The following is a 288,358-nucleotide window of genomic DNA, read 5'->3' on the forward strand; positions in this document are numbered from 1 at the left end:
TGTGCTACTCTGTGGCCTCTTACTGATGCTGCTGCTGCCGCCACCTCCAGACTCTGTTGTTCTACCACTCGGTGGCCGCCTCATACTGCTGCCACCACCAGACTCTGTCATTGTGCCACTTGTTGGCTTTCTCATACTGCTGCCACCTCCAGACTTTGTCATTGCACCACTTGGTGGCTTCCTCATACTGCTGCCACCTCCACACTCTGTCATTGTGTCACTCTGTGGCCTCCTACTGATGCTGCTGCTGCCGCCACCTCCAGACTCTGTTGTTCTACCACTTGGTGGCCGCCTCATACTGCTGCCACCTCCAGACTCTGTCATTGTGCCACTTGTTGGCTTTCTCATACTGCTGCCACCTCCACACTCTGTCATTGAGTCACTTGGTGGCCTCATCCTGATGCTGCTACTGCTGCTGCCTCCACCTCCAGACTCTGTCATTGTGCTACTCTGTGGCCTCCTACTGATGCTGCTGCCGCCACCTCCAAACTCTGCCGTTCTACCACTCGGTGGCCGCCTCATACTGCTGCCACCTCCAGACTCTGTCATTGTGTCACTTGTTGGCTTTCTCATACTGCTGCCACCTCCAGACTCTGTCATTGCGCCACTTGGTGGCTTCCTCATACTGCTGCCACCTCCACACTCTGTCATTGTGTCACTCTGTGGCCTCCTCATACTGCTGCCACCTCCAGACTCTGTCATTGTGCCACTCGGTGGCCTTCTCCTGATGCTGTTGCTGCCACCACTTCCAGATTCTGTCATTGTGCTACTCTGTGGCCTTCTCCTGATGCTGCTACTGCTGCTCCCGCCACCGCCAGACTCTGTCATTGTGCTAATCGGTGGACTTCTCCTGAGGCTGCTACTTCTGCTGCCACCACCTCCACGCTCTGTCATTGTGCCACTCTTATTAAAATGAACCAAGCATGGATCCCACAGAACTTGTCCGTACCTTGGGCAGAGTAGAGAAGTATACCGGCCACACCCAGCCACTGTTATACTCCAGCACAGTTTGTTCACTCTATTTGCTATTTTCCAATGTTGTGGGGCCTCCACCCAAAAAAAAAAGTAAGAATAAAAAGTGACAAAATCAATATGGCTACCTCCTCCTCCTCCACTTCCACCTACACCACCACGTCTCTGACTCCTTGTTCAAGATTATTATTATATTTTTTTTTTCTATTCTATGTTATTTTAAGTAATTTCCCTATCCATATTTGTTTACAGGGCAATTATTCTGCTCTTAAACCCATTTTGCTTCCTTTTGCAGCCCTCTAGCGCTCACTACGACTATTTTACAGCCATTTTTCAGCACCAAAGTTCAGATCCCCATTGCCTTCTATGGGGCTTGGGGTTCAGTTCATATTAAGTTCGGGTACCCAAACCGAACTTTGAACCAAAGTTTGGCTGAACCTGTTAAACCCGAATATATACAGGTTTGCTCATCCCTACTGATAACCCAAGTTCTGTTTCTAGGACACCATACATAGAGTTACAAGGTATGTACCTTTAGGTGTCCCTAGTGTGACTGAGTGACTCCAAAGCTGTGCTGTCTAGTGTTTGTTGTCTCAGGTTTGGCTGATGACCCAAATCCTGTTTCTAGGAATCATAAAGTGTTGCAAATTGACATGTGGGCTAGCTACGTTATAGGTGACCCTACCAAGACATTTTTCTTCCTAGTCTGAATTATTTCCCAGGGAACATTGCCCTACTAGCTGGATCTAAGCAAGGGGAATCAATATGTTTCTTGAGGAGAATCAGAAAACAACAGAAAACCAACATTTACAAAGATACAAGATATTATAAAGTGGTTGTCCAGTTGAGAAACTTACTTTTGACTATTTAAGGGGGTTTATCTGTTCAGGATCCTCATCTCTTGGATTGAGTAGAGAGTAGTTACGAAGCACATCTCTTGCTCTGGAGGACCTGTCCTGTATTACACAGATGTCCCAATGAATGGTTACTTAATTTATCCTTTGGTAGTGCTGCAGGAGATTAAATACTAACTGCCATGTTTCTCTGCAGTTTACAGCTTATTTCTGGGGATTTTAGTGTGTGTGTGTGGGGGGGGGGGGGGGCACCTTGTGATCTGCTGATTGTCAAAGGACCTTTTTTAAGGAGTAAGGATTTATCTACCTGCTAAAATGATTATAGTATTACAATATACCCCAAATTCAGTTTCTATTACAAACTGTCACGACCCCTGGTCATGGTCGTGACTCCTTGGGAGCCGCATGCAGTTATCCGTGGTCTGGTGTTGTCGCAACCGCAGCTGGGGGCACTTAGTGGTTTGCCTCAGGTGCGGTTGCCGCGAATAACAGGCATGCGTGCGGTTGCCCTTGGCAACGTGTTTTGGTGTGCACGTCCTTCGTCTGTGTTTGTGTGCACTTCCTGGTCTGTTTGTTGTGCACGAGGTTGTATGCACTTGGACACCTCCCTTCACCTGTGGTTGTCCGCGGCAACGTCTGGTGTTGTGCATGTGGTGGCAGGGTCTCTGCCTGCTGGTTGTTCTGCAGGACACGGTGGCCACTCATGCCGTTGCCAGCGGTGACAGGTGAGTGAGTGTGTGTGCTATTCCCCTTTAAGTTGGTGTTTTCCCTTCTGTGGTGTAGGAAGGGTTAACTCCCTTCCCAGTGTGTGTGTTGTCACTGGGTGTGGTTGACTGGTGGGTGTGGCCTTTTGGCCTACATAGCCTGAGTCTCTTGCAGGCTTCAGTAGGTTGGTCTCAGCCATGCTGGCTGGAGCAGCCTCCTGTCTCCTCCATCTGCCTGGTGAGGACCATCCTTCTGGTCATAAAACCTTGTTAGTAAAACCTTTGTTACCTTGTCTGATGTTATGTTTATGTGTATGTGGTTGCTGGCTTGTTGCACCTTATGGTTCCCTGGTTCCCTGTGTGATGTATGGTGTGTGCTGTTGTCTTCTCTGTTGTTGTAGACAGACAGCACTTTTGCATGGGTTCCGGGCGGTGTGTTTGTGGCAGGTAGGTGAGGTTGAAGTTCCACATACCTGCCACTGCCATAAGTGGTATTGGATTCCCTTTATTTCCAGCTTGGCCTTTCTAGGCTCCTGTTCCTCCGTGTTCTGGAGGAACAGGTAGTCTATCCAGCTCCTAGCCTAGGGACCTGCGGAGGGATAGTAGGGACCCGAGGTTCCTGCGCATGGGTCCTCCTACCCTAAAGGTCGGCCCATGCAGGTTAGGAGTTAGGGTCAGATCAGGGAGACTTTAGGAGGTGACCTGCTCCCTGATCCTGTGGTCTTGCAGCGACCAAACATCTCCGGGTACCGCACGGCTGGGGGTTTCCCCCACCGACAGCCGTGACACAAACCCTGGATCAGCAGTTTCTGGATCTCAAATACGATCTTTAAATAGTATACTGAAGACAGGCCAGGGCATCTGGTGTAACTTAACCTGATTATCAGTCCTGACTCTGTAATATAGCTAAAATGTTTGTGTACATAATAAAAAATAATTTACTATAAATCATAAAACTGTTTTATGTCATGGTAAATAGGATTACTTGAAAATAATACAAACTAGATCATATTGAGTAACACTGCAATATTAATATGCCATAAAGCCAAGTTCTCTGTGGTTCAAAAGAATGACACAATAATTTAACTCTTGTAATCTGAAGAAATGTACAATCATTGTGGGTTCTCATGTTTTTTTTTTTTCAGAATGTCCAAATCTTTTCATTTATAAATCAGGTATGAGGAATGCAACTTATTTTAGAATATTTTTACTACTAGACAGTATGAAGACCCAAGATAAATTAGTTTGTTAACCCCTTCTCGCTGTTTATGTACATGTACGTTGGGGAGTGCAGTCCGTTCCTGCATTCTGACATCTGTATGGCATGGTGTTCATATGGGCACAGGATATACGTTCTTTACCATGGGATCCTGGCTGTAACTGATTGCCAGGAGAAAAGATAATGGTGAGGGGGATGACAGGGCACTTCTGACCAGGAGATTCCTTAAAGGTTATGTACACCTTTGAAGGCAATTTTTTTTTTATTGCATTGTACTCATTTTGAGCTAAATATTTCAAATTGGTCTTTATTAAAAAATCTGGAGCCTTTTTTTATGTACATAGCTGAGATGTTCTAGTAGCAGGAGTCTGATTTTCTCTCTTTTCTGTCATCTGGGGAGCAGACAGACTCCTTATCTCTGCTCTCTGACCTTAAAAACACTCATTAAATAAGTTTAAATAAGTGTTTATGACCTCTTAGTAACTTAAAGATAATGTTTATTAGATGACCGCACAAAGAAAAGTAAAAAGCACAATTCATACAGCTAGACTGTTAACCCTGACAGAATGGCTAAATATTTTTAATAAAGATCAATTTTAAGAAAATATCAATTTTTAATATAGACCAAACCGATTTTTAGCCCAAAATGAGTAAAATGTAATACTAAAACAATTGCCGCCGAAGGTGTACATGGCCTTTAAATTTGGTGGTTGTTTGTAGGAGAGGTTGATATCGGAAAACATGTTTCAGTCTGTTATCTTTGCAGAATATAGGATGGAGATCAACAGCAATGCTCCTCAAGTGTAACGGGGTGCCGAAGGCGCACTCGGTCTCCCATCAGCCGCAGACCTGCTGCTTAGCTTCTGGAGCGAGGATCTGTGTTTGACCTCGTTCCCAGGGCGGCTTTGCTAGCTGAGAGGCTCCCTGCTCCTAGGTCTGCCTTGGAGCAGGGTGCTTGGTGCTCGACTGGTCGGTCTGTCGGTCATGTGACGCTGGCCACGTCACATGACCCTCACTCCCCACTATAAGTACAGGCAGCCTGCTGGCCACAGGTTGCCTGTTAATTTCTAGGTTCCTGGCTATTTGTTGGACTACTGAATACTCACCTGATCCTTTTCCCTGACGATCCTTTGCCTGCTCCTCCTGTACTGCGCATCCGTCCTGGTATTGTGACCTCGGCTTCCACCTGACTACTCTTTGCGGACTCCTCTGGTACTTCTCTACTCTCCTGGTATTTTACCCCGGCTTCTCCTGACCATTCTTTGCTTAACCCTTTGTACTGCGTAGCTCTCTTGGTTCTGACCTGTTCCGTTCATGTTCCGTATTTTGTCTTGTCTGTCTTCCCTGCACATATCCTAGGCAAGTAGGCAGGGCCAGGGGTGAGGGTGGAGTGCAGTGGTCACTATCCTTCCCCCTGTGTGTGTGTGGACGTGACCGTTACATCAAGATGTTCATTTTGGGCTGAAGGTGATCACAAGGGGCACCCTACAGGTGTCCTCTTTTTTGTTTGCAATCTGCTTCTTGGAATAATTGTGTTCATCTATAATGAAAGGATGGTATCCTTGTTATAAAATGATATTTCTTAGTGACAGTAGATGCTGTTTTCTGTCTTCATTGTCTGAGCAAAGCTTGGCTGTAAATGGTAGACTTCTTTGTTTGTTCCTTATGGAAGCTGTCCCATCTTAAATATGCCTTACAGTTTACGGTAGACTGATGTGCTTTGTAGGATTTTGTTCTTAATATATATCATTGTGTCCGGGAGAAGTAAATCTGGGATTTTGAGTAGTTTAGAGTGAGTCTGATGCTTGGATGAAAATTGAAGTTTTTGTGGAAATCTGGCAGCTGATCTTCAGAGCTTGTCCAGATTATTAGCATGTCATCAATCTAGCAGAAGTATGCCAAAGATGTACTCATGCACATCAATAAAAACCCTTCCAGTTTAACCATGAACAGGTGAATATACTAACTACAGTGACATTTTAGTGCTCATGGTGCTTCCTACACATTGCATGCATTTGTCATTCCTAAATGTTGAGTAATTATGGTGGAGCACATACCTAATTGGTTGTAAGGCTGGCTCTGCAGATATATTGTTCATTTGAATGTAGTGTGGATGTTGTGGATGTTGGAGGATGTTGGAATACAGAGTCCTATATTAACTGGGTATGCGTGTCACAAAGTGTTTCAGAATGTTTTCTACCCATCCAGAAATATTCTCAGTTACTATTCCAGTACCAGAAATGATTGTCTTCCTGGATTACATGCTTTATGTATTTTAAGTAACACATAGTAGGTAACCATTTATCGATTTTCTGGTATCAGGTTCCATAGAGTGGATGATGCTGGGATAAACCCCTTCATAATATATATTAGTTCCTGTATATTGTTTTGCAGGGTTTAGTATTTTGTATCACAGTTTTCAGGGTTTGCACGTGAGGCGTAATACTATACCTGGCTATTGTATCTGCCAGTGTACAGCCACTACTCATTGAATAGTTCCTACAGTTTCCAGCTCCAACCACTGTATAGCTATTGGTGCTGGTAGCTGCGGCAAACAGCTGTTTGGAATGGGTGGGTGTGTACCCTGACCAATCTGATGTTGGGACGCAAAAATGGATTCCGGTCGCCACTCAGGAGGATAGCGGTGCACATGGTGGAGCATGTTACCTGTTATAACAATAAAAAGATATTCATAGTTTAAATATATCAAAGTGCCTGGATTCTTTTCATACAATCTGATATTGGTCACCTATTTGGAGGTACTTTTTAAGTTTTTATTTAATATTTTGTAGGTATTAATATATTTTAACATAGTATTTATATACAGTGTACTAATATTATTATCTATCTATCTATTATCTATCTCGCAGTCGCTTCTTCTGTGAAGAAGGGACTGCGAAACGGACGTTGGGCTGTTCCCTCCAGCTCGGTTGGTATTTTATTTTGCTATTGCTCTAAGGCCATATTTAGGTGTTTGATTTTTCCACTTTATTGGTCAGTTGGTTTTCATTATCTAACCTAGGATACCCTTTGGCACCATATAATGTCCATGTGTGGTTCATGCTATTTTGCACAGTGACTGCTGAGCTGCATTATTGTACTCTTTCTTTATCCCCAGCACTGGAGGGATCTTTTCTCCATATTCCTGCTCTCATGATATATGTGATTTTATAGATGTATGTCCTATATTTAAGTGTCAGTAAAGATGTTGTTTATGATGTTGTGTGGTGTAAGAATTTTATAGGGGTTTATGCTATGTCTCCATGCATATTGAGGTACTGATGTTTATATTGGCGTGGCTAACAAAAACAAGGCAGCATTCCAGATTTGGGTGGTGGACCCTCTTTATTTACCCCAACGCAACGTTTCAGCCCAACATCACGGAGCGTTTGTCAAGCCTTTGTCATGGGGACTTTGTTTTTCTATCTATCTATCTATCTATCTATCTATCTATCTATCTATCTATCTATCTATCTTCTAACTCATACCTAAATATACCTTGTTGGAAATGGGGTGTGTTAAATCTGTTCACTCATAGCATATAGAGTTAAATATATAATACTTCTAATGGAAGATGTTTTTGCTATTTTACCAAGACTAAAAATATTTTAAAACAAAATATTTTTGCAATCTTTGGGATGTTTATTTACTGTATTATGGTGCCCATACACATTGCGGATAAACACAAGTTTTCGGTTTCAGGGAACTCCAGCTTGTATACACACAGTTTCTTAAGCACTGTTAGAATGAAAACAAAATATTTTTCGGCTTTATATCCAATCTTTTTGTTCATTTGAAAATGACATGATTCCTGTACCTTCGGGAGTATCTATGTATTGCTGACGGATAATATTGTTATGGTCTATTTCTACCATCCACTGCAAGTATAGTCTAATGCACAAGATAATATATCAAAAGGTAATAAATTATACTGTTTAGTTATCAGTCTCAGAGTGTTTATACTTCACTGCATGCAAGCTTATAAAGAATATAATATGCTCAATATGTGCCCACATCAGCCCTGTTTAGTCCTGAAGACCACCAAGGTTGTAGGGTGATATGCAATATCTAGCCAGGATTTGTCACTGCTCTTCATGACTTTATCAAGAGGATAATTGTGTATTGTTCTCACTGTGCAGAAAAGAAAGAGGAGCAGAAGGATTAGTGGCTCGTTTTTTTTTTCAGTTTTTACAGTCAAAGCTCGTCATCATGGTTGATTTATAAAATCTTAGATCTACCAAGTAATACAGTAATTCTTACTAGCGGCAAGGAACTCAGTTCCGGTGTAGTTTTATTCCGGCCGCCCCTCGGCAGTAATCCGGAGGGCACACGTGAACTAGCGGCAGCACAGATCCGCCAGGCTGTTCACCCGCCGAAACAGCCTGCCGGAGTTCCTTGCCACTAGTGTGAAACTAGCCTAAGATTTGTACTGTATATTCTCTAGTCAAGTCCACTTACTGTATGTCAAAATTGTAATTTGCAGATCAATATAGAAATCTTTATCTATCTATCTTTTCATCCATCCCTCTACTTCCATATTCAAATTAATACTTGTCAGAGGTTCTTCACAAAGGTGAAAAAAATAAAATTAAATAATGAACCTAATGTTCACAGGGATGCAAAGAAAATTCTGGGCATCTCAAATAATGACTCTTTATCTAAGATAGATTTTTCATGGGTTAGCCTTGTCAGACCATCAGGGCAGTGGCCAACAATTCTTTTTTTTTTTTTTCTCAAAGAGAGCTCTTTGCCATGAGGTGCCATGTTGAACTTCCAGTGACCAGTATGAGAGAGTGTGAAAGCGATAAGACCAAATTTAAAACAGCTGCTCCCCATTCACACCTGAGACCTTGTAACACTAATGAGTCACATGACACCGGGGAGGGAAAACAGCTAATTGGGCACAATTTGGCCATTTTCACTTAGGAGTGTACTCACTTTTGTTGCCAGCGGTTCAGACATTAATGGCTGTGTGTTGAGTTATTTTGAGGGCACAGCGAACTTACACTGTTATACAAGCCATACACTGACTACTTTACATTGTATCAAAGTGTCAGATCTTCAGTGTTGTCCCATGAAAAGATAGAATAAAATATTTTAAAAAATGTCAGGTGTGTACTCACTTTTGTGAGATAGTGTATAGGGTTGAGCGAACCCGAACTGTAAAGTTCGAGTTCGTACTGAACTTTAGGATTTTTTGACCCGGAACCTGAACATTTTAGAAAAAGTTCGGGTTCGGTGTTCGGCACTTTCTCTGCGCTTTTTGAAAGGCTGCAGAGTAGCCAATCAACAAGCGTTTAACTCTGTGCCCTTAGAAGCCATCACAGCCATGCCTACTAATGGCATGGCTGTGATTGGCCAGAGCAGCATGTGACCCAGCCTCTATATAAGCTTGAGTCACGTAGTGCCGCACGACACTCTGCTGTTACAAGTGTAAGTAGAGGATGCTGCTGGACTGGTGATTTCAGGGAGAGAATAGGAGAGAATCTAACTCGGCGATCTACATACAATTAGTTGTGTGGGTGCAGGGCACAATCTTTTTACCTGGCCCTGAGCCCATTGACCGGAAAAAAAATAACTTTTATCCGTCTGTTAGGTGGGCGGCGGCAGCACCAGCACTGCATCTGAGCTTTTGTGATATTCTAATCCAAGCATGAAAAAATGCACTAATATTCTTGTTGTAAAAAATCACCCTTTTTTGGCAATATACAACATCTGGTGCATTTGCAGGATTAGTCAGTGTGCAATTTAAGCTAGAAATACAGCCATAATTTTCTTCTTTTTTTTTTTAAACACCCTTTTTGTGCAAAATACACTATTTTACATCCCTAGCTGCATCTGGACGTGTGAAATTCAAACATTACATACAGCTTTCATATTCTGTTAGTAAAGAAACCCACTTTTTTGGGCAATATACAACATCTGGATTAGTCAGTGTGCAATTTTAAGCTAGAAATACAATCATAATTTTCTGGGTTTTCAAAAACACACTTTTTTTTGCCAAAATCCACTATTTTACAGCAAGTGTGAAATTCAAGTTTAATATATACAGCTTTCATATCCTGTTAGTAAAAAAACACACACTTTTTTGGCAAGATACCACATCTGGATTAGTCAGTGTGCAATTTAAAGAGGACCTTTCACTAGTTTAAAAACTAAAAACTAACTATATCAGTGGGCAGAGTGGCGCCCAGAGGCCCCCTGCACTTACTAGTATGTCTGGGTGCCGCTCCGTTCACCCGGTATAGGCTCCGGTGTCTGCAGCTTCCTCTGCTGTACTGGGCAGAGTTTTTGTATTAGGGTTGTCCCTTGCTGCAGCGCTGGCCAGCGCCCCAAAAAGTTTATTTAGCAGCCTTTGCTGCATATGTAATTGTGAAATACACCCTTTATATATTTGAGCTATATTCAGATATTTGAAATACCGCCATTTTGTACACAAATCTTTAATTGCGGCCTAGCGTGGGTCAGGGCGTGTTAGATACACCCTGTATATACAGGGCTTATATTCTTCTATTAATAAAAAAACCCTTTTTTGGCCAAAATACACAATTGTTGCGCCCTTGAAGCATCAAGACGTTGGAAATTCCAGGGTTATACACTGCTGTCATATTCAGTTATTAAACAAACACCGTTTGGGCAAACAAAAGTTTATTTGGCAGCCTTTTCTGCAGATGTCATTGTGAGATACACCCATTATATATTTGGGTTATATTCAGATATTTGAAATACCGCCATTTTGTGCACAAATCTTTAATTGAGGCATATTTTGGATCAGGGCGTGTGAGATACATTCTTTATATACAGGGGTTTTATTCAGGTATTTGAAATACAGTCATTTAGTGCACAAATCTTTAATTGTGGGCTAGTTTGGTTCAGGGCGTGTGAGATACACCCTGTATATACAGGGTTTATATTATTCTATTAATAAAACACCCTTTTTTGGGCAAAATACACCATTTTACAGCCCTTGCAGCATCAAGACATTTGAAATTCCAGAGTTATATACTGCTGTCATATTCAGTTATTAAACAAACACCCGTTTGCACAAAAAAAGTTTATTTGGCAGCCTTTGCTGCAGATGTCATTGTAAGATACACCCTTTATATATTTGGGTTATATTCAGATATTTGAAATACCGCCATTTAGTGCACAAATCTTTAATTGCGGCCTAGTTTGGTTCAGGGCATGTGAGATACACCCTGTATATACAGGGCTTATATTCTTCTATTAATAAAACACCCTCTTTTGGGCAAAATACACCATTTTACAGCCCTTGCAGCATCAAGACGTTTGAAATTCCAGAGTTATATACTGCTGTCATATTCAGTTATTAAACAAACACCCGTTTGGGCAAAAAAAGTTTATTTGGAAGCCTTTGCTGCAGATGTCTGTCACTGCCTATGGTGTGCATTGTTACACTTTTCTTCACTTGCGCTTGCCCGTGGCAACGTGTGGTGTTGTGTACATGTGGTGGCAGTGTCTCGGCCTTCTGGCTGGCTCCCAGGACATGGTTGCCACGCATGTTGTTGCCGGCGATAACAGGTGCAGTGTGATGTTGTTTGTACACTTCCCCTTTTAAGTGGCTTTCTTCCCTTGCCTGGTGTTGGAAGGGTTAACTTCCTTCCTAGTGTGTGAACACTGGGTGTGTCTGTGTGTGGGTGTGGCTACTTGGGCTATTTAGCTTCCGCTGGATGCCTGTATCTGAGGGGTACTCCAGCCATGTGTTATGCTGGAGTCATCCTCCTGGTCATATACCATCTATCCAGTGAGGGCCACCCTTGTGGTCATAAGTTTATGTATGATGCTATGAAGATGTTTCTATGGTCTCTTTGTGTTTATTGCAGCTATGGTTTCCTGGGTTCCTGTGTGATGTATGGTGTGTGCTGTGTCCGTTTTTGTTTTGTTGTGGACAGCACTTGTACATGGGTTCCAGGCTGTGTGTCTGTGGCAGGTAGGTGTGGTACTTGTTTCACTTACCTGCCATTGCCATATGCTGTATATTTTCCCCTTTCCTTGCAGCTTGGCCAGTGAGACTACTGTTCATCCGTGTCTAGGAGGAACAGGTCGTCTTACCCTACCCCTAGTCCAGGGCTACCCTGAGGGCTAGTAGGGACCCTAGGTTACGGAGTATGAGCCCTACTACCATCAGGGTTGGCTCATACAGCTAGGAGTCAGGGTCAGAATTAGGGACTTATTAGGAGGTGACCTGCTCCCTGATTTCTGTCCTGGCCCAACAGCGACCATTATCTTCTGTCATCGCACGGCTGAGGGTTTCCCCCATCCTGTGACAATGTCATTGTGAGATACACCCTTTATATATTTGGGTTATATATTAAGATATTTGAAATACCGCCATTTTGTGCACAAGTCTTTAATAGAGGCCTAGTCTGGGTCAGGGCGTGTGAGATACACCCTGTACATACTGTCATTCTATTCTATTATTAATTAAACACCCATTTAGGGCAAGATCCTAAATTCGAGAAATAGGAGGAGAGCATCAAATAAGGGACGTGGCCCAGGTCGTGGTGCAGCTGGTGGAGCTCCTATTGCAGAGAGATGACGTGGTCGATCTGAAACCCCTTCCTCAAGTGCGAGTAGACGACAGAACCTGCAGCAGTATTTGGTCGGGCCTAATGTGGCTCTACGAATGGTGAGGCCTGAACAAGTACAGGCGAGAGTAGATTGGGTTGCTGACAGTGGCTTCAGTTCCTTCACATTCTCCCACTGCTGAAAGACCACAATTGGCACCTGCAGCAGATGTCCATCAGTCTTTCACCTCACCCCCTTGCGAATCAGCCAAGCAGTCTGAGCCCCAAGTCATGCAGCAGTCTATTCTGCTTTTTGAAGACTCTGTTAGCAGGGTTTCCCAGGGCCATCCACCTAGCCCTAGACCCATAAATGGAAGAGATTGAGTGCACCAATGCCCAACCACTTATGTTTCAAGATGAGTACATGGGAGGACCATCGCAGCACGTCTCGGATGATGACGAAACACAGGTGCCAACTGCTGGGGCTTTTAAAGGGAACCTGTCTCCGGGATTTTGTGCATAGAGCTGAGGACATGGGTTGCTAGATGGCCGCTAGCACATCCGCAATACCCAGTCCCCATAGCTCTGTGTGATTTTATTGTGTAAAAAAATAGATTTGATACATATGCAAATTAACCTGAGATGAGTCCTGTGTGTGAGATGAGTCAGGGACAGGACTCATCTCAGGTTAACTTGCATATGTATCAAATCTATTTTTTTACACAATAAAAGCACACACAGCTATGGGGACTGGGTATTGCAGATGTGCTAGCGGCCATCTAGCAGCCCATGTCCTCAGCTCTATACACAAAATCCCGGTGACAGGTTCCCTTTAAAAGTGTGCAGACCGACAAGGAGTGCAGGGGTGAAGACTGGGTGGAAGATGATGTGGAGGACGATGAGGTCCTCGACCCCACATGGAATCAGGGTCATGCGACTGACCTATGTAGTTCGGAGGGAGAGGCGGTGGTCGCACAGAGCCACCAGCACAGCAGAAGAGGGAGCAGGGTGCAAAAGCGGAGCGGCCGTCCTCTAGACAGTACGCCTGCTACTGTCTACCGCAGCAAGGGACCGAGCACACCAAAGCCAGCTCCAAGGTGTGGCAGTTCTTCAGACAATGTGCTGACGACAAGAAACGAGTGGTTTGCACACTGTGCAATCATAGCCTGAAGCGAGGCATAAACGTTCTCAACCTGAGCACAACCTGCATGGCCAGGCATTTAAGTGCAAAGCACGAGCTGCAGTGGAGTAGACACCTCAAAAACCGCAAAAGGTCTCTGGCTCCTCCTGCTTCCTCTTCTGCTACAGTCTCAACCTCTTCATCCACCTCTGGAGTGACAGTGCCACCTGCCACCCCGCAAACAGAGGATCTTCCGGCAACACCACCACCTGGGTCGCCAAGCATCTCCACAATGTCCCACGGAAGCGTTCAGCTCTCCATCTCCCAAACACTGGAGAGGAAAAGGAAGTACCCCCCTACCCACCCGTGATCCCGAACCCTGAATGCCAGCATTTCTAAATTACTGGCCTTTGAAATGCTGTCATTCCGTCTGGTGGAGACGGATAGTTTTAAAGGCCTTATGGCGGTGGCTGTCCCACAGTACATTGTGCCCAGCCGCCACTACTTTTCCAGGCGAGCCATCCCTTCCCTGCACAACCAAGTAGGGGACAAAATCAGTTGTGCACTGTGCAACGCCATCTGTGTCAAAGTGCTTCTCACAACAGATACGTGGACCAGTAAGCATGGTCAGGGATGTTACAGCACACTGGGTAAATGCAGTGGCAGCTGGGCCTGAGGCGGATAGAAGTTTGGTGCATGTCCTTCCACCACCAAGGATTGCAGGGCGCTTCAGTTTGCCTCCTGTTGCTTCCTCCTCTGCTTCCTCATCCTCTACCGGCTCCTCATTCGGTCAGCGTAACACCTTCACCACCAACTTCAGCACAGCCAGGGGTAAACGACAGCAGGCAGTTTTAAAACTTATCTGTTTGGGGGACAAACCCCACACCGCCCAGGAGCTGTGGACGGGCATGGATCAACAGACCGATGAGTGGTTGGTGCCAGTGAGCCTCAAGCCCAGTGTGCGATAATGGGTGAAATCTTGTAGCAGCTCTGGGACTAGCCGGTTTCACGCACATCCCTTGCCTGGCGCATGTGCTGAATTTGGTGGCGCAGAGATTCCTTAAAAATTACCCCGATATGTCAGAGCTGGTGCATAAAGTGCAGGCCGTCTGTGCGTGCTTTCGGCGTTCAGCGTAACTCTGGCCTTCCCACTCACTGCTTCATATGCGATGTGCCCACAAGGTGGAACTCCACCTTGCACATGCTGGCCAGACTGTGCGAGCAGCAGCAGGCGATAGTGGAGTTTCAGCTGCAGCACGCACGGGTGAGTCGCTCGGCGTAACAGCACCACTTCACCACCAATGACTGGGCCTCCATGCGAGACCTGTGTTCCTTGTTGCGCTGTTTCGAGTACTCCACCAACATGGCCAATGCCGATAACGCTGTTCTCAGCGTAACTATCCCACTTCTATGCCTTCTTGAAAAATTGCTGCTGGCGATGATGGAAGAGGATGTGGCACAGGAGGAGGAGGAGGAAGAGAGATCATTTTGTAGAGTTTCCAGCCAGTCATTCCCAAGTGGCTCAGAGGGTGGGTTCCTGCACCCACAAACGCCAGGTACACAATTGTCCAGCCAGGGCACAGTTCTGGAGGATGACGAGGTGGAGGATGAGGAGGAGGAGATGGAGGAGGAGGAACCATGTTCACAGCAGGGTGGCACCCAGACCACCTCATGGCCATCACTGGTGCGTGGCTGGGGGGATACAGAGGAAACAGACGATAAACCTCCCACAGAGGACAGCTTTTCGTTGCCTCTGGGCAGCCTGGCCCACATGAGCGATTACATGCTGCAGTGTCTCCGTAACGACCGCCGAGTTGCCCACATTCTAACTTGTGCTGATTACTGGGTGGCCACGCTGCTGAATCCCTGTTACAAGGACAACAGACCGTCCTTAATTCCGCCACTGGAGCGTGATCGTAAGATGCGCGAGTACAAGCGCACGCTGGTAGACGTGCTGCTGGCATTCCCACCTGACAGCGGGGGCACAGTGGAAGCACAAGGCGAAGGCAGAGGACGAGGAAGAGGTCGCCAACGCAGCTGGGGCACCGCCAGCACTTCAGAAGGTAGGCTTAGCATGGCCGAAATGTGGAAAAGCTTTGTTAGCACGCCACAACAACCAGCATCACCAGCTGATATGGAACGTCTTAGCAGGAGGCAACATTTCACCAACATGGTGGAGCAGTATGTGTGCACACGCCTACACGAACTGAATGACTGGTCTGCCCCCTTCAACTTCTGGCTCTCCAAATTTGGCACATGGCCTGAGCTTGCCCTTTACGCCTTGGAGGTGCTGGCCTGCCCTGCAGCCAGTGTATTATCTGAACGTGTGTTTAGCACGGCAGGGGATGTCATCACAGACAAGCACAGCCACCTGTCCACAGCCTATATGGACAAGCTCACGTTCATTAACCCCTTAAGGACACAGGGCGTACAGGTACGCCCTTGTGCCCTGGTACTTAAGGACACAGGGCGTACATGTACGCCCTGTGCATTTTCGATCACTGCCGTGCGGCTGGCAGTGATCGGAACCCGGTGCCTGCTCAAATCATTGAGCAGGCACCTAGGCTAAATGCGCGGGGGGGTCCCGTGACCCCCCCATGTCGGCGATCGCGGCAAACCGCAGGTCAATTCAGACCTGCGGTTTGCTGCGATTTCTGCAGTTTCTGATCCCCGCGGTCCCTGACCGCGGGGATCAGAAACTTTAGGATTAATTTTTTTTTCCAGTATCCCTCCCCCCTGCACCCCTGAGTTATTTTTCACACGGTGGGAGGTGCAGGGGGAGGGTTGCGGGCGGTGCGGGAGGCGGGCGGTGCGGTAGGCGGGATCGCGATCCCCCGCCCGCCTCCCATTGCATAATCGTTGGCGTCTAGTGGGTATACCAGGGTACCAGCACATTGCTGGCACCCTGGTATAAACGGCTGACATCGGTGATGTGATGTCAGCCGTTTAACCCTTTCCATACAGCGGTCCGTACGGACTATGGAGACACTAAAACATAAAAAAAAAAAAAAAATGAAATTATTGTGTAAAACTTACATAAATAAAAAAAATTGTATACATATTGGGTATCACCGCGTCCGTGACAACCTGCTCTATAAAATTAGCACATGATCTAACCTGTTAGATGAATGGTGTAAATAACAAAAAAAAAAACGGTGCCAAAAAAGCAATTTCTTGTTACCTTGCCGCACAAAAAGTGTAATATAGAGCAACCAAAAATCATATGTACCCTAAACTTGTACCAACAAAACTGCCACCCTATCCCGTAGTTTCTAAAATGGGGTCACTTTTTTGGAGTTTCTACTCTAGGGGTGCATCAGGGGGGCTTCAAATGGGACATGGTGGCAAAAAAACCATTCCAGCAAAATCTGCCTTCCAAAAACCGTATGGCATTCCTTTCCTTCTGCGCCCTGCCGTGTGCCCATACAGCAGTTTATGACCACATATGGGGTGTTTCTGTAAACTACAGAATCAGGGCCATAAATAATGAGTTTTGTTTGGCTGTTAACCCTTGCTTTGTAACTGGAAAAAAAATATTAAAATGGAAAATCTGCCAAAAAAGTGAAATTTTGAAACTGTATCTCTATTTTCCATTAAATCTTGTGCAACACCTAAAGGGTTAACAAAGTTTGTAAAATCAGTTTTGAATACCTTGAGGGGTGTAGTTTCTTAGATGGGGTAACTTTTATGGAGTTTCTACTCTAGGGGTGCATCAGGGGGGCTTCAAATGGGACATGGTGTCAAAAAACCAGTCCAGCAAAACATGCCTTCCAAAAACCAAACGGCGCACCTTTCACTCTACGCCCCGCTGTGTGGCCGTACAGTAGTTTATGGCCACATATGAGGTGTTTCTGTAAACGGCAGAGTCAGGGCAATAAAGATACAGTCTTGTTTGGCTGTTAACCCTTGCTTTGTTAGTGGAAAAAATGGGTTAAAATGGAAAATTAGGCAAAAAAATGAAATTCTCAAATTTCATCCCCATTTGCCAATAACTCTTGTGCAACACCTAAAGGGTTAACAAAGTTTGTAAAATCAGTTTTGAATACCTCGAGGGGTGTAGTTTCTTAGATGGGGTCACTTTTATGGAGTTTCTACTCTAGGGGTGCATCAGGGGGCTTCAAATGGGACATGGTGTCAAAAAACCAGTCCAGCAAAACCTGCCTTCCAAAAACCAAACGGCGCACCTTTCACTCTACGCCCCGCTGTGTGGCCGTACAGTAGTTTACGGCCACATATGGGGTGTTTCTGTAAACGGCAGAGTCAGGGCAATAAAGATACAGTCTTGTTTGGCTGTTAACCCTTGCTTTGTTAGTGGAAAAAATTGGTTAAAATGGAAAATTAGGCAATAAAATTAAATTCTCAAATTTCATCCCCATTTGCCAATAACTCTTGTGCAACACCTAAAGGGTTAACAAAGTTTGTAAAATCAGTTTTGAATACCTTGAGGGGTGTAGTTTATAGAATGGGGTCATTTTTGGGTGGTTTCTATTATGTAAGCCTCGCAAAGTGACTTCAGAGCTGTAGTGGTCCCTAAAAATTGGGTTTTTGTAAATTTCTGAAAAATTTCAAGAATTGCTTCTAAACTTCTAAGCCTTGTAACATCCCCAAAAAATAAAATATCATTCCCAAAATAATTCAAACATGAAGTAGACATATGGGGAATGTAAAGTCATCACAATTTTTAGGGGTATTACTATGTATTACAGAAGTAGAGAAACTGAAACTTTGAAATTTGCTAATTTTTCCAAATTTTTGGTAAATTTGACATTTTTTTATGCAAAAAAAAATATTTTTTTTAACTTTATTTTACCAGTGTCATGAAGTACAATATGTGACGAAAAAACAATCTCAGAATGGCCTGGATAAGTCAAAGCGTTTTAAAGTTATCACCACTTAAAGTGACAGTGGTCAGATTTGCAAAAAATGGCCTGGTCCTAAGGTGTAATAAGGCTGTGTCCCTAAGGGGTTAAAATGAACCAGGCATGGATCCAACAGGACTTGTCCGTACCTTGTGCAGAATAGACATGTATATCGGCACTAACCAGCCATTGTTATACTGCAGTGCAATTGCTCATTCTTGTATTTTAGATATTTCACACTCTTTTGGAGTGTACCTTAATAAAAAAAATATATATTAAAACCAAAAACCTGTGTTGGCTACCTCGTCCTCCTCCACCACCGCTTCCACCTACACCACTACGTCCACCGCCTCCTCAAACTCCTACTCCATATGGAACTCCACCTCATTTCACTACTTTGTCAGTTACATTTTCTGGTGAAATTCACAAATTTTTGGGTGTGATGTACCACTGCTATACCTAGTAGACAGGTAAAAAAAAAAAAAAAATTGTCACTTACATTTTCAGTTGAAATTCAACAATTATACCTAGTAGAACCGTTAAAAAAAAATTGTCAGTTACATTTTTGGGTGAAATTTACTAATTTTGGGGTGTAATATACCCCTCCTGTACCTAGTTGACAGCTTAATACATTTCTATAATTTTTATTTTACATTTTAGGGTGACAATAAACAATTTTATTCTGTCATAGACCTGTGTTCTACCAAGTAGACAGGTTAATACATTTCTGTAATTTTTCTGTTACATTCTTGGGTTGACATTATACAATTTTAGACGTGAATAAACCCCTGCTCTGCATAGGTGACAGGGAATAAAATTTCTGAAAATGCTTCTTTAATTGATGCGCGCCACCTCCTTTGATTCAATGCTTAAACTTTAACAAGTTGTACCACATTTGCACTTCAATAATTTGTCCCACATTTCTGCTTTACTCTTTTAGCCAACATTTGGGCTTCTTGGTTGAAAGAACATATGCACAACCAGAGACATGGGTCATGGCATGGGGAAACAAAAAATCCTAAAAGGTGTAAACTGTAATTTGCTCTTAAAGATGTTTTCCTGGCTCCAGATATTGATGACCTATGCTTAGTATAAGTCATCAATATCAGACCAGTTGGGGTCTGACACCCCCATTGATCAGCTGATTGCTTCAGCTGCCAGTGCTGGAATTGTCACTTTGAACTGAGCTAGAAGCACAGCTCCATTAAATGTATGACTGCTATGTGGGGTTACTGCAGCTAATTTCCTATTCACTTGTTTTCTGCCAATCTCATCGCTAGCTCTATATGAATATGAGAATAAAACTACTGTGGCCACACCTATAAAACTAACAACACCCAATTCTCTTTTAAACCCTTGAAGACAAGGACATTTTAACTGACATTAAAGAGTCTGTGAACAAGTATATATGTGGATCCAGCTCTCCCTGAATTTGAGGCCTGATGACACAGACAGAAGTATCATAGAGAGTAGGTTCCTATCTGGAAAGGTCACCCTGCCATGGTGGATGGGCACAATTGATTTTGATCAGGACTTCATATTCATTTTATATAGAATTAGTTCATATATTCTGTATTTGCAGAGTGCTTTTTCTAGAAAAAGTTGCTTTACACCCACATTTTTAACTTTCCCAAAGGGTAACAGGACAAAATGCACCCCGATTTCCCATACTGCAGCACCCCATATGTGCTCAAAAAATTATGTATGGGCGCACAGCAGGGCTCTAGAGTCAAAATGCAAAATATGGATTTTGGTAAATGTGGAACTTGTGGGTGTACCTGGAGCTACTCTCAAAAGGTTTTTAAAACTTTATGCCATATCTTGCCTTTTACTAGGCAGGTATTGGCGAAATCTAATCCTCCCTTTGAAAAGTAATAGGGACTCATCTACACTGACATTGTTATCAGAATTATACACCACAGCATACTTGATGTTAAAGTGGTCAATGACAGGCCTAACCTTGAACAGACAATCAAATGTTGGGTCATTTTGGGGTGGTCACTGTGCATTGTCATTGTAGTGTAGGAATTTCCGAAATGACTCAAATCGCTTCCGGGTCATGGTGTTACTGTAAATTGAAGTCTGCTAGAAAATGTCTGAACTCCAATATTGTCTAACTTTTGGCTTCTTTACAACGCCCATATGCAGCACGAGTCCCCAAAACTTCATAATTCTGCTGCACTTACTGGGGTCCAACCTAGGGGTCTAGCGCATGTCGATGTAGGGTTCTGATCAATAAATTGTTGGGCATATAAATTGGTTTGGGGCACCATTAAATTTACAAAATTTTCAAAAGATTTTGAAAAAATCTTGCTTGGTGAAGCCCGCACAGTATTCTGGAGCTGCCCTCAAAATCTGGAATTTGGGGCTGATAATCATCAGGGGATGGGGTCCATATGGGCTCACTCTGGGGGGCTGCCTCAGCTATTGTTCTGGGGCGCCTTCTAGAGGGTCCCTTATCAGTGGATGGTGATGATTAGAGATGAGTGAATGGAAGCTGACGAAGTAGAATTCGATCCGAATTTCAGGAAGAATTCGATTTGCATCGAATCCAAATTTCCTCATGCTTCATCTTAACCACTTCAGCCCCGCTAGCTGAAACCCCCTTCATGACCAGAGCACTTTTTACACTTCTGCACTACACTACTTTCACCGTTTATCGCTCGGTCATGCAACTTACCACCCAAATGAATTTTACCTCCTTTTCTTCTCACTAATAGAGCTTTCATTGGGTGGTATTTTATTGCTGCTGACATTTTTACTTTTTTTGTTATTAATCGAAATGTAACGATTTTTTTGCAAAAAAATGTCATTTTTCACTTTCAGCTGTAAAATTTTGCAAAAAAAACGACATCCATATATAAATTTTTCGCTAACTTTATAGTTCTACATGTCTTTGATTAAAAAAAAAGTTTGGGCAAAAAAAAAAATGGTTTGGGTAAAAGTTATAGCGTTTACAAACTATGGTACAAAAATGTGAATTTCCGCTTTTTGAAGCAGCTCTGACTTTCTGAGCACCTGTCATGATTCCTGAGGTTCTACAATGCCCAGACAGTAGAAAAACCCCACAAATGACCCCATTTCGGAAAGTAGACACCCTAAGGTATTCCGTGAGGGGCATAGTGAGTTCATAGAACTTTTTATTTTTTGTCACAAGTTAACGGAAAATGATGATGATTTTTTATTTTTATTTTTTTCTTACAAAGTCTCATATTCCACTAACTTGCGACAAAAAATAAAAAATTCTAGGAACTCGCCATGCCCCTCACGGAATACCTTGGGGTGTCTTCTTTCCAAAATGGGGTCACTTGTGGCGTAGTTATACTGCCCTGGCAATTTAGGGGCCCAAATGTGTGAGAAGAACTTTGCAATCAAAATGTGTAAAAAATGACCGGTGAAATCCGAAAGGTGCACTTTGGAATATGTGCCCCTTTGCCCACCTTGGCTGCAAAAAAGGTGTCACACATCTGGTATCGCCGTACTCAGGATAAGTTGGGGAATGTGTTTTGGGGTGTCATTTTACATATACCCATGCTGGGTGAGAAAAATATCTTGGTCAAATGCCAACTTTGTATAAAAAAATTGGAAAAGTTGTCTTTTGCCAAGATATTTCTCTCACCCAGCATGGGTATATGTAAAATGACACCCCAAAACACATTCCCCAACTTCTCCTGAGTACGGCGATACCACATGTGTGACACTTTTTTGCAGCCAAGGTGGGCAAAGGGGCACATATTCCAAAGTGCACCTTTCGGATTTCACCGGTCATTTTTTACAGATTCTGATTGCAAGGTACTTCTTACACATTTGGGCCCCTAAATTGCCAGGGCAGTATAACTACACCACAAGTGACCCCATTTTGGAAAGAAGACACCCCAAGGTATTCCGTGAGGGGCACGGCGAGTTCCTAGAATTTTTTATTTTTTGTCGCAAGTTAGTGGAATATGAGACTTTGTAAGGAAAAAAGAAAAAAAAAGAAAAATCATCATTTTCCGCTAACTTGTGACAAAAAATACAAAATTCTAGGAACTCGCCGTGCCCCTCACGGAATACCTTGGGGTGTCTTCTTTCCAAAATGGGGTCACTTGTGGCGTAGTTATACTGCCCTGGCAATTTAGGGGCCCAAATGTGTAAGAAGTACCTTGCAATCAAAATCTGTAAAAAATGGCCTGTGAAATCCGAAAGGTGCACTTTGGAATATGTGCCCCTTTGCCCACCTTGGCTGCAAAAAAGTGTCACACATCTGGTATCGCCGTACTCAGGAGAAGTTGGGGAATGTGTTTTGGGGTGCCATTTTACATATAACCATGCTGGGTGAGAGAAATATCTTGGCAAAAGATAACTTTTCCCATTTTTTTATACAAAGTTGGCATTTGACCAAGTTATTTTTCTCACCCAGCATGGGTATATGTAACATGACACCCCAAAACACATTCCCCAACTTCTCCTGAGTACGGCGATACCACATGTGTGACACTTTTTTGCAGCCTAGATGCGCAAAGGGGCCCAAATTCCTTTTAGGAGGGCATTTTTAGACATTTGGATCCCAGACTTCTTCTCACACTTTCGGGCCCCTAAAAAGCCAGGGCAGTATAAATACCCCACATGTGACCCCACTTTGGAAAGAAGACACCCCAAGGTATTCAATGAGGGGCCTGGCGAGTTCCTAGAAATTTTTTTTTTTTTGCATAAGTTAGCGGATATTGATTTTTTTTGTTTTTTTCTCACAAAGTCTCACTTTCCGCTAACTTAGGACAAAAATTTCAATCTTTCATGGACTCAATATGCCCCTCACGGAATACCTTGGGGTGTCTTCTTTCCGAAATGGGGTCACATGTGGGGTATTTATACTGCCCTGGCTTTTTAGGGGCCCTAAAGCGTGAGAAGAAGTCTGGAATATAAATGTCTAAAAATGTTTACGCATTTGGATTCCGTGAGGGGTATGGTGAGTTCATGTGGGATTTTATTTTTTGACACAAGTTAGTGGAATATGAGACTTAGTAAGAAAAAACAAAAACAAAAACAAACAAAAAATTTCCGCTAACTTGGGCCAAAAAAATGTCTGAATGGAGCCTTACAGGGGGGGTGATCAATGACAGGGGGGTGATCACCCATATAGACTCCCTGATCACCCCCCTGTCATTGATCACCCCCCTGGTAAGGCTCCATTCAGACGTCCGTATAATTTTTACGGATCCATGGATCGGATCCGCAAAACACATGCGGACGTCTGAATGGAGCCTTACAGGGGGGTGATCAATGACAGGGGGGTGATCACCCATATAGACTCCCTGATCACCCCCCTGTCACTGATCACCCCCCCTGTAAGGCTCCATTCAGACGTCTGCATGATTTTTACGGATCCATGGATACATGGATCGGATCCACAAAACACATGTGGACGTCTGAATGGAGCCTTACAGGGGGGTGATCAATGACAGGGGGTGATCAGGGTGATCACCCCCCTATCACTGATCACCCCCCCTGTAAGGCTCCATTCAGATGTCCGCATGATTTTTACGGATCCATGGATACATGGATCGGATCCACAAAACACATGCGGACGTCTGAATGGAGCCTTACAGGGGGGTGATCAATGACAGGGGGTGATCAGGGTGATCACCCCCCTGTCACTGATCACCCCCCCTGTAAGGCTCCATTCAGACGTCCGCATGATTTTTACGGATCCATGGATACATGGATCGGATCCACAAAACACATGCGGACGTCTGAATGGAGCCTTACAGGGGGGTGATCAATGACAGGGGGTGATCAGGGTGATCACCCCCCTATCACTGATCACCCCCCCTGTAAGGCTCCATTCAGATGTCCGCATGATTTTTACGGATCCATGGATACATGGATCGGATCCACAAAACACATGCGGACGTCTGAATGGAGCCTTACAGGGGGGTTATCAATGACAGGGGGTGATCAGGGAGTGTATATGGGTGATCACCCGCCTGTCATTGATCACCCCCCTGTAAGGCTCCATTCAGACGTCCGCATGTGTTTTGCGGATCCGATCCATGTATCCATGGATCCGTAAAAATCATGCGGACGTCTGAATGGAGCCTTACAGGGGGGTGATCAATGACAGGGGGGTGATCAATGACAGGGGGGGTGATCAATGACAGGGGGTGATCAGGGAGTGTATATGGGTGATCACCCGCCTGTCATTGATCACCCCCCTGTAAGGCTCCATTCAGACGTCCGTATGCGTTTTGCGGATCCGATCCATGTATCCGTGGATCCGTAAAAATCATACGGACGTCTGAACGGAGCCTGACAGGGGGGTGATCAATGACAGGGGGGTGATCAATGACAGGGGGGTGATCAATGACAGGGGGGTGATCAGGGAGTTTATATGGGGTGATCATGGGTGATCAGGGGTTCATAAAGGGTTAATAAGTGACGGGGGGGGGGGGTGTAGTGTAGTGTAGTGTTTGGTGCGACTTTACTGACCTACCTGTGTCCTCTGGTGGTCGATCCTAACAAAAGGGACCACCAGAGGACAAGGTAGGAGGTATATTAGACGCTGTTATGAAAACAGCGTCTAATATACCTGTTAGGGGTTAAAAAATTCGGATCTCCAGCCTGCCAGCGAGCGATCGCCGCTGGCAGGCTGGAGATCCACTCGCTTACCTTCCGTTCCTGTGAGCGCGCGCGCCTGTGTGCGCGCGTTCACAGGAAATCTCGCGTCTCGCGAGATGACGCGTATATGCGTCCAGGAGGAGTAAAGCAACCACCTCCCGGACGCATATCTGCGTTAGGCGGTCGGGAGGTGGTTAATGAATCAAATTTTTTTCCTTTTAAATGGTTGCTGCATGTGTTAGGACATGGGGCAAGGAACTTAGGGAACGAGAGATCATCCACAATGCCATGCATGCAGCCAGCCAGCCCTGTGATGTCACAGCCCTATAAATATTCAGCATTTTAGACAGCACTCCGAATTTTGCTTAGATGATTTTTATTTGCTTAGCCGGACATGGTGGTCTCTTTGATAACAACGTTTCGGGCAGAGAGAATGCCCTTCATCAGGCTGATGTAAAAAATAAATAAAACATCTGCAAATACATCATTCTTATGATACATGATTCTTGTGATACATGATAACAGAAAGAAAACAATTGGTAGCCCCATTTCATCCATGGGACAAATAAATTCATAACAAAAAAATAATGTGCAATATCACTTAGGTATGGCTGTTAAATTCATAATGCAGACAAATGTATGTCCAAAGAAACATACTATAAACTTAAATACATTAAACATCAGGACAGGGGGACCACCAGGTGGCAATAATATATATGGTGTGTACAACAAATGGAGCAAAGGAAAAAAGTAGTACAGAGGCAAGGGCACTAATGGTATACCCTGAGTTGCGTCATGTATACAGGAAAATGAAGGATGTCTGAACATTCACATGATTTTAAAGTCAAGTAAGACACCGTCTGAGGAAGTCCTATAAATAGCCTCAGCCATCTTAGATTCAGCTATTTTCCAGTGTACTTAGTGCAGGGAGAGACGTCAGCAGGCGCTAGGGACAGTGGTAGGAAAGAAAAACAGGGTTCAGTAGGGTTGTTTACAGCCTGGGTAATAGGATCAATCCTTTTACACCTTGCTGCACTGACTGTGGATCCAAATTGCCATTATACAGCTCTGTAATTCCAGCAAACCGTTCTTGTTATTGGGGTGCAAGTGCTGTTTGATGCAACCATTAACAGTGTTTATCACAAGGAAATATTTCTAAGTCTTATCTGCCCTTGTGCGGTGCAGTTATATGCTCTAAAGCATTTTTTGGCCTGTATTAGTGGGAAAAATAGGGCTTATTAGCCGTTGTGTGGTGAAGTGAGAAAATTACACCCCTTTTTGGCGTGTATTAGTAGCATGAAAATATATATTATTTGCCTTTCAGCGGTGCAGTTATATGTTCTAAAGCCCTTTTTGGCGTGTATTTGTGGCACACAAAAAAGTATTTGCAGTTGAGTGGTTAAGTGAGAAAATTACAGCCCTTTTTGGCATGTAATTCAGAGGTGTAGTTATATGTTCTAAAGACTTTTGTGGCGTTTATAAGTGGAAAAAAATAAGGGCCTATTTACCGTTCAGCAGTGCAGTTATATGTTCTAAAGCCCTTTCTAGCTGGGTAACAGTTAGAAAGCGGGGTAGAGGGAAGTGTGCCAGGGAGGCTAGCCCTGATCTGACACACCCCAACAAGTTTGCACGTTTGGCAGATGAGGGGATGTCAGTCCAGGGATGGCACTGCTGCAGCCGGACACTTCCTCTGCCAGTCAGGGGAATGTCAGCTCCAGTAAGCAGGGGACCAGGAGAGCAGGGCAGGCCAGACAGGTGCTGGTAGTGGGAGATTCCATTATTAGGGGAACAGATAGGGAAATCTGTCACAAAGACCATGATCGCTGAACAGTGTGCTGTCTTCCTGGCGCTAGAGTTCAACACATCGCGGATCGGGTTGACAGATTACTGGGAGGGGCTGGAGAAGATCCAGTGGTCATGGTCCATATCGGAACCAATGACAAAGTTAGGGGTAGGTGGAGAGTGCTCAAAAATGATTTCAGGGATTTAGGTCAAAAGCTTAGGGCAAGGACCTCATAGGTAGTATTTTCCAAAATAATACCTGTACCACGGGCCAAACAAGAAAGGTAGCGGGAGATTAGGGAGATTAACAAGTGGCTCAAGAACTGGTGTAGGAAGGAGGGGTTTGGGTTCCTGGAGAACTGGGCCGACTTCACTATCGGCTACAGGCTCTATCGTAGGGACGGGCTGCACCTCAATGAGGAAGGGGCAGCTGTGTTGGGGAAGAAGATGGCTAGAAGGTTGGAGGAGTGTTTAAACTAGGGACTGGGGGGAGGGTAATTACATTATAGGAGGGGAAAATAGTGCAGATAGAGACTGGGGGCAAGGTAGTGGGACTGGGGGAGGAATGGAAGGAGGGACTAGAACCGTTCAGAAGGAAAGGTGTAGGGTAAAACATTTACATAAACCTCTCAAATGTATGTATACTAATGCCAGAAGCCTGACTAATAAAACTGGTGAACTGGAATTAGTGATGTGTGAGAGGGACTATGATATAGTGGGAATAACTGAGACATGGCTGGATGATAGCTAGGACAGTGGGAATAAGTGAGACATGGCTGGATGATAGCTATGACTGGGCAGTTAATGTACAAGGTTACAGTCTGTTTAGAAAGGATCGTCAAAACCGGAGAGGGGGAGGGGTCTGCCTTTATGTAAAGTCCTGTCTAATGCCCACACTCCGTGAAGATATAAGTGAGGGACATGAACATGTGGAGTCACTGTGGGTAGAAATACATGGAGCTAAAAACAATAATAAATTACTAATAGGAGTTTACTATAAACAACCTAATATACCACGGGCCAACGGAAAATCTACTACTAAATGAGATAGACAAGGTGGCAAATCATAATGAGGTGGTTATTATGGGGGACTTCAACTACCCACATATAGACTGGGAAACTGAAACTTGTATATCTCATAAGGGAAACAGGTTCTTGGCAATAACCAAAGACAATTACCTCTCCCAACTGGTTCAGGACCCGACTAGAGGGACGGTCATACTGGATTTAGTATTAACCAATAGGACTGACAGAACAACAGACATGCAGGTTGGGGGACACCTGGGAAATAGTGACCATAAAGTAATAACCTTCCAATTATCATTCAAAAGAGCGTTTCTATAGGGAGAAACAAAAATACCAAATTTCAAAAAAGCTAAATTTAGCCAACTAAGTGAGGCCATAGGCCTAACTAACTGGGACAAGTCCTCAAAAATAAAAATACAGCCACAAAATGGGATATCTTTAAAAGCATCCTAAAATCTCATTGTGAGAGGTACATACCATATGGGAATAAAGGGTTAAGGAACAAAAAGAAAAACGTGGATAAACAGAACTGTAAAGAAAGCAATAAATGACAAAAAGAAAGCATATAAAACACTAAAACAGGAGGGTAGCACGGAAGCACTGAAAAACTATAAGGATAAAAATAGAACATGTAAAAAACAAATAAAAGCGGCCAAACTAGAGACCGAGAGATTAATTGCCAAAGAGTAAAACTTACCCTAAAATGTTCTTCAATTATATAAATGTTAAAAAGTATAAATCTGAAGGTGTCGGCCCTTTAAAGAGTAATGAGGGGGGAGTCGCAGACAGTGACGAGGAGAAAGCAAAGCAGTTAAATATTTTTTTCTCCAATGTATTCACTGAGGAAAATAAACTGTCAGCTGAAATTCCCCATTAAAAGTGTCCTGTCTGACCCAGTAAGAAGTACATCAGCGACTTAAAAAGATTAAAATAGACAAATCGCCAGGACCGGATGGCATTCACTCCCTTATCCTAAGGGAATTAAGTAATGTCATAGCCAGACCCTTATTTCTGATATTTGCAGACTCTATACTGACAGGGAATGCCCCACAGGATTGGCGCATAGCAAATGTGGTGCCAATATTCAAAAAGGGTCCAAAAACAGAGCCTGGAAACTATAGGCCGGAAAGTTAATATCTGTTGTGGGTAAACAGTTTGAAGGATTTCTCAGAGATGCTATCTTTGAGCATCTCAACGGAAATAAGCAAATAACGCCATATCAGCATGGCTCCATGGGGGATCGGTCATGCCAAACTAATTTAATCAGTTTCTATGAGGATGTAAGTTCTAGACTTGACAGCGGCGAATCAATGGATGTCGTATATCTGGATTTCTCCAAAGCATTTGACACTTTACCACATAAAAGGTTAGTATATAAAATGAGAATGCTCAGACTGGGAGAAAACGTCTGTATGTGGGTAAGTAACTGGCTGAGGGCTAGAAAAGAGAGGGTGGTTATTAGTGGTACACACTCAGATTGGGTCACTGTCACTAGTGGAGTACCTCAGGGGTCAGTATTGGGCCCTATTCTCTTGCATAGTAAAATATAAATTTTCGCAGATGACACTAAACTGTGTAAAGTAATTAACACTGAAGAGGACAGTATACTACTACAGAGCGACCTGGATAGACTGGAGGCTTGGGCAGATAAGTGGCAGATGAGGTTTAACACTGACAAATGTAAAGTTATGCACATGGGAAGGAATAATGCAAGTCACCGGTACATACTAAATGGTAAAACACTCGGTAACACTGACATGGAAAAGGATCTAGGAATTTTTATAAACAGCAAACTAAGCTGCAAAAAACAGTGTCAGGCAGCTGCTGCCAAGGCCAATAAGATAATGGGTTGTATCAAAAGGGGCATAGATGCCCGTGATGAGAACATATTCCTACCACTTTACAAATTATTAGTCAGACCACACATGGAGTACTGTGTACAGTTCTGGGCTCCTGTGAACAAGGCAGACATAGCAGAGCTGGAGAGGGTCCAGAGGAGGGCAACTAAAGTAATAACTGGAATGGGGCAACTACAGTACCCTGAAAGATTATCAAAATTAGGGTTATTCACTTTAGAAAAAAGTCGACTGAGGGGAGATCTAATTACTATGTATAAATATATCAGGGGTCAGTACAGAGATCTATCCCATCATCTATTTATCCCCAGGACTGTAACTGTGACAAGGGGACATCCTCTGCATTTGGAGGAAAGAAGGTTTGTACACAAACATAGAAGAAGATTCTTTACGGTAAGAGCAGTGAGACTATGGAACTCTCTGCCTGAGGAGGTGGTGATGGTGAGTACAATAAAGGAATTCAAGAGGGGCCTGTATTTCTAGAGTGTAATAATATTACAGGGGTTGCAAAAATATATAAATTTTTTGCCTTTCAACGGTGCTGTTATATGTTCTAAAGCCCTTTCTGGCATGTACTAGATGCCAAAAAAATATACAATATTTGACGTTCAGCGGTGCAGTTATATGTTCTAAATCCCTTTTTGGCGTGTATTTGTGGCACACAAAAAAGTATTTGCAGTTGCGTGGTTAAGTGAGAAAATTACAGCCCTTTTTGGCATGTATTAGTGGCAAAAAAATATATATTTGCCGTTCAGTGGTGCAGTTATATGTTCTAATGCCATTTTTTGCATGTATTAGTGGCACAAAAAAGTCTTTGCCATTGTGTGGCGAAGTGAGACAATTGCAGCCCTTTTTGGTGTGTATTAGTAGCAAAAAAATATGTATTTGCCGATCAGCGATGCAATTATATGTTTTAAAGCCCTTTTTGGCGTGTATTAGTGGTAAAAAAAAGGACTTATTAGCCTTTGTGTGGTGAAGTGAGAAAATTGCAGACTTTTTTGGGGTGTTTTAATTTCCTATTTATTTATTTGATCTAACAGTATGTCAGACAGAAAAGTGCCAGGCCCTGCACAGGGGAGTGGCAGAGGCCTAAATGTTTCTGGCGCAGGCACAGGTCGCAGCAGAGTAAGGGGGCGTGTCATTTAGCGATCATGTCTTGACCAGCAACCCAGCGGTTCTTTAATGGTTGACTCGGTCATCCATTTAGTCCCAAGTGGCATCATGTATCACCAGTAAAGAGTTGGGGGGGTTCGTCAGACACAACCCTTAGTTGGCATAGCCCAGGATCAGGCCCTGTGCCCTCACCTGTCCTCAACCTGCCTCTGTCCTTTTCTGTTCCCTCAGCTAGAGAAGTATTATATGCTGTGGGCTCAGCTCCACTATACAGCGAGGACGAGCTTCTAGGGGATAGTCAGCAGCTACTGGCCAACCAAAATGTGGAGGAGACATCCGCTGCTTCCTCTGCTAGGCGGGCAAGTAGTGATGAGGAGAGTGGCGTGGGAGCTGGTGTTGTGAGTGGTCAGGCTCTTGACCCAGAGACTGTTTAGGAGGACAACACTGAAGTGCAGACAGTACTCGATGATTATGATGTAGCTGATAGCACTTGGGAGCTGGGTGATTTAGGGGCTTTATCATTATCGGGAGAAGAGGGTGGCAACTTGCCCGTGTGGCAGCTTGCCTGTGTGGCAGCGGCGGAGCCAGCAAGTCACTAGCGTGGCCGAGAGTCAGCAGGGTGGCAGCTGTGGGAGGTCAGGAGCCAAACGTTCCGGGGGTAGACCACCCGCTTCGCAGGAGCCAACCTGCCCGAAAAGTAGTGGTGCAGGGGCGGTAGCAGCCAGTCATTGCGGAGTGTTGGTGGTAAAATCACCTACTCGGCAGTGTGGCAGTTTTTTGTTAAGCCGCCGAAAGAGGTGAACATGGCCATTTGTGGGCAGAAGGTGAAGCGTGGCCAGGGTGCCAATGTTGGCACCACAGCCCTGCGTTGACATGTGCAGCGTCACCATAAAGTGGCCTGGGAGAACCTTTGCTCTGATGTGGTGGTCCAGCCTGCCGCAGCAACCTCTGCAACGACCAGTGGCTCACACCCAATTTCAGACAGTGAAGGTTTCACCACCTCAGCCGAATCGAGCTGTCTGTCCTTCCTATAATCTGCTGTTCCTGATGCTCCAGGCTCCTACTCTTACTCCTCGTCAGTCATTCCGTCAGTGCAGAAGCTGAACAAGCTCATGGCCAAGTTGATGGTGCTGCTGTTCCACCATTTCCAAGTGGTGGACTCTGCACCTTTCAGAGAACTGATGGCTTGTGTTGAGCCGAGGTGGAGAGTCACTAGGCAAAAAGGCAGTACCAGCCCGGCACACGCATGTAGAACAGAAGGTGGGCCAGTCCTTGAGCCTGTCGGTGTCTGCCAAAGTGCACAGCAGCGCCGACGTGTGGAGCTATAACTACGGTCAGGGACAATACATGTCCTTTACAGCCCACTGGGTGAATGTGGTTCCTGTACAACCACACCAGCAACTTGGCCAGGTGATGCCGCTTCTGCCTCTACGTTCTCACGCTGTTGGTCCTGCGACAATGTCCGCCTCTGCCTCCTCATCCTCGACAATGTCCTCAGCCTCCACTGCAGGGACAATTCACAGTGCCCCTCCAACATACCACATGTGCAGGGCGGTGTCAAGCTGTTCTGCAACTCGTTTGCCTGGGCAAACGGAGTCACACAGGGGAGGAACTTCTCCGTGTCCTTCATCAAGAAATCGAATCCTAGCTTTCTCTACGACAACTCAAAATCGGAACCATGGTGACCGACAACGGGAAGAACATGGTGTCAGCACTGCACCAAGGAGGGCTTATCCAGGCGCCCTTCATGGTACATGTGTTCAATCTGGTTGTCAAGATGTTCCTGAAGTCTTCCACCCATCTGCAAGACATTCTAAAAATGGCCAGGAAACTTTTCATGCACTTCAGCCACTCGTACACCACAAAGCACACCCTTCTTGAGCTGCAAAGGCAGAACGGCATCCCCCAACATAAACTGATATGCAATGTTTCCACCCGTTGGAATTCCACCCTCCATATGTTGGACTGAATATACAAAGAGAGAAAGGCCATAAACTATTTCTCGATGATCCAAGAGGAAAGGAGTACTCCAATTTGTAACTTTGATGTCAGCCAGTGGCAGCTCATGAGTGACACCTGCCGTTTGCTCAGGCCCTTTGTTGAGGCCATGTTATTTGTCAGTTGCCAGAACTACGGTATTACCAACGTCATTCCACTGCTTCATGTCCTGGAACAGATGCTGGTAAATCTGGCTGGTCAGGGGACTGGAGACGTGGCGTCTAGATCTCATGGCCACATGAGCCCTGTGGGGGCTGAACTGGAGGATGAAGACATTGGAGCACAAGCAATGTGTAGCAAAACGGTTGGTTTTTCTACACAGGTTACAGGAGAGGAGGATCAGGAGCAGCCAGAGGAGATAAAGGGCGATGAGAAAGACGAGGCAGAGGACCCAGACACACTGTGGCAGTAAGCAGTGGAGATGGAGGCAGGGAGTCCCTCCGAGTCACTTGCACAAATGGTCCTATGCATGCTCACTTGCTTGCGTGGTGACAGCTGAATTGTCACTATTTGGCAGAGGGATGACTTCTGGCTCTCCACCTTGTTGGAGACTCACTACTGGTCCAAAATGGGGGCTTTTTTTTACACCCGCTGAGAGGGAGGACAAACTGAACTATCGAGACATTCTTTGTAGTCAGTTAGCCGCTGCCTATCTGCGCCATCTGCCATCCTCTTGCAGGTCTAACCGGGGGGGCCCCTATGCACTCACGTTCCTCTGCCATGGCTGCTGTGGCAGGGTGGGGGGTAGGAGCAGTTCCAGCTCCATCAGCAGCAACATGAGTCGAGAGTCGCTGATAAGCAGCTTTCTTCACCCGCCTAGTGAAGATACTACTAACCAGCAGCAGCTAGACCTGGAGCAGGACCCAAACCAGAAGGTGGTGGCATACTTGGACAGCACCCTGCCACCCCGCATTGAAGAGCCGCTGAACTACTGGGCAGCCAAACTGGATTTGTGGCCGCAACTGGTAGTAGAGTTTGCCCTGGGAAAGCTGTCCTGCCCGGCCAGTAGTGTGGCATCAGAACGGGTGTTTAGTGCGGCGGGGGCAATAGTTACCTCAAGAAGAACTCACCTATCCACCCAAAAATGTGACTGACTTTGGTCAAGATGAATCAGGCGTGGATCAGTCAGGATTTCCATCAGAACCAGATGCATCAGACTAGATCATCCATGGTGCCACAACAACACTTTGACAAGAGAGACTGGTTTCTTCTGGCTACCTGCCTCAGCTACTATTCTTATACTGCCACCCGCCTGATGCCAAGTACTCCTTATTTCACCCACCATCTTCAGCTGGTACTGGTACTGCCACCCACCTCCCCACTCTGTCACCGGGTCACTCTGTAGTCTCCTGATGCTGCTACCTCAACACTATGTAACTTTGCCACTCTGTGACTTCCTTCTGCCTCCTCCAAACTGTCATTGTACCCTGTGGCCTACACCTGATGCTGCTGCTTCCGCTACCTACACACTCTGTCATTTTGCCACTCTGTGGCCTCCTGATGCTGCTACTGCCACCTCCACACTGTCATTGTGCCACTCTGTGGCCTCCTCCTGATGCTTCTGCCACAACCTCCAAACTCTGTCATTGCGCCACTCTCTGGCCTCCTGATGATTCTGCTGCCACCTCCACACTCTTTGTGCCACCCTTTGGCCTCCTACTGATTCGGCTGCTGCCACCTCCACACTCTATCATTGTCATTATGCCACTCTGTGGTCTCCTCATGGTGCTGCTGCCACCTACGCACTGTCATTGTGCCACTCTATGGCCTCCTCCTAATTTTTCTGCTGCCGCCACCTCCACACTCTGTAATTGTGCCACTCTGTGGCCCCCTGATGCTGCCACCACCTCCACACTGTCATTGTGCCACCCTGTGGCCTCCTCCTGATTATGCCGCCACCTACCCACTCTGTCATTGTGCCACTATGTGGCCTCCTGATGCTGCCACCTCCACACTGTCATTGTGCTACTCTGTGGCCTCCTCCTGATGCTGCTGCCACATTCACACTGCCATTGTGCTACCCTGTGGTCTCCTCCTGATGCTGCTGCTGCCGCCACCTCCAGACTCTGTCATTGCGCCACTCTGTGGCCTCCTTATGCTGCTTACACCTCACCACTATGTCATAGGGCCACTCTATGGACTTCTCATGCTGTTCCCTCCCTCCCCACTTCATGCCTGGGCCACTATTGTACCTTTCAGCCTGGCTGACATCATTATTTATGTCTCTGTAACAGCTGGCTTATGATTTGGTAGCCAAAAGCAGGAGTGGCTACAAAACACAGACATGCAAATATTCCATTCACGTATCATCTCTGTTTTGGATCCACTCCTGTCTTTTTTTAGCTCTAGCAATACTGATGGATAACTGACCAAATGCTCTACTTGTATAAGCGTTTAATAGAACAGATTCTGTAGACATCTATGTGGAATCAACTGCCGATGGTGTAAAAGGAGTGCGCTTCTTCTTGGCATTAACATTGACCTGTAAGGCTGAGTTCACACTTGAGTTATTTGGTCAGTTTTGTCCCCGTGACTGCCCAAATAAGTGAAGTGTGCAGTGATTCTAATAGCGACGCCTGTCATCTGCATGTCATACTGACTCACAGTATTGTTTCACTACCACAACAGACTCCCTATGCATGTTACTGCAAGTAACAGTGTTCTACACCACTATAAAGGCTCTCTGCAGCCAGGAAATAGCAATTTTTTTACGCGATTTGCCATGAATAAATTCGGATCAAACCAAATTTTTGGGAAGGGACAGGGGTGGAGGGTAGTTTAAGGATATGGAACGACTGCGAATGAAAAAAAAAAAAAATAAGTGCAGCAATTCCAGGTGTTCGCTTTTTTTCTTCTTTCTTCTTTCAGCAGGAAAAGCTCAAACCGCAGTGGTGGTGCACCACAAGTCCCAGCAAGCCAACAAGCAGCACAGAGAAGCATACAACCTCTCTGCATACAGTCACCAGCAAGAATGGCTGCCTGCAGAGAGTCTTAGCCCTTTCCTGTGCTGCTATAGCGCTGCCATTGGCTAGAGCGTTTTTCCAGCCAATAGTAGCGCTGGTGGTGGACGCCAAACACTGGAGTCCCCTGCCTGACATCGTAGGAGACTGGTGCTGACACAATCAGGACAGGCTGACACAATCAGGACAGGCTGCAGCCCTCCTGGAACCGCGGGACAAAAAGCTGAAATTCATGAATACCATACATTAGCTTGTAAACAGACTCAGTGGCGTACCTCTAATAGAGGCAGACCATGCGGCTGCTATAGGGGCCCGTGGTTGAAGGGGGCCTGGCTGTGGATGATTGCCCCCGCCCCCTTCTGGCCCCTTGCTCCTGGATCTCGGTCCCCCCTCCTTAACGAGTCCATCAGTGGCCACTGATGAATGCTCTGTTCTTCTGCTCAGCAGAGAAACTTGAGCTGCAGAAGGATGTGCAGACATGTCAGTTGTCTGCCTGCACGAAGAACCTGTGACCTGCCCTGACCTAGCGTGACCTCCAGCTCCGTCATCTGCAGTGTGTCAGGGCCCTGACTGCTGCGCTCTGCAAGGAGAAGCACAGGCGAGCGATCTCTGTGTTATGCATTAAGTCGTCTGTCAAGACTGATAACTAAAGTGCCTGGGGGCTGGTGTGTGCCATGGGGGTTGTGGTGCTAAGATCCAGGGCACACTTTATTGACAAGAGGGAGTGGGCACAGACACATTATATAAAAATCAGCAACAACAGAAGTAACAGTTAATCGGGCAGGGAAGGGTATGGCATACTTTATAATATGCAGCAGAAAGCATAGTCTTTGGCCTGTTTCATATTTGCGTTAAAACAGAGTTCCGGCAGGCTGTAAATACTGGGCACTACCGTCCGCTGCCGAGGTTCAGTCCTGCCCCATTCATTATAATGGGGACCAGTGGAGATCTGTCCACAACCTGGCAAATATGCCAAGACGCGGCCGGACAAAAACTGCTTCGCTCAGCGTTATTTGTCTGGGCGCCCCTTGGCATATCTGTTTTAACACAGATGTTAAACAAGCCTTAAGCAGGATAAGCACACTGTACAATACACAGCAGAAGGCATAGTCTCTGGGCAGGTAGGGCACACTATATAGTACGCAGCAGCAGACAGTACATGGGAGGTACGGTACACTATATAATAAGCAGAAGAATGCAGTTTATAGGTGAGGCAGGGGAGGGGTCAGGGCACAAGTAGTACCAGAGATGGGTATGGGCATGGTGGCCCAATTCTTGCTATGGGGCCCGGTGATTTCTATGTACGCCCCTGCAGACTGCTTACTGGCTATGGTTAAGGATCCATTACAGGGCATGAATCCTAAAGAGGTTTAAGGGGGTTGTCTCATAAGACACCATCTGTCCATAAGCCCTATTCAGACAAAGTCACCCACTGGCAAAATAGATTATTTAGCAACGTACCTTTTTTCTTTTATTTTATGAATTATTTTTCTTTAATAGACCTTTAAGATTATAACAGGGCCTGGTTTAATAGTTACTGTAATTTAGCATATCATTAATTACGGCCCTGCCTTTGTTTTATCCCTGATTTTATATTAAAAGTCATGACGCGGGTATTGGTTATTCCCCGTTCGCCATCTCCCTTAACCCTGCTAACCCGCTTCTACACACCCCCTTCCTCCACCATTACACTTCCCCACCAATTAGCCCCATCCCCAATAAAACACGGACCACCAGCTGGAATGTAATGGCCACAGCAGCCGTTTATTAAATAACATTACAACATAACATACATAACACTGTAAACCCCCCAATGGGGGGAGGTCCTTGAAGCCCCAAACATTGAGCTGCCGAACCAGGGTGAGCCATTCTTGCCTCCAGCCGTAACGCCCAGCTCAAAGGCACCACCGAATGACCCCCCCTCGATTCACCACAACCTCTCGGTCCACCTGGGAGTCCAGCCCCCCGTGGGGCCCCCCCAATTGTCCTCAGATTCCACCATGACCAACTCCAAGGACCCCCCCCCACCGCCACAAGCCGCCGTGACATAACCCTCCGCACGAACCGCACCCCCAACCCAAACCCCGATCCCCCCAAGTATTCCAACCAAAAAGGGGCGGGTGGGCGGGAGCTTCTCCTGTCCTCCTAAAATGGCGCCCTGTCTCTCTCCTCCTACCCTATTTAACCCCTTAACCCCACCCCCCCAGCTCAAACTGACCTATCCTACCCACTACCCTAATTCTAGCCATCCCCTTGCCCCTAAGCCGACCCTCCCTCCCCCCTGGCTCACTAACCAAACCCCCGTCATGGAGGCCTCCCCTAAAGGTGGCTCCGCCCCCCCTCAGTCCGGCCATTGCTTGACGCGGGTATTGGTTATTCCCCGTTCGCCATCTCCATTAACCCTGCTAACCCGCTTCTACACACCCCCTTCCTCCACCATTACACTTCCCCACCAATTAGCCCCATCCCCAATAAAACACGGACCACCAGCTGGAATGTAATGGCCACAGCAGCCGTTTATTAAATAACATTACAACATAACATACATAACACTGTAAACCCCCCAATGGGGGGAGGTCCTTGAAGCCCCAAACATTGAGCTGCCGAACCAGGGTGAGCCATTCTTGCCTCCAGCCGTAACGCCCAGCTCAAAGGCACCACCGAATGACCCCCCCTCGATTCACCACAACCTCTCGGTCCACCTGGGAGTCCAGCCCCCCGTGGGGCCCCCCCAATTGTCCTCAGATTCCACCATGACCAACTCCAAGGACCCCCCCCCACCGCCACCAACGCCCGGGCTTGACCCCTCAACTCCGGGCGTTCCTCCACAACCTCAGGGCCACCTCAATGCCCTCCTGCAGCGCCAAACTCCACATATCCAAGCCCACAGCATTCAAATGCACTCCATCCGACCTCCAAAAAGCCCCCACTCCCGCCTCCAAATCCCTATGCCTCACTACTACCGCCCCATTCCTAGCCATAAAACGCCCTATCGCCCTATTCACTTTCACCCTCGCCTTATTCACTGCATCCACCGACCGCGCCTCCCTCCACACCTGCCGAGGAACAATGTCCGACCATACCGTCACCATACCCGGAAACAACGACCATAACCTCAAGAAATCCCATTTTACCTCCTTAATCAGCTCCCGGATAGGCCTCGCCGCCAAATCATTACCCCCCGCATGGACCACCAACACGTCCGGCGCCCTATCCATCCGTACAAACCTGTGAACCTCCGGCAACACACCCTTCCAAACCATACCCCGCCTGCCGATCCACCTTACCACCGCACACTCTCTGTCAAAACCAAGTTGTTGACCATCCGGCCGAACCGCTGCCCGGACAGCCCCCCAGAAGACATAGGAATGCCCCAGAATCCACACCAGAGCGGGCGCCGCACCTGAAAAGAAAGAAAACAAAAGAACAACACCACAACCTTATACTGACATGCCAACAAACCCACCACCCGATTATAACCGATCCAAACGAACATAGGACTTAAACCTAGCCGACTCCCACCGCCCAATCCGCCTAATAACCTCCTCACCCAGACCCCATCTAGCAGCTTCCGTCGCCGCCCCAATCCTAAAAGAGTGGCTAGAATACCCCTCCCCATCCAACCCAACCCGGCTCAAACAGCGCGAAAAAACCGCAGAGAACTGAAAACGAGACAAAAATGAGCCATCCGCATGAACCAACAAAGGGGACCCCAGTCCCCTAACCCCCAACCCGTACTCCCGCAAACAACGGACCGGGCACATATCACAATCGTCAATCCGGAAAAGCACCACCTTCCGACCCCTCCCCAATGTATCAGTCTTTGACCGCCGGATAAGAAACTCCACTCTGTCCCCAAACAACTCCACATCCCCCCGTAACAGACCCCCCACTCGACTCACTGAAGGACAAACTAACTCCCCCACCCGCAGCGCCCCAAAGAACGCCAGCGAGAACGCCACCCTAAACAACCGCGCTTCCCCTTCCGACCGGCAGACTACCCTCAACTGACCCCCTAACTGCAGCAACAACTGAAATGAAACCGGCCGCCTCCCATCCACCCCAGTGCCCATCCTCCGCCACCCCTTCAGCGCCTGCACCACCAGAAAAGCTTTCGTCACATCCACCATCCTCCGCGCCTTAAACCCGAAAGCCAACCCAGCCATGTACCCATTAACCTTGCTGACCGACCACCCCTGCTCCCTGCCATGACCCAAAAACATCAACAAAGCCAACTCCGGCTCCCCCATCCCCTCGCCCAACACCGAGCACCACTCCTCCCAAGCCCTCCAAGCCCGCATGTACATATCCCACGTACCCGGGGCCAAGGACGCCCGAATAAGCCCCATCAACGTTCCTCCAACAGCTCCCACAGGCAAGCCGGACACTCCAGCCCCACCGCGTCCGCTTCCGGAACCAACTGCCGAAAACGAGTCCACTGCAAACGAGAAAGGGCGTCAGCAATACAATTATCCACCCCAGGCACATGCACCGCTACAACCCAGGCATTAAGCGACAAACACTCCAACACCAACCGCTGCAGCAGCCGCACCACCAACGGCGACGATGCCGACAGGCCATTGATCGCCTGAACCACCCCCAAATTGTCGCAGTGAAAACGAACCTTCCGGTCCCGGAATCGCTCCCCCCACAACAAAACCGCCAACACTATGGGGAACAATTCTAGCAGAGCCAAATTGCGCACCCAACCCCGCTCAACCCAAGCCGCCGGCCACACTCCAGCACACCACTGCCCGCCACAAAAAGCCCCAAAACCTGAACCCCCAGCAGCATCCGTGAACAACTCGAAATCAAAAGCCTCCACAACACCCCCCATAAACAGCGAGCGACCGTTGTACTGGTCCAGAAAAGAATTCCAAACCAGTAGGTCCGCCCTCAACTCCTTCCCCAACCGAATAAAATGATGCGGAACCACCACCCCCGCAGTTGCTTGCGCCAGCCGCCTGCAGAACACCCGACCCATGGGCATAATCCTACAAGCGAAATTAAGTTTCCCCAAAAGCGATTGAATCTCCCTCAACGGCAACTTCTTTACCCGAATCGCCCTCGCCACCAAGCTCTTCAGATCCGCCAGCTTATCCTCCGGCAACCGACACTCCATCCGCACCGAATCAATCACAATGCCAAGGAAACTCAGTTCCGTCACCGGCCCCACCGTCTTGCCTTCCGCCAATGGAACCCCAAACCTCCCAAAAACCGAGCCCAGCGTCTCCAACAACAAAGCGCAAACCCGCGATCCAGGGGGGCCAATACACAAAAAATCGTCCAGGTAATGAATCAGCGAATCACAACCTGACGAGTCCACAACCGCCCACTCCAGGAACGAGCTAAACGTTTCGAAGTAAGCACACGACAGCGAACACCCCATGGGCAAACAACGATCCACGAAAAACCCCCCATCCCAAAAACACCCCAACAAATGCTGACACTCCGGGTGAACCGGCAACAACCGAAACGCCGCCTCAATGTCAGTCTTCGCCATCAACGCCCCTGACCCAAAACGCCGCACCCAACCCACTGCCGCGTCAAATGACGTGTACACAACAGAACAAACTGCCGGGTCAATCCCGTCGTTAACCGAGGAGCCCCTCGGAAACGACAAATGATGAATGAGGCGAAACTTATTCGCCTCCTTCTTAGGAACAACCCCCAACGGTGACACCCTCAAATTGCTCACAGGCGGCTCCAAAAACGGACCCGCCATCCGCCCCAGCAGCACCTCTTTCCCCAACTTCTCCCCCACCACCTCCGGATGCTCCCTAGCCGACCGCAAATTCTTCCTGAGCAACACCGCCTCCCCCGGCACAAACGGAATTTTAAACCCATCCGCAAAACCAGAACCCAACAAACTCGCGGCCTCCCTATTGGGGTACCTATCTAAGAACGGCTGCATCTCTGCCAGCCGCACCGGCGTCACCCCCTTTTCCAGAACCATCTCCCCCTCTAACCCCCGTTCCGCCCTGCCGGCCCCCCTTAAAACACCGCGCTGCCCCATGATTTCCGCCGCAACCGGAACACTCGTGCTTAAACTTACATTTTGCACCGAACCTACAGTTGCCCTCATTGAAGGCAAAACACAGTCCCTTTGCCGCGGCGACCGCTGTACCCCCCGTCCCCCCACTGCCCCCGTCCCCCCGAAAGGGCTGCACCGCACGCACCGGGGCTGTAACCTTCAACCACAAGGCGATGTCCTTATGATCCCACCGCATCTCCGGGCGCACTGCCTTCCGCTGCCGGAATTGCTCATCATAGCGCAACCATGCCACCCCTCCGTACACCCTATACGCCTCCCCAATCGCATCCAGATAACAAAATAACCCCGAACATGCCTCCGGCGCCTTTTCCCCAATCACACTCGCCAATATCGCGAACGCCTGCAACCAGTTTGTAAACGTCCGCGGTATCAGCCTATAACGCCGTTTCTCCTCCTCCTCCCGCTTACCCTCCTCCCTACGCACCCTATCCAAATTGAAGCGCTCCAACGGAAGCAAAGAGAATATCTCCACATATTCCCCTTTCCAAATCCTCTCCCGCACCTCAGACTTCAAATGCGCCCCCAACGGGCCCTCAAAGCAAACGTACACCTCCCCTTTCGCCTTATCATCAACCCGCACGACATCATCCTCCCCCTCCGTTCCCGCCTGCGTCTGCACTGACACCCCCACACTCGGCAACCTCCGCTGCTGCTCCCCGGACGACCCCGCACTCGCAGCCACCCCGTGCACCCCCCAGGCCTGCAGCGGCGTCCCCCCACTCAACCCCCAACTCGCAACCAAACCCGCCAAACCCCCCAACAATTGCCCCAGCCCCTTACTCAAATCTGACTGGGAGACACCCCCCACCCCAGCACCCCCGCTCTGCACTACCTGCGCAAGTGATCCCCCTGCAATCTCACCTGGCTGCCTGGGCGCTGTGTCCCCATCAGCCGCAAGTCCTGACTCCAGAAGACCGCTCCTCTGCATCACGCCTTCGCCGTCACGCAGTCCCCTGGACCCGCTGGGACCAGGGACGTCTTCTCCCGGATATACCGCGACAGACGGATCTTCATCCACACCCTGCCTCCTGGCAGGGCAGGAACACGCGGAGCAGCAGGATCCCTCCACCGCACGGACCTCCGGACATCTTCTGGGACCAACCGCCTCCTGTCCCCTGGCCCCACACAGACCAGGGACGCCGGGGTTAATGGCCGGGACCGGACTGCTCCTGGGGGCGGAGCCTGCCGAGCTGCTTGTCGCCTGAGGCCTGCTGCCACCTCCGGATCCACCAGCAGCAGCCCCGCTCTGGACGCCAGACCTCCCACGCCGAGGGGCCGCCCCTGTGCCAGGGGTTACAGAGGCGCCCGCAGTGCCTGGTCCCGCTCCCACGCCGTCTCCGCTTGCTGGAGTGGATGGCCGGGCCCGACCACCCACCAGGCTCCGCCTACACTGAGGATTCCTCCCACGTCGGGGCCTGGAGGTAGCTGGAGTCGGCGGCACCCGACGTGGAGGGTCCCTAGAGGGGCTCCTAATCCGGCGCTGAGCCCGAGGGGGGGAAGTCGCTGGAGAAAAGCGCGCCGGCGGCCTGGCCCGCCGCGGCCGTAAACAAGAAGAGGGAGGCGAAACGGACACCTCACTCGGCCCCCTCAGCAGCCGCTGAATCTGCTCCTGAGCCCACGCTGGGCCCCTCACCTCAGCCGCCGCCCGCAACTCGCCTAACATGGCTTCCAGACCCTGCATCGTGGTAAGCTAGCTTCTCCTGTCCTCCTAAAATGGCGCCCTGTCTCTCTCCTCCTACCCTATTTAACCCCTTAACCCCACCCCCCCAGCTCAAACTGACCTATCCTACCCACTACCCTAATTCTAGCCATCCCCTTGCCCCTAAGCCGACCCTCCCTCCCCCCTGGCTCACTAACCAAACCCCCGTCATGGAGGCCTCCCCTAAAGGTGGCTCCGCCCCCCCTCAGTCCGGCCATTGCTTTTTATTTGATTTTTTTAAATATTCCGTATTTGGTGCTGTTTAGTAACACACCCTTTATCGCAATAAAGAACGAAGAGGGCTGCTATGTCTGCAAACATGAATTCCATTTTCATTCTCATATATGAAACTCTGCTTTGAAGCTGGTTTTCAGGAAACCAACACATACTTTTGTGGCTTTCCTTAACAATTTTAGTGGTTTGAGGCATCTGTGCTGCATGTAATTTAAAGGTTTCTGAGTTCTTGTGGAGAAACCGTTGATTGACCACATAATGGTGAACTTCCAAAACCTCACCTTTGGCTGGAACCATTGTGTGTGGGAAGAGGAATTCAGTTAAGATCTGCACTTCCTTTGGTGCCATGCACACTTGTATTATCCGCATACATACATATGAACGACATCTGTGTGCATCATTCTTGAGATGTCTTGGAGTTAGTCATTGATATCTAAGAGCTAAAATATTTTAAGAAAATAGATTAAACAGCCAAATATAATAAAACTGATTACTGTTTCTTCATGAGTAATCGGGTTTCCTTCCTTTACATGTTTAAAGATAGTTCACTCTGAAATAATGAAACTTATACGGTATGTGCTCATAAATGTTCTTGTTCTCTTTAAGAGTAGAATTTTATGCTCCAAAGCTGTCCTAATTAAGTAGGAGGAAAAAAGTCCAAGTATTGTCAGCCATTTTGGAAGCTATGTAGAATAGTTTTTTTTCACTTGGTCACCAAGCATGTGAACCCAGACACAAACTGTGGATATGTTATATATCACTTCTGCACTGGTCCTCTATATCCTGTCAGTCATGGCAACTTATGCATGGCAAAGACACCATCAGCCCGAGCATCCAGTTGTCATGGCAATCAGAAGCAAATTATATATAAAATAAGCAAGAATCTCTTGACTGATTATCAGTTGCTATACCTGGATTCAGCCGTAAACAGTATCCAGATATTCTTCAGCTTTGTTGGGCCCTTTGATTTGTGTCTAGGCTCTTTCTCTTGCCGCCTGCTTTGGATTTATTACCCTTTTTACATCTGGCTTCCACTTCGCTCTGTGGTTGCCCTTTGCTGATCACTTCGTTTTGGGCCTATACTGCTGCCTGACCACCTTTCTGTGTCTCATATCTTAAGTGCCACACAATAGGTGTGCAGTGACCCAGAGGATCACTGCTAAGAGTTTATCATTTGCCAAGAGTTAACTGCTGTGATTTGTTGTGAAAGCACTTATTTCATTATGCACTGTGTATCCCACATGGTTATGTATGGGCAACACATAGTCAATACTGGCAGCTTTAGCCTAGTTTTGCCAGGGTGATGGCTGGTCCTGCCTCCTGGTTAGAGTGAATCTTAGCTGAACATAGCTAGAGGAATCACGTGCATGTGTGAGCGCCTGAGAAGTAGGCCTGAAGAGAAGCTTGGTCCAGAGAAATTACATCTCTGAGACTGAAAGCTGCCAGGAAAAGCAACTGAACTGCAAGTACTGTATTTCCATAAGAAAAAGAGAGCCTGAAATCCATCCAGACTGTAGAGAACCAAGGCTGTGCCTGGTAAGTCAGTAAGGTACAGCACGCTTATGGCAAAAATACTTTACTGATTGTGGAAATGGTATATTGCTTTGGAGCCTACTACACTTTAAGATGGACTGGCCACCCAGATCTATGATCTGTGACCTGCAACTGGGAAATGCAAAAAAAGTTAATTGGAACAGAATAGCATGCCTGTGGTTATATGGGAAGATTGCAAACTGAATTTGGAGTGAGAATCAGGGAGGATTATTACCATCATTGTTGCTGCCTATACATGGCCATTCGGAAAAGACTGTACTATATTGTACTTTGGAACTGTGCCTATTGCTTCTATTTGTACTACTACTAATACTACTCCCATCATAAATTCAGTAAAGAGAGACTTTATTTGTAACAAATGGGCCTGGTCATTGACATCACCATTAGTATAGAGCGAACCCGAACTGTAAAGGGTCCGTACCGAACTTTGCGAGTTGGGGTACCTGGAAAAGTTTGGGTTCGAGTTCAGTGTTCGGGCATTTAATAAAGCTTTTGAAAGGCTGCAGGGCAGCCAATCAACAAGGTTTTAAGCTATGGGCACTTAGAAGCCATCACAGCCATGCCTAGTAAAGGCATGACTGTGATTGGCCAGTGCATCATGTGACCAAGCCTCTATACAAGCTGGATCACATGTAGCACCGCCAATCAGCTCTGAGTAGTGCAGGGACAGGAAGCAGGCAGCTGAAGTGAGGGAGAGTGTTAGGAATCTGGTTATTTCTTTTGTGGATGACCTATAATGATTTTTTTGTGGGTGCAATACACCAGCTTTGCACCCCTGACACAGAAATATAATAATAAATCTGGCTGTTAATTCTGTGGGTGACCTATAGCGATTTTTTTTTTTTTTTTGACACAAAAAATATAATAGTTAATCCGTCTGTTAGTTCGATGGGTGAAATATACCTATTTTTGGTGTGAGATACACATGCACTTTATACGTGACAGGGAAATTAATATAGTTAATCTGACTGTTAGTTCGGTGGGTGACATATACCCATTTTTGGTGTGAGATACACGTGCACTGCATATGTGACAGGGAAATTAATATAGTTAATCGATCTGTTAGTTTGTTGGGTGACATATTCCCATTTTTGGTGTGAGGTACACCTGCACTGCATACATGATAGGGAAATTAATATAGTTCATCCGTCTGTTAGTTCGGCCGGTGACATATTCCCATTTTTGGTGTGAGGTACACCTGCACTGCATACATGATAGGGAAATTAATATAGTTCATCCGTCTGTTAGTTCGGCCGGTGACATATACCCATTTTTGGTGTGAGATACACGTGCACTGCATATGTGACAGAGAAATTAATATAGTTAATCCATCTGTTAGTTCGGTGCGTGACATATGCAGTACGCAGACCTGCAGGGTGTTGCGATGTGAGGTCACGGTTAATGGGCAAACGAGGGTTACTCACAGTTTGTAGGGAAAACCCTGGGCAGGCGCACAGCAGTGATGGAGAGGCTGGCACAGGGATCCTCTGGGGCATACTCTGTATTTAGGGACCAGGCCTGATGGTGGATGAGGTGCCCTAGATGTTGCAGGTGTTTAATGTGCCTAGGGCAAGGTCCCTTTAAGATTCGTGATGCCAGTGCCTGTAACGGTGGCACACCGATTTGTAGTTGTAATAAGTGAGGAACCAGACTTTTCTTTACTGGAAACAGTTCAACTTTATACAATTTGAATTCAGTTCCAATTTGCAGCAGCAATTAATAGCAGGATGTATGTCAATGCACGGGCTGCAGTGGAGTACACACCTGAAAAACCACAAAAGATCTCAGGCTCCTCTTGCTCACTCTTTTGCTGCAGTCTCGGCCTCTTCCTCCCCCTCTGGAGTGACAGTGGCACCTGCCACCCCGCAAACAGAGGATGTGGCAGCAACACCACCACCATCACCCAGCATGTCCACACTATACCACAGACGTGTTCAGCTGTCCATCCCCCAAACACTGGAGAGAAAGAGGAAGTAGGGGGACCCACCCGAGATCCCTGGCCCTGAATGCCAGCATTTCAAAATTCCTGGCCTTTGAAATGCTGTAATTCCGTCTGGTGGAGACAGAGACTTTAAAAAACCTTATGGCGGTGGCTGTCCCACAGTATGTAGTTCCAAGCAGCCACTTATTTTTCAGGCGAGCCATCCCTGCCCTGCTCAACCAAGTGGCGGACAAAATCAGGTGTGCACTGCGCAATGTCATCTGTGGCAAGTCCACATAACTATCAATACGTTGACCAGTATGCATGGGCAGGGAAGCTATATCTCCCTAACTGCACACTGGGTAAATGCAGTGGCGGCTGGGCCTGAGGTGGATAGCAGTTTGGCACATGTCCCACCACCACGAGGATTGCAGGACAGTTCTCGTTGCCTCCTACTCCGCTTCCACGTCTACTGCCTACTCATCCGGTCAGCGTAACACCTTCACCACCAACTTCAGCACAGCCAGGGGGAAATGACAGCAGGCTGTTTTGAAACTCATCTGTTTGGGGGGGAAAACCCACACTGCGCAGGAGCTGTGGACAGGAATGGAACAACAGACTGATGAGTGGTTGGTGCCGCTGAGCCTCAAGCCTGGCCTGGTGGTGTGCGATAACGGGCAAAATCTCGTAGCAGCTCTGGGGCTAGCCAGTTTGTCGCACATCCCTTGCCTGGCGCATGTGCTAAATTTGGTGGTGCAGAGGTTCCTGAAAAATTACCCCGATATGTCATAGCTGCTGCAGAAAGTGAAGGCTATTTGTGCGAGCTTTCGGCATTCTCACCTTGCTGATGCTCGCCTGTCTGCGCTGCAGCATAACTTTGGCCTTCCCGCTGAACGCCTGATATGCAACGTACCCACAAGGTAAAACTTCACCTTGCACATGCTGCAGAGACTGTGCGAGCAACAGCAAGCGATAGTGGAGTTTCAGCTGCAGTACGCACGGGTGAGTTGCTCTGCGGAACAGCACCACTTCACCACCAACCAGTGGGCCTCCATGCGGAACGCGCTGTTTCGAGTACTCCACCAACATGGCCAGTGCAGATGTCGCAGTCCTCAGCGTTACTATCCCACTTCTGTCTCCTTGAAAAAATACTTCGGGTGATGATGGAAGAGGATGTGACACAGGAGGAAGAGGGATCATTTCCACGATTATCAGGCCAGTCATTCACAAGTGGCTTGGTTGATACGGAATGTCTTTGCAGGAGGCAGCTTTTTATCAACATGGTGGAACAGTATGTGTGCACATGCCTACACATACTGACTGATGGGTCTTCCCTATTCAACTTCTGGGTTTCCAAATTGGGCACATGGCCTAATCTTGTTATTGTTATGTATTTTCATGTACTGGCCATGCCTTCTATCTAGATGAAGGTATTGTTGGCAGGAACAGGACTAACCATCCTGTTTCTCCCCTCTTGGTAGGAGTGGGCTCATCCGACTTCCTGCCCGTAGAGGGAGTTCTTGTCTAGCTAGAGAGAGCACAAGAGAAAAGAGTTCCTGTTCAGATAGTGGGAAAGTGAGGAATTACATGCAGAGCATCTACTCCCAGGAACTGTATGTAATTCCCATGTGAGACCAACACTCCAGAGAGATCAGCAAAATTCAACAGCTCAGACACCACCACCTATCTAAACTATCACTAGGACAGACACCTATATGCACAAGTGCTTGCGAGTGCCAACCTATTGCCATCCAACCTGCCAACATACCTCCTCATCTGTTGTCTGAATCTGCACTTTGTGTTTATTGCTGCTGGATGTGATACAAGTTATATTTTGTACTAAGTAAATAAAGACTTTTATACAATTACTGGAAGTAGCTGGTCAGCACTCGCTTGTTGCACGCCGCGCGGGATCTGGATCAATCTCCACATGCAATAAAGTAAAGGATCCCAGCAGACGTGTCTTGAGCTTGTGAAGATTTATTGTCAAAATAACATTTGTCAAAGTAACAATGACGCGTTTCGGCTATGTTAGCAGCCTTTTTCAACAGAATATCCATCATGCAGCACAGGTTTATATACACCTATAATGCCAGGGATAGGGTACCGCCCCGTGACATCAGACCCCAAAAAAAGGGGTGGTACATAGGAGGTAACCAAAGAGTAACAAAAAATACATTTTGTATACAACAAAAGAAAACCATGTATAACGGCAACACTACGTGTTATTTTACATATAATATAATAGATACCATCTCAGCTGAGAGATTCTTCAATGAGTAGATGATGTCTAAAAAAATAATGATAATAATAATATATATTAGATCACCGGATTAGACAGTAATAGTGCATTGATTAGCATGGGATCCTAAATATATTTTGACAAATGTTATTTTGACAATAAATCTTCACAAGCTCAAGACACGTCTGCTGGGATCCTTTACTTTATTTTATACAATTACGTCTGGCATGATTCTTCAAACTACCTTTTGTATGCCCCAAACCCCAGGGAGCAATGGCCTGAGGGAGCACACCATGACACAACACCTCATCACGGCCACTACCACTCCCATCCACTGTACTGGCTCCTCAGAGACTCGATGCAGCTGGAGGTTTCTGACACATGGTCCTCCAAGCTGGGAAGTCTAGTATTTAGAGCTCTTGTGCACTAGCAAATAGGAGAAGTAGTGGCCTGGTAACAATGTTGGTATAGCACCAATCAAGGTCTTTGAGTGGCAAAATGGCCCACAGTGAGGTAGTGATAAAGATGCCCCTAATCAGGGCCGATCACGTTTGCTCTACTGCTCTAAATTAGTAGTAATCCAAGGGTTTTACGTGCACAGAAGAACATACCTATGACACACACCATGGAGTCAAAGCAAATTCTCATTTATTACAGCAGTTTATAAAGTCATCAGAGGGGCATTTCCTGAGGCATGTGGCATTGTTACATTTGCTAACATATCAAAATAAGAAAAGAGATAACACTTGGCATCTGCGTATTGTTTTACTAACCGTGGTACGTAAATATCTACCTATAGCGGAGTTCTCTAACAGCAGGAAAAGCATATATGACGTAGCAAGGAGGCGTGTTCTTTTGGGTAGAAATGGAACCTTTGTGCACTGGAGAAGATAAGGTGTTGTCTGAGCGTTGAAGTATGTGGGAGCTTTTTTAGCTGAATCAAAGAATGTAGTCCACATCTCAGTTCCCCCTTGGACCTCATTCTTTCCCTAACAAAAGCCTAGCACATCTGTCCCCATTTTCGAATCCTCTTCACCAGCTTCCATGACAACCTAGCCTAGTGTATAAGCTCCCATGACACTGGACTTAGCATGGGAAAGTCAGATGACTTGTGCTTCCACTGAGTCCCTGGTGTCAGTTGTGAATCCCATCAACAGTGTGTCTACCAGCGTTCGCTTCTTCCGATCATGCTCCAGTGACGGAATTAAACACGGCACGTTGTCCTTGTAACGGGGATCCAGCAGGGTGGCTACCCACTAATCAGCACTGGTTAGAATGTTGGCAACTCAGCAATCGTTGCGCAGGCACTGCAGCATGTAGTCGCTCATGTGTGCCAGGCTGCCCAGAGGCAACGAAAAGCTGTCCTCTGTGGGAGGTGTATCGTCTGTGTCCTCCATATTCCCCCAGCCACACGCCAGTGATGCCCATGAGCTGCATTGGGTGACACCCTGCTGTGAACATGGTTCCTCCTCCTCCTCATCCTCCAGAACTGTGCCCTGGCTGGACAATTGTGTACCTGGCCTATGCTGGTGCAGGAATCCACCCTCCGAGCCACTTGTATATGACTGGCCTTAGAAGTAAAGGGTAAGTCATGTATATAGTTTTGTTTGTTTATTTAGTTTATCTGCCTTAGGCCTCTTTCACACAACCGTATGGCTTTTTCAGTATTTTGCAGTCCGTTTTTCACGGATCCATTGTTCCGTTTTTTGTTTCCGTTGCGTTTCTGTTTCTGTTCCGTTTTTCCATATGGCATATACAGTATATAGTAATTACATATAAAAAATTTGGCTGGGCATAAAATTTTCAATAGATGGTTCCGCAAAAAACGGAACGGATACGGAAGACATACGGATGCATTTTCGTATGTGTTCCATATTTTTTGCGGACCCATTGACTTGAATGGAGCCACGGAACGCGATTTGCGGACAATAATAAGACATGTTGTATCTTTCAATGGAACGCAAAAACGGAAATATGGAAACGGAATGCATACGAAGTACATTCAGTTTTTTTTTTTGCGGAACCATTTAAATGAATGGTTCCGTATACGGGGGCCCTTTGCTGTCTGTGTCTGCCCCTGCATGGTGCCACACCAACACTTTGACAAAAGAGACTGGTTTCTTCTGGCTACGTGCCTGAGCTACTATTCTGATGCTGCCACCCACCTGAGGCCACACATTTGATGCCAAGTGCTCATTCTTTCAGCTGCCATCTTCAGCGGGTACTGGTATTGCCACCCACCTCCACACTATGTCACCTTGCCACTCTGTGGTCTTCTGATGCTGCTGTCACCTCCACACTCTTTCATTGTGCCACCCTGTGGCCTCATGATGCTGCTGCCACCTACGTACTCTGTGATTGGGCCACTCTGTGGTCTGTTCATGCTGCTTCCACCTCACAACTATGTCACCTTCCCACTCTGTGGCCTTCTGATGCTGCCGCCACCTCCACACTCTGTCATTTTGCCACTCTTCGGTTTCCTGATGCTCCCGCTCCTCAACACTCTGTCATTGGGCCTCTATGTGGCCTCTATGTTGCTTTCCCCTCACCACTATGTCATAGGGCTACTCTGTGGACTTCTCATGCTGTTCCCACCATCCCTACTTCATGACTGGGCCACTATTTAGCCTTTTTGGCTTGACTGACATCATCATTTATTTGACCCTTCCTCTGATCTGTCCGAAGGAAGGTAAAATGGGGCGCACAACGAATCCTGTCTGTGTAGCAGCTGTAAGGCCTGTATGGTCCCATCAGAATTGGCTTGTGATTTGGTAGCCAAAGCAGAAGTGGGTACAAAACACAGAAGACTTGCAAATATGCAGTTCATGTGTCATCTCTGTTTTGGATCCACTGTGTTTTTTTTTGGCATTAGCAATACTGATGGATTATTGAGCAAATGCTGACTGAGTGAAGCGGGTGCTCAACAGACAGGATCCGTTGTTTGGGGGTTATTCTTCTGACGGATCAGAGGAAGGGAAAAATAATCAGTGACGTCAACACAAACTTCTTACTGCTGACACCCTCTCCACTCTCTCGGGGGGCTCTACTTGTATAAGTGTTTAATAGAACAGGTTCTGTAGACATCTATGTGGAATCAGCTGACGGCGGTGTAAAAGGAGTGCGCTTCTTCTTGACGCTAACATGTAAGGCTGAGTTCATACTTAAGTTATTTGGTCAGTTTTGGCCCCGTGAATGCCCAAATTAGTGAAGTGTGTAGTGATTCTAAGAGTGACGCCTGTCATCTGCATGTCATACGGACTCACGGTATTATTTCACTGCCACAGCAGACTCCCTATGCGTGTTACTGCAAGGCACAGTGTTCTACACCACTATAAAGGCTCTCTACAGCCAGGAAATAGCAGTATTAGTAATAGCAATTTTTTTACGTAATACGCTGCAAATTTATTCATATCGAACATAATTTTGCCTCTTTTCGCTCATCTCTAATAACCACTAGCACCACTTCCGTCCTCCTCACAGCGCTTCCCCAGCAAGCAGCTGCAATGCTGATTCCTGGGAGAAAGGACATGCATGAGCCAGCGTGCAGGAACGGAGTAACAAGGAATAGGTAAGTATAAACCTTTCAATTGAAGAGGCAGGCTGAGGGCATCAGTTAAAAGTTAGCTATTCCCAGACAACCTATAAAATGTTTTATGTTATCTCATCTTGAAGTTAGAATGTACACTATAATCTGAAAGAAAGGAAAAAACATCAAACAAACTAATACATTATAAATATATTTTGTAAGTAAAGTAATAAAAAAACTCCATTATGTCCCATGATGTGGAGGTCCACGTAACCCTAGCTGATAGAGGTTATGATTTTAGTCTGTTCCTTGTAAGAAATTCCTTAGATTCTCAAACATTATTTTCTCTCTCTTTTACTTTATCATCTTCATCATGTTTCTTTTATTGTAATGCCAAAAAGCAGAGCCGCTGCCAGACTGACATTCACAAGGCGCTGTCACTTGTTCCATCCTCACTCAAGAGACGTCTTCTTTAGAGCTGTGCCAGTGGCACTGCAGTCATTGGCCGCCCATCTCCCATCTTTATTTTGTTGTCATCGTCCCTGAATGAATCTTATTCTTTTGGGTTTTTATACTTTTTGCTGCATTGCGCTCTCTCCTTGTACTTAAGTACAGTTATGGGATCATTACCATAGTTGTTTCTTGCACCCAACCGTAATGAAACACCTTTCCCAATGACACTTACTAAATCTGGTAACCAAGAAGAAAACCTATCATGGGCATGGTATACCTTTAAAGGGGACCTGTAAAATCTTGTGACATGTCTTTTCTGGTGACTACTTGCATTCTCCTTGTAATAAAAATTCTTGAGCATCTATTCCTATGACTCTATGTTGTGCCATTAATTTATTATTCCTTCTGAAAGTTATTAATACATTGCAAGCAGTTGGCAATGAAGGTCCGGCTGGGTGTTACTAGTTGGGACTGCATAGTCTGACACTATCCAATCACAATGGCCAGTTTCAGGCTGTGCGGAGACACACCCCCAACTGGTAACATGCAGCTGGACCTTCATTGCAAACTACTAGTAGTTAATTGATACATTTTAGAAGGAATGTTTAATTAATGGCACAACTAAAAATTACCGGCTACCAGCTCGGGGTGTGTCTCTGCACAGGCTGACACTGGCAGTAATGATTGGATAGTGTCAGACTATGCAGTGAAACACCCCAACTGGTAAAACCCGGCTGGACCTTCATTGCAAACTGCTAGCAATTTATTTGTAACTTCTAGCAGGAATAATAAAGGGAAGAGATCACAGAGTCAATAGAATAGATTCTCCAACATTTTTTTAATATGAGGAATGGAAGTAGTTACTAAAACAGGCAAGTCAAGAGAGGTTACAGGTCCTCTTTAGGCTACTTTCACACTAGCGTTCTGCTGTCCGCTCGTGAGCTCCGTTTGAAGGAGCTCACGAGCGGAGCAGAACGCTTCCGTCCAGCCCTGATGCAGTCTGAATGGATACGGATCCGCTCAGACTGCATCAGTCTGGCGGCGTTCAGCTCGCCTCCGCACGGCCAGGCGGACAGCTGAACGCTGCTTGCAGCGTTCGGGTGTCCGCCTGGCCGTGCGGAGGCGTGCGGATCCGTCCAGACTTACGATGTAAGTCAATGGGAACGGATCCGCTTGAAGATGACACCATATTAGAGTTGAGCGGACACCTGGATGTTCGGGTTCGAGAAGTTCGGCCGAACTTCCCGAAAATGTTCGGGTTCGGGATCCGAACCCGATCCGAACTTCGTCCCGAACCCGAACCCCATTGAAGTCAATGGGGACCCGAACTTTTCGGCACTAAAAAGGCTGTAAAACAGCCCAGGAAAGGGCTAGAGGGCTGCAAAAGGCAGCAACATGTAGGTAAATCCCCTGCAAACAAATTTGGATAGGGAAATGAATTAAAATAAAAATTAAATAAATAAAAATTAACCAAAATCAATTGGACAGAGGTGCCATAGCAGAGAATCTGGCTTCACGTCACCCACCACTGGAACAGTCCATTCTCAGATATTTAGGCCCCGGCACCCAGGCAGAGGAAAGAGGTCCCGTAACAGAGAATCTGTCTTCATGTCAGCAGAGAATCAGTCTGCATGTCATAGCAGAGAATCAGGCTTCACGTCAGCCACCACTGCAACAGTCCATTGTCATAAATTTAGGCCCAGCACCCAGGCAGAGGAGAGAGGTCCCGTAACAGACAATCTGGCTTCATGTCAGCAGAGAATTAGTCTGCATGTCATAGCAGAGAATCAGGCTTCATGTCAGCCACCACTGCAACAGTCCATTGTCATAAATTTAGGCCCAGCACCCAGGCAGAGGAGAGAGGTCCCGTAACAGACAATCTGGCTTCATGTCAGCAGAGAATCAGTCTGCATGTCATAGCAGAAAATCAGGCTTCACGTCAGCCACCACTGCAACAGTCCATTGTCAGATATTTAGGCCCAGCACCCAGGCAGAGGAGAGAGGTCCCGTAACAGAGAATCTGGCTTCATGTCAGCAGAGAATTAGTCTGCATGTCATAGCAGAGAATCAGGCTTCAAGTCAGCCACCAATGCAACAGTCCATTGTCAGATATTTAGGCCCAGCACCCAGGCAGAGGAGAGAGGTCCCGTAACAGAGGATCTGGCTTCATGTCAGCAGAGAATCAGTCTGCATGTCATAGCAGAAAATCAGGCTTCACGTCAGCCACCACTGCAACAGTCCATTGTCATAAATTTAGGCCCAGCACCCAGGCAGAGGAGAGAGGTCCCGTAACAGACAATCTGGCTTCATGTCAGCAGAGAATTAGTCTGCATGTCATAGCAGAGAATGAGGCTTCACGTCAGCCACCACTGCAACAGTCCATTGGCATATATTTAGGCCCAGCACACAGGCAGAGGAGAGAGGTCCCGTAACAGAGGATCTGGCTTCATGTCAGCAGAGAATTAGTCTGCATGTCATAGCAGAAAATCAGGCTTCACGTCAGCCACCACTGCAACAGTCCATTGTCAGATATTTAGGCCCAGCACCCAGGCAGAGGAGAGAGGTCCCGTAACAGAGGATCTGGCTTCATGTCAGCAGAGAATTAGTCTGCATGTCATAGCAGAGAATCAGGCTTCACGTCAGCCAACATTGGAACAGTCCATTGGCATATATTTAGGCCCCGGCACCCAGACAGAGGAGAGGTTCATTCAACTTTGGGTAGCCTCGCAATATAATGGTAAAATGAAAATAAAAATAGGATTGAATGAGGAAGTGCCCTGGAGTCCAATAATATATGGTTAAGGGGAGGTAGTTAATGTTTAATCTGGACAAGGGACGGACAGGTCCTGTGGGATCCATGCCTGATTCATTTTTATGAACGTCAGCTTGTCCACATTGGCTGTAGACAGGCGGCTGCGTTTGTCTGTAATGACGCCCCCTGCCGTGCTGAATACACGTTCAGACAAAACGCTGGGCGCCGGGCGGGCCAGCACCTCCAAGGCATAAAAGGCTAGCTCTGGCCACGTGGACAATTTAGAGACCCAGAAGTTGAATGGGGCCGAACCATCAGTCAGTACGTGGAGGGGTGTGCACACGTACTGTTCCACCATGTTAGTGAAATGTTGCCTCCTGCTAACACGTTGCGTATCAGGTGGTGGTGCAGTTAGCTATGGCGTGTTGACAAAAGTTTTCCACATCTCTGCCATGCTAACCCTGCCCTCAGAGGAGCTGGCCGTGACACAGCTGCCTTGGTGACCTCTTGCTCCTCCTCTGCCTTGGCCTTGGGCTTCCACTTGTTCCCCTGTGACATTTGGGAATGCTCTCAGTAGCGCGTCTACCAACGTGCGCTTGTACTCGCGCATCTTCCTATCACGCTCCAGTGCAGGAAGTAAGGTGGGCACATTGTCTTTGTAGCGTGGATCCAGCAGGGTGGCAACCCAGTAGTCCGCACAGGTTAAAATGTGTGCCAGGCTGCCCAGGGGTAAGGACAAGCTGTCCTCTGTGGGAGGCGTATCGTCATCGTCCTGCCTTTCCCCCCAGCCACTAGTGATGAGCGGGAGGTGCCATATTCGATTTCGCGATATTTCGCGAATATTCGAATGAATATTCGTGTTATATTCGTCGAAATCGAATATTCGTAATTATTCCAATTATCGCGAATAATATACGAATTTTTTTTCGCGTATTGCGATTATTTATCTTGATAGTATAAGGCAACGTTCCTATGCTAATTGACTATGGCTAGGCTAATATGTGTATTTTACGAAATTTCGTGATTTGCTCTAACTTCGTCTCTTAGAATATTACGAATATTCTAAAAGACGAAGTTAGAGCAATATTACGAAATTTCGTAAAATACACATATAGATTGTAATTTAGCTAATATACTGCTATAATCCCTTTTTTTGCCTCTAATTTTTTTTTGCCTCTTCTGAACTTTTTTTGTAAAATATGTACACTATTAAAAAATATTACTATAGCAGTATATTAGCTTAAATACAATCTATGTGTATTTTACGAAATTTCGTAATATTGCTCTAACTTCGTCTTTTAGAATATTCGTAATATTCTAAAAGACGAAGTTAGAGCAATATTAAGAACATTTGCAAAAGCCGAAATTGCGATGCGAGTAATATAATACGAAATAATCGCATGAAGATTTCAACTTAGCACTGCTATATTCCATATTCTAGCCTAATATGGAATATAGCAGTGCTAACTTAGCACAGTCTTCCACCGCTGGGGAAGGGCTAGGTGGATGCCCTTGGGAAACCCTGCCAGCAGAGTCTTCAAACAGCATAAGAGACTGCTGCATAACTTGAGGCTCAGACAGTTTCCCTGATATGCATGGGGGTGATGTGACAGACTGATGGGGTTGGTTTTCAGGCGCCATCTGTGCGCTTTCTGCAGAAGACTGGGTGGGAGATAATGTGAACGTGCTGGATCCACTGTCGGCCACCCAATTGACTAATGCCTGTACCTGCTCAGGCCTTACCATCCTTAGAACGGCATTGGGCCCCACCATATATCGCTGTAAATTCTGGCGGCTACTGGGACCTGAGGTAGTTGGTACACTAGGACGTGTGGATGTGGCAGAAGGGCCACGTCCTCTCCCAGCACCAGAGGGTCCACTAACACCACCACGACCATGTCCACGTCCGTGTCCCTTACTAGATGTTTTCCTCATTGTTATGGTTCACCACAACAACAAAAATATTATTTGGCCCAATGTATTGTATTCAAATTCAGCTGAATATAAATTTGAGGCCTAGTATTTAGGCGCTGGGTGACCGGTATGGATTTACTGACAGAATTAGACTTGGAAATGCACAGTAGCGTGTGTGTGAAGTTATTCTGAATGACCCTATGTGTACCTTGAATATTATATACCCTTTTAGGGATAGATTTCAAATAGCTCTGATATAGCAGAAACCACTAAATTATGAAATTGCTAAATTGGTAATTGTATTTCAACCCTGAACAAAAAATGTGCTTTGACGGACACTAAATAACTTGCCCAGCCACAACAGTACAGCGGTAACGACAGATTTTTGCGGGATATAAATTTGAGGCCTAGTATTTAGGCGCTGGGTGACCGGTATGGATTTACTGACAGAATTAGACTGGGATATGGCCAAAAAATAACCACACTATTGCTGGTTAAATGCACTTGGTGTGACAGCTTGACCAACCACACTACTGAGGGTTAAATGCACTTGGTGACGGGCGCAGCTTGCCCCTGATGTAGTATATGGCCAAGAAATTAACAGACTATTGCTGGTTAAATGCACTTGGTGTGACAGCTTCACCCTGATGTAGGCTTTAGCCAAAAAACAACCACACCATTGAGGGTTAAATGCACTTGGTCGCAGCTTGTGCTGGCGCACCACAAGACACAAAATGGCCGCCGATCACCCCAGAAAAAAGTGACTGACAAACGGTCTGGGCAGCCTAAAAACAGTGAGCAATTGAATTTCAGCAGCTCAATGATGCACAGCTGCAGATCGATCGATTAATCAAGTCCTTTGGAGGAGTTAATCTACCTAATCTCGCCCTACTGTCGCAGCCGCAACCTCTCCCTACGCTAATCAGAGCAGAGTGACGGGCGGCGCTATGTGACTCCAGCTTAGAGGCTGGGTCACATGGTGCTCTGGCCAATCACAGCCATGCCAATAGTAGGCATGGCTGTGACGGCCTCTTGGAGCAAGTAGTATGACGCTTGTTGATTGGCTGCTTTGCAGCCTTTCAAAAAGCGCCAAGAAAGCGTCACAAAAGCGCCAAGAAAGCGACGAACACCGAACCCGAACCCGGACTTTTACGAAAATGTCCGGGTTCGGGTCCGTGTCACGGACACCCCAAAATTCGGTACGAACCCGAACTATACAGTTCGAGTTCGCTCATCCCTACACCATATGGCTCAATCTTCAAGCGGATCCGTCCCCCATTGACTTTACATTGAAAGTCTGAACGGATCCGCTCAGGCTACTCTCGCACTTAGAAATTTTTCTAAGTTATTAATGCAGACGGATCCGTACTGAACGGAGCCTCCGTCTGCATTAATATGATCGGATCCGTTCAGAACGGATCCGATCAAGCGCAAGTGTGAAAGTAGCCTTAAGCAGCATTATGGGGGCCGACTGCCATATCTTCCCTGCCAGCTGTGACTTAAAGGGAAGGTATTTTTTATAATTTTTTATTTTTTTTTAACATGATTATCCATTTTATAAATCTTGAAATCTTTCCACTTTCACACTGGCCACCGGAGATCTAACAATAGGCTGACACTTACTACAGCTCACTTCTCAGCTTTGCTGTGTACAGTAGGGCAGGGTCAGCAGGATTATCCCATCCCTGTTGTACATATGGAGGCCTAGATACACTAAGGCAGGATATTAACATTATATGTATGGATCTCCACTTACAGTCCCTGGATTCTGGGGGAGAGGGATATTCTTCATAAAGTTCTGGAGACTATAATAGTCTATTTCATTTCTCTGTCTATTATTCTCATTCTCTTCTAATTTTTTTTATCATGATTTTTTAATCATAAAACAGATGTTATATATTTGTCAATGACCAACACAAATTGGAAAGATGAAAAAAAGAATGAACAACCACAATGGGGTGAGAGGGCGGAAAACTTCCTCAAGGGATGCAGAAGAAAGAGGACAACCTTCTGGAAGCAGGGACCTTAACAATGATGGGTTGAGGCTATATGACCCACCCTGGTCAATAAGCGTAGACCTCCTCCTCTTCTGCATCAAATATTTAACAGCAGACCCCAACAGTCAAAAACTCGTCACCTATTCACCGTCGTGTTGATAATACTCTCAGGCATACTTACTATAGGAATGTAGATGAAATAGCAGAAACGTGAAGGGGCTTTTCCATCTTAGACCTGTATGGCATATGCAGTGACCAGGAACAGGGTACGCTGATGCCACTTTAATGCAGTGGCCGGGTCAGGTGGATAATAGTCTGTATTTGTTTGTGACGCCAATTGCAGCGTGCGCAGGGTACTATCCCAGGGCCCTTCCAAGGTGTTAAAATGCACATCCCAGATTTTGAATGCCAGAGTGGTGTAATGGTTTACAGTGTCTCTGTAGAGTAGTGGGAAGTGTCACAGTGTCTCCTACCTAGGTACGGCCGGACTCCTGGCTCACTTGCAATACATTTGAGTGTAGTGATAGTAGGAGTAATAGAGGAATTTTGCAACAGAAATTATGTCCAGACCTTTAGATGAAGTTCAAACGTTTCTTTACTAAAGATAATTTGCATCCAAGCAGTATACAGCTTTGGTCTTTTGATCTCAGCAGGTTTTAGCAATCATTGCAGGAATGAATACTTCTGCTTTAAAGTTGGAGCTTGCAGGGTAAGTCGTCTGCTTGGTAGATCTGTAATTGTGGCAGGGATTAATCTTCTGCACTTTTCTGTAACTTCTGCTTTGTCGGGAGAGACTAGCTGAGGAGGAATGGCTTCTCCTAAGACTCTGGACTTCTCTCACAGATGGATTCTCAGGGGATGCTTTCTTCCTGGAATTCAGGAGGTTGTAGTTTCTGGGGATACGATCAAGTCTCAGCCAAGACAAGATCCTTGCTGTCTTCCCTATGCATGGGAACTCCTGAATGCTATCACATAGCCTTCCCCTGGCAGGGGGGAGGCTACACTGAATCTAACTTCCTTCTCCACCAATGCTCTAGGATGTGGGAACAGCCCAGTACTCTCACAGAGAGGGAGCTAAGGTGGAATAATCCATTCCAGCTTAGATTCACTAAACTGGGACTAGTACCTGGCCAACATGTTGCTGCCACCTACTGGTAACCAGAAAAATTACAGGAACAATTATATTTAACATTGCGTTAGATTCACAGTTAAGAAGACATAATAGAAATTACATCTGATGACATTATAAAGGCTCTTAGGAGATAGTAGTGAGGTAGAGGCGTGTAGTAACACAAATCTGGGGTGTTACACATATCCATATTTGCCATAATTGTCTGTAGGTTTCACCTCTAGAACCCACACCTTTTCTCCAGAACAGGTGGTCTACGACACTAGTCCTGCTGTGAATGGAAGGATGGTCATGCATGTTGGGTATTCAAGCTTGCTCAACTATTTTTGGTACTTCTATATAAGTGAATGGAGACACACATGTATGAGATGAAGAAAAAGGGACTCATGTTTTGCAGGAACAACCCCACTCTTGTATATGGGTCATTGCATGGGAACCTTCATTGTTTATATAAAGATCAAACTATAGTAAGCTTCAGGTTGTCATTATTGGGTCCAGTTACTTTTTCACATAGGGGTTATGGTGATAGCTTTGTGCTATGCATTTAGTCAAGTTCTTTTTTTTACTAATATTCAGTTTTGTGAAGGTACTATCTGAGTTAAATGGTTTTCCCCAAAATTTAAAGGCTATGTACACCTTCAGGGGCAATTTTTGTTATGATTGCATTTTACTCATTTTGGGCTAAAAATAATTCTTTTAATTGGCCTTTATTAAAAATATTGAACTGTTCTCTCACAGAGGGTTGACTGTGTTTCTAGCTGTGTGAATCACACTTTTTACTTTCACTTTGGGGGGTCATTTATTTCCTGAAATGCGCCTATATTTCAACTTTGCTCCTCTTACGCCAGGTCTAAAATTTTGGGCGTGGTGTGGGCAGGGAAGGGCTAGCAAGTCCGTCTCAATGACCATTTTATACAGCCGTTTCAGAAGAAAAAGGTCTAATTGTAAGACAGCTCGGAAGCTATCTAACATTTAGAACTGGCGCTGGATGTGCTTGCGCCTTTTCATAACTTCGACAGAACCAGCTTAGGGCTAAAACACTGGTCTTAATAAATGTGCCCCTCTATCTCTAAATTACTATAAGGTCATAAAAACTCATTTAAGTCATATTCTTATTAGTGAATGAATAAGAGGAAAAGAGCAGGCACAACAACCTTCTGGGGTATAAATCAGCAATTTAATTCAATAATAAAATCAATTGTAAAATCAATAGTAAATAGGGATGAGCGAACCCGGACTGTATAGTTCGGGTTCGTACCGAATTTTGGGGTGTCCGTGACACGGACCCGAACCCGGACAACCTACTATTGGCATGGCTGTGATTGGCCAGAGCACCATGTGACCCAGCCTCTATTTAAGCTGGAGTCACATAGCGCCGCCCATCACTCTGCTCTGATCAGCATAGGGAGAGGTTGCGGCTGCGACAGTAGGGCGAGATTAGGCAGATTAACTCCTCCAAAGGACTTGATTAATCGATCGATCTGCAGCTGTGGATCATTGAGCTGCTGAAATTCAATTGCTCACTGTTTTTAGGCTGCCCAGACCGTTTGTCAGTCACTTTTTACTGGGGTGATCGGCGGCCATTTTGTGTCTTGTGGTGTGCTAGCACAAGCTGCGACCAAGTGCATTTAACCCTCAATGGTGTGGTTGCTTTTTGGCTAATTCCTACATCAGGGTGAAGCTGTCACACCAAGTGCATTTAACCAGCAATAGTCTGGTTATTTTTTGGCCATATACTACATCAGGGGCAAGCTGCACCTGTCACCAAGTGCATTTAACCCTCAATGGTGTGGTTGTTTTTTGGCTAAATCCTTCATCAGGGTGAAGCTGTCACACCAAGTGCATTTAACCAGCAATAGTCTGTTTATTTTTTAGCCATATACTACATCAGGGGCAAGCTGTCACCAAGTGCATTTAACCCTCAATGGTGTGGTTGTTTTTTGGCTAAATCCTACATCAGGGTGAAGCTGTCACACCAAGTGCATTTAACCAGCAATAGTCTGTTTATTTTTTGGCCATATACTACATCAGGGGCAAGCTGCGCCTGTCACCAAGTGCATTTTACCCTCAGTAGTGTGGTTTGTCAAGCTGTCACACCAAGTGCATTTAACCATCAATAGTGTGGTTATTTTTTGGCCATATCCCAGTCTAATTCTGTCAGTAAACCTATACCTGTCACCCAGCACCTAAATACTAGGCCTCAAATTCATATCCAGCTAAATCTGTCGTTACTGCTGTAGCTGGGCGAGTTAGTTAGTGTCCGTTCAAGCACATTTCTTGTTCTGGGTTGAAATACAATTCCCAATTTAGCAATTTAAAAATTTAGTGGTTTCTGCTGTATCAGAGCTATTTGAAATCTATCCCTAAAAGGGTAGATCATATTGAAGGTGCACATAGGGACATTCAGAATAACTTCACACACCCGCTACTGTGCATTTCCAAGTCTAATTCTGTCAGTAAACCCATACCTGTCACCCAGAGCCTAAATACTAGGCCTCAAATTTATATCCAGCTAAATCTGTTGTTACTGCTGTAGCTGGGCGAGTTATTTAGTGTCCGTTCAAGCACATTTCTTGTTCTGGGTTGAAATACAATTCCCAATTTAGCAATTTCAAAATTTAGTGGTTTCTGCTGTATCAGAGCTATTTGAAATCTATCCCTAAAAGGGTAGATCATATTGAAGGTGCACATAGGGTCATTCAGAATAACTTCACACACCCACTACTGTGCATTTCCAAGTCTAATTCTGTCAGTAAACCCATACCTGTCACCCAGCGCCTAAAAACTAGGCCTCAAATTTATATCCTGCTGAATTTGAATACAATACATTGGGCCAAATAATATTTTTGTTGTTGTGGTGAACGATAACAATGAGGAAAACATCTAGTAAGGGACGCGGACGTGGACATGGTCGTGGTGGTGTTAGTGGACCCTCTGGTGCTGGGAGAGGACGTGGCCGTTCTGCCACATCCACACGTCCTAGTGTACCAACTACCTCAGGTCCCAGTAGCCGCCAGAATTTACAGCGATATATGGTGGGGCCCAATGCCGTTCTAAGGATGGTAAGGCCTGAGCAGGTACAGGCATTAGTCAATTGGGTGGCCGACAGTGGATCCAGCACGTTCACATTATCTCCCACCCAGTCTTCTGCAGAAAGCGCACAGATGGCGCCTGAAAACCAACCCCATCAGTCTGTCACATCACCCCCATGCATACCAGGGAAACTGTCTCAGCCTCAAGTTATGCAGCAGTCTCTTATGCTGTTTGAAGACTCTGCTGGCAGGGTTTCCCAAGGGCATCCACCTAGCCCTTCCCCAGCGGTGAAAGACATAGAATGCACTGACGCACAACCACTTATGTTTCCTGATGATGAGGACATGGGAATACCACCTCAGCATGTCTCTGATGATGACGAAACACAGGTGCCAACTGCTGCGTCTTTCTGCAGTGTGCAGACTGAACAGGAGGTCAGGGATCAAGACTGGGTGGAAGACGATGCAGGGGACGATGAGGTCCTAGACCCCACATGGAATGAAGGTCGTGCCACTGACTTTCACAGTTCGGAGGAAGAGGCAGTGGTGAGACCGAGCCAACAGCGTAGCAAAAGAGGGAGCAGTGGGCAAAAGCAGAACACCCGCCGCCAAGAGAATCCGCCTGCTACTGACCGCCGCCATCTTGGACCGAGCACCCCAAAGGCAGCTTCAAGGAGTTCTCTGGCATGGCACTTCTTCAAACAATGTGCTGACGACAAGACCCGAGTGGTTTGCACGCTGTGCCATCAGAGCCTGAAGCGAGGCATTAACGTTCTGAACCTTAGCACAACCTGCATGACCAGGCACCTGCATGCAAAGCATGAACTGCAGTGGAGTAAACACCTTAAAAACAAGGAAGTCACTCAGGCTCCCCCTGCTACCTCTTCTGCTGCTGCCGCCTCGGTCTCTTCTGCTGCTGCCGCCGCCTCGGCCTCTTCTGCTGCTGCCGCCTCGGCCTCTTCCTCCGCCTCTGGAGGAACGTTGGCACCTGCCGCCCAGCAAACAGGGGATATACCACCAACACCACCACCTCCGTCACCAAGCGTCTCAAGCATGTCACACGGCAGCGTTCAGCTCTCCATCTCACAAACATTTGAGAGAAAGCGTAAATTCCCACCTAGCCACCCTCGATCCCTGGCCCTGAATGCCAGCATTTCTAAACTACTGGCCTATGAAATGCTGTCATTTAGGCTGGTGGACACAGACAGCTTCAAACAGCTCATGTCGCTTGCTGTCCCACAGTCAGGGCCGGCCTTAGGTGTTCAGGCGCCCTGTGCGAGCTAACCTTGTGGCGCCCCCCCCCCCCAAAAAAAAACAAAAAAAACTGCTTGTTGCTGGCATCATGGCATGGGCTGGCTGACTATCCAACCAAGTAGTTACCAGCCCTCACACCCCAAAGGCCGGTGTAATGTTATACTTCCCTAGTTCGTGAGATTTCCCTACCCTCGTCACTTCCGGTCGCACCGGACATGACGTGAGGAGGTGTGCAGCATTGCGCAGGCGCACAACGACAGGTTAGGGAAATTTCACAGCAGAATGCGCATGCGCCAGGAGCCTCGCCGGCGGTTAGGGTAGGGAAAAACTATGGGCCAATGCGCAGGCGCAGTGATCGGATGGATGTTTTCAGCTGAACACCGGCCGACACTGCGCATGCACCGGGAGCCTCACCAGCGGTTAGGGAAGGGAAAAATTTACGTACGGGTCAGTGCTTTTTCCCTACCCTAACCGCTGGTGAGGCCCCCAGCGCATGTCGGCCGGTGTCCAGCTGAGAAAATTAGCTTCCAATGTAGTATTAATAACTAAACAATTAAATAATAAACATATTGCAATGTCTACTTACCACCAGGACAATAAGATGATCTGGACTCTGGCTGCAGTCTGGCTCTGGGGACTCCATTGTCACTCTCCCCCCCCCCCCTTCCCTCGTCACTCTCATTATTCCCCCCCCCCCCGCCATCACTCTCATTATTCCCCCCCCCCGCCATCACTCTCATTATTCCCCCCCCGCCATCACTCTCATTATTCCCCCCCCCCCGCCATCACTCTCATTATTCCCCCCCCGCCATCACTCTCATTATTCCCCCCCCCCCGCCATCACTCTCATTATTCCCCCCCCCCCCCGCCATCACTCTCATTATTCCCCCCCCCCGCCATCACTCTCATTATTCCCCCCCCCGCCATCACTCTCATTATTCCCCCCCCGCCATCACTCTCATTATTCCCCGCCATCACTCTCATTATTCTCCCCCCCATCACTCTCATTATTCTCCCCCCCATCACTCTCATTATTCTCCCCCCCATCACTCTCATTATTCTCCCCCCCATCACTCTCATTATTCTCCCCCCCATCACTCTCATTATTCTCCCCCCCCATCACTCTCATTATTCTCCCCCCCATCACTCTCATTATTCTCCCCCCCCATCACTCTCATTATTCTCTCCCCCCATCACTCTCATTATTCTCTCCCCCATCACTCTCATTATTCTCTCCCCCCATCACTCTCATTATTCTCTCCCCCCATCACTCTCATTATTCTCCCCCCCCATCACTCTCATTATTCTCCCCCCCATCACTCTCATTATTCTCCCCCCCCCCATCACTCTCATTATTCTCCCCCCCCCATCACTCTCATTATTCTCTCCCCCCATCACTCTCATTATTCTCTCCCCCCATCACTCTCATTATTCTCTCCCCCATCACTCTCATTATTCTCTCCCCCCATCACTCTCATTATTCTCTCCCCCCATCACTCTCATTATTCTCCCCCATCACTCTCATTATTCTCCCCCCATCACTCTCATTATTCTCCCCCCCATCACTCTCATTATTTCTCTCCCCCCCATCACTCTCATTATTTCTCTCCCCCCCATCACTCTCATTATTTCTCTCCCCCCCCATCACTCTCATTATTTCTCCCCCCCCATCACTCTCATTATTTCTCCCCCCCCATCACTCTCATTATTTCTCCCCCCCATCACTCTCATTATTTCTCCCCCCCCATCACTCTCATTATTTCTCCCCCCCCATCACTCTCATTATTTCTCCCCCCCCATCACTCTCATTATTTCTCCCCCCCCATCACTCTCATTATTTCTCCCCCCCCATCACTCTCATTATTTCTCCCCCCCCATCACTCTCATTATTTCCTCCCCCCCTCCCCCTTTTCACTCTCTTTTCCACCTCTAGTGTAGCGTGGCCGAGCTCTGTTCGATCCGCGGTACAGGAGCATTTGTTTCCTGTACCCGGCCGGACTGACAGGAAGTGCACACTAAGTGAGCACTTCCTGTCAGTCCGGCCGGGTACAGGAAACAAAAGCTCCTGTACCGCGGATCGAACAGAGCTCGGCCACGCTACATTAACAGCACACAGCAGGCGCAGGCAGGCGCTCAGCCTCAGCCACTCAGAATGAGGGGCGCCGCCAGCCGCCCGAACTTATATAAGCAAGTTTTTTTTTTTTAAACCGCAACGTGCGCCCCCTGCTGAATACAGGGGAGGGGGAGATGGAGGGGGCGGGGGGCCCGCCCCGTGGGAAAACATAAGTGCCGCCTCGCCTGCCCATATTACATTGCGAGCTGTAGGCCGCCCGGCGCCCCTGTTGCTATGGCGCCCTGTGCGGCCGCACAGCCCGCACACCCCAAAGGCCGGCCCTGCCCACAGTATGTTGTTCCCAGCCGCCACTACTTCTCCAAGAGAGCCGTGCCTTCCCTGCACAACCAAGTATCCAATAAAATCAAGTGTGCACTGCGCAACGCCATCTGTGGCAAGGTCCACCTAACCACAGATACGTGGACCAGTAAGCACGGCCAGGGATGCTATATCTCCCTAACTGCACACTGGGTAAATGTTATGGCAGCTGGGCCCCAGGCGGAGAGCTGTTTGGCGCACGTCCTTCCGCCGCCAAGGATCGCAGGGCAACATTCTTTGCCTCCTGTTGCCACCTCCTCCTACTCAGCTTCCTCCTCCTCTTCTTCCACCTGCTCATCCAGTCAGCCACACACCTTCACCACCAACTTCAGCACAGCCTGGGGTAAACGTCAGCAGGCCATTCTGAAACTCATATGTTTGGGGGACAGGCCCCACACCGCACAGGAGTTGTGGCGGGGTATAGAACAACAGACCGACGAGTGGTTGCTGCCGGTGAGCCTCAAGCCCGGCCTGGTGGTGTGCGATAATGGGCGAAATCTCGTTGCAGCTCTGGGACTAGCCGGTTTGACGCACATCCCTTGCTTGGCGCATGTGCTGAATTTGGTGGTGCAGAAGTTCATTCACAACTACCCCGACATGTCAGAGCTGCTGCATAAAGTGCGGGCCGTCTGTGTGCGCTTCCGGCGTTCACATCCTGCCGCTGCTCGCCTGTCTGCGCTACAGCGTAACTTCGGCCTTCCCGCTCACCGCCTCATATGCGACGTGCCCACCAGGTGGAACTCCACCTTGCACATGCTGGACAGACTGTGCGAGCAGCAGCAGGCCATAGTGGAGTTTCAGCTGCAGCACGCACGGGTCAGTCGCACTACGGAACAGCACCACTTCACCACCAATGACTGGGCCTCCATGCGAGACCTGTGTGCCCTGTTGCGCTGTTTCGAGTTCTCCACCAACATGGCCAGTGGCGATGACGCCGTTATCAGCGTTACAATACCACTTCTATGTCTCCTTGAGAAAACACTCAGGGCGATGATGGAAGAGGAGGTGGCCCAGGAGGAGAAGGATGAGGAAGAGGGGTCATTTTTAGCACTTTCAGGCCAGTCTCTTCGAAGTGACTCAGAGGGAGGTTTATTTCAACAGCAGAGGCCAGGTACAAATGTGGCCAGCCAGGGCCCACTACTGGAGGACGAGGAGGACGAGGATGAGGAGGAGATGGAGGAGGATGAGGATGAAGCATGGTCACAGCAGGGTGGCACCCAACGCAGCTCGGGCCCATCATTGGTGCGTGGCTGGGGGGAAAGGCAGGACGATGACGATACGCCTCCCACAGAGGACAGCTTGTCCTTACCCCTGGGCAGCCTGGCACACATGAGCGACTACATGCTGCAGTGCCTGCGCAACGACAGCAGAGTTGCCCACATTTTAACGTGTTCGGACTACTGGGTTGCCACCCTGCTGGTTCCACGGTACAAAGACAATGTGCCCACCTTACTTCCTGCACTGGAGCGTGATAGGAAGATGCGCGAGTACAAGCGCACGTTGGTAGACGCGCTACTGAGAGCATTCCCAAATGTGACAGGGGAACAAGTGGAAGCCCAAGGCCAAGGCAGGGGAGGAGCAAGAGGTCACCAAGGCAGCTGTGTCACGGCCAGCTCCTCTGAGGGCAGGGTTAGCATGGCAGAGATGTGGAAAACTTTTGTCAACACGCCACAGCTAACTGCACCACCACCTGATACGCAACGTGTTAGCAGGAGGCAACATTTCACTAACATGGTGGAACAGTACGTTTGCACACCCCTCCACGTACTGACTGATGGTTCGGCCCCCTTCAACTTCTGGGTCTCTAAATTGTCTACGTGGCCAGAGCTAGTCTTTTATGCCTTGGAGGTGCTGGCCTGCCTGGCGGCCAGCGTTTTGTCTGAACGTGTATTCAGCACGGCAGGGGGCGTCATTACAGACAAACGCAGCCGCCTGTCTACAGCCAATGTGGACAAGCTGACGTTCATAAAAATGAACCAGGCATGGATCCCAGGACCTGTCCGTCCCTTGTGCAGATTAGACATTAACTACCTCCCCTTAACCATATATTATTGGACTCCAGGGCACTTCCTCATTCAATCCTATTTTTATTTTCATTTTGCCATTATATTGCGAGGCTACCCAAAGTTGAATGAACCTCTCCTCTGTCTGGGTGCCGGGGCCTAAATATATGCCAATGGACTGTTCCAATGTTGGGTGACGTGAAGCCTGATTCTCTGCTATGACATGAAGACTGATTCTCTGATGACATGAAGCCAGATTCTGTGTTACAGAACCTCTCTCCTCTGCCTGTGTGCTGGGACTAAATTTATGAAAATGGACTGTTCCAGTGGTGGGTGACGTGAAGCCTGATTCTCTGCTATGGGACCTCTCTCCAATTGATTTTGGTTAATTTTTATTTATTTAATTTTTATTTTAATTTATTTCCCTATCCACATTTGTTTGCAGGGGATTTACCTACATGTTGCTGCCTTTTGCAGCCCTCTAGCCCTTTCCTGGGCTGTTTTACAGCCTTTTTAGTGTCGAAAAGTTCGGGTCCCCATTGACTTCAATGGGGTTCGGGTTCGGGATGAAGTTCGGATCGGGTTCGGATCCCGAACCCGAACATTTTCGGGAAGTTCGGCCGAACTTCTCGAACCCAAACATCCAGGTGTCCGCTCAACTCTAATAGTAAATTCCCAAATTAGCAATCACATTCAATCAATAAACACAACATTCGACATAACAGCAATATATATCTGGTATAAGGTAGCAACAACAGTATAGCAACAAAAGATGAATAGCAGCTAGGATGTAATAGCAGCAATATGTCCAGCGGTAATAGTAATATTCAACTATATCAGTTGTCAATAATCAGTCCATATGGATAAGGATATATAAATGAGGTCTCCTTAAATAATAAAAAGTTGATAAAAAAAAGTGGATATAAAAGTTGTAGGAAGTCCTACTGCTAATTCAGTGGAGTCATGATATAGGGGATCACCATCTAGAGTCTGATAGACAGGTGATCCACAGGTCCTATATGTTATGGAGAACTATGTGAAACTTTCTTCTTTTGTGCGCACAATTTCTTTATACTTCAGGTCCGGACCGGTAGCAAAAATATAGAAGCCGCAATTCAAAAATCAAGACACATCATGATCAAGACCCCCAGTACATTACAATATGTAGCCTTGGAAAGAGTACAACCAAATTGGAGAAGGGGAAATCACATTATGCGCATGTCTCGTATTGAATAAAGAAGGATAAAGTGGTAACCTGGGACCGAAGAAAGTTTCACATAGTTCTCCATAACAATGTAGCAAAAGTGACCCATGCCTGTATTGCGCACGCAAGATGCGCATATTACATTGCCAATTTTCGCAATCAAGAGAATAATATCAAATTCGCAAATTTATGACGAATATTTGCCCAAATTTTTGCTAAATATGGCAAATTTGAATATTGCCCCTGCCACTCATCACTAATTCTTATCAGTTAGTTAAAGGGGTTCTCCAAGAATATAAAATGTCCCCTCATATGCCGGGCCCCCCACATGGAATATACTTGCGCCGCTCCTGGTCTCTGCACTACCGCTGCTTGTTCTCCCTGCACACGGATGCACACGGGGGGAACAGCCAATGGGAGCTAGTAACGGGGACTAGCCTCCCTAGCAGAAGCTAGGGAGGCTCATCCCCGTCCCCGTCTGCCATTGGCTGCTCCCCCCCCCCAACACGGATGTTTTCATCCATGTGCAGGGAGAAGCAGCAGAGGTGGTGTGGGTACCAGGAGCGGTGCGGGGTAAGTATATTCCATGTGGGGGGCCCAGCATATGAGGGGACATTTTATACTCTTGGAGAACCCCTTTAATAACTGAGCTATGAGTGTGTATAAGGTCAGAGATCAGAGATAAGGGGCCGTCAGCTGAGCTGCCTGACAAAGCAGAGTGAAAATTCTGATCCTACTACTAGAAAAACTCAAGGCTGCACAAAGACAGTGGTACAGTATAGAGATTGCCCTATTACCACTGACAACTATTGGTGCAGTATAGAGACTGTCCTATTACCACTTACTGTCTTATTGCCAGTGATATCATGTTGGCGGAGTATAAAGTCTGTCTTAATACAAGTATAGAGACTGTCCTATTACAAGTATAGTGACTGTCTTATTACTGTTGGTAACCCTTTGTGGTTATATAGTTGTCACGGCTGAGGATGGGCCCTCCTACCTTCAAGGTCGGCCCATGCAGCTAGGAGTTAGGGTCAGGTTAGGGACGCTTTAGGAGGTGACCTTCTCCCTAATCCTGTCGTCCTGGCCGAGCAGCCTAACATCTTCTGGCATCGCACGGCTGAGGGTTTTCCCCATCCTCAGCCGTGACAGTATGACCACAAGGGTGGCCCCCACTGGCAGATGATATACATAGGAGGCTGCTCCAGCTAAGCATGGCTGAAGCAACCCACTGACACATGCCAAACACAGAGGCTTTATAGGCCTAAGAGGCCACACCCAGACAGACACACCCAGTGTCTCACACACACAGAAAGGGAGTTAACCCTTCCAACACCAGGGAAGGGAAAACACCACTTAAAGGGGAAGTGTCCAAACCAAGATCACACTGTGGCTGTTGCCGCAGGCAACGACATGGGTGGCAACCATGTCCTGGGAGTCAGCCCAAAGGCCGGGACACTGCCACCACATGTACACATCCCACCAAACGTTGACACGGGCAGCCACAGTGAAGGGAAGAGTCCTAGTGCACACACAACACAAAACGCAGTGCACACCAGACAAATAAACACAACACCCAACATGAAGGTTGTTGGGTGCAACCGCATGCAATGCAGCAAGCTGCCCAGCACCGCTCAGGCTGCTCTGCTGAAACCAACAGCCTACAACTAGTTGCCAACGGCAACCACAAGTGAGGCCACACACCAGCGGCCCTCACCTGTGATTGAACACCAAAACCAAACCGCAGGCAACCGCATGCGGTTGAGGAGTCACGACCATAACCGTGGCCGTGACAATAGTATCTAGTAAACCACACATAGAGATGCTTGCAAGATTTGTCCACAATGTTGTATGCAACCAACAAGTTTTGTGCCCTCTCTGTAACCGCATGCTTTCTGTTTCAATCTGAGTAGACCTTGTTTCAATTTTAACCTTGGCAAGTCCACGTGAGTCGTTGTGGGAAATGGTCACACCTGTAAGCTTCCGACTGACACTGTTTATGAGGAGGCTTTGATTAGAACGGTTTAATATGGCATTTTTGGACAGGCGCAATTCATGGAGGCCCTCTGACTGGTCTTGCTTTATAGGGGTCACATTTTTTGTGTGGAGGGGAGGTTGTCTGCTTGGCACTACTTCTAGACGCACTCTCTAGCTACTATTTATGAGGATGCTTTGGTTGGCACTGTTTATTAGGACATTTTGGTGAGGAACTGTTTATGGTGGAACTCCCTGGCTGGCATTGTTTTATGGGGGCACTCTAGATTTTATGGGGAATTCTCAGGTTGGCACTATTTCTAGGGACTCTGTCTAGCAGGTACTTTTTATGAGGGTATTTTGGTTGATGCTATTAGGCAGGATCTGTTTGTGGGGACACTCTCTGGAAAATGTAGAGGTCTCTGAGGGTAGAGATGAAAAAACAGATTTTCATCTTCAAAGATTTGACCCACATTTTTGAAATATTCTGATTATAATGAACCTGAATTTTATGTGCGTGTGAGAAAAAACCCTTGCAGCCCTTTCGATTTGGGTCAAATTTATTCAGACCTAAATAAAATCAGCCAGCTAATTTGACAATAGGACCGGAATTTAATTTTAAGAAATTTACTCATTTCTATCTGAGAGTCGTTATTAACAAGCAGAAGAAAAAGCATTTTACTGTACAGTACTTTTTCAGATTGAGCTATGGCGCTGAAGCATTACTTGGGAGTATTAATCATATAGTAATAGTATGGCTTTCATCTTGAATTGTACATTACGCTGCAGAGATTTATGTGCTTCTAATTAGCGATGTGTGGGAGCAGCTCAGAAGAGCAGGTGTGTGGTTCCCTCCGTCCTCTGTATCATTGCACTTATTACAGTGCGCTTTCATCATAATTTATAATGCAACGCTGAAGTAAGTTTAGAAAACTATAACAGTATAACAAATGACTGAACAGCGTAAAAGGTGAAAAAGAGCAGAAGAATGGTATGTTTCCATGTCAGTAAAGTCTAAAGCCAGGTGTCAGGAGACAGCATTGTAAACTCTGGAGCTGGCTCTGTTTCATTGACTCATAACTTACTGTTACGGGTTCAGTATTTTACAGGAAGCCATGTGTGGAAAGGAAGGTTGTCCAGAGTCAGGCGTAGGAGACCACTGGCAAAGTCTTCATTATGGTTGGAATTAGTTAGAACAGCCTCTGAAGTCATAGCCATAGTCAATGCATTTTTCATTTTTTCTGGACAAAATCATGGACAGTCGACATTTTTTACGGACAAATCGGATAACCATAATGAATGATAGAGATCATAAGTAGTACGGTTCTATAGCTCAATATACTCATTACCAGCATTTACTGTAAGCCAAAAAATGATGATGATTACTAGAGATGAGCCCTTCGCCAAATTTTACAAAAAAATCAGCTTCGTGAAGAATTTTCACTAATTTTTTTTGTAAGTTAGTGGGTGCAATGACAGGGAGCAGCGATTGCATCTGATATTAATAACAGAGTGTAAAAAAAAAAAATGAAGATCATACTTACCTAATCCATTTGCTCGCGACAGACGGGCAGCCACCATCTTGCTTGAAGACCTGTTGGGAAGTCTCGCACGGCCCGAAATGACATCATCAAGCCGGCCGGCGTGGTGACATCATACGTCACTGCGCATGGGATTTCGGCCGAGATCTTCAAGCAAGATGGCAGCGGCCGGCCTGTCGCAAGCAAATGGTAACTATTATTTTTGTAGTTTTTTACACTATTTCAGGTTGAATTAATTCACTACCACGAAGCACAAGGAAATTCGGCTTCTCGGCAACTCGAATTTATCCTGAAATTCGAATCTAAGTCCACTTTGTAGACTTCGATTCGCTCATGACTAGTAATTACCACCAAAGTAATCTAGTTAAGTGCCACCAGCCTCAAAAAAATCACAAACAAATCTATATTTTTTTCACGGACACTAGAAAAAAGTTGCCTATTTTTACACACCTGGTGGTAGCTAGGACTTCCTACACCAGGGAAAAGATTGTTCTAACCTGGTATATAGTCTGGCCAAGGCAGAGAGGTTTATTGACATCACTCTGGCACTCAACAACCATGGCACATGACCTGCAGACATACTCCCCACCCTAGGCTGCTGCTTTGCAATTGATTTCACAATTTTTTCAATGTTCATTTATTTGGAATTTGTTACCACCATAATTGGCCACCAACCACCCAAAGTACTTCACAGTTCTGGTCAACATGTCCCCAATGATGTTTGTGTTCAGTTTCTCTGATGGATAACTTTGCTGCAAAACCACTTCATTACCCCCTTGCACTGTATGCAGGACCTTGCATTGAAATCACTGAGCCCCATAGCAAGAATCTAAATTGGGCCCCTATGCCCCATTCATAGCCCCTCCCACTACCCGTTCCTGCCCAATTTATACAGTAGTGTATTGAGTGTATTGTCATGTGAGGTAGGAGATATCAATTACAGCTCGTATCTCACATATCAGTACACTGCTGTATATACTATATCTCTGTACATAGTGCATCTATCATACCACGTACCTGACATATCAGTACTCTGCTGTGTATATCACATATTCATGCATACTGCATCTATTATACCTTGTACCTTACATGTCACTTAATGCTATAAGTTAAGTTTGCCACACCTCAATACCACTTGTTCACTATTGATGGAAGTCACTGTGCTGAGAATATGTGCAGCACCCCAGAACAGGGCCACTGCAAAAGGGTAATTGTTTTAATGTTGTACTGCTAAGTAAAATGTTCTAATTTACTGTAATCGTACACCTAGCATTATATGGATAAGTCTGAGTTAACACCTTAACTCAGCCCCTTTAGGTTGCTAGTAGATGGAACTGGGTCCATCCCCTGGTTTGTCAGTTAGTTGAGGGTCTGAGCTTAGCTGAGCGAGAGAGAGGACCTTATGTACGTACTCTTCAGAACTAGCAAGCAAAATATGGCAGCACACTGTTATACATGCAAACAATTGAATGTAGCTTTTTGACTGTGCACTTGTGAGTGTGGATGTGCTACTATAAATTTTCTTGCAGTACTCTTCAGAACTAGACCTGAACTTGGAGAATCATCACATCTGAGGTTTCAACAGTTAAAGAACAACTGCTGCATTAAAGTGCTCCAGTGACTGAAAAGAAGATTAGAAGGTCTAGAATCTACAAAGTCATGCATTGGAGTCAGTCAGCAAGGTAGTGTGTATGGCAGAGAGACTTTGCTGCTGTGAGAGCAAACATTGCTAACACACTCTTCCACACTGAGATACAGTTTGGCCTGCAGTAACTTAATTCTGTACCCCTCAGTCTGGGAATTGCAGAAAGACCTACTAAGAACCTAATTGCCAGAGTTTGGAGAGACAGAGCAGGAGTACCACAACCCCCATCATTGCTACTATCCATACATTTCTATTAGGGTTGATTTGTACTGTGAGCTACTTGGAACTGTACCTTGATACTGTTGGATGTACTACTACTGCTATTTGGAATTTTATTAAGAGACTTATTTACTGGCCTGGTTGCTGACTCCACCATATACCAGCAATTGCACCTACCCCTCCTGCCTTGCACCCGGACTAATACTCAACAAGGGCAGAGTAATTACCAATAGACGGGAGCCCCAACATCATGGTGTGCCACTAAGCTCTTTGGGGGAACCCTACCAGCAATAGTGTCCGCCAAAATAACTGCACTGAGCAGTGTAATTTTGTGGTGTCTCTAATATTAATAGTGACTTAGTGACTATAATGTACCCTCTGAATAATTTAGCATTGCCATAGTGTGCCATAGCATTCCGCAAAAAGTAGCAGAGCAAAGTGTTCCCCCCCAAAAAACTTTATAACAGGCCCCTGGAAATTAAAGTGGATAAACCCACTGCACACAAAAAAATAAAATAAAATGAAATACTCACCTAACCCTGTTCTCATGTTGCACCCATAAGTGCAGGCTAAAGGCTTCTTCCAGTCTGGTAAAGGTGAACAGTGAAGCTTAAAGCCAATGGCTCCTGAGCTCAGACAAGGTTTTTAGCTCACCCAGTGCAAACAATGCACCTAGTACCAAACTTTGTTCACTATAGAACACAGTGTTCTAGCTAGGCTTTCCTTTACCATGGACTGCTCTTTATATATGGGTTAAGCCAGCATGGTTTGTTGTTATCTTTCCACCCCCTGGCACCAATCATCTAGGTTATATACCTGGTCAGTTCCTCCCTCTAGTTATACAATCATAGAGCTCAGTGGTGATTTATAATAGATTCAGTAGATTGAGAAGCAAGTGCTGGGTAGCTGATCCTTTGTCATGGATCACTGAAAGGGTATTAAGCAGGGATATAACTCTAGCTCCTTCCTGGGTGTCATCATAATAGAACCATAGTGTGGGATTGCTCGCAAATTGTTTAATGTTTGGCACATTATTTTCTGCCATTTACTGTGTGTATGCCCAGTATGGTTATGGGTGGAAGTGATGGAGAAAGCAACTCCCTGTGCTCTATTATTCACATGACTGGACAAGAGCGGCAGAGACTAACCATTCTCTGCATGATCTAGAGAAGGAGAGAAAGAGATGTTAAGGTTCAGGAATCTGCATGCTCGAGCTTTGGAGCCAGTAAGGTATTGTGCTACTTAAGCTATTGAAACTTTATTGCAGTGAGGGGAATACTGCGAAGACACCCTTCACATTTGGACACAACTTGGCCAGTTGTATCTTGAAATACCTGTATGCCTCAGTAAAGAATTACGGCCAAAATTGCAAAAGTAATATTGCCAACCATATTGGCAAGATTCTGCAGGAAGAAACTTGAGAAAGATAGGAAAGAGTGATTTATTTATTTATTTATTCTATGCACTTATATAGTGCTACAATATTCCGCTGTGCTTTACAGACATTAGCATCCAACTATCCCCAATTGGGCTTACGGGGACAACAAATGCCCCAGAACCAGGTTGCACCCTAGGGGGAAAAAAGGAATCACCCTCCTTTCACTGCACAGATCAGGTAGCATTGATGTGAGGAAAGCCACTGTGACTTATTGTAGCAGCGAGAGCCACTACCACTACCATCCTCCGCTCTGGCATCTCCTGGGCTTGCTGCACATATTTCACAGTACGTATCATGTTAAAGGATTTTTATGCTTTCCCCTCCAGTTCACATAAATGACAGTGATAATTTATTTCTCTACTTTATGGCACAGCAGAGCTCCAGCATACTGCAAATGTCTGCTGTAGATCGGTCATAAAACAGTTTACTTACAGGAAAATATACATTGGGCCAGCCAGCTTGTTGTAAAGAGCAGATACTCCATATATTAATGTCATTAAATTGTGTCACTCAAAGTACAATGATATTTGTATTGATGGATGATCACTTTTTTTTTCTTGTGTAACTGTTTTCTTTTGCCAAGTTTATGAGGTTTGTCAAAATCAATGTTAAATTAATTTCACGCAATGATATAGGGTACATTATCTAAATATTTGTTATTACAACATACACAAAACTTTATGACTACAACTGCTATTCTTACAAGACCATGGTCAGATTATTAAAAAATACATGAGAGACAAATGTGGAAAAAACTCAAGTGAACATAATAATAAAAATGTATAACAAAGTTTTGCAGCTGCTGTCCTCAGCAAACCCCAAATGCTGAAACAGAGAATGTAAGGCCAGCCGTCAGTCAATACACTGAACAAAAATATAAACGCAACACTTTCCATTTTGCTCCCATTTTGCATGAGCTGAACTCAAAGATCTGAAACATTTTCTACATACACAAAAGACCCATTACTCTCAAATATTGTTCACCAATCTGTCTAAATCTGTGTTAGTGAGCACTTCTCCTTTGCCGAGATAATCCATCCCACCTCACAGGTGTGGCATATCAAGGTGCTGATTAGACAGCATGAATTTGTGGCCTGTGGAATGTTGGTCCACTTTTCTTCAATAGCTGTGTGAAGTTGCAGAATATTGGAAGAAACTGGAACACACTGATGTATACGCCAATCGAGAGCAGGCTAAACATGCTCAATGAGTGACATGTCCGGTGAGTAGGCTGGCCATGCAAGAACTGGGATGTTTTCAGCTTCCAGGAATTGTGTACAGATCCTTGCAATATGGGGCTGTGCATTATCATGCTGCAACATGAGGTGATGGTCGTGGATGAATGGCACAACAATGGGCCTCAGGTTCTCGTCACGGTATCTCTGTGCATTCAAAATGCCATCAATACACCTGTGTTGTCCATAACATACGCCTGACCATACCATAACCCCACCGCCACCATGGGCCACTCGATCCACAACGTTGACGTCAGCAAACCGCTCACTCACACGACGTCACACACAATGTCTGCCATCTGCCCTTAACAGTGAAAACCGGGACTCATCCATGAACAGAACGCCTCTCCAATGTGCCAGATGCCATTAAATGTGAGCATTTGCCCACTCAAGTCGGTTACGACGACGAACTGCAGTCAGGTTCAGACCCCGATGAGGACGACGAGCATGCAGAGGAGCTTCCCTGAGACGGTTTCTAACAGTTTGTGCAAAAATTATTTGGTTATGCAAACTGATTGTTGCTGCAGCTGTCTGGGTAGCTGTTCTCAGGCGATCATGAAGGTCAACATGCTGGATGTGGAGGTCCTGGGCTGGTGTGGTTACAGGTGGTCTGCGGTTATGAGGCTGGATGGATCTACTGCCAAATTCTTTGAAACGCCTTTGGAGACGGCTTATGGTAGAGAAATGAACATTCATTGCACGGGCAACAGCTCTGGTAGACATTCCTGCAGTCAGCATGCCAATTGCACGCTCCCTCAAACATTGCGACATCTTGTGGGCAGTCTAAGGCACACCTGTGCAATATTCATGCTGTCTAATCAGCACCTTGATATGCCACACCTGTGAGATGGGATGGATTAACTCGGCAAAGGAGAAGTGCTCACTAATACAGATTTAGACAGATTTGTGAACAATATTTGAGAGTAATGGGTCTTTTGTGTATGTAGAACATTTTTCGGATCTTTGAGTTTAGCTCATGCAAAATGGGAGCAAAACCGAAAGTGTTGCGTTTATATTTTTGTTCAGTGTAGTTAATTTTTTTTTAATTATTTGCCATTATTTAATATACAGTATAGAATGTCTATCTATCAGTACAGTGTATATGTGGAAAGAGTAAGGTAAAGCCCATATTAGACCTGCAGATTTTGCAGGAAATTGTCGATAATGAATCGTTCCTTCCTAGCAATTGCCTGCTCATTAGTGGAGGAGACCACTGTTATTACATGCAACAATCTCCTCCACAATATAGGGTGGAGCGATCGCTGGTCCCCATACAGACTAGTTGTTTACCGGCAGCTGATCGTGCACTGATCGAGCACTATCTGCCGCCAGCAAACAATGATTTTTAAGCCAGTTTACAAAATCTGGATTCCCCAATGAATGAGCGCTAGCCATGATTTGGCATACTATCTGCCCATCTAATACAGCCTTAATGGTCTAAGGTGTGTAGGGGTAATAGTGATATGTGCCAGCATTAGTAGCGGCAGCAGTAATAGCAAAGCATAGAACAGACAAGGTAGTAGATGTATGGGGGGATGTGTAGGGGCAATAATAGTAGTAGTAGTGGTGGCTGGGTAGGGCTAATTGTAGTGGCTGTAGAGTGCATAGCAGAAATGATAGTGAAAATTGGACAAGACAGTATAGGAAGAGCAAAATGGTCCATTTCCAGCCACTGTTCCAATCTATCTGTTCAGAAGTCCATGGGGTCAGAGAACAGAGTATATGCCAGGGAAAAGCCACAGTCATTTAAAAAATTAGAGAATTTTAACCAATTAAAAAAAGACAGACAGCTGACCAGAAGTATGAATATCATACAGCAGAGTTTAATTTTGGTAAAGGTCAGGAATTTCGCAACATTTCCATGATAATGAGGCAACTTTTACAGTGTATCACAGACTACCACCATTTAAAACATAGCCTTTAATATTCGTATTAAAAAAGTATATATAACCCAAGAAGTGACGAGCGAAATATATAGATAATAAAAACAAAAAATAGTACAACTATATAAAAAATAGGTATGGGAATAGGGTGTCTAATAAGGGGAAGTCTGACCCTGAGGCTCATATTTTAAGGCCCTATATTAAATACCCTGCCTAAAAATGGAATGGCCACCCCGATAGGGGCAATCCCGTGTCAGGAACCTCTTGTACACCCTATGATGGCCTTGATCATGTACCACATGTTGAGGAATTATCCCTGTCCCAACACGTATTGCCCTTTAATTATAAGGGCTCATCAAGGGACAAAAATAAGCATAGTCTGAAACAATAGATAATATAATAAATTAATAGAGTGAGGGGAAATAAAGGAGAGATATCCCACCTCTACCCTTCCTGAGGGTGGACACCAGGACTCCTAAAGATAGATGACCAGAACGCAACTATAATATCAAAATGGTGATACCAAACATAGTATCAAAGATAAATGCCAGGCGGTATGGCATCCACTAGCAAGGACGGATCTTAAACCAGGACCTTGATCGGAGAGGGTGACTATGTACCTAGGGCTACAGTATATTGTCTGTTAAATTATAGGCACGCAAGTACATCCTACATATGTTATAACATTGCGTTTTCGCATTTAAATAGGAGTGGAGTACCATCCTCCTCCTCTCTATTTGGGCTCATATGTAATTGATACCTATAGATAACATTGCCTAATCAGGGTATCATCTTATATTCCCCGTACCACCTGGCATTTATCTTTGATATTATGATCGGTATAACTGTTTTGATAATATAGTTGCGTTCTGGTAATCTACAGTATCTCATAAAAGTGAGTACACCCCTTTCATTTTTGTAAATATTTCATTATATCTTTTCATGGGACAACACTGAAGAGCTGACAATTTGATTCAATGTAATGTCGTCACTGTACAACTTGTATAACAGTGTAAATTTGGTGTGCCCTCAAAATAACTCACCACACAGCCATTAATGTCTCAACTGCTGGCAACAAAAGTGAGTACAACCTTAAGTGAAAATGACCAAATTGTACCCAATATTTGTCAATATTGTCAATATTTTGTGTGGCTACCATTATTCTCCAGCATTGCCTTAACTTTCTTGGGCATGGAATTTACTAGAGCTTCACAGGTTGCCACCGGAATCCTCTTCCACTACTCCATGACGACATCACAAAGCAGGTGGATGTTAGAGACCTTGCTCTTCTCCACCTTTCGTTTGAGGATGTCCCACAGATGCTCAATAGGGTTTAGGTCTGGTGACATGCTTGGCCAGTCCAGCACCTTTACCCTCAGGAGGCAGTGGTCATCCTGGAGGTGTGTTTGGGAATACTGCCCTACAGCCCAGTTTCTGAAGGGAGGGGATCATGCTCTGTGTGGCATTTATGGTTCCCTCAAAGAACTGTAGCTCCCCACAGTCGGCAGCACTTATGCAGACCAAAACCATGACACTCCCACCACCATGCTTGACTGTAGGCAAGATACACTTGTTTTTGTACTCCTCACGTGGTTGCCGCCACACATGTTTGACACCTACTGAACCAAATAAGTTTATCTTGGTCTCATTAGAACACAGGACATTGTTTCAGTAATCCATGTCCTTAGTCTGCTTGTCTTCAGCAAACTGGTTGTGGGCTTTCTTGTGCACCATCTTTTAAAAAGACTTCCTTCTGGGACGACAGCCATGCAGACCAATTTGATGCAGTGTGGGCATATGGTCTGAGCACTGACAAGCTGACCCCCACCCCTTTAACCTCTGCACCAATGACAACCTCTGGATATGAGTCTGAGCACATGCACTCAATTTCTTTGGATGATCATGGCGAGGTATGTTCTGAGAGGAACCTGTCTTGTTAAACTGCTGTATTGTCTTGGTCACTATGCTGCAACTCAGTTTCAGGGTGTTGGCAATTATAGCCTAGGCCATCTTTATGTAAAGCAATAATTATTATTTTCTGATTCCCAGAGAGTTATTTGCCATGAGGTGCCATGTTGAACTTCTGGCGACCTGTATGACAGAGTGTGAGAGAGAACACCAAATTTAACACACCTGCTCCCCATTCGCACCTGCGACCTTGTAACACTTAGGAGTCACATGACACCAGGGAGGGAAAATGGCTAATTGAACACAATTTGGCCATTTTCACTTTTGTACAGGGGTGTACTCACTTTTGTTGCCAGCGGTTTAGACATTAATGGCTGTGTGTTGAGAGCACACCAAATCACCGTTTTGATATTATAGTTGCGTTCTGGTAATCTTTCTTTAGGCGTCCTGGTGTCCACCCTTAGGAACGGTAGAGGTGGGATACCTTAGAATAGGATCTTTGCATACTCCTGGTTTATTATTTAGTTTTTTGGGTTCTCCATTTTGATAATATATATTTAACACTATATTTTATCTGTTGGAAATCTCATACCTTAATCAGGGCCATCCTAGGGTGAACACGAGGTTCCTAACACAGGATCATCCCTATCGGGCGGTCATTCTGTTTTTAGGCAGGGTATTTAATATAGGGTGAGCCTCAGGGTCAGACTTCCCCTTATCAGACGCCCTATTCCCATACCTATTTTTGATATTGTTGTGCTATTTTTTGTTTTTGCTATCTATATATTTTGCTCGTCACTTCTTGAGTTAATTATACTTTTTTTAATAAGAATATTATACACTACTTACAGTATGTTATACTAAAGATGAGCGTATTTCTTAAAAATTAGATTCGGCTTGTTCGCCAAATTTTTTGTTCCAGATCCTTAATTCACCCTCCACCCCTGTCCCTTCAACAATTTGGGCCAATCCGAATTTATTCATGGCGAAAAGCGTTAAAAAAACTTATATTTTCTGGCAGCCGAGAGCCTATATAGTGGTGTAGAACACTGTGCCTTGCAGTAACACGCATAGGGATTCTGCTGTGGTAGTGAAACAATACTGTGAGTCAGTATGACATGCAGACAGGGCCGGCCTTAGGTGTTCAGGCGCCCTGTGCGAGCTAACCTTGTGGCGCCCCCCCCCCCCCAAAAAAAAACAAAAAAAACTGCTTGTTGCTGGCATCATGGCATGGGCTGGCTGACTATCCAACCAAGTAGTTACCAGCCCTCACACCCCAAAGGCCGGTGTAATGTTATACTTCCCTAGTTCGTGAGATTTCCCTACCCTCGTCACTTCCGGTCGCACCGGACATGACGTGAGGAGGTGTGCAGCATTGCGCAGGCGCACAACGACAGGTTAGGGAAATTTCACAGCAGAATGCGCATGCGCCAGGAGCCTCGCCGGCGGTTAGGGTAGGGAAAAACTATGGGCCAATGCGCAGGCGCAGTGATCGGATGGATGTTTTCAGCTGAACACCGGCCGACACTGCGCATGCACCGGGAGCCTCACCAGCGGTTAGGGAAGGGAAAAATTTACGTACGGGTCAGTGCTTTTTCCCTACCCTAACCGCTGGTGAGGCCCCCAGCGCATGTCGGCCGGTGTCCAGCTGAGAAAATTAGCTTCCAATGTAGTATTAATAACTAAACAATTAAATAATAAACATATTGCAATGTCTACTTACCACCAGGACAATAAGATGATCTGGACTCTGGCTGCAGTCTGGCTCTGGGGACTCCATTGTCACTCTCCCCCCCCCCCCTTCCCTCGTCACTCTCATTATTCCCCCCCCGCCATCCTCTCATTATTCCCCCCCCGCCATCACTCTCATTATTCCCCCCCCGCCATCACTCTCATTATTCCCCCCCCCCGCCATCACTCTCATTATTCCCCCCCATCACTCTCATTATTCCCCCCCATCACTCTCATTATTCTCCCCCCCATCACTCTCATTATTCTCCCCCCCCATCACTCTCATTATTCTCCCCCCCATCACTCTCATTATTCTCCCCCCCATCACTCTCATTATTCTCCCCCCCATCACTCTCATTATTCTCCCCCCCCATCACTCTCATTATTCTCCCCCCCCATCACTCTCATTATTCTCTCCCCCCATCACTCTCATTATTCTCTCCCCCATCACTCTCATTATTCTCTCCCCCCATCACTCTCATTATTCTCTCCCCCCATCACTCTCATTATTCTCCCCCCCCATCACTCTCATTATTCTCCCCCCCATCACTCTCATTATTCTCCCCCCCATCACTCTCATTATTCTCCCCCCCCATCACTCTCATTATTCTCTCCCCCCATCACTCTCATTATTCTCTCCCCCCATCACTCTCATTATTCTCTCCCCCCATCACTCTCATTATTCTCTCCCCCCATCACTCTCATTATTCTCCCCCCATCACTCTCATTATTCTCCCCCCATCACTCTCATTATTCTCCCCCCCATCACTCTCATTATTTCTCTCCCCCCCATCACTCTCATTATTTCTCTCCCCCCCATCACTCTCATTATTTCTCTCCCCCCATCACTCTCATTATTTCTCCCCCCCCATCACTCTCATTATTTCTCCCCCCCCATCACTCTCATTATTTCTCCCCCCCCATCACTCTCATTATTTCTCCCCCCCCATCACTCTCATTATTTCTCCCCCCCCATCACTCTCATTATTTCTCCCCCCCCATCACTCTCATTATTTCTCCCCCCCCATCACTCTCATTATTTCTCCCCCCCCATCACTCTCATTATTTCTCCCCCCCCATCACTCTCATTATTTCCTCCCCCCCCTCCCCCTTTTCACTCTCTTTTCCACCTCTAGTGTAGCGTGGCCGAGCTCTGTTCGATCCGCGGTACAGGAGCATTTGTTTCCTGTACCCGGCCGGACTGACAGGAAGTGCACACTAAGTGAGCACTTCCTGTCAGTCCGGCCGGGTACAGGAAACAAAAGCTCCTGTACCGCGGATCGAACAGAGCTCGGCCACGCTACATTAACAGCACACAGCAGGCGCAGGCAGGCGCTCAGCCTCAGCCACTCAGAATGAGGGGCGCCGCCAGCCGCCCGAACTTATATAAGCAAGTTTTTTTTTTTTAAACCGCAACGTGCGCCCCCTGCTGAATACAGGGGAGGGGGAGATGGAGGGGGCGGGGGGCCCGCCCCGTGGGAAAACATAAGTGCCGCCTCGCCTGCCCATATTACATTGCGAGCTGTAGGCCGCCCGGCGCCCCTGTTGCTATGGCGCCCTGTGCGGCCGCACAGCCCGCACACCCCAAAGGCCGGCCCTGCATGCAGATGACAGGCGTTGCTCTTAGAATCACTGCACACTTCACTTATTTAGGCAGTTACGGGACCAAAACTGACTAAATAACTCAAATATGAACTCGGCCTTACAGGTCAATGTTGGCGTCAAGAAGAAGCAAACTCATTCTACACTGTTGGCAGCTGATTCCACATAGATGTCTAAAGAACCTGTTCTATTAAACGCTTATCCAAGTAGAGCCACCACCCGACAGAGTGGAGAGGGTGTCAGCAGTAAATTTGTCTTGACGTCACAGATTATTTTGCCCTTCCTCTGATCAGTCAGAACAATAAACACCCAAAAATGGATCCTGTCTGTGGAGCATCCGCTTTCACTTGGTCAGCATATGGTCACTAATCCATCAGTATTGCTAAAGCCCAAAAAAACTTGAGTGGATCCAAAACAGAGATGACATGTGAATGGAATATTTGCATGTCTTGTGTGTTTTGTACCCACTCCTGCTTTTGGCTACCAAATCATAAGCCTATTCTGATGCAAATTAGGGACCATGTCATGCAGGCCTTAAATCTGTTATATAGACAGGATCCGTTGTGCATATCATTTTTCCTTCAAATAAATGATGATGTCAGCTAGGCCGAAAAAAGCCAAAAGTGGCTGAGTCATGAAGTGGAAAGGGTGGGAACAGCATGAGAAGTCCACAGAGCTGCCCTATGACATAGTGGTGAGGTGGAAGCAGCATGAGAGACCACAGAGTGGCCCAATGACAGTGTGGAGATGACAGCAACAGCAGCATGAGGAGGCCACAGAGTGGCACAATGACAGTGTGGAGGTGGCAGCAGCATCATCAGGAGACTACAGAGTTGCACAATGACAGTTTGGAAGTGGCGGAAGCAGCATCCGGAGGAGGCCACAGGTTGGCACAATGACAGTGTGGAGGTGGCAGGAGCAGCAGCAGCATGAGGATACCACAGAGTTGCACAATGACAGAGTGTGGAGGTGGCGGCAGCAGCATAAGGAGGAGGCCACAGGTTGGCACAAAGACAGTGTGAAGGTGGCAGCAGCAGCATTAGGAGCCCACAGAGTGGCAAGATGGCATAGTGTTGAGGTAGCAGCAGCATCAGCAGACCAGAGTGGCAAGGTGACATAGTATGGAGGTGGCAGCAGCATCAGGAGACCACAGAGTGGCTAGGTGACATAGTGTGGAGGTGACCGCAGCACAAGGAGACCACAGAATGGCAAGGTGACTGTCATCACCAGACATCTGAGAAGCTCTGACAGACGTTCTTCAGAACCTCCTCCTTGAGGTTCCTTTTGTTTTTCTTTCGTTTTCTCTTCTCGTTAGCCTCTCTCAGCTGTCATGTAGGTGCACTGATTGCATCCCTTTAAATCCCTTCCCATACTGCATCACTTTGCGGTTTATGCAACTTCCTGGAGTGTGTGCATGCTGGATGCTACTACTGAGTCTTCTACAGATAAGTTTTGTTCATTCATTTGTATTTTCCTGTTTGCTGGATCCCAGGTGACCCTGACTCCCTCCGTATCAAGTGTAGGGAGCCGGTGGTCGTGTCCCCTCCCTATTATAGGGTGTTCAGGTGTTATACAGTTGAGGAACGAGGATATGAGATCATCTACCATTGAGATTTTTGCATAGGCTGAGCAGTTAAGGAGAGAGCCAGGTCTGTTGCAGGGCTATCCCTTTGGTTCCTTAGTTTTGGATCCCGTCAGTCGGATCTCAATTTTGTGTCCTCTAGTTTTCTGTACACCTTCCGTGACAGGAGTGGGGATGGTGGGTGGCAATACCAGTACCAGCTGAAGATGGTGGGTGAAAGAAGGAGCACTTGGCATCAGATCTGTGGCATCAGGCGCGTGGCGGCATCAGAATAGTAGCTGAGGCAGGTAGTCAGAAGAAACCAGTCATTTTTGTCAAAGTGTTGGTGTGGCACCATGGATGATCTAGTCTGATGCATCAGGCATTGGTGGGTGGAAATCATGGCTGATCCACGCCTGATTTATCTTGACAAAGGTCAGTCTCTCCGCATTTTGGGTGGACAGGTGAGTTCTTCTTGGGGTAACTATGGCATCCACCGCACTAAACACAGGGCTCCTGGGATCATGAGATCTAGGTGCCACATCTCCAGTCCCCTGACCAGACAGATTTACCAGCATCTGTTCCAGGACATGAAGTAGTGGAATGACGTTGTTCATCCCATAGTCCTAGCGACTATGGCCTCCTCAAAGGGCCTGAGCAAACGGCAGGTGTCACGCATGAAATGCCACTGGCTGACATCGAAGTTACACAGGGGAGTACTCCTGTCCGCTTGGTTTAATCAAGAAATCGTTTATGGCCTTTCGCTGTTTATATAGTCGGTCCAACATATGGAGGGCGGAATTCCAAACGGGTGGAAACATTGCAAATCAGACTATGTTGGGTGATGCCATTCTACCGCTATAGCTCAAGGAGGGTGTGCTAGGCGGTGTATGAGTGGCTGAAGTGTATGCAAAGTTTCCTGGTCATTTTTAGAATGTCTTGCAGATGGGTGGAAGACTTCAGGAACCGCTTGACAACCAGATTGAACATGTGTGCCATGTAGGGTGCATGGCTCAGCCCTCCTTGTCTCAATGCTGACACCATGTTCTTCCCGTTGTCAGTCACCATGGTTATGATTTTGAGTTTTCACGGAGAAAGCCAGGATTCGATTTCTTGCTGAAGGACATGGAGCAGTTCCGACCTGTTTGCCCAGGCAAACGAGGTGCAGAATAGCATGACACCGCTGTACCCTGCACATGTGGTATGCTGGAGGGGCATGTGAGTTGTCTCTGCAGTGGAGGCTGAGGACACGGTGATGGATGAGGAGGCAGAGGCGGACATTGTCGCAGGACCAACGGCGTGAAAATGTGGAGGCAGAAGTGGCGTCACCTGGCCAAGTTGCTAGTTTGCAGTGCAGGAACTACATTCACCCAGTGGGCCGTAAAGGACATGTATTGTCCATGACCGTAGTTACAGCTCCACACGTCGGCGCTGCTGTGCACTTTGGCAGACACCAACAGGCTCAAGGACTGGCCCACCTTCTGTTCTACATATGTGTGCAGGGCTGGTACTGCCTTTTTGGCAAATAAATGATGGCTTGGGACTCTCCACCTCGGCTTGGCACAAGCTATCAGTTCTCTGAAAGGTGCAGAGTACACCAGTTGGAAAGGGAGGGACTGCAGTACCAGCAACTTGGATAGGAGCACATTCAGCTTCTGCGCCATTGTATGAGTGCACACATACTGTTGTCTCTTGGCAATCGCTTCGGTGATCGATTGCTGACGGAATAACTGACGAGGAGTAAGAGGAGGAGCAGGAACATCAGGACCAGCAAATAATGGGAAGGACAGACGGCTCCCTTCGGCTGGGGTGTTGGAGCCTTGACTGCCTGAAATCTGGTGTGCGTGCCACTGGGTGTGGCTGGACCTCCACATCAGAGCCACGGTTCTCCCAGGCCACTTTATGGTGACGCTGCATATGTTAACGCAGGGCCCTGGTGCCAACATTGGCACCCTGGCCACGCTTCACCTTCTGCCCACAAATTCTACAAATGGCCATGTTAACCTATTCCAGACGGCTTAACAAAAAGCTGCCACACTGCTAAGTAGGTGATTTTATCCCCAACACTACGCAGTGACTGACTGCTACTGCCTCTGCTTCTGTGAACCCCTGCACCACTACTTTTCCGGGTAGGCTCCTGCGAAGCGGGTGGTCTAGCCCACGCACGTTTGGCTCCCAACCTCCCACTGCTGCCACCCTGCTGACTCCCGGCCACGCTAGAGACTTGCTGGCTCCTCCGCTGCCTCATGGGCAAGCTGCCGCCCTCTTCTATTGATGATGATGAAGCCCCTAATTCACCCGGCTCCCAAGTGCGATCAGCTACATCATCATCATCTAGTACTGTCTGCACGTCACTGATGTCCTCCTCAACGGTCTCTGGGTCAGGAGCCTGACCGCTCGCAACAACAGCTCCCACACTACTCTCCTCATCACTACTTAACCACTTACCGGAGGTTTCCTCCACATCTTGGCTGGGCAGTAGCTGTTGACTATCCTATAGTAGGTCGTCTTTGCTGTATAGTGGAGCTGAGCCCACAGCATATAATACTTGTCTGGCTGAGGGAACAGAAAATGAAAGAGGCAGGTTGAGGACAGGTGAGGGCACAGGGCCTGGTCACGAACCCACTGAGTCTTGGCTGGGGGTATCTGATGTCACTTGCGACAAAGTCGAAGATCAAGTCAACCATTCAAGAATCGCTGGGTTGCCGGTCAAGACATAATAGCTGACACTAGGAGTTTAGTCCTCTAGATGTGACCCCTGCTGCCACGCCCTCTTACTCTGCTGCGACTTGTGCCTGCGCCAGAAAAATTGCCTCTGCCACTACCCTGTGCAGGGCCTGTCACTTCTCTGTCTGACCCCCTTTTTTCCCCCACTAATAGTGATGAGTGGGAGGTGCCATATTCGATTTCGGGATATTTCGCGAATATTCGATTGAATATTTGTCTTATATTTGTCTGAATATTCGTCATTATTCTATTTATCGATAATAATATGCGATTTATTTATTTGTTTATTGCGATTTTCTTTTAACTGTATAAGGCAACTTTCCTATTGGTTGGCTGTTTATATTCATTATTTAGAATATTTATTTTCCAATCTGTACAGTTGTTTGCATGCTCCTCCCCGACAAGCGTCCCAGTCACCATGGGAACGCCTGTGGGTTAGAAAATACCATCGGATCATCTGAGTTTTCCCTGAGTTTGTGAAAACTTAGATCCGATGGTATATTCTAACCCACATGCGTTCCCATGGTGACAGGGATAATTGTCGGGGAGGAGTATGCCAAAGTGGAATAACAGTACAGATTTAAAAAAAAAAAAGACAAATATTCAAAATAACGAATATATTCGCCATATTGCTATAATTTTTTTGTATTCGTCATATTCATTATATTCCAAAACACGAAGTTATAGCAATATAGCGAATATTCGCGAAATACACATATAGACTGCAATTTAGCTAATATAGTGCTATAATCTTTTTTTTATAGTCAAATTTTTTTCGTCTCTTCTGAAGTTCACATTTTTAAAAAACTGAACACTATTAAGAAAAATACTATAGCACTATATTAGCTAATTTGCAGTCTATATGTGTATTTCACGAATATTCTCTATATTGCTATAACTTCGTGTTTTTGAATATGACGAATATTCTAAAAAATTAAGTTATAGCAATATAGCGAATATATACCATCGGCTCTGAGTTTTCACGATCTCAGGGAAAAACTCAGATCCGATGGTATTTTCTAACCCACAGGCGTTCCCATGGTGATGACCCACAAGAAAGAAGTAGAAAGGAATCATGTTTTCAGATGAAAAAAAAATTACGAATATTCGATATAGTGAATATATAGCACTCTATTTGTAATATTTGTGAATTAGCGAAGTTGCGATATTCGCAATTAATATTCGCTATTCGAATATTCGCGCTCAACACTACCCAGTAATACACGGCAAAAAAATGATGCTTCAGAACATATAACTGTGTCCGTGAATGGCAAATAAAGTTTTTTTTGGCCCTAATACACGCCAAAAAGGGCTGTAATTTTCTCACTTCAACACACAACGGCTAATAAGCCCCTGTTTTCCCCCCCCTCACTAAGACACAACAAAAAAAGGCTTTAGAATATATATAATATATATATATACATATAACTACATCGCGCAAGGGCTAATAAGACTCCAATAACAAGAACGGTTTGCTGGAATTACAGAGCTGTATAATGGCAATTTGGGTCCCCAGTCAGTGCAGCAAGGTGTAATAGGATTGTTCCTATTACCCAGACTGTACACTCCCCTACTGAACTCTGTTCTGCTTCAATACTGTGGAATAATTCCTCCCTCTCCTTTCCCTGCCCTTCTAATGCTCTTTCCCTGAACTGCTATAGAGCAAAATATAAGTTTTCAAGTCTTTCCTACCACTGTCCCTTGCACTTGCTAACGTCTCTCCCTGCACTAAGTACACTGGAAAATAGCTGAATACAAGATGGTTGAGGCTATTTATAGGGCTGTGACATCACAGGGCTGGCTGCTGATTGGCTGCATGCATGGCATTGTGGGTGATCCCTCGTTCCTAGAGTTCCTTGCTCCATCTCCTAACATATGCAGCAGCCATTTTAGGAAAAAATGATATTCGCTACCATGAAGCATGCGGAAATTCAGATTTGGCGCAAATCAAATAATTCCTGAAATTCTAATTGAATTCCACTTCGTCAGCTTCGATTCGCTCATCTCTAAATGCGGCATATGAGGGGGTTCAATAACATGGGGAGTGCAATCACCATTCCCAATATTTGCATCTGCTACTTACAAAGAAATGCTGTTCGTGACGAAGTAATTCGTCATGAAGCGAATATTTTTGTGAAATTCGGCAAAGCAACCGAATCAAAGTTTTCATAACTTCACTCATGTCTAACTGTTGGGAATGGTTACATTGCATGTAGCAGAAGAACAAATTTTATGTTACAATATATCTCACTGGGAGTAGAACTTTTTGTTTGCTTGTAGACCAATTGGAAGCACATTTACAATATAGCGAAAAATAGACGCCAGTCTTTGATGAATAAGAGCTTTTGTTTGTGTAATTAGTCCGAAGTTATTATCAGAAGCTTTCATCTTAAGACACAAATTCCTATGTTTATCGCCAAAAACAGAGTTACATTTTACAACTCGCAAATTATCAGCATGGTTACCTGATGCACGGCATTGGGGGGGGGGGGGGGGGGGGGGGAGAGAGAGAATTGACGGCCCTATTTATAGTCCAGATCTATTTTACCCTTTATGTTTTAATGTCTGAGAACACAAATAATGTAAATCTTCACACAGGAAATCCCTAGAAATCAAAGAAAATGTCTAAACAGAGTCAGATCACCCGCTTCCCCTGGGCAAGCGACTTAGGAGCGAAACGCATTGAGATACTTGTGGTGTTAGATAAATGCAAGCATATGAAATGTGAGTGGAAATCTAAATTTGACTCTTTCTGGAAGATACTAAATTCCTCCCAGTCTGTACCTCTTCCAATATTATTATTAGTAAGCTATGTTCTCATCTGTGTAGGAGCTTCCATAACTTTAACGGGAAAACTAGTGTTGTGGGTGCCGATGGTGTTCGTTGTGCAACAGATCCAGCATGTTTATAACGGAAACCAGCATCCAGATGTGAACAGAACCTGACATAGAATCAGAAGTTCTATCTGTGAGCACTAGCAGTCATCTTTGTACCTCTGTTGATGTGCTGCACCTACCACCTACAGTGGTGTACACGGATATCATGGGCCCCCCACAAAACGTAGTAAAGCCCCCTCCCTTATGAGATTTCTCACAAATTCACTTTTTTATATTACATGCAGTAGTTTTTAATTTAAAAGAAAGCGTGCTCCACCTCACCCACTTTACCTGACTTCTGGTGAATTTTGAATATGCGGCTCATATTTGTCAATGTATTTACAGTAGACAACTGGTATACATATATCAATAAATCTTCCCTATACTGTTCTAAATCTTCTGCTCCCATTCACCTAGAATATTATAAAACTGGCAACCGGCAGGCATCACTAGCGAGAGTTCAGTGTGTAACATCCCAGAGTAGGGTTACTAACGCTTTTACCCCGCTACTATCTGCTAAGGGCATCAACACGGTAATCTGATGTGATTTCCCTCATGTCATTGACCACTGTGCAGATGAAACCATTTTAAATGTTATATTTTCTTTGTAATGTTTCAGGTGTACCAGCAGGTGGCAGCATCATTGGTAGGCATAGTTTTAATGTTATGGCCATTCAGAATGGAACATTCCAGTTCTGTTCTGTCCCCCCTGCTTAAGGGAAGTGGAGTTTCCCACGCCCTGTGGCAAGGGAGGGGAAAAAACAGTTAGATCCAGAGTGTGCCAGCCACCCCGGATAGGGGAAGGCTGTGTTGGTAGGAGCTCCCAGTTCTAGGGATTCCAACCCAGGATTGTGCCTCGGCTGAGGCCAAAGATCTCCATTCCCAGTCTGAGCCCTTCAGCCTCAGCTGGTTGACAAGCAAGCAGCCACCTCCAGTCCTCCAGGAAGAGCCATTTCCTGTGAGCATAACTGTGAGTGCCTATCCAGAGACCAGGAGAAGCCAAATTCCTCCTCAGCTAGTCAGTCCCATACCAAGCAGAAGATAGACAGAGCAGAAGACAGATTCCTGCCACATATTACAGAGCCATAAGCAGACAACTAATCCTGCAAGAGAGCTCCAGGCACATGCTAGATGCAGAAGAGATATTGATCCCTGCCATACAATGCCAAATACCTGCTGGGACCTAAAAGACTATTGCTGTATCTCATATGGATTAATGCTGCCTTCAGTAAAGCAGAGTTGAATTATATTTCAAGTCTGGATCTCATTCATTCCTCAATTACTCCTACTAGAAACACTCATTTATTGCAAGTGAACCAGGATCCAGAAGTCCAGCCATACCAAGGTAGGAGACACCGTTGACACGGTTACTACTGCTACACAGAGACATTACCCCACTCTGGCATTCTTCACCTGGTACGTGAGTGGCAACACCTTAATGGGCCCTGAGACTGTAACCTGCGCACACTGCAATTGGCGTCACAAACAAAAACTATTAACCATCATTTACACCTGACCCAGTAAGTGCATATTATTGTGCCAGGGTGCATTAGTTCAATCCGGCTTACTGCAAGTGCATTGGAATTTATACAGTTTGGAGATGAGCAAATTTCTTGAAATGCCTTTTGGGTTCGTTTTGTCAAATTTTTAAAAAAGTTTGATTCGGGTACAAATCAAATATGAAATTCACTGAAGGATTTAAAGATGGCAGTGCTGCAAGGATCACTTAAAGTAATTAATGAAAAAATCTAACTCTAAAACATAACTTATAATAACGTCCATTAAAAAATACCAGCTGACATGATAATTGAGTAATATATACAATGATACAAAAGTAAATACAGGGTCCTATGAAAAACTTCTCCCAAGAATGTTTTTACAATTGTGATCACTTACTGTTTTGAAGACCAAACTGTGCAGATATGATGGTCACTGATGATCTACCGTATTCATATCCATTCTAGGTACCTGGTCTCGTGGCTTGACAATTCCAGTACACTTCTAAATCCATATAGGTTCTCCAAGAAGGTTAAACCTCTTCTTTATCTCAGGAGATACTGTGCTAATAGTAAACAAATGTGTATGTATCTCTGGTGTTGTATCCGATGTAGGCTATACACATTTGTTTACTATTAGGACAGCATCTCCTGATATAAAGAATCAACTGATTCATGGAGAACCTGCATAGATTTGGAAATATGCAGTACTCTGGAATTGTCAAGCTATGAGATCAAGTACCTAGAATGGAATTGAATGCGGTAGACCATCAGTGACCACCATATCTGCACAGTTTGATCTTCAAAACAGTAAGTGATCACAATTGTAAAAACTTTCTTGGGAGAAGTCCTTCATAGGACCCTGTATTTACTTTTGTCTACACAGTTTGGTCTTCAAAACCGCAAGTGACCACGATTTGTACCAACATCCTTGGGACGAGGCCCTCATAAGACCCTGGATTTATTTCAGTATCATTGTATATGTATTATTATTCAGTTGTCATGTCAATGGGTGTTGTTTAATGGAGGTTATTAAAAGTTAAAGGGGGTTGTCTCACTTCAGTAAATGGCTTATGTATTGTTATTATCCATATTTCTACATTTGCTGGCTGGATTTATTTTTCTATCACATTATACACTGCTGGTTTCCATGGTTATAGATAACCCTGCAATCTATCAGTGGTGGTCGTGCTTGCACACTATAGGAAAAAAAACTTCAGCCTTTCTGATGGCTGGGACAATGGGAGCTCACATAGGCTAGTGCTTTTTCCTAAATTGTACAAACACGGCCACCAGTGATGGATTGCAGGGTGGTCAGTAACCATGGAAACGAGCAGTGCATAATGTGATGGAAAAATTTATCCAGCCAGCAAAGGAGGCAATATGAATAACAATAAATTAGTAAGTGTCTTGTATTAAATTTCTCTACGTGATAAATGCCACTTAGTGAGACAACCCCTTTAATTTTATGAAATATTTTTCAATGATTTTTACAAATCAAATATGCTCCAATTGCCCTGAAAGTTGGTGTTCATCACTTTCTGGTCTGTTAGGACTTCTATATTTTTTTCTGGAAAGACTTTAAAACCAAAGAGAGCAAAAGCCTGGTATGCTACCCTGGGTTTCTCAGTAATATACTGTATATGCATTGTCTAGGATGAATAGTACATATGCGAAGAATGTTGTAGGCCAGGCAATGCCCCTCCGGGTTTTGGGAAAGATTTTCAAATTACCTTTCCTAAGCCTATGTCATGACAGCAGATGTAAGATGTGCTAATTTGAATATATTTTTCTCACAAACCCAGGAATGTTGACTGGCTTACTATACTCCTCATGCATACTTGGTGCTCTCCATAGGGATAAATAGTACCCTAACTAAGGCCTCTCAGGCACCCAATCAAGTTTTCTTTGCTTAGCTCGGCTAAAGGGTACTTACCCAGAAGGATGATAACACAACCGATTATAGTGGGTCAGACTACAATTACCATCTAGGCCACTGCTACACGCGGGACGCCGGGGAGCACCCTCCACCCATCTTTGTCTGGAAACAGTTGGCATCTAAGACTGGACAGATAAGTAGATAATGCCTATATGCCTGCATACTAAAAGGATTTAGCATTATTAATCACAAGACATTGCAGAAACCTTTTAACCCTCGATGTTACCATTACCATTGGGAGGTCTGCTACAATGTATAATAATTAGACACTTTTGAATCAATGCGATTTGTTTTTGTGACCTGACTTGAGATTTGCGCACTTTGATTTGGACTGGAGTCTCACTGAGGCATTGAAGGTATAGGGTTATTCCTGGGTAATTATCCGGGCGGTGATACTTTTACCCTGATAACAATTCTAATGCAACTTAACCTATAGCATTTGAATTTCCATATGATTAGACATCAAACACCAGGAATCACCCTATGTCATGCTATTAAGAGGCTAACTTGACCACACATTTGGGTCTTTGAAAGGCCTAGCTTGTTTGACCCCACATCACAACCCATTGGCTGTGTGACTAAGAGGTCGACTTGGCCTTAGATCCATGCTATTGAAACGCTTGGTCGAGTTAATATGACAAACTGTCTGTATTGAACACATATCACAATCTTTCTGTGGGTTAATGACTTTTGTACAAGTCACCGATAGAAAAAATAGATTGTGATATCAGACCAGATTGAGTATACTATCATATCCTCTGTGACTCCATTTTTGTGGCTGGAGAATTTACCCTAAGCAAAGGGATCTCCTACAATCTTGTCACCGGAGAAGCTCTCCCATGGTAAGGGACCTCCAGGATATAATTTTGTCCCCTGATGAATCAGATATCATTGAGGAAACGCGTCGGGACACTGTGATTATCTGAAACTATATATATGCTTACGCTTTCGGGACTCCATGACCGATAGTCTAATATATATATATATATATATATATATACATTTATTTTTATTTGTATGTGTGTGAGACAGACCGGGTGTCGTGTTGTGGGCGGCCTACAGAATTACGGCGCCTACACCGGACCTCACTCATCGCACACTCCATACCAGTCTTTATGCTCTCATTGTAACCTACTTGGTCTATTATCAACGGGACCTATTTCTGTCTATCAGGCAAAGCTGGGCAGTCCATACTTAGGGAGGGTGATAATAGGGTCAATGCACTAGTTGGGGTGAAGGAGAGATAGTGACAGGGTTGCCTAGGATCTTGACCCAGCACTGTGTATTTCTGTCTAGGTACTTAGGTACCCTTCATCCTGTCTGTCAACATTTTTGCTGTCCCTGCATATGGTCCTCTCCCATCTCCGCCATCCTTTAGGAGAGTAGTGTAACCAGTGGCTACAAAACTAAGTGTTTAGTACTAAAGGGCCTACAATTTTATCTTTAAATACATTATTAAATGTTAAGTTTTAAACAAAATAAGCTACCCATCACTTGTTAACAGATACTTACCCAGAAGGAGCTGAGCTCTTGGTATGAGACACTCAGTTTTACTTTCCTTTTAGGAAGAAGACTAGATTGCCCATTTTATGTGTGGATGTGAGCACAGCAACAGGTAAAGAATCTTATTATAAAACAGCACTCATTAAAAAGTTTGAGGCTACCACTAGGGGAAAATCTTATTTTGGAAAAAGCACTCATTGAACAGTTTGAGGCTACCACCAACAGTTTTGAGGGAGGCTAGCCAAGTAATGTTAAAAAATAAGAGAAAATTGAGAAAATATGAAAAACAAAGAGATATGTATTAAATATACATACTAGGGATGAATAAACTTCTTCAAATGTTTTAAAAAGTTAAATTCAGACCCAAATCAATTCTGAATAAATAAAATATTCTTCAATTAGCTTAAAAATTGGTATATAACACCCTCTAGTCTCCTAAGGCTCATATTGTTTAACATGAGTCCAGGCCCGGTGAATCAAAACAGCCAGGGATGGTCTAGCCGCAGAAAGGAGCAGAGCTTGGGTGCAACAAGAGCAATCAGAACTCTGAGCCTTTGATAAAGAAAAAATATTTGTAAAGGGAGGTTGCTGATAAAAAAATCAGTTTGAATAAGAAAAAAATTGACGCACTGCACTGTCTATCTCCTCACTGCAGAAGATGGACTCAATAGAAAATCTATGGGCTTCTCTTGATTCCATCCCTAGCAGCAAGTAAAGAGATATGCATGCCCTGGTCTCCCTTAGTTCTAGAGATTGTGGGGGTCTTAGCACTCAGACCCCCACTAATATAAACTTTTAATGTCTCGATAACATATCAAAAGTTTTTTGAAAAGTTAATGACCCTTTAATGTTTTTTATATATGCTGCTAGCACAGGATAATATAGAAATTGTTAATAAAAGTAAAATTCTAAATACAATCCAGTGCTACGTTGACCTGTCCTCGTAAAGAACAAGGGATGTTGTTTTTATTCAGGAATTTGAAGTTTTCAGCATGTAGAAGAAAAATTGTGCTCTGAGGCATTTACCGGCATCAGCAAATAAATAATGTTTTCTGACGTGAGCGTTTATCAAGAATTTCCGGAGAAATTTGCAGACTACTAAAAAGTTTCAGCTTACAATAAAAATATGTAACAGTGGCAATGTAACAAGTCGTCTCATTACCTGGTGACAGTAGAAATGATGCAGCATGTCATTAATGAGGTTCTATGACTGACCCTAGCACCCCAAATAAAATGATCAGTGAAGTCTTGCTTCTCAGAGCCCATATATTCAACTACTACAGTGATTTAACCAAAATGTATATACTTATTAAATACCCATTGATTTCAGTGTATATTAAAGATTAGTGTCAAACATAACACGGAGACAGTGGGCATGCTTTCTAGGCTTATGGTAATGCCACACATTTAGAGAGAAATATCAGGTTTAAGAGAGTTAGTAGATGAAGAAAGTATCCATTTCATATAGAGAGGACATGTTGTTAGGGACAGTGGTCAGGCAGTCTTTGGTGCTCTGTAGTACAGCAAGGGTGATGTCTAAGGATGAAGTATATAGTTGGGTATCAGCTTAAAGTTGGTACTGGAAACCAAATCTATTGATAGTCTGTCCAATAGGGGCTGTGTAGAGAGAAACCCCAACAGGAAGAGCAAGAGGAGAAGTAGTAGAACCAGTAAATTACACATTGAAAGAGCAGCCTGAGAGATAGGAAGAAAACCAGGAGAGAGCAATGTTCTTAGAGGAACTGTGTCACCAAAAATGTTATCTACCAGTTAAAATCAGATAGTAGCTCATATTCTTTTTTTTCTGATTGCAGATTTATTTCTTCTTTTTCCTGAACATGATTATGGGGCAGCCATCTTGCTTGAGCTGTTCTTAACAGTATTTAGAAAGCATTAGGAAAATTGCTATAAGGCAGCCCCATGGGATATAGACACAAAGGTCAGGAGTGGACCTCATTGACTTCTATCAAAGAGTTTTCAAGGCATGCTCTGTGACCTGTGTAGAGGGCATTGTACAAGGGAAGAATAGATAAGCTCTGACAATCACCCATTGTGAATGGAGGATCCTGTCTTATCTATATACAGAGGTGATCCCATTACAGGAAGGATTAGAATGAGTTAACTGCAGTAAAGTGATTGGTATAAATCAAAAAGTGGCGCCAATTATTAGACATAGTGGCCAGTGTATCTGTATGCCCTGTGAATTTCTGATCACCGCCACTCGGCGGGCGGTGATCGGAAGCCGGTGCCTGCTTAAATCATTGAGCAGGCACCTTTGCTAAATGCGCAGGGGGGTCCTGTGACTCCCCCAATGTCGGCGATCGCCGCAAACCGCAGGTCAATTCAGACCTGCGGTTTGTGGCTTTTACCTATTGCGGTGGCGGCGGGCGACGGTGCCATTGGGTCCCCATGCGGCTGTAGGGGGATCCGATGGCATGGAAGGCAGTGCGATGCCTAAGGAAGGGATTGCGCTGCCTTCCGGTGACGAGTCTGTGAGATCCAGCTTCCTGGATCTCACAGGCCGGAAGCTGTATGAGTAATACACACAGTATTACTCATACAGAGGTATTGGAATGCATTGTAAAGGATCAGACCCCCAAAAGTTGAAGTCCCAAAGTGGGACAAAAAATAAAGTGAAAAAAAAAGTTGAAAAAATAAAAATTTCCCCCCCAAAAAATTAAAAGTTTCAAGTAAAAATAAACAAAAACCTAACATGACCTAACCCCTCAGATGAACACCGTAAAAAAATTATAATTAAAATTGTGCTAAATAAACAATTTTTAGTCACCTTACATCACAAAAAGTTTAATAGAAAGCGATCAAAAAGTCATATGCACCCCAAAATGGTGCCAATCAAACCGTCATCTCATCCCGCAAAAAATGAGACCCGACCTAAGATAATCACCCAAAAACTAAAAATAAAATATGGAGACACTAAAACATGATTTTTTTTTTGTTTCAAAAATGATATTATTGTGTAAAACTTTCATAAATGAAAAAAAGGATACATATTAGGTATCGCCGCGTCCGTAATAAGTTACTCTATAAAAATATCACATGACCTAACCCCTCAGATGAACACCGTAAACAAAACAAAAAAACGGTGTAAAAAAAAGCCAAAAATTTTTTGTCATCTTACATCACAAAAAGTGTAATAGCAAGTGATCAGAAAGTCATATGCACCCCAAAATAATGCCAATAAAACCATCTCAACCTGCAAAAAATGAGAGCCTACCTACAATATTCGCCCAAAAATTGAGAAAAAAATATGGCTCTCAGACTATGGAGACACTAAAAAATTATAATTTTTTGTTTAAAAAATGAAATCATTGTGTAAAACGTACATAAATAAAAAAAATTGTATACATATTAGGTATCGCCGCATCCATGACAACCTGCCCTATAAAAATACCACATGATCTGCCCTGTCAGATGAATGTTGTAAATAACAAAACAGCTATTTCTTGTTACCTTGCCTCACAAAAAGTGTAATATAGAGCAACCAAAAATGATCTGTACCCTAAACTAGTACCAACAAAACTTCCACCCTATCCCGTGGTTTCTAAAATGGGCTCACTTTTTTGGAGTTTCTACTCTAGGAGTGCATCAGGGTGGCTTCAAATGGGACATGGTGTCAAAAAAAACTGTCTAGCAAAATCTGCCTTCCAAAAACCGTATGGCATTCCTTTCCTTCTGCGCCCTGCTGTGTGCTCGTACAGCAGTTTACATCCACATATAAGGTGTTTCTGTAAACTACAGAATCAGGGCCATAAATATTGAGTTTTGTTTGGCTGTTAACCCTTGCTTTGTAACTAGAAAAAAATATTAAAATGGAAAATCTGCCCAAAAAGTGAAATTTTGAAATTGTATCTCTATTTTCCATTAATTCTTGTGGAACACATAAAGGGTTAACAAGGTTTGTAAAAATCAGTTTTGAATACCAAGAGGGGTGGTTTCTATTATGTAAGCCTCACTAAGTGACTTCAGACCTGAACTGGTCCTTAAAAAGTTGTTTTTTGAAAATCTCTGAGAAATTTCAAGATTTACTTCTAAAATGTTAAGCCTTGTAACGTTCCCCAAAAAGTAGACATATGGGGAATGTAAAGTAGTAACTATTTTTGTAGGTATTACTATGTATTATAGAAGTTGAGAAATTGAAACTTGGAAATTTGCAAATTTTTCCAAATTTTGGGCAAATTTGGTATTTTTTTTATAAATAAAAATGTTTGGTTTTTTTACTCCATTTTACCAGTGTCATGAAGTACAATATGTGACGAAAAAACAAAGAGTTTTAAAGTAATCACCACTTAAAGTGACACTGGTCAGGTTTGCAAAAAATGGCCTGGTCCTTATGGTGAAAAAAGGTGTGTGCCAGGGTTGTTTTCTTCTGTATTGAGAGTCTCTCAGTGTAGGGGGTGCTATGTCATTCACGGTGCTTCTTAGAGTACGATTGTAGTGTTTTGAAGCCAGATCAGGAGAGGGAAGAGATTGGGGACAATTATGACTGTAAGTCATCATTGTTCCATGGTCTGTAAGTCTCTTGGGGTCAATGGCAGGTACAGTACATTTCTGAAGTAGGAATTTGCTTGGATGGATAATAATTTGAGACAGTAAATAGAAGGCTGTAGTTAGAGATAGTGTTAAGCGGCAATATTTGTTTTTGCGATATTTCATGAATTATTTGCATAATACTCACAATAAATTAGTGAATTATAGAATTCATGATCTCCAGTAATTATTGAGCAAATCGGCACTAACGATGCTCATATTTTTTGCGCAATACATGCAACTTCACATTTTACCAGGTCTGAGTAGATATTACTGATTGGTGCACTAAGTTTTGTTGTCACATCACAGCACTATGTCTGTAACATGTATGTATCGACAGCAGAGAAACAGTAATTTCTATCACACTACCTAGCACCCTGCATTGGAACCTATCAGCTACACTATATCACTATCTAACCTACACTGACTATATCCCACTAACTATCTGTATTATATATATGAGCTACCTAACTATCTAATGTAATTGGATAAGGAATAGGATCCAGATAAAAGCACATAGCACATCAATGTCACTGCTCTCTCTCTCAGAACTGCAAAAAAACAGCAGAACCTGGCTGCTGGGGAGTTTCTTATATAGTAAAGTGGTAGGCAACTTTCCTATTGGTTGCAAGGGATGTTGATAAGCTGACAAAGATATTGCAGTCTTCTCATTGGCCCACAAGCAAGAAGGGAGGTTACTGATGAAAAAAGATATGAGAAAAATGTAAGCCAGCACAAGATAGATCAGCAAGGGAAGCAGTGTCAGGTTGCTGAAATCAAGTTAAGAGGTTAAGAGAACTTTAGGCCGAATGCACACGGCCGTTTTTCACGGCCGTGAGCGGTCCGTGGAACCACGGGCTGGATTCCTGCTGAGAGCAGGAGCGCACGGCATCATTGGTTGCTATGACGCCGTGCGCTCCCTGCTGCCGCCACAGTACAGTAATACACTGGTATAGATCATACCAGTGTCTTACTGTATTGCGGCGGCAGCAGGGAGCGCACGGCGTCATAGCAACCAATGACGCCATGCGCTCCTGCTCTCAGCAGGAATCCAGCCACAGACTGCTCATGGCCGTGTGCATTCGGCCTAAAGGAGAGAAGTAATGAATTTAGGGGAATTTGTTGCACACTGACTATAGATACCACAGCCGACAGTTAATGGTGAAAAGAGAAGAGACACATGGAATGTAAAGAAGATTCACAGGATTTCTATATGCTATGGGGCAGGTGTTGAAATTAGATGCAGGTGGACCAGCAGGAGGAGAGATGTCCACTGAAGTTAAATGCAAAAGAATAGAGAGAAACAGCAAGTGATTTAGTGATTTGTAAGAGAGCCTCTTGTGATGCACATTTAGATATGATAGGTTATTTGATTTAAGAAGGAGAATAAAACACAAGCTATACATGGGGGAGTAAAGGAGATGGGGCTAATGCAGAGAAAATACAATGGAGGGGTAACAGGGCAGTAAGTGTGGACAAAAACAGCACATAATAAAATTTATATAAATACAACAAACTTAATCATTGAGATTTGAGATGAGCGAAGTTTTGAAAAATTCGGCAACTTCGATGAACTTAGTCGAGAAATTAGATTTGTCACAAATCGCTATAAATCAGGTACGGAACAACCATGTTGTGGTGAAGAACTGCGTGGCCATTTAGCCCACACCTGCCTTTCATTTAATAATAAAAACTGCACTGTATAGTCCTTCTTCATTGTTAATGGCCGTGCGGCACCTTTAAACAGGAGCTGTTGCTGGTTTCGGGTTTGGCTGTTTAGGTGGGGCACAATATGCATATTATTTCCGTTGTCTGCAATCTCTTGCTGTTATTTGACTGAATAATCAGCTCTGGCATACCCACTTCTCCAACCCCAGCATTCTCCTGCCATCTGCTTTGCCTTATTTTTCCACATCATTTAATATCAATAAGAATATGTCATAAGGAACTTCCAGCTCTTCCTCTTTCTGCATCTTGCTGATGTTTCTAGGACATGGAGATTTTGAAGGATCATTTGGAAGAAGTAAAGCCAGCAACAGATGAGGACAGTCATCATTAAGACATGGCCCCCCTAAGGGGTGCAGACTGGATGGTTTAGGTTTGCACGCAGGCATCGGAATAATAAAGGCTTCCATCTTATTAGTATTGAAATACATTTACGGAATAAATCAATAAAACGGAATCACCCTGCACTCTTCCTGCACTCTTCCTGCACTCTTCCTGCACTCTTCCTGCACTCTCCCTGCACTCTCCCTGCACTCTCTCTCTCCAATATTGTCCTATTAACACTTTATAGCAACATTGTCCCTAGTGCATGAGCGCTTGCCACGTCTCTCCCTATGCTCAGCTAACTGAACAATGGCAGAGACCACGCGGGATGAGAGTTTTATAAAGCTGTGACATCACCGGGGCTTTCTGTCACAGTAGGTGCGGGAAGGGAAGCAAACCAAATACAACAAAAGCAACAAAACACCAGGCTAGGCCCCAAAGCTAGGGAACAGGGAAAGGTCACCACCTGACAATCCCTGAGTCTTTCCCTGACTGCTGACAACATTAGCAAATCCTAAAGGTGGAAGTGCTCATGTACTGGAACCTAAGCCTAGCTGAAACTAAAACAAACCGTCAGCTAGGGAGCTGGAGATAAGACAACCAGTTCCTAGCGCTTGGTGCAGGAACCAGCGTCTTCCTGAGGCCTAGCCAAAACAGACAACAAAAGGGAAAAAAAAGGACTTGAAATCTTAGTACGGACGAGGAGCAGAAGATCCATCAAACACCTGCTAAGAACTCCAGAAGCAAATATAAACCGCAAGGGTGATAGTAAGAGGCGGGTATAAATAACACCACTAAATAGCTAATGAGCAGAACCTGTGGGAGGTGGGATCTTGCCCAAAACCACAACAAAGAGAAACAGAACAATCTGTCAGATAGACTCACGTGTAGCAAGTCTGTCAGATCTTCTCAGGCCTCTCACAAGGCAGGGTGTGACACTGGCTATCTGCAGATTGGCTGGCTGAATGTTATTATGGCTGATCTCATGTTCCTGGGCTTCTTATTTTCACTTTATAACACGTGCAGCCACCATTTTAAGAAAAACTGATTAGTTAGCAAGAAGGAAATTCGGATTTGTTTTCCAAAACTTCAGAGCGAATTCTGCTTCGAATGCTTCACTTAGCTCAACACTAATTGTGATGTTAGGAATTGTGTTTGAGTGACCCTCATAGCCTGCCTGTTTCCTGCAGTAACTGCCATGTTTAACTGTAAGACACTTTGCTACAACGACACTGTCTAAAATTATTTCTGCTCCTGTGTCTTCCCCAGTTAACATAGCTATGTCCATATCACAGTTAGGGCATATGAATGTCATGGGGAAGATGTTTCCTTGAGTTAGGGACCCCTCTATGAACCAGAGTGCTCTATAGCTATTCAGATGATATGTAATACTGCATTTCAAAATCAGTTTTTTGCTGGGGATGTCAGTTACCAAACTAACAACAATTTGATTATTGCTCATCGAACTTATCAGGGTGTGCCCTGATGGGACAAGATTAGAGATGAGCGAATCGAAGCTGACGAAGTGGAATTTGATCCGAATTTCAGGAAAAATTTGATTCGCAATGAATGCAAATTTCCTCTCGCTTCATGGAAACTAATCAAATTTTTCCTAAAATGGCTGCTGCACATGTGAGGACATGGAGAAAGGAAGGGATCTGGGAAGAAGGGATCACCCAGACTGACATGCAGGCAGCCAATCAGCAGCCTGCTAGCCCTGTGATGTCACAGCTCTAATAATATGGCGGCCATCTTAGAGTCAGACATTTTCCAGCATTCTGAATGCAGGGACAGACGTGAGAAGGTGCTAGGGACAGCAATTGGAAAAGCCTCATTGTTAAAAAAATAACAAAAAAATTAATATTTATAAGTGCAGGGAAAGGATATGGAGGAATCATTTCACAGAATCTTAGTGCAGGGAGAGACTTCAGAAGGCACTAGGGACAGTGTGAAAAGCGATTTACAAGTGCAGGGAAAGATTATTTTGGGATCCAATTAGCCATTACACAGCTCTGTCATTCCAGCAATTTGCTCTTGTTATTGGGGTGCAAGTGCTATTCCTATTTCATATCCTATTTCAGCACAAAAATACAAATATATACGCACTTCACTGTTGCAGTTATTTGTGGAAAAAGCATTTAGTGGCCTATTTCAGTACAAAAAGAAAAATATATTCTCAGTTTACTTCTGCAGTTATATGTGTTGAAAGCGTTAAGTGGCCTATTTCAGTACAGAAAAAAATATATATACACACTTCACTGTTGCAGTTTTTGTGGTGAAAGCATTTAGTGGCCTATTTCAATACAGAAAGAAAAATATATACGCCCTTCACTGTTGCAGTTATTTGTGGTGAAAGCATTTAGTGGCCTGTTTCAGTACAGAAAGAAAAATATATACGCAATTCACTGTTTCAGTTAGTTGTGGTGAAAGCATTTCATGGCCTATTTCAGTGCAAAAAGAAAAATATATTTGTTGCTTTTAGGGTTGTTTTAATTTGCTTTTAATTTATTTAGTTCAGATAAAAGTATGTCAGACAGAGAAGTGCCAGGCCATGCACAGAGGAGTGGCAGAGGCCTAAATGTTTCTGGCGCAGGCAGAGGTCGCAGCAGATTAAGGGGGCGTGGCAGCAGGAGTCACAGCGAGAGGCCTGTGCTCCCGGTGTCATCTAGCAGTCGTGTCTTGACCAGCAACCCAGCGGTTCTTGATTTGTTAACTCGGTCATCCACTTCATCCCAAGTGACATCAGACACCCCCAGTAGTGTTGATCGAGTACCAAAGTGCTCGGGTGCTTGAGTAGAACACCTCGGGATGCTCGGGTGCTCTACTGAGGGTGCTCTAATGAAAGTCAATGGGAGAACCCGAGCATTAAACCAAGCACCCCCTGCTCTGAAGAGAGGAGGGTGTCTGGTTCACATGAAAAGCTCAGAAATTGATGGAAACACCACTAGGTTGTCTGGATGCATCTTGGACTTCCAGGTCGCTGCTGGGAAAGATGTTGTCCGAGTAGTACGCCAATTTTACAGACTGACAATAATACAGTCTTTCCTGTATATTTACTTGTATATAAAGTGCAAATGCTGCCAAAAATTAAAAGAAAGAGGCGCTCTGATACAACCTGTATATCACATAAAGAAGGGTCTCATTCACATTGTGGTACAATTGTTCAGGTAGTGGGAGTCCTACACTCATAAAGCCGATGCACTAAGTGAAAGGGCTGAAAAAAATTACAAGGAATCGGCACTCCAATATTATTACACATAAAGGAGAGCATCATAGACACCCTCGAAAAATTATGATTGATGGCCTGCTGGTGACCCTCAAAAACATTAGGAGCAAGGGCCTGCTGGTGACACTCTAAAACATTAGGGGCGAAGGCCTGCTGCTGATCTGACCATCTAAAAAATTAGGGGTGAGGGTCTACTGCTGAGCTGATCATCTAAAACATTAGTGGTGAGGGTACTGCTGCTGAGCTGTACATCGAAAAAATTATGGTTGAGGGTCTGCTGATAAGCTGACTCTCTAAAACACCAGGGGTGAGGGCCTGCTGCTGATCTGACCATGGAAAAAATTATGGGCAAGGGCCTGCTGCTGAGCTGACCATCTAAAACATTATGAGCGAGGACCTGCTGCTGAGCTGACTATCACAAACATTAGAGGCTAGGGCCTGCTGCCGAGCCGACCATCTAAAACATTATGGGGGAGGGCATGCTGCTGAGCTGACCATCTGTTGCGGTGCTGCAGATCCCTCCCCCTCTGTACTGCTGTCCTCGCTCGGCTTGCCACCTTCCCAGGTTGGGTCAGTGATTTAATCGTCCATAACCTCCTCTTCCACTTCCTCACTCTGGTCATCCTGCTGACTTGTTGACCTAACAACAACCTCACTTATTGACAACGGTGTCTCATCCTTATCATCAACCTCTTGAGACACTAATTGCCATTGACTTATTGGCAACTGTGTCCCATCATCATCATTGTTCACCTCGTGAAACACTAATTGCCGTTCCCCACCGTCATCTTCTTGTGACTGTGGATGCTCAAGAGTTTGGGCATCAGTGCACACAATCTCCTCATGTCCCTCTTCAAGCAGGCTTGTCGAGAGGCCCAATTCAAGGAATGGCGAGGAAAAGAGCTCCTCGGAATATACGAGTGTGGGATCACTTGTTTGCCAAAACTCTCCATGGTGGGAGGAAGTAGGATCAGGGTGAGGATTCTATTGACCAGACTCTTGGCTACTGAGACTGGACTTTGTGTAAAGCAGGGTGGTGCTTAACCGACTGGAAGCATTATCTGCTGTAATCCAACCGACTATCTGGTCGCACTGGTATGACTTTGAGAGTGGTGTCCTGTGCCACCCTGCAAAATAGAACATGAAGCTAGGTATCGTGGATTAGTGTGTTTCTTGTGCACCATCCATCCGCAGCACGGCAACTTCCCCGTCCCTTACTGCTCAACTTCTGCATATTAAATTATATATATGCTTGCAAGTATGTAATACGTACAATAGCGCAGGTTTTGTAAGTTTATGCGCAAATAAATTAAACTGAATGTCACTGATATTTAGGATGTGCAAACGTTATACAGGAGATGAAGCGCAGGTGATGTCGCTGTCACCAGCGGCTTATAAAAAATTACAGGGAGTATCACGGATATTTATGATGCGTAAACGTTATACAGGAGATGAAGCGCAGGTAATGTCGCTGTCACCAGCGGCTAATAAAAAAATTACAGGGAATATAACTGATATTTATGATGTGCAAACGTTATACAGGAGATGTAGCGCAGGTAATGTCGCTGCCACCAGCACCGAAAAAATTAGACTGAATGTCACTGATATTTAGGATGTGCAAACGTTATACAGGAGATTTAGTGCAGATAATGTAACTGAGCATTTTTCCCCCTTTATATAATAATGTAATATTATAAAATCCGGTGTCTCCATGACAAATCTGCAGCGTGGGGGCCCCGTGTGGCTTCTACACACTTTCAAAATGAAGTCCTTCAGCGGGGCGAATAGATGACCGGGACGCTCCATGACTGTCGGGAGCAGCGGTTCATTTCTGAGACGTTCGTATAGTGCGGGGGGAACCTGTAGACCCAGATGGAGAAATATTTTTTCCCGTCTGGGGCAGATTCCCCCAGATGGAGAAATATTTTTTTTGGAATGCTTTCTCCATTGCAACCACGTTGTTGAATAACCAAAAGACTGACAGATTATTTCCTGTCTTAGGCAACACTTAATTTTTTTTTAATTAAATGTATTAAATATTTAATATTAAATGGAACCAAAACTTGATTAAAATGATAAGAAACTAAACTTAAATTTGCCAATATATTATTCCAATCTTCAATGGAAATTCCCGGACAATCAATTTGACAAGCCTTTTGTGCCGGAGAACGTGTATTATTAAATCGAGCAGAGCTGAAGTGTCCTCCTTATGCTGCTGACACCTCCACACTTTGTCATCATTCCACTCTGTAGCCTCCTCATGCTGCTGCCACCTCCACAATCTCTCATCATCGTGCTACTCTGTGGCCTCCTCATGCTGCTGCCACCTTCACAATCTCTTTTTGTCATGCTACTCTGTGGCCTCTTCATGCTGCTGACACCTCCACACTTTGTCCTTGTGCCACTCTGTGGCCTCCTCATGCTGCTGCCACCCCCACAATCTCTTGTCGTCATGCTACTCTGTGGTCTCCTCATGCTGCTGACACCTCCACAATCTCTCATCCTTGTGCTACTCTGTGGCCTCCTCATGCTGCTACCACCTCCACAATCTTTTGTCGTTTTGATACTCTGTGGTCTCCTCATTCTGCTGCCACCTCCACAATCTCACATCGTCGGGTTACTCTGTGGCCTCCTCATGCTGCTGCCACCTCCACAATCTCTCGTCATCGTGCTACTCTGGCCTCCTCATGCTGCTGACTCCTCCACAATCTCTCGTCGCCATGCTACTCTTTGGCCTCCTCATGCTGCTGACACCTCCAGACTTTGTCATGGGGCCACTCTGTGGTCTCCTCATGCTGCTTACACCTCAGACCTATGTCATAGGGCCACTCTGTGGACTTCTCATGCTGTTCCCACCCTCCCCACTTCATGACTGGTCCACTATTTTAGCTTTCAGCCTAACTCACATCATTTATTTGACCTTTCTTCTGAATGGGACGCACAACAGATCCTGTCTGTGTAACAGCTGTAAGGCCTGCATGGTCCCATCAGAATTGGCTTATGATTTGGTAGCCAAAAGCAGGAGTGGGTACAAAACACAGAAGAAATGCTAATATTCTATTCACATGTCATTTCATGTTTTTTTGGGCATTATTGTAGTAATACTGGTGGATTATTGAGCAAATGCTGACCGAGTGAAGGCGTATGCTCCACAGACAGGATCCGTTTATTGTTGGTTATTGTTCTGACGGATCAGAGGAAGGGCAAAATAATCTGTGACGTCAACACAAACTTACTGCTGACATCCTCTCCACTCTGTCAGGGGGGCTCTACTTGTATAAGTGTTTACTAGAACAAGTTCTGTAGACATCTATGCAAAATCACCTGACGACAGTGTAAAAGGAGTGCGCTTCTTCTTGGCGCTAACATCGACCTGTAAGGCTGAGTTAATACTTGAGTTATTTGGTCAGTTTTGGCCCCGTGACTGCCTAAATTAGTGAAGTGTGCAGTCATTCTAAGAGCGACGCCTGTCATCTGCATGTCATACGGACTCACAGTATAATTTCACTATCACAGCAGACTCCCTATGCCTGTTACTGCCAGGCACAATGTTCTACACCACTATAAAGGCTCTCTGCAGCCAGGAAATACCATTTTGTTAATGTAATTCGCGTGAACCAAATTTTTAAAAAAATTCTGCGAACCGGCAAATCGATTTTTTTAAAAATTTGCTTATCTCTAGACAACATAGTCAGTGCCAGTATGGGAAGACTTAATTAATCTAAATCTACATATTCTGAACATTTTACCATGTTCAACCATGTACACTAGATCAACTGGACTTAACAATCCATTACTACTTCAAACATCACTACAAGGCACAGACATTGCCTTCTTTGTCATTGATTCCCACAAGCGCTGCAACTCAGGTGTTGTGTTATACGGATTACATAACCTATCATGAGTTCAGTTTGCCAGAGACTCTGCTGCACTAATGCCATATTTACTGTTCTTATGCCACATCAAAAGACAAAATACATAATAAACCAAAAGGAAGGAAAAGTGATCACATATGTCATTATATTTGTGTCAATAAGACATACATAATAGTCTTATCATAAATTCTGCAGCAAAAAGCTGCCACTAGGGGGAACCCATTGAATACAGTTTACAGAATTATTAAACGAAAAAAATATTAATTCTGTTTTTCTCATTAAGAACTCCAAATCCCCTATATCCAGTGTGCTGTAAAATGGTGTAAAGTGAAATAATAAAAAAGTAATATCTCATTTCGCTGCCCTCCTGGTCCACACTGATCCCTGTACTAGGTGCCTTTCAACACATAATATTAATTTATTATTCATAAATAAGGGAGTATTTCTGAGGCTCAATTAATTTTAAACTGAATTTTATTACTTAACTATGGTTTATAGTCCATCGTCAGCTAGTGAGGAGACACAGAGGTTCGCTGAGCACTTCTGCCTCCTTGTTTTAGTGACCAGTGGGTGGAATCCCATTTAGCAAAATTTTTATAGATTACCTTTTTATCTCCACTAGACAAGGGGGCAGGATCTCTCTCTTCCTTTACATTCATTCACTTCTGTTACTCTTTTTTTTACAGAAGTAAATATTTTTATTGATTTTTAGTCTTTGTTAAAAGTTGCACTATTAAATCAAAGTCTGTTCAATGTCTGAGCCAAAAAGCCATTGTGGACTGTGCAGAATTTCCCTTCCATTGTTTTCAGTGGGAGGCTGCACTGCTGTATTATAATTTTTTTTTTTTTTTTTACATGGTTTGTGATTTATAGCTGCGACCACACAATGAAAGGACATGTCCTTTCTTGACACAGTCACAGCCATAAACCACAGCCTACCATTGAAAACAATGGGAAGAGAATTTCATATGGCCACTGGAATCCGAGGCCAAATTCCATTGTCAAAATAGGCCATGTGAACAAGGCTTTACTCACTAAGATTCCTTCCTTCTTCTATAGTATTTATGCTTTTTTATACTGCAGCCAAAGGCCAATGAAATAAAAAGTAAAAAAAAATATACTTTTTTAAAATATTAAAAACGTACAAAAAATGTTTATCCCATAACATTCTGAACAAAATGAACCTGAACTATCAACTAATTACAATATTTATTGTAACTTGCACAGAGACTTGCTGTTTTTTTGTTCATCCCATCCGCTAAACAAACAGCAAATGGTGATAGTGAAAAAGTCAATTCATCCAGCAAAAATAAAAATGTTATGTCTTTTTGAATGTGCTGAAAATTCTAAAACAAGAAATACTTGGAAATTCTGGAGGTCACAGTTCTTATAGAGTGTCACCGCCAGTTCTGTGAGAAGGTCTGACAGACGTCCTTCTCTACCTCTTGCATGATGTTTTGTTTTGGTTTCACTTTCTCTTCTCATTTCCTTCTCCCAGGGAAGAGAAAGTGACCTATTTAGACTAATCCTCTTTCCTTTATATTCCCTCCCATACTGCCTCACTTTGCGGTTTATACTACTTCCTGAATTGAAGTGTTCACTGCTGGAGGCTTCTGCTGCTGCTTGTTCAGATAAGTCCTTTAATGTATTGTGTTTCCTTGCTGGCTTGATTCTACGTGACCCTGACTCCCTCCGTATGAAGTGCAGGGAGCCGGTGGTCGTGTCCCCTCACTATTATAGAGTTTTCAGGTGTCACACAGTCTTAGGTACGTGGGCATACAATCGTCTACCTTTTGAGACCCTTGTATGTGCTTAGCAGTCAGGGTGAGCTCTTAGGGTTTTATAGGGGTCACCTATATGCTCCTTAGTTTGGGATCAAGCCAGTCGGACGTTTATTCATATTTTTCAGCAATCTACAACATCATCCTTGACATAGAGCTACTCTGTTATGGCTAAGAACTATGCTATGGATAACTTTCATAATCAGTATAGAAGTTTGTTTGCTAAGGCTGGATTCACCTCACCATTTCATTTTCCGATTTTTCTGATTCATCAGAAGAACAGAACGAATCCTGTAAGAAAACATATCCTGAGCATCAGTTTTGCACATTTTGCATCCGTTTTACTCATTTCCGTCTGAGACTCATTTTTTGGGGAAAAAAAAAAATGTTTTCAGACAGAAATGGATAAAATGGATGTAAAATGTCCATAATGAATGCTTAAAGTACAGGATACATTTTTTTTTCCTGTTCTGATGGATTAGAACTGAAAATGAAATGGTGATGTGAGCCCAGCCTTACTTTTAACAAAAGCTCAGTTTAGACAGCAAACTGTTTAGCCTCAGAACCACCATGTACCAGCTTCTAGCTAGGGCCTGTTGTAGGAACTTGAATCCCCTAGTAACTGATAGCATGCTTCACTTTTTAAAATTCTGATTCTCTCATTTAAAGGGGTTTTATTAGCCTTTTTTTTTTAATCACCAAAGGCCCGTTTGTCATATTATAACTGGCACATAATAGGTGGGGGAGCCCTGATACAGAATTTGCATGAAATAAATGTTATATAATATACATTGGGTGGAGAGCTTGTTGTCCAACTTATCCTGAAACCTCCCTAATGGTTCCTATACAGACAAATCCTTTCTGACATTCTTTTCTTTTTCATTTATTTTCTTTTCTTTTTACTGTAAAACCTGGTCACCTATGATTTTTGTGTAGGATTTTTGCAAACAGTGTATTTGACCACTAGAGGGTTTTCTTTTAGCATTTTTCCCCTATAGGGAAGGAGATATCAAAATGTCTGAAAAGACTAAAAGAACTCCAGCAAGCTGAATTTCTGAAAAGATAAAGAAAACAACACCTGATGAACAAAAACCCCAGGAGCAAAAAAAAAACTTTTGTGTGCACTGCCTTTTGTATTTCCCATAGACCTTAAACTGGACGTGGAATTGTTGCCGCAAAAAAACAAAACAAAAACAAAACATACCAAAAATACGCATGTACAAAAATGGCACTAACAAGAAGCACAGAAGAAAAACATTAGCAAAAACCTTTGTGTGAACCCACCCTATATAAAAATAATAAAATATCATAGACTCACTACTTCATCTCCCACTGGTCCTCTCCTTTTGTTCTGTGTTTACAGGCTGCAGCGGTAACGCAGCTGTAGATAGGACATGGCTGCTGCTGTCAATGACTGGCCTCAGCCGTCTCGTGACCTACGGTATACCGCTGAGGACAGTGATTGGCTGCAGCAGTCATGTGCCATATACAGGTACATAACTGCTGCAGCCTGAAATTACAGACCGAAGGTGAGGACCAGAGAATCAATATGAAAAACGACAGGGAAAAAATTGGTGATTATCCAGTCTTTTATTATTTTAACACATTTAGGGGCTTTGTGGGAGTTTTTAAAGTCAGACAACTCCTTTAAGAAGCATTCTAGCACTCCTCTCCTCCTTCCAGATGTATCTGGCTTATTCCAAAAATACTGCAGTAAAAACATCCATTCTGTTGTTTACTTGCTCGACACAACTGACATATGCAAATATGGTTTCTAGAAGAATGCAAGGCTACAGCAGAAGAGGTAACAGGTTAATGCGCAACTTAAGAGCACAAAGGCGAGCCGTTGTGTTATGCTGGACGATGCTCGGGATGTAATGGAATATTTGGACTGAAGCATTGCCTAAAGAGAACATTTGTTCCATTTTTCTATTTTCTTGCATCTATGGCAAAATAAGACATTTGACTGTTTTCGTATTTCACTGAGGTCAATGGAAAAGGGCATCTGACAGAGAAAGATACAATCTTGTCCACTTCCAGTATCCAGGAAACAAATTGTTTGCAGAGGCCTCTGCTAGTTTAGCCCTGTGGCGATGAGAGAGCATGTAAAGTAAAATGACAGCAAGCCAAACATGGAAGTCTCACCCAAAAAAATATTTAAAGGTGTGTTACATGTAAAAATAAAGGAGAAAATCTTTATTATATAGTATGGCAGATGTATTTTCATTTTTAAAGATTTCATTATGGTGTGGTAAACTAGGATGGCCAACAAAGACTTTGTGAGCTGTAGTTATCCCTTGACACCAGTTATATCACTAAGTGATGAGGGTGCAGTATATGACATAAGGATTCTCCCTCATGTTTTCTTTCAATTCCTTTATTATTCACGGACCCACCAAGCTTTAATGTATGGCCAAAATAGTTTGGTACCGTGTTAGCCACCAAGCCTTGTAATGGCCATCAGACTCAGATTTACTATTATAAAGTGTAAACATAGGTAGTCATAAAATCTGGGTGCGCTCCCTGGTGTGATACCCTCGATAGGCAGGATAGAGCATATTTGTAAATGTACATTATCATACAGTGTTGTGCATCCTAGGCACAACATTAGAGAAGAGCAAGAATACTCCCAGTGCTGGCCTGCTGCGCTCGTGTAACGGTCAGACCTCTCAGGACACCGGAAAAACCATGTAAAGACCAGTTGCTCAGAATCAGGAGAAAAGGGGGTGCGCTGTATCGGGATATTCCAAAGTATTCTTTTATTTAAAACAATAAAATAACATAAAAACAGGAAATAACATAAAAACAGCAGATACTCGTTTCGGTGATGGTCCTTCACCTTCCTCAGGCTATGGAGGGTGACGGACCATAATGCATAGCTCCTGTTTTTAGCACAGTGGCTCAGGTTGCACTATAAATCTCTTGCTTGTTTAAGCTGCCATTCTAAGATTACAACATCTTTTGGTTGGTCTAGTGTTTACCAGTGGACAGAATTTTGACACAATTTAGCACATTTAGGCCCCTTTCCTACTAAGCCCCACTCTCAATTGAGCAAGTCTGAAAAAGTTGGAGAAAACCTACGTGCTGCAAATTTGCCCCACAGTATTAGATAGATTTGAGGCACATATTAGTAAATTGGGTAAAATTGATCATCTAAAGTCATGGGGGTTTTCTACTGTAGATCATGAAAATGACTTTGTAACAGTGGAAACACCTTGACGGATGATGGCAAAGACGTATGCCCTGGAATGTTTTTAATATGTGTTCTCGATAAAGCTGGAAATTCCTTTTAACTAGAGTTGAGCGAACTCGAACTGCAAAGTTCAGGTTCGTACCGAACTTTGCAGTTCGGGTACCCGGACTTGAACCCGGACTTTTTCACTGAAGTTCGGGGTCGGGTTTGGTGTTCGGATGATTTAATTATTTTCCGTTTTATAAAATGGTTATAATGGAAAATAATTGCATTCTTAAAACAGGATGCTAAATAAAATGTCTATTGAGGGGTTAAAAATAAAAAAACCTCACCTCATCCACTTGATTGGGCAGCCGATATCATCTTTTTTTCAGGACCTGCAAAAGGACCTTTTGCAGGTTCTGATGAAAAGAAGATACCGGCTGCGCAATCAAGTAGATGAGGTGAGGTTTTTTTTTAACCCCTCAATAGACATTTTATTTAGGATTCTGTATTAAGAATGCTATTATTTTCCGTTATAACCATGTTATAACTCAAAATAATAAAGTTAAGTTTGAGTCCCCATTAACTTAAATGGGGTCCGGGTTTGGGGTCAAGTTCGGGTCCCGAAACCGAACTTTGACCTGAAATTTGGCCGAACCTGGCGAACCCAAACTTCCACGGGTTCGCTCAACCCTACTTTTAACCCTTCAGTGCTGGATGAACTGTTTACTAGATTTCACAGGTGACTGGAGTGGAGTCATTGCACGGAGGTCTCATATTGCTGGAGAAGCTGGCTTTTTTTGTCTATGGTTTTCTACACTACAGGAAAAATGGTTACATGTTACTGGGCTGTACAGGACACGTTGCCAAAAGTGTCCCCCTTATATTACTTCCTACTCTTCAGCTATTGGCTGAAACTGAATCTCACTGACTTCCTGCGCTGCCTGGCCACCCTGTACATAATACCGGTAATACTAAGACCTCTCAGGTCCTTTTTAAATGCTCCCTTCTGCATTTGGACCTTTCTTAACAGGGTGCAGAAAGATCTCAGTATCACCAGAATTATGTGGATAGTGGATGTAGGGGGGGGGGGGCAGGACAGGAAGTCAGTATGATGCAGCTTCAGACAATAGGTACAGAACAGGAAGTGATGTGAGAGAAACCGTACATCATTTTGGCAACTTTCCCTATGGAGTGCAGAAACATGCAGCCATTTTGTTATTTCTTGTGCTATGTACACCTTTGGAGGCAATTTTTGTTCATGATTGCATTTTACTCATTTTTGGCAAAAAAAATAAACCATTCTGTCACAAAGGGTTAACTGTTTTTCAAGCTGCGTGACTGGTACTTTCACTTTGTGACAGTCATCTAATAAATGTTATATCTAAACTACTGAGAGGTCGTAAACACTTATGTAAGCCACATTCTTATCAGTAAGATAAGAACTGAGCTATAGTGAGTGTTTTTTTAAGTTCAGAGAGCAGAGATAAGGAGTCCGTCTGCTCCTGGTCTGACGAAAAAAACTGAAAATCCACAGGTAGCTGCTAGAGGATGTGACCTATGTACAGAAAAAAAGGACTCCATTATTTTTTTTTTATAAAGAACAATTGAAAAAAGATTTTTAGCTCAAAATGAGTACAATGCAATAATAAATAAAAAAAATTGTACCCAAAGGTGTACATAGACTTTAAGGACCTATAAAGTACAAAGTGCCTCAGCAACTTCCATTTGAGGAACCAGAGTAAAGGAATTAATGGATCTGGTATGCTTTATGACCCTAATAGCTCAATTTAATCAATTATGGAAATCTTCCTGAAATTTTACTGTATAACCTAACATGCCTTTGCAGTTTCCATCATCTATCTTATCTATCTATATAGAGAATTAGGCTTATGGTGCAGTGCTGTCAGCAGGCAAGTGAACTGTTGGCAGGCGCAAAAGGAAAATTGAAAGATAAGCATTTTTTGCTATTTTAACACACATGCAGCGTTTGTGTTGTGCCGCCATTAAATGTTATTTTAATATAATGCAGCATGAAGGACTAGCTATTTTAGTAATTTACTTTCTGGTACAAAAGTGCTTCACTTGTGAGATATTCTCTTTACATTATATTGGCGGCCCCTGGTGTTTAATCTGTAAAGTAACATGAATATTCACCTACTGAGGAGGTCACACATAGTTCCATCCTTTAAAGGGAGTCTGTCATGACAATTTGCCCTTATAGACCACTTACATATAACTGTAGCATAACTATAGATCAGTAAAATGGTACCTTTGTCTTTTTGTTTGGATGTTCACCAGGGGCAAAAACTGAGTTTTATTCATATGTAAATGAGGGCTCGCAAGTGCCCAGGGGCGGCGTTCGGGCTGTAAGTGCCCAGGCCGCTCTTCCTTCTTCTCACATAACCCCTCCCCAGCCTGTTGCTTGGCCCGCCCTGTATGCCTCTTACATCTTCCAGTGTACTGGCCGATATCCTGCCGGTGCATGCGCACTGTGATTACCATTGTGGGCAGCAGCATCATTTCATGCAGTGCACATGCGTGGGCGGGATATCGGCCAGTACAGAGGCATACAGGGCGGGCCAAGCAACAGGCTGGGGAGGGGTTATGTGAGAAGAAGGAAGAGCGGCCTGGGCACTTACAGCCCGAACGCCGCCCCTGGGCACTTGCGAGCCCTCATTTTCATATGAATAAAACTCAGTTTTTGCCCTTGGTGAACATCCAAACAAAAAGACAAAGGTACCATTTTACTGATCTATAGTTATGCTACAGTGCTATGTAAGTGATCTATAAGGGCAAATTGTGGTGACAGACTCCCTTTAACTGCCCCAAGCCATATCTAATGTTACAGTTAGGGTTTATTCAGACAGCCGTATGCTGTTCGCAAAAATGTGGATCTGTTTTTTTGCGGACAGTTCAGCATGTCCACAAAAAAACGGATTGCATTCAGTTTTTTTGCTGATCCATAGACTTCAATAGGGCCATGTCCTGATTTTCACAGACAAGTATATAACGTGTTTCATTTTTTTGCTGAGCCATGCAATGGAAGAAAAGGGCCCTATAGAAGTGAATAGGACAGCATCTAATCCGCAAAAAAACGGATCCGCATTTTTGAAGACGGCATAAGGCTGTCTGAATGACCTCTTACAAGGAGAGAGCTGCAGCTAAACTGACTTATGATAGGGAGAACGCCTTAGCAGAAAGGACACACGCCCTATGGAAGGACACACCTCCTGAGTCGCCAGCCTGAAGAGAATCTCGCAGAGCAATTGGAGCAATGAATGTGGATAGCTCTGAATCAATGTGAGGCACAGGACTGGTTCTAGCTTTTTTACAAAGACATTGGAGGAGATTTATCAACCTGGTGTAAAGTAGAACTGGCTTAGTTGCCCATAGCAACCAATAAGATTCCACCTTTCATTTTCCAAAGGAACTGTGAAAAATGAAAGGCAGAATATGATTGGTTGCTATGGGCAACTAAGCCAGTTCTACTTTACACCAGGTTGATAAATCTCCCCCATTATGTACAGTACTATATTATATTTTGTATATCAATTATGGCATAAGCCATTTTAAGGCAAAAAATGAAGTATTGGTAAATTCCAGTAAGTTGATTCTCATAGTGACAAAAAAAAAAAAAATTATGCTAAGGATCATCACCATATTGTGGAAAGAAACCTCCCTTGTGTGGTGCAGTAAGGATGACCTTTATTAGTAATGCCCTATTCCTTGGTGGTCTTGATTAGAAAATGAGGTTAATATCCAGTGTTCTGGTTGTTTACTTACCCCCTCAGGCTCTTGTGATTTGCTGTTTCCAGTTTACCTAATCATGAAGAAAATGATCAGGGTAGTCTGGCAGCCCCTAGACTCCGGACTTTAACCTTTTCTGGGATTTTAAAGATGGCACCTGCTCATGAGTAGAGTGGGCGCCATAGCAGCACGGTGCCTGCTGTTTAGAACGACTAATGTCTGCGACTGGCAGTAACGCTGATCATGGACTTTCAACTATTCAGATGCCGTGGTTAAACGCGACTATGGCATCTGTAAAAGCAAAAAAAAATGGCGAGGATCAGGAGAGCTAGATGCAGTGTGTGGCAACCTCTGTTCTACTGAATGACAATGTGGCAGGGCTCATTAGGAATACAGTATATTTCTCATACACTCCAAGGTTAATGCAATGGAATGCAGGAGAGAAGCAATATGATTATTGTTTGCTATAGATCCCTATGGGAGCTATAAAAAAAAGTTTAATAAAAAAAAAAAATTTACAAAAATATAAAAAATCAAATAACCCCTCCTTTCCTCAAATGTAAAGAAATATACATAAACAAAACCAAAATTTTCTGTACAATATGGACATCTCCATGTGCGAAAATGGCTGTACTGAAATCTAAATTTTTTATCTCCCATGGCAAAAGGCTTCACCTCCCACAAAAAAAAAAATTGAAAGTGATCAAAAAGTCAAACACATCTCAAAATGGTATCAATGAAAAGTAAGGTTCACCCCAGCAAACAACTAGCACTTACACAGCTTTGTACACATAACTACAAAAAAGTTATAGGGGCCAGAATATGATGATGAAAAGAAAATAATATTGTTCAACTGTTTTCGGAATTGCATTTTTTTTTCTCCAATTTCACCCCATTTGGAATTTTTTCCCAGCTCCCCACTACATCATATGCAATATAAATGATGAAATTTGAAAGTGCAACTCGTTGTGCATAAAATAAATAAGCCCACATATGGCTATGTGAATGGAAAAAATGTTATGGCCTCCATAAAGGCAGGGAGTGAAAAATTAAAACGAAAAATGAAAAAACCTCCAGGGCCGAAAGGGTTAAGAAAGATGCACAATCTTATTTATTTTTTTCTTGCTTAAAAGTGTGAGAAAAAAATACAGTATCTGAATGACCATGAATCCTAATTTACAAGAGAATACTTGTCTGGAAACTTTAAGGACCATTTAGAAGTTGTAATTGCGCCCCAATATAAGAGGTTTAAGGTCCGGATCACATTCTTAGCACCAATGCTTTATCTAATTAATTTCTTCTTACACATTTTACTCCCACTAAAAACAGTACAATTAAAATGCTTGTTCCACAAGTTGATAAAACCGTACTTTCCCATATAATGTGAGTTTGGATGTTGCCCATTAAAGTTTTGAGACAAATCCAACTCTAAACCACATCTGAGGTGAAGTGAAAATAAACTCCTTTTTCTGGCGCAGGACTTAACTTTGCAAGTTTCGCCCACCACTTTATCATACAGGGAAAGTCCCAGAGTTACACCTTTCTTTATCCTTTGATGAACCTTCATTAATATATTAGGAAATTGTGTAGATAGTCTTAGGCTACTTTCACACTCGCGTTTGGTGCGGATCCGTCATGGATCTGCACAGACGGATCCGTTCAGATAATATAAACGTCTGCATCCATTTTATATGTATTATCTGTAACAGCCAAGACGCATCTGTCTTGAACACCATTGAAAGTCAATGGAGGACTGATCCTCTATTTTTCTTTTGTGTCATAGAAAAAGGATCCGTCCACATTGACTTACATTGTGTGCCAGAACGGATCCGTTTGGCTCAGTTTCGTCAGACGGACACCAAAACGCTGCAAGCAGCATTTTGGTGTCCGCCTCCAAAGCGGAATGGAGATGGAATGGAGGCAAACTGGGGCATGGATCCTTTTCCATTCAGAATGCATTAGGGCAAAACTGATCCTTTTTGGACCGCTTGTGAGAGCCCTGAATAGCCAAAAAGCCAAAACGCCAGTGTAAAAGTAGCCTTATAAGACACATCCCCCTTCACTGGAGCTTGGCTGTCCTGGATTAGCTCTGTATGCCCTAAAACTGAATATGGAGAGGGGTTGTCCAGGTGGGATAAGGTCTTTTACTGGACCATTCATAATGTATACCTCAGACATGCGCACATACACACCTATACAGTTGTATAGGTCAGCTATTAATAATACATGGTACAGCAGTGATAGTAGTCCTTCCTGACTCTCACTCAAAGTTCACTTTGCAGTCTTCCCAAATATCCACAAGTACCGTTCTTATTAACTCTTTCCGCAATTTCCAGACTGCGGATTCTAGATTCAGATGCCAGTCTGTCTCTAAACTGTGGTGGGTGCCGAAGCAAAATACCCTTTCCATAAACAGTAAAGTATTTTCCCATAAACAAGCAAATACCACACTGTCTTTCCAGCACAGCCTTGAAATGGTTCTCAACCTTCTGTGAATGACTGTTCTCTTAGTCTCGGGGTTGTCTCTCAGTTCAGTCTCTCAGATATCTGTCAGCTTTCAGTCTCAGGGAAAGAGGTTCTCTAGACTTGGTTTCTCTTTACTTTTTCAGAGCTCACACAAGCACATGTTGCCTCTTGAAACTAGACACTCCTTACCCTACAAGTCATAGGGAGGGAAGTTACTTTAGCCTGTCTCCTGGTAACCTAACTAGATCTGAATGTTTTCTCTTTTCCGTCAGCCAGCTCACCCGACAGGCTCCTTACCTCCGATCTCTGACCTTATAAACAATCATTATAGCTCAGGTCTTATATTACTGATAAGAATGTGAGTTAGATAAGTGTTTATGACCTCTTAGTAAATTAGAGATAAGGGTTATTAGATGGCCTGCACAAAGTGAAAGTAAAAAGTACCATTCACACAGTTAGACAAACAGTTAACCGTTTGTGATAGAAGGGCTCAATATTCAAAATGAATCAGTAAATAATTGCCTCTGGAGGTGTACATATTCTTTAACTCTTTAGCAGTGATCCTTTCGGTACCGGATCTGGCATGTTTTTCCTAATGCATTTAAAATAACTTGGACGATATAAAGCAGAATGTTCTGTCAAATGGCTGGCAGATAAATTTATAGAAAAATCTGTTTCATCCATTTTCAGAACTGCGGCTTGAAAATAAAATCCTCCTTAACTTCTTGGCCGAGCGATTGCTTGCTTGTATTCATGAAGCAGATTTATAACAATATACTTGAGTTTCTATTCTCTATTCTCAACTGCTCTTTCTTTGGTTTCTGACTTTCCTTTGAAATATTTATACCTGGAGTCATTAGCTTTAACTCCATCGCAAAGGCCACAAAGAGCCAGTCGGACAAAAGAAGCAGATATTGGTGAACGGGCCTCTCTGTGTGAGTTACAGTGAGGAAATGTAATCTGTACAAACCAGGTGTTTCACTGGAAGGTATTTTATGCATTCAGCCATCGTGCTGCAAAGTTTCTGTTTGCTTTGTATTCATCCTGCCTAGAGGATAACAGATAAAGGAGGTTACCACTCCAGACTGAGGTAATACACCCCATTAAAACATTAAACAAGCATAAATAGTCATTAGAGACATAATGAATACACTTTAAGACGTAGCTCAACCTGCCATTCATTTGCCTATTATATTAAAAGGGATTAATCAAAATTCTTCTGCTTTGACCCGTGCAAAGTATTTGTGACGATCCCGATACATGCACCATCTGTAGCTTATTACTAATACCTCTTGATGGAAGGAACATGGAATTTGTTCCGCTGACCTACAGTATAATAGACCTCACAAAATGTTATAGGGATTTGTTTCCGATTTCCTGCACCGCCGAAATGTACAGTTAAATGGAGCTTAGTTGAACACATGGAAAAGTTGGGTTAGTGGAAATATAAGCTGCATTTTTCAACGTTTTCTTTTAAAGCGTGCAAATTGGGAGAGAACATTGCTTCTAGCTTAAACAGCCCAAAAGCCAAAAGTGTGGAGTGTGGCTGAAAATGAATCTATCCATTCTTTGAGTAATTTTCCAAAACTTTCAGAAACTTACCGTATATTATATATGGACAAATCATAGGTTAACAGTATTATTTCTTGATATTAGATTCGGATTCAATTATGCCGAATCGGTCAGGTGATTTGATTTGGACCTGAATAAATTAGGTAAAATGGAAAGTGCTCCAATTGCTGTAAAAAGTTGTGGATGATATTCTTTATTCTCATTTCAAGCTCTTTAACACCAAGACAGCATTAGTAGTCTGAAAGTGAAAGTTACATAAATGGCTATGGGTAAATGCATGGGTCCTGGTGGTAGGTATAAGCAAGAAACTTAACAAAGTGGTCATGGTGCCTTATAGTAAGTCATTATGTTAAAGTAAATCATGGAATGGTGTCCTACCTACATATTTAATTTGGTTGAAAAAAGACAGAAGTCCATCAAGTTCAACCATGGGATAGGTGGGAATGTGACATTTAGAATAGTTGAGTGATACCCAGAATTCTGCACATTTCATAAGCATCAAAGGCATTGTGTCATTTCAGCAAGTGGCATTTATCATGTAGAAAAAGTTAATACAAGGTACTTACTTGTGTATTTTGATTGTCCATATTGCCTCCTTTGCTGGCTTGATTCATTTTTCCATCACATTATATGCTGCTGGTTTCCATGGTTATGACCACCCTGCAGTCCAGTAGTGGTGGCCATGCTTGCATAAAATAGGAAAAAGTGCCGGCCTCTCTGTTGGCATAGACCGTGGGAGCGCACATAGGCTGGTGCTTTTTCCTATAGTGTGCAAGCACGGCCACTGCTGCTCGATTACAGGGTGGTCATAACCATGGAAACAAGCAGTGTATAATGTGATGGAAAAATGAATCCAGGCAGCAAAGGAGGCAATATGGACAATCACAATACATTAGTAAGGGCCTTGTATTACCATCTCTACATAATAAATGCCACTTGCTGCAGTGACACAACCCCTTTAATGTCATTTACTTTTAAGAATTTGTGTAAGCCTTTTTTTTTTTTAAACTGTCCAATGTTCCTGCTGTGACCATGTCCTGAGGTGACTATTCCACAGATTTACCATTTTTACAGTAAATATGCCTTGATGCTACTGAAGACTGAACTTTTTCTTCTCCAGTTGGAGGCAGCGTCCCCTTTTCTTTTGAGGAGATTTTACATGGAACAGCTTTTCACAATGTTTTTGTAGGGCCCATTTATATATTTGTATAGGTTAATCATGTCCCCCATAGACATCTCTTCTCAAGACTAAATACATTTAATTATTTTAATCTTTCCTTATAACTAAGACTCTCCATGCCACTAATCAGTTTAGTTGATCTCCTTTGTACTTTTACCAGCTCCAGGGCATCCTTTCTATGGACTGGTGCCCAGAACTGGACTGCATATTCCTGATGATGCTGCACCACAGCGTTGTAAAGTGGTAGTATTACATGCTTGTGACTTCAGGATACTCTTCATTCTATAAACATTATTGCCATAGTCATTACTCACAACATCTCATCTTTGTAGGTTCAGAGTCTGGTACAATATTAGGTACCAAAGGTGTAACAGAAAACAAACTCATTTACAGCTAACTTTTGAGATATCACTTGCCACAAGGGTATATTAATAGGTAATAAGCAAGAAAGTAGTCATGTTGCCATATAGTTTAGTATAGCTGGAGCCATTCTTGGCCATGGCCACAGGTGTGAGACTCCCTTTTATAAATAGTGTTGCTATAGTCATTATTCACAGCAGCGTTGGATTGGCCTACAAGAAAACCTGAGGATCATCTGGTGGGCCCAGAATCTAATACAATAATGGGTTCCAAGGTCTAGGAGAAGACAACCTCATTTGGAGGTGACTTTAGAGCCAATCTCTTGCCACTAGGATCTATTTCTTATGGGGTAATTTTTCGATATCCTATTAGATCTTCATGATAAGTCATGTGTGTGCAGTGATCAGAAATATTATAATTTAATTAAAGTGGACATGAACATGTTCTGCATAGTTTGAGGTTGGACTCTATAATCGGCCCAAGGAACCCTAATTCAACATTGCCTTTATCACTGAAGGTCGGATACTCTTCATTGTTGTCTCTGGTGGGCTCAAGTTTCTCCAGCTTGACATTCACTACCTGCAATTATTTTCTGTACCCAGACTGTACACAACTGAAAAGAATCGTTGAGTAACTAATGATGTTCATATTCAGTCTGAGCAGCTCTCCAGCTTTTCAAACAATTTAATTACAAAACAAAATTGGGAACACCTGATATCAAGCTTTCCGTGAGAGGCCACACAATTTTTTGCAAGGATTTTGCCTGCTTGCCACACATGATGTAGACAACAGAAACAAAGCCATAGAGGAAATCAACAAAACTAAACTAATATGATAAAAAGAAGTTGGAGACAAGAGATTTCATGTGTTAGTAGTTTAGCAGGAATCAACACATATGGAAGCCAGGGCTGTTCTTTGGCACTTTGCAGGGTTTTTATTGTGCTCAATGGAACCTATAAGTGACACTGAAGAAATGCCCACTATACCTTATTATAGTTTTAGTTACATAGGTCCTGAGTTCTTGCAATGGCTCCGCACTTGAACATGTGTTTGCAATGTACATACTGTATAACAATGAATATCTTTACAAACATGTTGCTATTTGAATATTTCGGTCCATAAAGTGCATATTAAGCAACATGGTGCAAGAGCAAATCAAACCTAGATACCTTGAGAGACTGCTACGGAGGGGACACAATGCAGGATTGCACAAAGGCTACTTTTTGAGAGCAAGACCCCTTTTTCAAGTTCGATGGGACAGCCCCTCTAATTGCGTGAGTTACAATCTTTTCTTTTATACCAGAAACCCATACAGATCTTTACAGGACTCCGCTGGCTACTTTGGATCGGTGGTTTAAAGCAGTGGTTCTTATCCTGCATTACTTGCAACCCACAAGATATGCCTTGCAACATCATGTTGTACATGCCACACTTCGGAAAAAAAAAATCCAACACAGCACTCCCTAATGTCATTTGTTCTCTTCACCTGCATAACAGGGTGAACGTTATTTATGGGCCTGTAGTGTGGAGACTGCTTTGCTGATAATTTAAGGTGTAGGCGTCAGCAGAGTAGGTTGATTTAGTAGGGTAGGCAGAAAATTTTAAGATGGCTTCAGTGTTAGGGGCTTCAGCTAGGCTTGTCATCTGGCTTGTAAACCACTGACCTAGATGGTATCACCAGCAGGAGGCCTGTGCCAGTGTTTAATTGTACTGGTTGTATTATGTGCTGGTAATTTTCAGCAGCCAAGGAGGTATGAGATACCGCCTTACTACTTACAGCTATATCTCAGGCTGTATAGCAGCTAGAGATATGACCCATGTCTTGTTATAAAGCCAAGAATCTAAGCATTAAAACTAAATAAACCCAAGCTAAAAACTGGGCAGTGAGTAAGATCTACAGGTATTACCTATTGATTGACAGGTCCAGGAGAGATGACTATGGAGGAACTTGGCCCTGTAAATTTAGAAGGAGAATAATGGGCTGACAGTGGAATCAGGAGGAGAAAGTGTGCACAAAGTGCACTTAACTGCTCATTATCATATAGATTAAAAGCACTTTTCTTCAAAATGAAATAATTGATAGCTAAGTGAAAGGTGTCATCATATTCGGCTGAACTAACCCTATAGGGCATTGTGCATGGTTTTACAGTGCATTTTCCCGGTGCCTTTCCCTTTAATATTCAAGATAAGGCTGGAATGCTTGAAGGTTATGACTTTATGATGAATGTAGAGAGATTATACTTTTTCGGTATATCTTATATGAAGTGGAATTTTCCGATTTGGTTAACTATGGTACCTTACTCTTGTTATTTTATTTACACAGTACTTTGTGATGATCTATGTGTATACATATCGGCCGTTATAGATATATTTATATATTTTCTTCTTTTCTTTGCTATATTCCCAGTCCTAACACATGGATTCAATTTCTGAATGTGTACAGAGCTTTCACTGGGGGCATTTTCTAAAATCTCTTGGCTGTAGAAAGTTGCAGGAATGAGGACAAATTTGCCATGTTTAATCAAGGAGAATGATCACATACAAACAAATGGTATTTTCGTTTAATAAACAAGGTATCACTTTTATCAATCTCCATTTTTGTATCACCTTCATGAGAAATATCTTATAGCCAGTCAGGGTGGAAATTTATCAGCAGACATAGCAATAACACAAACAAGAGTAGACACAGAAGACTAAAACAAAACAAATAGAGATTTCCTACAAGTAAAAGCAACCATGTAAGTATTTGTTTTTCTTGGACTTTTGGGGGTTTCGCCTTGAATTAAATCATGCTTGCCATTGGATCTGCTTTAACGCTTTCCCACTTTAAGATCAACTTCAACTCTTTTTAACATTTACCATCTGTGACTTGGTCTCAGTTGCCATTTTAAGTAAAGCACACGTTCCATCATGTAGAAATATAGTAAAGATGTTCTTGCTTGAATAGTCATCTTTATTAAGCTGGGTTCAATGGACAACTTTAAGGTGATAGATTTTCATTCCAATAGTGACCAAATATTTCATGAGAATTTATCAAAAGTCTTTCAAAAGCCCAATACAAAATGAAAATAGTTATTCTATGAAAAGTATTTATCAACTCCAGCTTCGTACAGGTGCTAAATCTTAGACTGATCTGGGAATGATGGAGCGCTATGTCAGTCCTATTGAAGCCAAAGGAGTGGTGGTCCATAATGGATACTACTACTCAATTCAGAGAGGGGAGTCATAGACCCTTCATTTTTGGGAGAGACAATAAATCCTTTTTTTGGGATACCCCTTTAAAGTGATGGTGTAATAAGTTTGACCCCCTACCTTTTTTAAAGGGGTTGTCTCATCTTGAAATTTATGCCATATCGCCCTTAGTGTTGAATGGAGGAGTGGCTGTGCATGTGTGGCTTGCTCTCCATCCACTTCAGATCCCTGTTTTTGAAATAGGAGCGGGTCACTCACAGAGTAGAGACACACACCTACTGGAGGTTTATGGCATATCCTGTGGATGTCCTAGATGAGAAAATCCCTTTAACACCACTACATAGGTGCTAGGGAAACAAGTTCAAACATACCCTTGTTTGCTATCACATACCAATCACTTCTGAGAAATTAACTTTTATTCACTTGCATGCCACATACAAATGAATCACCAAATCTCCCTTGGGCATTCCTTCATATGTGGTGTCCTGAAGTATTGGTGGCAACCCCCTCCAAAATTCGTCCTCAGCCCTCCTGGAAATGACAATATGAACATCGATCAAGAGTGGACAGGAGGGGTTGGGGAGGGGATGCTGAGAAGATATGATTTACATAAGTAGCAGACACCAAGCGAACATCGATAACATCCATGGCAGACTACAGTATTCCATTAACATACAGAACCCATGCTATTATACTGTACATATCACACGAGTTATTAATTTAAAAGTACATTTTCTTAAATGTAGGCATGCATGAGCTAGAACAGCCCACTGGCTCAGTGTTTCCTTTTAGAGCTGGGGTCTTGGGTTCATCTGCCCAAGGACTACATCTGCAATGAATTTGTATGCTCTCCCCATGTTTGTGTGGGTTCCCTTTGGGTATGTTGGTTACCTCGCACACTCTAAAAATATACGTAACAATAATCTGTATGAAAGTCACTGTAATGAGTGTTGGGGATGAGTACTTATATGGCAGCCCCTGACAACATAGGGGGTAATTTATTATTCTGAAATATGCCTACATTAGGTTAGTCAGTTGTTAGTTGCATCGCTATCTGCGACTTTTTCCCGCTCATACCAGGTCTAAAATTGTGGGCATGGCGAGGGCGGAGCGTACACCGGTTTCAAGCGTAGAAAATGGTCTAAATGTAAGACAGCTAGGTAGCATTAAGAACTGGCGCTAAATGTGCCGGCTCCTCTTCATAACTTTGGCAGATCCATGGCCAGCTATGGGCCTTTATTAAGACCGGCGTCTAAAATGCTGGAATGCAGATAGCTGGAACTTATGAATAAACGAGCGACTGGCTTGATCCCAAACTAAGGAGCTTATAGGTGAGCCCTATAAAACCCTAAGAGCTCTCCCTGACTGCTATGCAAATGCAAGGGTCTCGATGGTAGACGATTGCATGCCCACGTAGCTAAGTCTGTGTGACACCTGAAAAATAGTGAGGGGACACGACCACCGGCTCCCTGCACTTAATACGGACGGAGTCAGGGTCACCTAGAATCAAGCCAGCAAGGAAACACAATAAAGTAAAGGACTTATCTGAGCAAACAGCAGAAGCAGCCTCCAGCAATGAACACTTCGTCCAGGAAGTAGTATAAACCGCAAAGTGAGGCAGTATGGGAGGGAATATAAAGGAAGAAAATTAGTTAAATAAGTGACACCTGGCAGAAGGAAAGAAGATGAGAAAGTGAAACCAAAACAAAGAACATCATAGAAGAGGTAGAGAAGAACTTCTGCCAGACCTTCTCACAGAACTGGCGGTGACAGTACCCCTCCCTCTACGGGTGGACTCCGGACACTCAGAGCCCACCTTCTAAGGATGAGACCTATGGAAAGCCCTGATGAGACAAGTGGCCTTAATGTCCGCCACTGGGACCCACATCCTCTCCTCAAGACCATAACCGTCCCAATGAACGAGGTACTAAAGAGAACCGCTGATAATGCGAGAATCCACAATCTTACATACCTGAAATTCAAGATAACCATCAACAATAATCGGAGGAGGAGGCAAAGAGGAGGGTACAGTGGGTTGGACATAAGGTTTTAATAGGGACTTGAGAAAAACATTATGGATCTTCCAAGTCTGAGGAAGATCAAGACAGAAGGCAACGGGATTGATGACGGACAAGATATTGTAAGGTTTTAAAAAACGTAGGACCCAACTTCCAGGAGGAAACCTTCAGTTTGAAATTCTTTGTAGACAACCACACCAGATCACCCACATTCAGATCCGGACCAGGCACACGTCTCATATCCACCACACACTTATATCTCTCACTCATCCTCTTCAGATTACCCTGAATCTTTTGCCAAATAAATGACAAAGACGAGGAAAATCTCTCCTCATCAGGTAAACCAAAGACCCCTCTCCAGAGAATGTCCCAAACTGCGGATGAAACCCATATGCACCAAAAAATGGTGACTTATCAGAGGACTCCTGGCGACGGTTATTTAAACTAAACTCAGCAAGGGACAAAAAAGAATACCAATACTCCTGATTCTCCGACACAAAACAGCGCAGATATGTCTCCAGATTCTGATTGACGTGTTCGATCTGACCATTCGTCTGCGGGTGAAAAACAGAAGAGAACGACAACCGAACCCCCAAGCGAGAACAGAAGGCCTTCCAGAATCTGGAAACAAATTGCGTGCACCTATCAGAAACGATGTCTGAAGGAATGCCATGCAATTTAACAATATGATCAACAAACGCTTGCGTCAGCGTCTTAGCATTATGTAACCCAGAAAAGGGAATGAAATGTGCCATTTTGCTAAAACGGTCCACTACCACAAGAATCAGTCTCCCCCGAGGAACGAGGCAGGTCCGTAATGAAATCCATGGACAGATGGGTCCAAGGACAGGAAGAAATGGGTAACGGGAGGAGAGAACCCGATGGCCATGAATGAGGGACCTTGGCACGAGCGCAGGTCTCGCAGGCTGCCACAAAACCATCAACCATCTTATAAAGAGCCGGCCACCAGAATCTCCGAGCAATGAGATCCACTGTGGCTCTACTCCCCAGGTGCCCAGCAAGGACAGTATTGTGGTGCTCCTTAAAAACCTTGTGTCGTAAAGCGAGAGGCACAAACAACCTCCCAGGAGGACAAAGATCAGGAGCCTCTGCCTGGGCTGCCTGAACCTCTGCCTCCAAATCAGGATAAAGAGCAGAGACGACCACCCCTTCAGCCAAAATGGAACCTGGGTCTTCAAAGTTCCCCCTCCCGGAAAACGACGTGACAGGGCATCCACCTTCACATTTTTAACCCCAGAGCGGAACGTAACAACAAAATTAAACCTAGGCCAGATGGTCTTTGTTCTTTTCTATCTCGGGTTCAGACGCTTGGCCGATTCCAAGTATGCCAGATTCTTATGGTCGGTAAACACAGTAATAGGGTGTCTGGCTCCCTCTAACCAATGGCGCCATTCCTCAAAAGCTAGATTGATGGCCAACAACTCTCACATCGTAATTTCTCTCTGCAGAGTATAGTTTCCTTGAGAAAAAGGCACACGGTCGCCATTTGGCAGGAGAGGGACCCTGAGATAAGATCGCACCCACACCCACCTCAGAAGCATCCACCTCAACAATAAAAGGTAGAGAGACATCAGGTTGTACCAAAATGGGAGCGGAAGCAAAACTCTCTTTAATACTAGAAAAGGCTTTAAGAGCATTTACCGACCACAAGGAAAAATCCACCCCCTTTTTAGTCATATCAGTGAGTGGCTTAACAACAGAGGAATAATTCAAAATAAACTTTCTGTAATAATTGGCAAAACCCAAAAACCGCATCGGCGCCTTCTGATTCTCAGGAAGATCCCAATCAAGCACAGCACGGACCTTCTCAGGGTCCATCTGAAAACCAGAGGCAGAGAGAAGAAAACCAAGAAATTGAATCTTCGATACCGCAAACACACATTTTTCCAGTTTAGCGTACAGTTTATTCTCCTGCAGAATCAGCAAGACCTGACATAGTTGGTCCCGATGAGTCTTGAAATCAGGAGAAAAAAATCTAAATGTCATCTAGATACACCAGTACAAATTTCCCCATTAAATGATAAAAAATGATGTTCACAAAATGTTGGAAGACAGCCGGAGCATTCATCAAACCAAAGGGCATAACCAAATTCTCGAAATGACCCTCAGGGGTATTGAAGGCTGTCTTCCATTCATCCCCTTCCCTGACCCTGACTAGGTTGTATGCCCCTCTTAAATCCAACTTAGAAAAAACTTTAGCCCCAACAATCTGGTTAAACAGGTCCAGGATCAGAGGAAGCGGGTATAGGTCACGAATAGAGTGGAGTGAACCCGAACTGTAAAGTTCGGGTTTGTACCGAAATTTAGGGTTTTCGGCACCCGAACCCGAACATTTACGTAAAAGTTTGGGTTCGGTGCTCAGCGATTTTTATGGCGCTTTTTGAAAGGCTGCCAGTCAACAAGCGTCATACTACTTGCCCCAAAAGGCCATCACAGCCATGCCTACTATTGGCATGGCTGTGATTGGCCAACTCTAGCATGTGACCCAGCCTCTATTTAAGCTGGAGTCACGTAGCGCCACCCGTCACTCTGCTCGGATTAGTGTAGGGAGAGGCTGCAGCTGCTGTGAGGGAGAGATCAGGGAGAAAACGTATCAAAAACTGGTTTATGTACTCAGCGATCTACAGAAAATGTGTTTTGTGGGTGCAGCGCACAATTTTTTAAAACCTGCCCTGAGAAAACTTCTGATGAAAACGAACTTTTTTTTCTTCAGTTAGTCAATATCAATACATGATCGGCAGCCATTTTATGCAATGATAGTGCACCAGCATAGGCTATCTGCAAGTCCAAAAATACAGCTTTGGCATACTGGGGTGAAAAAAAACCTCTAATATACTGCACATCTGGGATTAGACAAGCATAAGTGACTGTCACATTTAGGACAGAAATACAGCTTTGGCATACTGGAGTGAAAAAAGCCTCTGATATACTGCACATTTGGGATTACACATGCATAAGTGACTGTCACATTTAGGACAGAAATACAGCTTTTTGGTTAGGGTGAAAAAACCCTCTAATATACTGCACATCTGGGATTACACGTGCATAAGTCACTGTCACATTTAGGACAGAAATACAGCTTTTTGGTTAGAGTGAAAATATCCTCTAATATATTGCACATCTGGGATTTCACGTGCATAAGTGACTGTCACATTTAGGCCATAAATACGGCTTTGGCATACTGGGGTGAAAAAAGCCTCTCATATACTGCACATCTGGGATTACTCGTGCATAAGTGAGTGTCACATTTAGGCCACAAATACCGCTGTCATATAGAGTAAAAAGAAAAATATAGAGTGAAATACCCTACATCAGGGTTTATATTGGCGGTTAATATTTTTTAACATACTTAACCATTTTTTACTTTGCTTTGTGAACGCTAACTATGAGGCAAACATCTAATAAGGGACGCGGTCATGGTGGTGGTGTTGGCTGAGCCTCTGGTGCAGGGAGAGGACGTTCAGCCACAGCTACACATCCTACTGAACCTACTACTTTAGGTCCTTGTAGCTGCCAGAATCTACAGCGAGGAAGAGGCAGTGGTGAGACCGAGCCAACAGCGTAGCAAAAGCGGGAGTAGGGTGCAAAAGCAGAGCAGTCGTCGCCAAAACAGTTCACCTGCTACTGGCCACCATCAACAGGGACCGAGCACACCAAAGGCAGCATCAAGGAGTTCCCTGGCATGGCACTTCTTCACACAATGTGCTGACAACAAGACCCAAGTGGTTTGCATGCTGTGCCATCAGAGCCTGAAGCGAGGCATTAACGTTCTGAACCTTAGCACAACCTGCATGACCGGGCATCTACATGCGAGACACAGGCTCCAGTGAAGTAAGCACCTTCAAAACCAAGAAAGGGATCAGGCCCATCCTGCTCCCTCTTCTGCTGCTGCCCCGGCCTCTTCCTCCGCCTCTGGAGGAACGTTGGCACCTGCCGCCCAGCAAACAGAGGATGTGCCACCAACAACACCACCTCCGTCACCAAGCATCTCCACCATGTCACACAGAAGAGTTCAGCTCTCTATCTTACAAACCTTTGAGAGAAAGTGTAAATTCCCACCTAGCCACCCTCGATCCCTGACCCTGAATGCCAGCATTTCTAAACTGCTGGCCTTTGAAATGCTGTCATTCATGCTGGTGGAAACGGACAGCTTCAAACAGCTCACGTCGCTTGCTGTCCCACAGTACGTCGTTCCCAGCCGCCACTACTTCTCCAGGAGTGCCCTCCCTGCACAACCAAGTTTCGGATAAAATCAAGTGTGCACTGTGCAACGCTATCTGTGGCAAGGTCCACCTAACCACAGATACGTGGACAAGTAAGCACGGCCAGCGATGCTATATCTCCCTAACTGCACACTAGGTAAATGTAGTGGCGGCTGGGCCCCAGGCGGAGAGCTGTTTGGCGCACGTCCTTCCGCCGTCAAGGATCGGAGGGCATCATTCTTTGCCTCCTGTTGCCTCCTCTTCCTACTCGGCTTTCTCCTCCTCTTCTACCACCTCCTCATCCGGTCAGCGACAGAACTTCGCCACCAACTTCAGCACAGCCAGGAGTAAACGTCAGCAGGCCGTTCTGAAACTGATGTGTTTGGGGGACAGGCCCCACACCGCGCAGGAGTTGTGGCGGGGTATAGAACAACAGACCGATGAGTGGTTGCTGCCAGTGAGCCTCAAGCCCGGCCTGGTGGTGTGCGATAATGGGCGAAATCTCGTTGCAGCTCTGGGACTAGCCGGCTTGACGCACATCCCTTGCCTGGCACATGTGCTGAATTTGGTGGTGCAGAAATTCATTCACAACTACCCCGACATTTCAGAGCTGCTGCATAAAGTGCGGGCCGTCTGTGCGCACTTCCGGTGTTCTCATCCTGCCGCCGCTCGGCTATCTGCTCTACAGCATAACTTCGGCCTTCCCACTCACCGCCTCATATGCGACATGCCCACCAGGTGGAACTCTACCTTGCACATGCTGGAGAGACTGTGCGAGCAGCAGCAGGCCATAGTGGAGTTTCAGCTGCAGCACGCACGGGTGGGTTGCACTGCGGAACAGCACCCCTTCACCACCAATGACTGGGCCTGCCAGACCTGTGTGCCCTGTTGCGCTGTTTCGAGTACTCCACCAACATGGTTAGTGGCGATGAAGCCGTTATCAGCGTTACAATACCACTTCTATCTCTCCTTGAGAAAACACTTAGGGCAATTATGGAAGAGGATGTGGCCCAGGACGAGGAGGAGGAAGAGGGGTCATCTTTAACACTTTCAGGCCAGTCTTTTAGAAGTGGCTTAGAAAGAGGATTTTTGCAACAATAGTGGCCAGGTACAAATTTGGACAGCCAGGGCCCACTATTGGAGGACGAGGACGAGGATGGGGATGAAGCATGTTCACAGCGGGGTGGCATCCAACGCAGCTCGGGTCCATCACTGGTGCGTGGCTGGGAGGATACTGAGGACTCAGACGATACGCCTCCCACAGAGGACAGCTTGTCCTTACCTCTGGGCAGCCTGGCACACATTTTCAATTGTCGGGTGACATTTTACAATTTTTGGCATATACAAACCCATGCTGTGCCTGGGTGACAGGGGCCTAAATCTCTCAAAATGCTCTGTTGTATTGCTGGCTGACATGACCCCCTTTGCTGTGAATGAACCCCTGCTGTGCCTGGGTGACAGGGGCCTAAATCTCTCAAAATCCTCTGTTCTATTGCTGGGTGACATGAACCACCTTTTGCCGTGAATGAACCCCTGCTGTGCCTGGGTGACATGGGCCTCGTTCTCTCAAAATCCTCTGTTCTATTGCTGGGTGACATGAACCCCCTTTTGCTGTGAATGAACCCCTGCTGTGCATGGGTGACAGGGGCCTAAATCTCTCAAAATCCTCTGTTCTATTGCTGGGTGACATGAACCCCCTTTTGCCGTGAATTAACCCCTGCTCTGCATTGCTGACAGGGAACTAAATTTAGTGAAAACATCTGTTACTGATCGGAAGATGCGCGACTACAAGCGCACGCTGCTGATGGCATTCCCACCTGACAGCGGGGGCACAGTGGAAGCACAAGGCGAAGGCAGAGGAGGAGGAAGAGGTCGCCAACGCAGCTGAGGCACCACTAGCACCAGAGAAGGCAGTGTTAGCATGGCCAAAATGTGGAAAAGCTTTGTCAGCCTTGGAGGTGCTGACCTGCCCTGCATCCAGTGTATAGTGTGAATGTGTGTTTAGAACGGCAGAGAGCATTATCACAGGCCACAGCCAATATGGACAAGCTTGCGTTTATTAAAATGAACCAGGCATGGGTCCCACAGGACTTGTCCGTACCTTGTGCAGAATAGACATTTATACCAACCTCAACCATCCATTCTTGTACTCAAGTGCACTTATTCTTTGTTTTATTTTGTTATATGTCCCAATATTTTGGGGGATACTCCAATTTGAAAATAAAAAAATAACACATCAGTGTTGTCTACCTATTCCTCCTTCACCGCCGCTTCCACCTACACCCCCACGTCAACCTACACTGCCACATCCACCGCCTCCTCAACCTCCTACTCCTATATCCAGATTGTTATTTTGAATTTTTCTGTATTTTATGTTATTTTAAGTCATTTCCCTATCCACATTTGTTTGCAGAAGAGTTGTCATGCTCTTAAGCACATTTTGATGCCTTTTGCAGCCCTCTAGCCCTTTCCAGGACTATTTTAGAGCCATTTTAGTGCCCAAAAGTCTGGGTCCCCATTGACTTCAATGGGGTTTGGGGTCAAGTTCGGGTCCCGAACCCGAACTTTTTTTTCAAGTTTGGCCGAACCTGCCGAACCCGAACATCCAGGTGTCCGCTCAACTCTAGTCACGAATCGTGATACGGTTCAGCTCCCTGAAATCCAGACAAGGTCTTAAAGAAGCATTTTTTTTCTTAACAGGAAAAAAACTGCAGCAACAGGTGACTTCGAGGGTCGGATGTGTCCCTTTCTCAGGCTCTCAGAGATATAAGTACGCATAGCGACCCTTTCAGGTTGGGAGAGATTGCATAGTCGTGATTTTGGCAGCTTGGCGCCTGGGATAAGATTAATAGGCTAGTCGTACTCCCGGTGCGGGGGCAACTCATGGACGCCACTCTCGGAAAACACATCTGAAAATTCTGAGAGAAAAGATGGCACAGTCTTGGTAGAAACCTCTGAAAGAGATGCCGTGAAGCAATTCTCTCTGCAAAACTCACTCCAACCATTTATTTGCCTTGCTTGCCAATCAATGGTGGGGTTATGTTTAATGAGCCAGGGTAGCCCCAACACTAGAGGAGTAGGTAATCCGCTTAAGACGAAACATGGCATATCCTCAACATGAGCGTCACCCACAGTCAAACGGATATTGTGAACTATGCCCTTTAACGATCTTTGAGAAAGTGGAGTGGAATTGATAGCAAAAACAGGTACTGTATATCCTTTTCCAAAGTGCATACCTGGAAACCATGCGTTGTTGCAAATTGATTATCAATGAGATTGACAGATGCTCCACTCTCTACAAAAATCTCACAATGTTTTTGCTGTCTAGCGCCACCCTGGCAGGTAGGAGAAAACGGGAACTACAAGCAAACGGCAAACCTTCAATTTCCGCATCAACCTTGCCAATAGCAAATACTGCTCTTCTATAGGGACTTTGTCAAAGGGCCATTTTGAAAATCACAGTTTGAGGAAGAGGCAGGCCATTCCGCAGGGGTGTTAGGGGTTGGGCAGATGCAGCAGGCTGGAGCCTAAGTGGGAAGTTAGAGAAGGTGCGTGTGATGACGTCAAAGGACGCACCAGAGTTGGTTGAGTGGCTTACTCAGCCTTCTGCTTCTGCACCCTCCTCACTCTCTGCTGTGTGCACCCCCAAAGACACCACCACCTCCACCAATATAGCCCCTCCACTCGAGTCAGAGGAATAATTTTCCCATCCATTCCCAGACCTTACCAATGCGCAGCCATTCTTGGCATCGGATGAGGAAGAGGAGGTAGCAACGGCCGCCACCCAGCGGTCTGATGATAGTACCCAGATTAGCCCAAGGATGGAGGTCCCCGTTGTTGCTGCCTACTCCGAGATCTCTAATGTCAGTGGTGTTGAAGGTGATGATAATGACGTTTCGATGGATGTCACGTGGATGCCCACAAGAGAGGAAGAGGAGGGGAGTTCAAAGGGAGTAACAGAGCATCAGATAGGGGTAGAAGTAGGAGAAGCAGGCAGAACTCGCAGTGCACAGGAGGCAAAAAGCAGACTGCAAATGTATCTAGAGCGAGCCATCCTCCTTGCACGATGGCATCTTGCGCTCCAAGGACGCCGACACATGGCTCCGCAGTGTGAGCTTTTTTTAACGTGTCCGCTGCTGACAATAGTGCTGCCATCTGCAGCCTGTGCTGTCAACGCCTAATTCGCGGTAAGCCCAACACTCACCTAAGGACGAACGCCTTAAGAAGGCACCTGGCCTCCCATCACCGAGCCCAATGGGAGCAACACCGTCAGAACCCACAAAGCCACACTCCCGGTGCTCCACGTCCTGCCTCTTCTCCTTTCTCCTCCCATTTGTCCTCCACTCCACATTCCACTTCATCTGGCAGAAGGCAGGCTTCCATGGCCCAAATTTTCAAATGTAAAAAGTTGATGATGCCGGATAACCCTCTTGCCCAACAGCTGACCACCAGCTTGTCGGAACTGCTAGCCCGCCAACTACTGCCATATAAACTTGTGGACTCAGAGATCTTTAGAAAATTTGTGGCCATTGGCACACCGCAATGAAAGGTCCCCGGATGGAAATATTTCTCCCAGAAGGGCATCCCAGAGCTATATGGCCATGTTCAGTGGCAAGTGAATGTACCTCTGGCACACAGTGTCGGTGCCAACATACATCTGACCACAGACACGTGGTCTAGCAAACACAGGCAGGGAAGGTACATAACTTTTACTGCCCACTGGGTGAACCTTCTAACGGCTGTCAAGCATGCAACCCATGGCACCTGTGTAGATTTGGTGTTACCGCCACAGATTGCATGCATGATTGGCTCTTCTTCTCCTCCTCCTACTCCATCCTCTGTCTCCTCCTCGGCTGACTGCTCCTTTTTCACTGCTACTGCATTTTCCTCAGCACCCCCTCAGCTCCCCATAACCTATTTGACGTGCCAGGTGAGACATTTTCATGCTGTGCTGCGGCTGTTGTGCCTGGAAGCCAAGAGCCACAACGGTCCTGCACTCTTTTCAGCTCTGTGGTCACAGGCCGATCAGTGGCTAACCCTACTCAATTTGACAGTTGGTAAAGTGGTGTGCGACAACGGTGACAATCTGCTGAGCGTGCTGAAACAGGGCAAAATGACACACATGCTGTGAACGGCACGCATCCTGAACTTAGTCGCGCAGCGATTCTTTGCCAAATACCCCGGGGTCCAGGACTTCTTGGGGCAGGCCAGGAAAATCTCAGGCCATTTTAGAAGATCTTATATAGCCATGGATCTCCTTGCTGACGTTCAGCGGCGACACCACTTGCCCGTCAGACGTCTGATTTGTGACTGCTCGACGCGCTGGAATTACACCTTGTATATGCTTGATGCTGCTCCAGCAGAAACGTACCGTTAACGACTACTTGTACAAACTCTGCGGCAGGACAGGTTCTGGGGAGCTTTTTTTTTTTTTTTTTTTTTACCGCGCCAGTGGCTGCTCATGATTGACGCATGCAGACTTTTCCGGCTATTTGATTAGATCACCAAACTGGTCAGTTGCAGCCAGAGCGCCATCAGTGACCGCCTAATGCACCTTCAGACACATAATAACTTGATATTTTTTTGTACTTTAAATGCATAGTTTTTGGGGCCTTTAATGTAATTGGCCAACAGTAAAATTGTTATACGGTGACCGCCTAATGTACCTCCAGCCACATAATCACTTGATGTTTTCTGTCAGGTGAATGCCTAATGTTTGGGGCCTGTACTCCAATGGCCTGCAGTGCAATTGGTATCCAATGACCGTCTAATATACCTCCAGCCACATAATCACTTGATCTTTTCTGTAAGGTGAATGCATAATTGTTGGGGACTCAGAGGTATTCAACACCTGTGACGACCACGAGTTATCGAATTTCACCTGTTATCATTTAGGGTTTAATGAAGAGGGGGGATTTCGTTAGCCATGTTTTTAATCCAATTTTATAGTTTTAATACTTTTAAACATATGTATTTGACATGTATTTGTACTGGCTTGCAGTAAAATTGATATCCAATGACCGTCTAATATACCTCCAGCTACATAATCACTTGATGTTTTCTGTCCGGTGAATTCCTAATGTTTGGGGCCTGTACTGCACTGGCCTGCAGTAAAATTGTTATCCAATGACCGTCTAATATACCTCCAACCACATAATCACTTGATGTTTTCTGTCCGGTGAATGAATAATTTTTTGGCCTGTAGTCCACTGGCCTGCAGTAAAATGGATTTCTATTGACCGTCTAATATACCACCAGCCACATAATCACTCAATCTTTTATGTGAATTATGTGAATGCATAATTTTTGGGGCCTGTAATCTAACTGTCCAGCAGTAAAATTGTTATACGGTGACCGCCTAATGTACTTCCAGGCACATTATCAATTGTTCTTTTCTGTACGGTGAATGAATAATTTTTGCGGCCTGTATTCCACTGGCCTGTAATAAAATTGATGACTAATGACCATCTAATATACCTCCAGCCACATAATCACTTGATCTTTTCTGTCCGGTGAATGCCTAATGTTTGGGGAGAATATTTCTGGGATCCATACATTTTTGAGAGTTTCCCTTTAAGACGCATAAAAATGGCCCCTGATTAAAATACATATTTTTGGGGGGAATTTTTGCCATTGGTCCCCCTCTGGTATATCACTGTACATGTTGTGGGACGATTTGTGCACTTCTAGTAAGTATTTGGTGCTGCAAATATGACCTGAAGGTTTTTCAGGTTCGCATGCCATTAAAGTGAATGGGGCCCACTGCGAACTTGAGGTTCGCGAACATCTGATCGCATTTGCGCGATCGCTTTCGCGATTCATCCTGCCCGATGTTCGTCCAACACTGCACCACAGAGACGATGGGCAGTATAATGAAGAGGAAGGAGAGCTCGCATGGAGCGTGGCCTCCTCTTCAAAGAAGCTGATCGGCAAGTGGTGCCAGGTGTCGGACCCCCGCCAATCAAATATTGATGATTTATCCTGAGGATAGGTCATCAATATATATTGCCTGCTTAACCCCTTTTAGGCAGGTCAGGAGTGGAGTGCAGGTGGGACAACTTTTTGAGACAATCCCCTATAATAAAGTTGATGAAACGGCCACAAACAGCTGGATTTCTGAAGTTGAGTTAGCAGGAGCAAAAAATAACTTTGGCCTGTTACTCAAAGAAAAAAAAGAAAAAAATCAGTTTGATAAATTAGAGCCAAAATGTATAAAATAATAGTTGAGAAAAGCCACAAAACCCTGTATGAACCCAGCCTTAAATAAGACCTGTCAGTATACTTGCATTCTACTGAAATAACAAGGCAGGCAGTGGCGTAGCTACAGGGAAAGCAGGGGAACATGCTGTTTTGGGCCAGAGTTGAGAAGGGGCCCGGGGGCAGTGTCTTTTCTAGTACAATTCAGGCTAGTCCGGGCCCCCTCCATATACAGTAACATTGGGGGCCCATAACTAGCATGTACAGTACATACGAGAGTATGAAGGACCTTTGAGAAATAGTAATGGTAGGCTAAAGGACCTTTGATTATGTTATCATATCACATGATCGCAGGTCCTTTAGTGCATATGTATCTGTTTCACCATCTGCTTATTCTCTATATAGGAGATAACACCAGTGTCTTAAATATCTAGATATAAGTAGTAGTGTGTGAATATATATAGAATAAGTGCACTACTACTCCTATCCAGATATTTAGGACACTGATACAGAGACAGTTGTTAAATAATAAATAAAACATATATATAGATCCATCTCCGTAAAGCATGCAAATGTATGGGCTCCGGCGAGGTGAGAGTTTGTTAAATAACTTAGGACTTTGATTTTTAAACTTGAAAACCATTTTAAAACTTGAATCTGAAGTCGGCTTCGGATAAAAATGTTAAAATGCTTTTCAAGTTTAAAAATCAATAGCCGAAGTAATTCAACGAAGTCTCAGGAGACTTCAGAGATAATGAATTTCACCTTGCCGGAACCCATACATTTGAATGCTATACGGAGACAAGGCTCCCCTTGAGCTGTCAGCTTGATATAAATCTAGCAGAGCAATGAATGGTGAGATCTCTGGATCCATGTGAGTTACAGGGCTGGTTCTAGCTTTCTTACTATTAGATTGTCATGTATTATATGATGTCTGATTTTCCTTTTTTACATTAGTCATGGGATAACCCCTTTTTTGTGAAAAATGAAAATCAGACATCATATAGTACATGACAATCTCTTTCTAACATAGCTAGAACCAGCCCTTACCTCATATGGATATCTCCCCATTCTTTGCTCCAATTGTTCAGCTAAATATATTTCAAGCAGTCAGCTCAGGGAGTGTGACCTTTCTCAGAGGGTGTGTCCTTTCTACTGCAGCTGGTGGCAGTTGAAGGATGGAACTGAGCAAGTGCTTCCATCTCAGTGAGCAGGACAGAGAAATTAGAAAAGAAGCAAACAGATGGTGGAGCTATACGGATAGGTTTCAATGAATAGCTCAGTGTCACGGGGTGCCGGCGATGCGCTCACTCTCCACACCGCCGACCGCGCCCCGCTTTTGTGCAGGAGCCAGGACGCGTGCAGCATCCTCGTCTCCTAGATGATGGGGGGCGGGACGGTCTCCTCGGTTCCCCCAGCAACCAGATTAAGCCTGAGCACCGAGCTGGGCACTCGGTGCTTAGCCATTTGAAGCAGGGTGAGTCATATGACGCTGGCCATGTCATATGACGCCTGCTAGTCAGTATTTAAACAGGCAGCCTGCTGGCCACAGGTTGCCTGTTATTTAGGTTCCACCTGTGATTTTGTCTGACCTGGCGTACTAACCTTCTGCTGATTTCCTGACAATCCTATGCCTGCTCATTGTGTACTTTGCTGCTCTCCTGGTATTCTGACCCCAGCTTCCTCCTGACGATCCTCTGCTCACTCCTTTGATACTTCACCACTCTCCTGGTATTTATGACCCTGGCTTCTCCTGACTATTCTCTGCTTGCTCCATTTGTACTTCGTTGCTCTCCTGGTATTGACTTAGTCCGTTCACGTTCTGTTGTTTGTCTGGTCTGTCCTCCCTGCACTTATTCCAAGCTAGTGATTGCCATCCAGTTGTTCCCTGCCATTAGGACTTGCGAGGCAAGTAGGCAGGGCCAGGCGTGAAGGTGGATCGCAGTGGTGACTTTCCTCCCCCCTGTGTGTGTGTGTGGATGCGACCGTTACAGAATAACAGGCCCTACCAAGCCACTGTATCATTAATCCTCTGGTGACCCTGACACAGATGGTGCAGGAGCTAGGGGAAAAACTCTGTTCCTTTGAGTTAGGACAAGGCTCTTCCACTCCTCGCACTTCCAGTCTGCATATGGAGCCGCAGATTAAGCTTACAGAACCCTTCTCTGGAGACCGGAGGAAGTTTCATTCTTTTAAGGAGAATTGTAAACTTTATTTTGCGCCCCTTGTCCTCCGGCTATGAGAGTTAACGCATGGGCATTGTTATTTACCGATTACAGGGTAATCCCCAGGAGTGGGCGTTCTCTTTACCAGCTGATGCCAGTTGTTTAGTATCTGTAGAGGGGATTTTTCAGGCCCTGGGTACCCTGTATGATTAACCGGACAGGGCCCTGGTAGCCGAGACCGCTCTTAAGGCACTGGTCCAGGGCGATCAACCCGCGGAGGAGCATTGCATCCAATTTAGAAGGTGGTGTGTTCCCTCAGGGTGGAATGAACCAGCACTTAAGAGTCAGGTCAGGTCTGTCTGATTACCTGAAAGACCTTCTAGTGAGTTATCAGCTTCCTGAGACTCTAGAGGAGACAATGACTCTAGCTGTTCTACTCGACCGACGGGTTAGAGAGAGACGACAGGAACGACAGTTCTCTTCTCAGGTGGTGGTCCAGCCTGAGGACTGTCCCAGGAATGGAGCATAGGTCTCTTCCAAAGAACCCATGCAGGTCGGCATGACCCGAGGGGATCAGCGCCGCAGCATGAGAGTTTGTTATTACTGTGGAGATCCTGACCATTGGATTAACCAGTGTCCTAAGAAGATCCCCTCCATCAAATCTCCCAAGGCAAGGCAAACTAAAGACCAGGTACACCCTGATATTACGAAAAGTAAGCTTTTATTACCTATAACGATATTTCTGGGTGCAAACAAGTGGTCAGGTAAGGCTTTTTTTGACTCTGGCTCAGCGGCCAGCTTTATTGATTGTGAGTATGCAATAAGACTGGGTATTCCAATTTTTGTTCTACCTACGCCTATCCACATCATGGCTATCGACTCCACTCCCCTGGTGGGTGGTACGGTGAGGTTGTGTACCTCAGAGATTTCTTTAACTGTGGGGGGGTGTCACTCTGAGATATGCTCCCTGTTAGTCCTGGAGAACTTACCGGTCGAGGTGGTACTGAGGATGCCTTGGCTCCAATTATACAACCCCACTGTAGATTAGACCAGAGTGGAGTTGGTGAGATGGGGACCTAAGTGCAACTCGTGCTTGTCTGTGGTACAGGTTGGTGTCTCAGTAGAATCTGATACATTACCCGCAGTCATTAAGGAATATACAGATGTGTTCTCATCATCAACCCAGGAGGCTCTACCACCCCATAGACCTTATGATTGCGCAATAGAATTAGTAGAGGGTGCCAGGTTTCCTAAGGGGCTTATTTATAATCTTTCTAAGCCCGAATGCAAGGCCATGGAGGATTATATTAGAGAAAGTCTCATTAAGGGGTACATTAGACTCTCTGTCTCTCCAATGGGGGCAGGGTTTTTCTTTGTTAAGAAGAAGGATCGTGGTCTCAGACCTTGTATTGATTACCAGAAATTAAATAAGATTACTATCCGCAATAGATACTCCCTCCCATTGATTCCTGATTTGTTTAACCAGGTACTAGGGGCGGCCTGGTTTTCTAAGATTGACCTGAAAGGGGCATATAACTTAATTTGAATCAAGGAGGGAGACGAATGGAAGACAGCGGTCAATACTCCGGCTGGACACTTTAAATATCTGGTTATGCTTTTTGGACTCAGCAATGCCCCAGCTGTGTTCCAAAACTTAATGAACGATATTCTCAGGGAGTTCTTGGATAAATTTGTCATTGTCTACCTTGACAACATTTCGATTTTTTCCCCTGATTTTGAATCTCATGTGTTTCATGTTAGGCAAGTGTTGGAGATATTGAGGGAGAATAAGTTATCCGCTTAACAAGAGAAATGTGTCTTTGGGGTTCAGGAGATACTATTTCTAGGTCATGTTCTGACTCCTCACGCCTTCAAAATGGATCCTAGTAAGGTACTAGCGATTAAGGGATGGGTAAGACCATCATCCTTAAAGGGAACCTGTCACCCAAAAATCGCCTATTAAGCTGTTTACAGTACCTTATAGTGCTGTATAGTCGTTTCCTGATGCACTTTTTGTTAGTTTTGCAGCATGTATGCTCAGTCAGAAATCGATGTTATATTCAGCTGCTGCCCCGTGCTTCAAGTCAGGCTTGAAGTCACGGGGGCAGCGGCCTCGGCGTCTTACATGGCCCTCTCCCCGCCCCCTGCCTCTGTGACTGACAGCCGAAATCCGATTCCGGGACCGCGCTCAACGGCCGCATGCGCAGTAAAGGGCGGCAGGAGCGCGGTCCCGGCTGCCGCGCGTACTACGCGCCGTCTTACTTTCGCCGCACTGCGCATGCGCCCGACATCCTGTATCAAACGCGCCCGCGCCCGGCATCTGGGCGCGGGCGCGTTTGATACAGGATGTCGGGCGCATGCGCAGTGCGGCGAAAGTAAGACGGCGCGTAGTACGCGCGGCAGCCGGGACCGCGCTCCTGCCGCCCTTTACTGCGCATGCGGCCGTTGAGCGCGGTCCCGGAATCGGATTTCGGCTGTCAGTCACAGAGGCAGGGGGCGGGGAGAGGGCCATGTAAGACGCCGAGGCCGCTGCCCCCGTGACTTCAAGCCTGACTTGAAGCACGGGGCAGCAGCTGAATATAACATCGATTTCTGACTGAGCATACATGCTGCAAAACTAACAAAAAGTGCATCAGGAAACGACTATACAGCACTATAAGGTACTGTAAACAGCTTAATAGGCGATTTTTGGGTGACAGGTTCCCTTTAAAGGCCTTACAACGTTTCCTAGGGTTTGCCAATTACTACCGCAAATTCATAAAGAATTTTTCGGTAATTGCTAAACCGTTGAACGACTTCACTAAGAGAGGGATGGATTTGGAGGATTGGTCGACTGAGGCCTTAACTTCATTTGAAACCCTAAAGGCATTCAGTACAGCTCCCATTCTGATGCAGCCAGATCAGGAGAAACCTTTTATTGTGGAGGTAGATGCGTCCGAAGACGGTGCAGGGGCGGTCCTCTCACAAGGTCCCACTAGCTTTACTAACCTGAGGCCACACCTTGACCCAGGATATCACGTCTCTCATTAAGGCTGAACAACATCTGGCCCTGGCACCCACCCCAACAGATAAAATGTTGGTTCCCATACAGTTTCATCTCAGACTGTTGGGTGAGTGTCATGATTCTGCTTTTTGTGGACATCCTGGTATTGAGGGCGCTAAGGAGCTGGTTTCTAGATCATATTGGTGGGCCACTCTAACTAGGGATGTCAAGTCATATGTGTCGGCCTACGAGTTTTGTGCTAGGTCTAAAACCCCTAGGACTCGCCCTGCTGGTGACCTTTGACCCCTTACCCATTCCCAGTAGACCCTGGTCCCATATCTCAATGGACTTTATAACTGACCTGCCGCCTGAGGAGGGTAAGACTGTGGTTTGGTTAGTGGTCAATAGGTTTAGCAAAATGGTTAATTTTATTCCCCTGTCTAATCTCCTGAATGCTAAAACCCTGGCGTCTATATTTGTAAAGCAGATTGTACGTTTACATGGTATTACGGAAAATATTGTATCTGACACGGGTGTGCAGTTTCTGTCCAAGTTTTGGAGGGCTTTCTGTCAGAAATGCCAGATTTCATTGTCTTTTTCGTCCGCCTACCACCCTGAGAGTAATGGGCAGACTGAACGCCTCAATCAGTCTGTGGAACAATTCCTTAGGTCATATGTTGCTAATGACCAGCAATTATGGGTTAAATACCTACCGTTGGCTGAATTTGCTCTGAATAACCGTGTTAATTCTTGTGCTGGTGTCTCCTCGTTCTTTTGTAATTATGGTTTACATCCTCGTTTTCATTATGGGTCATCCGTATCCTCCTCTAACCCCGAGGCGGATAAAGTCTCCTCTGAACTGTGCACAGTTTGGGCTCGGGTTCAATCGAACCTAGAAAAGGCTCAGAATACTCAGAAAATCAAGACCAATAGGAGACGTTCTAAGGGGGTGAACTTTGAGATTGGGGATAAGGTGTGGTTGTCCTCCAAGAATCTCTCGCTCAAGGGAGCTTCTAGAAAATTTGCTCCTCGTTTTATAGGGTCGTATAAGATTACGGAGGTGATTAACCCGGTATTGTTTAGGTTGTAACTGCCCGAGTCGTTCCACATTCATGATGTGTTTCACAAATCTCTGCTTAAAAAATATATTGAACCTGTTGTACCATCGCAAGCCGCGCCTCCACCGGTTCTTGTTAATGATTCTTTGGAGTATGTGGTGTCTAAGAATGTGGATGTCAGGAGAGTGCGTAATTCTTTACAGTACCTGGTCCACTGGAAGGGCTATGGACCCGAGGAAAGGTCTTGGGTACCAGCTAGGGAGGTTAATGCCCCTAGACTGGTTAGTAAATTCCATGCAGAACCTCCTGAGAAGTTATCGCCTGAAGTCTTGGGTCCGGTGGCCCCGCATAAGGGGAGGGGTACTCTCAATGGGGCGCTGGCGATGCGCTAACTCTCAGCAGCGCCTACGGCACCCAGCCTTTGTGCAGGAGCGAGGACGTGTGCAGTGTTCTCATCTCCTAGGTGATGGGGGGCGGGACGGACCCGGCCGCGCACGTCTCCGCAGCGTGGCCGGCATCCTCGGTTCCCCCAGCAACCAGATTAAGCCTGAGCACTGAGCTGGGCACTCGGTGCTCAGCTATTTGCAGCAGGGTGAGTCATGTGACGCTGGCCACGTCACATGACCCCTGCTAGTCAGTATTTAACCACCTCAGCTCCCCTAGCTTAAACCCTCTTAATGATAAGACCACTTTTTACAATTCTGCACTGCACTAATTTCACGGTTTATTGCTCGGTCATACAACTTACCACCCAAATGAATTTTACCTCCTTTTCTTCTCACTAATAGAGATTTCATTTGGTGATATTTCATTGCTGCTGACATTTTTCCTTTTTTTGTTATTAATCGAAATTGACCAACATTTTTGCAAAAAAATGTCATTTTTCACTTTCAGTTGTAACATTTTTCAAATAAAACTACATTTCTATATAATTTTTTCTCTAAATTTATTGTTCTACATGTCTTTGATAAAAAAAAATGCAATAAGTGTATATTTATTGGTTTGGGTAAAAGTTATAGTGTTTACAAACTATGGTACAAAAAATGTGAATTTCCGGTTTTTGAAGCAGCTCTGACTTTCTGAGCACCTGTCATGTTTCCTGAGGTTCTACAATGCCCAGACAGTAGAAACACCCCACAAATGACCCCATTTCGGAAAGTAGACACCCTAAGGTATTCGCTGATGGGCATAGTGAGTTCATGAAAGTTTTTATTTTTTGTCACAAGTTAGCGGAAAATGATTTTTTTTTTTATTTTAATTTTTTTCTTACAAAGTCTCATATTCCACTAACTTGTGACAAAAAATACAATTTTATATGAACTCTCCATACCCCTCACGGAATACCTTGGGGTGTCTTCGTTCCAAAATGTGGTCACATGTGGGGTATTTATACTGCCCTGGCATTTTAGGGGCCCTAAAGCATGAGAAGTAGTTAGGAATCCAAATGCATAAAAATGCCCTGTGAAATCCTGAAAGTACTCATTGGAATTTGGGCCCCTTTGCTCATCTTGGCTGTAAAAATGTGTCACACACGTGGTATCGCCGTACTCAGGAGAAGTAGGGCAATGTGTTTTGGGGTGTCTTTTTACATATACCCATGCTGGGTGAGAGAAATATCTCAAATGTTCCCATTTTTTAATACAAAGTTGTCATTTGACAGAGATATTTCTCTCACCCAGCATGGGTATATGCAAAAATACACCCCAAAACACATTGCCCAACTTCTCCTGAGTACGGCAATACCACATGTGTGACACTTTTTTGCAGCCTAGGTGCGCAAAGGGGTCCAAATTCCAATGAGTACCTTTTAGGAGGGCATTTTTAGGCATTTGGATTCCAGACTTCTTCTCACGCTTTAGGGCCCCTAAAATGCCAGGGCAGTATAAATACCCCACATTTGACCCCATTTTGGAAAGAAGACACCCCAAGGTATTCCGTGAGGGGCATGGCGATGATTTTATTTTTTATTTTTCTAACAAAGTCTCCCTTTCCGCTAACTTGTGACAAAAAGTTCAATCTTTCATGGACTCAATATGCCCCTCAGCGAATACCTTGGGTTGTCTACTTTCCGAAATGGGGTCATTTGTGGGGTAGTTATACTGCCCTGGCATTTGAGGGGCCCTAAAGCGTGAGAAGTCTGGAATATAAATGTCAAACAAAATTTACGCATTTGGATTTCATGAGGGGTATGGTTCATGTGAGATTTTATTTTTTGTCACAAGTTAGTGGAATATGAGACTTTGTAAGAAAAAATTTATAAAAATCTTCTATGAACTCGCCATGCCCCTCAAAAATGATCTTTATAGCGTTGCAGCGATTTTACGGTGTTTTTGCAGTGATCAGAAAAAAAAAGATTTTTGTAGAGCCTATAGAACATGTCCTATTCTTGTCCGCAACTGCGGACAAGAAAAGGCATTTTCTGTATAGTTCTGGCAATGTGTGGATCCGCAAAATGCGGAAAGCACATTGCCGGTGTCCGTGTTTTGCGGATCCGTGGATCTGCAAAACACATACGAACGTCTGAATGGAGCCTTACAGGGGGGTGATCAATGACAGGGGGGTGATCAGGGAATCTATATGGGGTGATCACCCCCCTGTCATTGATCACCCCCCTGCAAGGCTCCATTCAGACGTCCGTATGTGTTTTGCGGATCCGTGGATCCGCGGATCTGCGGATCCGCAAAACACATACGGACGTCTGAATGGAGCCTTACAGGCGGGTGATCAATGACAGGGAGGTGATCAGGGAGTCTATATGGGGTGATCACCCCCCTGTAAGGCTCCATTCAGACGTCTGTATGTGTTTTGCGGATCTGTGGATCCGCGGATCTTTGTTGCTCTCCTGGTATTGACTTGGTCCATTCACGTTCTGTTGTTTGTCTGGTCTGTCCTCCCTGAACTTATTCAAAGCTAGGGATTGCCGTCCAGTTGTCCCTTGTCATTAGGACTTGCGAGGCAAGTAGGCAGGGCCATGGGTGAGGGTGGAGCGCAATGGTCACTTCCCTCCCTCCTGTGTGTGTGTGTGTGTGCGCGACCGTTACGCTCAGTAGCTATACTAAATTTTTAATTACATGCAATTCCAAAAGTATTCAGATCAGTTGCTGGTTCGAAAACTGTAGAATATTTTTGGTAGAATAACTCCTTTGACCCTTTCACTACAGAGGGTTTTTATTTTTTGCGTTTTCGTTTTTCACTCCCTGCCTTTCTGGGGGCATAACTTTTTATTTTATTTTTCCTTTAACACAGCCATAAAAGGGCTTGTTTTCTTGCCGGGCAAGGTGTACTTTCTAATGGCACCGTTTAATATTGCATATGATGTAGTGGAAGCTAGAAAAAAATCCAAATTGGATGGTTAAAAAACGCAATTCTGCCACAATTTTATGGGTTTTGTTTTTACTGTATTCCGTATGCAGTAAAACTGACCTGTTACTTTCATTCTTCGGGATGCCACCTTTTGTATATATATATTTTTTTGCATTTTAAAACAAAAAAATAAAAACCTAGAAAAAAATTGTTTCTCTTCATCGCCATTTTCTGATCCCTATAACTGTTTTTGTAAGTTACGGTATATGTACAGGCTGATTTTTTGCTGGGCGATCTGTACTTTTAATTGATTTTGGAGTGTGTATGATTTTTTTTTGATCACTTTGTATTAATTTTTTTTGTAGGAGGTGAAGCGACCAAAAAACAGCGAATCAGCCATTTTTCTCTGTTTTGCCATTTTCCATATGGCATAAATATTTTTATATTTTAATAGTAGGGGTGTTTTTGCACGTGGCCATGCCCAGGATGTTTATTTTTTTTATTGTTTATTTTTATTTTGGGGACAGGGGGCGATTTGCATTTTTATATTGAAGGCGTCATTTCAGTAATTGACAGCTATCTCTGTATACACAGTCATAGAGGGAAGGCTGTCAATCACTGATAGGACCGTCTCCTGGACTTTTAGGCGCAGAATGAGCAGGAATATAAATGTATAAATTACAACTTATTTTAAATCTTTTCCCATAAAACTGTATATCATTCTGCTCAGCTCCTCCTGCTATATAACATGCTGCCTGCAGCTCAGACACCACGATCAACGTGACAGGTTCCCTTTAAAGTTTGACTGGTGAGGGCTCCATCTACAACCCCCGCTGATCAGCAGAAAAAATGGCTCTTACTGAAAATCTGCAGCCCCTTCATTTCAGTACCCAGCATGTTGACATCAGTGGCGTAATTAGAACTGACTGGCTAACACAGCAAATTTCTAATGCCCCTCACCCCCCTGGTCCCTTAATGCAGACCGGACCAAAAATATATATAAACTGACATCTCTTCTACTCCTACGGCCAAATCAGATGTTCCTGCAGCATTGTGTCTATGCGCGCACTACACTGTGACCTGACACTGCACAGTGTCAGGTCATAGTGAGCTCCAGCACACCCTGTGTCTTGTCCTGAAGCTGTGCGCTGCCGGGATTTAGTACAGCTCAGGCGCCCGAAGAAGACAAACAGGGAGTGGTGAGTAATACCAGTGCTAGGAGTAGGAGCATTATACTCACTGCTCCATGGGCCTTGAAAATAAATAAATTTTTCCTCCTTGTCTGCGTCTTTGTACTCACCGCTCCCTGGGCCCTGAAAATAAATACATTTGTCCTCTTCCTGGGCACCTTCCTGAGTTTGGGCCCTGTAGCAGTCGCTTCCCCTGCTTCGATGGTAGCTATGCTTGATCGACATTAATAAGAGTGTAGCCATACCTGCAATTCAGGTATAAATATAAGTCAGGGGTCATACTATACCCATTTGAGTGTCTGTCCTTAAGACACCATGCACTCAGCCATTGCCCGGCCTTGGCCGTATTGTGGCCCGCAAACAGCGGGTCCGCAATATGTGGGCACCGGCCGTGTGCTTGAATGGGTCCGCAATCCGGTGCGGAACGGAGGCACGGAACCCCACGTAAGCACTACGGAGTGCTTCCATGGTGTTTCTGTCCGTGCCTCCGCACCGCAAAAAAATAGTTCTATTTTTTTTGTGGTGTGGAGAGATCACGGACCCATTCAAGTTGAATGGGTCTCGATCCGTCCCGGCCGCTGCAAATTGCGGTCACCAATGCACAGACCGGCCGCACAACGGCCGTGTGCATGAGCCCTAATACTGATCATTCGTCTAGTTCTGAAAGCAGGTGGCTGAACCAGTGCTGGAATAAGAACAGCCATTCTAAGCTGTGTAAGTATCATATAATAAAATAATAAACAGAATGTACATAGTATAAAACAAGGAAGGGGGTGATAACGCCAGATAAAATGACAGTCTGTCACAAGGTGTTTATAGCATAGGGCATCTGGATTCAATAGTGCAGAAGATGTCAAGGGAGGCTTTTCCTACAAGATTAGCATCTCTTGTTTCTGCTGCAGACCTGAGGTCTCCTGCCAGTACCAAGCTCTTTATACTGTGGCATTTAGACAGTTAATATTGCTGTTGAGGAATGTGGTACTGAACAGTGACACTTTAGGGACATGGAAAGTGACTTAAAAAGGATCTATAACCTCTCTTGACAGATGTTTTCTGCAGAAGCAGCCTGCCTGTAGGTTCAGGTCTGGGACAGTGGTGGTCATGATGGGCAGCTGAAGGGGCAGCTGGGTGTTACCAGTTGGGGGGGGGGGTGTCTCCATACAGTCTGATACTGGCAGCACTGATTGGATAGTGTCAGACTGTGCAGAGGCACCCCTCCATCTGGTAACACCCAGCTGCAGCTTTATTGCAAACTGCTAGTAATTCATTCATAACTTCTACTAGGAATTGCATTTGCAAAGCAATGTAATCATTCTGCAGCATACGTCCACTACTAAAGGAGCTGCATACAATGTTATATTACTGGAACAAAATTCAACATAAGTTCCCCTAGTGGTGTCTGAAGGGAGAGTCCTTTTAATTCCATGGTGGTGGGAGGCAAATGGCACAGCAGACAACTTAACTGGTTGGGGCCCTGGTGATGGCCATGTCCTAACATGTCTTTAGTGGCTTCCTGGGTTCTTTCTGCTATAGGAGGATTGCACATGCATGACTACCTCTTCGTTCAGTCTGTGGCTTGCTGCTGGCCACATCCCCTTATAAAGTGGGGGTAAGCAAGCCGTATTTTCTTCATAAGTGGGGGTACAAGTGGTCAGACTTCCACCTACCAGTGAGTGAGACTGGGAGACCTTTCTAATGAACTCTAAAAAAATATGAATTTTTATATACATAATGGCCAAAAGCTTCTCCTTTTCTCTGTTTAATCCCTGTGGCATCTGAACGGTGAAATCTTGGACATTCAGCAGACACAGCCCAAATAACCAGACGTTACTTTACTCGATTAAACTTTTCCTGTTGCTGGATCCCTTCATTGTACGAAATGAAAAGGGGCCTGGACATTGTCTGATCCTGAGTCCCACAGACAGAATTAAGAGTGAAAAGGTAAAAACTGACTGGTTCAGTCCCATCTATGACTGAAGGGGACCTTCAGGACCTCTTTTATGCTTTATTGATCTCAGGTAGGTTCTGGATATCACTTTTTCATTAGGGTTCATTTATTGTAGACATGTGAAAATACATATACAGTAATCCCCAAAATCACTTCCAACCAGTCAGGACCGTTAGGAGAAGTCATTCTGTTCAAATGGCAGAAATATTCAGTGCAGTGATTTAAAGAAGATCTGTCACCACAAAATGCAATGCAATCTGAAAGCACCACATTATAGAGCAGGAGAAGCTGAGCAGATTGATATATAGTTTTATGGGAAAAGATTTAGTAAACCTGTAATTTATACATTTATAGCTCTGCTTTTTCTACCTCCTGTGAACAGCTATCAGCAAAGATACAGTGGGATGCGAAAGTTTGGGCAACCTTGTTAATCGTCATGATTTTCCTGTATAAATCGTTGGTTGTTACAATAAAAAATGTCAGTTAAATATATCATATAGGAGACACACACAGTGATATTTGAGAAGTGAAATGAAGTTTATTGGATTTACAGAAAGTGTGCTATAATTGTTTAAACAAAATTAGGCAGGTGCATAAATGTGGGCACTGTTGTCATTTTATTGATTCCAAAACCTTTAGAACTAATTATTGGAACTCAAATTGGCTTGGTAAGCTCAGTGACCCCTGACCTACATACACAGGTGAATCCAATTATGAGAAAGATTATTTAAGGGGGTCAATTGTAAGTTTCCCTCCTCTTTTAATTTTTTCTGAAGAGTAGCAACATGGGGGTCTCAAAACAACTCTCAAATGACCTGAAGACAAAGATTGTTCACCATCATGGTTTAGGGGAAGGATACAGAAAGCTGTCTCAGAGATTTCAGCTGTCTGTTTCCACAGTTAGGAACATATTGAGGAAATGGAAGACCACAGGCTCAGTTCAAGTTAAGGCTCGAAGTGGCAGACCAAGAAAAATCTCGGATAGACAGAAGCGACGAATGGTGAGAACAGTCAGAGTCAACCCACAGACCAGCACCAAAGACCTACAACATAATCTTGCTGCAGATGGAGTCACTGTGCATTGTTCAACCATTCGGCACACCTTACACAAGGAGATTCTGTATGCGAGAGTGATGCAGAGGAAGCCTTTTCTCCGCCCACAGCACAAAAAGTGCCGCTTGAGGTGGGCTAAAGCACATTTGGACAAGCCAGCTTCATTTTGGAATAAGGTGCTGTGGACTGATGAAACTAAAGTTTAGTTATTTGGCCATAACAAGGGGCATTATGTATGGAGGAAAAAGAACACAGCATTCCAAGAAAAACACCTGCTACCTACAGTAAAATATGGTGGTGGTTCCATCATGCTGTGGGGCTGTGTGGCCAGTGCAGGGACTGGGAATCTTGTCAAAGTTGAGGGACGCATGGATTTCACCCAGTATCAGCAGATTCTGGAGACCAATTTCCAGGAATCAGTGACAAAGCTGAAGCTGCGCCGAGGCTGGATCTTTCAACAAGACTACGACCCTAAACACTGCTCAAAATCCACTAAGGCATTTATGCAGAGGAACAAGTACAACGTTCTGGAATGGCCATCTCAGTCCCCAGACCTGAATATCATTGAAAATATGTGGTGTGACTTAAAGAGAGCTGTCCATGCTCGGAAGCGATCAAACCTGAATGAACTAAAGAGGAATGGTCCAAAATACCTTCAACCAGAATCCAGACTCTCATTGGAACCTACAGGAAGCGTTTTGAGGCTGTAATTTCTGCAAAAGGAGGATCTACTACATATTGATTTAATTTCTTTTTGTGGTGCCCAAATTTATGCACCTGCCTAATTTTGTTTAAACAATTATAGCACACTTTCTGTAAATCCAATAAACTTCATTTCACTTCTCAAATATCACTGTGTGTGTCTCCTATATGATATATTTAACTGACATTTTTTATCGTAACAACCAACGATTTATACAGGAAAATCATGACGATTAACAAGGTTGCCCAAACTTTCGCATCCCACTGTATACTTTTACAGGTCCAGCCATTCTTGCACAACCCCTTTAGTAGTGCTATTTGAGTGTCCACATTAATTGTGCCATCAGAATGCCATCATTAACTATGTCAATGTATGCTGTTTTTAACAGTGCACCAGAGTACCCTTATTACCGTTGCTATCTACCCCTCTATAAAGTCACAGTCACAGGAAAATAATACTGATGGTCACAGGAAACCCCCAATACAATTGACAGTGATCCTCTTGTGGACATAGTGGAAGCATTAGAGCAGTATGAATTGGATGTCACTCACTGGCAGATCCTTACCTCATCCTCAGCCAAGTAGGGCATTTGAAGAGCTTTCTGGACTGAATTGGGCTATATAGGGTCACAGATCTGCAAACCTACTGTATTTTTGGGACTATAACACGCACCAGACTATAAGACGCACCCCATGTTTAGACAACAGAAAATTAGAAAAAATATATACTGTATTTTCTACTTAGTCAACCTTCCCTGGTTGGAAAGGTCCCTTCATCAGGCGTTACACAACAGATATAAAAACATGCACAGATATATATACACATACACCCATTTTATACCCCATAAGCGCTTAGAATATAAGGAAAAATCCTCAGGGGAGGATCGCATTAACCCCTCAGCAATCCATTACTCCCCTTCCCCCTCCAGGCTGGCTTAGGTAACAAACGGCTGGAGGCAGAAGGCTGCTTTAAATAATCATATCTCTGGATTGGGAGCAGATATGGATATGGTCTTGTTTCAAAACTGACAGTCTAAGCTTTAAAACAAGAGCAGAATCACATCATTATCTCCACTACATTGGGAGATAAAGCTGGTACAAATCGGGTCAGGAGTGAACACAGCTATAACCTGCTTTCACTTTCACCTTCTATCATTTCCAAGATAATTCTGTGATTCTGATCTTATTTTAATGTTTAGACTGTCAGCTTTTAAACAAGACCAGTACCATATCTAGCTGCTCCGGAAACATAGATACGAGTGGCTTGAGCAATTTTTCTCTCTAAAAAGTGTATCTTATAGTCCGAAAAATGCGACAAATACCTGTAGCCTTGTAATTTTAGTCTATTCATAAATAGCACCCACATATGCCATAGTGCTACACACAGAGTAATAAGTTATATGCGTCATGTCAGATTCACTTGTATTACTATACTTATGTATCTCTGCTCCATCCCTCCGGTAGATTTCTTCTTTCTTTACTTCCTTTCTTTCCTACATAGAAAGCATTACTTTGCTGGAGTTACATGCAATGTAATTAGTCTTGCAGCAGCTTTACTAAACATACAAACGGTGTGTCTAATGACACATATGGGAATGATTTCTAACTTTTTAAAATATGACTTCATCTCTGTAAGTTTATATTCAATCTTGATTTAGCAAACTGCAGTGAGCAAACTCAATTAAACCCCGGGCATCACACGCCTTTGTAAGAGGTGGTCTGAACTTTTACACTGTATAATGATAAACTTCTTGCAGTTACCGTGCGATTAAAAACTTACTCTACTTATTATACAGTTTATATAGTGGACCCGTTTCAAATGCTAAATAGGCAGAATTAGTCAGCGGAGTATACAGGTCACTATTGGTAAAGAGAATGTTTTGCCACTTACCAAACATTGCATTTTAATTTTAATTATCTAATATCTACCTTGAATTGGTTGTCTCATAACGACAACCTTTTAAAGGAAAAAGGAGAAAAATATTCAGCATTTTTCATACCAGCACCAAGATCTACACTTTGGATTTATACTTTAGAAATTGCATGTAATTTAAAATTTAGTATAGCCACTAAGTTACTAAATAAAAATCTATTTGCATTGCGCCACCTGCTGTTTGCTCTTTACCTTATCTCTCTGTGGCATTGCTGAGATGTTTGCACATGCTCAGATCCATAGTTCTACTGTCACCAACACTATCTTCTGTTAGAAGATGTGGCAGGGAGAGAGCTGCAGCAGAAAGAACACTCCCTCTGAGAAAGGACACACCCTGAGAAAGGACCACAGCATCTGAGAAAATGTTTTGCAGGGAGCAGGCTGCTCTTGGTGACTATACGGCGCCCCACAACGAGATCTTTTCAATTGCTATGGCAGCCTGGGGCCTTCTGAAGTCCCTATTAACCTTTATGGATGTGGCGATTTTCCATTTTAGTTTTTTTTCCCCTGCCTTTTCAGAACCATAACTTTTTTATTTTTCTGTTCTCATATACGTATTAGGGCTTGTTTTTTGCAAGAGAAGTTGTACTTTTTAATGCCTTTCAATATTACATACAATGTAGAGGGAAGCTGGAAAAAAAATTCCAAATGGGGTGAAATTGGAAGAAAATGCTGTTTCGCCACAGTTTTATGGGTTCCATTTTTATGACTTTTCTAATGTGATAAAAGTGACCTTCCTTTTCCCTTTTATTTTCTGGGTTAGAACGATTACAGCAATACCACATTTATATAGTTGTCGTTTTTTTTACTGAAAAAAAAAAAACTCTGGGATTTTCTTCTTTGCACCACCATTTCTAACCCCTATAACTTTTTTATATTTCCATCAACGGAGCTGAGTCAGTCTTAACTTTTGTGGGGCAATCTCTAGTATTTTATTGGAGTGTGTGTATACCTTTTATCTGGAGTGTGTGTATACCTGTGATAGGCCTGGTAGCCTCCTATAGGCTGCAATGTCTGCAATGAGCGTTATCACAGATCGCAAACATTAGCCCTGGGTATCTTTGTGTGAAACAGCAGACACCCGGGGACTATGGCTCCCACTCCACTCCAGACCGGGCGCAATCTTTAAAGACACGACATCCGCTGTACATATATACGGCAGATGTTGTCAATAGTGATGGCCCGAACTATTCGCCGGCGAACAGTTCCCGGCAAACATAGCTTGTTCGCGTTCGCCGCGGCGGGCGAACATATGCGATGTTCGGTCCGCCCCCTATACATCATCATTGAGTAAACTTTGACCCTGTACCTCACAGTCAGCAGACACATTCCAGCCAATCAGCAGCAGACCCTCCCTCCCAGACCCTCCCACCTCCTGGACAGCATTCATTTTAGATTCATTCAGAAGCTGCATTCACAGTGAGAGGAGGGACAGTGTTCTGTGTCCACAGACTCATCTGCTGTAAGGACAGCGTCCTGACAGCACCCCAAAAAGCCCTTGGCTGGTACATCAGTGTGCTTTTTTATTTTTTATATATATATATATATATATATATATATATATATATTGCAGTTGCCTGGCTGCCCGTGTGTTAGAGGCTGCAGGCTCAGTCACAGACAGCACATGCACACCATTCATACAGGGTGTGACAGAAAATACCTCGCAGATAAAAATAAATTCTATTTAATATTTTTCTGTGACATAATCACATTTGCAAGCCTGTGTGTGTCAGGCCCACACAGACTGTATTGTGGCCACTGGCTAGTGGCTAGGCCTGCACTCATACCATTACAGGGTGTCATTCACTCAAATACCTTGCAGATAAAAAAAATATATTTAAAAATTTTCTGTGATATAATCACATTTGCAAGCCCGTGTGTGTCAGGCCCACACAGACTGTATACTGGCTAGTGGCTAGGCCTCCACTCATACCGTTACAGGGTGTCATTCACTCAAATACCTTGCAAATAAAAAAAAAATTATTTAAATTTTTCTGTGATATGATCACATTTGCAAGCCCTTGTGTGTCAGGCCCACACATACTGTATTGTGGCCACTGGCTAGTGGCTAGGCCTGAACTCATACCGTTACAGGGTGTCATTCACTCAAATACCTTGCAGATAAAAAAAATATATTTAACATTTTTCTGTGATATAGTCACATTTGCAAGCCCGTGTGTCAGGCCCACACAGACTGTATACTGGCTAGTGGCTAGGCCTCCACTCATACCGTTACAGGGTGTCATTCACCTAAATACCTTGCAGATAAAAAAAAATATATTTAAACTTTTTCTGTGAAATAATCACATTTGCAAGCCCGTGTGTGTGTCAGGCCCACACAGACTGTATTGTGGCCACTGGCTAGGCCTCCACTCATACCGTTACAGGGTCTCATTCAATCAAATATCTTGCAAATAAAAAATATTAAAAAAATGTCTGTGATAAAATCACATTTGCAAGCCCGTGTGTGTCAGACCCACACAGACTGTATTGTGGCTAGTGGCTAGGCCTGCACTCATACTGTTACAGGGTGTCATTCATTCAAATACCTTGCAGATAAAAAAAATAATATTTAAAAATTTTCTGTGATATAATAACATTTGCAAGCCCGTGTGTGTCAAGCCCACACAGACTGTCTTGTGGCCACTGGCTAGTGGCTAGGCCTCCACTCATACCGTTACAGGGTGTCATTCACTCAAATACCTTGCAAATAAAAAAAATTCTATTTGAAATTTTTCTGTGATATAATCACATTTGCAAGCCCGTGTGTGTCAGGCCCACACAGACTGTACTGTGCCCACTGCCCACCACTTATATAGGTTTGCACAGTACCTTGCACGCCTAGTACCACTTCACATAAAAAAAAAGGCAGAGGCAGGCCACCCTGCAGGCGCCGTCGTGGCCGTGGTGCTGTGATTTCCACTGGCCCTGGAATAATGCCCAGTGTTCAGAGGCCACGTACCCTGAACCCAAAAAATTCGGAGAAAATAGTTGACTGGCTTACACAGGACACCCAATCTTCAACAGCTTCCGCTATGAACCTTGACGCACCATCCTCCTCCAGCTCAGCTTTGGTCACTTTCTCTCAAGTTACCACTCGCCCGCCCGCCACCACCACCACTACCACCACAGCCGCTTCACTTGATCAGAGGAGTTATTGTCAGTTAGTTGTCAGTTGGATGAAATTAGTGATGCGCAACCATTATTGCCAGGGGATGTAGATAACAGGGATATGTCTCAGTCAGGCAGCATTACACACATGGACGTACAGTGTGATGATGATGATGTTGTACCCGCTGCTGCTTCCTTTGCTGAGGTGTCAGATACAAGTGAAGTGGTTGATGATGACGATGTGTCCGTGGATGCCATGTGGGTGCCTGCTCGAAGAGAAGAAGAAGATGGGGAAAGTTCAGAAGGGGAGACAGAGAGAAGGAGGAGCTAGTGGCAAAGTCAGACAGCATGTATCGGCACCAGGGGTCAGCCAGACAGCACGCCAATCAACGCATGCTGTTGCCACCACCAGAATGCCGTCATTGCAAAGCTCAGCAGTGTGGCATTTTTTGGGTGTGTCTGCCTCTGACAACAGCGATACCATTTGCAACCTGAGAAAAGAAACTGAGTCGTGGGAAATCCAACACCCACCTAGGTACAACTGCTTTGCGAAGGCACATGATCGCACATCACAAACGCCTATGGGATCAACACATGATGACGAGTAGAAGCAGCACACTATCCTCCTCCTGGTCCAGCATCTTCAGCCACATCAACCACTACTGTCCTCCTTGCCCCCTCTCAACCACCCGCCACTCCGCCTCCCACCTTCAGCAGTTCCATCACATCTGCCCACAGTCCGGTGTTTGTAAAGGAAATGTTTGAGCGTAAGAAGCCAATGTCACAGAGTCACCCCCTTGCCCGGCGTCTGACAGCTGGCTTGACGGAACTCTTAGCCCGCCAGCTTTTACCATACCAGCTGGTGGAGTCTGAGGCCTTCAAAAAATTTGTCGCTATTGGGACACCACAGTGGAAGGTACCCGGACGAAATTTTTATTCAAATAAGGCAATCCCAAACCTCTACTCAGTGATTGAAAAGGAAGTCATGGCATCTCTGGCATAGAGTGTTGGGTCAAGGGACATCTGACCACTGATACCTGGTCTGCAAAGCACGGTCAGGGCAGGTATATCACCTACACTGCGCATTGGGTCAACCTGCTGACGGGTGCCAAGCATGGAATGTGTGGCTCTGCAACGGAGTTGGTGACACCGCCACGACTTGCAGGCAGGCCTGCTGCCACCTCCTCTACTCCTCCTACTCCATCCTATTCCATAACCTCCTTGGCTGAGTCCTCTTCTGCTGCGGCGTCTGGCTCACATCAACTGAATCCCCCCAGCTCCCCAGGGGCTATTCCACATCCCGGATACGACAGTGTCACGCTGTCTTGGGGTTGACTTGCCTGAAAGCAGAGAGCCACACCGGACCAGCACTCCTGTCTACCCTGAACGCACAGGTGGATCAGTGGCTGACCCCGCACCAACTGGAGATCGGCAAAGTGGTGTGTGACAATGGAAGCAATTTGTTGGCTGCATTGAATTTGGGCAAGTTGTCACATGTGCCGTGCATGGCACATGTGTTGAATCTCATCGTACAACGCTTTGTGTCTAAGTACCCAGGCTTACAGGACGTCCTCAAGTAGGCCAGGAAGGTGTGTGGCCATTTCAGGCATTCCTATACGGCCATGGCGCACTTTTCAGACATTCAGCGCCAAAACAACATGCCAGTGAGGCACTTGATTTGCGACAGTCCGACACGTTGGAATTCAACACTCCTAATGTTCGACCGCCTGCTCCAACAAAAAAAAGCCGTCAACGAGTATTTGTATGACCGGGGTGCTAGGACAGCATCTGCGGAGCTGGGAATTTTTTTGCCACATTACTGGACGCTCATGCACAATGCCTGTAGGCTCATGCGTCCTTTTGAGGAGGTGACAAACCTAGTCAGTCGCATCGAAGGCACCATCAGCGACCTCATCCCATTTGTTTTCTTCCTGGACCGTGCCCTGCGAAGAGTGCTGGATCAGGCTGTAGATGAGCGTGAAGAGGAAGAGTTGTGGTCACCATCACCACCAGAAACAGCCTTGTCATCATCGCTTGCTAGACCTGCGACAACATTGGAAGAGGAGTATGAGGAAGAGGAGTCAGAGGAGGAATGTGGCTTTGAGGAGGAGGAAGACCAACCACAGCAGGCATCCCAGGGTGCTCGTTGTTGTCACCTATCTGGGACCCTTGGTCTTGTATGTGGCTGGGGGGAAGAACAGACCGTCAATGACATCAGTGAGGAGAAGGAAGGGGAAATGAGTAGCTCGGCATCCAACCTTGTGCAAATGGGGTCTTTAATGCTGTCATGTCTGTTGAGGGACCCTCGTATAAAAAGGATGAAGGAGAAGGACCTGTACTGGGTGGCCACGCTACTAGACCCCTGGTTTAAGCAGATAGTGGCAGAAATGTTACCAAATTACCGGAAGTCAGAAAGGATGCAGCAGTTCAAAACCAAACAAAAAAAATATGCTTTACACAGCTTATAAGGGGGATGTCACAGCACAACGGGAATCTAACAGGGGAAAAGGTGAAAGTAATCTTCCTCCTACCACGACCACGGAGGCAAGGACAGGACGCTTTACAGATGTGTTGTTGATGGAGGACATGCAGAGCTTTTTCAGTCCTACACATCACCACAGCCCTTCGGGATCCAGCCTTAGAGAACGACTCGACCGACAGGTAGCTGTCACGGCTGAGGATGGGGGAAACCCTCAGCCGTGCGATGCCAGAATATGTTAGTGGCTGCTCAGCCAGGATGACAGAATTAGGTAGCAGGTCACCTCTTATCGCATCCCTAATCTGACCCTGACTCCTAGCGTCTATGAGCTGAACTTGATGGTAGGAGGGCTCATACTCAGGAACCTCAGATCCCTACTGACCCTCCGCAGATCCCTGAGCTAGCAGCTGGGTAGACAACCTGTTCCTCCTAGACGTGGAGAAACAGGAGTCTAAACTGACCAAGCTGCAAGGGGATATAAACATGAACAACCTATGGATATGGCAGGAGGATGAAAAGCACTTCCACACCTACCTGCCACAGACACACTGACTGGATCCCGTGCTCAACAACCTAGTGTCCACACCCAAACATAAAAGGACACAGCACACACACATAAAAACACAGGAAGCCAGATCCATAGCCGCAGTAATCATAAACACCACATAAACATAAAATGACATCACGTAAAAACTTATGACTAGGGATGAGCGAACTCGAACTGTATAGTTCGGGTTCGTACCGAATTTTGGGGTGTCCGTGACACGGACCCGAACCCGGACATTTTCGTAAAAGTCCGGGTTCGGGTTCGGTGTTCGTCGCTTTCTTGGCGCTTTTGTGACGCTTTCTTGGCGCTTTTTGAAAGGCTGCAAAGCAGCCAATCAACAAGCGTCATACTACTTGCCCCAAGAGGCCATCACAGCCATGCCTACTATTGGCATGGCTGTGATTGGCCAGAGCACCATGTGACCCAGCCTCTATTTAAGCTGGAGTCACATAGCGCCGCCCGTCACTCTGCTCTGATTAGCGTAGGGAGAGGTTGCGGCTGCGACAGTAGGGCGAGATTAGGCAGATTAACTCCTCCAAAGGACTTGATTAACTGATCGATCTGCAGCTGTGGATCATTGAGCTGCTGATCCTCAATTGCTCACTGTTTTTAGGCTGCACAGACCGTTTGTCAGTCTCATTTTTCTGGGGTGATCGGCGGCCATTTTGTGTCTTGTGGTGCGCCAGCACAAGCTGCGACCAAGTGCATTTAACCCTCAATGGTGTGGTTGTTTTTTGGCTAAAGCCTACATCAGGGTGAAGCTGTCACACCAAGTGTATTTAACCAGCAATAGTCTGTTCATTTTTTGGCCATATACAAAATCAGGGGCAAGCTGCGCCTGTCACCAAGTGCATTTAACCCTCAATGGTGTGGTTGTTTTTTGGCTAAAGCCTACATCAGGGTGAAGCTGTCACACCAAGTGCATTTAACCAGCAATAGTCTGTTCATTTTTTGGCCATATACAAAATCAGGGGCAAGCTGCGCCTGTCACCAAGTGCATTTAACCCTCAATGGTGTGGTTGTTTTTTGGCTAAAGCCTACATCAGGGTGAAGCTGTCACACCAAGTGCATTTAACCAGCAATAGTCTGTTCATTTTTTGGCCATATACAAAATCAGGGGCAAGCTGCGCCTGTCACCAAGTGCATTTAACCCTCAATGGTGTGGTTGTTTTTTGGCTAAAGCCTACATCAGGGTGAAGCTGTCACACCAAGTGCATTTAACCAGCAATAGTCTGTTCATTTTTTGGCCATATCCCAGTCTAATTCTGTCACTAAATCCATACCGGTCACCCAGCGCCTAAATACTAGGCCTCAAATTTATATCCAGCTAAATCTGTCCCTAGTGCTGTAGCTGGGCGAGTTATTTAGTGTCCGTTCAAGCACATTTCTTGTTCTGGGTTGAAATACAATTCTCAATTTAGCAATTTCATAATTTAGTGGTTCCTGCTATATCAGAGCTCTTTGAAATCTATCCCAAAAAGGGTATATAATATTGAAGGTGCACATAGGGTCATTCAGAGTAACTTCACACACACCCGCTACTGTGTATTTCCAAGTCTAATTCTGTCACTAAATCCATACCGGTGACCCAGCGCCTAAATACTAGGCCTCAAATTTAATTCCCTCTAAATCTCTCGTTACCCACCGCTGTACTGTTGTTGCTGGGCAAGATATTTAGTGTCCGTCAAAGCACATTTTTTGTTCTGGGTTGAAGTACAATTCCCAATTTAGCAATTTCATAATTTAGTGGTTTCTGCTATATCAGAGCTATTTGAAATCTATCCCAAAAAGGGTATATAATATTGAAGGTGCACATAGGGTCATTCAGAATAACTTCACACACACCCGCTACTGTGTATTTCCAAGTCTAATTCTGTCACTAAACCCATACCTGTCACCCAGCGCCTAAATACTAGGCCTCAAATTTAAATCCCTCTAAATCTCTCGTTACCGTTGTCCTGTTGTAGCTGGGAAAGTTATTTAGTGCCCGTCAAAGCACATTTTTTGTTCTGGGTTGAAGTACAATTCCCAATTTAGCAATTTCATAATTTAGTGGTTCCTGCTATATCAGAGCTATTTGAAATCTATCCCAAAAAGGGTATATAATATTGAAGGTGCACATAGGGTCATTCAGAATAACTTCACACACACCCGCTACTGTGTATTTCCAAGTCTAATTCTGTCACTAAATCCATACCGGTGACCCAGCGCCTAAATACTAGGCCTCAAATTTAATTCCCTCTAAATCTCTCGTTACCCACCGCTGTACTGTTGTTGCTGGGCAAGATATTTAGTGTCCGTCAAAGCACATTTTTTGTTCTGGGTTGAAGTACAATTCCCAATTTAGCAATTTCATAATTTAGTGGTTTCTGCTATATCAGAGCTATTTGAAATCTATCCCTAAAAGGGTATATAATATTGAAGGTGCACATAGGGTCATTCAGAATAACTTCACACACACGCTTCTGTGCATTTCCAAGTCTAATTCTGTCACTAAATCCATACCGGTGACCCAGCGCCTAAATACTAGGCCTCAAATTTAAATCCCTCTAAATCTCTCGTTACCCACCGCTGTACTGTTGTTGCTGGGCAAGATATTTAGTGTCCGTCAAAGCACATTTTTTGTTCTGGGTTGAAGTACAATTCCCAATTTAGCAATTTCATAATTTAGTGGTTTCTGCTATATCAGAGCTATTTGAAATCTATCCCTAAAAGGGTATATAATATTGAAGGTGCACATAGGGTCATTCAGAATAACTTCACACACACGCTTCTGTGCATTTCCAAGTCTAATTCTGTCACTAAATCCATACCGGTGACCCAGCGCCTAAATACTAGGCCTCAAATTTATATCCCGCTGAATTTGAATACAATACATTGGGCCAAATAATATATTTGTTGTTGTGGTGAACCATAACAATGAGAAAAACATCTAGTAAGGGACGCGGACGTGGACATGGTCGTGGTGGTGTTAGTGGACCCTCTGGTGCTGGGAGAGGACGTGGCCGTTCTGCCACATCCACACGTCCTAGTGTACCAACTACCTCAGGTCCCAGTAGCCGCCAGAATTTACAGCGATATATGGTGGGGCCCAATGCCGTTCTAAGGATGGTAAGGCCTGAGCAGGTACAGGCATTAGTCAATTGGGTGGCCGACAGTGGATCCAGCACGTTCACATTATCTCCCACCCAGTCTTCTGCAGAAAGCGCACAGATGGCGCCTGAAAACCAACCCCATCAGTCTGTCACATCACCCCCATGCATACCAGGGAAACTGTCTCAGCCTCAAGTTATGCAGCAGTCTCTTATGCTGTTTGAAGACTCCGCTGGCAGGGTTTCCCAAGGGCATCCACCTAGCCCTTCCCCAGCGGTGAAAGACATAGAATGCACTGACGCACAACCACTTATGTTTCCTGATGATGAGGACATGGGAATACCACCTCAGCATGTCTCTGATGATGACGAAACACAGGTGCCAACTGCTGCGTCTTTCTGCAGTGTGCAGACTGAACAGGAGGTCAGGGATCAAGACTGGGTGGAAGACGATGCAGGGGACGATGAGGTCCTAGACCCCACATGGAATGAAGGTCGTGCCACTGACTTTCACAGTTCGGAGGAAGAGGCAGTGGTGAGACCGAGCCAACAGCGTAGCAAAAGAGGGAGCAGTGGGCAAAAGCAGAACACCCGCCGCCAAGAGACTCCGCCTGCTACTGACCGCCGCCATCTGGGACCGAGCACCCCAAAGGCAGCTTCAAGGAGTTCCCTGGCATGGCACTTCTTCAAACAATGTGCTGACGACAAGACCCGAGTGGTTTGCACGCTGTGCCATCAGAGCCTGAAGCGAGGCATTAACGTTCTGAACCTGAGCACAACCTGCATGACCAGGCACCTGCATGCAAAGCATGAACTGCAGTGGAGTAAACACCTTAAAACCAAGGAAGTCACTCAGGCTCCCCCTGCTACCTCTTCTGCTGCTGCCGCCTCGGCCTATTCTGCTGCTGCCGCCTCGGCCTCTTCCTCCGCCTCTGGAGGAACGTTGGCACCTGCCGCCCAGCAAACAGGGGATGTACCACCAACACCACCACCACCACCTCCGTCACCAAGCGTCTCAACCATGTCACACGCCAGCGTTCAGCTCTCCATCTCACAAACATTTGATAGAAAGCGTAAATTCCCACCTAGCCACCCTCGATCCCTGGCCCTGAATGCCAGCATTTCTAAACTACTGGCCTATGAAATGCTGTCATTTAGGCTGGTGGACACAGACAGCTTCAAACAGCTCATGTCGCTTGCTGTCCCACAGTATGTTGTTCCCAGCCAGCACTACTTCTCCAAGAGAGCCGTGCCTTCCCTGCACAACCAAGTATCCCATAAAATCAAGTGTGCACTGCGCAACGCCATCTGTAGCAAGGTCCACCTAACCACAGATACGTGGACCAGTAAGCACGGCCAGGGACGCTATATCTCCCTAACTGCACACTGGGTAAATGTAGTGGCAGCTGGGCCCCAGGCGGAGAGCTGTTTGGCGCACGTCCTGCCGCCGCCAAGGATCGCAGGGCAACATTCTTTGCCTCCTGTTGCCACCTCCTCCTTCTCGGCTTCCTCCTCCTCTTCTTCCACCTGCTCATCCAGTCAGCCACACACCTTCACCACCAACTTCAGCACAGCCCGGGGTAAACGTCAGCAGGCCATTCTGAAACTCATATGTTTGGGGGACAGGCCCCACACCGCACAGGAGTTGTGGCGGGGTATTGAACAACAGACCGACGAGTGGTTGCTGCCGGTGAGCCTCAAGCCCGGCCTGGTGGTGTGTGATAATGGGCGAAATCTCGTTGCAGCTCTGGGACTAGCCAATTTGACGCACATCCCTTGCTTGGCGCATGTGCTGAATTTGGTGGTGCAGAAGTTCATTCACAACTACCCCGACATGTCAGAGCTGCTGCATAAAGTGCGGGCCGTCTGTTCGCGCTTCCGGCGTTCACATCCTGCCGCTGCTCGCCTGTCTGCGCTACAGCGTAACTTCGGCCTTCCCGCTCACCGCCTCATATGCGACGTGCCCACCAGGTGGAACTCCACCTTGCACATGCTGGACAGACTGTGCGAGCAGCAGCAGGCCATAGTGGAGTTTCAGCTGCAGCACGCACGGGTCAGTCGCACTACAGAACAGCACCACTTCACCACCAATGACTGGGCCTCCATGCGAGACCTGTGTGCCCTGTTGCGCTGTTTCGAGTACTCCACCAACATGGCCAGTGGCGATGACACCGTTATCAGCGTTACAATACCACTTCTATGTCTCCTTGAGAAAACACTTAGGGCGATGATGGAACAGGAGGTGGCCCAGGAGGAGGAGGAGGAGGATGAGGAAGAGGGGTCATTTTTAGCACTTTCAGGCCAGTCTCTTCGAAGTGACTCAGAGGGAGGTTTTTTGCAACAGCAGAGGCCAGGTACAAATGTGGCCAGCCAGGGCCCACTACTGGAGGACGAGGAGGACGAGGATGAGGAGGAGGTGGAGGAGGATGAGGATGAAGCATGGTCACAGCGGGGTGGCACCCAACGCAGCTCGGGTCCATCACTGGTGCGTGGCTGGGGGGAAAGGCAGGACGATGACGATACGCCTCCCACAGAGGACAGCTTGTCCTTACCCCTGGGCAGCCTGGCACACATGAGCGACTACATGCTGCAGTGCCTGCGCAACGACAGCAGAGTTGCCCACATTTTAACCTGTGCGGACTACTGGGTTGCCACCCTGCTGGATCCACGCTACAAAGACAATGTGCCCACCTTACTTCCTGCACTGGAGCGTGATAGGAAGATGCGCGAGTACAAGCGCACGTTGGTAGACGCGCTACTGAGAGCATTCCCAAATGTCACAGGGGAACAAGTGGAAGCCCAAGGCCAAGGCAGAGGAGGAGCAAGAGGTCGCCAAGGCAGCTGTGTCACGGCCAGCTCCTCTGAGGGCAGGGTTAGCATGGCAGAGATGTGGAAAACTTTTGTCAACACGCCACAGCTAACTGCACCACCACCTGATACGCAACGTGTTAGCAGGAGGCAACATTTCACTAACATGGTGGAACAGTACGTGTGCACACCCCTCCACGTACTGACTGATGGTTCGGCCCCATTCAACTTCTGGGTCTCTAAATTGTCCACGTGGCCAGAGCTAGCCTTTTATGCCTTGGAGGTGCTGGCCTGCCCGGCAGCCAGCGTTTTGTCTGAACGTGTATTCAGCACGGCAGGGGGCGTCATTACAGACAAACGCAGCCGCCTGTCTACAGCCAATGTGGACAAGCTGACGTTCATAAAAATGAACCAGGCATGGATCCCACAGGACCTGTCCGTCCCTTGTCCAGATTAGACATTAACTACCTCCCCATAACCATATATTATTGGACTCCAGGGCACTTCCTCATTCAATCCTATTTTTATTTTCATTTTACCATTATATTGCGATGCTACCCAAAGTTGAATGAACCTCTCCTCTGCCTGTGTGCTAGGCCTAAATATATGCCAATGGACTGTTGCAGTGGTGGCTGACATGAAGCCTGATTCTCTGCTATGACATGCAGACTAATTCTCTGCTGACATGAAGCCAGATTGTCTGTTACGGGACCTCTCTCCTCTGCCTGGGTGCTGGGCCTAAATTTATGACCATGGACTGTTGCAGTGGTGGCTGACGTGAAGCCTGATTCTCTGCTATGACATGCAGACTGATTCTCTGCTGACATGAAGCCAGATCGTCTGTTACGGGACCTCTCTGCTCTGCCTGTGTGCTAGGCCTAAATATATGCCAATGGACTGTTGCAGTGGTGGGTGACATGAAGCCTGATTCTCTGCTATGATATGAAGACTGATTCTCTGCTGACATGAAGCCAGATTCTCTGTTACGGAACCTCTCTCCTCTGCCTGGGTGCCGGGGCCTAAATATCTGAGAATGGACTGTTCCAGTGGTGGGTGACGGGAAGCCAGATTCTCTGCTATGGAACCTCTCTCCAATTGATTTTGGTTAATTTTTATTTATTTAATTTTTATTTTAATTCATTTCCCTATCCACATTTGTTTGCAGGGGATTTACCTACATGTTGCTGCCTTTTGCAGCCCTCTAGCTCTTTCCTGGGCTGTTTTACAGCCTTTTTAGTGCCGAAAAGTTCGGGTCCCCATTGACTTCAATGGGGTTCGGGTTCGGGACGAAGTTCGGATCGGGTTCGGATCCCGAACCCGAACATTTCCGGGATGTTCGGCCGAACTTCTCGAACCCGAACATCCAGGTGTTCGCTCAACTCTACTTATGACCACAAGGGTGGCCCTCACTGGCAGATGGTAATAACCAGGAGGATGACTCCAGCTTACAAACAAGGCTGGAGTACCCCTCAGACTACAGGTCTTTACTGAGGCTTTATAGCCCAAAGTGGCCACACCCACACACAGACACACCCAGTGCACACACACTAGGAAGGGAATTAACCCTTCCCACACCAGGGAAGGGAAGACAGCACCTTAAAGGGGAATATACACACAATAAACTCCGTGCACCCCAGACAAGGAAAGTGCACACATATAAACACACGTTGCCATAGGCAACCGCATGCATACACAGTGAGCAGCCCAGCAACCAGCTCCAGCTGCTACACCGCCAAACTATATGTTGCCAACGGCGACCACACGTGAGGCAACAAACCCAGAGCCCTCACCTGTGGTTGACAACACAGAACAAACCGCTGACAACCGCATGCGACCACAAGAGTCACGACCATAACCATGGTCGTGACAGTAGCAGACTACCTCGCCTTAACTGCAAGTATCGACACTCTGAGGAGCGATGAACCCATTGACTACTGGGTGTTCAGGCTTGACCTGTGGCCTGAGCTATCCCAGTTTGCGATAGAACTTCTGGCCTGCCCCGCTTCAAGTGTCCTGTCAGAAAGGACCTTCAGTGCAGCAGGAGGCATTGTCGCTGACAAAAGAAGTCGCCTCGGTCAAAAAAGTGTTGATTACCTCACCTTCATTAAGATGAATGAGGCATGGATCCCAAAGGGACTGACAGTGGGGGATACGTTTGACTAACAAAAGGCCTGATGACATGCCTTGGCCTAAAATGGTCCCCACTCTGCTGTATTTAATGTCTGCATACCGGATGACTTTCATGAATTCTCCGCCACCAACTAGGGTTCAAGCCTCAATATTTTAGCCACCTTTCTGCCTAAAAAACATCAATTTTTCCGGCCGCTGCTACAGCAGTGGCTGCAACAATACCTAGTTTTTCAGGCATGTGTACATGCCTAATTTTTCTGGCCTCTGGTGCTGCACTGTGGCTGCAATAACAAAACAAAAAAAAGGCACATACATGTGTCAATTCCCCTTCGTGATCGGTGACTTGTTGTGGTGAAGGTGCTTGCGTATCACAATGAAGTGATCATCACCTCTATGAGTGTGTTGGCAATGTTGCCACACCCCAGATGATAAGGCCGTTGCTTCATTATGATCAGACTAAAAGCGATCGGCTGGATAATTTTTCATAGAAAAAAACATAATTTTTTTTTAAAGTTGTATGGGTTTTTAATACATAAAATAAAATAATCATTATAAATAATCTCTTAATAGTTTATTAGAAATAATGCAGACAATTTAAAAAATCCCCATCAATTCCAATACAAAGCAAGAACAGAGCTCAGAACTAAATTATTTCAGGATGTCGTAATGGTTCGTTAATTCGACAATGGTTAATCAATTCGACAGACGTCCCCGGATAGGGGACGTAACAGGGATTAAACTGAAAGGAATAGTACTAGTTAAGACACCATTCATATAGGGTCAGGGTGTCACAGCACATTGCTCCAGTGCCCCAACTTGGGAGTAAGAGGACCAACCAAGCTGCTTTTTCTATCTCCCGGTTCCTAAAATCAATTCAGTTTGGTGTATCAGAGTTTGGTCTGTCACTGTGAAGGCAGTCAAAGGTACCCGGCCTAAATTTTTTTTCACAAAAGGCAATCCCTGATATGGGACGTAACAGGGATTAAACTAATGAGAAGAGAACTACAGAAAATACCACTCATATCGGGTGTGACAGTAAATTGCACGGCGCAGACGCAGTGACCGTGAATTCAAACAAAGGGGAGGGAGCCAGCGTTTTTTTAACCATCTCCCTGTTCGAAAAATCCATTTAATAAATGGACCCCACATTGGGGACGTCAATTAACAGGGATTAAACTGACGAGAATAGTACTACAGAAAATACCACTCATATCGGGTGTGACAGTAAATTGCACGGCACAGACGCAGTGACCGTGGATTCAAACAAAGGGGAGGGAGCCAGCGTTTTTTTTAACCATCTCCCCGTTCGAAAAATCAATTCAATAAATGGACCCCAGATTGGGCACGTAACAGGGATTAAACTGATGAGAATAGAACTACAGAAAATACCACTCATGTCGGGTGTGACAGTAAATTGCACAGCGCAGACGCAGTGACCGTGGATTCAAACAAAGGGGAGGGAACCAGCGTTTTTTTAACCATCTCCCCGTTCGAAAAATCAATTCAATTCACCTTTCGGGGACCCTCGGTGTTGTACGTGGCTGGGTGGAGGAAGAAACCTTTAATGACATCAAAGCTTGGTATCCAACCTTGTGCAAATGGGGAGTTTGCGGTTGGGCAAATGGACTGTTTGCGGTTGTTTGCGGTGCATTAAAAGGGGAGTTTGGTCTGTCAATGTCTGTGAAGCGGGCGTAACCCTTACACTACCTCATCGATACAACATCATACCTAATCGTATACACACACTGGATGTTTTAAACCACGTTGTTCAAAAAAAATGTAGGATTGTTAGGTGATTTATGGCCTTTATGGATTAAAACCCAACTCTGCGTCAACTATGTAATTTTGGAGTTTTGCCATGGATCCCCCTCCGGCATGCCACAGTCCAGGTGTTAGTCCCCTTGAAACAACGTTTCCATCACTACTGTGGCTAGAAAGAGTCCCTGTGGGTTTTAAAATTTGCCTGCCTATTGAAGTCAATGGCAGTTCGCCCAGGTTTGCCCGTTCGCGAATATTTTCTAAAATTTGCGCTCGCCGTTCGCAAACTGAAAATTTTATGTTCGCGACATCTCTATTGGTGTTGCACTTTTTGTGATGTAAGGTGTTTATCGGACTGGTTTGATCATGTGATATATTTATAGAGCCAGGCATCACGGACACGGCAATACCAAATATGTCTACTTTATTTATTTCTATTTAAAAAAAATATATATAATTCCTTACTTGGGGAATTTTTTTTTTTTACATGTGAAACCTTTATGAATTTTTTTATTTTGTAACACTTTATTATTTTATTTTTTATTTTACACTTTTCGTCCCCCATAAGGTCATACAAGACCTCTGGGGTTCATTTACCTTCCCTTTTTTTTTTTCACTGTTGATTTCTCCTGTAACTGGGGATGACATAGTATCCCCAGTTACAGGAGTAATACACACCCCAGAGAGGCTCTACAGCGCAATACAGCTGTACAGCCTCAGTGCAGGGCTGATCGAGGTCTATGAAAGACCTCACAGCTCCTGCAATCCCCCGGCCCTGGCAGTCATGCACTGTATACACAGCGCTGACATCTAGAAGGCAGGGACACCTGGGCACTGTCCCTGCCTTCTCTAAGGGTTGCCCTGCTGTCACTGACAGCAGGCAACCCGATCTGCAGCTGTACGATTAGCATGCAGCTGCAGTTTCTGAATGGACGTTCAGGAACTTCCATTCAGAAATAGAGAACCACCTCCCAGACGTTTTTAGTCTATGAGCAGACGGGAGGTGGTTAAAAATTAAAAATGTAAATCATTCCCTTTTTCCATTGTACAAATAAAAAAATGTAAGCAATAAAAAAAATAAACATAATTGGTATCACCACATTTAAAAATGCCCGAACTATTAAAATATAATAGTATTTATTCATAATGGGGAAAAAAGTTAAATATATATTACTGGAGATAAACTAAAGTCCATTTCCATTCAAAACAAGTTCATGTCATTGCTATTTTCGTCTCTGTTTCTGCTGAATATACTTAGGTGTGCAGGTTTTACCATAAGCTATACATTGACAGCCATACCGTAAATGGCATACCGAAAGTCAATTAGGCCCTCAGGTTCTGTAACAATGTGACCACCTCAGTTTAATCCCCCTATCTTGTCTGCACTAAACACTGCACGTTCATTTAAATTCCTAGTATGTTTTGTGAAAAAGAATGTTTCCATAAAGAAGTCAATGGATTTTTTCATTAAACAATGAGCTCACTGACTACTTTAATCTTTCCTGCAGTTTTCTAATTGTTCTACCTATATACATAGCACTCTCTATATGCATAAACAACATTTTCTGAGGAACATGCAAGGAACATATTAATCTTAAAGACCTGTCTTTCCTAGTAAAAAATATCCTTACTTAGTACGCAGTATTTACAATTCACAAAGATAAAAGAAAGGTAAAGACCAAGGAGCACATTTACTAACCTGAGATTCAGGGAGGATTATGGAAATTATATTTTTACCATGGGCTGCTTAGCAGCCAAATCCCGAGCGACATCATAAACCAGGAATAAGGCCTCATGCACATTGGAATATTATGGCTTTGTTGGCATGGAGGTGGAATAGGGCATCCACAGACATAGACTACTGCCGTAGCAGTCACAGTCTTGGCGCAAGGGTTCCAGGAAGCTGGATAGCACCATGGCTGGTCTGGGGTCAACAGTTTCTAGTTATGCCCATAGAGATACATACAGCCCTACTTTAAACCGGCATGCCTCTGATTTCCTACAAAAGCATGCAACATTATGGAATGCTCCATTGCATGCCCTGTTACTGGGGCATTCTCCACAGAACACTGAACTGCCAACATAGGGCACCAAATAAAGTGTGATTTAAAAGTACACAAAGTCTGTGAAGCCCAGCATATACTGTATATACCATACATTTCTAATTCAATACCTACATTGAATGCCCCAGTCAGTGGCGGATTAGGGAACTTAAAGTGGCCGTGAGAAAAAAGCTAAGACTGGCCCCAAATTGAAGGCAAGTCCAAATTGACAGAAGGTGGGCCAAAAGCATGCCACAAGTAGGCAGGGACAACAGAAGTAGGTGGACCAGCAATACCGTATTGGAGCACAAAATACCGCCCCAGCAAAGCCAAATACCACAGTGCATGGTGATAAAGTTGGATTCAGGAGGGAACCTGTGGCTGCTGGCTATGTGCATAAGTAACTAACAGAACTGAAGATTGTGTTCAAGTACAAATAAATTCGACCCAAAACTAAAGCTGCCCAATTTGCCTGAAAATTGGTATATGAATCTCTGAGGTCTCATATGACATAATTTTCTCTCTTGTCTTTCGCTGTAAAAAAAAAAAAAAGAAGAAAAGTTATTTAACACAAAGACAGCATTAGTAGTGTCAGAGTGTCAGTGACATACATGGCTATGAGTAGAGTTGAGCAGACACCTGGATGTTCGGGTTCGAGAAGTTCGGCCGAACTTCCCGGAAATGTTCGGGTTCGGGATCCGAACCCGATCCGAACTTTGTCCCGAACCCGAACCCCATTGAAGTCAATGGGGACCCGAACTTTTCGGCACTAAAAAGGCTGTAAAACAGCCCAGGAAAGGGCTAGAGGGCTGCAAAAGGCAGCAACATGTAGGTAAATCCCCTGCGAACAAATGTGGATAGGGAAATGAATTAAAATAAAAATAAAATAAATAAAAATTAACCAATATCAATTGGAGAGAGGTCCCATAGCAGAGAATCTGGCTTCATGTTACCCACCACTGGAAAAGTCCATTGTCATATATTTAGCCCAGGCACCCAGGCAGAGGAGAGAGGTCCCGTAACAGAGAATCTGGCTTCATGTCAGCAGAGAATCAGTCTGCATGTCATAGCAGAGAATCAGGCTTCACGTCAGCCACCACTGCAACAGTCCATTCTCAGATATTTAGGCCCAGCACCCAGGCAGAGGAGAGAGGTCCCGTAACAGAGAATCTGTCTTCATGTCAGCAGAGAATCAGTCTGCATGTCATAGCAGAGAATCAGGCTTCACGTCAGCCACCACTGCAACAGTCCATTGTCAGATATTTAGGCCCAGCACCCAGGCAGAGGAGAGAGGTCCCGTAACAGACAATCTGGCTTCGTGTCAGCAGAGAATCAGTCTGCATGTCATAGCAGAGAATCAGGCTTCACGTCAGCCACCACTGCAACAGTCCATTGTCATATATTTAGGCCCAGCACCCAGGCAGAGGAGAGAGGTCCCGTAACAGAGAATCTGGCTTCATGTCAGCAGAGAATCAGTCTGCATGTCATAACAGAGAATCAGGCTTCACGTCAGCCACCACTGCAACAGTCCATTGTCAGATATTTAGGCCCAGCACCCAGGCAGAGGAGAGAGGTCCCGTAACAGACAATCTGGCTTCGTGTCAGCAGAGAATCAGTCTGCATGTCATAGCAGAGAATCAGGCTTCACGTCAGCCACCACTGCAACAGTCCATTGTCATATATTTAGGCCCAGCACCCATGCAGAGGAGAGAGGTCCCGTAACAGAGAATCTGGCTTCATGTCAGCAGAGAATTAGTCTGCATGTCATAGCAGAGAATCAGGCTTCACGTCACCCAACATTGGAACAGTCCATTGGCATATATTTAGGCCCAGGCACCCAGGCAGAGGAGAGAGGTCCCGTAACAGAGAATCTGGCTTCATGTCAGCAGAGAATTAGTCTGCATGTCATAGCAGAGAATCAGGCTTCACGTCACCCAACATTGGAACAGTCCATTGGCATATATTTAGGCCCAGGCACCCAGGCAGAGGAGAGAGGTCCCGTAACAGAGAATCTGTCTTCATGTCAGCAGAGAATCAGTCTGCATGTCATAGCAGAGAATCAGGCTTCACGTCAGCCACCACTGCAACAGTCCATTGTCATATATTTAGGCCCAGCACCCATGCAGAGGAGAGAGGTCCCGTAACAGAGAATCTGGCTTCATGTCAGCAGAGAATTAGTCTGCATGTCATAGCAGAGAATCAGGCTTCACGTCACCCAACATTGGAACAGTCCATTGGCATATATTTAGGCCCCGGCACCCAGACAGAGGAGAGGTTCATTCAACTTTGGGTAGCCTCGCAATATAATGGTAAAATGAAAATAAAAATAGGATTGAATGAGGAAGTGCCCTGGAGTACAATAATATATGGTTAAGGGGAGGTAGTTAATGTCTAATCTGCACAAGGGATGGACAGGTCCTGTGGGATCCATGCCTGGTTCATTTTTATGAAGGTCAGCTTGTCCACATTGGCTGTAGACAGGCGACTGCGTTTGTCTGTAATGACGCCCCCTGCCGTGCTGAATACACGTTCAGACAAAACGCTGGCCGCCGGCAGGCCAGCACCTCCAAGGCATAAAAGGCTAGCTCTGGCCACGTGGACAATTTAGAGACCCAGAAGTTGAATGGGGCCGAACCATCAGTCAGTACGTGGAGGGGTGTGCCCACGTACTGTTCCACCATGTTAGTGAAATGTTGCCTCCTGCTAACACGTTGCGTATCAGGTGGTGGTGCAGTTAGCTGTGGCGTGTTGACAAAACTTTTCCACATCTCTGCCATGCTAACCCTGCCCTCAGAGGAGCTGGCCGTGACACAGCTGCCTTGGCGACCTCTTGTTCCTTCTCTGCCTTGGCCTTGGGCTTCCACTTGTTCCCCTGTGACATTTTGGGAATGCTCTCAGTAGCACGTCTACCAACGTGCGCTTGTACTCGCGCATCTTCCTATCACGCTCCAGTGCAGGAAGTAAGGTGGACACATTGTCTTTGTACCGTGGATCCAGCAGGGTGGCAACCCAGTAGTAAAATGTGGGCAACTCTGCTGTCGTTGCGCAGGCACTGCAGCATGTAGTCGCTCATGTGTGCCAGGCTGCCCAGGGGTAAGGACAAGCTGTCCTCTGTGGGAGGTGTATCGTCATCGTCCTGCCTTTCCCCCCAGCCACGCACCAGTGATGGGCCCGAGCTGCGTTGGGTGCCACCCCACTGTGACCATGCTTCATCCTCATCCTCCTCCACCTCCTCCTCATCCTTGTCCTTCTCATCCTCCAGTAGTGGGCCCTGGCTGGCCACATTTGTACCTGGCCTCTGCTGTTGCAAAAAACCTCCTTCTGAGTCACTTCGAAGAGACTGGCCTGAAAGTGCTAAAAATGACCCCTCTTCCTCCTCCTCCTCCTCCTCCTGGGCCACCTCCTCTTCCATCATCGCCCTAAGTGTTTTCTCAAGGAGACATAGAAGTGGTATTGTAACGCTGATAACGGCGTCATCACCACTGGCCATGTTGGCGGAGTACTCGAAACAGCGCAACAGGGCACACAGGTCTCGCATGGAGGCCCAGTCATTGGTGGTGAAGTGGTGCTGTTCCGCAGTGCGACTGACCCGTGCGTGCTGCAGCTGAAACTCCACTATGGCCTGCTGCTGCTCGCACAGTCTGTCCAGCATGTGCAAGGTGGAGTTCCACCTGGTGGGCACGTCGCATACGAGGCGGTGAGCAGGAAGGCCGAAGTTACGCTGTAGCGCAGACAGGCGAGCAGCGGCAGGATGTGAACGCCGGAAGCGCGAACAGACGGCCTGCACTTTATGCAGCAGCTCTGACATGTCGGGGTAGTTGTGAATGAACTTCTGCACCACCAAATTCAGCACATGCGCCAGGCAAGGGATGTGCGTCAAACCGGCTAGTCCCAGAGCTGCAACGAGATTTCGCCCATTATCGCACACCACCAGGCCGGGCTTGAGGCTCACCGGCAGCAACCACTCGTCGGTCTGTTGTTCTATACCTCCTGTGCGGTGTGGGGCCTGTCCCCCAAACATATGAGTTTCAGAATGGCCTGCTGACGTTTACCCCGGGCTGTGCTGAAGTTGGTGATGAAGGTGTGTGGCTGACTGGATGAGCAGGTGGAAGAAGAGGAGGAGGAAGCTGAGTAGGAGGAGGTGGCAACAGGAGGCAAAGAATGTTGCCCTGCGATCCTTGGCGGCGGAAGGACGTGCGCCAAACAGCTCTCCGCCTGGGGCCCAGCTGCCACTACATTTACCCAGCGTGCAGTTAGGGAGATATAGCGTCCCTGGCCGTGCTTACTGGTCCACGTATCTGTGGTTAGGTGGACCTTGCTACAGATGGCGTTGCGCAGTGCACACTTGATTTTATCGGATACTTGGTTGTGCAGGGAAGGCACGGCTCTCTTGGAGAAGTAGTGGTGGCTGGGAACAACATACTGTGGGACAGCAAGCGACATGAGCTGTTTGAAGCTGTCTGTGTCCACCAGCCTAAATTACAGCATTTCATAGGCCAGTAGTTTAGAAATGCTGGCATTCAGGGCCAGGGATCGAGGGTGGCTAGGTGGGAATTTACGCTTTCTCTCAAATGTTTGTGAGATGGAGAGCTGAACGCTGCCGTGTGACATGGTTGAGATGCTTGGTGATGGAGGTGGTGGTGTTGGTGGTACATCCCCTGTTTGCTGGGCGGCAGGTGCCAACGTACCTCCAGAGGCGAAGGAAGAGGCCGAGGTGGCAGCAGCAGAAGAGGCCGATGTGGCAGCAGCAGAAGAGGCCGAGGCGGCAGCAGCAGAAGAGGTAGCAGAGGGAGCCTGAGTGACTTCCTTGGTTTTAAGGTGTTTACTCCACTGCAGTTCAGACTTTGCACGCAGGTGCCTGGTCATGCAGGTTGTGCTAAGGTTCAGAACGTTAATGCCTCGCTTCAGGCTCTGATGGCACAGCGTGCAAACCACTCAGGTCTTGTCGTCAGCACATTGTTTGAAGAAGTGCCATGCCAGGGAACTCCTTGAAGCTGCCGTTGGGGTGCTCGGTTCCAGATGGCGGCGGTCAGTAGCAGGCGGAGTCTCTTGGCGGTGGGTGTTCTGCTTTTGCCCACTGCTCCCTCTTTTGCTACGCTTTTGGCTCGGTCTCACCACTGCCTCTTCCTCCGAACTGTGAAAGTCAGTGGCACGACCTTCATTCCATGTGGGGTCTAGGACCTCATCGTCCCCTGCATTGTCTTCCACCCAGTCTTCCTCCCTGACCTCCTGTTCAGTCTGCACACTGCAGAAAGACGCAGCAGTTGGCACCTGTGTTTCGTCATCATCAGAGACGTACTGAGGTGGTATTCCCATGTCCTCATCATCAGGAAACATAAGTGGTTGTGCGTCAGTGCATTCTATGTCTTCCACTGCTGGGGAAGGGCTAGGTGGATGCCCTTGGGAAACCCTGCCAGCGGAGTCTTCAAACAGCATAAGAGACTGCTGCATAACTTGAGGCTCAGACAGTTTCCCTGGTATGCATGGGGGTGATGTGACAGACTGATGGGCTTGGTTTTCAGGCACCATCTGTGCGCTTTCTGCAGAAGACTGGGTGGGAGATAATGTGAACGTGATGGATCCACTGTCGGCCACCCAATTGACTAATGCCTGTACCTGCTCAGGCCTTACCATCCTTAGAACGGCATTGGGCCCCACCATATATCGCTGTAAATTCTGGCGGCTACTGGGACCTGAGGTAGTTGGTACACTAGGACGTGTGGATGTGGCAGAACGGCCACGTCCTCTCCCAGCACCAGAGGGTCCACCAACACCACCACGACCATGTCCACGTCCGCGTCCCTTACTAGATGTTTTCCTCATTGTTATCGTTCACCACAACAACAAAAATATTATTTGGCCCAATGTATTGAATTCAAATTCAGGCCTTTTTTTACAGACACCTAACACTATCTGGCTATTTATTTAGGTACCGTATTACACTAATACAGGCACAGCAGTAACCACAGATTTAGCTGAATATAAATTTGAGGCCTAGTATTTAGGCGCTGGGTGACAGGTATAGGTTTACTGACAGAATTCGACTTGGAAATGCACAGTAGCGTGTGTGTGTGAAGTTATTCAGAATGACCCTATGTGCACCTTGAATCTTATATACCCTTTTAGGGATAGATTTAAAATAGCTCTGATACAGCAGAAACCACTAAATTAGGAAATTGCTAAATTGGGAATTGTATTTCAACCCAGAACAAAAAATGTGCTTTGACGGACACTAAATAACTTGACCAGCCACACCAGTAACGACAGATTTAGCTGACTATAAATTTGAGGCCTATTATTTAGGCGCTGGGTGACAGGTATAGATTTACTGACAGAATTAGACTTGGAAATGCACAGTAGCGTGTGTGTGAAGTTATTCAGAATGACCCTATGTGCACCTTGAATCTGATATACCCTTTTAGGGATACATTTCAAGTAGGCCTGATACAGCAGAAACCACTAAATTAGGAAATTGCTAAATTGGGAATTGTATTTCAACCCAGAACAAAAAATGTGCTTTGACGGACACTAAATAACTTGACCAGCCACAACAGTACAGCAGTAACGACAGATTTAGCTGGATATAAATTTGAGGCCTAGTATTTAGGCGCTCGGTGACAGGTATAGGTTTACTGACAGAATTAGACTTGGAAATGCACAGTAGCGTGTGTGTGTGAAATTATTCAGAATGACCCTATGTGCACCTTGAATCTTATATACCTTTTTAGGGATAGATTTAAAATAGCTCTGATACAGCAGAAACCACTAAATTAGGAAATTGCTAAATTGGGAATTGTATTTCAACCCAGAACAAAAACTGTGCTTTGACGGACACTAAATAACTTGACCAGCCACAACAGTACAGCCGTAACGACAGATTTAGCTGGATATAAATTTGAGGCCTAGTATTTAGGCGCTCGGTGACAGGTATAGGTTTACTGACAGAATTAGACTTGGAAATGCACAGTAGCGTTTGTGTGAAGTTATTCAGAATGACCCTATGTGCACCTTGAATCTTATATACCCTTTTAGGGATAGATTTAAAATAGCTCTGATACAGCAGAAACCACTAAATTAGGAAATTGCTAAATTGGGAATTGTATTTCAACCCAGAACAAAAAATGTGCTTTGACGGACACTAAATAACTTGACCAGCCACACCAGTAACGACAGATTTAGCTGACTATAAATTTGATGCCTATTATTTAGGCGCTGGGTGACAGGTATAGGTTTACTGACAGAATTCGACTTGGAAATGCACAGTAGCGTGTGTGTGCGAAGTTATTCAGAATGACCCTATGTGCACCTTGAATCTTATATACCCTTTTAGGGATAGATTTAAAATAGCTCTGATACAGCAGAAACCACTAAATTAGGAAATTGCTAAATTGGGAATTGTATTTCAACCCAGAACAAAAACTGTGCTTTGACGGACACTAAATAACTTGACCAGCCACACCAGTAACGACAGATTTAGCTGGATATAAACTTGAGGCCTAGTATTTAGGCGCTGGGTGACAGGTATACGTTTACTGACAGAATTAGACTGGGATATGGCCAAAAAATAACCACACTATTGATGGTTAAATGCACTTGGTGTGACAGCTTGACCAACCACACTACTGAGGGTTAAATGCACTTGGTGACAGGCGCAGCTTGCCCCTGATGTAGTATATGGCCAAAAAATAAACAGACTATTGCTGGTTAAATGCACTTGGTGTGACAGCTTCACCCTGATGTAGGATTTAGCCAAAAAACAACCACACCATTGAGGGTTAAATGCACTTGGTGACAGTTTCCCCCTGATGTAGTATATGGCCAAAAAATAAACAGACTATTGCTGGTTAAATGCACTTGGTGTGACAGCTTCACCCTGATGTAGGATTTAGCAAAAAAACAACCACACCCTTGAGGGTTAAATGCACTTGGTGACAGCTTGCCCCTGATGTAGTGTATGGCCAAAAAATAACCAGACTATTGCTGGTTAAATGCACTTGGTGTGACAGCTTCACCCTGATGTAGGATTTAGCCAAAAAACAACCACACCATTGAGGGTTAAATGCACTTGGTGGCAGCTTGTGCTGGCACACCACAAGACACAAAATGGCCGCCGATCACCCTAGAAAAAAGTGACTGAAAAACGCTCTGGGCAGCCTAAAAACAGTGAGCAATTCAATAGCAGCAGTTCAATCATCCACAGCTGCAGATCGATCTCTGAATGAAGTCCTTTGGAGGAGTTAATCATTGCCTAATCTCGCCCTAACGTCGCGGCTGCAACCTCTCCCTATGCTAATCAGAGCAGAGTGATGGGCGGCGCTACGTGACTCCAGCTTAACCTCTTAAGGACATAGGGCGTACAGGTACGCCCTTGTGCCCTGGTACTTAAGGACACAGGGCGTACATGTACGCCCTGTGTATTTCTGATCACTGCCGTGCGGCTGGCAGTGATCGGAACGCGGTGCCTGCTCAAATCATTGAGCAGGCACCTAGGCTAAATGCGCGGGGGGGTCCCGTGACCCCCACATGTCGGCGATCACGGCAAACCGCAGGTCAATTCAGACCTGCGGTTTGCTGCGATTTCTGCAGTTTCTGATCCCCGCGGTCCCTGACCGCGGGGATCAGAAACTTTAGGATTCCAAAAATGTTGCTGCATCCCTCCCCCCTGCACCCCTGAGTTATTTGAGCACGGTGGGAGGTGCAGGGGGAGGGTTGCGGGCGGTGCGGGAGGCGGGCGGTGCGGTAGGCGGGATCGCGATCCCCCGCCCGCCTCCCCTTGAATATATTATTAGTGCAACCTGCTCTAAATTGCGTGCAATTGTTTGGTCGCTGCTGACAGTAATAGAATCTCTGCTACATCTCCTGTATAAAGTTTGGGCATCCTAAATATCCGTGACCTTCAGTGTAATTTTTTAGCCGCTGGTGACAGCGGCATTACCTGCGCTACATCTCCTGTATAACGTTTGCGCATCATAAATATCAGTGACATTCAGTGTAATTTATTTGCGCATACACTTACAAAACCTGCGCTAGTGTACGTGTGACATACTTGCAAGCATATATACCATTTAATGTGCTCAAAAAAGGGTATATGGTTTAATTTCCCTTTTCTCCTCCTTCTCCTCCTCCATCATATCAACATGCTTATTAAGCTTCCCTCGCTCCTAATGTTTTAGAGGGTCAGCTCAGCAGCAGACCCTCACCCCTAATGTTTTAGAGGGTCACCAGCAGGCACTCACCCCTAATGTTTTAGAGGGTCAGCTCAGCAGAAGACCCTCACCCCTAATGTTTTAGAGGGTCAGCTCATCAGCAGGCCCTCACCCTAATGTTTTACAGCAGGCATGGTCAACCTGTGGCCCTCCAGCTGTTGTTAAACTACAACTACCACAATGCCCTGCTGTAGGCTGATAGCTGTAGCTGTTCAGGCATGCTGGGAGTTGTCGTTTTGCAACAGCTGGAGGGTTGCAGGTTGAGCACGCCTGTTTTAAAGGGTAAGCTCAGCAGCAGACCCTCACCCCTAATGTGTTAGATAGTCTGATCACCAGTAGGCCCTCGCCCCTAATGTTATAGAGGGTCACCAGCAGGCCCTGGGCTCCTAATGTTTTTGAGGGTCACCAGCAGGCCATCAATCATAATTTTTTGAGGGTGTGTATGATGCCCTCCTTTATGAGTAATAAAGGGTGTATTGGAGTGTTGGTTCCTTGTAATTTTTGGCAGCCCTTTAACTTAGTGCATAGTCTTTATGAGTGTAGGAGTCCCACTATCTGAACAATTGTACCACAATGTGAATGAGGCCCTCCTTTATGTGATACACAGGTTGTATCGGAGTGCCTCTTCCTTGTAATTTTTGGCAGCACTTACACTTTATATGCAAGTAAATATACAGGGAAGAATGTTTCCTAACAACTTTTCCTCTAAAATCGATTTTATCTTCGGTTTTGTGCATATTATTGTCAGTCTGTAAAAGTGGTGTTACTCAGGCAACATCGTTCCCAACAGCGACCTGGGAGTCCAAGATGCATCCAGACATCCTCCCCATGCTGTTCCCAAACCATTTCAGTGGTGTTTCCATCAATTTCTGACCTTTTCCTGTGAACCAGACACCCTCCCCTCTTCAGAGCAGGGGGTGCCTGGTTAAATGCTTGGGTTCTCCAATTGACTTCCATTGTGCTCTGGTGCTCTGTAGAGCACCCGAGCATCCCAAAGTGTTCTACACTAGCACCAGAGCACCCGAGCACTTTGTTGCTCGATCAACACTAGTCGTGACATTATGGGCAGACCGTGACAGCGTGCTGACACACTGGGAGAGTCATATAAGTTGGGTAGCATGTGATGGTTATTTTAGAGAACACATTGAAAGAAGAGGAACAACACCCTGTCGATATGTGCTTTCAAAGAATACTTTCAAAAATATAAGTGTTAATCGTTTATTTTTATATTTTTATGAATTAACAAAAAAAGTGAATGAACAGAAGAGAAACCTATAATCACACTTGGTGGACCACCTTTTGCGTTCAAAACAGCATCAGTTCTTCTAGAAACACTTGTGCACAGTTTTTGAAGGAACGCGGCAGGGAGGTTGTTTCAAACATCTAACTAACCATAGGTCCTCTGTGGATGTAGGCTTGCTTGCTTGAATCCTTCTGTATATTCATGTAATCCCAGACAGACCTGATGATGTTGAGCTCAAGGCTCTGTGGGGACCATATCATCACTTCCAGGGCACCTTGTTCTTCTTTACAATGCAGATAGTTCTTAATGACTGCATGTCTGGGGTTGTTGTCCTGCTGCTGAATTAATTTGGAGCCAATCAGACACCTTTCTGATTGGTATTGCAAGATGTATCTGTCTGTATTTCTCAGCTTTGAGAGCACCATTTATCCTGATCAAATCCCCAAATGCTGCCCCAAACTTGCAAGGAACCTCATTGAGACTTTAACCACTGTCTGTTCCTGTCAAATTATCTGTGAAATTGTTGCCCTGACGCAAGTCAAGTAAAAACCACCTTATTTAACCCCTCTTCCTTACCAGACCAATTTTAACAATGGGCCTATCTAACTGCAAATATTTAATTTGTGAGCCAACCTACATGTATTTGATATAATTTTTCACAGGACATTTCAGATCTTTCTTTTGTGCCATAAGATGACAGATGTAATAAAAAAAATATCAAAGGAAAAACTGTGAAACTTATGAAAAAAAGTGTATTTTTCTGTTATAAAAGATTTCAAGACAAAACATTTCTAAAACCATTACCGTATGTTTATCCTGTGGATGGAAGCTACTTGTGTAATTTATCTACTAGCTGGCCTCACAACAAAACTTCAAAGAACTGAAGTGCATTTTGGATTTTGACTGCCTATATTTCTGTATGGCACCGTACTGCCAGTAAAAATGTTGTACAGTGCCAAAACATTGGAAACTTTTTTATATATATATTATGACCGTCGAAGAAATGTATCTTAGGGAAATTTGGGCATTTTAGGCTTTTATCTTTTTTTTCATAAATTAAAAAAATGTGTGCTTTTTTTACGCACAAAAAAGCTATACTAAATATAGCTATAAAGCATACCTACCATATATCCTTCTTTGATTTTTCTTATAATTAAAAAAAACAAAAAACAAACAAAAAAATGTGTATGTTTGTATATTTTATACACACAAAGTCTGCTATGTATACTGTTGCCAAAATGAATACATTTTTTAAAACATTTTTATGAAAGAAAAAGGTGAAAAATTGTGTGTGAGTGTATGCGTAGTACAAACCGGATTCCAAAAAAATTGGGACACTAAACAAATTGTGAATAAAAACTGAATGCAATGATGTGGAGATGGCAAATGTCAATATTTTATTTGTAATAGAATGTAGATGACAGATCAAACGTTTAATCCGAGTAAATGTATCATTTTAAAGGAAAAATACGTTGATTCAAATTTTAATGGTGTCAACAAATCCCCAAAAAGTTGGGACAAGTAGCAATAAGAGGCTGGAAAAAGTAAATTTGAGCATAACGAAGAGCTGGAAGACCAATTAACACTAATTAGGTCAATTGGCAACATGATTGGGTATAAAAAGAGCTTCTCAGAGTGGCAGTGTCTCTCAGAAGCCAAGATGGGTAGAGGATCACCAATTCCCACAATGTTGCGCAGAAAGATAGTAGAGCAATATCAGAAAGGTGTTACCCAGCGAAAAATTGCAAAGACTTTGCATCTATCATCAACTGTGCATAACATCATCCGAAGATTCAGAGAATCTGGAACAATCTCTGTGCGTAAGGGTCAAGGCCGTAAAACCATACTGGATGCCCGTGATCTCCGGGCCCTTAAACAACACTGCACCACAAACAGGAATGCTACTGTAAAGGAAATCATAGAATGGGCTCAGGAATACTTCCAGAAACCATTGTCAGTGAACACAATCCACCGTGCCATCCGCCGTTGCCAGCTGAAACTCTACAGTGCAAAGAAGAAGCCATTTCTAAGCAAGATCCACATACTCAGGCTTTTTCACTGGGCTAGGGATCATTTAAAATGGAGTGTGGCAAAATGGAAGACTGTTCTGTGGTCAGACGAGTCACGATTCAAAGTTATTTTTGGAAATCTGGGACGCCATGTCATCCGGACCAAAAAGGACAAGGACAACCCAAGTTGCTATCAACGCTCAGTTCAGAAGCCTGCATCTCTGATGGTATGGGGTTGCATGAGTGCGTGTGGCATGGGCAGCTTGCATGTCTGAAAAGGCACCATCAATGCAGAAAATATATTCAGGTTCTAGAACAACATATGCTCCCATCCAGACATCATCTCTTTCAGGGAAGACCCTACATTTTTCAACAAGATAATGCCAGACCACATTCTGCATCAATCACAACATCATGGCTGCGTAGGAGAAGGATCCAGGTACTGAAATGGCCAGTCTGCAGTCCAGATCTTTCACCTATAGAGAAAATTTGGCGCATCATAAAGAGGAAGGTGCAACAAAGAAGGCCCAAGACGATTAAACAGTTAGAGGCCTGTATTAGACAAGAATGGGAGAGCATTCCTATTTCTAAACTTGAGAAACTGGTCTCCTCGGTCCCCAGACGTCTGTTGAGTGTTGTAAGAAGAAGGGGAGATGCCACACAGTGGTGAAAATGGCCTTGTCCTAACTTTTTGGGGATTTGTTGACACCATGAAATTCTGATTCAACATATTTTTCCCTTAAAATGGTACATTTTTTCAGTTTAAACTTTTGTTCCATGATTTATGTTCTATTCTGAATAAAATATTAGAAGTTTGCACCTCCACATCATTGCATTCAGTTTTTATTCACGATTTGTATAGTGTCCCAACTTTTTTGGAATCCGGTTTGTACGTAGTCTGCTGTACTACTGCTAAAATTATAGCTCTGACTTCTTTATTTTTTATTTAACCTATTTTTTTTTAGATTTTTTTATTTATATATTTTTTACTTATATTTTTTTTAAAGTTTTTTTTTTAGATCTTACATCAATGATCTTAGCTGAGCGAGCCCCTGCTGGTATTTCTCTCTCATGCCCAGAGACCACTTCAGCGATTCTAAAAGATCTTCATTATGACCACAGCTGTCTAATGACAGTGTGGTCACAGCAATCTACAGTGTAACCTGCCGCTTCTATATGCCAGGTTATAGTTAACAGCTTACCGCCCAAAGTATAAAGTAGTATCAGTCTGATTTCTTCCATCATCTTAAGTATGGAGGCCAAAAAGATCTATTCTGTAAGGTCTGAAACCCCTAACAAGCTGACTATCTTTAGAATGAAGCTGTCCTGGTCATCAGCTGATTGTTATTGGTCCCTGGTGATTACCACCATTTATAACCCACAGTACAGCGTATCGAAGCTGACGAAGTGGAATTTGATCCGCACTCAAGACTAATTACCTTGCGCTTTGTGGCAACGAAGCGCATTGTTTTCCTAAAATTGCTGCTGAACGTGTGAGGACATGGAGAAAGGAAGTTTGGGACGGCGGGATTACCCATAAAACCATGCATGAAGCCAATCAGCAGCCAGCCAGCCCTGTGATGTCCCAGCCCTTTAAATAGCGTCAGCCATCTTAGATTCTGCCATTTACCAGTGTACTTAGTGCAGGGAGAGACATCAGCAGGTGCTATGGACAGTGTTAGAATAAACTTAATTGTGCTAAAAAAAAAAAGGATTTACAAGTGCAGGGCAAGATTATTTAAGGTGTAGGGAAAAGATAGGGCGGAATCATTCCACAGCATTTATGATGAATAGGGCTCAGTAGGGGAGGTTACAGCCTGGGTAATAATAACACATCAATGGTCTATTCTGACCCAAATTCCCTGTATGGGTCCCTAACTGAAAATAAAATTATTTCTTTATTAATTATTCTTTTAAAATACAAGAACCAAACAACTATAGAAAAATAACCTATTAAAATTATCAGTGTCAGGTTTTATTGAGGGTGCAATTGGGGTGTGTAATTGCGTTCACTTTTGTCACATGTAGCCCCTATGGAGTGCAGTTCCTCCCATTCAATTGTGTGAGGTATTGCTCACACTTGCAAGCCTCTGCTGATACTTTGTATATGCGCACAGGCAATGTGATGGCAGATTGGGCGCTCCTATTGAAGTCCTTTAATCGTTCAGCCTTTATGCCCAGGCTGAACAATAATGAAACAATGTTGCTAGATTTGTATATAGTTGTAGGGCTGCCTCTAGTCTAACCAATTCAGGATTTTCCTAAGTTATGACGTAAAGTCATGATTTTATGAAAGACACGGAGGCGAGAATTTGCTTAATTCTTTCTTTACTGAGAATATAGCAGCAAAGACAACTGAAGAAAAAATCATCAGAGTAACCATGGTAACAGCTCCACCCCCCATAGCCCCTATATAAGGCGCATCACTGGACGGACACCTCTTCTTTCTTTGTGGACATCAACTGTCGAGAACCTGGAACCTGGAACCATCAACAACAGACGGAACGTCGACTGAAGAAAAAACCAAACCGAACTGCAGGGAGGTGAGCACCTGGAAACTGTTGGTAGAAGGCGATCTTCCTGAAGAAATCTGACAGAAGGCAATCAACCTGGAGGAAAAATGAGAAATCATGGTAATATAGTAATAAGCATCCGGATCCGAGAATTTAAAACACGGATCAATAAATAAATGAACAATATACAAAAACAAGCGATAGTTAAGAAAAACCATAACCAGTGGGATGGGTAAAAGAATTAATGGGTGGAAAATACTCGCCTCCGTGTCTTTCATAAAATCATGACTTTACGTCATAACTTAGGAAAATCCTGAATTTTATATCAAGACACGGAGGCTCATATTTGCTAGTTTAAAGCTGAGCAATCACAGAGGAAAAAGCATGAGGAACAGGTCTAAAATAGAACTCTCGAAAGGTAGCGACTCGGGACCAATCCGCCAGTCTTAAAACATCCTCCAAACGAGCACCAGCTATGGACATAGAGGTAGCCGCTGCCCCGCGCACCGAATGCGCGGTAAATATGGATGTGTTAATACCCGAAAGGGACAAGATCCATTTAACCCAACGGGACAGAGTGACACTGGTAACTGGAGAAAAAGGGCGACGGAAGGAAACGAACAGCTGAGGGGCATTTACATCGCGGAAAGGCAGCGTGCGAGCTTCATACTCCCGCAAGCAAGCCACCGGACATAACTGCAGAGACGAAGGAAAAGACGGATAAGAAACTGACTTAATACCCGTCTTAGTACGTCTAGATATATTGAACAGAACCCCACCCGGAGTAAAATAGCGTGCGTCAAAATCTAGAGCGCGGACGTCCGAGACCCGTTTGCACGAAATCAAGCAAAGAAGGGTGACTAACTTGGCCGAAAGTTGACGAAGAGACAACAAAGAGTTGGAAGGCCAAGACTCCAGAAATCTGAGAACTGTAGCAACGTCCCAAGTGGAAGTAAAACGAGGTCTAGGAGGCCGAGCTAACCAGCAACCGCGTAACAATCTGCACACTAAGGGATGTTGGCCGGCGGGGAACCCGTCAAAACCGGCATGCCTGGAAGAAATGGCCGAACGGTACACGTTGAGAGTACGGAAAGCCTTCCCCGCCTCAAAGAGTGAAGTGAGAAATTGAAGAATCTCCGTTACAGGAGCTTGTACGGGATCCAATTCCCGTGGACCGCACCAACGACACCAGACGTCCCATGCGGCATGATAGGCTCGTCTAGTGCCCGGAGCCCATGCAGATTCCAATAGCTGCCTAGTCGCTGCCGAAAAACTCGAGGAATCCCAGGAACCCCTGAAATTCGACATGCGAGAAGAAGAAGCGATCCGTCTAGAAGTAGAGGGTGTGGACGACCATAAGGGTCGAGTAGAAGTAGAGGAAAAGATGGTAATAGCCGAGGCTCCTCCGACAGAAGGTTCAGCAACTGGGGAAACCAAGACTGCGTCCTCCAGTATGGTACTATCAAGACTAACTGAGCCTGATGGTGACAAACGTGAGCTAGCACCCGCGGGATGAGCGCGAATGGAGGGAAGGCGTAGAGAAGAGAGCCCTCCCAGGATTGGAGGAAAGCATCCACCGCCTCTGCCTCCGGGTCCGGACGCCAACTGAAGAATCTGGGGAGTTGTGCGTTCAAACGCGACGCGAATAAATCGATGGATAACGGGCCCCAGAGAGATAGAATATCTTGGAAAACCGTTGAATCCAACTTCCAGTCGCTGGAATCTGAAAGACAACGAGAACTCCAGTCGGCCAGAGTGTTGTGGAGTCCTGGAAGGTATTCGGCCACAACCGATACTCCCCTGGAAAGGCAAAACTCCCAAAAGTCTTTGGCAAGAGAACACAGCACCTTTGAACGTGTTCCTCCTAGGCAATTCACATAACGGACCGCGGAGACATTGTCCATCCGTAAACGAAAACACGCTCGAACCGAGCCTTGCGCAAAGCTGCGGATCGCAAACGATCCCGCCAAGAGCATTGATATGAAGATGTAGTTCGTCTGGGGACCACGCTCCCCCCGTGGAAATCCCTTGACAATGGGCCCCCCATCCCATGAGGCTGGCATCCGACTCGATGACCAGGTCTGGACGCGGGCCAAATATAGCTCGGCCGTTCCACACCGCCAAGTTGTGGATCCACCACACCAACTCGTGTCTGGTTTCCGTATCTAAAACCAGAGTGTCCGAGTATGAGGCCCCCGCTCTGAGGTGAGCGATCTTGAGCCTCTGAAGGGCCCGATAGTGAAGAGGAGCCGGGAAAATCGCCTGAATGGACGAAGAGAGAAGTCCTATCAGACGAGCTAGCTGACGAAGGGAAACCTGTGGCCGGGCGAGAGAGTGCCGAATCTCTTTGCGGATCGCCTTGACTTTGACTGCCGGCAAGCTGAGTGTTTGATTCCCAGAATCTATGGTAAAACCTAGGAATTCCATAGAAGTGGCCGGAATGAGGCAAGACTTCTCTAGGTTGAGAATAAACCCTAAGTCTTGAAGAAAGTCTTTGGTCAACTGCAGGTGATTCAGTAAAAGGGGCGGGTTCCGGGCCATAATCAGGATGTCGTCCAAATAAATGATCAGACGAATCCCCCTCCCCCTGAGCCAGGCCACTACTGGCTTCATGAGCTTCGTAAAGCACCATGGTGCGGACGACAGACCAAATGGGAGGCAAGTAAAGTGCCAAATTTGGTCTTTCCACTGAAACTGAAGGAGGTTGCGGGATGCTGGAGCTACCGGGACTGTGAGATATGCATCCTTCAGGTCTAATTTGACGAACCAGTCTCCTGGTTGAAGCATATCCCTTAGTAGATGGATGCCCTCCATCTTGAAATGCCTGTAGCGGACGAAGACATTCAAATGCTTGAGATTTATGACTGGGCGGAATTGGCCCCCCTTCTTCTGCACCAGGAAGATACTGCTTAGTATTCCTGGATGAGGATCGGGAGATACCTCGATTGCTTGTTTCTGGAAGAGGGAGGCAAGTTCCGCATCTAAGAGGGACTGGGTAGTGTTTGAGCAATGAAAACTCTGAATGTGAGGGTGGTTCCATGGGGTGGACACCAACTCGATGGTGAACCCCTGAACCGTGGAGAGGACCCACTGATCTGAGGTTATCCTTGACCACGCATGGGAAAAGAGACGGAGTCTTCCCCCAACTTGATGAGAAATGGGATACGACACACAGAGACGACTTACCGTACGGGCGTCTAGATCCTGGAGCGCCTCGGAAACCTCTGGAGCGGCAGAAGCCTGCACGAGATGGGAAGAAGGTCGGCTGGTACCTGGGATCCTGGAGGGACTGTCGATAATTAAAGGAGCCTCTGCCCGTGCCTCTGGGCTGGAAATTGGAGCGGCCGGACAGTCGGCCCCTGAGACTGCCGGCCCTGGAGGAAAAACGAGGCTGGAAAACACGGCGCATAGAGCTCTGCGCCTTATCAAGAGCCGTAAAGGCCCCAACATATTTGCCCAAATCCTTAATGAAAGGATCCCCAAAAAGGAGCCCCTGCGCTTCCTTACCAGCTTCAGATAGGGACAAATTGGCCAATTTGGGCTTAATTTTCATCAAAATAGCTTTTCGTCTCTCAATGGCAATGGAAGTATTCACGTTGCCTACCAAACATATGGCCCTTTGGACCCAGCCACTGAGATCCTCCGGATCTACCTGCGTGCCGGTCACCCTGGCGGCCTCAGCTAAATCAAAGATTTTGGCGAGTGGGCCGGTGACATCCAGAAGTTTTATCTTGACATGCTTTTAAAGCAGAGTCAAGCCCCTTGCGTGGGTTAAACCCAGATTTAGCAAGGAATTGGACCACCTTAGGGTCTACGCTAGGGGTCTCGCATATCTTGTTAGGGATGAGGGGGCGAGGGCATTCCGCCCGAAGCTTGCTGCGGGCCTCTTTGGACAGAGGCGTGCGGATTCTAGCCTCCAGATACTGGGTCACGTGGGTGGCGGGGAGCCACTCCGAGGACCGTGGATGATGTAGCTGATCTGGGTTAAATAGGGGATCCCCCATAGGGTCAACAATTGCGTCCTTGACGTCTATCAGTGGTTCAGCAATGACACCCGTAGTCTGAGACGGGTCTTCTGTAGCAGGATCAACTGCAATATCAGTTAAATCATTCAAATCATCCCCTGAATGATAGGACCAATTTTCCATAGCCTCCTCAACAGACTCTGCGTCTGAATCAGATACCGGATCCGGTATAGCATGGGCGGTTTTCCATAATCGTGCCCTTTCGGGTTGGCTCTTTTACGCGACTTATTCGCGCAGTCATTTGATGGGCCAGAGCCATCATTCATAAGTGTTCTGGAGGCAGGAGGGGGCATATCAGCAACTGGGTGAGCCCTAAGGGCCTGTGAGATTGAATGAGTCAGAGAAGCTGACATGGTACCCATAGCAGCAACTATAGCATCTGAGATAGATTGCTGCAACCCTGAAGCCTGAACCACAGGGGCAGGGGACTCATTAACTCTCTGAGGAGTGGAGGGAGCTACCTGACCTGAGCGTTTATCCTGGACCGCGACGGCCGGGGAGGCAGGAACAGAAGACATAATATGTTTAGAACTGAAGGAGTTAGTCACCCCAACAGAGGAAAAACCGATGTATTAAAAGGAGATGGCAGACAGATAGTGTGACGCTGACGATAATGCAGGAGGCACTGAAGCAAACTGTCACTAGAGGGGGAGTGAATAGCACAAGCCTCCACCTCCCTAGTGTGTGGGCCAATGAGCGGCGAGGCAGGAGAGATGACATCCTCAAATCCCGCCCGGAATCGCGAGATCTCGGCGCCAAGAGACCTCAGGCGCAGGCTGCTGCCGAGAATCCCGAACCTCGCGAGATTACGAATCGGCGAAGCCCGCGAACAAAGGAGAAGAAGGTAAGGAGAGGGGGGGGAAGAAAAAATGGCCGTAAGACCGTGCAGACCACAGAGGGAACGCGCAATAAGCCGGAGTGAGAGAAAACAGTAGGCGGCAAGGCAGTAAACCGGAGAGTGCTAAAACAAATAAGGGCCAAAAGGACAGATCAAATAAACGGGGGAAAGATAAAACAGAAAGATAAAAACAGAAGGTGGGAAAGAATACCACAGACGGAAGCTGTGGAGACTAAATGGGCAGGCAAGAGCCCTATCAATAAAGGGAGACAATAAATTCACCAAGAAAAAATGAAAATACCGTAAAATTAGTACAGCAAAATAATCAAGGTACTTATCTGTGCTGAGCAGCAAAGAAAGAGGAGGTGTCCGTCCAGTGATGCGCCTTATATAGGGGCTATGGGGGGTGGAGCTGTTACCATGGTTACTCTGATGATTTTTTCTTCAGTTGTCTTTGCTGCTATATTCTCAGTAAAGAAAGAGTTAAGCAAATATGAGCCTCCGTGTCTTGATATAAAATTCACTTTTCTCTAGGCTGTGCTCTCCACTTTTGTGCTTCTGACTGCTCTATTCAATCCATAAAGGTCACTGGTAGCGCTCTAGTAGCTCATGTGGTGTGCTCTATTTCACTCCTCAATGTTTGGTGCTGTCTCTGCAGCGTGCTCTTTATGTACTTGTCCCTAACATTACCGACACTGTTTAAAATTCAGGACGTCATACCACCCCTCCCGACATGTTTCGCCACGCTCGGTGGCTTCGTCAGGGAATGTGGGTTATGTAGACGTCGCACGCATGTTTAGACCCTCCTAAATACCTTTCTAGGTCCCGCCCACCTGTCCATAATTCCCTGCAGCTCCGCTGTGGCCGCTCCGGTAAGGTCCTCAAGTCAAAGCACCAAGTGACTCATTGACGCACATCCTGTGCGCTACTCTCCTCCCCCTTTGTGACTCACAACTGACGTCACACTTGTTTCATCTGATGACTATTGGGGCGGTACCGACCGAGGCAAATTAGGTGAGATCGTCACTTCTCTCCACCTTCTATTCGCCCAACACTTTTAACCCCTCCCTATCCCTCACTAACATACTATATTTGATGCATTCCACCTTACTGTATGCACCAATAGGGGCAAGATAAATCTGCAATTTACATTCTATATGAGAGGGGGGGACAGGTAGCGTTTTTAGAGTATGGGGGACCATCTGACAGTCACAATGGAAAATCCATTGATATTTTAATATTGGTTTTATTTTCATTATAAGATGTGACGTCCCCACTATTTATTCTTGGGGATGTATTAAGTGTGTCTACAGGGGCTTTACAAATATCTGACTTGTACTTGGACCTATTGTCACAGCTGCCTGTATCAATTATCCACCATGCTTTATACATAACCAAGAGAGCCCTTTTGCTCTAATTCATCTATATCCATGGGTATGATGCTGTGGCTGTCTCATTCGGTATGGATTGGGTAGTATTCAGATGGTCGGACCGCGGTTGTTCCTCAATTAAACTGGGTCTAAGATGCTATTTTTCCTAATTTGTTGCTTCAATATTTAAGTGTCACAGATTGTTTTTGTTTACAATCAAATTTGTATATTTCCTTAGATTGTGCTATGTTAAATAAAGGCTGTATATGAGAAGCCCTCATTCAGGCCGCCCGGACTCATGGTCTGTAATCTGTGTATCCATCTGGCCTCCTCCTGCAGAAGCTTTATGTCCAAATTTCCACTCCTAGGTCCCAGGGTTTTTCTCTCCAATCCCCAGAACTTAAGGACCTCCAAATTTCCACCATGTACATATGTTATATGTCTGTAGAGTGACGTATCTTTTCCCGTGTTGATGGTGCTAATGTGACCAGATATTCTACGCCTCAATTCCTGAGTGGTTTTGCCCACATATAATTTGGGGCAGTTGCATGATGCAATGTAAATGATGCCACTACTTCGGCAATTAAAGAACTCTCTGATCACATAGGTACGTCCATCCATGGGGTTTTTAAATTGTTTTACTTTGGGTAGAAATTTGCAAAAAGTACAGTTCCCGCAGGGGAAGGATCCAGTGATACTGGATTTCAGCCAACTTGTGTTTATCATTTGTCTTTCAGGTAGGAAGCTATGAACGAGTTTATCCCTCAGATTTGGTCCTCTCCTATACGTAACACTGGGGTATGATGGTAATACGTCTCGCAGTTGTTCATCACTGGTAAATACCTGCCAATGTTTATTTAAAATCTTCATCACCTGTTGGTTACCACAGTCATAAGTCCCTATGCACCTGATCCTCTTGTCTTTTCCTTCTCTCTTCTGGTTGGTTTTATATTCCTGAGATAGTAATTCATCCCTATTTGTGCTTTTAGCACGATTAAATGCCTTTTTTAGGCATTTACGTGGGTAACCCCTGCTCCTAAATCTATTGTAGAGCTCATCTGCCTCTTTCTTAAAAGTCTCTTCGGTGGCACAATTCCTTCTGGCTCTCAAATACTGCCCCGTTGGTATTCCTTTTCTTAATGCCACTGGATGCCAGCTCATCCAGTGCAAGAGACTGTTTGTAGAGGTGGGTTTTCGAAAGATCTCTGTTAGGATTTGCCCATCTGCATCCTTCTGGATCAAAAGGTCCAGGAAACATATTTGATTTGGATGAATTTGGGAAGTAAAGTGCATTCCAATGTCATTGTGGTTGAGTCTTTCCACAAAGGTGATGAATTCCTCCTTCTCCCCCTCCCAGAATATCAAAACATCGTCGATGAATCGTCCCCAAAATAAAACGTGACTGGTGAATGGTGCCATGCTGTCTGTAAAAACTACAGTGTCTTCCCACCACCCCAAAAACAAATTTGCGAATGTCGGTGCACACGGAGTCCCCATAGCGGTACCCTTCATCTGTTGATAAAAGGTACCGCTACAAAGGAAATAATTGTGAGTTAAAATAAATCTTAGCAGTGATAGAATGAAATCATTGTGCTCCTGAAAATTGGTGCTCTTAGTATCCAGAAAGTGCTTTGTGGCCCGAATGCCCAATTCATGGTCTATATTGCTATAGAGGGCCTCTACGTCTAAACTTGCCAGGAATGTGGACGAGGATAGGGTGATTCCCCTTATTTTCGTTAGTACGTCAGTAGTGTCTTTAATGTACGAGGGGAGAGATGACACAAAAGGCCTCAATATTTCATCCACATATTCGCTGGCAGGTTGACTTGTGCACCTTGGGTAGTGCATAAAAGGTAGGGATAGTGGGGCTTTTGTTATATAAGAAATCCAACTCATCCTTGGATATTAGATTATTTGCTCTGGCTGTTGTCAAGATCTTTTTGAGATCTGCCAAATATCTCTTGGTTGGATTCTCTAATAGAGTCTGATAGATTTCTTTATCCCCCAATAATTTGTTGACCATGCTCTCATAGTCCTTCCTGTTTTGGATGACTATGTTGCCCCCCTTATCACTTGGTTTCACTATTATGTCTTTGTTGCTTTTTAACTCATCCAATGACTCAAGTTCTTCCTTAGTTAGGTTCCCAGGGCTCAAGTCCCTGTTTATTCTGACCTTATTTATGCCATGGGATACCAACTGCACAAATGTGTCAATTTTTTGGGTAATAGGAACAATCCTATTACACCTTTCTGCACTGACTGGGGATCCAAATTGCCATTATACAGCTCTGTAATGCCAGCAAACCGTTTTTTTTAGGGTGCAAGTGAAAAAGAAAAAAATATATTTGCCATGTCAGCAGTACAGTTATATGTTTTAAAGCCTTTTGTGGCATGTATTAGTGGAAAATGAAAAAATATATTTGCCGGTCAGCAGTGCAGTTATCTGTTCTAAAGCCTTCCTTTTGTGGCGTGTATTAGTAAAGAAATAAAAAATATATTTGCCGTTCAACTGTGCAGTTATCTGTTCTAAAGCCCTTTGTGGCGTGTATTAGTGTAAAAAGCAAAAATATATTTGCCGATCAGCGGTGCAGTTACAGTCAAGTCCATAAATATCGGGACATCGACACAATTCTAAAATTTTTGCCTCTATACACCACCATAATGGATTTGAAATGAAACAAACAAGATGTGCTTTAACTGCAGACTGGCAGCTTTAATTTAATTACAGCCAAATCAGGTGAACGGTGTAGGAATTACAACAGTTTGCATATGTGCCTCCCACTTGTTAAGGAACCAAAAGTAATGGGACAATTGGCTTATCAGCTGTTTCATGGCCAGGTGTGTGTTATTCCCTCATTATCCCAATTACAATGAGCAGATAAAATGTCCAGAGTTCATTTCAAGTGTGCTATTTGCATTTGGAATCTGTTGTTGTCAGTGGAGCAAGCCATCATTAGGCTGAAAAAAACAAAACAAACCCATCAGAGAGATTTCAAAAACATAAGGCGTCGCCAAAACAACTGTTTGGAACATTTTTAAAAAGAAGGAACACCAAAAAGACCCGGAGGAACACGGAAAACAACTGTGGTGGATGACCTAAGAATTATTTCCCTGGTGAAGAAAACACCCTTCACAACAGTTGGTAAGTGTATGTGTGTCAAAGTCAACAATCAAGAGAAGACTTAACCAGAGTGAATACAGAGGGTTCATCACAAGATGTAAACCTGTTAGGGGTATACGATACTGTAGCCCCTTGCTGGCGAGGAGTGGTGTATCGCACAGGGAGAGGAAGGAGTCCAATGGCAGTGACACTGCTAGAAACGAGGTGCAGGGATGGATGCAGTATATGGATCCATAACAGTGGATCCGGAGTGCTGGACTGGGAACAGGAGGGAGACCAGCAGGTCCCAAAGTGTGCTTGAAGGCAGAAGCGTGGTCAAGAGGAGGCGGCGGTCGGTACACAGGATCGTAGTTAAAGCAATGAAGGATGAGGCAGAAACATGGTCGTAAACAGGCAGCGGTCAGTTCACAGGATTGTAGTTCAAGTAGTTGGGAGGAGGCAGAGCTTGACTATGGCTGAGAGCACAATAATCAGGCAAGGAGGAATTGATGATGTTGTTGGCTTTAAATAGGGAGTGCACGGCTGAGGCTAGTTGAGCTGATTGCACTGGGAACTAGGGTCTAAGGTAGAACAGCAAAGTCTATAGAAATGGAGCTGTCCAGTATGATGGGTAGCTCAGTCAGCAGAGCTCCCACCTGGAATGCTGGAGGTTCCTGGTTCGAGTCCTGACAGTACTCCCCTTCTTCCAGGATGACCTCCAGGCATCCCCAGGACCAGTCTGTCAGGATGCTGCTGATAGAATTCTCTAATGAGTCTTGGAGCACGAACATTTTCCTCTGGTTCCCAAGAATTCTCGTCCGAGCCATAACCCTTCCATTTAATCAAATACTGTAATTTATTCTGGTGTAGTCTGGAATCCAAGATTCTCTCAACTATAAATTCCTCTGCACCAGACACTCTCACAGGTGGTGGAGGAGGCAAGTGATGGCCTGGAAAAGGATTTTCAACAAATGGCTTTAAGAGAGAACAGTGGAAGACAGGATGTACCTTAATGGAGTCAGGAAGCTCCAGTCGAAAGGTGACTTCGTTAATTTGGGTAGAGATTTTAAATGGTCCAATATATTTCTGACCCAACTTTGGAGAAGGAATTTTCAGTCTTAGATTTCTAGTAGACCGCCATACTTTGTCCCCAATATGAAAGGCAGGAGTTGGTTTTCGGTGTTTATCTGTGGCTAGTTTAGAACGTCTCTGAGCCTCGTGTAAATTCTCAGTAAGGCCTCTTTCACACGGGCGTCAGTTTTTTTGCCCGGATAAGAGCCGGGTGCGTTGCGGGAAAATGCGCGATTTTCCCGCACGAGTGCAAAACATTGTCATGCGTTGCACTCGCGTGAGAAAAATCGCGCATGTTTGGTACCCAAACCCGAACTTCTTCACAGAAGTTCGGGCTTGGGATTGATGTTCTGAAGATTGTATTATTTTCCCTTATAACATGGTTATAAGCAAAAATAATAGCATTCTGAATACAGAATGCATAGTAAAACAGCGCTAGAGGGGTTAAAAAAAATAAAAAATAATTTAACTCACCTTAGTCCACTTGATCGCGAAGCTGGCATCTCCTTGTGTCTCCTCTGCGCTGAACAGGACCTGGGGTGAGCTGCTCCATTAAATACCGGTTAAGGACCTTCGATGACGTCACTCCGGTCATCACATGGTACGTCACATGATCTTTTACCATGGTGATTCACCATGGTAAAAGACCATGTGATGACCGGAGTGACATCATCACAGGTCCTTAACCTCTATTTAATGCAGCAGCTCACCCCAGGTCCTGTTCATCAGCAGAGGAGACACAAGGAGATGCCGGGCTTTGCGATCAAGTGGACCAAGGTGAGTTAAAAAAAAAATAATTTAACCCCTCTAGCGCTGGTTTACTATGCATTCTGTATTCAGAATGCTATTTTTTTCCCTTATAACCATGTTATAAGGGAAAATAATAATGATCGGGTCTCCATCCCGATCGTCTCCTAGCAACCGTGCGTGCAAATCGCACGGCATCCGTACTTGCTTGCGGATGCCATCCGATTTTCACGCACCCCATTCACTTCTATGGGGCCTGCGTCACGTCAAAATCGGACAATATAGAGCATGCTGCGATTTCAACTGAACGCACAAGTGATGCGTTAAAAACAACGCTCATGTGCACAGCCCCATAGAAATGAATGGGTCAGGATTTAGTGCGGGTGCCATACGTTCGCCGCACGGATCGCACCCGCACGGAAAACTCGCCCGTGTGAAAGGGGCCTAATTCTTTCTTGACATTTCTGTAATGCAGTTAATCGTTCAGTTACTGCTGGAAGAGAAGTTGTGATTGGTAGGAGTGGAATGAAAACTGGATGAAGGCCTATATTTGCAAAAAAGGGACTGTGAGCGGTTGAACCATGCTCAGAGTTATTGTATGCAAACTTGGCCATGGAGAGATAGTCCATCCAATCATCTTGTCGATAAGTTATGAAACACCGAAGGTATTGTTCTAGCGTTTGGTTGGTTCTTTCGGTCTGTCCGTTGGATTGAGGGTGAAAAGCAGATGATAAATTTACCTTTATCCCCAAAGCAGAGCAGAAGTTTTTCCAGAACTTAGAAGTGAACTGTACACCTCGGTCTGATACCACGTCGTCAGGGATCCCATGTAAACGATACACTTCCCGAATCATGAGCTCAGCAGTCTGTTTTGCAGAGGGAATTCCCCTAGTGGGAATAAAGTGAGCCATTTTAGTAAGACGGTCTACGGCAACTAAGATGGTGTTCATTCCCTTAGAAGGAGGCAGATCAACCACGAAGTCCATTGAGACAGAGCCCCAAGGCCGAGAAGGAACAGGAAGAGGCTGCAATAAACCTAAAGGGGAGGAGCGTGGAGTCTTATTGTGGGTACAAATCAGACATGAGGAGACATATCTTTTGACATCCTTCTTAAAATTTAGCCACCAAAAAGATCTGGATAGAAGCTCTTGAGTCTTTTTAACTCCCAGATGTCCTGCCAGCTTTGAATCATGATTTAGTCTTAGAACATCAAGTCGAGCTGCTTCTGGTACATATAACTGGTGATCTGATTGAATCCAATACCCATCTTTAAAGCAGAGATTGACATTCCCTGTAGGGTGGCTAAGGAAAGGATCATTCTCATAACCATTCTTGATTAGGCTTAACAGATCCCTTGAGTGAGTGGCCCCTAAGACGTTCTTTTTTGATAAGATCTTGGTTTGGCTCTTATTTTCCTGGGTAGGTTCAGAAAACATCCTAGATAAGGCATCTGCTTTGCCATTTTTAGAGCCTGGACAGTAGGTAATTACAAAATTTTAGCTGGAAACGAATAAGCTCCATATAGCCTGTCTGGGTGATAATCTCTTGGCATTTTGAAGAAATTCGAGGTTCTTATGATCCGTTAGAACAGTTACTGGGTTGTTGGCCCCTTCCAAAAGATGTCTCCATTCAGAGAAGGCTTCTTTGATTGCAAGTTTCCGATATCATGGTTTCTTGATGGAGACATTTTCAAGAGAAGTAGGCACAAGGGTGTAACAACATTTTATCTCCTGAGTGCTGTGACAGCACCGCACCAACTGCCGAATCAGATGCATCAACCTCTACTGTAAATGGCAATTCGGGATCCGGGTGAATTCATATCGGTGCACGTGTGAACAGGGACTTCAATTGTGTAAAGGCGTCCTGAGCCTCAGAGGTCCAAACAAAATGCACTGCCTTCTTAGTGAGTAGTGTAATTGGTTTTATAATTTTGGAGAAATTGTGAATTAATTTCCTGTAGAAGTTAGCAAAGCCAATGAATCTCTGTATATCCTTTACATTTCTCGGTGTTGGCCACTCTATTACAGCTTTTATTTTGTTAGGGTCCATTCTTAGACCTTCTGGGGAAATGATGTAGCCCAGAAATTGAATAGTTGTTTTCTCAAATTCACATTTCTCAAGTCTGATGTAGAGCCGATGTTCCTGTAATCTTTGTAAAATGTTGCAGACGTCTTTGTGATGTTGTTCTAAATTCCTGGAGAAGATTAGGATGTCATCTAGATACACAATTACAGTTTGGTCGAGCATATCCCTAAAAATGTCATTAATAAAGTGTTGGAAGGTAGCCAGTGCGTTACACAGGCCATAAGGCATGACGAGGTATTTGAAGTGTCTATAGCGTGTTCTGAATGCGGTTTTCCATTCATCTCCAGGACCAATACGGACTAGGTTATAGGCCCCTCTAAGGTCTAATTTAGTAAAAATCTTAGCAGTGCGAAGTCTCTCAAGGAGTTCTGGAATTAGAGGAAGAGGGTACCGTTTTTTTTACAGTGACGTTGTTCAGCCTCCTGTAATCAATACAGGGTCGCAGGGAAGAGTCATTCTTTTCTACAAAGAAAAAGGGTGCACCAGCTGGTGAGGTGGATGGTCGGATAAAACCTTTTTTTAGATCTTCATCCAAGTATTTTTTTAATGCTTTTAATTCAGGATCAGAGAGAGAATAGATACAGTTAAAGGGAATTTCTGCTCCAGGTATTAATTCAATTGGACAGTCATATGGTCGATGGGGGGGGGGGGGGGGGCAGCTTGTCTGCATTCTTTTTATCACAGACATCCTGAAAGTCCTGGTATTGTGAAGGTAGTAATTCTTTTGCAGATTGTTCTGGGTTTAAGGTGTTTATTGGTAGTGAAGAAGTGGGTTGACGTAGGCAATTCAACTGGCAGAATTCAGAAGGAAAGTGTATACGATGGTTTTCCCAGTCAATGGATGGGTTGTGAATTGCTAGCCAAGGAATTCCCAAAATTATTGGAAATTTGGGAGATGAGATTAATGAGAAATTGATATTTTCACTGTGATTAGGATTGATGAGGATTCCTAGTTCCACTGTCTCTTGTGTTACTGGTCCTGAAGAAAGAGGTGAACCATCAACTGTTTCCATATCCATAGGTGTCATTCTTTTTGACAGAGGAATACAAGTTTTTTGTGCGAATGTTATGTCTATAAAATTTCCCCCAGCCCCGGAATCAAGCATGGTGGAACAGGGAATCTCCAGACCTGCAGTTTTCATCAGAATTGGCAGCATGAAGTGAGATTCGGAAATTTTTGCTTGGTCTTCTTTCCATGCTAAAGGGGAAATAGAGTTTATTTCTGAATGGGAAGGATAGAAAATTTCAGATTCCACCACCTGTTCTTCAATTTCCCTGATGGCACTTATACTATGAACTTTATTTGGGCAATTAATCGCATAATGTCCTGGTTTTCCACAGTAAAGACAGAGGCTTCCAGTGATTCATCTATCTTTTTCTGCTGTAGTTAAAGATTTTCGTACGGCGTCGATTTGCATTGGTTCAGATGAGAACTCAGGGTTACGAGGAGCCATTTGACTAGGAGAGTAGGTTGGCCGATTTCCTAACGCCCAAAACTTTTCCCTTCTCCTTTCGGTAAGTCTCTGATCAACTCTGATACATAGTTGAAGAAAGTCCTCAAAATTTTCTGGTGCCTCCACTCTAGCAAGCTCGTCTTTTATTTGTTCCGAAAGACCTTGCCGGAACTGGCTTCTTTGAGCAGCTTGGTTTCAGGTGGTGTCTGCTACCCAGCGGCGGAATTCAGCAGTGTACTCCACCGCTGAACGTCTTCCTTGTCGTAAGTTATGTAATTTGGCTTCCGCAGTAGAACAACGGTTGGGGTCGTCAAACACAAGACTCATAGCGGAGATAAAGTCATCTAGGTTCCTCAAAATATTACTGTTGGTTTCCACATATGGTGAAGCCCATGCAAGCGCCTCATCGGATAAGAGATTGATAATAAATAACACTTTTTTTTTTTTTCGCTAGAGAATGGAGCTGGGTTCATTTCAAAATATATGCGACATTGGTTAAGGAACCCTCGGAAATGACGTCGATCCCCATGGAACTTGGATGGTAGTGGCATACGCGTATCTCCGGCGGGGCCTTGAATGTTCAAGAGTTGCCTCTGTAACTCTATTATTTCTTTTTGTTGACTTTGTACAACATCTTGTAGATGAAAAAAAATTATTTTGGCAAGTGGTACCAAATTCTTGCAGTTCTGAAACCTGTTTTTTCAAGAGAGTCAAAGCGGCTCCATGTTGTGGCCTGATTATTCTGTTAGGGGTATACAATACTGTAGCCCCTTGCTGGCGAGGAGTGGTGTATCGCACAGGGAGAGGAAGGAGTCCAATGGCAGTGACACTGCTAGAAATGAGGTGCAGGGATGGATGCAGTATAAAACAGTGGATCCGGAGTGCTGGACTGGGAACAGGAGGGAGACCAGCAGGTCCCAAAGTGTGCTTGAAGGCAGAAGCGTGGTCAAGAGGAGGCGGCGGTCGGTACACAGGATCGTAGTTAAAGCAATGAAGGATGAGGCAAAAACGTGGTTGGTAAGCAGGCAGCGGTCAGTTCACAGGATTGTAGTTCAAGTAGTTGGGAGGATGCAACTCAGGCAAGGAGGAAGTGATGTCATTGGCTTTAAATAGGGAGTGCAAGGCTGAGGCTAGTTGAGCTGATTGCACTGGGAACTAGAGTCTGAGGTAGAACACCAAAGTCTACAGAAATGGAGCTGTCCAGAATGATGGGTAGCTCAGTCAGCAGAGCTCCCACCTGGCACGCTGGAGGTTCCTGGTTCGAGTCCTGACAAAACCATTGGTAAGCCTCAAAAACAGGAAGGCCAGATTATAGTTTACCAAACGACATCTAAAAAAACCTTCACAGTTCTGGAACAACATCCTATAAACAGATGATTTCAAGATCAAATTGTACCGGAGTGATGGGAACAGAAGAGTATGGAGAAGGAAAGGAACTGCTTATGATCCTAAGCATACCACCTCATCAGTGAAGCATGGTGTGGGCATGTATGGCTGCCAATGGAACTGGTTCTCTTGTATTTATTGATGATGTGACTGCTGACAAAAGCAGCAGGATGAATTCTGAAGTGTTTTGGGCAATATTATCTGCTCATATTCAGCCAAATGCTTCAGAACTCATTGGATGGCGCTTCACAGTGCAGATGGACAATGACCCAAAGCATACTGCAAAAGCAACCAAAGAGTTTTTTAAGGGAAAGAAGTGAAATGTTATGCAATGGCCAAGTCAATCACCTGACCTGAATCCGATTGAGCATGCATTTCACTTGCTGAAGACAAAACCGAAGGGAAAATGCCCCAAGAACAAGCAGGAATTGAAGACAGTTGCAGTAGAGGCCTGGCAGAGCATCACCAGGGATGAAACCCAGTGTATGGTGATGTCTATGCATTCCCGACTTCAGGCTGTAATTGACTGCAAAGTATTTGCAACCAAGTATTAAAAAGCAAAAGTTTGATTTATGATTATTATTCTGTCCCATTACTTTTGGTCCCTTAACAAGTTGGAGGCACATATACAAACTGTTGTAATTCCTACACCGTTCACCTGATTTGGATGTAAATACCCTCAAATTAAAGCTGACAGTCTGCAGTTAAAGCACATCGTGTTTGTTTCACTTCAAATCCATTGTGGTGGTGTATAGAACCAAAAATTTTAGAATTCTGTCAATGTCCCAATATTTATGGACCTGACTGTATCTGTTCTAATGCCTTTTGTGGCATGTATTAGTGGAAAAAGAAAAGATATATTTGCTGATCAGCGGTGCAGTTGTAATCCGTGTACCAGGGTTGGCTTCCCAGTCACGAACGAGGAAAGCCATCTCAACACCAGCTTTTGCCAAAACAGAATTTTACGTAAATGTGACAAAAAACACAACCACAAATGCTGGGAACATACAAAAAATGTACATACACCCATCCTGAAGGCTGAGACCCTTGTGCTGCACAGTACGGCACCCTCCAATGGATGCAGAAGGAAAGTGCAGTAATGTATCTACTGGCAGACACAACTAAACTGCCCCACCTTACCTGTTATTACCCAAAAAAAACAAGAACCACTGTATGGGTAGGTGGTATGGGCTAGCCTGCGGTGCAGCACAACAGCTTACAATTTTACAAATCTCTACAGTATTCCCCCTCCCATAACTGGTCCTGTAGCACGTGCCTGATTATTCCAGGCCTCAGTGACCTTCGTAGAGTGATAGGCTCAGAAGCACTGGGGGAGGGAGCTGCTGACCGCTCAACACTTTCCATGGGTGGCAAACTTGGCATGGCTGGAGCCTCTGTGGGTACGGGGGCAGGGAAAACCCACAACCGTCCTTCTCTAAGGGGATTTCCTCTGTACTCTGAGCAGGAGGATGCATCTCCTCCACGCACACTGGCTCATCAAAATTACAACGCCTCAACATGTTACGGTGCAAGTTTCATGAGGGCCCCCAGTCCCTATTGGCTTTATCTCATAGACCAGGATGGCAGGGTCTACCCTCCTCTTCATCGTGTATGCGACCGCCTCCCACCACCCATCCAAATTCCCAGACGGCCGCTTGGCTTTGACCATCACTCAATCACCTGGGGCATACCCATCCCTCTGCACTGGTCTTGGGTTAGGGTGTACCACTTGTCCTAGGCGCTCCCTCACAACATTGTGGATCACTCTCAGCTGGTGGTGGTGCTCTTGCACCCATGCAGTGGTATTTCTCGGTCGTGGCTCCATCGGATTGGGTATGTGGAGATCTTCAATCTCCCGTCCGGCTCTTCCCTTATGTGGAGTATCTGGTGGTACTGTGTACCCTGTTGTTATAGGCCCACATCAGTTCAGGTAGGTTCTCGGGCCACCAAGCCTTTTGGCTGTCCTTCAGAGTCCGCAGCATCTGGAGCGAGGTGCGGTTGAACTGCTCGCATGCCCCGTTTCCCTGGGGGTGATACGGGGTGGTGCGGAAAGCTTCAATATCATATATTTGGTACAGCTCATTCATTATAGTACCCTAAAAACATGCCCCCTGGATCGAATATATCCTCCATGGACACCTACTGTATATAAAGTTTTTGCAGACCGATTCAGCAGCCAACTCTGCCGTCTGGTCTCTGGTGGGTAGAGCCACCGCATACTTTGTGAAATGATCTGTAATGACTAAACAGTACGAGTGTCTCAAGGTAGAGTACCCAATCTGTACATAATCAATCATAAGGAGTTCTATGGGCACTGGACAGGAGCCCGCTGTTTAGTACCCTTACTTAGACCGCAGGGCCAATACTTAAGACATGCCTCGGCCACCATGTATGCCAAATCTGGACAGTATACAAGCCGTTGCTCCCAAAATGGGCACCCCTCTCATGGACTTCCCGGCAGCCTCCAGTCCTAATGACATAGGGATGACAATCTGTCGCCGGTACTGAAAGTTTGATTGCAAGTATATGGTCCGACACAGGAGGCACTGGGTAACAGTTAGCTCATCCCACTGCCTCAACAACTTTTGGCCCTCTGGAGTCAGACAGGTCAACTTTTCTGGCCGAGACAAGATCTCAGTCCAGACCCATTCTTTCACTTTCCACAGGTCTGGGCAGCCATTCTGGACCCTCTCCCAATTAGCCAACATCTTTCCCAGCACTATTGGCATCCCCCAGACGCCACCTTACTTGAATGAGCCACGTCCTGGAACATGGGTAATCAACCAAGGTCAGGATTTTCAGTGTCCTCTATCTTCTCATAGGCACTCTGAGCTGAAAACCCTACAGGGTCTCAGGAGAGTACATCAGAGTTGCCGTTCTCCCTACCTGACCGGAACTTGATGCGGTATTGGTACTTAGAAAGGCAAGCCAACCACCTCTGCTCAAGCGCACCGAGCTTGGCATTCTCCAGATGTGCGGGTTATTGTCCGTCATCACGGTCACCTCTGCATCTGTCAGGTAATCTGCGAACCTTTCGGTCAGGGCCCATACCAGTAGAGATGGCCTTGTGGTTTGCCCGTAGGCCATTTTGCAGTGAACTTTGCTCGTTCGCAGTTCGCCGAATAGGCGAACATATGGCGAAGTCCACCAACGCCATATTCTTTTGCATTGTGCAGAACTTTGACCCATGACACATCCATTAGGTGGGACAGGACAGACAATTTAGATGTTTCAGCACATGGACACACACCCTACCCTATAAATAAACACGATCTGGCCGCCATTTTACATTATGCTGTATTGTGCAGCAGTTGTGTGCGGTTCTGCAGAGATACAGCTATACAGTGGGACAAACGCTATTGGAAAAACTAATTGCCACTGGTATAATATACCAGTTGCCCCCCTAAAAAAAAACTGATTGAGTGAGGGGTATGATATACCTATAATATAATTTCTATATAGTGCATTTGTATTGTGAAGCAGTTGTGTGCAGTTCTGCTGAGATACCGCAGCTATACAGAGGGACAAACGCTATTGGAACAACTAATTGCAACTGGTGTGATATACCAGCTGCCCCCCCAAAAAACTGATTGAGGCAGGGGTGTGATATACCTATAAAATACATTATATATAGTGCATTTGTATTGTGCAAGCAGTTATGTGTGGTTCTGCTGCGATACTGCAGCTATACAGAGGGATAAACGCAATTGGAGCAACTAATTGCAACTGGTGTAATATACCAGTTGCCCCCCAAACAAAACTGATTGAGGCAGGGGTATGATATAATTATAATATACATTCTATATAGTGCATTTGTATTGTGCAGCAGTTGAGTGCGGTTCTGCAGCGATACCGCAGTTATACAGAGGAACAAACGCCATTTCTAGCAACTAATTGCAACTGGTGTGATAAACCAGTTGCCCCCCAAAAAACTGATTGAGGCAGGGGTGCGATATACCTATAATATACATTCTATATAGTGCATTTGTATTGTGCAGCAGTTTTGTGTGGTAATGCTGCTATACTGCAGCTACACAGAGGGACAAACATTATTAGAACAACTAAATGCAACTGGTGTGACATACCTGTTGCCCCAAATAAACTTTTTAAGGGGTTTGATATCCCTGCTTCCAGCAAATAATCATTAAGGGGTTCTATATACCTGCTTCCACAAATATTGCTCTTCTATAGGGACTTTGTCACAAGGTCATTTTGAAAATGACAGGCAGTGGAAGAGTCAGGCCATTCCGGGTACGGGCAGGTGCACAAGGCCAGAGCCAAAGTGGGAAGTTGGAGAAGGTGCGTGCGATTACGTCATAAGATGCACCAGAGTTGGTTGAGTGGCTCACCCAGCCTTCCGCTTCTGCACCCTCCTCATTCTCTGTATGTATCTACACCCTCCTCACTCTCTGCTGTGTGCACCCCCAAAGTCACCACCACCATAGCTCCTCCACTCGAGTCAGAGGAATTATTTTCTCATTGCGCAGCCATTCTTGGCATCGGATGAAGAAGAGTAGGTAGCAAAGGCCGTCACCCAGCAGTCTGATGACAGTAAGCAGATCAGCCCAAGGACGGAAGTCCCCACTGTTGCTGCCTACTCCGAGATCTCTAATGTCAGTGGTGGTGAAGGTGACGATGATGATGTGTCGATGTCACATGGGTGCCCACAAGAAAGGAAGAGGAGGGGAGTTCAGATGGAGAGACAGAGCAGCAGATAGGGGGTAGAAGTAGGAGAAGCAGGCAGAACTTGCAGTGCACAGGAGGCAAAAGGCAGACTGAAAATGTATCTGGAGCGAGCAATCCACCATGAGCGGTCACATCTGGCGCTCCCAGGACGCTGGCAAATGGCTCTGCAGTGTGGGCTTTTTTTAATGTGTCTGCTGCTGACAATAATGTTGCCATCTGCAGCCTGTGCTGTCAACACATAAGTCGCGGTAAGCCCAACACTCACCTGGCCTCCCATTACCGAGCCCAATGGGAGCAACACTGTCAGAACCCACAAAGCCACACTCCTGGGTCTCCACATCCTGCTTCTTCTCCTTCTCCTCTTTCCTCACATTTGTCCTCCACTCCACCTTTCACCGTGCCGTCGTCTCGTTCATCTGGCAAAAGGCAGACATCGATGGCCCAAATGTTCAAATGCTAAAAGTTGATGACGCCGGATAACCCTCTTGCCTAATGGCTGACCGCCGGCTTATTGGAACTGCTAGCCCGCCAACTACTGCCATATAATTTGGTGGACTATGAGGCCTTTAGAAATTTGTGGCTATTGGCACACCGCAATGGAAGGTCCCTGGAAGGAAATATTTCTCCCAGAAGGGCATCCCAGAGCTATATTGCCATGTTCAGTGGCAAGTAAATGTATCTCTGGCACACAGTGTCAGTGCCAAGATGCATTTGACCACTGACACGTGGTCTAGCAAACACGGGCAGGGAAGGTACATAACTTTTACTGCGCACTGGGTAACCCTTCTGACAGCTGTCAAGAATGAAACCCATGGCACCCGTATGGATTTGGTGTTACCACCACGGATTCCATGCAGGCTTGCCTCTTCTTCTCATCCTCCTAATCATTCCTCCGTCTCCTCCTCGGCTGACTCCTCCTTTTCCACTTCTACCGCCTCTTCTGCTGCACCCCCCAGCTTCCCAGAACCTATTCGATGTGGCAGGTGAGACGTTGCCATGCTGTGCTGCGGCTGCTGTGCCTGGAAGCCAAGAGCCACATTGGTGGTGCATTGCTTTTAGCTCTGCGGTCACAGGCCGATCAGTGGCTAACCTCGCAATTTGACAGTTGGTATGCGGTGATGTGCGGCAAAGGTGCCAATCTGCTGAGCGGTCTGAAACAGGGCAAAATGACACGCGTGCTGTGGATGGCACATGTCATGAACTTAGTCGTGCAGCAATTCATGGCCAAATACCCTGGTGTCCAGGATGTCTTGCGGCAGGCCAGGAAAATGTCTGGCCATTTTAGAAGATCTTACACTGCCATGGCTCGCCTTGCTAATGTTCAGCAGCGACACCACTTGCTTGTCAGATATCTGATTTGAGACTGCTTGACATGCTGGAACTCTACCTGTATATGCTTGATAGGTGCTCCAGCAGAAACATGCTGTTAACGACTACCTGTACGAACTCTGTGGCAGGAAAGGTTCTGGGGAGCTTGGTTTATTTTTACCACGACAGTGGCTGCTCATGCGCGACTCATGCAGACTTCTGAATTTCCAGGGGGGGACTACTCCATTTGAGACAAGTCAGCAGGAGTCTGAAGAGGAGTCAGAGGAGGATGGTGCCTGGGGGGAGGAGCAAGAAGAGCAGGCTTTAAACTTTTCTGGAATCCCTGGTGTTGTCCGTGGATGCGGGGAGGAGACCGAGGATGACATTCTTCTGGGCTAAGAGCAGGAGCCAGGCCGCACCACCGCTACAAATTTAGTAAAAATGGTGGCCTTAATGCTCCAGTGTTTGAAGAGAGACCCCTGTATAAAAAGCACAAAGGGCAAGGACTAGTACTGGGTGGCAACGTACTTAGACCACCCGTTACAAAAACAAAATGGTGGACATATTACCAGCATCACAGAGCGCTGTCAGAATGAAGCATTTCCAGGCCTTGCTTTGAGAGATGCTGCATTCTGCTGTTGCGGGTGCTGGCAGAGGAATTTCCACCCACAGAGAAACAGTTGCGGGTACCAATCCTACCGCACATGCAAGAAGAGGGCGGTTTGAAGATGTGTTGGTCACTTCGGATATGAGATCATTTTTGCAGTCAATCTATCGACAGCCTGTGGCCAGACCTGGCACAATTTGCCATGGAACTCTTGGCTTGCCCCTCGTCAAGTGTCTTGTCCGAAAGGACATTCAGCGCAGCAGGGGGGATCGTGATCGATAAGTGCAGTCACCTAGCTCACGACAGTGTGGACTACCTCACATTTCTAAAAATGAATGAGGCATGGATCTCGAAGGAATTCAACACATGTGACGACCACGTTTAATTGAATTTCACCTATTATCATTGTTTTGTTTTTCAAGAGTGGGGATTTCGTTAGCCATGTTTTTAATCCAATGTTATATTTTTAATTCTTTTAAACATATGTATTTGACATGTATTTGTATTGGCCTGCAGTAAAATTGATATCCAATGACCGTCTAATATACCTCCAGCCACATAATGACTTGATATTTTCTGTACATTGAATGCATCATTTTTGGGGTTTGTAATCTAACTGGCCAACAGTAAAATTGTTATACAGTGACCGCCCAATGTACCTCCAGCCACATAATGATTTGAATTTTTCTGTACGTTGAATGCATAATTTTTCGGGCCTTTAATGTAACTGGCCAACAGTAAAATTGTTATACAGTGACCTCCTAATATACCTCCAGCCCAGGGCCGGCTCCAGGTTCATGTGGGCCCTTGGGCGATAAATCCCAGTGGGCCCCCATGAGGCATTTTTTTACATTGACATGTCCCCCTGTGGCTCCCACACGGTATAATGACCCCCAGTGGCCCCTATACAGTATATTGACTACTAGTGGCCCTTCACACAGTATAATGACTACTAGTGGCCCTTCACACAGTATAATGAACCCCCAATTCCCCCCCCCCACTGTATTATGACCACCTGTGGCCCTGCATTTAGAATAATAACCCCCAGTCGCCCCCATTCAGAATAATTACCCCCAGTAGCCCCCACACTGGGGGAATACTGTATGGAGGGGGCTCTGGGGGTCATTATACTAAATGGGGGACACTGGGGGTCATTATACTATGTAAAGGGCCCTCACAGTATAATGACCCCACAGTGACCCTCCATTCAGAATAATGACCCCCAGTCGCCCCCACACTGGGGGTTATACTGTATGGAGGGGGCACGAGGGGTTATTATATTTAATGGGGGCTCTGGTGGTCATTATGCTAAATGGAGGGTCAATGGGGATCATTATACTAAATGGGGGGCACTGGGAGTCATTATACTGTGTAAGGGGCCCTCACAGTGTGATGAATGACCCCCCCAGTGGCCCCCTCACATACCTATCATTGCAGGGGAGCCAGCGGTCCTGTCATTCACTAACCGCAGCTCCCTGCGCTCCTTCTCTCCGGCGGCCCGCTGCAGCAGTGAGCCAGGCCTGGAGGAGAGAAGGAGATGTGCAGTGATATAGGTAGAACTGACTGGGCCCCACAGCAAATTTTAGTACGCCCCCCTCCCCCCCAATGTGTGTTCACATCACGTTTTTCCTATCGGTTTGATGTATACAAATATGCAGCACTCCACGTTTTTGTATCCTGCAGAGTCAAGTAAAAAATGCATACATTAACGTATATGTTTTTTTACAATGGAACTGTATGGTGAACGGACGCCACTGTACAGCATCAGTCTGAGGATTGTATGGTGAACGGACGCCACTGTGCGGCATCAGTCTGAGGCATCTGTTAACGCATATATTTTTGGTATACATTAAATGGATGTTACAAATGGGATGTGAACCCAGCCCTAGTGTCAGAATAGGCACCAGTACACAGCGGAGCAGCGTGGCGGAGAGGGGAGGCCGCCATGTACTGACAGAGCGCTGCCTGGTCCTGGTGGTCAGGGGTGAGGACTGTGTTTCCCAAGGATCATCTACTACTTCTCTTCTACTGGGAAATACAGGGCACAGTATAATACACTAGAGTCTATATAATATAATGATATTAGCCCTACCCCCAAATAATAATACAATTAGGGGGTCATTTATTATATAGAAATACGTCTATGTTAGGCTACTTTCACACTAGCGTTCGGGGCTCCGCTTGTGAGTTCCGTTTGAAGGCTCTCAGAAGCGGCCCCGAACGGATCCGTCCAGCCCTAATGCATTCTGAGTAGATGCGGATCCGCTCAGAATGCATCAGTCTGGCAGCGTTTGTCCTCCGCTCCGCTCAGCAGGCGGACACCCGAACGCTGCTTGCAGCGTTCAGGTGTCCGCCTGGCCGTGCGGAGGCAAACGGATCCGTCCAGACTTACAATGTAAGTCAATGGGGACGGATCCGTTTGAAGTTGACACAATATGGCTCAATTTTCAAACAGATCCGTCCCCCATTGACTTTCAATGTAAAGTCTAAACGGATCCGTTTGCATTATCATGCAAACGTATCCGTTCTGAACGGATGTAAGCGTTTGCATTATAGGTGCGGATCCGTCTGTGCAGATACCAGACGGATCCGCACCTAAACGCAGGTGTGAAAGGAGCCTTAGGCGTATTTCTGACGCAGATTGTGGCACAAAGGTCCTTAGCACCGTAATCTGTATCTTTTCCCGCTCATGCCAGGTCTAAAAAAGGATGGCGTGGGCAGGGAAGGGGATACAGTTATGGCCATGCAGTTATTGGATACCACCGCCATATAGTGATAACACCGCCATACAATGATAAAACCATCATACAGTGACCGGATAAAAGGGTATAAGAGGGCACAGTACAGGGAATGACTATGGGCACTGCACAGGGTGTGGTAAGAGGGCACAATGCAGGGTATAAGTGGGCACAGTACGGGGTGGGGGGCACAGTCACATGACCCTGTGACGTTAGAAGGTCCTTATGGTGAATGCTGTTCAGATGCCACCATAATGAGAGGCAGAGGAGTGAGACAGGTGACCAGGGCCCTGGATAGACAGGAGGGGTGGACACAGCAAGTAGGTGGAAGGGGCTCTGAGGGGGATTCATACAAGAAGTAGGGGCAGGAGGTCTGTGCAGGGCAGCAACAGGAGATCGGAGGGTGGGACAGGAGCTCTGGATACATGAGGGAGGAAAGGAGACAGCAGGGGCCCCATGAGGATGAGATAGGACAGGATATGGGGGGGGGGCAGATGTGGGGGGGGGGGCAGGTATCATGGAGGCAAACTGCTTAATGAAACAGTAACACAACTAAATAGAATGAAGCAGCAGCAGATCGGAGAGTCCCCCCCTTCTGTCCCACAGACAAGAGACAGTCACAGTGCAGACTCACTCACAGCTCCAGCCCTCCGGTCTCTCTCCTCAGGCAGCATGTGTCCTGTATAGAGGGGGCGTGTCCTGAGTCTCTGCAGCTCAGGGGGCGTGTCTGAGTCTCTGCAGCTCAGAGGGCCCCACCAAAGGGGTACTGCGTAAGTGAAATGACAGCAGTGAGAGCTCCCATCTGTATTGATGGAAGTGCTCATAGCAGCTCAGTGGGCCCCCCCCGGAGCATTGGGCCCCGGCACTTGCCCGGGGATGCCGGGTTATGACGCCGGCCCTGCTCCAGCCACATAATTACTTGATGTTTTCTGTCCAGTGAATGCATAATTTTATGGGCCTGTAAACAAACTGGCCAACAGTAAAATTCTTATACGGTGGCCTGCAGTAAAATTGAGATCCAATGACCGTCTAATATACCTCCAGCCACATAATCACTTGATCTTTTCTGTAAGGTGAATGCATAATTTTATGGGCCTGTAAACAAACTGGCCAACAGTAAAATTCTTATACGGTGGCCGCCTAATGTACCTCCAGCCACATAATCACTTGTTCTTTTCTGTACGGTGAATGCATAATTTTTGGGTACTGTAATCTATCTGGCCAACAATAAAATTATTATACGGTGACCGCCTAATGTACCTCCAGCCACATTATCAATTGTTCTTTTCTGTACGGTGAATGAATAATTTTTGGGGCCTGTAGTCCACTGGCCTTCAGTTAAATTGATATCCAATGACCACCTAATATACCTCCAGCCACATAATCACTTGTTCTTTTCTGTACGGTGAATACATTTTTTTGGGGGCCTGCAGTCCACTGGCCTGCAGTTAAATTGTTATCCAATGACCATCTAATGTACCTCCAGCCACATAAACACTTGATGTTTTCTGTCCGGTGAATGAATAATTTTTGGGGCCTGTAGTTCACTGGCCTGCAGTAAAATTGATATCCATTGACCATCTAATATACCTTCAGCCACATAATCACTTGATCTTTTCTGTACGATGAATGCCTAATTGTTGGGACCTCGGAGGAATTCAACACCTGTAACGACCACGTGTTATCGAATTTCACCTATTATTATTTGGGGTTTATTCAAGAGGGGGGATTTCATTAGCCATGTTTTTAATCCAATTTTATATTTTTAGTTCTTTTAAATATATGTATTTGACATGTATTAGTACTGGCCTGCACTAATTGAATAATAGGTAGAAAAGAAAGCAGGCGGCACTCACCACTGATACGAATCACATCTTCTTTATTGTAGACTAAATACAAATCACGGTGGGGCTGGGGAGGACCAAAGCCTTCACTGAGCGCTCGTAGCGATGGCCGTTTCGCGCAACTGTGCTTCTTCTGGCTACTGACATCAGAGGGTGAGTCTACGCCCTCTTTTAAAGCGTCATGACGTCCGTTACCAGGACAACACTTGATGCTTATGTAACGGGGCGCCGAAGGCGCATTCGGTCTCACATCAGCCGCAGACCTGCTGCTTAGCTTCGGGAGAGAGGATCTGTGTTCGGCCTCGTTCCCAGGGCGGCTTTGCTAGCTGGGAGGCTCCCTGCTCTTAGGTCTGCCTTGAGCGCCGAGCTGATCACTCGGTGGTCTACTTGTCTGTCTGTCGGTCATGTGACTCTGGCCATAATCACATGACCCTCACTCCCCACTATAAATACAGGCAACCTGCTGGCTACAGGTTGCCTGGGATTTTGGTCCCTTAGGCTGTGTATATTTATTGTTATTTAGCTTACCTTTTGGATTTGACCCTTGATCTGTTTCCTGATACCTCTTCTGCCTGCTCCCTGAACCTTGATGCTACCTCTCGGATTTTGACCTCGGATTGCTTTTGGATTTTGTCTTTGCCTCTTCCCTCGTACTGACGTGACCTCCTGGACTGACCCCGGCTAGTTGACCCGCCTCGCCCGTCCGTTTTTGTTGGTACCTTGCTTGTTCCACCTCTCTGTCCGCTCGAGTGCTACCTCTCATTGGCTGTTCGCTTCCCTGCTGTCTCTATCGCTCTGCTTGCACTTACTCAGGTCAGGGACTGTCGCCCAGTTGCGCTCTGTCACCTAGGGCGGGTGGTGCAAGTAGGCAGGGACAGGGGACCGGGTGGCAGCTCAGGGGGTGCACCTCAGCTCTATCTTTATACCCATGACGCTACCCAGTGACAGCTTAGCTGAATACAATGCACACACATATTACAAGCTAAAAACATGAAACAGCAAACATACTGAACACTTAAATGAATACTCTCCGGGGTGGCGATCAACATCGCCTCCTACTTCAAAAGGAGGCAAGATGGATCATCCCTGCGGATGCCACAGGTGCCTTAGGGCTAAATAAGAAGAACGATCTGAGTGTATTCATTTAAGTGTTCATATGTTTTCTATTTCCTGTTTTAGCTTGTAATATGTGTGTGCATTGTATTCAGCTAAGCATCAAGTGTTGTCCTGGAAACAGACGTCATGACGCTTTAATCTCAATTTGCGTAATCACTAGTTTTCTATTCAACCGTTTTTCAAACATTTGTAAATGGTTCTCTGTTAAACGTGTCCGCAACTCCTCCTTGGCTTTTCCCAAATCATCATTTACTGTGGCATACTCTTGTTCGTCCCTTTTTAGGACCATTTGTAAAATCTGCAAGGACAAATCCATATGCATCGCCTTCCATTCATTGACAAAATCAGGATTATCCCCATATTAGACCAAGTCCTTATAAATACGTAGTCCCCGAGGGATTCTCCCGCTTTCCTTATAGGACGTAAGTGAATTTACGGTCCAAAACAGGCGCACCTCCTTATTCGCCAGCTGCGAGATCTTTGCTTCCAAAGTTTTGGTGCTCATAGATTGTAAAGTGTCCTTAGAATTGCACTCTGTAAAGAAGGCGTCCGTCCCTTATCTGCTCTCATTTAAATAGGGTACTGTATTTGAAGAAATAGTTTCTCTGTCAGGATCGCTCCATGATGCGTGCTCTGCCTTGCATTCACAAGCAGTTAATAGTTCCAGAGAGATATAGAGATAGCGGGCGGCAATGCTTCGTGTTCCCTTCACGGTTGTACAATCATTTAGTACCACTTTCACTGACCAGTTGCAGGTGGTGTGCTACCTCTTGTAGAAAAACAACATTGAATAATAGGTAGAAAAGAAAGCAGGCGGCACTCACCACTAGTACGAATCACATTTTCTTTATTGTAGACTAAATACAAATCACGGTGGGGCTGGGGCGGACCAAAGCCTTCACAGAGCGCTTGTAGAGACGGCCGTTTTTTGCGCAACCGCCCTTCTTTCGGCTACTGAAATCAGAGCGTGAGTCTACGCCCTCTTTTAAAGCGTCATGACATCCGTTGCCAGGACAACACTTGACGCTTAGCTGAATACAATGCACACACATATTACAAGCTAAAAACATGAAATAGCAAACATATCAACACATAAATAAATACACTCAGATCTTTCTTCTCATTTAGCCCGAAGGCCCCTGTGGCATCCGCACGGATGATCCATCTTGCCTCCTTTTGAAGTAGGAGGCGATGTTGAGCGCCACCCTGGAGTGTATTCATTTAAGTGTTCATACAGTATGCTTGCTGATTCATGTTTTTAGCTTGTAATATGTGTGTGCATTGTATTCAGCTAAGCGTCAAGTGTTGTCCTGATAACGGACGTCATGACGCTTTAAAAGTGGGCGTAGACTCACACTCTGATTTCAGTAGCCGGAAGAAGCGTGGTTGCGCGAAACAGCCGTCACTACAAGCGCTCTGTGAAGGCTTTGGTCTGCCCCAGCCTCCACCGTGATTTGTATTTAGTCTACAATAAAGAAGATGTGATTCGTATCAGTGGTGAGTGCCGCCTGCTTTCTTTTCTACCTATTATTCAATGTTGTTTTTCTACGAGAGGTAGTGCACCACCTGCACCTGGTCAGTGAAAGGAATACTGAGTGATTGTACAACCGTGAAGGGAACGCGAAGCAGTGACGCCCGCTATCTCTATATGTCTCTGGAACTGGCCTGCAGTAAAATTGATATCCAATGACCGTCTAATATACCTCCAGCCACATAATCACTTGATGTTTTCTGTCCGGGAATAAATTTTTGTTGCCTGTAGTCCACTGGCCTGCAGTAAAATGGATATCCAATAACCGTCTAATATACCTCCAGCCACATAATCTCTTGATGTTTTCTGTCCTGTAAATGCCTAATGTTTGGGGTCTGTACTCCCGTGGCCTAAAATAAAAAATTTCTAGGCTCCAGCAGGGCACATTTTTGAGAGTTTCCCTTTTAAGACGCATAAAAATGGCCCCAGATTAAAATATATATTTTTTGTGGGAATTTTTCCCATTGATCCCCCTCTGGTATGTCTCTGTCCATGTTGTGGGACGATTTGTGCACTTCTAGTAAGTATTTGGTGGCTGCAAATATAACCTGAAGGTTTTTCAGGTTCACCTGCCATTAAAGTGAATGGGGCCCGCCACGAACTTGCGGTTCATGAACATTTGATCGATTTTGCGAATCGTCCCAGCCGATGTTCATCCATCACTACATACCAGTGCCAGTAGCTCCAATTTAAAGGAGCTATAGTTGTCAGGGTTGCTCTCTTACTCCCTTGAGAGACCGGCTGCCATAGGCAATGACAATCTCACATCTATCCTGGCCCCCCCAGACCATGTAGACTTCCGTCAGTGTACCGCAGGAATGGGGTGTCGAACTGCACATAAGTCAGAATCGGGGCACTGGTTCAAAGGCCTCTTGTTGCCGGGGTCCCTACTCGTTTAACAGGCCCACCAAATGAGAAAATTTGGGTATAAACCTCCTGTAGTAGCTGGCCAGTCCCACGAACGCCCGCACCTCTCGTAGTGTACTCGGCTGGGGCCACTTCTGGGCGGCCTCCACCTTCATGGGGGCCAACTTTACCCCCTCCTGGGTGACCAAATGTCCCAAATACTCTATATGCTGTCAAAACAGTTGGCACTTCTTGGGCATGATCTTGAGCCCATGGTCTCGCAGCCATCCTAGGACCTGTCACAGCTTCTGGAGGTGATCCTCAAAGGAGGCCCCAAACACTACTATGTCATCAGGTATATCAATACCGACTCAAAGTTGAAATTTCCCAGATAGTGCTCCATCAACCGCTGGAATGTTCCTAGGTCATTGGAAAGGCCGAATGGCATCCGGTTGAACACTTACTGTCCCATAGGTAGGATAAAGACCGTCTTCGCTTTGTCATTCTTGGCCATTGGTACCTGCCAATACCCACTGGTCAGGTCGAGTCGAGAAGAACTTTGAATGACTCAGGGTGGACAATGACTCCTCAATCCGCGGCAGGGGGTAGGCATCCCAGGCGGTCTGGGCATTCAGCATCCGATAATCCATGCAGAATCGGAGACTCCCATCTTTCTTCTGCACCAGGACAACTGGAGCAGCCAAAGGACTTTGACTCTCCTGGATCACCCGGTTTTCCCACATGCTGGCCGCCATGTCCTTCACTTCCTGGTACATTTTAGGCAGGATTTGCTGGTAACGTTCCCATATCAGTGGATTTCGTGCTCGATGGCAGACGCACACTCAAAGTCCTCATCATGTCGAGAACGCCTCCGGAAATTCCTAAAGGTTGTCTTCCAGCAACTTCTGTTGTCCTGGAGTCAGGGTCTTGCAGTCCTCCCCCATCCTGGCTGGCCATGATCACTCGACCGTTCCACTCCGCTGTTGGGGTCTCCCTTTTATGGACCTCTACAGTATAGGTGCAGGCTGATCTCCCATCTGGCTGTAGCTTGAAGCTGCTTTGTCAAAGGATGTCCCCTTTTGACGTATACACTGGTCAGCAAGGTATTCCCGGGAACGGTTAACTCGCAGTCTTCAACGATGAGGCAGCGTACAGGCACACATCCATCCTTCACAATAGCGAGGGTTCGGGCTACCAGTGGGTGAGTCTGCATTTCCTCTTGGTAAGCGGGCTCAATCAGGACCTCCAGTCCATTCAGCTGTTGTCCACCCCCACCAGCAGCATCAATATTTGTTCTTGTCAAGGTGGGATCTTCACCGAGGTCCTCTGCGGCAACTTCACGTGTCCAATGGGCTGACCGGACATGTTGCTCTTTTGCAGACTACAGCTCCTAACCATCTGCTGTAGAACCTTCTGGGTTGGCCGGTGTAAGGTGGCCCGTTGCCAATACTTCGGCCCTTCTTTGGCATAGAGTTGATGGTCTAGGTCTCTCAGCACATTCATACATAGTGTCACATCCATTCCTTTCCGGGACAAATGGTCCACCAGCACGACCCCCTTCTTGCCGATGTCTTGCCCAAACAGTCAGATCCACATCCAGACTATCCCTTTGGACGTCCAGCTCTCTTTTATTGGCACCTGTCAGCCTGATGATGCTCCCATCTTCCAGCTCCATCATATGTCCAAAGTGTCTTTCGAAGAACTCCAGAGGCATAAGAATACACTCCAACCCTGTATCAACTAGGCAGCGTACCTTATGGCCTTCCAACTCAGCTTTCATAATGGGGCTGCTACAGGTCATGTTCCTCATGATAGGGCTTAGCTTATGGTGTACCGCCGCAGGACGCCCAGCTACTGCGGCGGTCGAAAGTTTAACGTTGACTCAGACTTCATCTGTTCTGGGTACTCTCTGGCCATATGGCCGTACTGTTGACAAGCCCAACAGAGGGGCCCTCTTTTGACGTGCCCCCACAACTGAGTATTCCTGGGTGGAATGGCGCCGGGTGCTGGGGTAATTTCCGGAGGTCGGGGAGAGTCTGCCTTCATCTGCGACACTTCCAGCTGAAGTTCTCTCAATTCTGTCCGCAGGACCTGGACCACATCATTTAAGGTCTCTGAGTCTTCAGACCCTGACCGGTCCCCTGTAGCATGGGTGCTATTCACTACTCTCCTAGCCACAGGCATGTGCTTTTCCTCTCTCTCCAAGGTGGCTAGGTAGACACTGTAGAATGTCATGTCGGCTGTCATCCAGGTCATCTCTTTCAATTTGTCTTGTAAGAACTTGTTGGAGAGCCCCACTATGAATTGGTCTCCAAGGTGGCTAGGTAGACACTGTAGAATGTCATGTCGGCTGTCATCCAGGTCATCTCTTGTAATTTGTCCTGTAAGAACTTGTTGGGGAGCCCCACTATGAATTGGTCTCATAGTAGCCGGTCCACCTCCCGGAAGGCTCCCATGGCCTCTGGGTCTCACCACTGTATTTCATTTAGCGTCTCCTGTAGGGCATTGGAGTACTGCATAAGGGTCTCGCCCTCTCGTGGTCGGTTGAAGAAGTGGCCCCACACTGGGTTCTCTCCAGCAGGGAGAATATTTTCTCTTGGGTGTCTCTCTCGGATTCGGGCTTTACCATCACTGTCCGTCTGACATCACCCTCTAAAGCCCCCAATGCAACCTCTGCCCGCAGATCCGGGGTCAGGTTACACATTCTAATCGCACTTCGCACCCTTTCAGTCCAGTCATGCAATGTCATGTTTCAAATTTGGGCAGATAATGCAACAGTGCCCCCACTGGGATGTACTCTACTGGTTCGGGCATGGCGGGGGCAAGCTGTTTTAGTGGTGTTGGGGCAAATTGGCCCTGCACTGGAGCACCCTGAGCTGGGTCCTGAACCGGGGGAAGGTCTCCTGCCGCGTTCCCGTCCATAACGGTCGCTGTATCCTGCCGACTATGCCAAGATGGAAGCTATGTACCGGGGTGGGCTCCCCAGGATACAGTGAAGTCACGAACGAGGAAAGCAACCTCAACACTAGGGATGAGTGGGAGGTGCCTGACAAAGCAAGCAAAGGCGAAACCCTGGTTGGGCATGCGATTCTGAGCATAATTTTATACTTTTATATGCATGAGACTTTTTATCTATGTGAGTATAATAAAAACCAATTGTTTAATGAACTGTTGCGGTACCTCACTATGTTCAGTCCTCTAATTTAACATCCAGGAGGTGAGAAATCTGAATGTGAAGGGAACCTTAAATCCAGTGATCGAGTGCATCTAAAGATACCATCCACCTACCTTATTCATCCACGCTCCTATGGAAAGCGTTTGAGCTGCGCGGTCTTTTTTAGTAAAAAGGACTGAGTGTTGGAATCTACTTCACTACAGACCTGCTGCGCTCCAAGGGACTTTGTGGTTTGGGACAAATTTTATATACATATTTGTCATTCAACGGTGCAGTTATCTGTTCTAAATCCTTTTGTGGCGTGTATTAGTGGAAAAAGAAAAAATATTTGCCGATCAGCGGTGCATTTATCTGTTATAAAGCTTTTTGTGGTGCGTATTAGTATAAAAAATATACATATATTTGCCATTCAGCGGTGCAGTTATCTGTTCTAAAGCCTTTTGTGGCGTGTATTAGTGGCAAAATAAAAATATATTTGCCGTTCAGGGGTGCAGTTATATGTTATAAAGCCTTTTGTAGCGTGTATTAGTGGAAAAATAAAGATATATTTGCCGTTCAGAAGTGCAGTTATATTTTGTGAAGTCCTTTTTGGCTTGTAGTAGTGGTAAAAAAAAAAGGGGCTTGTTAGCCGTTGTGTGCTGAAGTAAGAAAATTGCTGAGTTTTTTGGGGTGTTTATTTCCATTTTATTTATTTATTTATTTATTTGATCTAACAGTATGTCAGACAGAGAAGTACCAGGCCCTGCACAGGGAAGTGGCAGAGGCCTAAATGTTTCTGGTGCAGGCAAAGGTCGCAGCAGACTAAGTGGGCGTGCCAGCAGTGGTCGCAGCAAGAGGTCTGAGCTCCCGATGTCATCCAGCGGTCGTGTCTTGACCAGCAACCCAAAGTGATTGCCAAGAGACAACAGTATGCATGCACTCAACTGCGCAGAAGCTGTCCAGGTTGATGGTGTTGCAGTCCCTCCCTTTCCAAGTGGTGGACTCTGCACCTTTCAGAGAACTGATGGCTTGTGCCGAGCCGAGGTAGAGAGTCCCACGCCGTCATTTCTTTGCCAAAAAGGCAGTACCAGACCTGCACACCTATGTAGAACAGAAGGTGGGCCAGTCCTTCAGCCTGTCGGTGTCTGCCACAGTGCATGGCAGCGCCGACGCGTGGATCTGTAACTACGGTCAGGGACAATACATGTCCTTTACGGCCCACTTAGTGAATGTGGTTCCTGCACAGCCACACCAGCAACTTGGCCAGGTGACGCCGCTTCTGCCTACACGTTCTCACGCTGTTGGTCCTGCAACAATGTCCGCCTTTGCCTCCTCATCCTCAACTGTGTCTTCAGCCTCCACTGCAGGGATAATTCACAGTGCCCCTCCAGCATACGACATGTGCAGGGCACAGCGGTGCCACGCTGTTCTGCACCTCGTTTGCCTGGGCAAACGGTGTCACACAGGGGAGGAACTGCTCCATGTTCTTCATCAAGAAATCAAATCTTGGATTTCTCGGTAACAACTCAAAATCGGAACCATGGTGACCGACAACGGGAAGAACATGGTGTCAGCGCTGCGTCAAGGAGGGCTGAGCCATGCGCCCTGCATGGCACACGTGTTCAATCTGGTTGTCAAGCGGTTCCTGAAATCTTCCACCCATCTGCAAGACATCCGAAAAATGGCCAGGAAACTTTGCATACACTTCAGCCACTCATACACCACAAAGCAAACCCTCCTTGAGCTGCAGTGGCAGAACGGCATTCCCCAACATAGGCTGATAAGCAAGGTTTCCACCCGTTGGAATTCCACCCTCCATATGTTGGACCGACTGTACGAACAGAGAAAGGCCATGAATGATTTCTTGATGATCCAAGCGGAAAGGAGTACTTCCCTGTGTAACTTTGATGTCAGCCAGTGGCAGCTCATGCGTGACAACTGACGATTGCTCAGGCCATTTGAGGAGGCCACGTTATTTGTCAGTCGCCAGGACTAGGGGATGAACAGCGTCATTCCACTGCTTCATGTCCTGGAACAGATGCTGGTAAATCTGGCTGGTCAGGGGACTGGAGACGTGGCGCCTAGATCTCACGGCCACATGAGCCCTGAACTGGAGGAGGAGGAGGAGGACACTGGAGCACAAGCAATGTGTAGTGAAATGGGTAGTTTTTACACACAGGTGACAGAAGAGGAGGGGCAGGAGCAGCCAGAGGAGCTACAGGGCGATGAGGTGAGGAGGCAGAGGACCCAGACACACCGTGGCAGCATGCAGTGTTGATGGAGCAAGTCCCTCCGAGTCACTTGCACAAATGGCTTGATGCATGCTCACTTGCTTGCGTAGTGACAGCCGAATTGTTATAATGTGGCAGAGAGATTACTTCTGGCTCTCCACCTTGTTGGACCCTCGCTACCATCCAAAATGTGGACCTTTTTTACACCCGCTGTGAGGGAGGACAAAATGAACTACTATAGAGACATCCTATGTAGTCAGTTGGCCGCTGCCTATCTGCGTCATCGTCCATCCTCTCACAGGTCTGACCGGGGGGGCAATCTGCGCTCACGTTCCACTGCCATGGCTGCCTGCGGAGGGATGGAGTGGCATGAGCAGTACCAGCTCCATCAGCAGCGGTCTAAGTCTAGAGTCGCTGATGAATAGCTTTCTTCACCCGCAAAGTAAAGAAACTACTCACCAGTAGGGTTAAGCAAACCCCAACAGTAAATTTCGGGTTCGTACCGAACTTTAGGATTTTTGGACCCCGAACCCAAACTTTTCAGTAAAAGTTCGGATTCGAGTTCGGTGTTCGGCGAGTTAATGGCGCTTTTTGAAAGGCATGGCTGTGATTGGCCAGTGCAGCATGTGACCCAGCCTCTATATAAGCTGGAATCACTTAGAGCTGCACGTCACTCTGCTCTTACTAGTGTAGGGATAGGATGCTGCTGCTGTGAGGGAGAGAATAGGAAAGAATCTGTTATCAGAAGTGCTTGTTAACTCAACTCAACCGCGATATCAGCGCGTGTGCATTGAATGACCACAGTCTGCCCGGGGCATCACAGTTTACTGTGTGCATGCGCCGGCCCCGGCCTAACTTGCGTTCTTGCCATGATCACAGCGCATCACGGCAAGAACGTGAGTTAGACCAGGGCTGGCGCATGCGCACGGTAAACTGTGATGCCCCGGCCAGACTGTGGTCATTCAATGCGCACGTGCCGATATCGCGGTCATCGGCGCATGCGCGGGATTATGGAGGGGAGGAGGGATGTTAGAGCAGAGACCAAGGGTGGGCGGACGCGGTGGAGGGGGAGTGGATTCGTATAAAAATGACCCAGGGGCCTGGGCACCTTCACAGCCTAATTTGCATATGGATTAGAAGTGTTTTTCAGCAGAACGATGATAGCAAGCAACATACGGTAAGCACAGTTTTAATAGGGGGGATGCCGTGGATATAAGTCTGTTATTAGGTTAATACGGTGAATCGGCGTGAAAAACTCCCTTTAAATACTGCAATTATATACTGGGTTGAAAAAACACCAATGTATTGCAAGACCCTACATCTGGGGCCTTTGTTGCATTTGTCACAATATTTTTTTTTTTTTTACATTTAACATAAATTTGCGGCCTTTGCTGCATTTCTGACAGTCCAATACAAGCGTCAGATACTGCTGTTTTTGGTCTGGTTTTAAATAAACACCCATTTTGGGCAAGATAATACATTTGCAGCTTTTGTTGCATTTGTGACAGTGAAATACAAGGTTTAAATACTGCAATTATATGCTGGGTTAAAAAAGACACCCATTTTTTTGCAAGACCCTACATCTGGGGCCTTGTTGCATTTGTCACATTGAAATACAAGCATTAAATACTGCAATTATATACGTGGTTGAAAAAAACACCCATTTTGGGAAAGTTAATACATTTGCGGCCTTTGCTGCATTTCTGACAGTCCAATACACGCATTAGATACAGCTGTTATATTCTGCAATTATATTCGTGTTTTTTATTTATTTTTTTATTTTTTGCAAGACCCTACATTTGGGACTTTTGTTGCATTTGTCACAGTGAAATACAAGCTTTAAATACTGTAATTATATTTTGGTTTGAAAAAAACACCCATTTTGGGCAAATTAATACATTTGCGGCCTTTGCTTCATTTCTGACCGTCCAATACAAGCGTTAGATACTGCTGTTATATTCTGGTTTAAAAAAAAAAAACATTTTGTGCAGGACACTACATGGGCCTTTGCTGCATTTGGCACAGTCAAATACAACCAGTCAATACTGCAGTTACATTGTTTGTTGACAAATGAAAATTTTTTGTGACCGTGAAGTAATTGTATAAAATTTGCCTGTCACACTGTTGTGCAACCCAATACATTTTTAATCTTTATGACACCGGCACTGCCTTACCCTCAGTGAACTTAATTGCTGACTATTGGCAGTTACATTGTCGCCTGACATAAACCATCTGTTAGTTTGGTGGGTGAACGCAAAGAATGAGGAGAGCGTCAAATAAGGGACATGGCCCCGGTTGTGGTGCTGCTGGTAGAGATCCTGTTGAGGACGTGGTTGATCTGTGCCAGCTACACACACAAGTGAAACACCTTCCTCAAGTGCGAGTAGGCGTCAGAACCTTCAGCCTTATTTGGTAGGGCCGAATGTGGCTCTACGAATGGTGAGGCAAGAACAAGTACAGGCGATAGTAGATTGGGTGGCTGACAGTGCCTCCAGTTCCTTCACATTGTTTCCCACCCAGTCTCCCGCTGAAAGATCAGAGTTGGCACCTGCAGCCCATGTCTATCAGTCCTTCACCTCACCCCTTGCAAATCAGCCAAGCAGTCTGAGCCCCAAGTTATGGAGCAGTCTCTTCTACTTTTTGATGACTCTGATAGCAGGGTTTCCCAGGGCCATCCACATAGCCCTGCCCCAGAAGTGGAAGATATTGAATGCACCGATGCCCAACCACTTATGTTTCAGGATGAGGATATGGGAGAACCAGCGCAGCACGTCCTGGATGATGACGAAACACAGGTGCCAACTGCTGTGGCTTTCTGCAGTATGCAGACCGACAAGGAGGGAAGGGGTGAAGACTGGGTGGAAGATGATGTGGAGGACGATGAGGTCTTCCCCACATGGAATCAAGGTCATGCGAGTGACCTGTGTAGTTCGGAGGAAAAGGCAGTGGTCACGCAGTCTCACCAACACAGCAGAAGAGGGAGCAGGGTGCAAAAGCTGAGTGGCCATCCCCTAGACAGTATGCCTGTTACTGCCCACCGCACAAAGGGACCGAGCACACCAAAGCCAGCTCCAAGGAGTTCCCTGGGGTGGAAGTTCTTCAGACAATGTGCTGACGACAAGACACGAGTGGTTTGCACGCTGTGCAATCAGAGCCTGAAGCGAGGCATAAACGTTCACAACCTGCATGCCCAGGCATCTAAGTGCAAAGCACGAGCTGCAGTGGAGTAGACACCTCATAAACAAAGGAAGGTCTCTGGCTCCTCCTGTTTCCAACTCTGCTGCAGTATCGGCCTTTTCATCCACCTCTGGAGTGACAGTGGCACCTGCCACCATGCAAACAGAGGATCTGCCAGCAACGCCACCACCTGGGTCACCAAGCATGTCCACAATGTCCCATGGAAGCGTTCAACTCTATCTCCCAAACACTGGAGCGAAAGAGGAAGTACCCCCCTACCCACGGGCGATCCCTGGCCCTGAATGCCAGCATTTCAAAAATTACTGGCCTTTGAAATGCTGCCATTGCGTCTGGTTGAGACAGAGAGTTTTAAAAGCCTTATGGTGGTGGCTGTTCCACAGTACGTCGTGCCCAGCCGCCACTACTTTTCCAGGTGAGCCATCCCTTCCATGCACAACCAAGTGGGGGACAAAATAAGGTGTGCACTGCGCAACGCCATCCGTGGCAAGGTCCACCTAACTACGGATACGTGGACTAGTAAGCACAGTCAGGGACGTTATATCTCCCTAATAGCACACTATTAAAATGCAGTGGCGGCTGGGCCTGAGGCGGATAGCAGTTTGACGCATGTCCTTCAACCACCAAGGATTGTAGGGTGCTTCTCTTTGCCTCCTTTTGCTTCCTCCGCCTACTCGGCTTCCTCATCCTCTACAGTCTCCTCATCCGGTCAGCGTGACACCTTCACCACCAACTTCAGCACAGCCAGGGGTAAACGACAGCAGGCCATTTTAAAATGTATCTGCTTGGGGGACAAACCCCACACCGTGCAGCAGCTGTGGACAGGCATGGAACAACAGACCGATGAGTGGTTGGTGCCAGTCAGCCTCAACCCCGGCCTGGTGGTGTGCGATAATGGGCAAAATCTCGTAGCATCTCTGGGACTAGCTGGTTTGACGCACATCTCTTGCCTGGTGCATTTGCTGAATTTGGTGGTGCAGAGGTTCCTTAAAAATTACCCCAATATTTCAGAGCTGCTGCAGAAAGTGCGGGCCGTATGTGCGCGCTTTCGGCGTTCTCACCCTGCTGCTGACCTTCCCACTCACCGCCTCATATGTGACATGCCGACAAGGTGGAACTCCACCTTGCACATGCTGGCCAGACTGTCCGAGCAGCAGGAGGCGATAATGGAGTTTCAGCTGCAGCACGCACGGGTGAGTCGCTCTGCGAAACAGCACTACTTCACCACCAATGAGTGGGCCTCCATGCAAGACCTGTGTGCTTGTTGCGCTGTTTCGAGTACTCCACCAACATGACCAGTGCTGATGACACCGTTCTCAGCCTTACTATCCAACTTCTATGTCTCCTTGAAAAAACTCTTTGGGCGATGATAAAAGGGGATGTGGCACAGGAGGAGGAAGAGAGATAATTTCATAGGGTTTCAGGCCAGTCATTCACAAGTGGCTCCGAGTGTGGGTTCCCACAAACGCCAGGTACACAATTGTCCAGACAGGGCACAGTTCTCGAGGATGACGAGGTGGAGGATGAGGAGGAGAAGATGCAGGAGGAGGAACCGTGTTCATAGCAGGGTGGCACCTAAACCAGCTCATGGCTATACAGAGGACACAAACGATACACCTCCCACAGATGACAGCTTGTCGTTGTCTCTGGGCAGCCTGGCACACATGAGCGATTAAATGCTGCAGTGTCTCCTCAACGACCGCCGAGTTGGCCACATTCTAACCTATGCTGATTACTGGGTGTCCACGCTGCTGGATCCCCGTTACAAGGACAATGTACCATCCTTAATTCCGTCACTGGAGCGTGATTGTAAGATGTGCAAGTACAGGGGGACGCTGGTAGACGCGCTGCTGGTTGCATTCCCACCTGACAGCGGGGGCAAAGTGGAAGCACAAGGCGAAGGCAGAAGAGGAGGAAGAGGTCGCCAACGCAGCTGGGGCACCACCAGCACGTCAGAAGGCAGGGTTAGCATGACCGAAATGTGGAAAAGCTTTGTCAGCACGCCACAACAACTAGCATCACCAGCTGATATGGAACGTTTTAGCAGGAGGCAGCATTTCAGCTACATGGTGGAGCAGTATGTGTGCACACACCTACACGTACTGAATGATGTGTCTGCCCCCTTCAACTTCTGGGTCTCCAAATTGGGCATTACGCCTTGGAGGTGCTGGCCTGCCCTGCAGCCAGTGTATAGTCTGAACATGTGTTTAGCACGGCAGGGGGCGTTATCACAGAGAAGCGCAGCCGCCTGTCCACAGCCAATGTGGACAAGCTTACGTTCATTAAAATGAACGTACCTTGTGCAGAATAGACATGTATACTGACCTTACCCAGCAATTGTTATACTAGAGCGCAATTGCTCATTGTTGTATTTTTGATATTTACCACTCTTTTAGGGTGTACCCTAATTTAAACAAAAAAATTAAATAAAAAATAAAACCAAAAACCAGTGTTGGCGACCTCGTCCTCCTCCAACACTGCTTCCACCCACACTGCTACATCCACTGCCTCCTCAACCTTCTACTCCATATGGACCTCCACCTCATAGATCAAGATTTTTTTTTTTTATGTTTACGTATTTTATTTTAAGTCATTTCACTAATTTGATATACCCCTGCTCTACCTAGTGGACAGGTAAATACATTTCACTAATTTGTCTGTTACATTGTCGGGTGACATTCACCAATTTTTGGCTCTGATATACCCTTGCTCTACCTAGTATACAGCGAAATACATTTAGCTAATTTGTCTGTTACATTGTCAGGTGAAATTCACCAATTTTTGGCTATGATATCCCCCTGCTCTACCTAGTAGACAGGTAAATAAATTTTACTAATTTGTCTGTTACATTGTCGGGTGAAATTCACCAATTATTGGCTGTGATATAACCCTACTCTACCTAGTAGACAGGGAAATACATTGCACTAATTTGTCTGTTATATTGTCGGGTGAAATTCACCAATTTTTGGCTGTGATATACCCCTGCTCTACCTAGTAGACAGGGAAATACATTGCTCTAATTTGTCTGTTACATTGTCGGGTGAAATTCACCAATTTGTGACTGTGATATACCCCTGCTCTACCTAGTGGACAGGGAAATACATTTCACTAATTTATCTGTTACATAGTTGGGTGACATTCACCAATTTTTGGCTGTGATATACCCCTGCTCTACCTAGTGGACAATGAAATACATTTTGCTAATACATTGTTGGGTGACAAATGCTCATCTTTTGCGCTATAAAGTACATTTGCGGCCTACACTGCATTTAGGACAGTACGAATGGTGAGGCCAGAACAAGTACAGACTATAGTAGATTGGGGGGCTCACAGTGCCTAGAGTTCCTTCGCATTGTCTCCCACCCAGTCTCCTGCTAAAAGATCAGAGTTGGCACCTACAGCCCATCGCCATCTGTCTTTCAACTCACCCCCTTGCAAATCAGGCAAGCAGTCTGAGCCCCAAGTCATGCAGCAGTCTGTTATGCTTTTTAATGACTCTGCTGGCAGGGTTTCTGTGGGCCATCCACATAGTCCTGCACCAAAAGTGGAAGAGATTGAGTGAACTGATGCCCAACCACTTATGTTTCAAATTGAAGACATTGGAAGACCACTGCAGCACGTCTCTGATGATGACAAAACACATGTGTCAACTGCTGCAGCTTTCTACAGTCTGCAGACCGACAAGGAGGGAAGGGGTAAAGAGAGAGTGGGTGGAAGATGATTGATGTGGAGGATGATGAGATACTAGACCCCACATGGAATCAAGGTCATGCAAGAGACCTGTCTAGTTCGGAGGAAGAGGCGATGGTCGCACAGAGGCACCAACACAGCAAAAGAGGGAGCAGGGTGCAGAAGCATCTGTTACATTCTTGGGTGACATTTTACCATTTTTGCCGGGAATAAACCCCTGCTCTGCATAGGTGACAGGGACTGAAATTAAAAAAAATCGTCTGTTACATTATCAGGTGACATTTTACCAATTTTGGCGTATACAAACCCCTACTCTGCATAGGTGACAGGGAACTAATTTTTGTAAAATCGTCTGTTCAATTGGTGGGTGACATGAACACAGTTTTGCCATGAATAAACCCCTGCTCTGCATAGTTGGCAGGGCCCGAAATTTTCATAAAGTGTCTGTTTTATTCGGGGGTGACATTAACCCATTTTTGCTGATGAAAAACCCCTGCTCTGCATAGGTGACAGGGACTTAAATTTCTAAAAATTGTCTTTAATTGACGCACCTCCTCTTTTCATTTGATCCTTCCGCTTTAATAACTTGTCCCACATTTCAGCTCGCTCACATTGCAGCCATTGACCTCCCTTGGATGTGGTATCCCTTTCTCACGCTCCCTCTCCGGTGTGGAACCCTGATTCGCCGCTAACCGCGATTAACATGGTAGGTGCAGAAAAGAACATCGAAAGTTGATAGAGAAGATATCCAATTGGATCGTGGACATCACGGGGACGTGCGATCAGGCAGAAGTTATCTAGAGTCAACAAAGCGTCAGCAGGGCCTCTCCTGTCTAACGTTTCCAAATCCAAAATACCCAAGTAACATTCCCTGTAATTTTTCATTGATCATTAAAATAACAGGGCATCTTAAGAGTCCTGTATTGTTATTTATCGTCACTACCTCCCCGAGTCAGGAGTGGGTAATTGCCACGCGCCCCCTCCTTTACTTGGAAGCTTCTGCTTCAATAATTTGTCCCACATTTCCGCTTGATCACATTTAATTTCATCCATTGACCTCCCTTGGATGTGGTATCCCTTTCTCAGGCTACCTCTCCGGCCTGGAACCCTCATTCCCCGCTACCCGTGATCACCATGGTAGGCACAGAAAAGAACATCGAAAGTTGATAGAGAAGATATCCAATTGGATCGTGGACGTCACGGGGACGTGTGACATGGTTGAGCAGTATGTGTTCACACGCCTACACTTACTGACTGATAGGTCTGCCCCCTTCAACTTCTTGGTCTCAAAATTGGGCACATGGCCCGAGCTTGCCCTTTACGCCTTGGAGGTGCTGGCCTGCCCTGCAGCCAGTGTATTGTCTGAACGTTTGTGTACCATGGCTGCAGGGGGTTATCACAGGTTATATTTCCCAATGTTTTGGGGTCTACCCAAATTTAAACAAAAAATAATAATAAAATAAAATAAAAAACATAACCAAAAAGCAGTGTTGGCTGCCGCCTCCTCCACCGCCGCTTCCACCTACACCGCCACATCCACCGTCTCCTTAACCTCCTACCCCATATGGACCTCCTCGTCCTAGATCAAGATTATTATTTTTTATTTTTACGTATTTTATGTTATTTTAGGTCATTTCCCTATCCACATTTGTTTGCAGAACACTTGCCATTTTGCTGCCATTTGCAGCCCTCTAGCCCTTTTAATGACTTTTCCAGGTTCGGGCTCAAGTTCGGGTCCCGAACTCAAACTTTTTTGTGAAGTTTGGCCGAACCCGAACATCCAGGTGTCCGCTCAACTCTACTCACCAGCAGCAGCAGCTAGACCTGGAGCAGGACTTGAACCATCAGGTGGTGGCATACTTGGACAGTACCCTGCCACCCCACATTGAAGATCTACTGGGCAGTAAAACTGGATTTGTGGCTGCAACTGGCCGAGTTTGCCCTGGAAAAGCTGTCCTGCCCGGCCAGTAGTATGGCATCAGAGCGGGTGTTTAGTTACCCCAAGAAGAACTCGCCTGTCCACCCAAAATGTGGAGAGACTGACCTTTGTCAAGATGAATCAGGCGTGGATCAGCCAGGATTTCCACTCACCAATGCCTGATGCATCAGACTAGATCAGGAATTCTCAACCTGCGACAATCCAGCTGTTGTAAAACTTCAACTCCCACCATGCCCTTCTGTAGGCTGATAGCTGTAGGCTGTCCGGGAATGATGGGAGTTGTAGTTTTGCAACAGCTGGAGGGCCGCAGGTTGAGCTTGCCTGGACTACATTATCCATGGTGCCACACCAACACTTTGACAAAAGAGACCGGTTTCTTCTGGCTACCTGCCTCAGCTAGTATTCTGATGCTGTCATCTGCCTGATGCCACACATCTGATGTCAAGTGCTCCTTCTTTCACCTACCATCTTCAGCGGGTAATGGTATTGCCACCCACCTCCACACTATGTTACTAGTGATGAGCGGGAGGTGCCATATTCGATTTCACAATATTTCGCGCATATTCAATTGAATATTCGTCTTATATTCGTCGAAATCGAATATTCTTCATTTTTCTATTTATCGTGAATAATATACGATTTAATTATTCGCTTTCACAATCTCAGGGAAAACTCAGATCCGATGGTATTTTCTAACCCACAGGCGTTCCCATGGTGACGGGGACGCATGTCGGGGAGGAGTATGCGAACAACTGTACAGATAGGAAAAAAATAATGCCAAAATTCTAAATAACGAATATATTCACTATATTGCTATGTATTAGTTTTTCAGAATATTGGTCATTTTATTTTCCATATGAAAATATGATTCTCCCCTGCTTAAGTTGCTTGTGGCCAATGGCTTATTGACCCACAAGCAAGAAGCAGGGAGAAATCATATTTTCTGATGAAAAAAAAATATATATATTCGATTTCGCGAATATAAAGAACTATATTTGAAATATTTGCTGCTGCCACCTCCACATTATGTCACCTTTCCACTCTGTGGCCTCCTGATGCTGCCGCCACCTCCACACTGTCATTGTGCCATTCTGTGGCCTCCTTTAGATGCTGCTGTTGCCCCCACCTCCACACTGTCATTGTGCCACTCTGTGGCCTCCTCATGCTGCTTCCACCTCACCACTAGGTTGTAGACCACTCTGTGGACTTCTCATACTGTTCCCACCCTCCCCACTTTATGACTGGGCCACTATTTTGCCTTTCGGCCTGGCTGACATCATCATTTATTTGACCCTTCTTCTGATCTGTCAGAAGGAAGGAAAAAATGAGACACACAACGGATCCTGTCTGTGTAGCAGCTGTAAGGCCTGTATGGTCCCAGCAGAATTGGCTTGTGATTTGGTAGCCAAAAGCAGGCGTGGGTACAAAACATAGAAGATATGCAAATATTCAATTCACGTGTCATCTCTGTTCTGGATCCACTCTTGTTTTTTTTGGCATTAGCAATACTGACGGATTACTGACCAAATGCTGACCGAGTGAAGGCGGATGCTCCACAGACAGGATCCATTTTTTGGGGGTTATTGTTCTGATGGATCAGAGGAAGGGCAAAATAATCTGTGACGTCAACACTCTGTCGGGGGTGGGGGGCTCTACTTGTATAAGCGTTTAAAAGAACAGGTTCTGTAGACATCTATGTGGAATCAGCTGACGACAGTGTAAAAGGAGTGCGCTTCTTCTTGGCGCAAACATTGACCTGTAAGGCTAAGTTCATGCTTGAGTTATTTGGCCCCGTAACTGCCCAAATAAGTGAAGTGTGCAGTGATTCTAAGAGCGACGCCCGCCATCTGCATGCCATTATTTCACTACCAAAGCAGATTCCCTATGTGTTACTGCAAGGCTAAGTGTTCTTCACCACTATAAAGGCTCTATGCAACCAGGGAATAGCCGTTTTTAATGAAATACACAGCGAATATATTCGGATCGAACCAAATTTCTTTAAAAAAAAATTGGCAAACTGGCGAATCGAATTTTTGAAAAATTTGCTCATCTCTATTTATAACCCTATTGCATACCTGTGTCATTTTGGAGTTAAAGGGATTATCCCACCGGGGGTTATCTCACCTGTAGATAGGTGATAAATATAAGATCTTGGGGGTTCTAACTGCTGGGACGACCAGCGATCCAGAGAACAAGGGGTCCCCAAGTTGTTTCTCTGGATGGGGCTGTAGCGCACAAGTTGGTTCAACTCAACATTCACTTTCATGGGGTTGATGGAGCGCTATCTATGTCACCACCATAGAATTCAATAGAGTGGCAGACCAACATGTGCAATCCATTTAGAGAGGGGACTTTAGAACTCCTTTTTCTTGACATTGTATATGGAGCTAGCAGTCGCAAACACCACTACCTAATATTGATCACCAATCCTGTGGATAGGTGATAGATAATTTTTGTGGGATAGGAATATTTATTTGTAATACAGGAGCCTGTCAGTATTTAATGCTATCCTTGGTTAGGAGAACATAAAATTCCTGACAGTTTCCCTGTTTTATTAATAATAATAATACATGTTATTTTAATAGCGATGTCAATGGCTTTTACTTGGTCTATAAGGTAAATGCATTTTTTGCACCAATCAGGCCTTTTCCATAAGCAATTCCTGCATGGAACTGACCTACAAGAATAAAGATAAAGCGTTGTCGACTCACCACAAAGAAACAAGGAATTGTTTATCCTCTCAACGCCAACCCACAAGAGGCACCACAATAAAATATAACTTTATGTTCCATTTTTATGCTAAGACACATTCTTCAGAAAATAGTCTTTAAAAGGCAAGATCTTTTTTATGATACTTGGGGTCAAAAAGAGGATACACAAAACCGTATATTACACGAGGGAAATAAATGTTAAAAACAGACTGATTCTTTTTGACTGTAATTACATTTATTTTATAGGGATATTATTTCCTAAATGGATTACACAGGTGCTTATCTAATGAGTGTATACTAGATACAGTACAGTTTCAATAGCAACCCCCTGGAATTAGGTGGATTTCTGCACTGATTATTAATAAAATATGGTCTGGTTTTTATCTAATTAACAATTAGAGACAAACACAATCTAACTAAACTAATAGCACACAAATCCTTGTACTGTTCATTTCTTGTATTGAGCCAATGGAGTAAATATTCACAGTGCAAAGAGTGCACCATACATTTCTAGTAGCTGCAAATAAGATTTGCACAATGTTGTGGAAGAATTTTGGACCATTTCTCCCTACAAATGTGTATCAGTTAATCAATATTTCTGTGATGCCTTGGTGCACAGCCCTCTTCAGGTTACGCCACAACATCTGCATGTGATTAAGTTTTAGAGTCTTATCTTCTTTTTCAACCTTTATTTTTAGCTGATTTGCTTGTGCTTTTTATTGGATCACTGTCTTATGGATCCACCCAACATTTCTTAAGCTTGAGGTCATGGACTGCTACCCTTACATTTTTGTATAAATCATTTTGATACATCTTAGAATTCATTGTTCCCTAAAAGATTGCAAGGTATCCAGGCTCTGAGAAATCAAATCAACCCCAAACCATGATACCCTCTCCCATGCTTCACAGTTGCGATTAGATTTTGATGCTGATGTGCAGTGTTATTTTTCCTCCAAATGCAGCACTGTTCATTTGAACTAAAAACATTTAGTTTTGTCTCATCAGTCCATAGAACATTTTCCAGAATCATCAGGGAACATCCAGGCTGGTCTGAGAAAACTTGAGAGGCTGTTTTTGGACCCCTCTTCCTTTGTGGTGTCTTTTCATGAACTAAAGTATCATAGCTACAAATCACGGGCTACTCAGTCTGTAGTGCATTTTAGGATTTTTTCCTTTTATTATAAACTTGACAACAGATGGGTAATACATTGAATTCTGCCATTCACTGAAATCTTCCATAATGCAAAGTTTTGGAAGGACACACCCACTTATTCTGAGGTCTTATGGTCAAGTGTGCTATTTGCATTTTGAATCTGTTGCTGTCAACTCTCAAGATGAGATCCAAAGAGCTGTCACTATCGGTGAAACAAGCCATCATTAGGCTGAAAAAACAAAACAAACCCATCAGAGACATAGCAAAAACATTAGGCGTGGCCAAAACAACTGTTTGGAACATTCTTAAAAATAAAGAACTCACCAGTGAGCTCAGCAACACCAAAAGACCCAAAGACCACGGAAAACAACTGTGGTGGGTGACCGAAGAATTATTTCCATGGTAAAGCAAACACCCTTCACAACAGTTGGCCAGATCAAGAACACTCTCCAGGAGGTAGGTGTATGTATGTCAAAGTCAACAATCAAGAGAAGACTTCACCAGAGTGAATACAGAGGGTTCACCACAAGATGTAAACCATTGGTGAGCCTCAAAAACAGGAAGGCCAGATTAGAGTTTGCCAAACAACATCTAAAAAAGCCTTCACAGTTCTGGAACAACATCCTATGGGCAGATGAGACCAAGATCAACTTGTACCAGAGTGATGGGAAGAGAAGTGTATGGAGAAGGAAAGGAACTGCTCATGATCCTAAGCATACCACCTCATCAGTGAAGCATGGTGGTGGTAGGGTCATGGCTTGGGCATGTATGGCTGCCAATGGAACTAGTTCTCTTGTATTTATTGATGATGTGACTGCTGTTTCGGGCAATATTATCTGCTCATATTTAGCCAAATGCTTCAGAACTCATTGGACGGCGCTTCACAGTGCAGATGGACATTGGCCCAAAGCATACTGCAAAAGCAACCAAAGAGTTTTTTAAGGGAAAGAAGTAGAATGTTATGCAATGGCCAAGTCAATCACCTGACCTGAATCCGATTGAGCATGCATTTCACTTGCTGAAGACAAAACTGAAGGGAAAATGCCCAAGAACAAGCAAGAACTGAAGACAGTTGCAGTAGAGGCCTGGCAGAGCATCAGCAGGGATAAAACCCAGCGTCTGGTGATGTCTATGCGTTCCAGACTTCAGGCTGTAATTGACTGCAAAGGATTTGCAACCAAGTATTAAAAAGTGAAAGTTTGATTTATGATTATTATTCTGTCCCATTACTTTCGGTCCCTTAACAAGTGGGGGACCATATTCAAACTGTTGTAATTCCTACACCGTTCACCTGATTTGGATGTAAATAGCCTCAAATTAAAGCTGACAGTCTGCAGTTAAAGCACATCTCGTTCGTTTCATTTCAAATCCATTGTAGTGGTGTATAGAGCCAAAAATGTTAGAATTGTGTCGATGTCCCAATATTTATGGACCTGATTGTGTATATATATATAGTTGAAACCAGCATTTTACATACACTATATAAAAAGACACATATGCGTGTTTTTCTCAATATCTGACATGAAATCAGAATAAACCTTTCCTGTGTTTGGTCAATTAGGATTACCATAATTATTATTATTTGCCAAATGCCAGAATAATGAGAGAGAGAGAGAGAATGTTTTAAGACATTTTTATTACTTTATGCAAAGTCAAAAGTTTACATACATTGTATTAATATTTGGTACCATTGCCCTTAACCCCTTAAGGACGCTGGGATTTTCTTTTTTTGCGTTTTCGTTTATCACTACCCGCCTTCCCATAGTCCTAACTTTTTTATTTTTCCATTCACATAGCCTTATGAGGGCTTATTTTTTGCGGGACAAGTTATACTTTCTAATGGCACCATCTACGGTTGCATACCATGTACACTATACACTATGCAGTAAAATTGACCTGTTATCTTAATTCTCCAGGTTAGTATGGTTCCAACGATACCACACTTGCATCATTTTTCTTGCGTTTTAATACTGATTTTTTTTTTTTAAACCTTTGAGGAAAAAAAATATTATTTTCATAACCATATTCTGACCCCTATAACTTATTTGTAGCTATGTGTACGGGACTGTGTGAGGGCTAATTTTTTTGGCTTTTTTGTGTTTCTTTTCTAGTAATGGCTTCTTCCTGGCAGAGTGGCCTTTAGCCCATGTTGATACAGTACTCGTTTCACTGTGGATATTGACACAATCTTTCCAGCTTCAGCCATCATCTTCACAAGGTCTTTTGCTTTTGTTCTTGGGTTGATATGCACATGTCAGAACAAAGCAAGTTCATCTCTGGGACACAGAACCCGTCTCCTTCCTGAGCGGTATGATGGCTGGACATTCCCATCTTGTTTGTACTTGTGTATAATTGTTTGTACAGATGAACAAAGCACCTTCAGGTATCTTGAAATTGCACCCAAGGTTGAACCAGACTTGTGCAAGTCCACAATTCTCTTCCTGATATCTTGGCTGATTTCTTTAGACTTTCCCATGATGCTACATAAAGAAGCAGTGTGTTCAGGTGTGCATTTAAATACATCGACAGGTGTGTCTCTAATTGACTCAGATGTTGCCAACAAACCTAACAGAAGCTTCCAAACACATGACATCATCATATGAGCAGTCCAAAATTATTTAAAGGCATAGTAATCTTAGTGTATGTAAACTTTTGACATTGCAGAAAGTAATAAAAAATGCCTTAAAACATTCTCTCTCTCTTTCTCTCTCTGTCATTATTCTGGCATTTAGCAAATAGTAATAATTATGGTAATCCTAATTGACCAAACACAGGAAAGGTTTATTCTGATTTCAAGTCAGATACTAAGAAAAACATGCATATGTGTCTTTTTATATAGTGTATGTAAACTTCTGGTTTTAACTATATATATATATATATATATATATATATATATATATATATATATATACTTTGTTTTAAGCATGTGTTGCTCTTTCAAACTCACCTGTGGCAAGTAACAGATATGGGCTATATAAAAATCACTCCTGAAACCAGATAAAAAGGGGAAAAGTTGAGTCAATCTTTGCACTGTGTGTCTGTGTGTGCTACACTGACCATGGAGAACAGAAAGAGGAGAAGAGAACTGTCTGAGAACTTGAGAACCAAAATTGTGGAAAAATATAAACAATCTCAAGGTTATAAGTCCATCTCCAGAGATTTTGATGTTCCTTTGTCCATGGTATTCAACATAATCAAGAAGTTAACAACCCATGGCACTGTAGCTAATTTCCCTGGATATGGACAAAAGAGAAAAACTGAATAAAGGTTGCAACGCAGAAAAGTCCAGATGGTGGATAAGCAGCCCCAATCAAGTGCCAAAGAAACTCAAGCTGTCCTGCAGGCTCAGGGTGCATCAGTGTCTATATGAACTATCAGTCGACATTTGAATGAAATGAAACCCTATGTCAGGAGACCCAGAAGGAACCATTGCTGACACAAAGGCATAAAAAAGCTAGATTGCAGTTTTCCAAATTGTACACGAGTAAGCCAAAATCCTTCTAGGAAAACATTTTGTGGACAGATGAGACCAAGATAGAGCTTTTTGGTAAAGCACATCATTCGACTGAAATGAAATGAGGCCTACAACGAAAAGAACACAGTACCTACAGTCAAATATAGTGAAGGTTCAAAGATGTTTTGGGGTTGTTTTGCTGGCTCTGGCACTGAGTGTTTTGACAATGTGCAAAGCATCATGGAATCTGAAGATTATCAAAGGATTTTGGGTCACAATGTACGGCCCAGCGTCAGAAAGCTGAGTTTTCATCCTAGTTCATGGGTCTTCCAGCAGGACAATGACCCCAAACATACTTCAAGAAGCACCCAGAAATGGATGGGAACAAAGCGCTGGAGAGTTCTGAAGTGGCCAGCAATAGGTCCGGATCTAAATCCCATTGAACACCTGTGGAGAGATCTTAAAATTGCTGTTAGGAGAAGGCACCCTTCAAAGATGAGATACCTGGAGCAGTTTGCAAAAAAAGAGTTGTCCAAAATTCCAGTTAAGAGGTGTAAAAGCTTGTTAATGGTTATAGAAAGCGACCAATTTCAGTTATTTCTTCCCAAGGGTTTGCAACCAAATATTACGTTGAGGGTACCAGTTAATTTGTCCAGCCCATTTTTCGAGTTTTGCGTGAAATTATATCATTTTTGGATTTTTTTTCCCCTCTGTTTTTGGGTTGTTCCAATGCACACAAAGAAAATAAACATATGTATAACAAAATATGTGTAATTGCAATAATTTTCTGGGAGAAATACCTCATTTTCTGGAAAAATGTCATGGATTCCAACACTTTCATCCATGACTATAGATGATAGATAGATAGATAGATAGATAGATAGATCAGAGTGCGGTTGCGGGCCGGAGTTTTGTCTCAGTGTCTATAGTGCTGATTCGCATTCTGCATTCTCAATCATCTTGATTAGTAATAGTAAATGATTGCCCTGTGATGTCAGCTTTGTATTGTGGTAATACTTGGTTTACTATGAGTTCTCCAGTTCATGTGTCTTCTTTATATACGTTTGTTGGCTAGTTCTTTACTCTGTTGTATCCTACTAGGGTCATGTTGGCATGGCAATGTACAGATAGAGTTATATAAAATCACAAAAAGATGTGCATCCTTGGATACGCCTCTCAATACATGCTTAAATACCAACAATCCGTGCATGATTGCACCCCATACAGTTCTGTCTTAAGACAACTCAATTTGCATGCTCTTCCATGTCAATTATTTTCATTTTTATTATAAACATATGCTGCACAGTGCACACTTGTATTATGAGTTATTTCTTTAGAGATCATTATTCAGCCAAGAACATTTTGGTAAAATAATACAAATTGGCTCCATGAAGCCCATGAATAGAATGTTTGATATAATGCCCATGGTTAAGGTGATGCTTGAGATAATGTTACAGCTACTGCATTGTTCTGCTGTTTTGTTAAAATAAATCTATTATCATATAATGGTCTATATTTTTACACTAAAGGATAGGCTATACATGTCTGTTTAGTGTGGGTTCCACCTCAGGGACTTGTTTCTGTCTCAAGAGTCCCACCGTGAATGGAGAGCACACTACACATGCATAATGCATATGCGTCTCTTTATTCACCTCTATGGGACATTCTAAAATAGCCAATCTGGCGCTCAGCTATTTTCAGAATAAGATAACAGCATCTAATATACCTGCTACCTGGTCCTCTGGTGGTCCCTTTTGCTTGGTTCGACCACCAGAGGACACAGGCAGCTCAGTAATAGGTAGCACCAATCACCACACTACACCCCCTCGTCACTTATTAACCCCTTATTAAACCCTGATCACCCCATATAGACTCCCAGATCACCCCCCTGTCATTGATCACCGCCCTGTAAGGCTCCATTCAGACGTCCGTATGTGTTTTACGTATCCACGGATCCATGGATCGGATCCGCAAAACACATACAGGCGTCTGAATGGAGACTTACAGGGGGGTGATCAATGACAGGGGGGTGATCACCCCATATAGACTCTCTGATCACCCCCCTGTCACTGATCACCCCCCTGTAAGGCTCCATTCAGACGTCCGTATGTGTTTTACGGATCCATGGATCGGATCCGCAAAACACATACGGACATCTGAATGGAGCCTTACAGGGGGGTGATCAATGACAGGGGGGTGATCACCCCATATAGACTCCCTGATCACCCCCCTGTGTTTTGCGGATCCGATCCATGGATCAGTGGATCCGCAAAACACATACGAACCTCTGAATGGAGCCTTACAGGGGGTGATCAATGACAGGGGGTGATCAGGGAGTCTATATGGGGTAATCACCCCCCTGTTATTGATCACCCCCCTGTAAGGCTCCATTTAGACGTCCGTATGTGTTTTACGGATCCGTGGATCCGCAAAACACGGACACTGCGGATCCGCAAAACACATACGGACGTCTGAATGGAGCCTTACAGGGGGGTGATCAATGACAGGGTGGTGATCACCCCATATAGACTCCCTGATCACCCCCCTGTCATTGATCACCCCCCTGTAAGGCTCCATTTAGACATTTTTTGGGCACAAGCGGAAATTTATTTTTATTTATTTTATTTTTGTCTTACAAAGTCTCATATTCCACTAACTTGTGTCAAAAAATAAAATCTCACATGAACTCACCATGCCCCTCACGGAATCCAAAGTATAAATACCCCACATGTGACCCCATTTCGGAAAGAAGACACCCCAAGGTATTCGCTGAGGGGCATATTGAGTCCATGAAAGATTGAACTTTTTGTCCCAAGTTAGCGGAAAGGGAGACTTTGTGAGAAAAAACTAAAGAAAATCAATTTCCGCTAACTTGTGCCTAAAAAAAATCTTCTATGAACTCGCCATGCCCCTCATTGAATACCTTGGGTGTCTTCTTTCCAAAATGGGGTCACATGTGGGGTATTTATACTGCCCTGGCATTTTAGGGGCTCTAAAGCGTGAGAAGAAGTCTGGGATCCAAATGTCTAAAAATGCTCTCCTAAAAGGAATTTGGGCCCCTTTGCGCATCTAGGCTGCAAAAAAGTGTCACACATGTGGTATCGCCGTACTCAGGAGCAGTTGGGCAATGTGTTTTGGGGTGTCTTTTTACATATACCCATGCTGGGTGAGATAAATATCTTGGTCAAATGCCAACTTTGTATAAAAATTTTTTTATTTCTCTCAACCAGCATGGGTATATGTAAAATGACACCCCAAAACACATTGCCCTACTTCTCCTTAGTACGGCGAAAGCACATGTGTGACACTTTTTTGCAGCCTAGGTGGGCAAAGGGGCCCACATTCCAAAGAGCACCTTTAGGATTTCACAGGGCATTTTTTACACATTTTGATTTCAAACTACTTCTCACACATTAGGGCCCCTAAAATGCCAGGGCAGTATAACTACCCCACAAGTGACCCCATTTTGGAAAGAAGACACCCCAAGGTATTTCGTGATGGGCATAGTGAGTTCATGGAAGTTTTTATTTTTTGTCACAAGTTAGTGGAATATGAGACTTTGAAAGAAAAAAAAAAAAATCATCATTTTCCGCTAACTTGTGACAAAAAATATAAACTTCCATGAACTCACTATGCCCATCAGCGAATACCTTAGGGTGTCTATTTTCCGAAATGGGGTCATTTGTGGGTTTTTTTCTACTGTCTGGGCATTGTAGAATCTCAGGAAAATGACAGGTGCTCAGAAAGTCAGAGCTGCTTCAAAAAGTGGAAATTCACATTTTTTTTTTTTACCATACTTTGTAAACGCTATAACTTTTACCCAAACCATTTTTTTTTTACCCAAACCATGTTTTTTTATCAAAGACATGTAGAACAATAAATGTAGAGAAAAATGTATATAAAAAATTTACAACTGAAAGTGAAAAATGTCATTTTTTTGCAAAAATTTTAGTAAATTTTGATTAATAACAAAAAAAGTAAAAATGTCAGCAGCAATGAAATACCACCAAATGAAATCTCTATTAGTGAGAAGAAAAGGAGGTAAAATTCATTTGGGTGGTAAGTTGCATGACCGAGCAATAAACGGGGAAACTAGTGTAGTGCAGAATTGTAAAAACTGGTCTGGTCATTAAGGGTGTTTAAGCTAGGGGGGCTGAGGTGGTTAAAGGACCTGCTGAGATCATTTCAGTAATGGTCTTGTTAATAGAGTTGAGCGAACACCTGGATGTTCGGGTTCGAGAAGTTCGGCCGAACATCCCGGAAATGTTCGGGTTCGGGATCCGAACCCGATCCGAACTTCGTCCCGAACCCGAACCCCATTGAAGTCAATGGGGACCCGAACTTTTTGGCACTAAAACGGCTGTAAAACAGCCCAGGAAAGGGCTAGAGGGCTGCAAAAGGCAGCAACATGTAGGTAAATCCCCTGCAAACAAATGTGGATAGGGAAATTAATTAAAATAAAAATTAAATAAATAAAAATTAACCAAAATCAATTGGAGAGAGGTTCCATAGCAGAGAATCTGGCTTCCCGTCACCCACCACTGGAACAGTCCATTCTCAGATATTTAGGCCCCGGCACCCAGGCAGAGGAGAGAGGTCCCGTAACAGACAATCTGGCTTCATGTCAGCAGAGAATCAGTCTTCATGTCATAGCAGAGAATCAGGCTTCACGTCACCCACCACTGTAAGAGTCCATTTTCATAAATTTAGGCCCAGCACCCAGGCAGAGGAGAGAGGTCCCGTAACAGAGGATCTGGCTTCATGTCAGCAGAGAATCAGTCTGCATGTCATAGGAGAGAATCAGGCTTCACGTCAGCCACCACTGCAACAGTCCATTGTCATAAATTTAGGCCCAGCACCCAGGCAGAGGAGAGAGGTCCCGTAACAGAGGATCTGGCTTCATGTCAGCAGAGAATCAGTCTGCATGTCATAGCAGAGAATGAGGCTTCACGTCACCCACCACTGCAACAGTCCATTGGCATATATTTAGGCCTAGCACACAGGCAGAGCAGAGAGGTCCCGTAACAGACGATCTGGCTTCATGTCAGCAGAGAATCAGTCTGCATGTCATAGCAGAGAATGAGGCTTCACGTCACCCACCACTGCAACAGTCCATTGGCATATATTTAGGCCTAGCACACAGGCAGAGCAGAGAGGTCCCGTAACAGACAATCTGGCTTCATGTCAGCAGAGAATCAGTCTGCATGTCATAGCAGAGAATCAGGCTTCACGTCACCCACCACTGCAACAGTCCATTGGCATATATTTAGGCCTAGCACACAGGCAGAGCAGAGAGGTCCCGTAACAGACGATCTGGCTTCATGTCAGCAGAGAATCAGTCTGCATGTCATAGCAGAGAATGAGGCTTCACGTCACCCACCACTGCAACAGTCCATTGGCATATATTTAGGCCTAGCACACAGGCAGAGCAGAGAGGTCCCGTAACAGACAATCTGGCTTCATGTCAGCAGAGAATCAGTCTGCATGTCATAGCAGAGAATCAGGCTTCACGTCAGCCACCACTGCAACAGTCCATTGTCATAAATTTAGGCCCAGCACCCAGGCAGAGGAGAGAGGTCCCGTAACAGACAATCTGGCTTCATGTCAGCAGAGAATTAGTCTGCATGTCATAGCAGAGAATCAGGCTTCATGTCAGCCACCACTGCAACAGTCCATTGGCATATATTTAGGCCTAGCACACAGGCAGAGGAGAGGTTCATTCAACTTTGGGTAGCCTCGCAATATAATGGTAAAATGAAAATAAAAATAGGATTGAATGAGGAAGTGCCCTGGAGTCCAATAATATATGGTTATGGGGAGGTAGTTAATGTCTAATCTGGACAAGGGACGGACAGGTCCTGTGGGATCCATGCCTGGTTCATTTTTATGAACGTCAGCTTGTCCACATTGGCTGTAGACAGGCGGCTGCGTTTGTCTGTAATGACGCCCCCTGCCGTGCTGAATACACGTTCAGACAAAACGCTGGCTGCCGGGCAGGCCAGCACCTCCAAGGCATAAAAGGCTAGCTCTGGCCACGTGGACAATTTAGAGACCCAGAAGTTGAATGGGGCCGAACCATCAGTCAGTACGTGGAGGGGTGTGCACACGTACTGTTCCACCATGTTAGTGAAATGTTGCCTCCTGCTAACACGTTGCGTATCAGGTGGTGGTGCAGTTAGCTGTGGCGTGTTGACAAAAGTTTTCCACATCTCTGCCATGCTAACCCTGCCCTCAGAGGAGCTGGCCGTGACACAGCTGCCTTGGCGACCTCTTGCTCCTCCTCTGCCTTGGCCTTGGGCTTCCACTTGTTCCCCTGTGACATTTGGGAATGCTCTCAGTAGCGCGTCTACCAACGTGCGCTTGTACTCGCGCATCTTCCTATCACGCTCCAGTGCAGGAAGTAAGGTGGGCACATTGTCTTTGTAGCGTGGATCCAGCAGGGTGGCAACCCAGTAGTCCGCACAGGTTAAAATGTGGGCAACTCTGCTGTCGTTGCGCAGGCACTGCAGCATGTAGTCGCTCATGTGTGCCAGGCTGCCCAGGGGTAAGGACAAGCTGTCCTCTGTGGGAGGCGTATCGTCATCGTCCTGCCTTTCCCCCCAGCCACGCACCAGTGATGGACCCGAGCTGCGTTGGGTGCCACCCCGCTGTGACCATGCTTCATCCTCATCCTCCTCCACCTCCTCCTCATCCTCGTCCTCCTCGTCCTCCAGTAGTGGGCCCTGGCTGGCCACATTTGTACCTGGCCTCTGCTGTTGCCAAAAACCTCCCTCTGAGTCACTTCGAAGAGACTGGCCTGAAAGTGCTAAAAATGACCCCTCTTCCTCCTCCTCCTCCTCCTCCTCCTCCTGGGCCACCTCCTCTTCCATCATCGCCCTAAGTGTTTTCTCAAGGAGACATAGAAGTGGTATTGTAACGCTGATAACGGTGTCATCGCCACTGGCCATGTTGGTGGAGTACTCGAAACAGCGCAACAGGGCACACAGGTCTCGCATGGAGGCCCAGTCATTGGTGGTGAAGTGGTGCTGTTCTGTAGTGCGACTGACCCGTGCGTGCTGCAGCTGAAACTCCACTTTGGCCTGCTGCTGCTCGCACAGTCTGTCCAGCATGTGCAAGGTGGAGTTCCACCTGGTGGGCACGTCGCATATGAGGCGGTGAGCGGGAAGGCCGAAGTTACGCTGTAGCGCAGACAGGCGAGCAGCAGCAGGATGTGAACGCCGGAAGCGCGAACAGACGGCCCGCACTTTATGCAGCAGCTCTGACATGTCGGGGTAGTTGTGAATGAACTTCTGCACCACCAAATTCAGCACATGCGCCAAGCAAGGGATGTGCGTCAAATTGGCTAGTCCCAGAGCTGCAACGAGATTTCGCCCATTATCACACACCACCAGGCCGGGCTTGAGGCTCACCGGCAGCAACCACTCGTCGGTCTGTTGTTCAATACCCCGCCACAACTCCTGTGCGGTGTGGGGCCTGTCCCCCAAACATATGAGTTTCAGAATGGCCTGCTGACGTTTACCCCGGGCTGTGCTGAAGTTGGTGGTGAAGGTGTGTGGCTGACTGGATGAGCAGGTGGAAGAAGAGGAGGAGGAAGCCGAGAAGGAGGAGGTGGCAACAGGAGGCAAAGAATGTTGCCCTGCGATCCTTGGCGGCGGAAGGACGTGCGCCAAACAGCTCTCCGCCTGGGGCCCAGCTGCCACTACATTTACCCAGTGTGCAGTTATGGATATAGCGTCCCTGGCCGTGCTTACTGGTCCACGTATCTGTGGTTAGGTGGACCTTGCTACAGATGGCGTTGCGCAGTGCACACTTGATTTTATCGGATACTTGGTTGTGCAGGGAAGGCACGGCTCTCTTGGAGAAGTAGTGCCGGCTGGGAACAACATACTGTGGGACAGCAAGCGACATGAGCTGTTTGAAGCTGTCTGTGTCCACCAGCCTAAATGACAGCATTTCATAGGCCAGTAGTTTAGAAATGCTGGCATTCAGGGCCAGGGATCGAGGGTGGCTAGGTGGGAATTTACGCTTTCTATCAAATGTTTGTGAGATGGAGAGCTGAACGCTGGCGTGTGACATGGTTGAGACGCTTGGTGACGGAGGTGGTGGTGGTGGTGTTGGTGGTACATCCCCTGTTTGCTGGGCGGCAGGTGCCAACGTTCCTCCAGAGGCGGAGGAAGAGGCCGAGGCGGCAGCAGCAGAATAGGCCGAGGCGGCAGCAGCAGAAGAGGTAGCAGGGGGAGCCTGAGTGACTTCCTTGGTTTTAAGGTGTTTACTCCACTGCAGTTCATGCTTTGCATGCAGGTGCCTGGTCATGCAGGTTGTGCTCAGGTTCAGAACGTTAATGCCTCGCTTCAGGCTCTGATGGCACAGCGTGCAAACCACTCGGGTCTTGTCGTCAGCACATTGTTTGAAGAAGTGCCATGCCAGGGAACTCCTTGAAGCTGCCTTTGGGGTGCTCGGTCCCAGATGGCGGCGGTCAGTAGCAGGCGGAGTCTCTTGGCGGCGGGTGTTCTGCTTTTGCCCACTGCTCCCTCTTTTGCTACGCTGTTGGCTCGGTCTCACCACTGCCTCTTCCTCCGAACTGTGAAAGTCAGTGGCACGACCTTCATTCCATGTGGGGTCTAGGACCTCATCGTCCCCTGCATCGTCTTCCACCCAGTCTTGATCCCTGACCTCCTGTTCAGTCTGCACGCTGCAGAAAGACGCAGCAGTTGGCACCTGTGTTTCGTCATCATCAGAGACATGCTGAGGTGGTATTCCCATGTCCTCATCATCAGGAAACATAAGTGGTTGTGCGTCAGTGCATTCTATGTCTTTCACCGCTGGGGAAGGGCTAGGTGGATGCCCTTGGGAAACCCTGCCAGCGGAGTCTTCAAACAGCATAAGAGACTGCTGCATAACTTGAGGCTGAGACAGTTTCCCTGGTATGCATGGGGGTGATGTGACAGACTGATGGGGTTGGTTTTCAGGCGCCATCTGTGCGCTTTCTGCAGAAGACTGGGTGGGAGATAATGTGAACGTGCTGGATCCACTGTCGGCCACCCAATTGACTAATGCCTGTACCTGCTCAGGCCTTACCATCCTTAGAACGGCATTGGGCCCCACCATATATCGCTGTAAATTCTGGCGGCTACTGGGACCTGAGGTAGTTGGTACACTAGGACGTGTGGATGTGGCAGAACGGCCACGTCCTCTCCCAGCACCAGAGGGTCCACTAACACCACCACGACCATGTCCACGTCCGCGTCCCTTACTAGATGTTTTTCTCATTGTTATGGTTCACCACAACAACAAATATATTATTTGGCCCAATGTATTGTATTCAAATTCAGCGGGATATAAATTTGAGGCCTAGTATTTAGGCGCTGGGTGACCGGTATGGATTTAGTGACAGAATTAGACTTGGAAATGCACAGAAGCGTGTGTGTGTGAAGTTATTCTGAATGACCCAATGTGCACCTTGAATATTATATACCCTTTTAGGGATAGATTTCAAATAGCTCTGATATAGCAGAAACCACTAAATTATGAAATTGTTAAATTGGGAATTGTATTTAAACCCAGAACAAAAAATGTGCTTTGACGGACACTAAATAACTTTCCCAGCCACAACAGGACAGCGTTAACGAGAGATTTAGCAGGATATAAATTTGAGGCCTAGTATTTAGGCGCTGGGTGACAGGTATGGGTTTAGTGACAGAATTAGACTTGGAAATACACAGTAGCGGGTGTGTGTGAAGTTATTCTGAATGACCCAATGTGCACCTTGAATATTATATACCCTTTTAGGGATAGATTTCAAATAGCTCTGATATAGCAGAAACCACTAAATTATGAAATTGCTAAATTGGGAATTGTATTTCAACCCAGAACAAAAAATGTGCTTTGACGGACACTAAATAACTTTCCCAGCCACAACAGGACAGCGTTAACGAGAGATTTAGCAGGATATAAATTTGAGGCCTAGTATTTAGGTGCTGGGTGACAGGTATGGGTTTAGTGACAGAATTAGACTTGGAAATACACAGTAGCGGGTGTGTGTGAAGTTATTCTGAATGACCCAATGTGCACCTTGAATATTATATACCCTTTTAGGGATAGATTTCAAATAGCTCTGATATAGCAGAAACCACTAAATTATGAAATTGTTAAATTGGGAATTGTATTTAAACCCAGAACAAAAAATGTGCTTTGACGGACACTAAATAACTTTCCCAGCCACAACAGGACAGCGTTAACGAGAGATTTAGCAGGATATAAATTTGAGGCCTAGTATTTAGGCGCTGGGTGACAGGTATGGGTTTAGTGACAGAATTAGACTTAGAAATACACAGTAGCGGGTGTGTGTGAAGTTATTCTGAATGACCCAATGTGCACCTTGAATATTATATACCCTTTTAGGGATAGATTTCAAATAGCTCTGATATAGCAGAAACCACTAAATTATGAAATTGCTAAATTGGGAATTGTATTTCAACCCAGAACAAAAAATGTGCTTTGACGGACACTAAATAACTTTCCCAGCCACAACAGGACAGCGTTAACGAGAGATTTAGCAGGATATAAATTTGAGGCCTAGTATTTAGGCGCTGGGTGACAGGTATGGGTTTAGTGACAGAATTAGACTTGGAAATACACAGTAGCGGGTGTGTGTGAAGTTATTCTGAATGACCCAATGTGCACCTTGAATATTATATACCCTTTTAGGGATAGATTTCAAATAGCTCTGATATAGCAGAAACCACTAAATTATGAAATTGTTAAATTGGGAATTGTATTTAAACCCAGAACAAAAAATGTGCTTTGACGGACACTAAATAACTTTCCCAGCCACAACAGGACAGCGTTAACGAGAGATTTAGCAGGATATAAATTTGAGGCCTAGTATTTAGGCGCTGGGTGACAGGTATGGGTTTAGTGACAGAATTAGACTTGGAAATACACAGTAGCGGGTGTGTGTGAAGTTATTCTGAATGACCCAATGTGCACCTTGAATATTATATACCCTTTTAGGGATAGATTTCAAATAGCTCTGATATAGCAGAAACCACTAAATTATGAAATTGTTAAATTGGGAATTGTATTTAAACCCAGAACAAAAAATGTGCTTTGACGGACACTAAATAACTTTCCCAGCCACAACAGGACAGCGTTAACGAGAGATTTAGCAGGATATAAATTTGAGGCCTAGTATTTAGGCGCTGGGTGACAGGTATGGGTTTAGTGACAGAATTAGACTTAGAAATACACAGTAGCGGGTGTGTGTGAAGTTATTCTGAATGACCCAATGTGCACCTTGAATATTATATACCCTTTTAGGGATAGATTTCAAATAGCTCTGATATAGCAGAAACCACTAAATTATGAAATTGCTAAATTGGGAATTGTATTTCAACCCAGAACAAAAAATGTGCTTTGACGGACACTAAATAACTTTCCCAGCCACAACAGGACAGCGGTAACGAGAGATTTAGCAGGATATAAATTTGAGGCCTAGTATTTAGGCGCTGGGTGACAGGTATGGGTTTAGTGACAGAATTAGACTTGGAAATACACAGTAGCGGGTGTGTGTGAAGTTATTCTGAATGACCCAATGTGCACCTTGAATATTATATACCCTTTTAGGGATAGATTTCAAATAGCTCTGATATAGCAGGAACCACTAAATTATGAAATTGCTAAATTGGGAATTGTATTTCAACCCAGAACAAAAAATGTGCTTTGACGGACACTAAATAACTTTCCCAGCCACAACAGGACAGCGGTAACGAGAGATTTAGCAGGATATAAATTTGAGGCCTAGTATTTAGGCGCTGGGTGACAGGTATGGGTTTAGTGACAGAATTAGACTTGGAAATACACAGTAGCGGGTGTGTGTGAAGTTATTCTGAATGACCCAATGTGCACCTTGAATATTATATACCCTTTTAGGGATAGATTTCAAATAGCTCTGATATAGCAGGAACCACTAAATTATGAAATTGCTAAATTGGGAATTGTACTTCAACCCAGAACAAAAAATGTGCTTTGACGGACACTAAATAACTTTCCCAGCCACAACAGGACAGCGGTAACGAGAGATTTAGCGGGATATAAATTTGAGGCCTAGTATTTAGGCGCTGGGTGACCGGTATGGATTTAGTGACAGAATTAGACTGGGATATGGCCAAAAAATAACCACACTATTGCTGGTTAAATGCACTTGGTGACGGGCGCAGCTTGCCCCTGATTTAGTATATGGACAAAAAATGAACAGACTATTGCTGGTTAAATGCACTTGGTGTCACAGCTTGACGCACCACACTACTGAGGGTTAAATGCACTTGGTGACGGGCGCAGCTTGCCCCTGATGTAGTATATGGCCAAAAAATGAACAGACTATTGCTGGTTAAATGCACTTGGTGTGACAGCTTCACCCTGATGTAGGTTTTAGCCAAAAAACAACCACACCATTGAGGGTTAAATGCACTTGGTGACAGGCGCAGCTTGCCCCTGATTTAGTATATGGCCAAAAAAATGAACAGACTATTGCTGGTTAAATGCACTTGGTGTGACAGCTTCACCCTGATGTAGGCTTTAGCCAAAAAACAACCACACCATTGAGGGTTAAATGCACTTGGTCGCAGCTTGGATGCACTTGGTCGCAGCACCGCACAAGACACAAAATGGCCGCCGATCACCCCAGAAAAAAGTGACTGACAAACGGTCTGGGCAGCCTAAAAACAGTGAGTGAGCATTTGAATTTCAGCAGCTCAATGATGCACAGCTGCAGATCGATCGATTAATCAAGTGAAGTCCTTTGGAGGAGTTAATCTGCCTAATCTCGCCCTACTGTCGCATCCGCAACCTCTCCCTACGCTAATCAGAGCAGAGTGACGGGCGGCGCTATGTGACTCCAGCTTAAATAGAGGCTGGGTCACATGGTGCTCTGGCCAATCACAGCCATGCCAATAGTAGGCATGGCTGTGACGGCCTCTTGGGGCAAGTAGTATGACGCTTGTTGATTGGCTGCTTTGCAGCCTTTCAAAAAGCGCCAAGAAAGCGTCACAAAAGCGCCAAGAAAGCGACGAACACCGAACCCGAACCCGGACTTTTACGAAAATGTCCGGGTTCGGGTCCGTGTCACGGACACCCCAAAATTCGGTACGAACCCGAACTATACAGTTCGAGTTCGCTCATCCCTACTTGTTAACTCAGGTGAGAATGTTGACGAGCACAAGGCTGGAAATCATTATGTCAGGCTATTTGGGTTAAAATGGCAGACTTGACCTGTTAAAAGGAGGGTGATGCTTGAAATCATTGTTCTTCCATTGTTAACCATGGTGACCTGCAAAGAAACGCGTGCAGCCATCATTGCATTGCATAAAAATGGCCTCACAGGCAAGGATATTGTGGCTACTAAGATTGCACTTCAATCAACAATTTATAGGATCATCACGAACTTAAAGGAAAGAGGTTCAATTCTTGTTAAGAAGGCTTCAGGGCGTCCAAGAAAGTCCAGCAAGCGCCAGGATCGTCTCCTAAAGAGGATTCAGCTGTGGGATCGGCGTGCCACCAGTGCAGAGCTTGCTCAGGAATGGCAGCAGGCAGGTATGAGCGCATCTGCACGCACAGTGAGGCGAAGACTTTTGGAAGATGACTTGGTGTCAAGAAGGGCAGCAAAGAAGCCACTTCTCTCCAAAGAAAACATCAGGGACACATTGATATTCTGCAGAAAATATGGTGAATGGACTGCTGAGGACTGGGGCAAAGTCATATTCTCCGATGAAGCCTCTTTCCGATTGTTTGGGGCATCAGGAAAAAGGCTTGTCCGGAGAAGAAAAGGTGAGTGCTACCATTAGTCCTGTGTCATGCCAACTGTAAAGCATCCTGAGACCATTCATGTGTGGGGTTGCTTCTCATCCAAGGGAGTGGGCTCACTCACAATTTTGCCCCAAAACACAGCCATGAATAAAGAATGGTACCAAAACACCCTCCAACAGGGTGAAGAACAATGCATTTTCCAGCACGATGGAGCACCGTGCCATAAGGCAAAAGTGATAACTAAGGGCTCGGGGACCAAAACATTGACATTTTGGGTCCATGGCCTGGAAACTCCCCAGATCTTAATCCCATTGAGAACTTGTGGTCAATCCTCAAGAGGCTGGTTGACAAACAAAAACCCACTAATTCTGACAAACTCCAAGAAGTGATTATGAAAGAATGGGTTGCTATCAGTCAGGAATTGGCCCAGAAGTTGATTGAGAGCATGCCCAGTCGAATTGCAGAGGTCCTGAAAAAGAAGGGCCAACACTGCAAATACTGACTCTTAAGTATGTAATTGTCGATAAAAGCCTTTGAAACGTATGAAGTGCGTGTGATTATATTTCACTACATCACAGAAGCAACTGAAACAAAGATCTAAAAGCAGTTTAGCAGCAAACTTTGTGAAAACTAATATTTGTGTCATTCTCAAAACTTTTGGCCACGACTGTATAGTAGATGAATCCAAGGATTGGTGGCACTTCGTCTTTGGGACCACACACCATCGTAAGTGGCTGGGCCTTGATGAGGTATTCCATGCTGATCTCTGATGGCCTAGATTTGTCAGCTGCTGGTTATACACAAAAAAGGGGATTCTCAATTAATGACTTCCACCACATTGATCTCTGCACCCCTGGGGCTATGGGAACACATGCATGGATTGTTCTATTTTTAAAGCAATTCAGTAATCATGTACCACGTTCCAGTGGATAAAACCACACGCTTTAAATTTGCTCCTATAAGCAAAATAATGCCTTCTATATACAGTACAAAAGGGATTGTCCAATTTGAACTATGTAATACGGTATATAACATATAACTGAAGGTCCACAGTCTGCTTTCCATCATGCTCATTTAAATGGGATGTCCCGTATAAAGGGATTTCCCAAGCCAGTGAAAAGTTCCTCTCAATTTCTTTTAAAAAAGATGGAATTTTGCAGAAATATAAGGATGACATAATGGAACATATTTTGCTCTTCTTCTACCGTATATCCCCTCTTGTGGAATCACCCATGTTGCTACTTGTTACAAACTTTTTTGTCATGATACTTTAACTTATTGTGGATTCAAATATATATTCTTATGCCAGTGGCATATGTACCATCAGGTCTGACCTTAAAGGACTATTCTGGGTTTAATGATTACATTTATTTGTTTAGAGAATAGGATGCTGAGCAATTTTCTTATATACATCTATTTAAAATTTTGCTCACATACCTCTATTATATCCATACAGTAGTCTCTCTCTAAAGAAAAAGAAATGGTTCAGCCCATTTTAGTTCTGTAAAATGCATCCATAGGAGAGCTGGATAGGATTAAACATGCCATCGGTCATGTGACCCCATTTTCCATTAACTGCCCACATATGAGGTGAACAGTAGTGTACTAAGGAGAACATATACAGTATATACAGTATTACTACCGGCAGCAGCATCTTAGTATGTCTGTCAGTGTCTACGTAGAAGCAGATCTATGTGTGTTTTATGTTTTTTTTTTTTCACATTAAACTTTATCAACAGCATGACATCACCAAGAGACATGGTTATAAAAAGAAAATGGCTGCACACCATTATACATAGAGCTAAGAAATGAGGATCATTCTAAATAAAAGTGGTATGATACCTACTATAAATTAGTCAATGGAAGCTCTTAGCGCACATATTTGATCAAACGTGTGTCGGCCCATCTACAAGGCGTCAAGGTGGCTTCCGCAGATGGGTCCCTAGCACTAATATACTGCCTCTCTTTGGACTTACCCAAGCCTACAATATTTAGGGCAGTGTAGGAACCAGCTACATATGTACTGTATAAGTCCAAAGAGAGGCAGTATATTAGTGGTAGGGACCCATCTGCGGAAGCCACCTTGATGCCTGGTAGATAGGCCCGACACACGTTTGATCAAATATCTGCGCTAAGAGCTTCCATTGACTCATTTATACTTGGTATCCTACCACTTTTATTTAGAATGATCCCCATTTCTTAGCTCTATTGTTTGCATGTATAATGGTGTGCAACCATTTTCTTTTTATAATCATGCTTGCTTCATGGATATTTCACCTGTGAAGGTTCTAGTCCAAAAAAAATTTAAGTATCACCTAGAGACAGGCAGCCATTTTACAACATCCCCTAAAGACAGGAGGCCATGTGAATGTACACAGTGATGTATTTACTGTAATAACCTCTAAAACCATGAAAAAATCATTATTCCAGCGATAGTCCTACTTAGTTATCACATGGATGTGTCCTGTGTGCTGACCCAGATTTTATTTCAGCACTATATACAGTAGTGCATCATATTGGTGGGCAATTGAAGGTGCTGTACTAGACACATCCAACGACAGGCTAGGCTTGTGCACAATAGTGGTAGCACTAGCTATGCTTGAGAGAGGAGACCCATTCTAGATTGGTCCTGTCCCCATTTTAAAGGGGTTGTTCGAGTTAAATAGAAAATTAGCAAGGTACAATAAATATAATAAAATAACAAAAAATACTTTCTCACCCCTTTTCTTACCTGCCACTTCCAGTGTCCTTTATCTGATTCTCTCCACTGATGTTTTTTTCCTAACTGTAGCAGTCCATGCACACCAAGTCACTGCTGCAGTCAATTACTGGCTTATTTCCTGAATACTGCAGAGGCCAGTAATTGGCTGCATGGTGACCTGGTGTGTACAGGACATCAACACTGCAGCCAGGAAGATGACGACATCAGTGCTATAGAACTGCAGTGCAACACTGGACGTGACAGGGGAGAAAACAGGTGAGTATAACCTTTATTTAATATTTACTGCTGTCTAAGTTAGACAACCGCTTTAATTGGTGGTATGAAACTTTACATAGATAAGGCCATGAAATGGGGTAGGAGCATCAGGACTTCCTGTCACTGGTGGTTAGGAGTGTGACGGTGGCAAGCAACACCCTCATTTAAACTTTTGCTATGGCCCCCTCTGTGCACCACAGGCAGAGACCTGGATATACCTTTGTAGACAACCCAATTTTCAGAATTTTGAATGAGCAAGTTCTGTTTTTAATTTGTTACTCTCTTTTTAGAGGGAGTTTCAGCTCTCAAGTTGTCAGAAATGTTTATAGTAGTTCAGTAATAAGTATGAAAAATAAATAAATTTTTTACATTCACAGTTGGGTTCTTTATGCTTTATGTCACAGTGAGAGCGTAATCTCGCATTCCATCAGCCTGACATGTAAAATGGATTAAAGCGCTACGTTCAGATCAGAAACTTCGCACATGGCTAATTTGAATTGGAAATTTAGCAATCACTCATTAGCGGCTGCTCATGTTTACATAAGGAAGTAATTATAGATATAACTCGGCTTCTATTTTAAAGTGGGACAATGTGGATTTAGTTGGCCCAAAGCATTACATATTTGTTATTCCACTTGTCAGTCAATTCTTAAGAGGATATGGTTAAAGAAATAATAAATATTAGGCTCCTTTAAATCCACGAATTTAAAGTATAACTGTCATTTTGGTATATTCTGTAGGGACAGGGATGTTAAACATTTTTGTAATATACTTTATTAGGTAAAAGTGTTTATTTTTACTAGAAAACAGGGTGCAAAGAGTCTCCTTAGCAATGCTGCAATTGAGCATTGCTAAGGAGAATCCGTATTCAGTGTCTACTGAGCCCTGAAGACAATTATATGGAACATACAAATTCAAACCTTCTCAGCCTGCCTCATATCTCACTACCCCTGCCTGTGGGTCCCTATATATGCCTTATCCTTGCTATGTCCCTGCCTAACTGACTTGTTTGTAGTGCTAACCGCTGGCAGTGCTGCTCCTTTTTCTTTGTTCCCTGTACTTCACTGTTAGTTACTGTGCGCAGAGAGAGAAGAATGGGACTGCCAGCACTGAGAGTAAGTGTACTATGCTCTTGTATGCTTACTGTTGGAACTGTGAAAAAGTATAAAATAGCTACATAAAATATCAAAGGATTTTGAGCACAATCACCTCATATTCTTATTTTGATCTGAGGGTCTTCTCCAGGACAATAACATTGATGGACTATCCTTAGGATAGGCCATCACCGGTTGATTAGTCAGGGGTGAGATCTGCAGGTATTAACCTAGATTCTTAGCTTTAAAATAAGACCTGGCTCATATCTCTAGCTGATATCCAGCCTGAGATATAACTATTAGTAGCAACAACATATCTCATACCTCCTTGGCTACTGAAATCAATATCACTGCTATGTGCCTGTAAAAATATAATATCAGCACTGGCCAACTGCTGCTAATACCGGCTAGGCTAGTGTTATATCCAAACAGGTGGCAATCCTAGGGGTTGATAGGTAGAGGTCTGACCTCTGGGACCCCCATTGATTTGGATAATGAGACCCTCCTATGCATGTGGGGTCCTCTTCTCCCCCACTCATGTCTGGAACTGCAGTTTGTCCCATTCACATAAATGGGACAAGCTGCAGTACCAGGCCCATGTCAGACCCCCATAATTCAAAACATTCATGACCTATTCTAAGGATGTATAGTCCAGAAGAACCCATTTAAGTAAGTAGATTTAGTATCTGTAATTACTATGGCCTTTATAGCAGACTTCAGAGTCGTGTTTTGCTAGTACACAACCCTTAGCGTGCATTTTACACGCAACATAGTGAAATTCCAAATTAAATGGGGGGGGATAGATGGGGAAGTGTTTACGGTCACAGGTGTTGTTAAATATGGGTTCCCGTGAGACCAAAGTAACATTGTTTTGCTTCTTTCCTCTGATGAGCAGTGTAAACATGTCTTTTGAACTAAATTGGTGTGTATTGTCTAAGGATAATGTCCCGCCATTGTAGCAGGCATGCCACAACCCGTCCGCATTAAAGCTCCATCTCTAAGAGAGACTTTTGTATAATTCACTTGAAATAGTTCTGATGTGACAGCATATGAGGCAACCTGACTAAAGTGTTCTGCATTTTTCATGTTAAATTCCTTTAATCTGGCATCCAGGAATCAAGGAATTCTTGTAGTTCAGCATGCGATTTTGACACAAAGGCCTTATATAATCCTGGAGCTCATTAAAGAAGCAGTAAACTAAGCGGCGATGGTGATTGTATATTAGGTTATGATTTTATTTTGCCTCCTTGAAGGTTGAATTTCATATACTTTCCTACAATGGTCTTATCTAGTGAGGTGTCCTTCACACTTGCATATGAAAATACAGATTGCATTTTAATTATTTTTTTTTCTTCCATATTGTATTTGATTGTATTTCCTATTTTGCTATCAGTTGTCCATGTTTCTATCCATATTTGTTCTGTTTTTTGTTAAAGGAGTTCTCCCAGCTACAGATATTGATTACCTACAGTATGTTCAGTTATCTGCAGGACTTAGGTGCCCTAAGTTAATTAAGTGTTTTATCCCCTGCATTTCAGTGGTGGAACCGTTGGGAATAAGTTGGAGGTACGGTTGTTGGAACGTGCTGTTGGGGATAAAAAATGAGCCAGGAATACAGGAGCCAAAGGGTTAGGTACCAAAGGCTAGGCAGCATCGGGATACAGTATTGTGGATTAGATGGAATCAATGCATAGTCAGAGGTTAAACAGTGGAGAACCTGATGAGTAGTCAGGTAAGCGGGGGGTCAAGGCAGGTTATGATAACTAACATACACAAACTAAACGAGGGTAGACATTTCTCCGATTGGCAGAGACAATTGGCCAATAGTCATGTGACGGTTCAATCCAAAGTTCTGATTTCTCACATAAAAAGTAAAGGTGCTGGCTCAGGGAAGGCAATTAATGCTAGACTGTGGAGAAAAGGGCATGAATCGCACATCCACATGCCATGCATTGATCTTTTGCTTCTTACCATCATATATAAACTGTACATGAAACACTTCGTATAGGTTTTGATCAAAAAGGATCGGCTCATTCACTATGTTAAGGTGGCCTATTGAGTTGGTCCCTACTCTAAATTGGTGCACCTGCAGGCGAGCAGACTCAGCAGCCCAACAACACCCCTGTTATCAGGCTAAGCTTCCAGCACTTGGCCCCACCAGCCCACAGGCACATTACCACTGCAGCAACAGCCACCATGCAGCACCGCACAGTGGGAACAGATCTCAAAAACATTTATTGACTAGAAAATATATAATCCAAGGAACACTGTAAAATTGGCTTACGTGTTTCGAACGTACATCATGATCATAGCCAACACAGAGTCCAAAGGATTGGTTTAAACTGACCGCCTTTGGTCATGTTTGAAGGACATAAATGAAACATGCGCTACATGACATTCCTACCTGCCCTACTAAGAGATGCATCGCGGTGGCAAAGGTTAAAGGGGGCATTGGAGCCCAGAGAGGTACATTTCCATCACTTCTCCCACAAAAGATATTTATGCCAATGACTCTATGTTGCAATTAGAAATTTACTCAGTCTTTACTGATGTCTTCATGACTGGCATAGTTTAATGCAAACTAGTCAGAGTGTAGCAATGATTTATAAAGAGAGCACTATAAGCAGCATTACCGTGTAGTAATCATTAGATTAACCGGCATTAAAAGAGATTATCTCAGCCTTTCTCCCCTTTGTACCTTACAATAATATGCCATGACTTCAGTATGACTGATAGACCAATAAAATAAAGGCAGGATTATTCTGTGCTAGGATCTTCTTTGGAGGTCACATCATATCTCCTGGAACCACTAAACCCAATTAATCCTTCACGCCAAGAAAAGTGTTTTCTGGCTTCTATTTCCACTTTATATCAGCTCATCAGCCCAACTCACATAATCACCTTCCCAGGCACAACGGTAATATGTTTTCCAAGAAAATGAGAAATCTTAACTAACAGCGTACTTGTGACTTTTAAGGATTTTATTGCTCTTTTCATAGGTATACAGGATATAATTAGTAACTTGTAGGATTAGCTTCAATGTGTGTAGAGTGAAGCTCTGCCTAAAAAAAACTTCCCCGCCATGACATAAAGAGGTCTTCAGGAGTCTTTGGCTTGTAGCAGCTTTGTTTGGGTAATTCAAGGGGGGCATAGACAAGAAGGCCCCTGTACAGGAAAATTATTTTGTTGCATTGTTTTCTAACTGCAATTTTAATGGCAGCGGGATGCTTACAGTAGACCACCACACCAGAAATCCCTCATCGGTGTGCCGATCCAATAGTAGGAAGATGATGAGATCCGCACACCCTATGTGGTATTGGGTGCCCACAGAGGACAAAATGTGTCACGTGACAAAGTGAAAAATTTGTGGCACACTAGAGTCAATTTGATGCTGGGACACATTATACAAGTCTAAAATTATATGCTCCTATCCGGATGTACTAATGATATATATATGAATATATGAAATGATGTAAAACATCTATCAATTAAAAAGCATCAAATTGACTCTGGTGTGCAACAAATTTTTCAATTTGCCGATCCAATAGTGACTGTGAGACATTACATGTAATCTAATAGGCAGTTGGGAGGTCAGCAAGCCCAGGAGAGGAGAGGAGTGACAGTAGCAAGAATGGTGGTTGTAGTTGGTACTTGCCCTGACTCTCCACTGTGCCATGTAGTGATAGGGAAGGGTGCATCTTTTACTCTCTTCAGGGCACTCTCTGGTTTTGGGTCTCTCCTGCCTGATGACAGTTGAAGTGTCCTAGATGTTGGTAGATTTGAGGAGCAAGGCAGGGTCCCTTGATGCATCTGTGGATGTTGGTGCGGTGGGACAGTGCTGGAAATAAGCAGGCCAGATTATCAGCAGACAGTTATTTTCTGAAGATTCAAGCTGAAATGCATTAGACACAGTTCTCAGCATGCATGGACTTGCAGTTCTTACACAAGTGCAATTTGTAGTAGTTCTCACAGGTTACACGGTTGCAGTTGGAGCTTTCTCTTTGGAACTATTATGCTCAAACTGCTCTTCACTAGCTGACTGTTGTTAAAGTGTCCAGGAATAGGGGTGCAATATTGAAAGGTTTTGTAAGGCAAAGCAACCACATGGTGGTCCCCACCATCAGATATACTGCTAAACCTTTTTAGACAGGTTACAGTACTCAAAGCAAACACTTTCCAGAAATATAATTTGTGGGTTGTGTATATTTTCCTACGCAGGTGATCAGTCTACTCTCGGGGTGTGTCTAGGCACTGTAAAACTTTTTAATCTCCTTAACACAGGGCTATGGAGGCTTAAAGGTCAGACAGCAATTCTCCATAGATATCTCCATGTACCTCTTTGGCATCTGGCATACTTCTTATCAATAGCACTGGAGCTGTCTTATACATTGCTATCTAGTGTGCTTGACTTTGACAGGACTCATGTGATCCTCTCTATTGCCTAGCCTGAACTAGACTGAGCTGGGCAGAGCTAGCTTCTACTCCCTTATGGGCAAAGGGTATACAGCCCTATCTAGTAAGCTGGAGAATATGGCCTGTGAACCCCATATGGACTTTTACATGGAAAACGCATACACAATACAGCAATACATTTTTCCAGTCTTTTGCAGCATAACGGTACAAATGCACATAAAACCTATTGTAGTGTACTGCTGCCTCAGGACCTGTGGTGACGTCACTCCGGTCATCACATGATCCATCACCATGGTAAAAGATCATGTGACGGACCATGTGATGACCGGAGTCACGTCACCACAGGTCCTTTTCCTGCACACAGCAAAGAAGAAGACAAAAGAGATGCCGGGCTGTGCGATCAAGTGGATTAAGGTGAGTTAAAATTTTTTTTTAACCCCTCCAGCGCTATTGTACTATGCATTCTGTATTCAGAATGCTATTATTTTCCCTTATAACCATGTTATAAGGGAAAATAATACAATCTACAGAACACCGATCCCAAGCCCGAACTTCTGTGAAGAAGTTCGGGTTTGGGTACCAAACATGCCGATTTTTCTCACGCGCGTGCAAAATGGATTACAATGTTTTGCACTCGCGCGGAAAAATCACGCATGTTCCTGAAACGCACCCGCACCTTTTCCCGCAACGCCCGTGTAAAAGAGGCCTTAGATAAGACCCCCATATCAGATCCTCAGGTCATACCCCTCATATTAAATCCTCAGATCAGACCCCCATGTCAGGATCTAAGATCAGACCCCAAGATCAGACCTCAGATCAGACCCCCTTTAGACTTAAGATCTTAAAATAAGTAAAGTAACTTACTTTTCCTCCTCTGCTTTGCAGGTCCAGCAGTCTCTCCTTCAGTCACACTTCCCAGTCTTCCCTGGGCCTTGCACTGTGATCTGACTGTATACAGCAGTGAAGACAGAGAAGACCAGGAAGTGGTGAGTACAGCTTCAACGAGCCTACAGTGAAGGCCGTCTGGGGATTCCATTGCCCATTAGGAGGTTTCTACGAAATGTGTCCCACTTATAGAGCAAGTAAACGTGACGCCAGTTGCAGTTAAGCAACGAGGACTTGGAGTCCCCTTTGTAGATGGAAATGTTGGTACCCAGGGTAGGATTGCCAAAGTGGTGTAGAGTAGCCTATAATGTCTCTGTAGATGTTGTATACACATGTCATGGTGCTCCTACTTAGATATCCTTGGATCCCAGATGTGATGTAGTCCGAAGCAGTGCAAAAAGGTTAGTTGAACTAGGAGGTTGAATAAGTAGAATAAATGGAGTCCAGACTTTTAGTAACGTTGAACACAGCTTTAGGGTACTTTCACACTTGCGTTGTTGGATTCTGGCAGGCAGTTCTGTCTATGGAACTGCCTGCTGGATCTGGCAATCTGTATGCAAACGGATACCATTTGTAGAGGGATCTGGATGTGGATCCGTCTCACAAATCCATTGCAATACCGTATCTGTCTCTTCGGTTGTCATCTGGAAAAATGGATCCAGGATTTATCTTTTTCCCATTTTTAAAGGTCTGCGCATACCGCAAAACCCGATCCGTTTTCTGGAACACTTGGGGCCGGATCCGGCATTAATGCATTTCAATAGAAAATAATGCCGGCCTTCCGGCAAGTGTTCCAGAATTTTGGACTGAGAAAATATTGCAGCATCCTGCGGTATTTTCTCTGTCCAAAAACCATATAGTGACTGAACTGAAGACATCCTGATGCATACTAAATGGATTTCTCTCCATTCAGAATGCATTAGGATAAAACTGATCAGTTTTTTCCCGGTATTGAGCCCCTAGGATGGAACTCAATACCGGAAAAGAATAACGCTAGTGTAAAAGTACCCTTACTTGGCATAAACGGTAATCCAAACAGTTTCCAAATGGTATCTTGGTCATCAGCAGGTATTGGCATAATCTGAAGGCAAACACTTCTCTGCAACAATCTCAGCTCTGCTATGCGTTAGCTCTCTCAGCTCTGCTATGCTTGGCTGGCTTAAATAGGAAACTCTTCCGCTGGAACTTAGGTTAGCTGTAGTCTGTCTCTTACTTTAATCCTAGGAACTTCTTCCTGGCAGCAAGCTCTGTTAGCTTGGGAGGCAATGCAAGCTCAGGAGGGGACAAGCAACCATGTAGATATAAAAGGCAGGGCCTGCAGGCCTAAACTCCTCCCTCTCTAAATGGGGATGAAATGGATTCAGAAGGTTCCTCTCCAGAGAAACTATCTCTGCACAGATTTGCTGACACCTACTGGCGAACCAGGCACATAACATTTGACCATTACATTTGCAAGGAAATTAATATACACATTGCAGGAAATGGCAATAAATATAATAGATGACACAAGGATGCACCAACCAAGATAGTGGGGGTACAAAAGGAGGTGATAATGCCACTCTGGGGTATTGCACAGCCACTCACTGCTCCTTGTGCCTCCTGCATACTAGTGAGTAGTTCTATATTAGAAGCCCTCACTAGTATTCCCTTTATAAGATACTTTGGGGGGGGGGGGGGTATTATAAAGTGATTTTTTATTTTATTTATACTAGCCATTTTATAGTGTATACATTTATTGTTAGTTTTAATCAATTATGATTTATTTATGATAGTGACCTATGCTTGTCATTCAATTGTATCTAATTTAGTATCAGCTTGAATCAGTCGGCCCATTCTCCTCTGACCTCTAGAATCAACAAGGCATTTTCGCCCACAGGACTGCTGCATACTGGATGTTTTTCCCTTTTCACACCATTCTTTGTAAACCCTAGATATGGTTGTGCGTGAAAATCCCAGTAACTGAGCAGATTGTGAAATACTCAGACCAGCCCGTCTGGCACCAACAACCATGCCACGCTCCAAATTGCTTAAATCACCTTTCTTTCCCATTCTGACATTCAGTTTGGAGTTCAGGAGATTGTCTTGACCAGGACCACAACCCTACATGCATTGAAGCAACTGCCATGTGATTGGTTGACTAGATAATAGCATTAATGAGAAATAGAACAGGTGTTCCTAATAATTCTTTAGGTGAGTGCATGTTGTTGCCTTTTTAACCTTTAAGCTTTGATACCTTGTTTCTCATCCTATTAAGGTGTGGGACTAGCGCCCTTTTTTCATTATTTTTTTGGCTATTTATTTATGTTTTTATGTATTGAAGCCATGTCTGTTGTTACTGTCTGAAGAAAAGGTGATTGTGCACCCAAAATGTGTTACAGGGTTAACAGAAGACATGAAAGTGTATTTTTTTCATTAATATAAAGACATCTTTGAGAATTTCCTGGGTGTCAGTGCAGCCTGGGGAATTTATGCTTCTATTAATGTCATCTTTAATAGGATTAAAGTTCCCTATACACACTTCGATAGTGCCTAACATTTGGAAACGTATTGCCCATGCGACTATTTGCTACTGGTCTTGAAAAAATTGTTGGTTATAACATGCCATCACAGGAGGGTGGCAGTGGTGACCAACTGACCATTCATGTGAATATGATGCTTTTTCTTGCAATTTTGATTGTAATGTTGCATTTTTAGACCACAGATGGCATGCTGGTCTTGGTACTTCATTGACATATATACAGTAGATAACACCCTGAATTTTCTCATCTAGTGCAAACTGCAAATCCGCAGCAGAAATCTAGGTTCAAACTCTGATTTCCACCATAGATTTTGTTTGGAAAAATCTGACATCTAAACATGGACTAACATAGCACAAGAACCATATAACACAATAAAGACCAATTCTCAAAATCGAGTGAGTTTTTATATATATTTATTCTAAATATTTCTTAACAAAGTTTTTATTATGTAAGCAATCTGCTTTCCATTACTATACTATTAGATTTCTCTTCTATAAATGCTCATGATGTGTTTTTGGATTGAGAAATATTGTTCTGCATCATTTCACGGAATATAGGAGGAGGGGACGCTGCTATAAAAGAGGAGGGAGCTTATTTATAGATACAATGGGTAATATTCTAGGAAAATGTTCCATTTAAATATAATAAATGTTCTATGAAATTGATTTTTGTCCTTCTGATAAATACAAAGCTGAGGGTGCAATAAAATCTAGTAAAATGCACTCTTTAACTTCACAGCACATAAACAATAATAAGGGATTGTTCAGCATCAGGGAATACGCTGGGGAAAACTAATACTCTAAGTTATGCCTTAAGCAGGGCCCAAGGGGGTAGTACATGACACAAGTAGGTAACACAGAGTAGTATTATTGCATAAAGTGTTCCTTTAAAAAGTTACTGAACTTTCAAATGGTTTCATTTAATAGAAAATCACAAGATCTTTCCCTAGAGACTCTGTAGATGGCAGATAGGAAGTGGGGGTGTCAGAGATGGCAAAGATCGTGAGACTGATAGAAACACTGCCTCTACGCTGCTTCTGAAGAACAGAGAGGTTCCCGTGTGTCTGTAAGTCTGATCTCTCCCTCCTTGTCAGTTCACTGCAGTACAGTAGCAGCAGATTCAACAGAAGTGAAATGCCCCCTGCTTGTGAGAGAAATGCATCTAGATGTGCAGGTGAAACAGGTAATACTATGGCTAAAAGAAACTTTAGGAAGCCCAAAAACACAGTCCCTTGTACTCAACCTTGAGTCTGCGTCAAGCTATATCAGCAGCTCGAAGAAAACGGTACTCAGTTGGTTTAATAGGGACGCATGTACTTAATAAAACGGCAGCAATTTATCTGAAAACATGATGAATATATGACAATTCACTGGTTGATTAGAGACATTGTTTACACAGTGGCTGTTTTATTTTATTTGATTGTTTGTATACCTGTCTGCATTAGGAGATGAAGACATCATAGGTCCTCTGTCTTCTATTTCTATACTATATTTGTATAATAAAACAGTTTAAAAAAGAAACACACAGTCCCTTAAACATTATGACTGTAAAAAGAAGCACAGCCATTATGCGTTTTTTTGAAAACTTAGGGAAGCTTTAAAGAATGTCTAGAGCAGTTCCATCAAGAGCATACCTTTATATATGTCACAGAGCATAATTATAGTCTAAAGTACAGACATACTTTAAAGGGAAACTGTGACTTACTTTAGAGCCACTAAACTACTTGCATGCTTTTATGCAACTAGGGTCGCAAATCTGCCTATAACAAACCCATCCATCCCCACAAAGCATAGTAAATGAAAATCGAACTTAAGTTCAGGATTGTTCTCCAGCAGCATCAACTGCATGCACAATGCATTGATGAAGTTGAGCATGAGCTGTGCATGTGCAGTGCAGCGAGGTGTACCGTCCTCGAATTTATCACTGCATGTGTCAATGACACTGAAAAAAAGTTCTGAACTAGGGATGAGCGAACCCGAACTGTATAGTTCGGGTTCGTACCGAATTTTGGGGTGTCCGTGACACGGACCCGAACCCGGACATTTTCGTAAAAGTCCGGGTTCGGGTTCGGTGTTCGTCGCTTTCTTCGCGCTTTTGTGACGCTTTCTTGGCGCTTTTTGAAAGGCTGCAAAGCAGCCAATCAACAAGCGTCATACTACTTGCCCCAAGAGGCCATCACAGCCATGCCTACTATTGGCATGGCTGTGATTGGCCAGAGCACCATGTGACCCAGCCTCTATTTAAGCTGGAGTCACATAGCGCCGCCCGTCACTCTGCTCTGATTAGCGTAGGGAGAGGTTGCGGCTGCGACAGTAGGGCGAGATTAGGCAGATTAACTCCTCCAAAGGACTTGATTAACTGATCGATCTGCAGCTGTGGATCATTGAGCTGCTGATCCTCAATTGCTCACTGTTTTTAGGCTGCACAGACCGTTTGTCAGTCTCATTTTTCTGGGGTGATCGGCGGCCATTTTGTGTCTTGTGGTGCGCCAGCACAAGCTGCGACCAAGTGCATTTAACCCTCAATGGTGTGGTTGTTTTTTGGCTAAAGCCTACATCAGGGTGAAGCTGTGACACCAAGTGCATTTAACCAGCAATAGTCTGTTCATTTTTTGGCCATATACAAAATCAGGGGCAAGCTGCGCCTGTCACCAAGTGCATTTAACCCTCAATGGTGTGGTTGTTTTTTGGCTAAAGCCTACATCAGGGTGAAGCTGTCACACCAAGTGCATTTAACCAGCAATAGTCTGTTCATTTTTTGGCCATATACAAAATCAGGGGCAAGCTGCGCCTGTCACCAAGTGCATTTAACCCTCAATGGTGTGGTTGTTTTTTGGCTAAAGCCTACATCAGGGTGAAGCTGTCACACCAAGTGCATTTAACCAGCAATAGTCTGTTCATTTTTTGGCCATATACAAAATCAGGGGCAAGCTGCGCCTGTCACCAAGTGCATTTAACCCTCAATGGTGTGGTTGTTTTTTGGCTAAAGCCTACATCAGGGTGAAGCTGTCACACCAAGTGCATTTAACCAGCAATAGTCTGTTCATTTTTTGGCCATATCCCAGTCTAATTCTGTCACTAAATCCATACCGGTCACCCAGCGCCTAAATACTAGGCCTCAAATTTATATCCAGCTAAATCTGTCCCTAGTGCTGTAGCTGGGCGAGTTATTTAGTGTCCGTTCAAGCACATTTCTTGTTCTGGGTTGAAATACAATTCCCAATTTAGCAATTTCATAATTTAGTGGTTCCTGCTATATCAGAGCTCTTTGAAATCTATCCCAAAAAGGGTATATAATATTGAAGGTGCACATAGGGTCATTCAGAGTAACTTCACACACACCCGCTACTGTGTATTTCCAAGTCTAATTCTGTCACTAAATCCATACCGGTGACCCAGCGCCTAAATACTAGGCCTCAAATTTAATTCCCTCTAAATCTCTCGTTACCCACCGCTGTACTGTTGTTGCTGGGCAAGATATTTAGTGTCCGTCAAAGCACATTTTTTGTTCTGGGTTGAAGTACAATTCCCAATTTAGCAATTTCATAATTTAGTGGTTTCTGCTATATCAGAGCTATTTGAAATCTATCCCAAAAAGGGTATATAATATTGAAGGTGCACATAGGGTCATTCAGAATAACTTCACACACACCCGCTACTGTGTATTTCCAAGTCTAATTCTGTCACTAAACCCATACCTGTCACCCAGCGCCTAAATACTAGGCCTCAAATTTAAATCCCTCTAAATCTCTCGTTACCGTTGTCCTGTTGTAGCTGGGAAAGTTATTTAGTGCCCGTCAAAGCACATTTTTTGTTCTGGGTTGAAGTACAATTCCCAATTTAGCAATTTCATAATTTAGTGGTTCCTGCTATATCAGAGCTATTTGAAATCTATCCCAAAAAGGGTATATAATATTGAAGGTGCACATAGGGTCATTCAGAATAACTTCACACACACCCGCTACTGTGTATTTCCAAGTCTAATTCTGTCACTAAATCCATACCGGTGACCCAGCGCCTAAATACTAGGCCTCAAATTTAATTCCCTCTAAATCTCTCGTTACCCACCGCTGTACTGTTGTTGCTGGGCAAGATATTTAGTGTCCGTCAAAGCACATTTTTTGTTCTGGGTTGAAGTACAATTCCCAATTTAGCAATTTCATAATTTAGTGGTTTCTGCTATATCAGAGCTATTTGAAATCTATCCCAAAAAGGGTATATAATATTGAAGGTGCACATAGGGTCATTCAGAATAACTTCACACACACCCGCTACTGTGTATTTCCAAGTCTAATTCTGTCACTAAACCCATACCTGTCACCCAGCGCCTAAATACTAGGCCTCAAATTTAAATCCCTCTAAATCTCTCGTTACCGTTGTCCTGTTGTAGCTGGGAAAGTTATTTAGTGCCCGTCAAAGCACATTTTTTGTTCTGGGTTGAAGTACAATTCCCAATTTAGCAATTTCATAATTTAGTGGTTCCTGCTATATCAGAGCTATTTGAAATCTATCCCAAAAAGGGTATATAATATTGAAGGTGCACATAGGGTCATTCAGAATAACTTCACACACACCCGCTACTGTGTATTTCCAAGTCTAATTCTGTCACTAAATCCATACCGGTGACCCAGCGCCTAAATACTAGGCCTCAAATTTAATTCCCTCTAAATCTCTCGTTACCCACCGCTGTACTGTTGTTGCTGGGCAAGATATTTAGTGTCCGTCAAAGCACATTTTTTGTTCTGGGTTGAAGTACAATTCCCAATTTAGCAATTTCATAATTTAGTGGTTTCTGCTATATCAGAGCTATTTGAAATCTATCCCTAAAAGGGTATATAATATTGAAGGTGCACATAGGGTCATTCAGAATAACTTCACACACACCCGCTACTGTGTATTTCCAAGTCTAATTCTGTCACTAAACCCATACCTGTCACCCAGCGCCTAAATACTAGGCCTCAAATTTAAATCCCTCTAAATCTCTCGTTACCGTTGTCCTGTTGTAGCTGGGAAAGTTATTTAGTGCCCGTCAAAGCACATTTTTTGTTCTGGGTTGAAGTACAATTCCCAATTTAGCAATTTCATAATTTAGTGGTTCCTGCTATATCAGAGCTATTTGAAATCTATCCCAAAAAGGGTATATAATATTGAAGGTGCACATAGGGTCATTCAGAATAACTTCACACACACCCGCTACTGTGTATTTCCAAGTCTAATTCTGTCACTAAATCCATACCGGTGACCCAGCGCCTAAATACTAGGCCTCAAATTTAATTCCCTCTAAATCTCTCGTTACCCACCGCTGTACTGTTGTTGCTGGGCAAGATATTTAGTGTCCGTCAAAGCACATTTTTTGTTCTGGGTTGAAGTACAATTCCCAATTTAGCAATTTCATAATTTAGTGGTTTCTGCTATATCAGAGCTATTTGAAATCTATCCCAAAAAGGGTATATAATATTGAAGGTGCACATAGGGTCATTCAGAATAACTTCACACACACCCGCTACTGTGTATTTCCAAGTCTAATTCTGTCACTAAACCCATACCTGTCACCCAGCGCCTAAATACTAGGCCTCAAATTTAAATCCCTCTAAATCTCTCGTTACCGTTGTCCTGTTGTAGCTGGGAAAGTTATTTAGTGCCCGTCAAAGCACATTTTTTGTTCTGGGTTGAAGTACAATTCCCAATTTAGCAATTTCATAATTTAGTGGTTCCTGCTATATCAGAGCTATTTGAAATCTATCCCAAAAAGGGTATATAATATTGAAGGTGCACATAGGGTCATTCAGAATAACTTCACACACACCCGCTACTGTGTATTTCCAAGTCTAATTCTGTCACTAAATCCATACCGGTGACCCAGCGCCTAAATACTAGGCCTCAAATTTAATTCCCTCTAAATCTCTCGTTACCCACCGCTGTACTGTTGTTGCTGGGCAAGATATTTAGTGTCCGTCAAAGCACATTTTTTGTTCTGGGTTGAAGTACAATTCCCAATTTAGCAATTTCATAATTTAGTGGTTTCTGCTATATCAGAGCTATTTGAAATCTATCCCTAAAAGGGTATATAATATTGAAGGTGCACATAGGGTCATTCAGAATAACTTCACACACACCCGCTACTGTGTATTTCCAAGTCTAATTCTGTCACTAAATCCATACCGGTGACCCAGCGCCTAAATACTAGGCCTCAAATTTAATTCCCTCTAAATCTCTCGTTACCCACCGTTGTACTGTTGTTGCTGGGCAAGATATTTAGTGTCCGTCAAAGCACATTTTTTGTTCTGGGTTGAAGTACAATTCCCAATTTAGCAATTTCATAATTTAGTGGTTTCTGCTATATCAGAGCTATTTGAAATCTATCCCTAAAAGGGTATATAATATTCAAGGTGCACATTGGGTCATTCAGAATAACTTCACACACACACGCTTCTGTGCATTTCCAAGTCTAATTCTGTCACTAAATCCATACCGGTCACCCAGCGCCTAAATACTAGGCCTCAAATTTATATCCCGCTGAATTTGAATACAATACATTGGGCCAAATAATATATTTGTTGTTGTGGTGAACCATAACAATGAGAAAAACATCTAGTAAGGGACGCGGACGTGGACATGGTCGTGGTGGTGTTAGTGGACCCTCTGGTGCTGGGAGAGGACGTGGCCGTTCTGCCACATCCACACGTCCTAGTGTACCAACTACCTCAGGTCCCAGTAGCCGCCAGAATTTACAGCGATATATGGTGGGGCCCAATGCCGTTCTAAGGATGGTAAGGCCTGAGCAGGTACAGGCATTAGTCAATTGGGTGGCCGACAGTGGATCCAGCACGTTCACATTATCTCCCACCCAGTCTTCTGCAGAAAGCGCACAGATGGCGCCTGAAAACCAACCCCATCAGTCTGTCACATCACCCCCATGCATACCAGGGAAACTGTCTCAGCCTCAAGTTATGCAGCAGTCTCTTATGCTGTTTGAAGACTCCGCTGGCAGGGTTTCCCAAGGGCATCCACCTAGCCCTTCCCCAGCGGTGAAAGACATAGAATGCACTGACGCACAACCACTTATGTTTCCTGATGATGAGGACATGGGAATACCACCTCAGCATGTCTCTGATGATGACGAAACACAGGTGCCAACTGCTGCGTCTTTCTGCAGTGTGCAGACTGAACAGGAGGTCAGGGATCAAGACTGGGTGGAAGACGATGCAGGGGACGATGAGGTCCTAGACCCCACATGGAATGAAGGTCGTGCCACTGACTTTCACAGTTCGGAGGAAGAGGCAGTGGTGAGACCGAGCCAACAGCGTAGCAAAAGAGGGAGCAGTGGGCAAAAGCAGAACACCCGCCGCCAAGAGACTCCGCCTGCTACTGACCGCCGCCATCTGGGACCGAGCACCCCAAAGGCAGCTTCAAGGAGTTCCCTGGCATGGCACTTCTTCAAACAATGTGCTGACGACAAGACCCGAGTGGTTTGCACGCTGTGCCATCAGAGCCTGAAGCGAGGCATTAACGTTCTGAACCTGAGCACAACCTGCATGACCAGGCACCTGCATGCAAAGCATGAACTGCAGTGGAGTAAACACCTTAAAACCAAGGAAGTCACTCAGGCTCCCCCTGCTACCTCTTCTGCTGCTGCCGCCTCGGCCTATTCTGCTGCTGCCGCCTCGGCCTCTTCCTCCGCCTCTGGAGGAACGTTGGCACCTGCCGCCCAGCAAACAGGGGATGTACCACCAACACCACCACCACCACCTCCGTCACCAAGCGTCTCAACCATGTCACACGCCAGCGTTCAGCTCTCCATCTCACAAACATTTGATAGAAAGCGTAAATTCCCACCTAGCCACCCTCGATCCCTGGCCCTGAATGCCAGCATTTCTAAACTACTGGCCTATGAAATGCTGTCATTTAGGCTGGTGGACACAGACAGCTTCAAACAGCTCATGTCGCTTGCTGTCCCACAGTATGTTGTTCCCAGCCGGCACTACTTCTCCAAGAGAGCCGTGCCTTCCCTGCACAACCAAGTATCCGATAAAATCAAGTGTGCACTGCGCAACGCCATCTGTAGCAAGGTCCACCTAACCACAGATACGTGGACCAGTAAGCACGGCCAGGGACGCTATATCTCCCTAACTGCACACTGGGTAAATGTAGTGGCAGCTGGGCCCCAGGCGGAGAGCTGTTTGGCGCACGTCCTTCCGCCGCCAAGGATCGCAGGGCAACATTCTTTGCCTCCTGTTGCCACCTCCTCCTTCTCGGCTTCCTCCTCCTCTTCTTCCACCTGCTCATCCAGTCAGCCACACACCTTCACCACCAACTTCAGCACAGCCCGGGGTAAACGTCAGCAGGCCATTCTGAAACTCATATGTTTGGGGGACAGGCCCCACACCGCACAGGAGTTGTGGCGGGGTATAGAACAACAGACCGACGAGTGGTTGCTGCCGGTGAGCCTCAAGCCCGGCCTGGTGGTGTGTGATAATGGGCGAAATCTCGTTGCAGCTCTGGGACTAGCCAATTTGACGCACATCCCTTGCTTGGCGCATGTGCTGAATTTGGTGGTGCAGAAGTTCATTCACAACTACCCCGACATGTCAGAGCTGCTGCATAAAGTGCGGGCCGTCTGTTCGCGCTTCCGGCGTTCACATCCTGCTGCTGCTCGCCTGTCTGCGCTACAGCGTAACTTCGGCCTTCCCGCTCACCGCCTCATATGCGACGTGCCCACCAGGTGGAACTCCACCTTGCACATGCTGGACAGACTGTGCGAGCAGCAGCAGGCCATAGTGGAGTTTCAGCTGCAGCACGCACGGGTCAGTCGCACTACAGAACAGCACCACTTCACCACCAATGACTGGGCCTCCATGCGAGACCTGTGTGCCCTGTTGCGCTGTTTCGAGTACTCCACCAACATGGCCAGTGGCGATGACACCGTTATCAGCGTTACAATACCACTTCTATGTCTCCTTGAGAAAACACTTAGGGCGATGATGGAAGAGGAGGTGGCCCAGGAGGAGGAGGAGGAGGAGGAGGAAGAGGGGTCATTTTTAGCACTTTCAGGCCAGTCTCTTCGAAGTGACTCAGAGGGAGGTTTTTGGCAACAGCAGAGGCCAGGTACAAATGTGGCCAGCCAGGGCCCACTACTGGAGGACGAGGAGGACGAGGATGAGGAGGAGGTGGAGGAGGATGAGGATGAAGCATGGTCACAGCGGGGTGGCACCCAACGCAGCTCGGGTCCATCACTGGTGCGTGGCTGGGGGGAAAGGCAGGACGATGACGATACGCCTCCCACAGAGGACAGCTTGTCCTTATCCCTGGGCAGCCTGGCACACATGAGCGACTACATGCTGCAGTGCCTGCGCAACGACAGCAGAGTTGCCCACATTTTAACCTGTGCGGACTACTGGGTTGCCACCCTGCTGGATCCACGCTACAAAGACAATGTGCCCACCTTACTTCCTGCACTGGAGCGTGATAGGAAGATGCGCGAGTACAAGCGCACGTTGGTAGACACGCTACTGAGAGCATTCCCAAATGTCACAGGGGAACAAGTGGAAGCCCAAGGCCAAGGCAGAGGAGGAGCAAGAGGTCGCCAAGGCAGCTGTGTCACGGCCAGCTCCTCTGAGGGCAGGGTTAGCATGGCAGAGATGTGGAAAACTTTTGTCAACACGCCACAGCTAACTGCACCACCACCTGATACGCAACGTGTTAGCAGGAGGCAACATTTCACTAACATGGTGGAACAGTACGTGTGCACACCCCTCCACGTACTGACTGATGGTTCGGCCCCATTCAACTTCTGGGTCTCTAAATTGTCCACGTGGCCAGAGCTAGCCTTTTATGCCTTGGAGGTGCTGGCCTGCCCGGCAGCCAGCGTTTTGTCTGAACGTGTATTCAGCACGGCAGGGGGCGTCATTACAGACAAACGCAGCCGCCTGTCTACAGCCAATGTGGACAAGCTGACGTTCATAAAAATGAACCAGGCATGGATCCCACAGGACCTGTCCGTCCCTTGTCCAGATTAGACATTAACTACCTCCCCATAACCATATATTATTGGACTCCAGGGCACTTCCTCATTCAATCCTATTTTTATTTTCATTTTACCATTATATTGCGAGGCTACCCAAAGTTGAATGAACCTCTCCTCTGCCTGTGTGCTAGGCCTAAATATATGCCAATGGACTGTTGCAGTGGTGGGTGACGTGAAGCCTGATTCTCTGCTATGATATGAAGACTGATTCTCTGCTGACATGAAGCCAGATTGTCTGTTACGGGACCTTTCTCCTCTGCCTGGGTTCTGGGCCTAAATTTATGAAAATTGACTCTTACAGTGGTGGGTGACGTGAAGCCTGATTCTCTGCTATGATATGAAGACTGATTCTCTGCTGACATGAAGCCAGATTCTCTGTTACGGGACCTCTCTCCTCTGCCTGGGTGCTGGGCCTAAATTTATGACAATGGACTGTTGCAGTGGTGGCTGACGTGAAGCCTGATTCTCTGCTATGACATGCAGACTGATTCTCTGCTGTCATGAAGCCAGATTGTCTGTTACGGGACCTCTCTGCTCTGCCTGTGTGCTAGGCCTAAATATATGCCAATGGACTGTTGCAGTGGTGGCTGACGTGAAGCCTCATTCTCTGCTATGACATGCAGACTGATTCTCTGCTGTCATGAAGCCAGATTGTCTGTTACGGGACCTCTCTGCTCTGCCTGTGTGCTAGGCCTAAATATATGCCAATGGACTGTTGCAGTGGTGGGTGACGTGAAGCCTCATTCTCTGCTATGACATGCAGACTGATTCTCTGCTGACATGAAGCCAGATTGTCTGTTACGGGACCTCTCTGCTCTGCCTGTGTGCTAGGCCTAAATATATGCCAATGGACTGTTGCAGTGGTGGGTGACGTGAAGCCTCATTCTCTGCTATGACATGCAGACTGATTCTCTGCTGACATGAAGCCAGATTGTCTGTTACGGGACCTCTCTGCTCTGCCTGTGTGCTAGGCCTAAATATATGCCAATGGACTGTTGCAGTGGTGGGTGACGTGAAGCCTCATTCTCTGCTATGACATGCAGACTGATTCTCTGCTGACATGAAGCCAGATTGTCTGTTACGGGACCTCTCTGCTCTGCCTGTGTGCTAGGCCTAAATATATGCCAATGGACTGTTGCAGTGGTGGGTGACGTGAAGCCTCATTCTCTGCTATGACATGCAGACTGATTCTCTGCTGACATGAAGCCAGATTGTCTGTTACGGGACCTCTCTGCTCTGCCTGTGTGCTAGGCCTAAATATATGCCAATGGACTGTTGCAGTGGTGGGTGACGTGAAGCCTCATTCTCTGCTATGACATGCAGACTGATTCTCTGCTGACATGAAGCCAGATCCTCTGTTACGGGAGCTCTCTCCTCTGCCTGGGTGCTGGGCCTAAATTTATGACAATTGACTGTTGCAGTGGTGGGTGACGTGAAGCCTGATTCTCTGCTATGATATGAAGACTGATTCTCTGCTGACATGAAGCCAGATTCTCTGTTACGGGACCTCTCTCCTCTGCCTGGGTGCTGGGTAGTGTTGAGCGCGAATATTCGAAAAGCAAATTTTTTTCGCGAATATCGCAACTTCGCGATTTCGCGAATATTTCGAATATAGTGCTATATATTCGTAAAAACGAATATTCGTTTTTTGTTTCCCCCCCCCCCCCCCACAAAATTACAGTACACATATAATTGATTGTTTCCCAAAGGTCCAACAGCTCAGATCTTACTCACATTGCCTAGAAAGTGATTGAGGCGCGAATCTTCGTAAGGCGATTTTATTAGCGCACATGCGAATATCGGCACGTCCCAGAACAGAGGCAAAGGGCTTTGCATTCATACATTAGTGAATTGAGTTGCGAATCTTCGTAAGGCGATTTTATTAGCGCACATGCGAATATCTACACTTGTCCCAGAACAGAGGCAAAGGGCTTTGCATTCATACATTAGTGATTGAATTGAGCTGCGAATCTTCGTAAGGCGATTTTATTAACGCAAATGCAAATATCTACACTTGTCCCCAGAACAGAGAGGCAAAGGCCTGTGCATTCATATAGTATAGCACCATATTCGCGAATACGTAGAACTTCGTAAAAGTCGATTTACGAATATTCGTATTTTTTATTTTACTTTCCACCTTACAGATTACATTGATCTGTACTCTGTCAACTACTGTCATCACCCCCCACTGTATCTCGATTGATTCCCAAAAGTCTCACATTCCCTAGAAAGTGATTGAGGTGCGAATCTTCGTAAGGCGATTTTATTAGCGCACATGCGAATATCTACACTTGTCCCAGAACAGAGGCAAAGGGCATTGCATTCATACATTAGTGATTGAATTGAGTTGCGAATCTTCGTAAGGCGATTTCATTAGCGCACATGTGAATTTTGCATAGCATATGTATTATGCGATAATTCGAATTATCGCATATGCGAAATAATAACGAATTTGAATAATCGCGAATATTTTACGAATATTCTTTCGAATATTCACAAAATTTCGCGAATTCGAATATGGGACATGCCGCTCAACACTAGTGCTGGGCCTAAATTTATGACAATGGACTGTTGCAGTGGTGGGTGACGTGAAGCCTGATTCTCTGCTATGACATGCAGACTGATTCTCTGCTGACATGAAGCCAGATTGTCTGTTACGGGACCTCTCTCCTCTGCCTGGGTGCTGGGCCTAAATATATGCCAATGGACTGTTGCAGTGGTGGCTGACGTGAAGCCTCATTCTCTGCTATGACATGCAGACTAATTCTCTGCTGACATGAAGACAGATTCTCTGTTACGGGACCTCTCTCCTCTGCCTGGGTGCCGGGGCCTAAATATCTGAGAATGGACTGTTCCAGTGGTGGCTGACGTGAAGCCTCATTCTCTGCTATGACATGCAGACTAATTCTCTGCTGACATGAAGACAGATTCTCTGTTACGGGACCTCCCTCCTCTGCCTGGGTGCTGGGCCTAAATATATGCCAATGGACTGTTGCAGTGGTGGCTGACGTGAAGCCTCATTCTCTGCTATGACATGCAGACTAATTCTCTGCTGACATGAAGACAGATTCTCTGTTACGGGACCTCCCTCCTCTGCCTGGGTGCTGGGCCTAAATATATGCCAATGGACTGTTGCAGTGGTGGCTGACGTGAAGCCTCATTCTCTGCTATGACATGCAGACTGATTCTCTGCTGACATGAAGCCAGATTCTCTGTTACGGGACCTCTCTCCTCTGCCTGTGTGTGTGCTGGGCCTAAATATATGCCAATGGACTGTTGCAGTGGTGGCTGACGTGAAGCCTCATTCTCTGCTATGACATGCAGACTGATTCTCTGCTGACATGAAGCCAGATTCTCTGTTACGGGACCTCTCTCCTCTGCCTGTGTGTGTGCTGGGCCTAAATATATGCCAATGGACTGTTGCAGTGGTGGCTGACGTGAAGCCTCATTCTCTGCTATGACATGCAGACTAATTCTCTGCTGACATGAAGACAGATTCTCTGTTACGGGACCTCCCTCCTCTGCCTGGGTGCTGGGCCTAAATATATGCCAATGGACTGTTGCAGTGGTGGCTGACGTGAAGCCTCATTCTCTGCTATGACATGCAGACTGATTCTCTGCTGACATGAAGCCAGATTCTCTGTTACGGGACCTCTCTCCTCTGCCTGTGTGTGTGCTGGGCCTAAATATATGCCAATGGACTGTTGCAGTGGTGGCTGACGTGAAGCCTCATTCTCTGCTATGACATGCAGACTGATTCTCTGCTGACATGAAGCCAGATTCTCTGTTACGGGACCTCTCTCCTCTGCCTGTGTGTGTGCTGGGCCTAAATATATGCCAATGGACTGTTGCAGTGGTGGCTGACGTGAAGCCTCATTCTCTGCTATGACATGCAGACTAATTCTCTGCTGACATGAAGACAGATTCTCTGTTACGGGACCTCCCTCCTCTGCCTGGGTGCTGGGCCTAAATATATGCCAATGGACTGTTGCAGTGGTGGCTGACGTGAAGCCTCATTCTCTGCTATGACATGCAGACTAATTCTCTGCTGACATGAAGACAGATTCTCTGTTACGGGACCTCTCTCCTCTGCCTGGGTGCCGGGGCCTAAATATCTGAGAATGGACTGTTCCAGTGGTGGGTGACGGGAAGCCAGATTCTCTGCTATGGAACCTCTCTCCAATTGATTTTGGTTAATTTTTATTTATTTAATTTTTATTTTAATTCATTTCCCTATCCACATTTGTTTGCAGGGGATTTACCTACATGTTGCTGCCTTTTGCAGCCCTCTAGCTCTTTCCTGGGCTGTTTTACAGCCTTTTTAGTGCCGAAAAGTTCGGGTCCCCATTGACTTCAATGGGGTTCGGGTTCGGGACGAAGTTCGGATCGGGTTCGGATCCCGAACCCGAACATTTCCGGGATGTTCGGCCGAACTTCTCGAACCCGAACATCCAGGTGTTCGCTCAACTCTATTCTGAACTCATCTTCTTCTAAGTTGAGTCGTCATTTACTATTCTTTATGCAGACAATTCAGTTCATTATGGTCAGATTTAGAACCCTAAACCTCAGCTCCATGGCAATGTTTTGGTGATTTAGTGGTCCCAAAAACAAGGTGACAAATTCCCTTGAAGCTGGCTTGAGTTCAAACAATGGAATTGAGTCCTTATCACATCATGTCTGTACTGTATATAACCTCAACTTTAGTAAAGTTATGTTCACAGAAAATGATGGCACACCACTAAGATATGCTGAATCCATTTTATTTTATTTTCTTTGATCCGACGTGATCTCTTCATCAAGCACCATCTTTTGGACAGCCACTTGATGATTATGATGGAGTATAAGCTTGGAGTTTACATACTGTACTTACAAAGAACCACAATAGTGTTATGCTTGAAGGGGAATGTGTCATCTAAAAATGACGTATTGTTTAAATAAGGTTTTTATGTTAAACAGCTTTTTTTTTTTTTTTTATAACATTTTAGTTTTAAGTTTCCTTGTCACCTATCTATATTTAAAAAATACCTGAAATCGTGCAGTTTCACAATGGCCACTAAGCCTAATAATAGGTCATGATTTCCTGTTCCGTACAGGTAACTTTTTAGTATTATCTCATTGTTGTCACAGGCAGGATTACAATGGCAGATATCACCTATAAGTATATATTGGGCAGACTAGATGGGCCAAATGGTTCTTATCTGCCGACACATTCTTTGTTTCTATGTTTCTATAAACAGATAACATAGGATCCACCAATCACAATCACGGCTTATCTACACCCTTGCATAGCCAGAAAACTCTCTCATAAAAGTCAGTGAAGTCAGCTCCTGTCCATTGTGGCTGCACTCAAAAAGCAGGAAGTTTGGACATATTTTAGGCCTAGTGGCCAGGGTGAGAACTGGACTTTTTAAATAGAGACATGGGAAATAAAAAAATATGAACAAAAATTCAAAAAAATATGTTTAACATGAAAACCTGATTGAAATAATAGATCATTTTCTGATGACACATTCCCTTTAAAGGGGTTGTACACCTTTTTGGGGCAGGGTAGTGGTTAGCAAACCCCTTCCTAAACAGACCTGCAAAGAGAAGCATAGTTACCTCCTAGCTCCTTCTCCCCATGGCCTCGGACACTCTGCTGGCCTTCCTGGCTGTAAATCTCCTGTTTAAGACCTCATGCACATGAACGTATTTTCTTTCTGTGTCTGTTCCATTTTTTTTTGCAGACTGTATACAGAACCAGTCATTTCAATGGGTCCGCAAAAAAAAAGGAAGTTACTCTGTGTGCATTGCATTTCCGTATGTCCATATGTCCGTTCCGCAAAAAATAGAACATGTCCTATTATTGTCCGCATTACGGACAAGGATAGTACTATTAGGGGCCAGCTGTTCTGTTCCGCAAAATACGGAATGCACACGGATGTCATCCGTATTTTTTGCGGACCCGTTTTTTGCGGACCACAAAATACATACGGTCGTGTGCATGAGGCCATTCACTGACCTGCTCCTTATTCCTGCCTGATCTAGCTTTAAACTTTCGAAAGTTAGAACTCTTGAGTTGGAAGTGTGTACTTTGGACATCATCTATTAGATATAGAAACACAAGAGGCGCTCCATGTGTGGAACCGTAAATAGGTAAAAAAATATATAAAAGCACTGAACTCACCGAATAGAGCTGTGTGAGGGTCCTGGCACAACCTTGTAAAATATTTGGGGTTAGATATATCGCCAGACTGCTGCTAACTTCCTGTGGGTGTACCAAAGGGTCCCAATAGTTATTGTAATAGAAAGCAAAAAAGGAGTCTTGATGGGCGCTGTCCAGATGAGTTGCAAAACCTTGAATTTATTTAAAATGTGAAAATTAATAAAATGTTTAAAAAGATCAAATGCATGCAGTAGGCAGTGTATACACAAGATAGTAATGCTACTGTATGTAGAAGTCAATGCATTTTCCAGTCCGAAATCTGGGTGAAACTTGTCACGAACTTACCTATCCGGGCTCCAGCGATGTGGTCTGGAGCTGCGGCCTGGCTGCACTGGGTAAGAAGGCCCTGTCTTCCATGACATGCTGCCTAGGCACACCCCCTGGTGCCATGATGCGTCCATAGCAGCAGATCGCTCGCTCTGTTTCTTCCTGCAACGGATGACCTATCAGGTCCTGATTTAGGGACTCGATTCCCTATTTAAATTCCATGCAGGCAATATACTATTGGCAGTTATCGGTTTTCACTCCCCTGCTCTCAGTCCTGTTCTGTGTGCGTTTGGATTGCTTACTATATTGACCTCGGCTTGCTTTTGATGACTATCTGTCTCATGATTTGGTACTGTGTTTCCCGACTGGATCTGACTTTGGTTTGGCTATTCTGACTACCCTCTGTTGTCTGATTTGGTACTGCATTGTCCGTCTGGTTCCAACCCATTCCTGTATGACTTCGTCTTTGTGTAGTTTCTGCTCTGTGCGGGTGTGAGTCTTGCACTTAGCAGAGTAGGGATCATCGACCAGTTGCGGACTTGCCGCCTAGGGCTTGCACTACAAGTAGGCAGGGGAAAGCGGGCTGGGTTCTAGTTAGGGCTCACTGTCTGTGTGTTCTGACAAAATCTGCATGAAATCTGCTTGCTAATGATTTGCAATGGGAAGCCATATTACCATATGATCCATATAATCGCAGATTTTTTAAGTGCACATTTAAAATTTGTGTCAAGAAGTTACTTTGTGATGCAGTTTCAGTGTGAGCCTCACATTTCTGCTACAGATCCTGCAGCAGAAAACCCTTACCGTACAGTTATTGTTATATTCTACATACACATTGGGGTATCTTCTTGACTACATGACATTACTTATTTTATACTGTTCCTTTGTTACAGCCTGTATTTTACCTGCGATCTCCCTTCTACTAGTTATTAGAAACAGTCAACAAGCTTGTTACCTGAAACCCTCCTCACAGTTTAGCTGAGCTTCACAATGCAGTAGGACAGTTGACGTTTCTTATCTTAGATTCCTTCGGTATAATGATTAGGCTACTTTCACGCTTTCGTTAATATTTTCCGATAATTGAAATCCGTCATAGGGTCTCAACACCGGAAAAAAAACGCTTTTGTTTTGTCCCCATTCATTGTCAATGGGGGGAAAACGTAACTGAAAAGAACGGAATGCTCCAAAATGCATTCTATTCTGTTCTCATACGGTTTGCTTTCTGTCCTGAGATGCAGAGCAAAACGGATCATGACCCACAATGCAAGTCAATGGGGACGGATCAGTTTTCTCTGACACAATCTGACACAATAGAAAACTGACCCGTCTCCCATTGATATTCAATGGAGTTCATGACGGATCCGTCTTGACAATTTTAAAGATAATACAACCGGATCTGTTCATAACGGATGCAGATGGTTGTATTATTAGTAATAGAAGTGTTTTCGCCAGATCCAACAAAAACGCTAGTGTAAAAATAGCCTAATACTCCCCAGAATGCAAATCATCAGTGAAAACCCTGTGCATTACCACAGAAATGTTGGATGATTTCAGCTCTGAAGTTATGGGTGTCAGACTATATCTGTGATGGTGAACCTTTTGCAGACTGAGTGCCCAAACTGCAACCCAAAACCCTCTTATTTATCTCAAAGTGCCAACACGGCAATTTAACCTGAATACTACAGTCCAGTATAGTATATCTGCCATGTACTTTATCACTTAGCTATAATAGCCTGCCTACATTC

Source organism: Bufo gargarizans, chromosome 1 (assembly GCF_014858855.1).
Source record: "Bufo gargarizans isolate SCDJY-AF-19 chromosome 1, ASM1485885v1, whole genome shotgun sequence".
In the NCBI taxonomy this organism is placed as follows: domain Eukaryota; kingdom Metazoa; phylum Chordata; class Amphibia; order Anura; family Bufonidae; genus Bufo; species Bufo gargarizans.